The 288,358-nt window shown below is 42.3% G+C and overlaps 2 protein-coding genes across 2 annotated transcripts; both read right to left on the minus strand.

The window, feature by feature from the left end:
• Positions 1-24,451: 24,451 nt before the first annotated feature.
• LOC126263708 (facilitated trehalose transporter Tret1-like) lies at positions 24,452-201,553 on the minus strand. Its single transcript, XM_049960894.1, has 4 exons — positions 201,395-201,553; positions 87,513-87,657; positions 27,648-28,678; positions 24,452-24,793 (listed from the first exon to the last, which is right to left on the minus strand). The coding sequence occupies exons 1-4, from the start codon at positions 201,551-201,553 to the stop codon at positions 24,452-24,454; spliced, it is 1,677 nt and encodes a 558-aa protein (XP_049816851.1).
• Positions 201,554-251,766: 50,213 nt separating this feature from the next.
• Positions 251,767-267,128, minus strand: LOC126263803 (facilitated trehalose transporter Tret1-like). Its single transcript, XM_049960948.1, has 2 exons — positions 266,112-267,128; positions 251,767-252,108 (listed from the first exon to the last, which is right to left on the minus strand). Exons 1-2 carry the CDS (start codon positions 267,126-267,128, stop codon positions 251,767-251,769), a joined length of 1,359 nt encoding a protein of 452 aa, XP_049816905.1.
• Positions 267,129-288,358: the final 21,230 nt, after the last annotated feature.

Genomic DNA, 288,358 nt, shown 5'->3' on the forward strand with positions numbered 1-288,358 from the left:
ACGAATGTAAATCGTCGATGACGTCTAGTACAAAGGTATATAATCATGAATAGTATTCAACCTCCAAGTCGAACACGCTAACATTTCAGACCTCTACCCTCTATCAATGCTAACCTCTCACATCTAACATCCATCACTGCTGGGTGTTCACCTCCAACGTCCAACCAGCCACAGAGTCTCTTACAAAGAAGCGCAGTCAGAGATCCAATACAAAGCGTTACACAGCGCTGCCAACACAGAAGCAGCCCACTTACGTAGCCCCCCTGCTCCCCACAAAAAAATTTTACTAATTATTTTGGGCAGTGGCCAGGATCAATATGTTAAATTTTTTATATTAACAATATCAAATAGATCAAATTCACACAATTATTAATGCACTGTTGGTCAAAAGCAAATATTGTTCTCGCAGTCCCTAAAGTTCAGTCCTAATCATACACTCCTGGAAATTGAAATAAGAACACCGTGAATTCATTGTCCCAGGAAGGGGAAACTTTATTGACACATTCCTGGGGTCAGATACATCACATGATCACACTGACAGAACCACAGGCACATAGACACAGGCAACAGAGCATGCACAATGTCGGCACTAGTACAGTGTATATCCACCTTTCGCAGCAATGCAGGCTGCTATTCTCCCATGGAGACGATCGTAGAGATGCTGGATGTAGTCCTGTGGAACGGCTTGCCATGCCATTTCCACCTGGCGCCTCAGTTGGACCAGCGTTCGTGCTGGACGTGCAGACCGCGTGAGACGACGCTTCATCCAATCCCAAACATACTCAATGGGGGACAGATCCGGAGATCTTGCTGGCCAGGGTAGTTGACTTACACCTTATAGAGCACGTTGGGTGGCACGGGATACATGCGGACGTGCATTGTCCTGTTGGAACAGCAAGTTCCCTTGCCGGTCTAGGAATGGTAGAACGATGGGTTCGATGACGGTTTGGATGTACCGTGCACTATTCAGTGTCCCCTCGACGATCACCAGTGGTGTACGGCCAGTGTAGGAGATCGCTCCCCACACCATGATGCCGGGTGTTGGCCCTGTGTGCCTCGGTCGTATGCAGTCCTGATTGTGGCGCTCACCTGCACGGCGCCAAACACGCATACGACCATCATTGGCACCAAGGCAGAAGCGACTCTCATCGCTGAAGACGACACGTCTCCATTCGTCCCTCCATTCACGCCTGTCGCGACACCACTGGAGGCGGGCTGCACGATGTTGGGGCGTGAGCGGAAGACGGCCTAACGGTGTGCGGGACCGTAGCCCAGCTTCATGGAGACGGTTGCGAATGGTCCTCGCCGATACCCCAGGAGCAACAGTGTCCCTAATTTGCTGGGAAGTGGCGGTGCGGTCCCCTACGGCACTGCGTAGGATCCTACGGTCTTGGCGTGCATCCGTGCGTCGCTGCGGTCCGGTCCCAGGGCGACGGGCACGTGCACCTTCCGCCGACCACTGGCGACAACATCGATGTACTGTGGAGACCTCACGCCCCACGTGTTGAGCAATTCGGCGGTACGTCCACCCAGCCTCCCGCATGCCCACTATACTCCCTCGCTCAAAGTCCGTCAACTGCACATACAGTTCACGTCCACGCTGTCGCGGCATGCTACCAGTGTTAAAGACTGCGATGGAGCTCCGTATGCCACGGCAAACTGGCTGACACTGACGGCGGCGGTGCACAAATGCTGCGCAGCTAGCGCCATTCGACGGCCAACACCGCGGTTCCTGGTGTGTCCGCTGTGCCGTGCGTGTGATCATTGCTTGTACAGCCCTCTCGCAGTGTCCGGAGCAAGTATGGTGGGTCTGACACACCGGTGTCAATGTGTTCTTTTTTCCATTTCCAGGAGTGTATTTTTCGAAGTTGGACCTAGCAGATGCGTACTTGCAAATACCGTTAATTAGTTAAAAAAATTTGTTGCTCATGGCAAGTCCAAATGACTCACCATCGCTGCCAATTTTTTGCCGCCACAGTGGAGGGTTATGATACGCGTACGTTTCATATGTATTCATTACCAGCGATGGCGAGGCATGACAGAATCTCTGACCAGAGAGTTATTTATCGTGGCTAGTCTGCGCTTGACCGCGCGAGAGTTTAGTTGTGTGTGGCGAGTCGGCAGAGGGAGTAGACAGTTGGATAGTGGTACTCAGTCAGTGCTTGTGTGTGGCGAGTCGGCAGAGGGAGTAGACAGTTGGATAGTGGTACTCAGTCAGTGCTAGTGTGTAGCGAGTCGGCATGCGTCCGCGGTGTGCTCTGCCCACGAGTCTGGTCAGGAATGTGGTGGACGATATGTATATTAATGTAGAAGGTAATGAAGCAGCATTGCGCTCAGCTAATAACGTATGTTAATTGTAATTAATTTCTTCAAAATGATGCCCCAATAATAACTTTTTATAAAGTAATTCATTTAAAGAAAAAGATTCATTTCAAGCTAAATAATATTGCCTATGCATTCCCTCCAAGAATCAAAATTAAATATAAGCCAGCATTGCACGAAGCTATGCCGAAAAATAAGAGCAGATATAGATGCAGTTTTACTGAGGTAAGAATTTTGGTTTAATTATTTCACAGGGCCCTAGGTCAGCGCTGCTGTCCTTATAAAATTTGTCAGGTTTAATTATTGCTGTTGAGTTGTTACATTCAGTTCATGGTTCATTATTTAATTAATGTTTTTGTGGGTTTGTGATCAATCTTCATCCCTTAACGATATTTTGTGGGGAGTTTACATTTGCGCAAGTTTTATTCTTTAATTTTGCAAGGGGGTTACGCTTGGCACATTTTCATTATCATTGACTTTTATTTCTGATTTCTTGCGGGGAGGTTACACTTGGCGACATCCGGACCAGGATCGTATTTCTTTGAGAATCTTCTGAGAAGTAGTAATATATCTGCTCTTATCCACTTAAAAATAATTAGCATTTGGCGCAATGCTTTTTCTAATTTGTCAATCTTTTTTCCACTGATCATCGGCAATTTGTTGCTCTTTGTCGTAATAGTGTATGTTGGATTTTTGTATTGTCTTTTTTTCATTTGTGAATAATTGTGTTTTGTGTAAAAATGCGGCGAAAAACTGTTAATAGTACATCGCGAGGTATAATGAGTGAAATAACCAACTTAAACAACTTGACCGATAGTACTTGCGACACGCATTGTAATGATGACAATCCTTCAATTACGGACAATCAGTGTGTACCGACCACTAATGTTGATTTTGATCCTAGTGATGAACAGACGAACTCAGTTGTGTCCTCTGTTAATTTGACGACAATTGATGACGCGGGGGGTTCTGTTGCAATGAGCTCTGCCCAGCTTAACACAACCGGTTTGCAAAATTTACAGGCAAATTTTTCTATTGAAAATGAACAGAGTAGTCAGAGTACGACAGATTTATTTAATTCCGGTGTAGTGACTAACAGTGCTCATCCGATTGGCAAACATTTCCAAGAATCACAGAATAACCAAGTGGTTACAGAAAACGTGACAAATGCAAATACACCAACACACAGCACAGAGAAGAGAGTTGTTAATTTTGGCTCGGATCAAATTATGGCGTTGTTGCTACATATTAATGAACGTATTGAAAAACTAGATAACAATTCCAAACAACAGAGTGAAGATAACAAACAAGTTAGGGAAAGTTTGAAACAACTTAATGAAAAACAAGACGACCGTAAAGAAGATTTTAAACAACAACTTACTGAAAATTCCAAACAACAGAATGAAAGACAAGACAACAATCACAAACAACTTAGTGAACAGATCAAACAACTTAATGAAAATCAAGACAACCTTAATGAAAAATTAGACAACAATTCCAGACAGCTTAGTGAACAGATTACAGCCGTTGCCGCGCAATGTCATGATACTAAAGAACAGTTACGCGAGGAAATTGAGGCTTGTGCTAGGAAAAGTAGCGAAGAAATTAGATCTGTTGCTCAAGAATTAAGGGATAGGCAAACAGCTACAACAGAAACACTTAGAGACGAAATTAGTGGAGTCGCTAAACAATGCTCTGAAAAAGCAACACAGTTACGCGACGAGTTTAAACTGATGACAGCAGAACTTTCGCGCACACTGGATACAAAAATAGACGCGAAGTTCGAACAACAGAACAGCCAAATTAACGAACGCTTTAATCACCACGTACAAAACAGTGAAACGCGTTTCCGTAAATTCATACAGGAACAAAATAAAGTAAAACGACAAGTCATGGAAACAATTACCGCACAAAGACAGGAAGATAAACGTAAATTGTTTGCGAAAGCAAAAACATACGTAGACAACAATATTGCTACAGTATCAGACGAAATTAACACTATCAAACAGTTGAACACCGAATTGCGTGATGAAATTTCTGATCTTAAATCAAAAACCGATACACATACAGTAGATATTCAGACAGTGACAGACAGACTCGAACAAATTGTTCCCTTATTGACAACAGACGTTATTCTAGGTACGAATTTTCTGGTGCAACACGACGCCATTATTGACTTTCAAAATTCCTATTTAATGTTAAAGGATGAAAATGTACAACTGGCTTTAGAATTTCAGCACTCTTTATCTGCGGAAGAACAAACAATTAATTGTACTGAGGTCATTTCCGTATCACGTAGCATAGACTGTAATTCCACATTGTTCACGGATACGTACGTACATAACTATAATACTCCAGACGAAGCTGAATATGACATTATGCAGATGATTTCTGATAAAGTTAAACAGAGCAGTGCAAATACAGACGACGAACACAAGCAACTACACAAAATTCTTTTACAGCAAGCTCCAGTTTTCGACAACATTCCTGGTACTATGTCCGGTTTTATGTATGAATTTCAAGTTAAACAGCACGACACATTGAAAGCCAACATTATCCTATTCCGTATATTCATAGAGAGCAAGTTAAGAAAGAATTGCAAGATATGCTCGAGCAAGGAATTATTGAACCGGCATTTAGTCCGTACATAAACCCGCTCCATATTGTTAAGAAAAAAGATGGTTCACTTCGCCTCGTACTTGATTCGCGTCACATCAATGACATAATTATTAATGAAACAGATCGACCACAGACACTAGAAGAACTACTACAGAAATTTCACGGTACTGCTATTTATTCTACATTAGATCTGAAATCGGGATTTTGGCAAATTCAGCTCCATCCTAACTGCAGAAAGTACACAGCATTTCTCTGTTTTGGTGACTGTTATCAATTTTGTAAATTACCATTCGGTTTAACTATTTCTTCTGCAGCTTTTATTCGCGGTTTGAACACAATACTTCCGACAGAACTTAAAGACAGAATCACAACGTGTGTAGACATTCTTTTGCAGAAGCTAACTGGTCTGAACACAATCTGATTCTTGAACAACTGTTGCAAACTTTTCGTGCACAAGGACTCACAGTTAATCTCAGTAAATCGCACTTTGGTAAAACTTGTATAAAATTTCTTGGACACGTAATTTCAGCAGAAGGCATTGCGCCTGATCCGGAAAAACTTCAAGCTTTACGTGACATTACGGTTCCTACGACGAAGAAACAACTACGTAGCTTTTTGGGTTTAATTAACTTTTTTCGTAAATTTATTCATTACTCTGCTTTAGACACCCCTAGATTATGTCAGTTGACAGGTAAAAACACTATTTGGTCCTGGGATAAGCAAGCACATTCTGAATTTATGAACCTGAAACACGCTTTGTTGAATGCACCACTTTTATCGCACCCAGATCTTACTAGAAATTTTTCCATTGCCACCGACAGTTCTAACACCGCTTTAGGCGTACATATTTTCCAGGAAGTTGAAGAAGATGGTTGCACAGTAATTAAAAACATCGCTTTTGCAAGTCGCATTCTGTCACCTGCTGAACGAAATTATTCTGTTACAGAACTTGAAACATTATGTGTTGTATGGGCTTTTACCAGATTTCGGCATTTTCTGTATGGAAGACACACTTCAGTTTACACAGACCACAGAGCTATACAGTTTTTACTTTCCGCTAAATTTACACACGACAGGTTAAGCAGATGGAAACTTTATTTACAGGAATTTAATTTTTCAATTGTTCACATTCCCGGCACACAAAATGTTGTAGCAGACGCACTATCTCGTTCTCCTAGCAACAATCAGCAAGACATCGCAACCAACTTCTGCAAAGCAAATTTCAGCGTCATGTACATTCAACAAGTTGCATTTGAAAATTTCATTTCGTCATCATTACAGGACATAGCACAAGAGCAAAGTACAGACAACGTGTGGAAAGAGATTAAACACCTTTGGCAAGATAGGAATAATGTTACGATTAGAAACCATTACACTGCACGCAATAATATTCTGTTTCGCCGCTCTCATCCTGACAGCAACGATTGGTTATTATACATTCCTGACGAGCTTGTTAACAAATTGATCTGGTATACTCATTTAAATTACGCACATTACGGAGCTAGATGTTTTCTTATACTGAGACAGAGCTGTTATTTTGCCAACATGGAGAAACGTATACGACGAGTTTTAGCGTCATGTAAAATCTGCCAGAAAGCTAAATCAGATACGACTTCACATATTCCTCCATTACATCCCATTGTACCTGTTAAATTGAGACATATGGCCGCTGTAGACATTTTTGGTCCAATTCCCAGAACTAATAGAGGTTTTTGCTACTTCTTTGTCTCTGTTGAACTCACTTCAAAATTTGTTACCTTCACTCCGTTACGCAAAGCTACTGCTACAACTGTTTCGAAGGCATTTGTAAAACATTTTCTATTTCATGTAGGGCATGTGTTGAAAGTAATTTCCGACAATGGACCACAGTTTCGATCTGCTATATGGACACGTATGTTACGAGCTAGAAACATTTCTCCGATCTATATATCCAGGTACCATGCTTCTTCGAACCCTTGTGAACGATTAATGAAAGAAATTGGTAAACTGTGTAGAATTTACTGCCATAAAAAACATGTTGATTGGGACACACATCCTCTCATTCCAAGATGTAATTAATTCCATACCGAATGAATCTACTATGCTATCTCCGTCTGTTATACTGAAAAATGTTGAACCACTTAACAAAATTAAAGAATTAGTAACATTTCCTACATCTCGTCGACTACGACACCATGAAATAATTGACATTGCGCTGAACAACATCAAACGTGCCGCAGAGCGCCGGAGAAGACAACAAAAACAGGTTTGTATACGCCGTGACTTTCACGTTGGACAGAAGATATTAGTACGTACACACTATTTATCCAACAAAATAAAAGGTAGGTGCAGTAAATTTGAACTTCTATACGCAGGCCCATATCGGATTCGCAGCATTCCTCACCCCAATGTTATACACGTCGAAACTTTGAGAACCAGAAAATCGAAAGGAAACCACCACATATCGAATATTAAACCTTTTATTGAATGAAGATACTTTATGATTTAACATGCTGTAGTGCCATTTCCTAATTTTTATGACCACTTATACAATTATATTCATGTGAATACTTACTGATGACTGTCGTATTTTTCTTGGCAAGTGCCCTGCAAGGTTAGGTTAGCAGGTCGCTTTTCTTGTCGTTACACGTCAGACTGTTGCATATTTTCCAGATGAACTTACACATTTTTATGACCACTTATGTAATTATATTTATGTGACTACTTACTGACGAATGTCGTATTTTTTTTTTTTTTTTTTTTTTTTTTTTTTTTTTGGCAAGTGCCCGGCAAGGTAAGGTTAGCAGGTCGCTTTCCTCGTCGTTATATATCAGACCGTGCATATTTTCCATTTTTCATGTATGTATGATTGTTTTCCTGTTTTGTTTGTATGCACTATGAAATATTTAGGATATAACAAACACCAGTTGACTCTGACATTTTTGCCTTATGATATCTCAACATCGTGACTATTTTACACTTTTTTTTGCTGCTACATTGTGATACTCTGTGTACATTTTTTGCACCTGCACACTGTCTATGTTTTTGACATATTACGTTTTCTGTCATGCTATGCTGTATGCTTAATTATATCACTATAAACCAGTTTTTATCTAATGGGAATATGAATTAAATGCAAGACATTAATCTTTGTTCATCATTTTCAGAAAGAAATAACGTGCAAAGGAAATAAATTAAACAGAAATGGGAATTTCACCTACGGAATAAACGAAAGAAGATGCAAAAACCTTATGAGGAAGAGTAAATGGATCAGAATTAACAAGCATTAACAAGAATATACTATACACATTGTAGAATAGCAGTCTTAACTATTTTTTTTTTTCAGAATACGAAGCGATTGATGCAGGCTGTCAGACAGAACTTCACATCTTAGTTTTAGTGAGGAAATATGCTAGAAATAAGGAATAGTTGTGTAATGAATAATGAAGTGATTTTTTTTGCAGATGATAATGAATGGTGATGAATAATGATGAGGAGTATGCAGCTATGAATAATGAAGTTTTTCTTTACAGGTGATGATAATAATGGAGTTATGATAATGAAGTGATGGATAATGAAGTTTTTTCTTTACAGATGAGGATGATGTTGAAGTTTATGTATTTATGCTCTGTAGTTATTTAAGTATTTGTTGCAGTTCGTTTTGACAGTATGTGTTGTATTGCATAGTATGATGACTGAAGGTTTTGGAAAGGACAGCTAGGGAACACATTTTATACACATTTCACTACCTGTTAATTCGAAGTTCACTACTTTTCAGCAGAAAATGCGTTTCTTCTTTCAGTCAAATAATCCATTTTTGTATATTTTGCAGGAGAAATTATTCATGAAATTAATGTACTATAAGCAGTTGTTCATTAAACCCATGTCATTTATGAATGTGATTACATATACTCTACTTGTTTCATAATCTTGATACAGCTGACTCATGACGAATGACGTTACACATCTTCATTTGCAGCAATAACTCAAAAGCAAATATTGTTATTAATTATCGAACCCAACGCAATGCATTGCTTGCATAAAAAAATGCTTTGTAACTGGCAAATGAATGCCACTGATTAATGTAATAAGATGAACTATGAGGACAATGTTTACTATAATTAGATTAATTGTGCCATTTATTAACTCATTTTCAATGATGACTTCTGATGGTTTGTAATTAGGCAATGAATGCCAATGTTCTCTGTAAATGACTTCTGATGGTTTGTAATTAGGCAATGAGTGCCAATGTTCTCTGTAAATGACTTCTGATGGTTTGTAATTAGGCAATGAGTGCCAATGTTCTCTGTAAAGTTACTCATGAACATTATTCTGTAATACTACGTACATGGTACAGAAATGTTCAATGACTGGGCAATGAGTGCCACCCATTACTAGTGTAATTCTCAATGAAGGCTAGTATGTGACTTAATGTCCTTCACCTTCTAACCTAATTACCTGGAATTACTGCAATATCCGTTTGTCCTGTATATCCTCATGATCATGGAGCACTATATTTGGTTTTTGCACTAATTCTACGTTGCTGTAACAGACAAGAACGTGGTGTTGACACGACATGCTGTCCACCACAATGAGCGATGAGATGCTATTATGGTCCCACTGTTTGGTGTACCTAATGTACTACCAAAAGGATAACATGGAATATTACTACGGCATTTCAGTGTCTTGGCTACGCTGATTAATACTTCTGGGAAAAGAACTTTAGATTGCCTCACTTGGTGTTGTGCTTCTGTAGAAAGATATGGACTTTCAGTGCAGCTGCGTGCAACCTAAAGTGCTACAACCATGACGCAATCCTTCCCTTTCCTATCCTAATTCTTGTAACATATTAAAAATCATTTTTTATCATGATTTGTATTCATGGCCTATACATTTTGTGATTTGCTGATATGTTCTGAACTACAGCGCATGTGCACTTTTGTCATTTTGTTAACATGTTTTCTACTCATTGCATATACATTTTTTGTGATTTGCTGATATGTTCTGTACTACTGTGCGTGTGCACTTTTGCCATTTGTGAATATGTTTTGTACTCATTGTATATATTTTGTCTTTGCCTGATATGTTCTGTACTCAGTGCATGTGCACTATATTTACTTCATGTTCTACACATATATACACTCCTGGAAATTGAAATAAGAACACCGTGAATTCATTGTCCCAGGAAGGGGAAACTTTATTGACACATTCCTGGGGTCAGACACATCACGTGATCACACTGACAGAACCACAGGCACATAGACACAGGCAACAGAGCATGCACAATGTCGGCACTAGTACAGTGTATATCCACCTTTCGCAGCAATGCAGGCTGCTATTCTCCCATGGAGACGATCGTAGAGATGCTGGATGTAGTCCTGTGGAACGGCTTGCCATGCCATTTCCACCTGGCGCCTCAGTTGGACCAGCGTTCGTGCTGGACGTGCAGACCGCGTGAGACGACGCTTCATCCAGTCCCAAACATGCTCAATGGGGGACAGATCCGGAGATCTTGCTGGCCAGGGTAGTTGACTTACACCTTATAGAGCACGTTGGGTGGCACGGGATACATGCGGACGTGCATTGTCCTGTTGGAACAGCAAGTTCCCTTGCCGGTCTAGGAATGGTAGAACGATGGGTTCGATGACGGTTTGGATGTACCGTGCACTATTCAGTGTCCCCTCGACGATCACCAGTGGTGTACGGCCAGTGTAGGAGATCGCTCCCCACACCATGATGCCGGGTGTTGGCCCTGTGTGCCTCGGTCGTATGCAGTCCTGATTGTGGCGCTCACCTGCACAGCGCCAAACACGCATACGACCATCATTGGCACCAAGGCAGAAGCGACTCTCATCGCTGAAGACGACACGTCTCCATTCGTCCCTCCATTCACGCCTGTCGCGACACCACTGGAGGCGGGCTGCACGATGTTGGGGCGTGAGCGGAAGACGGCCTAACGGTGTGCGGGACCGTAGCCCAGCTTCATGGAGACGGTTGCGAATGGTCCTCGCCGATACCCCAGGAGCAACAGTGTCCCTAATTTGCTGGGAAGTGGCGGTGCGGTCCCCTACGGCACTGCGTAGGATCCTACGGTCTTGGCGTGCATCCGTGCGTCGCTGCGGTCCGGTCCCAGGTCGACGGGCATGTGCACCTTCCGCCGACCACTGGCGACAACATCGATGTACTGTGGAGACCTCACGCCCCACGTGTTGAGCAATTCGGCGGTACGTCCACCCGGCCTCCCGCATGCCCACTATACGCCCTCGCTCAAAGTCCGTCAACTGCACATACGGTTCACGTCCACGCTGTCGCGGCATGCTACCAGTGTTAAAGACTGCGATGGAGCTCCGTATGCCACGGCAAACTGGCTGACACTGACGGCGGCGGTGCACAAATGCTGCGCAGCTAGCGCCATTCGACGGCCAACACCGCGGTTCCTGGTGTGTCCGCTGTGCCGTGCGTGTGATCATTGCTTGTACAGCCCTCTCGCAGTGTCCGGAGCAAGTATGGTGGGTCTGACACACCGGTGTCCATGTGTTCTTTTTTCCATTTCCTGGAGTGTAGATGCAGTTTTACTGAGGTAAGAATTTTGGTTTAATTATTTCACAGGGCCCTAGATCAGCGCTGCTGTCCTTATAAAATTTGTCAGGTTTAATTATTGCTGTTGAGTTGTTACATTCAGTTCATGGTTCATTATTTAATTAATGTTATTGTGGGTTTGTGATCAATCTTCATCCCTTAACGATATTTTGTAGTGAGTTTACATTTGCGCAATTCTTATTCTTTAATTTTGCAAGGATGTTACGCTTGGCACATTTTCATTATCATTGACTTTTATTTCTAATTTCTTTCGGGGAGGTTACATGCTCACGACTGGTTTGAAGAACGTCCTGGACATTCGAACAAATGGTGTGAACAACCAGATCAAATGACATTAAACTTTTATGAGGCATAATTGTGCACAAAATCCTGCACCGGCAACACTTTCGTAGTTATGGATGGCTACAGAGGTAGCGCGGCTAAATTTTCTGGAGGGGACTACAATGACTTGTTGAGTCCATGAAATGTGAGATTTGGGCAGCAGGAGGTCCGACGCTATATTAGGAGGTATCCCATGACTTCTGTGGCTTCAGTGTATATCTCAAGGAAATAAACAACGCTGCTGCTGGGAAAAGAATTTGTGTCATCCAATTTCTCGTTGCCACCCCCCCTTCCCCCGCCATCAAATTTACCAAAAACTCGTGGTGCACAGCATATTTGCACTACTTGCCTGAACCCATTTCATATGAGTAAGCGATTAACATAGCTTGCGCTGCATTGCTCTACACAGGACTAGGTATTGGTAGAGATACCTACTGACGCAAATAAATTCTTAAAATTTAAGAAATTTCACTACCAATACACAGTACGTTTTATCGTATATGCTCACTTCAAGTGTCTTCTCGCTCCTGTGGTGTGCTGTGATAGCGACTACATGGCCTTACATACTACCCTCAAAGACCAGTATGTACTATATGTGAAGTTGATGTGGTTTATCACACCAAAATTACAATGACCAACTCGAAGGAAGGTAAAACATTATTTGATGATACAGTTGACTGCCATGTTTTTGGACTGCCATTTGATAAGGAAATGGATGCTCTGCATAGTAATCATTGTCATCTGGCGGCAAGCTCTGATTGCAACCTGAACTACAAACTACAATGACACTTATCCATTTCTTTCCAGAATCAGTAGGTGTGTTGCTCATTTCCTTTTTGAGCAATTTGCTGATTTTGTCTTGTGCAATGATATCGTTAGGATCCTGCCTGAGAGCAATGAAAACCTATTTCATTTTCCAAGTGAATCATGCCAATGATTATTCTGCACTTCCTGGACTCACTACAGTGTATGCATGTACCACATCAGTAACTTGCTGAAACTACACATCAGGTGGATATGCTACTCTCTTGCTGCCCATTCCGATGATGGTAAGTTTCAACTTGTGACAAAGGAAGTGGTCTTCCCATATTACTATCAATTTCGATGGAGAAACTCCATAAAGCCGTGTTGGCCAGCACAACCACATTTTCTAGTAATCTTACAGGCTTGCCATAACGGCTGCAAAAATGGCCATTTCGAGAAAATTCTGGAGTGTATGCATGGAAACATATATGCTGGACTCTGCATCCTACTACTCTGCACCAGGTCTTTTGTGGGACACTACGCTCAAAAGCGCAGGAATCAATACGAAACTCTTAACCAATCTCCACACGATGTAGTTATTTGTGATCGAAATTTGTGGGGGAATTTGCCAGTGGTTACATATGAAGGCAAAAGCAACTAACTTGTGAATAGGTGAAAAGTTAAATACAACATCTGCTAATTCAAATTACATCCTGTATCAGGATGTAAACGTTTTATATGGACATGCATGCAACAATCTTTGCCCATTGCGGGAGGCTTGACGCCTGTCTCATGTAGAAATCGTTGCGCTGGGTGATTTCTCATCTGTGCCAGCAGAGTCTGACATACGATATTTCGTGGCGGGGGCATGCTATATCCTAACAGATTTGCATGAAGCACACAGCGATTTTCCGCTATGTTCTGATTATCGACATCAGTGAAACCGTTCCCTCCTGAAACTGATGATGCCAGGGATAAAAAAAAGGGGGAATGCAACTGATTAGAATTAAAGTCTACCAGTCATGCTCATTATGTGATACATTGGTATCATTACCAGTAAGAGAAATTATGCAACATATGATTTTGAGACTGACTCTTAGAAGCCTGTAAATAATGCAATCAGGAAAACCACACAGAATTTTAGAAACCATTGTGTTATTTATTCAGTTCCTATTATGGAAGTAACTGATTGCCAAGCTAAATTTTAAATGGGTTACAAACTTCAACAAAAAATTTGTACCTCTGGAAATGGCTTAGGTTTTCATAGGGTTCATCAAACCTTTTTTTGGCGGTATGTGTATTTTCGGCCTATCGAAACTCCACATGTTCCAGTTTCATTATGAGTTTGCAAAAACTCATTTTACTGACCCAGAGCTAATTTACTGGGTAAAGGCTTGTGACCTTTATAAAGTATTAAGATGCCATTGCAATGTATTCGACATATCAGGGTATACGATCGATAACTCTCTCGGCATAAAGCCTGCTAGCGATAAGGTTATCGTTGTGATGAAAGACGTGGCGAATGGGTTGCAGACAGAGGAATTTATAGGTCTTACATCGAAATGAATGCATACTGCACCGTGACAGGTACCACCCAAAGGCAAGTGAATGGTGCGCTTTCTGTGGCCTCAATGATCCTCATGGCAGATGGTTTCTTGGAACTCCTATGATGTGGTGCAGATATGCTCCTTCGCATATGGTATGCCAAGTCAGTTTTCAATCACAAACCATAAGGTATATTCTGTATCACAATTAAAAATCAGGCTGCTACTTAAAGATGACAAACGCGTCATAAAGTCCTTCTAAAACTGCAAGCAGTTGTAATCTTTCAAGATTCTCATGGGAAAACATATTGCACAAAAATTTTATGTATACTATGAATAAACAAATTAATTTAGTGCGAAAATATTGTACAAAAAAATTTGTTACCATACATCGGTGTTCCTGTTGATATTCGGCACATTAAATTCCAAGCCTAGGCACATACAAACCATTCAGTATAAAAAAGGAGCCAATGCAGTTCCATAGATGTATGGTGAATGAGTTGAAACCATTCAGTATTAAACAAGGGCAACAGTAGACACAAAGTGAATAAGACACACGTGAAAACCACAGGAAGTGTTCGACGTCAGTACACATTTGGCAAAGAAAGTATAGTGTGCAGATGTAACCCAGTAGAGATAGCATTTTGGACTGCAAAAAGTGGAGTAATTTTTATTTTCAGGTATGTCGTATGTATCAGCCATCTCCAGAGAAATCCAAGTTTTGGACCTTCACCCTCTCGTATTTTATCCGCCGTCTTGAAAAGACCCCTAAGAAATGACACTTTTTTCAGTTTTTCTTCAGTAGCTCTCTTCCAGTGCCTTTTGGACAACAATATGCCATCATCAATTGTAAAGAGAGCTCAATTTCCTGCAAATTTCACACACTAAAACTACTGGAATACGATGCCGTGAAAATCGGCAAAAGCGTCAAGAAATCTTAAAAAGTTAGAGATGTTTGTGGTTTGGCCTTAGTGACTCCTGGTGCAGTTTTGTGCCCAATAACCAGTGATGTAGAGGATTTCATACAAAATATTTTTAACTGCCCCTTTTACGACGAGAATTGTTGCCGTAACAATTTTACTGAAAGCGGACACGAAATTGAAAATACCATCGTCAGTCAAAACTAATATTCCTGAATGTAATTTAATCTGCAAGCCACATGTATACAATATACACGTTTAGTTCATAATTTTCATGTCATTTCTACGGAGTAAGTATTTTTGAAAAAGAGAAACACATATTTTCAAAACTTTTGTATGTGCTTACGTTTCAGCAAAATACAATTTAAAAACAGACGATAAAGTTTTGTATGCGTGATTAAAATAAAATTTAAGTTAAACAATAATCAACTTCTCATGTTTTTATTCAGATGTGGGTGATGTGTACCGTTCGTGACTTCGACTAATAGGCTAGTGGACCATGTAACTCGTCTTCTTGCATTTTGAATTCAGCCTCTGGTGCATTACTACATGGTTCTAAACCACCATGAACCTATAATCGTACAATGGATCATGCAAGTCCTGTTTCTTTGCAGCCGCATTTGTTGCCACAAGTCTTCTGTATTGCAATGAAATCACGTTCAGCAGTGTCTGCGGTGTTGGTTCTTTACTCATTGACACTGGAGTTAGAGTTAGACCACAAATATTCTGCTTTCAGCCTCACCTGAGGGCGACTTTTTTATACCCCATCCTCCTTTAAACTAGCAGTTAAGTAATATATGAATGATTCTGAAATGCCGTCCCCGCTGGAGGTAGGCGTGCCAAATAAAATTTGGAGTTTGCAGCATCTTTACAAAAGCGAAGATATGACAACTCATCTATACAAGTGATCGAGACACCTCCATAAAGGGCCACAAGGAAATTTTCAGTTGCTTCTATGATCTTCTCTTTTTGTGCAGCTGGATCCTTGAAAATATACACAGTGTTTCTGTGAGAAACATCCCTCTCAAGTTTGGTGTGAAATTTAGTTTCCCCCTGTCCAGAGTGGTGGTGGTATCGCAACCACTTATCACATGGAGAAATATAATGTTTTCCACAATATCTTTGTACTTGAAGGACGTTTTGGAATACAGCGCATCTCCTATGTTACTCCATCCACATCTGCAAAAGAGCATACTGTCTGCCGCTAGAGCCATTACTAGAAAAAGTTATTGAGGCGAAACCGCTAACATATCTAACTTTTTTGCGATTTCGTGACATTTTTGCTGATTTTCACAGCATCGTATGTCAGTAGCTGTTCCGAATTTTTCAACATGTTGTAAATGAAAATTGCAGGAAATTTAATGCTCTTTAAAATGGCATATCGTTGTGTAAAATGCTCTAAAAGCGAGTTACTGAGGAAAACTGAAAAAAATGCCATTTCTTAGCGTTTTTTCAAGATGACAGATGACGCCCGAGACGCAGAAGATCTAAATCTTGAATTTTTCACGATATGGGAATACGTACAACCTGCCTGAAAATACAGATAGCTCCACCTTTGGCAACACAATGCCTTTTTCAGAGCTATCTGTTATTGGTTTATAAGAAATGTGACTCAGTTCACAAAACAACTGCAAGGGATTTAGCTATTGTGATCCACATATCGGTCCATAGGAGCAGACAGCACATGATCACAGTTACTTCCAAATATGTATGAATGTCATAGATGTCACATCTGGATGAAATTTCATTTAAAAAATTTAATGCACATAAAATTGTATACATGCAATGAACAAACAGAATAATTAGTTGCTACAGAAGGCTGAGTGGAGACACTTCTGCTTCAAGTGAGTGTGGCTGTTGGGAACCTGCGAAGCTTCAACGACGCCATTAAACTATTATTAGAGTTCAGTTATTTATTCCGCTTTTTCCTAATTTCCGCTCCTTACTGTTGTCTCACATTCATCTCCTGAATCAGCATCACAGTGCAGTTATTGTGTGATGTTCAGAAGATTAATCTAACTCCCCCTAAATATAGAACATATACCAATTAATATAGAACATACAGAGTTAGGATGGCACCTTTCGGTGGTTGGTCTTTAGCTATTAAGAAACGCACTGGCAAGTAAGTGAAACTAGATTCTTTTACACCGCCGATGAAGATGAAACCGTGTCTATCTATGGTGGTGGAGGGTTGAACTATTGGAATGAAACGCGCAAACCATGGGTTGAACATGCTGTGTGGTTTTCCAAGTGCTTGTTTGTTTCTCTTGTGAAGGCTGAGGACTTTGTGCATAATGTCTCTCAAAACATAGATGTAAAAATTACTGCAAAGAATGCGGCTAATATTGAATCTCCATGAAAAAAATAATGCAAAGGATGCGGCTAATATTAGATCTCCATTAATTTTCTGAAAGCAGCATCAGAACAGCATGTGACTGAGAGCTGCTGACAACTCACGAGTGTGTAAAATATGCTTCCTGGAAAAAATGGGAGTATTTTTCCTTTCGCGCAGAAATATTGATATTTTTGTTAAATATGAACCTTGCCTTTCGTAGTGTGCTATGTATTAGATAACTGTTTTAGCTACAGTTAAAGCATTTTTGGCGAAGGCAGCGATGTCGTAAGCTATATTATTATTATTTCGTTATATATTTTTTGTACATTGATAATACACGTTGTGAAAATTAAAACAATATCGTTAAAAATTATTATTTTCTTCAGAATGAGATTTTCACTCTGCAGCGGAGTGTGCGCTGATATGAAACTTCCTGGCAGATTAAAACTGTGTGCCCGACTAAGACTCGAACTCGGGACCTTTGCCTTTTGCGGGCAAGTGCTCTACCAACTGAGCTACCCAAGCACGACTCACGCCCGGTACTCACAGCTTTACTTCTGCCAGTACCTCGTCTCCTATCTTCCAAACCTTACAGAAGCTCTCCTGCGAACCATGCAGAACTAGCACTCCTGAAAGAAAGGATATTGCGGAGACATGGCTTAGCCACAGCCTGGGGGATGTTTCCAGAATGAGATTTTCACTCTGCAGCGGAGTGTGCGCTGATATGAAACTTCCTGGCAGATTAAAACTGTGTGCCCCACCAAGACTCGAACTCGGGACCTTTGCCTTTCGCGGGCAAGTGCTCTACCAACTGAGCTACCCAAGCACGACTCACGCCCGGTACTCACAGCTTTACTTCTGCCAGTACCTCGTCTCCTACCTTCCAAACTTTACAGAAGCTCTCCTGCGAACCATCCCTACTTTATCCCTACATCAGTCACAGTTAGGCCTGCTGTTAATGCTATAGCCATGACTATACTATGATCGTAACTCCTGACATGTGCTGAAGAATCGCAATTTCTTATGTCAAAACATAGAACCGATAGACAATAACACCCTTATGTCAACCCATGCACTCTTTCATGGGATTAAAAAAACATCATTCCGTCCTCCAACAGAGAACTACTGTTATGACCCGTGCTACATAGTTCCATATGATCCGGTACCAAGTGCTTTTCGACATGTATACCCCACTAAGGTAGCAGCGATTAAATTCTGTATTGGAGCGCATTGTACGAAGAAAACGAAAACCTGATTTTGCCACCGCACAAAAACCAATTGCCACATATCAATTACAGTGTGTTGGCTACAGCCATGTGTCATCTTGCTTTAGTATAAAGCATTATACAGCAGATGTAATCGGTATTGTCGGTAGAAAGTCGTTGGTTTCTTAATGTATGCTCTGTATGTAGGTCAGAGTGATATGTCTAGAGACATTGTACCATTTACGATAGTAAGGAGCAGGAGACATATTACGACAAATTTGTATAGAGACAGTGGGAATACCATAAAACCAACCAAAACAGAACTGGTTGGTTTTGAAATGGATCAGCAACCTGGACTAATGCAATGACCTACAGATGACTCTTACCTTATGGATTCGGATAAAATGCGAGATTTTTTTTTAACAAAATGGACATGTGCGACTACTAACGTCGTTGGTTTCTTAATGTATGCTCCGTATGTAGGTCAGAGTGATATGTCTAGAGACATTGTACCATTTACGATAGTAAGGAGCAGGAGACATATTACGACAAATTTGTATAGAGACAGTGAGAATACCATAAAACCAACCAAAACAGAACTGGTTGGTTTTGAAATGGATCAGCAACCTGGACTAATGCAATGACCTACAGATGACTCTTACCTTATGGATTCGGATAAAATGCGAGATTTTTTTTTTAACAAAATGGACATGTGCGACTACTAACGTCTGTCAAAAACGTTTACATTCTCCTCCGCTAAAGCGAACTTTGTTTTTAAATTCTGATTTATAGCTACGCAACGGACTGTTGAGCTTGATCCTGTGTAAATATTGTGCTAAATACAATACGGATACGGATGTATATGCATCTACTCGTGTATGGTGCAGAAGACTGTAGTTTTAATGGAACATTTGTTGATTGTAGTATGGACTACCCTACAGAGCATCACTGTACTTAAGTAGCCCTGACAGACGTTTGGAAACTGTGTTACATACCTCTAGTTCGATTCTATCGGATGACTGGGTATTTTCACCGTAAGAAAATGACATTTCAAAATCAAGAAGGAGTCTGTATGCTATAGAAGACTTTGGGAGTGAGTGGACAACTGACTGTTGGTCATAAACAAATTAAATTACAAATATCACTGTGGTATTTATACACATGCACATGGTGTGGAAGACTAGTTTTAGTGGGACAGACATTTGGAAATTGCGACAGCATTTCGCGTGTAATTGGTTTTTGCATGCTTTGAATAACCCATTTATTGCATACAAAGCCTGTTACAGTGTGTATACCATCTTGAATTTGAAAGTTAAATTTGAAATTTGTGGTAAGGTCTTATGGGACCAAACTGCTGAGGATATCGGTCCCTAAGCCTACACACTACTTAATATAACTTACGCTATGGACAACACACACACCCATGCCCGAGGGAAGACTCGAACCTCCGACGGGGGGAGCCGCACAGACCGTGTCAAGGCTCCTGAGACCGCGCGGCCTATATCAGCTTGCATTGTGCTTTTGCTGATCTTAGAATGATTGAGTGGCCAAAATCACAAACAGCACATCTCCATTTCAGCGCTTCCACTATCTTAGGCAACACAATACAACTGATATACTATCGCTCCATTGTAGCACATACCGGGTTCTATAAACCAGCTATGTTCAAGACACTTTGATGCTTTAGAAAAAACGCTCGGTGACGACTTTTGAACTGTTAATTTTAACACAAGGAGTGTTGATGTACTGACACTGCTGCTGTCGAATACAGAAATGCTGAGGCAGAATGTGCTGTACTTAGCTGTCGAACTGTCGCTTAATATGTGTCAATTTGCCGCACAGCTTCTACCACTATTTGAACGAGCCCCAACTTCGTACCTCAGTATACATTCTCAATTCCCATTATCACTTTGAGGTCACTGTCAGCTTCTATACTGACTTTAACTCGTATAGACCAGTTGGTGGTTAAATGGTATGTACTGGTGAATGGTAACATCGATTAGATAGCTCAGTACTACCTAGTCGCTGTCTAGCAGTCATGTGACTCCACAACTGTTCATGTTATGTGCCTGATCTGTGAGGGAAATGCATCAACATCGTATCGGCTAGTATACTCCATTTGACTATTTAACCGAAAAAGAAAGCTCTTGGAAAGATAACACATTGCTCCCAAAAACATAAGGGTAGATTTAGGTATGTATGGAGGTACAGAGACAACCATGATGTACTCGACCAGCAACTGAGAGTTGGATGGCTTGCGGCGTCTTTGTTTTAGGTGTAGGATGCTCGTAGGTCATTGAGTTGTCAACAAGTAGGCAAGAAGACCTGTGGTGCAGGTGGTAGATGACCTGAACGTAAATAAATCTATTGAACATTAGTAGGACTGGAAATCCCCTACATTGTCACCATAAATATAGTAGAAATCCCCTACACTGTCACCGTAATCATTAACTGCAGGAAAATGTCTAGCTGTAAGCATCTAGGTCGAGCTGGAATAGAGTCTGGCTCAGACAATTTGCAGGAATCTTAAGGAAAGTGACCCAAACACTAGGAATTGACAGGTCAACATATGTGGGGCAGGGGAGCAGCCATAAATCCTATCGGCATGTTACATAAGTAACGTTATAACTTGGACCAAAGTTTAAGTACTGGTGGGTCTGTTCCTAAAAAAATAAAATATGTACAACTACATCTGTGCCCACTGCCCCCTGCTCTAGCTGGATACGACATCATGGTCAATCCACTCTCGAATATAATATTGGGGGGGGAGGGGGGGGGGTATGTGAAAACGTTGTGGTTAAGCTCTAAATCTTTCCCTAGTCTTACAGTAGCCCTGAATTGAGCAGGTTGTGCGATGCAGTTGCACTAATGTAAATAATTCAATGGATAGTGTGAATTTTAAGCACTGTGACACTGTTAGTATAGTATTAGCAGCTACAGGTATCTGCGGAGGACTGACAGTTGGTGAGAGTTGGAGCTGAATGCAAATGAAAGTAACTACCGGGGGGTTATAATTAAGACTTCCCTATTTCACACGTTAGAACACGGAAACTAATAAACAAGCGAGTACCAAACTTGGTAGCATTAATGTCAGATATATGTGGAAGAGGAATAATTCAGCATCAGTTCAATTGACACACTTTTAATGTGCTGCTACGGTACATCATACCATTACATACCGGTACCATTACTGATACGAAATGGTTCAATATGGCACCCAATCAGTGTCCAGAAAAGACTGGAAGCACAGGATTGCATTCTGCACAGCAGAACGAAGCGTTTCCGTGTGTATACTCCCTACTTCTCTTGATATGCTGCGCTTCAGATCAGCACATGTGTGAATGTTGCCCCGGTAAACCCTGTCCTTCAGGAGCCCCAAACATGAAATCACAGGGAGTGGGATCTGGTGATCGTGCCGGCCAAGCATTTGGAAACGGTCGGCTGATAATTCGATCGTTTTCTAATGTATTTCCGAGAAGCAGGTGGACTTCATGAGCGATGTCCGATGCGGCTCCATCTTGCAGGAAAACTGTTGAGATCAATGCGTCTCTCTCCTATAGGGCGGGTATGAAAGGCTAGCGAAGCATATCGTTGTAATGCTGGCCAGTCACAATGTACGTCTTTGGTCCTTGAGCCCCAACGTGTTCAAAAAAGAATGGGCCAATGATGAACGTAGCCATGAAGTCACACCATACGGTGACACGTTCACGTACGGAGGAACTTCATGCACAGTGACTGGAGGTGAAGATCCCCCCACTCGGCAATTCAGTATGTTCACCTCACCTGTCAGATAAAAATGAGCTACGTCTGTCCTTACCATAGTCTAGGGACAGCCCTCGTCAAGTTCAATCCTTGCGAAACATGGAGAGCGAAGTCAACGAGTCGTTGTACGTCCTGTGGTGCAAGCTGCTGTATGATATGGATATTGTACGGATACCACATGAGACTGGTTCGAAGAACCTTCCATACAGTGGACCACGGGATTTTCAGCTGTGACACAGCACGCGCACTGCCTGGCGATTGAGAATTGCGCACAGTGTTGTCTTCCATAGCAGCAGCGATTTCAACCATCTGTGGTGCAAACAGTCGTCGACGTTTACCCTGAGCGACGCCCAGTTCTTCAGTTGATTCGAACTTCCTCATCATGCTCCGCACAACAGGTGGGGGAAGAGGACCCTTCCATAATTCTTTCAGCCGGCGATGTTCTCGAAGTGCAGCTGCAGCAGTACTGTTGTTTTGATTACAGAGCTTCACCAATAATGCCCTGCTCCTTTTGTGCAAGATCATTTGACATGTCAGCAAGTGGACTGCGACTGGTCAGGTGTGTGAGACACGATGACTGATCACAGCACTTGGTGGCCATAGTTGGAACTGGACGGTGGCACTGTGACGCATGGAAATCATGCACTCCCACTCTGGACATTAATGCTACCAAGTTTGGCACTCGTTCGGTAATTAGTTTCTGTGTTATAACTTGTTAAAAGGGAAAATTAAATTATAACCACCCGTACTTAATCCCCATAAAATCTTAATAAATTGTCTGAAAACTGTAAATAGCGCCATATGCTGAAAATTGTTATTTACTTAAAACCACCTATATTATGCGGTTTCCTAAAAATCGATAAAGCGCATCTTATATTTACATGCATTGTTTTAAAAAAAGTGGGGGAAATCGGTAAAATAGTAATGAAATATGCATCTTCTTAAAAAGTCGGTAAAAATTAGCCATGAAGACATAAATAGCGTCGTACAGTGCAGGAAATAGCACTGGCTGCCTAACTTCAGTGATAACTATGTTACTACCGCTGGACGCTACACAATGCTGGGAATTTGCAGTATCACATGAATTTACTCGTGCTGCTACTGCTGCTGCTGCTGCTTGAACAATGTCCAAATTAAAAGCGCCAGTGTAAGGATGCTGAAGACGCTGAAGGGTGGTGAAGCTGATGTCTGGGAAATGATGAATGGCTGCGCAGTAGGGGTGCCGGTGGGGTGGAAGGGCCAGTAGCACCATAGTGGGGGGATGCCATTTTTTGGGTCATAAATTACCATCATTAAACGGACAGTTATAACTTTACACTAAAAGCACTTGGTCAGTAACTAATACCTGGGTATACATGAACCCAAATCCCAGACTAGGCCGTCATCTTGCCTGTAAATTATGTTAATTATCATTGCAGTTGTTGCCCACTAATTACATCCTAAATAAAGAAAATATTCACCCAAGTGAGCAGTTTGTTTGCATAAGAGAATAAAGCCCCCTTTGTTCTGAAACCAGCTGACGCGCTCTATTACCAAAAACGTTTTTATAGCTACAATTATATCACTAAATGTTACATGACGATGTTACATTGTATCCTAACCGACGTCTGACGTCGTTTGCTAAGATTTGCAGCCATTCACTTCATACGCCACTACAATAAAATATCTTACTAAATCTTAATGCTGCAGTTTAAAGACTAACTAAAATACATAAATTTAAACAATTTCTTTATTTCACCTTACTAACACTAGATTTACTGTATTTCTATTCTTCACAGACGAAACTTACTCATATGTATGTTCGGCATTGAACAGTCTGGATGCCTTATGCGTTCCTTACCCAAAGAATTTGTGCATTTGTGTGCCAAACGTTTGACCATCACATTTTCCTCATGAGCTCTACTTTACCAACTTTGATTTGATAACATTTAAATGTCTTGACGCAGTGATAGCTTTGAGCGATTTCTGGTCCCTAACGTTCCTTACACTACGTTCTCACCATCATTACACATATCAGTCTATTAACAGATAGAATAAATTATACTCAGTCTTGCTTTACAGTTGCAGCCAAGTGACTCAAGAGTCACTACTGATTTGTTTTCAGCTCGGACATTGTTTCATGGATTCGTCCATATTACTGCTGACTGCTCCACCTACACGACTGTCCATTTCCTCGTTGATCTGCGCGAAACTCTTGTTCCTGGTCTCGGGCATGAGCGCGTAGACATAAATAACGGCAGCCACACACATCACGGTGAAGCCCCAGAAGGAGTAGTAGGCGCCCAGGCCGTCAGAGACCACTTGGAACATCTTCTTGAGGAAGAAGCCATACAGTGCTATAACGACCGTGCCAATAGCCACGCCGATGCCCTTCACAGAGACGTGGAACAGTTCACCCATAAACAAGGACAGCACTGGTGCCAGGCCGATAGAGAACGAAATCTGTAACAAGTTTAACACATGTTACAATCTCAATTATTCCAGTCTTCTTAGAGAAGTAAAGGTAATCAAAGCCAAAAATACTAAAATATGCAATGTTTTTATGCATTTGGGAAAACTGTAGAAATCCAATAAATCATTAAGCTCACTAAAAAATTAAGTGTATTGTTACTATAGCAGGGCTGCATGAAACTGTCAGTTATGCAGTAGTGACATTTCAGTCTGCTTTCATCACGTGTACTTATGAGTCATTGACACGTAGAAAACCATTTGCTTCTCTGAGGGTGAGATAAGACAGCTGCTAGAGGCAGCTCTGGGGATTAGCGACATTAGTTGTACAAACAGGGATGGTGCGCCAGTAACATACTGAGATATCTCAGGCACACCTGGCCAAAATTTGTGAATGAAAACTCAAATTGTGCAGTAGAACTTTGCTATTGTGTTTTGAAAAGTATGAAAATGTTCCTATGAAACAGCAGTGGAAGAATCCGTTGACATGAACTAAATTTCTTCAGTCTGTTGTTCATAGAGTCCGGGTGTTTAGTCTATCCACATATTCAGCATTGAATATGGTCAGCCAAGAACGGCCAATGGCTATGAGATACGTCCATGACCGAAAAGTTTTGTACTCTTAATGTTAAGGTCTGTTCGCCCATACTAAATGTGGTCTTCCCTTGATGGAGGCAGTGGGAGGGGGGGGGGGGGGGCTAGAATGCTTCTTGAGGATAACATGTGAGGCCACCAGTAACACGTGCACAAGTTATTATTTGTCGAAGGAGAAAGTTTCAATATCTGGCACGTCAACACTTGCATTGAAGTGATAAACGTTCTCTTTAAGAATGAACTCGTAGTTAGTCTGTAAAAGTAAAGCCGATGTGTTTCAGTATCACTAAGAAATGGGACACATTGCAATCCATCATACAAGATTAGACGTGGATCCTATGGAGCAGATACAGACTGGGTACGAGGTGCGGCAGAAAAATAATGATATTCATGGACAAAACTTTAGTTCTGTTGTGACTTGGCAAGACAGCCAAGCCACTAGGAGGTGAAGCCGAAAGGCACGCGTTTAAGCTCACGCAGGCTGGCGTGAGGTCTGGAACAGTTAAAGGATTTGAGTCTAGCAAATAAAGTACGTAGCTGTTGGAATACTTAACTTTAATCCATAATTGGTGAACATCGGTCTGACGGTACATGCATCACAAGATAAATAGCAATTGATAATGGCGCCTTGCTAGGTCGTAGCAAATGACGTAGCTGCAGGCAATGCTTACTATCGTCTCGGCAATTGAGAGCGTAAGTTGTCAGTGAACCATCGCTAGCAAAGTCGGCTGTACAACTGGGGAGAGTGCTAGGACGTCTCTCTAGATCTGCCGTGTGGCGGCGCTCGGTCTGCAATCACTGACAGTGGCGACACGCGGGTCCGACGTATACTAACGGACCGCGGCCGATTTAAAGGCTACCACCGAGCAAGTGTGGTGTCTGGCGGTGACACCACAAGTTCCCAGCTGTATGTGCGGTTATTCCAACACAGCCACCCGGTTTGAAACTCGAGAACATTTCGTCAGCAGCATTCTTTCATGCTGGGAAGCGTTCGTTCACACACAAGTAATGACACTAACATTCTGGCAACAATCTGGCGGTACCGCTTACTCACATTTCCCAACACTTCTAGGCAGGTCTCTCAGTGACAGCCGGAGCATAAGTTTTTACATGGTATCAGACGTTTCCGGAGGTCTGAGAGATAGTAAAATACTTGCGATAGTAACGGAGGCTTACGACGTCAAAAACTGAAGCAAATGTGAACTCTTGTCAATTCAGACCACAAAATAATATGAGGTTAATGACTAGGAAGTGAGACGCAGTATTTGGACATGAAAAAGATACATGCTGAGATAGTTTCAATATATAATTTACAAGTGAACAGAATGTTTTGACTTTCTGGACATATCTTTAAATAGACCCGATTTCTTCCGTCATATTTTCAGTGATTACGAATTACAGATTTTCAGTTATGGTTACAAACCAAAATTTCTAAGTGAATAATGACACATGATGAATGGCCTCTATAGAAGAAAGCTAGAATGACCAAGTCGAAAATCATTTGTATGCTTTCTATTTACTTTTCAGCAAGAGAGCTGACAGCACAAGCTGTTACCTCCGTTTCTGGTCCAAAGAGTAGCAGACTGATACGACTCATTTTGCGAAATTTCCCAGTTGACTCCGCAGCTCTGTAATCCAGAGAATCTCTCAAAGAGGTTTAACTTTCTTGAGTAAACCCACGCTTTAGCTACAGGTCGACTGGTTCTGTTTACTCTGTCAATAATTGCGCTTTTCTGGGAGGATGCAGCCTACAACCGCACTGTTAATATTTTAGTGTTGGAAAACTATTCACTGGCACTTATACGAGGCCAGAGAAGTTTTAAATAGTGTTCTGGAAGTACTAGGATCTTTTCTGAAAACTGTTATTCATAGGGACACATAACCATCTGCAAATGGTACACCGCCAACGCAGATGATTATCCCTGAACCAGCTCAAAGATACTGGCCAGGAGCATTCAAAACGACCAGACAGTCGATCACACCACAGATCGTGTTCGTGAAATTACTCCTGCAATTAGAAGACTGGTTAGATAATTAATAACTGCTGAATATCATTGGCTCAGATGCTACAGAATTATATTACAAGTCTACCGAACCTTCTGCATCTGTACAGGAGTTTGTCTCGTCCGTCCACAAGTAAATAAGAATAATATAATGAAATAATAATGTAGTAACTACGTCCACATCGGCAGAACAAAGATATTATTCCACATAAAACCAATAGCAGCTTTCCATTAAGAAACTGTAGCATTACATTGAATCCAATCATTCCGGCGAGTGGCACCCAGTCGAAGGCAGTAGGCACGTCTCCGTAGATGTCGTCGACGTAGAAGTAAGCTCCCTCTGCAGCCAGACAGATGGCGCACGCCGAGAAAGTGGCCATGCAGAGGGGCCTCCGATCGAACCTCTCGACGACCAGCGACGACGCGACGTTTGCACCAAGCGTGACGACAGTCAGGATAATGGAAGAGATGTTCGAGTCGAGCTCGCTTCCACTCTTCTCAAATATGTACGTCGTGTACGTGGTGAGTGCGGTCGACCCTGCCGACATCTGAAATAGAATAAATCCTATCGCTAAGAGCAACGTCCGGCGGTGCACTGGCACCAAGATAACGTCCGTGAACTTTCCTTTGTTTTGCTGTTTCTCACGTATATCTTTATACAACATCTCCAGCTCAAACTTGAGCTCCTCTGGTGTTAGCTGGCCTTTGAGTCTTTCGAGACACTTCACAGCTTCCGCTTCTCTGTGATGCGTGAGAAAGAAGTATGGTGACTCCGGCATCCAGATGAATGTCAAGACGAAGATTATCGGAATTGAGGTGCAGATGAGAGCAACGGTGGTGATTGATAGGTAAGGCCCAATGCAATACACAAGCAGGGTGCCACACTGCATCAGGATGTAATGGATCACAATTAGCGTCCCCCTTAGGTCGGTGTCGGCTATCTCACACAGAAAAACAGGTAAGGCAGTAATAATGGCGCCCCCGCCCAAACTTCCAATCGCTCGAGCTGCGAGCAGCATTCCGTAGGAATCGGCGAACGCCACCATCAACCACCAGATGACAAAAGGTCCAGCTCCAAAAAGGGCCACTTTTTTACGCCCCACGACGTCCACTGCATAGCCGGCGGCAAATATAGTAACCAGCATGGTGAGTGAGTTGATGGAGGCGAGCCAAGACCCCTCGTCAGCGGTGAGTGGAACTGGTGAATCTTCTGCCTCCAGGATTGGTATAGTCGTTCCAGGCCAACCCATGAAGGTACCGTAGCACGTGTAGATCAGCGACGCTGTAAAAAAACAAAAAGAAGCCCATATGAATCTATTAGCTGGGAGATCCCTGCCACGTAGTGTGAAAACTTGATGAGGGGTGACATGGTCAGCTTGAAAGTAACAATGGTCGAATATTTGGGAATGCGTGGAAACGAAAACAGTCTTTGAGCGTAAGCATCTGCTTACAGCTGCAGTACTGCATAGTGTGCTAAGATGGCTGCACGTCACAGGCCATGAGTGTCTTCCACTGGTTCAAATGGCTCTGAGCACTATGGGACTTAACATCCGCGGTCATCAGTCCCCTAGAACTTAGAACTACTTAAACCTAACTAACCTAAGGACATCACACACATCCATGCCCGAGGCAGGATTCGAACCTGCGACCGTAGCAGTCCCGTGGTTCCGGACTGAGCGCCTAGAACCGCTAGACCACCGCGGCCGGCCTGTCTTCCACTGCTTTATCTTGTTTTTATATTGTGTGACGAGGGAAATTGCAGCTATTAATTTTATTTGCTTCTTTTACTAAGTTTAAAGATGATGATCAAACGATCGAAACCGGTTATGACTCTGAATACAACAAATTGTCAACCAAAGACTGTTTTCGTTTCCTTGTCTTCTCTAGTGGGCAAAAGTTGATCTGGGAAGCTAAACAGTTAATTCAGTGGTTCTCACTGCAAGAATACCACTATCGAAGAACAAATCGAATGACCAATTCCTGAAAAAATAATATGGCTCACGAACGCACAGAAAGTACAAAATTGTTCACGGTTTCTCAGGGACTGTGGTTGTTACAATGAAATCTAAGGAGGAAGAAATGACCAAACATGAGAATAGCATTCGTGTTTCTTATCTCGCTAAGCAACACAGAGCGTTAAATCTACTGCCTGTGCTATCTTAAAGAAGAAAGACGAGCGAAAGTCAGGTGATGAGGCGAAACTAGTGATTATGCTACGAATCGAATACTAGAAGTAGAAAATGTATTTACTCTTGGCTTAAGGAAAAGATATTTGAATGAATTTTCATTATGCAGCGGAGTGTGCGCTGATATCAAACTTCCTGGCAGACCAAATTTATGTGGCGGACCGAACTCTAGATCTTTGCCTCTCGTGGGCAAGTACTTCATTAGCTGAGCTACCTAAACACGACTCAAAAACCATCCTCACATATTCACTAGAGCTAGTACCTCGTCTCCTACCTTCCAAACTTCACAGAACTTCTCCTGCGAAACTTGCAAGACTAGCACATCGGCTCACTGCTCACTGCTGCTAAGTCATAGTCTCCGTAATATCCTTTCTTCCAGGGGTGCTAGTCTTGTGAGTTTTGCAGGAGAACTGTGAAGTTCAGAAAGCAGGAAATGAGGTACTGCCAGAAGTGAAGCTCAGTTAGACAGTCAGGATTTCGCAGCCATGCAGTGTAGACGTCTTGTGTGTTTCTGCCTGTGGAGTGCATGCACTCGCTATCGTTTACTTTCAGCAGCTTTTGCTTATGTGTCGCTTACATGTACTAGAGCTATGGCCAACCGTTTTCTAAAATCCACACTACGATTCACCTTTTTAATGATTACTCCAGACCAAAGGCTTTGGAAGGGGACGATTTCTATGCGACGAAGCTAAGATCCCAACTTCTGACATTTGGGGCATCCATTTGTACATCGTAAACAGTGTGATGTACGTCAAAGTCGTCAGTAATGCGGTGTGTGAACAAATACTTCGTGACGCGAAACATGGACCAAGCTTTCGCCACGCCGACTGCAATGTCCGTGTGGTCACTGTCGACCATGTAGGCTTGGGCATGCTCACCGTGCGAGTCTGAACTAGCATTCAAGACCGAGCGAGGTGGCGCAGTGGCAAGCACACTGGACTCCCATTCGAGAGGACGACGGTTCAACCCGCGTCTAGCCATTCTGATTTAGGTTATCTGTGATTTCCCTAAATGATGAATGGTTGCACAGTAGGGGTGCCTGTGGGGTGGAAGGGCCAGTAGCACCATAGTAGGCGAGATGCCATTTTTTGGGTCATAAATTACCATCATTAAACGGACAGTTATAACTTTACACTAAAAGCACTTGGTCAATAACTAACACCGGGGTATACATGAACCCAAATCCCAGACTAGGCCGTCATCTTGCCTGTAAATTATGTTCTTTATCATGACAGTTATTGCCCACTAATTACGTCCTAAATAAACAAAATATGCACTCAAGTGAGCAGTTTGTTTGCATAAGAGAATAAAGCCCCCTTTGTTCTGAAACCAGCTGACGTGCTCTATTATCAAAAACGTTTTCATGGCTACAATTGTATCACCAACTGTTACATGACGATGTTACATTGTATCCTAACCGACGTCTGACGTCGTTTGCTAAGATTTGCAGCCATTCACTTCACACGCCACTACAATAAAATAACAAATAACTTTCTAAATATTAATGCAGCATTTTTAAGATTAACTAAAATACATAAATTTAAACAATTTCTTTATTTCACCTTACTTACACTCGATTTACTGTATTTATGTTCTTCACAGACGAAACTTACTCATATGTATTTTCGTCATTGAACAGTCTGGATGCCTTATACGTTCCTTACCCAAAGAATCCGTGCATTTGTGTGCGAAACGGGGGTGCTTCGATCTGCAGACGCAGTTTTCAGGGACGAGGGACTGGCTTGGAAAGCCCATGATAAAAATCGTTTAACAGAAGTGTAAATAACTTTATTCAGTAATACACTGAGCTAAAATAACCCAGAAGATGAGGGTAATGTACAATTAATCGTCAGATGTGCTGTCGACGTTACAAGCTGCAAGATGATATTTTTCATACTTACATGGGAAAGATAAATTAAAACGACACCTGCTACATCGAATGAACGAAATTTTATCGCATGCACAAGGAATCCTCAGAGTTTCTAAAGAGAAACGAAGCTCGTTGACATTTGAAAAATTTCTTTCTTCCGACAATTTGGATGCAAAACACGCGTAAAGCAACGTTTTCGTTAATATCGGTGCAAACAAATTGGCAATGTACGATTAAATGTATTTCAATAACATTTTCACGAAAAGAAATTTGTTGTCAATTAAGTATGAATAACGTGAAAAAATATAAGTTAAAAATGACCGCTACCAACTAATCCCCAGGGTCGCATCGAAGCTTTACATCACTGACTCGTGAAACTTCTCTTCCCATTTTCTCGAAACTGCGTAAGTAGTACGCCTTAATACTTGCACATTTCGTTGTCCTAATGGAGGTTATTAAAAGTGCACACAGTTTGAAGTACATCCTTGGTCCGCACGTTGTGACCTCCTCTTTTCAATTGGGCTGAACTCTATGTCTCAGGTGTTTTCCCCTAATGCAAATATGTTGGACGGGATCCTAATCGTTGCATGAGCTGCCAAACTTGAAATCCGAAAAATTAGGGGGTATGTTCACTTCCAGCAACCACACTAAGCCGCCATCAATCAATGTGAACATGTTCCCAGAAATTTCGATGTCATGAACCACGGCGAAAACGCAGAGGATTGGTTTCCCACGTAGGCCTGGCAAACCCAGACCGTTCCTTATGTTTTCATGTCAATAGTCCGCAAGTAGGTTATGACGCCATTCCATTGTTTTCGTTCCGCCCATACCAGACTGTGACTGTTGTATGACACGAGTGTAGGCGCAATACCGAAATGGCGATTGTTCCTCTGTGGCAAGCGATAGAACGCCGTTTGGAGCTTAGAAAAGCAAGTTTATGTATAGTGTCGTGCTGTACTACAGTTATTACCACTGGATATATGACGAAATCATACGAGGAATATGATGTCTGTCTGCGCTTGCGTCATTTTGCTTGCTTCGATCGTGACCCCGTCTAAGATGTGTCTCATGTTATTAGTCGCAAAACAAGTGTTCCTGCCTATTGAAATCTACTCCTACATCTATTTGGAAGCGAGACAATGCATGTGTGTATTTGTATGTTGTGAGATATATGTATGATGTATGCAACTGAGAAACGAGGCCCACATCTGTAGCTGTTGCTCTGGCTGCTTTGACCATAGTACATTACACTGAAGAGCCAAAGAAACTGGTACACCTGCCTAATATCGTGTAGGGAACACGCGAGCACACAGAAATGCCGCATCACGACGCGGCATGGACTCAACTGATGTCTGAAGTAGTGCTGGAGGCAACTAACGCCATGCATCCTGCAGGGCTGTCCATAAATCTGTAAGAGTACGAGGGGGTGGGGATCTCTTCTGAACAGCACGTTGCAAGGCATCCAAAATATGCTTAATAATGTTCATGTCTGGGAAGTTTGGTGGCCAGCGGAAGAGTTTAAACCCAGAAGTGAGTTCCTGGAGCCACTCTGTAGCAATTCTGGTATTGCCCAAGTCCGTCGGAATGCACAGCGCTCATGAATAGGAAGCAGGTGATCGGACAGGATGCTTACGTGTCACCTGTCAAAGTAGTATCTAGACGATCAGTGGGCCCGTATAATCCCAACTGCACACGCCTCGCAGAATTACAGAGCTTCCACAGCTTGACAGTCCCCTACTCACAGGCAGAGTTCATGGATTCATGAGGTTGTCTCTATACCCGTACACGTCCGTCCGCTCAGTATAATTTGAAATGAGACTCGTCCGCTCAGGCAACATGTTTCTAGTCATTAACAATCCAATGTCAGTGTTGACGGGTCTAGGCTAGGTGTAAAGCTTTCTGTCGTACAGTCATCAATGGTACAAGAGTGGGCTTCGGCTCCGAATGCCCATATCGATGATGATTCGTTGAATGGTTCGCACACGGACAGGCCCAGCGTTGAAATCTGCATAAATTTGCGGAAGAGATGCACTTCTGTCACGTTGACAGATTCTCTTCAGTCGTCGTTGGTCCCGTTCTTGCAGGATATTTCTCCGGCCGCAGCGATGTCGGAGATATGATATCTTACCGGATTACTGATATTCACGATACACTCGTGCAATTGTCATACGGGAAAAGCCCCATTTCATCGCTACCTCGGAGATGCTGTGTCCTATCGCTCCAGCGCTGACTATAACACCACGTTCAAACTCACTTAAATCCTGATAACCTGCTATTGTAGCAGCAGAAACCGATCTACCAATTGCGCTGGACATTTGTAATCTTACATAGGCGTTGCGACCGCAGCGCCATAATCTGCGTGTTTACATATCTCTGTATTTAAATACGGATGCCTGTACTAGTTTCTTTGGCGCTTCAGTGTATAACCCACGATTATTTGCCGATAGTAAACGAAATATCCTGCCATACACGAATAATGAAATTTCTTTATGCTATATAAGATCGTCAGGTCTTTCGTTTCAAATTGTGAATATTTTCTTTTTGTGCTGCTAAGTTTTTGACCGACCTATTTGTTGCCCTGTTCCGTCAAGAATTTTTTGAAGCAATCATGCTGATGACGTACTGCCTCGCATCAACCGAAAAGCTTAGTTACGACGTCAACATGCAAATCTGTGGGCTTAAGACGATTTTTAGACTGAATGGTGCCTTAATTTTCTTGGCTGGAAAATACTATGTTTGTTATGCCTACATGAGAGTCGATTCACTTCGAATATTTTAACAATGAATGCAATTTTTTCATACGTTACACCCTTCTAACTCCTGCAATGTTTATGTCGTTCATATAATACATACCGTGTGGAACAGTTTAGATGAGTTGTTATGCGTTAGGCTAAAATTTTCCACGCGCACTCGAAACGGAATGTAAATCTATTGTAGCTGTTCAGACTGAAAGCCGCGTTAATTACCAAAATGCGTTGTGTGTCTGCGTCGACTAGTAATTTCAGATATGTGTTCGTTACGTCAATCTTTGAGGAGAGTTAGTCAAATGGAAATTGCGCCAATAATTCATCATATTGTGAGACGGGGAGTTAACAGTGGTAAAATCACCACATACTCATGTAGCTCCTCTCACTTCGTTTACTACCATGACGCAATGATGCTAGAGTAATTACCCCAAACTCCTTACACCGGTTAAGTCTTCTTTCGGTGCTTGTTTTTACTGTAAAGGGCACCGATCGGACCCTATGAAGACAGCAGTTCTGTAGACGCCTGAAGCGACATGTGTGCTTTACTTACTATGTCTTCGAACGGCCGGATAACGGTGCACATGTCAGCGAACAGGCGAGAAACGATGACACGATGCAACCCGGGTAGATCGCTTGAGGTCGGGACTCAAATTCACGCCGGAGTTGAGCATCAGGACAAACGAATGGCGGACCCGACGAAATAAGATATGGTTAAAATGGCTCTAAGTACCATGGGACTGCGTCTGGCCCAAAAAAGCCCAGAGACCGAGTTGAAGGACAAGAATAGTGCAGGCGTCTCAATCTTCAGTCATTTCCTAGGGTTGACCTCAGGCGTCACCGTCGACGACAAGGGAGTTCAGTACTTAGGACTTACAGTCAGACAGACCGAGTTATGTGCCATCGATTTCAGGGCAAACAGCGATATCCAGTCCCGCCAGTTACTATAGTTCATGCACCTTTCGGACTTCCTCCTTACCTGCACTGTAGCTGCAGTCACAACTAGCACTTTCTAGCGTTTTGGATGGTGGACAAGAGTGTGGGGCCTCATGCAAAGAACTATACACATTGCGTAATTGAAGAAGCAAGCTGCGGTTACTCACCATACTATCAAGGGACGTCAAGGCCATACTCTTAACTAACGGCAATTTGAAGTAGTTTTATCTTGACGTTTCTGAAGAATACTGCCTTCAAGATATCAATTAATAACGCACAAACTTCGATTGACAGGGTTTTCAGTCCATATCACCTTCTTCATCTAGTGTACCACCAGTCCATAACGTGTGACTTGATGACACTATATGTGGTCGATGGACCTGCCGCAGGGGATTACCATTACTTTCCAATCTAAATTCTCCTCTGTATCTGTAGTATGAGGGGTAGTGAAATGAGAACAAGGCAGATGGAATAAAAGTAAATAAACTGTTTATTACTTCAAAAGTAATAGTCATAACTGTTAAGACATTTATCCACTGTGAGACAAGATGGTCAGTGCCATCATGGAAAAATGTTTGCGGTTGCGGAACCATGATTGTATGAATGCGTGCACGTCTTCATCCGAAACAAATCGACGGCCACGAATGTCCTTCTTCAGATGCCCAGAAATATGGAAATCTCATAACGAAAAATCGGGAATGTATGAAGGACGTGTATGGCGTTCCCAGCAAACTTTCGGCGGGGTGGACCAGGCCACATATTGCCAAGGTGGTTTCGACTACGCTGCAAATGCTCCGCTGGGGAACACTCCTTACACATCCCCCATGCAGTCTCTGTCTCTCCCGTTGCGATTACCATATTTTTGGAGCCCTGAAGAAAGACATATAGATGTATTAACAGTCACGGCGATTATTTTTCGGATAAAAACAGTTTATTAACTTTTTGCCATATGTCTCGTTTCCATTTGACTGCCCAATATACATGTCGATTTAGATTAGCTATTTGCACCTGCAAGTAATATCCTGCGGTATGCGTGTAAAACTTGTATCCACGCATGATTAAAAGTTCAGTGGCAACACTATTCTTTCTGGAAAAGACGGTCGAACTGATCGAAATCTCAGAATGGTCATACGAAACCCAGATTAGCTTTTCAGATATAAAATCGTCGTCTGTGAATTCTTTACGATGTCAGTAGATGAGTAAGTAGTCCATCCATAATTCACCTCTAGCTGTCCACCATTCCAATGAACAGTTCAACCAAATTTCTACGAGTATACGTCGACAGCAGTACGATGTACACTCGAATTGGTAAGCAATGAACACGATGCGTGTTCAGTATTACAGGGAGCTATCGCAACGCTGTCGCTCTTGCTGTACAGAGGCATCATCCGTTCGGAACGACATTTATTTGCTTGTCCTGGTTCATATGGCTCTGAGCACTATGGGACTCAACTGCTGTGGTCATAAGTCCCCTAGAACTTAGAACTACTTAAACCTAACTAACCTAAGGACATCACACACATCCATGCCCGAGGCAGGATTCGAACCTGCGACCGTAGTGGTCGTGCGGTTCCAGACTGTAGCGCCTTTAACCGCTCGGCCACTCCGGCCGGCTTGCTTGTCCTGGTAAGGTTAGAAACATCCGACATTTTGTTACATCTCACGAGATATCTCACATATTTTTCATTGCATTTAGTATTACAAACTTATTATTAGAGGTCTCTCACCTAATACACACAAAGTCAAATAGAGATATGCAACAGGAGCTCTAACAATGTATAACAAAATTGAACTGCAGGTAAGCTACTATACACAACATAGTGAACGCATTATAGTAACCTATGTAAACAAAAACTTTCTTTCCCCCCCCCCCCTACCCCCCCTACCCCATACCGCCCACAGTTGTTCAAATTTATATGCCTACTATTTCCGCAAATGGTGAAGAGATCGTAATGATGTAAGACGAAAATATGTATTCAGATAGTTAAGGGAGTCGAAAATTTGTGGCAGGAGGCTGAATTTCAATAGAAGGAACAGGACGAGAAGGAAAAATAGCAGAAGAATATGGGCTGGGTGGCAGTAATGAAAACGAAAGCGATCTACTAGAATTTTTTTGCGAGCACAATTTAATTATTATTAACAATTACTAACACTTGATTTAAAAATCGTGAACAAAGGTTGTATACGTAGAAGAATCTTGGAGACACTGAAAGATTTCAAATCGATTGTGTAAGGACAAGACAAATACTTCGAAAACAGATTTTAACCTGAAAAACATTTCCAGGATTAGAGTCGTTAGGTAGACTCATTATGACCTGCGGAATAAAACTGAAGAAGTTACAAAAAAGTAGGACTTTAAGAAGCTTGGACTTGGATGAGTTGAAAAAACCAAAGATTGTTGAGAATTTCGGTTGTTGGATAAGGTAAGAGTTGACTGAAACAAAGAAAAGGAACATAATAGAAGAGCATGTGTAGCCTTGTGAGAAGGAATAGTGAAGGTAGCAGAGGAATAAATAGGGAAAAAGACAACTCCCAGTAGAAATCCTTGGATAACGCTTGATACATTGAAAATAACTGACGCAAGGAGAAAACATAAAAATGCGGCAAATGATGCAGATAATAGGGAATACAGAGCCTAAATAATGGAAACAAACTCGAAGACAATATTACAGAAAGAGAAGAAGAAGTAAATGAGGAAGAAATTGGATGTATAATAGTGCGAGAAGAATTTGTCGGAACTCTGAAAGAGCTAAGTAGAAACAAGTTTCCTGGTGTAGATTACATTCTCTCAGAATTATTGGAGTCGTTAGGAGAGCTAGACATATAAAACTATTTCACCTTGCATGCATTATATAGAGGACAGGTAAAATACCCTCAGACTATAAGAAGTACAATTTCTATTATAAGGAAGGCAGGTTCTGATAAGTATGAATATAACTGAACCATTACTTTAATAAGTCATGCTTGCAAAATACTGACACGAATTATTTGCAGAAAGATGGAAAAACTAGAAGGAGCAGATGTCGGGGACGATCAGTTTTAATTCTAGATAATGCAGGATCACATGAGGCCGTACCGACCCTACGAGTTCCCTTAGACTGAAAAAAGCAGACCTACCTTTATGGAATTTCTAGACTTAGAGAATGCTTCTAACAATGTTGACTGGAAATCACTCTTTGAAATTCTGAAGGTAGCAGAGATAAAACAAAGGGATCGAAGAATTATCAACAACTTGCAGAGAAGCCAGACTGTTGCAATGAGAGTCGGAGGCTATGAACCGGAAGCAGTGGTTGAGAAGGGAATGAGACAGGCTTCTGGCCTATCCCCGTTGTTATTCAATCTGTACATTGAGCAAACAATAAAGGAACGTTTGTAGTAATATGGAAACGGAATTCACGTTCAGGGAAAAGAAATAAAAATTTGGTCTGTTGATGCCACCGTAAATATTTAGGGCCAGAAGAGCAGTTAAACGGAATAGCTTGTGTTTTGAAAAGAAGTTATAAGATAATTATCAACAAAAGTAAAGCAAGGGTAAGAGAATGTACTCGAATTAAATCAGGCGATTCTGAGGAAACTGGATTAGGTAATTACACACGAAAAGTAGTCTTGCAATTTCGGTGGGAAAATAACCCTCGATGAACGAAGTAGTGAGGATATAAAATACTGATTAGCTACAGGAATAAAACTGTGATTATTGCAATTTTCCTGCTGTAAAGAGTATCCCATTAAGTATCGCTATTGCAGTCGGATAACGTCGACTTCTTGCCACGATATTTTGGCTGACACCCATTCAGCCATCTCCAAATGGTCAGACGGGAAATGGACGTATCAAATGGTACAAATGGCTCTGAGCACTATGCGACTTAACTTCTGAGGTCATCAGTCGCCTAGAACTTAGAACTAATTAAGCCTAACTAAGCTAAGGACATCACACACATCCATGCCCGAGGCAGGATTCGAACCTGCGACCGTAGCGGTCGCTCGGCTCCAGATTGTAGCGCCTAGAACCGCACGGCCACTCCGGCCGGCAATGGACGTATCATTGGGGCATTCCGTTTACCGTAAGCCCACACATACAGACCTGTCTTTGCAGGCGTCTAGCTGCCACCAGCCATCACAAACTATGGGCGACCTTCAACGTTGTTTCACGGTGTACATATTGTGTATGATGGGGACAGCCTTGCAAAAGAACTGGTACTCCTACAGTCAGTGTTCAAAGATAATGGATTTCAACATCAGAACAGCACAGCATTAAGGGACAAGAAAGGTGACTATCCAAGCAATCAAGAGGGGAAAGAGCGGCTCAAGTCTAGGGCGCTCCTGCCGCACGCCCACAATATTTCGTCGAAATTAAGCAGAAGAAAACATCAAGTCAAAGTAATCTTCAGCCCACCTACAAAGATGTGCTCTCTTCTCGGTTAGGCAAAGAACGACCTGGGATTGTGGAAGGCTGGAATTTATAGAATACCTTGCCTGTATGGCAAAGGCTACATTGGACAGACAATGCACACAGTTCGTGAAAGATGCGTTGTACATGATCGCCACACTCGCCTTTCGTAGCCCCGCAAGTCAGCCATAGCCGAGCATTGTACCCCGCTGGACAGTACATGCCACGGGAATCTTGGCTTCGAGGAGATCCTTCCATATTGAGGAATCGTTGGAAGTACGTTTAGCGCAAGACCTTATTAATCGTGATGGCGGCCTTCGATCGGACAAGGCGTGGGACCCGCTGATATTTCATTTCTTCAGAAAGAAAACATTTTATGACCAATGGCACGTCTAGCGACATTTAATCTTATTCTTTTACACGTATGATTTTCAACACCGCGAGTCCACATTCTGAGAGAGAGCGCGCATTTGGTATCTCATTACGCATGCACCTGCGCGCCATAAATGGACCATTATTCGGAGAGGGTAAGTAACTCTACAGGTGTTGCTCATGAAGCGACTGCCTTTGTGCATGCGTATTCGCTCCAATTTCTTGTATAAAGGTAGCGATGTGAAGTAGCAATAAAAAATACTATTCAGCCAGCCTTATTACACTAGTATTTCACAATCCACACACTTCACTATTATTTTAAAAGAGTGTGTAGTCCCGTGGTTGAAGAACGGGTTGAATATACCGCTGCCAGCTCCGCCCCCCCTAACCCCATACCCCCCCCCCTCACCGGGTCATATGTGGCGAGGAGGGATGCAATCACAATAACGAAAAAAAAAAACACAAGCAATCTCCAGTGCGAAATGAACACACATGGTTGATTGGTTATCAGTCGAAATATCGTGGCAAGAAAACAACATGAGACGGTTGCATTCCCGAAACTTCATGGAATAGGAAGAAAACAGTTCTGAAAAAAAAGAAACAATTTTGTTAACATCGAATGTAAACTTAAGTGCTAGGGAGTGTGTTACGGCGTATTTTCTGAATGTCTTTTGTGTCGAGAGCAGCCTTTTACGATACTGTAACGTGGGCCATAATCAGTTCAAACAAGAAGCAAATACAAGCTCTTCAAATTTGCTGTTACATAAGGATGTGGAAAATTAGATTGGAAGATTGTTTAAGTAATGAAGAAATGCTGAAGCTAACTGGGAAGGAAAGGAATTTGTAGCACAGCGTGATTAAAATAGGGGATCGGTTGACAGAACACGTCGTGAGGCATCAAGGAATCGTCAGTTGATAGTGGAAGAAAGTGTGAATGTAAAGACCGTAGAAAAAGACCATGGCTTGAATACAGTATGCGGGTTCAAATAGATTTAGATTGCGGTAGTTATGCAGAATGAAGAGATTGGTAAAAAACAGAGAACTGCATCAAACCAGTCTTCACACTGAAACCGAAACACCAACATCTAACATCGATTCCAACACTCAGAAATACTCGCAACTATGACATAAATACTGGAAACAGTAGCAGTTATATAGATAGTCTTCTTGGGTATGCAGCCGGATAACGTAGTCATCTTCACACAGAATTTCAACTGACCTATTGGCCACCATCTTCGCTGGGTATGCTGATGTACAATCTCACCACAACAGTGTTTCCAGTAGGATCGGCGGCTCCTTCATACTCTGCGACTGGGCCTCCCCGTGAGCATGAGCAGCTCAGGTCGACTAGTAGCGCACCAGTGGCAGAAATAGACAAAACAATATGTCTCTAACAGCACATTAATTTAAAGAAGCTGCTGGTCGAAATCCAAGCCATTGTTGTTTAAGATCAGGTAGAATGTGAATACGGTGTGCAGTCCTAAAGCATCGACTGCACACCGACCAGCGCAGCGTCGCGAAACGGCATCAAGAAGGCGCTGAAAGAGCAGGCAGGGCCTACGTCCAGAAAGATAGACTTCAAAGCCTCCCGTCAATGCTGAAATTACCAGCCGCTCATCGCTGGTCGAGACCAGTTCGGTCGCAGAGTTCGAGAACACCGGTACTGAGTAATAGATAGGCGATATTTAGCCTACGTTCTGGGAGTAGTAATAGAGAGTAAAGTAATTGTATTTAGGAAGCACAGGAAGCCGCTTCATAACGAGAAGTTAAGTTACGTTTCTTTCCATTTTAGAAATAAAGTATTCTATTAATCTGAAAGTGTTGGGTACATATCATTTTGGATTCCTGCCCTCCTCCTTTGTCTCGGTGCTGACTCCCACAGTAGCCGACACAACACCATATCTTACTTAAACGGAAATTCTTATCCCTGTTAAAAATGTTAAGAGAAAACCGAATTTCAGGAGATTCCCTTACAAAATATCCCCATTAGCGAGAAGCAGGAGCAATCATTCGTGTCCCGTTATATATCTTATGGCCCTCATTAAGACAGTGTTCCACCACTGCAGATTTCTCTGGCTGGACCAAACGAGTGTGACGATCGTCTTCCACTCATCGGTCCTAAATACTACTTGTAGTTTGGCCCATATAAGCTATTCCACAATAACAAAGAATTTTTTATACTCTGGATTTTCTCAGTCCCAATGACTCTAATCATAATTGGTTGTAAAAATACACGTTCGATACCACATTTCTTAAAATTCTAGAAAGTTTCGAGCGTATACACCCAGCGAAAGGTAAAAAAGTAACGGATTTGCAAGAATCATGTGATGGTTTCACCGGCGTTGCGAATTGAAGAGCACGACGTATTTGTTGGTAAGTACAATCATCCTCCTTCAAATCAACTTTTAGGTATTTCAGTTCCTGTATCGAATTTCTTAATCGGAAATGCCATACGCTCTCTTCACCATAGTCTGCGAGGACTCTGTGTGCTGATGTGGTGGATAACAGGTGATCGCGTGAAAATAACATCAGTATGCGTGCGTTTACTGTACACAATATGGCCCAAAGCGCCATCGTCATTTCTGTAGGACAAAATGTCAAGGAAAGGGATTTTTCCACTCTTTTCAATGGTGGAAAATTTTACACTAGGATGCAGACAGTTAAAATGATCCAACAAATGATTCAAAGCATTATTCCCATGAATGCGAACCATAGTAGTATCATCAACGTATCTCCAACAGCATATGGGTTTGAGAAACGGTATCCTGAGCGCCATGTCTTCAAAGTCTTCCATGAAAAGATTGGCGACTGTGGGAGAAAGCGGGCTCTCCATACCCACTCCGTTAATTTTCTGAAACTATTTGTCATAAAATAAACCGGCGCAGAAAGTTTGATATAGGTACTGAAACATGTTACATTTGTTTTTAAACATAATGTCTATACTGACTGACAAATACGCCTTGGTCTTCAGTTCGGACCTGCAGTCAAACCATCAGAAGATACTTGTAAATTTGTTGCTTTTTTCACCTGATTCTGGCAGTACACGCTACAAAATTTAAGAACTTTAAGAAGATCATCAAAATAGTATTTATACAACCGGCCAAGATCACAGCGCTTCTTGGATCAGTAAATGGCGGCTTGGGGCCGAGGAAATCTGGAGTATACCAAGTTCCTTGTCATTGTGGGACGGTTTATATTGGCCAAACTATCCGCACTATTCAGGACGAATGTGAAGAACACTACCGTGACACTCGTTTGGTCCAGCCTTAGAAATCTGCAGTGGCAGAAAACTGTCTTAATGAGCGACATAAGATGTGTAACGAGACGTGAATGATCGATTCTGCTTCCTATTGCTCGGAATGTGTTGTAAAGAAATCTGTTGAAATTCGATTATCTGATGATATTATTGATAGGGATACGGGTTTTCCTTTAATTAAGACGTGGTATCTGTTTTATGTGCTCTTAAACATGAACAGACGGCCGGTGTGGCCGAGCGGTTCTAGGCGCTTCAGTCTGGAACCGCGCGACCGCTACGGTCGCAGGTTAGAATCCTGCCTCGGGCATGGATGTGTGTCATGTCCTTAGGTTAGTTAGGTTTAAGTAGTTCTAAGTTCTGGGGGACTGATGACCTCAGATGTTAAGTCCCATAGTGCTCAGAGCCATTTAAACATGAACAGCCATTTCGACGTGTGGCTTCTTTTAATTAACGTCTGGCTAGTGATATATCGTTTTGCCTGTTTCTTCGACCGGTGCGCTGCTAGGTGACTCGCACTTGGGGGCAGCAACCGGCCGATCACGGTGTATAAATGAGCCGCCAATTTTGTCGGAAAACTAGTTCTAACAAAGTGGTGCACCAGCATACTCATTTGAAGATGGCGGCCACTTGGTCCGTTGAAATACTGTGTCAGGATGATTTTCTGGCCTTGTACCTGATAAGGGTATCATCAGTCATTACACAGGAAACGCCTAGGTAAACACATCGAGAACGTTTACTGGGAGGAGATGGTGGAGAGGGGCGCCATGCTCAGTTCACCATTTCTGATGACATTACCCGTCGACGAATTGTGGTTAATCTAACTAAAAACAGCTGGATGACAATTTGTTATCAGTCACAAGAAAGGTTTAAATTTTGCTCCCACACTGATGAGTGTTCTCATTAGTAATTTCATTTGTGCTGTTGCGCAAGACGTGTCCAGCTTTCCGAGACCCGGCGGAGAAAATAAGGTAGAAGATAAATTAGGCGAAATGTCTCCCTCAAGCTTCATCGAGCACCACCCCCAAGGAGCTACATTTCATCGCGTAAAAAGGTGGGCATTGGCCCATGACATAAGATCAGGATTTACTTATTGTTCCAGCTGCGAAAAGCAATGCTACGATTCTTCTCTCACTTGGAGATATTTGGATAAAATGGAGGACTCGGTATACCGAACACTATGCAATGCTTCTTCGGAACAAATGAAAAGGGAGACTCTTTCCCTTCTTAAGAAGAGCTCCTTTCCTGATGAGGTGTTTACAGAACTTCACCCTGGACCTGCTGTTCCCCTAAGATTATATGGTTTATATAAGGTTCAAAGCATGGGATTCTTCTTCGTCCAGTTATGAGCAGTCTGGGTGTTCCTACCTACAATTTGGCCAAATATTTACCTCCAGTTTCGGATCCAATGTTGGAAAATGTGCACATCACATTTCTAATGCAGTGGAATTTATCCGATAGTTGAGGTCTTTGTGCCTTGGTCCTTCACGATTACTTGTTAGTTTTGATGTTGTACAACTTTTTACTTCCTAGCGAAGAGTCCCTGTGGTTAATTTGGTGAGAAACTCGACGATGAAACAACTAAGTTACGTCGTCATGTGCTGACATCGAAATATTTCTTATTTAATGATATATATTTTGAGCACACTGACGGAATGGCTATGGACAGCCCCCTTTCCTCCACAGTCACCAAACTTTTTATGGAAGGCTTTGTAGACATGACGCTCAGGACCTTGTTTCTTAAACCTACCTGTTTCTGGAAATACGCTGATGATCACAGGATTAATGCTTCGAACCGTTTTTAGATCCATTTTAATTATCTCCATCCTAGTAAAAAATTTACGAAGGAAGTTGAAAAGAATAGAGAGCTCCTTTCCTTGATGTTTTGGGTCACAGAAATGACGATGGACCTTTGGGGCACAGTGTACACTGAAGTAACAAAAATCATGCGATTGCGATCTTCACCTATACGGATGGGTAGTATCGCGTACACAAGGTATAAAAGGCCAGTGCATTGTCATCTGTACTCGGGCGATTCATTTGAAAAGGTTTGCGACGTGATTATGACTCGCGGCTGAATTAACAGGCCTTCAAAGCGAACTGGTAGTTGGATCTAAACGTATGGACATTCAGTTTCGGAAATCGCTAGGGAATTCAATATTCCGCGCTCTACAGTGTCAAGAGTGTGCCGAAAATTCCAAATACCTCTCACCACTGTAAACGCAGTGGCCTACAGCCTTCACTTAATGACCGAGAGCAGCGGCATGTGCGTGAAGTTGTTAATGCTAACAGACAAACAACACTGCATGAAATAACCGCAGAAATCAACATGGGACGTACGACGAACGTGTGGCGAAATTCGGCGTTAATGAACTATGGCGGCAGACACCGATACGAGTGCTTTTGCTAACATAACGACACTACCTGCAGCACCTCTCCTGGGCTCGTGACCATATCGTTTGGACATTTGACGACAGAAAACCTTGGCCTGGTCAAATGAGTCCCGATTTCAGTTGGTAAGAACTGATGGTAGGGTTCGAGTGTTGCCCAGCCCCACAAAGCCATGGGCCAAAGTGATCCCGGCGAACATTTATGCGACAGGTCAGTTCGTGTACAATATCCTATCCTGGAAACACTCTCGCAATTATAGATGGCTATAGAGGCAGCATTGGTGGCCGAAATCTTCCGGGATAAGAAGTCATCCTCATTCTGCCAAAGGACTCGTCAAAGAGGGGAGGAGAGGACAGAGGTTCAGGGCACTCTCTTGCCTCTGTGATGACAAACTGCGCTTGAAAGGCGAAAGAATCAGCGACGGTCAACGGCATGTGGAAGCAGAAGACAATTGAAACCACTGCATTAAAGACACATAATCTGTATCTACAAAACATGTGGCCTGGAAGTGAAAAAGTTTCATGATGATCTTTCCGTTGGAAAAATATTCCGTAATAGTGTCCTATTCGGATCTGCGGGAGGGGACTGCCAAATGGGAGATGGCCGTGAGAAAAAGATCAAATAACTAACGAAAGGGCAACGTTCTACGAGTCGGGGCGTGGATTGTCATAAGTTTGAACGTGGTAGGGAAGCTAGAAAATCTGAAAAGAAAAATGCAGAGTCTCAATCTAGATATAGTGGACTCACTGAAGTAAAGTGGAAAGAAGACAGGGATTTCTGGTCAGAAGACTGTAGGGTATTATCAATTACATTACTTCACTGTCAGGCAAAGATTCCAAAGTCAGATATGTACTGTAGAACGGATAGTTGGAAAGATTACACTGAAAGCCGGTATGAGGGGCAGACTTTTATGATGACAGAATACGAAACAGGAGTCAATATGGAAGAGATACGGCATCCAGCATTAGAAATAGAATTTAAAAGTACGTTGGAAGACTTAAAACCCAATAAGACGAAAGCGATGGATAAATTCCATCACAATTTCTATAAACATTGGGGAAGTGGCAACAAAACGACTATTCACGGCGGTGTGTAGAGTATATGAGTCTAGTGCTGTACCATCTGACTTCCGGAAAAATATCACCCACACAATTCCTAAGGCTGAGTGTGCTGACAAGAGCGAGAATTACAGCACAATCAGCTTAACAGCTCATACATCTAAGTTGCTGCCAAGAATAATATAATCAGGAATGGAAAAGAAAATTCGGTTTGTGTTAGCTGACGATCAGTATGGCTTTAGGAAAGGTAAAGCCCTCAGAGAGGCAGTTCTGACGTTGCGTTTTATAGTGGAAGTAAGACTAAAGAAAATTCACGTCACACTAATAGGATTTGCTGACCCGGAAAAAGCGTTCTAAAATGTCAAAAGGTGCAATGTGTTCGAAATTCTGAGGAAAATAGGTGTACACTATAGGGAGGGACGGGTGTTATATACATATATAAGAGCCAGGAGAGAACAGTAAGATTGGAAGAGTAACAACAAAGTGCTCGGATTCAAAAGTCTGTGAGATAGGAATGTACTCTTCCACCTCTATTGTTTAATCTATACATCTAAGAAGCAATGATGGAAACAAAAGAAATGTTCAAGAATGGATTTAAAATTCAAGGTGAAAGGTGGTATCAGTGATAAGATTCGCTGATGACATTGTTGTCTTCAGTGAAAGTGAAGAAGAATTCTGGGATGTGTTGAATAGAATGAACAATTTAACGAGGACAGAATATGGATTGAGCGTAAATCGAAGAAAGACGACAGTAATGAGAAGAAGCAGAAATGAGAACACCGGGAAAACTTAACATCAATGTTGATGATTACAAAGTAGATGAAGTTAAGAAATTATGCTACCTAAGCTGCAAAATACCCTTGTCGGTCGGTGCCAGGAGGACATAAAAAGCAGACTAACACCGGCAAAAAATGCATTCCTGGCTAAGAGAAGTCTACTAGTACCAAAGATACGCTTTAATTTGAGGAAGAAATTTCTGAAAATGTATGTTTGGAGTACAGCATTTTAAGGTACTGAAACATGGACTGTAGGAAAACTAGAAAAGAAGAGAATCGATGCATTTGAGATGTCGTGCTACAGAATAATTACGAAAATTAGTTGTACTGATAAGGTGACGAATGAGGAGCGGCTCCACAGAATCGGCGAGGAAAGGAATATATGTATGTTAAGACATCAGGGAATAACTTCCATGGTAATAGAGGAACCTCTAGATGGTAAAACGTGTATAGGAGGACAGAGATTGGAATACATCCAGCAAAAAAGTTGAGTTCATGCTAAGTCGAGTTTCTGCGCCAGGCCAGGCAGAAGCACAGGTCCGACACGATGTTTTTAGGTGTCCTATAAATTGGGTCACCTCCGTTTACATCGCAAACTTACGCACAGTCATTATTATTTTCATGCGATCAAATGTTACCCTTCACACCAACTCACGACGGTCTTGCAGATTTTAACGAAGAGAGCCTATGCCATTTCCGACGAAAAAAATTTGATACGGGAATTGAAGCATCTTACGGTTGTCTTTAAGCAGAGTGGTTATACTGACCAACAAATATGTCGTGCTCTTCAGGTCGTACATCCAGTGAAACCATCAGAGGATCCGTTGAGTATATCCTCGAAAATTTCAAATAAATGGTTCAAATGGCTCTGAGCACTATGGGACTTAACTTTTGAGGTCATCAGTCCCCTAGAACTTAGAACTACTTAAACCTAACTAACCTAAGGACATCAAGCCCGAGGCAGGATTCGAACCTGCGACCGTAGCGGTCGCGCGGTTCCAGACTGCAGCGCCTAGAGCCGCTCGTCCACTCTGGCCGGCCCGAAAATTTCAGAAATTTTAATATAATATGACATCTGAAGTGTATTTATGCTCCACCTAAGGTTAGAGCAACTCTTGGGTTAGTAAACGATGACTTGGCACTGAGGAAACTCACAGTAGACAAAGCTCCTTGTCAATGTGAGTTGTATTACATTGTCCAACCTCTCCGTACTATTCAGGACCAATCTGTAGAGCACAATCGTCACGCTAGTTTTTTCCAACCGTAGAAATCCGTAATGGCAGAACACTGTCTTAATGAGGTACATAACGTGTTGTATGATGAGAGACAAACTATCGCCCCTGCATCCTGCTGTTGGGAATGTTTTCCAAAGTACTCGTTTGAAATTCCACTATCCGATAATATTATTAATAGGGTAAGTGTTTCCTCTTAAGTAAGACGTGGCGCCCGATTTTATCTGATTTCAAAGAACAAGGATCTTCATTTAGACCAGTGGATTCTTTCATCTAGTGCCCTGCTAGCGATACAACGTTTTTCGTGTTTCTTCTACCAGTGTTCCACTAGAGCGACCGCCACAAAATTAGACACTTCAAGATCACATCCACTCCGCGCAGTCCATCGATTCGCCCACCTCATAATTTCGTTGCCACATGTACACCGTTAACAGCGCAGCAAGTCAACGCCACCTGAATGTTCTGTATTTCCATGCGATATCAAGTGTTCACGTGCGGCTTCAGTCTTTGAGGGAATGGTGCACTGATGTGTGTCTGGTAGTGAGCGAATTTAGGAGCAAGAGCCCTCATTTAGTGATACTCAGGTCAGTGCACGTAAAGGGCGAAGAATAACAAAACGCCTTGTGGTATTTGGTATTTACAGTGCTATAAGGGATATAAATAGAAAGAGAAATTATGGAATATTACGATTTTGACAAAAATTTTGTGTTGTTACATCCCGCGATACTATCCCTGGCCGACGCTTAAACTTTGTCCAATTCTATCTTGGCAACTCCCGGAAGACGAACAGGCTGTGTCAATGCCCAGCAGACTGTCAGCTCTGGGGGAATGCTGAGCGAATTGCGGCATACAAGGAAGCTATCGCAATACGGGGGAATGACCAGGCGCGCAGGTCTGCAAGGGAAACATAATTACATTATGAAAGCCGACAGATACTGTTATACCAGTGACAAAACAAAGTTTCATAAGAAACGCTATGCAAAACGCAGCATCAAGTATTCAGGTGCCAAGCCAGTATAAAAGTGCATCTTAGAGACGAAGTTGCGAAAATTTGAAGGTACTAGGAGAGCTGACAGCGAGGTACAACCAGGACAGCTGATGGAGTAGCCATCTCCACCGCCGCACGGAAAGTGGCAACGTGAATACCCCGCCTTCCTTAACAAATGTCATATTACTGATTGATTATTGCTGACTGCCTACTACCTAGTGCGTAATGTCAGCCCTTGTGTCAGTTGCAGCTATCCTGTGAGACGGGAGACTACAGAGGTCGAACCTCAGCACGCCTAGCTGTCTCCAGTTTATGGAATCACGAGTCTGGCTGGAAGGACGCTGCTGCTTCCAGCTGCAATGCCCAGCTTCCAAGATCACACTCATGGGGGGCGTTGATGGCCATCACCCTACAGGCTTGCTGGAGCCTTCACCTTCGCTACCTGGACGCTTTCCGTCAAGCACCTTCGAGTGGATGAGCGCTGCTGCTGCTCATCCCATTCCTATGGCAGGCACCAATGCTTCTGGCCCCTGTCTCCTAAAAGGGGGCTGAGAGCTGTCCCGTCCGAGCCAGTGAACACTTCTAGCCGACCTAGGACGAGATTCTTGAGTGGAAATCTTCGACAGCCAGGAGAGTAATTTGGAGAACGATAAGCAGAGCTGGAGGCCGCCAGAATCCGCAGGTCTACAGCCACCCATGACGTAGTAGCCACCACCGACATTTCGCTGTGCTGGCGATACTGCAATACAAGCGCAAACCAGCCTTCCGCTGCTAACGAGGCGCTATTCCCTCGGCCCGGTTATGGCACGGCGCTTTGGAAGACAATCCTGCATTACTGCTTAATGAATGTATTGCTGCTAATTATGTTTTCTTGGTCACTCGAATGTAGTGAGGACCTCACTACCGTATCGCACCCACACATCTAGGTCAAAAGCAGCCGACCATCTATGCGGCTCTAATGTCAGGTCAACAGCTTTGAGTCGAAGTTCATAACAATGCGTTGTGGTGTGTGACTGATCTTTGTTTACTTTCTTGTTCTATATTCTGTATGACCATGATGAGTAATTTTTTTTGTGTTATCAGTCTTCTGACTGGTTTGATGAGGCCCGCCACGAATTCCTCTCTTGTGCCAACCTCTTCATCTCAGAGTAGCACTTGCAACCTACGTCCTCAGTTATTTGCTGTATGTGCTCCAATCTCTTTCTTTCTCTACAGTTTTTGCCCTCTACAGCTCCCTCTAGTAGCACGGAATCATTCCCTGACGTCTTAACGAAGTCCTATTCATCCTGTCCCTTCTCCTTGTCAGGGTTTTCCACCTATTCCTTTCCTCTGCGATTATGTGTATAACCTCCTCATTGCTTACCTTATCAGTCTATCTAATTTACAACGATGTTGAGCCATAGGGACTTTAAAAGTACTTTAAAAGTCTCATTCGTTAGACCACAGGTACCTGCAGAGTTGTCTCAGTTCCACAGGAACACTACAGAAGTTTACTTGCAGCCAGTGAGGCTTCCGTGTTGTAATTTATCGCAGGACGACTTGCATGTGTTCATATTGTGCCAGCTACCTGTACCACATATAAAAGTATTAATCACAGGGCACACCAAAGCACAGAATCTCATTGGGCTATGATGCGGTGTAAATATTACGTGTAGTCTAGTTCTTTTTTGCCTACTGTGTGTGCAGTTTCCTTCTCTTCTTGTAAAATGGCAAATAGAGTTCACAAAAATTCCAGACACACGAGCAGTGAGTGTGAATGAAATGGTGAAAGCTCTAAAGGGACAGATAACCGCGTTGTAGAAACTACTGCGCAGCAGCGGCAAGATACTGAAGCCTTGTGTTGGACAATAAAACAAGGGGAAGCCATTGTGAGACAAGGACTCCTTGATTCAGGTACAATAAATCCTGTTGAATGTACCTGCCCATGCCATCGATCCCATAACAGCTAACATCATAGTCCCATTTTAGGGGAAATAACCGAGGAAGTATCAATTTTTAGTAGTGACTAAAGGCTGACGCCAAATTGGGAAAATGGTCGGAAGAAAAATCTTTGAATATAGATAAAGGTTAGTGGGGGACGCGGAACGTTTGTTGTGTACCATGAGACCTTCAATAAGGTCCAAACACTCGATGAACTGGCTAACAGTCTAGCACAGTGCTATCGGGAGCAGAACAGAGTGAAGTTCTTCAGGGAGATACTAAATGGGTTATTACAGAAGCATGACGAATAAGTGGAATCCTTCCCTGACAGCATAGGAAACTGAACTTGCAAATGTATGAACTAACGCAGAATGTGGAAGCTGATGGAGTGATTCAGCTTGAGACAGACAACAAGGCTCTGGATGTGTTTATAAGAGGTATTTCTGCGGATATACTGAGTAGGGTTGGAATGGATGCCTCAAGTGACTTACCTGTTGCTGTTAGGATTGCTATGCGATTGGAGGAGATCGACATTGCTACACGGAGGCAGGGTGATCATAGTGTTTGTTCTCCTGAAGTGAAGTGTTTTAGATGAGGGCTCACGGGTCACGTCAGCCTGAATGCTATAAAGAAGGATAGGAGGACCATAAAGCACGTGATTGTTGGAAGAAAGCACGGGACAAGCAATGTCCTAACAATCGGGCATTAAACGGTACGGGCGTGCCCCATCTGTTGAACGGCGTTCCTAGTTGAACACGAGACTGCAGAAACGTATGCAGAGATGAACTGTTGTTTGCTAGGCAAAGTAAATGGTACGGAACATAAATTTCTGGTGGGCACAAGTGCTCAGGTATCAGTAGTAACTCTGGATCTCCCTGGCGGAAAGAGACAGCAGACGCCACGGAGTTGACGATAATGATGTGAATTCACAGCGGACCACGCAGTTCAGTTTTAACGTGGGAAATAAGTGTTTTCGATAACATGTAGATGTATTGTCGGGTGTGGCGAAGGGTATTGTGCGATTCTGGGATTCGAATTCAGTGCTAAACATCACGGAAAAATTGACCTTTCACAGTGTACAATTCAACTTGGTGGAACATTGTTTCCGGCAACAGCTACAATTGTTACACTGTCGCAAGGTTCCCCTACCATGAAGGTGCTACCAGATAAACTGCATACACAGGCACTAAAGATTAGTTGGCATGATACGATACCACAAGGCATGTGGAAGTTGATTTGGGTAAAAAAAGGTAGTATAGACGTAGCTAAGGATTTATCATATGTTGTAAATCCACTGAGAACTAATGAAGAATTTAATAAGTCGCACTGTTTTGTATGCTGAAGTATGGTATGCGTCAGTGACGTGGATGGAGATTTCATGGTTCCAGTCAGTCTTGATATTTTTGGCAAGGATGAAGTTTGTCTGCCGAAGGGTTTACTAATCGCTAATTGGGATATTTTGGAGGAAGATGACCTGGGTAGCTCACTTGAGGACCTCTGCCGCAAGCAAACCATCAATGCATCTGCATTATGTGAGAAAGTGAACCATTTATGGGGAAATGAGAGAGGACCATTGGAAGATTTGTTACTACAGTCCACGGATTTGTTTAATCCGAGTGGTCCGTTACCAGCGACGCCACTCACGCAACACAAAATACAAACACGGAATAATGCTCCAATGTACAAGAACCAGTATTGAGTTCTGAAGTGTATGCAACCAATAACGGAAGAATTTATTGACCAGCAGCTAGCTGACGTTATTATTCAGTATAGTGGTAGTCTCCGGATGCCACCGGTAATTTTGGTTCCGAAAATGTCACCAGATTGCACAAAAAAATACAGATATTGATGTGACTGCCGATACGTCAATCCACCAACAATCACCGATGCATATCTGATACCAAAACTAACAGAGACTCTCGACAACATGGGTCAGTGTAACTATTTCTCCACAATGGATTTAGACAGTGGGAATCATCTGATAGAAGTAGCGCCAAAGGAGCGACCAAACACAACACATAAGTGATTATATAAACCATTGTACAAGGGTCCTCGGCCTCATTTGTCTGCTTGTTTTGCTCGCTCACTTTGTTAGCGTGCTCGATTCTGAATTGCACTAGCTTTGATCTGGTATTTATTTAGGTTGATGTTCAGCTTTAACTCCTATCATAAGAATAAAAGTTTAATCAGATTCTGAGAATAATTAAACGTACAGGGATCATATAAAAGTATTGTGTTCACGGACTACAATTTTGGTTTTTCCGTCATAGCTATCGATTAGTCTCTGCGATGACCAACGTAATTCCTCATGACCTTGTAATGATACCTGTGTTTAGACGAGCTGTTCCCTCGTCTAGGTTTGGTACTGAGGAGCGGTGAATTTCCTTGCTTGGCTGGGTGCGAATCGTCGTGGCGAGGCTGTCGCACAGTCCTCCATGTAAGCTGAGATACAAAGGCGGTCAGTGCCTGATCAGATATGGGTAATCCCAGAGCAGGGGGACTAGGATGGTGGATGCTCATATGGCTTGACGGTAGAAGATACACTAGTAATGGCGGCTTTTAAGACAGTCTAAAATGTGGCTACATACAACACGTAGAAATTCAGTAACAAATCAGAATACCATAGCAGAGCAAATCAGAATACATCTGCCATCTCCAAAAACGAGACGCATGCGATGAAACAAAAACATTTTCACTATCTTAAAAACTGCAGAAGTTATTAATGAATCTTAAAATTGATAACTCTTAAATACACTCATCAAAAAAGTTTTGCATCGCCTCGGTTCCGAGGGTTCGGGAACCTGTACAGAAAATTGGAATAAAGATCAACATAAACATCATTTCCACCCTTTTTATTGCTCATGAAATCCACACATTGAATGTTGTAACACCATACACCGAGACCTTCACAGGTGGTGGTCCAGATTTCTGTACACACCGGTACCTCTAATACACAGTAGCACGTCCTCTTGCATTGATCCATGCCTGTATTCGTCGTGGCATACCATCCACAAGTTCATTAAGGCACTGTTGGTTCAGATTGTCCCATCCCTCTACGGCAATTTGGCGTAGATCCCTCAGAGTGGTTGGTGGGTCACGTCGTCCATAAACAGCTCTTTTCAATATATCCAAGGTATGTTCGATAGGGTTTATATCCCGAGAACATGCTGGCCACTCTAGTTGAGGATGTCGTTATCCTGAAGGAAGTCATTCACAAGATGTACACGCTGGGGGCGAGAATTGTCGTCCATGAAGACGAATGCATCGCCAATATGCTGCCGATATGGTTGCACTATTGGTCGGAGGATGGCATTTACATATCGTACAGCCGTTACGACGCCTTCCACGACCACCAGCGGCGTACGTCGGCCCCGCATAATACCACCCCAAAACAGCAGGGAACCTCCACCTTGCCGCACTCAAAAAAATGGTTCAAATGGCTCTGAGCACTATGGGACTTAACATCTTAGGTCATCAGTCCCCTAGAACTTAGAACTAGTTAAACCTAACTAACCTAAGGACATCACACACATCCATGCCCGAGGCAGGATTCGAACCTGCGACCGTAGCAGTCGCGCGGTTCCGGACTGCGTGCCTAGAACCGCGAGACCACCGCGGCCGGCTTGCCGCACTCGTTGGACAGTGTGTCTAAGGCGATCAGCCTGACCGAGTTGCCTCCAAACACGTCTCCAACGATTGTCTCGTGGAAGGCATATGCGACACTCATCAGTGAAGAAAACATGATGCCAATCCTAGCGGTCCATTCGGCATGTTGTTGGGCCCATTTGTACCGCTCTGCACAGTGTCCCAGTTGCAAAGATGGTCCTCGCCATGGACGTCGGGAGTGAAGTTGCGCATCATGCAGCCTACTGCGCACAGTTTGAGTCGTAACACGACTTCCTGGGGCTGCACGAAAAGCATTATACAACATGGTGGCGTTGCTGTCAGAGATCCTGCGAGCCATAATCCGTAGGTAGTGGTCATCCACTGCAGTAGTAACCCTTGGGCGGCCTGTGCGAGGCATGTCATCGACAGTTCCTCTCTCTCTGTATCTCCTCTATGTCCGAATAACATCGCTTAGGTTCACTGCGAGACGCCTGGTCACTTCGCTTGTTGAGAGCCCTTCTTGGCACAAAGTAACAATGAGGACGCGATCAAACTGCGGGATTGAGCGTCTAGGCATGGTTGAACTACAGACAACACTAGCCGTGTACCTCCTTCCTAGTGGAATGACTGGAACTGACCGGCTGTCGGATCCCTCCGTCTAATTGGCGCTGCTCATGCATGTTTGTTCATCTTTGGGCGGGTTTAGTCACATCTCTGAATTGTCAGAGGATACAATATCCACAGTCAACATCTATCTTCAGGAGTTCTAGGAACTGGGGTGATTCAAAACTTTTTATGCGTGTACTTCATGCGATTTCAACAAAGAATGTCTCAAATGATAGCACTGCGCTATACGAGGTGCATTCAAGTTCTAAGGTCTCCGATTTTTTGTCTCCGGACTGGAAAGAGAGAGAAACATGCGCATTGTTTTAAAATGAGGCCGCGTTCATTGTCAATACGTCCCAGAAATGGCAGCACTGTACGGCAGATGGAATTTTACCGCCAGCGGCGAGAATGAGAACTGTTTTAAATACTTAAAATGGCGACGTTTTCCTTACTTGAACAGTGTGCAATCATTCGTTTTCTGAATTTGCGTGGTGTGAAACCAATTGAAATTCATCGACAGTTGAAGGAGACATGTGGTGATGGAGTTATGGATGTGTCGAAAGTGCGTTCGTGGGTGCGACAGTTTAATGAAGGCAGAACATCGTGTGACAACAAACCGAAACAACCTCGGGCTCGCACAAGCCGGTCTGACGACATGATCGAGAAAGTGGAGAGAATTGTTTTGGGGGATCGCGGAATGACTGTTGAACAGATCGCCTCCAGAGTTGGCATTTCTGTGGGTTCTGTGCACAAAATCCTGCATGATGACCTGAAAATGCGAAAAGTGTCATCCAGGTGGGTGCCACGAATGCTGACGGACGACCACATGGCTACCCGTGTGGCATGTTGCCAAGCAATGTTGACGTGCAACGACAGCATGAATGGGACTTTCTTTTCATCAGTTGTGACAATGGATGAGACGTGGATGCCATTTTTCAATCCAGAAACAAAGCGCCAGTCAGCTCAATGGAAGCACACAGATTCACCGCGACCAAAAAAATTTCGGGTAACCGCCAGTGCTGAAAAAATGATGGTGTCCATGTTCTGGGACAGCGAGGGCGTAATCCTTACCCATTGCATTCCAAAGGGCACTACGGTAACAGGTACATCCTACGAAAATGTTTTGAAGAACAAATTCCTTCCTGCACTGCAACAGAAACGTCCGGGAAGGGCTGCGCGTGTGCTGTTTCACCAAGACAACGCACCTGCACATCGAGCTAATGTTACGCAACAGTTTCTTCGTGATAACAACTTTGAAGTGATTCCTCATGCTCTCTACTCACCTGACCTGGCTCCTAGTGACGTTTGGCTTTTTCCAACAATGAAAGACACTCTCCGTGGCCGCACATTTACCAGCCATGCTGCTATTGCCTCAGCGATTTTCCAGTGGTCAAAACAGACTCCTAAAGAAGCCTTCGCCGCTGCCATGGAATCATAGCGTCAGCGTTGTGAAAAATGTGTACGTCTGCAGGGCGATTACGTTGAGAAGTAACGCCAGTTTCATCGATTTCGGGTGAGTAGTTAATTAGAAAAAAAATCGGAGGCCTTAGAACTTGAATGCACCTCGTAGTTATCATCCCTGGCAGCTACACATCTGTGGGTATTTTATTTATTATTAGGTTTTATATCTTTTTCACTACGGAAATGTCGTAGTCTACACAACAACACAGCAGCTGTATGCATCACGGCATGCCTCAGATCTTGTCTCACTTGTGTAGTTATCTAATGATAATTTTTGTCATTTTTAATGTAAGCACACTTGCACGAGAATTCTGTGTTATTTATTTTTGTTCAGACTATTATTTTTACTTATTGTAAATGGTTTGAGCATACCTAAATGTTAATAGGATTCCTTATACTAAGTATTGTAATAATACATCGGTTATTCACATAGTGAAGGGAGACGAAAATTTAATAGTCATCGATGACAGGAACTCGACAGTAGGAAAAGGAAGAGAAGGAAATGTAGTAGGTGAATATGGAATGGGAGTAAGGAATGAAAGGTAGCCCGCCCGTTTGGTCGTGCGGTCTAACGCACGACTTTCCGGGCGAGAAGGAGCGCCTGGACCCGCCACGAGTCCGCCCGGCGGGTTTGTGTCGAGGTCCGGTGAACCGGCCGGTCTGTGGATGGTTTTTAGGCCGTATTCCATCTGCCTCGGCGAATGCGGGCTGGTTCCCCTTATTCCGCCTCAGTTACACTACGTCGGCGATTTGCTGTGCAAACAAGTTCTCCACGTACGCGTACACCACCATTACTCTACCACACGAACATAGGAGCTACACTCGTCTGATGTGAGACGTTCCCCGGGGGTTCCACCGGGGGCCGAACCACACAATAACCCTAGGTTCGTTGTGGGGTGGCGGAGGGGTGAAGTGGACTGCGGTAGTCGTCGTTGGGTTGTGGACCACTGCGACTGCGGCGGGGACAGAGCCTCTCCGTCGTTTCTAGGTCCCCGGTCAACATACAATACAATACAATACAATACATACAAGGAATGAAAGAGGGAGCCGCCTGGTAGAATTTTGCACAGAGCATAACTTAATCATAGCTAACACTTGGTTCAAGAATCATGAAAGAAGGTTGTATACATGGAAGAAGCCTGGAGATACTGGAAGGTATCAGATAGACTTTATAATGGTAAGACAGAGATTCAGGAACCAGGTTTTAATTTATAAGACATTTCCAGGGGCAGATGTGGACTCTGACCACAATCTATTGGTTATGAACTGTAGATTAAAACTGAAGAAACTGCAAAAAGGTGGGAAATTGAGGAGATGGGACTTGGATAAACTGAAAGAAACAGAAGTTGTAGAGAGCTTCAGGGAGCGCATTAGGGAACGATTGACAAGAATGGGGGAAAGAAATACAGTAGAAGAAGAATAGGTAGCTTTGAGAGACGAAATAGTGAAGGTAGCAGAGGATCAAGTAGGTAAAAAGACGAGGGCTAGTAGAAATCCTTGGGTAACATAAGAGATATTTAATTTAATTGATGAAAGGATAAAATACAAAAATGCAGTAAATGAAGCAGGCAAAAAAGAATACAAACGTCTCAAAAATAAGATCGACAGGAAGTGCAAAATGGCTAAGCAGGGATGGCTAGAGGACAAATGTAAGGATGTATAGGCGCATATCACTAGGGGTAAGATAGATACTGCCTACAGGAAAATTAAAGAGATCTTTGGGGAAAAGAGAACGACTTGTATGAATGTCAAGAGCTCAGATGGAAATCCAGTAATAAGCAAAGAAGGGAAAGCAGAAAGGTGGAAGGAGTATATAGAGGGTCTATACAAGGGCGATGTTCTTGAGGACAATATTATAGAAATGGAAGAGAATGTAGATGAAGATGAAATAGGAGATATGATACTGCGTGAAGAGTTTGACAGAGAACTGAAAGACCTATGTCGAAACAAAGCCCCGGGAGTATACAACATCCCATTAGCACTAATGACAGCCTTGGGAGAGCCAGCCCTGGCAAATCTCTACCATCTGGTGAGCAAGATGTATGAGACAGGCGAAATACCCTCAGACGTCAAGAAGAATATTATAATTCCAATCCCAAAGAAAGCAGGTGTTGACAGATGTCAAAATTTCCGAACTGTCAGTTTAACAAGCCACGGCTGCAAAAACTAACACGAATTCTTTACAGACGAATGGAAAAACTGGTAGAAGCCGACCTCGGGGAAGATCAGTTTGGATTCCGTAGAAATGTTGGAACACGTGAGGCAATACTGACCCTACGAGTGATCTTAGAAAATAGATCAAGGAAAGGCACACCTACGTTTCTAGCATTTGTAGACTTAAAGAAAGCTTTTGACAATGTTGACTTGAATACTCTCTTTCAAATTCTGAAGGTGGCAGGGGAGCGAAAGGCTACTTACAATATGTACAGAAACCAGATGGCAGTTATAAGAGTCGAGGGGCATGAAAGGGAAGCAGTGGTTGGGAAGGGAGTGAGACATGGTTGTAGCCCATCCCCGATGTTATTCACTCTGTATATTGAGCAAGCAGTAAAGGAAACAAAAGAAAAATTCAGAGTAGGTATTAAAATCCATGGAGAAGAAATATAAATTTTGAGGTTCGCCGATGATATTGTAGTTTTGTCAGTGACAGCAAAGGACCTGGAAGAGCAGCTGAACTGAATGGACAGTGTCTTGAAAGAAGGATATAAGATGAACATCAACAGAAGCAAAACGAGGGTAATGGAATGTAGTCGAATTAAATCGGGTGATGCTGAGGGAATCAGATTAGGAAATGAGAGGTTTAGAGTAGTAAATGAGTTTTGCTATTTGGGGAGCAAAATAACTGATGATGGTCGAAGTAGAGAGGATATAAAATGTAGACTGGCAATGGCAAGGAAATCGTTTCTGAAGAAGAGAAAATTGTTAATATCGAGTATAGATTTAAGTGTCAGGAAGTCGTTTCTGAATGTATTTGTGTGGGGTGTAGCCATGTATGGAAGTGAAACATGGACGATAAATAGTTTGGACAAGAAGAGAATAGAAGCTTTCGAAATGTGGTGCTACAGAAGAATGCTGAAGATTAGATGGGTAGATCACATAACTAATGAGGAGGTACTGAATAGAATTGGGGAGAAGAGGAGTTTGTGGCACAACTTGATTAGAAGAAGGGATCGGTTGGTAGGGCATATTCTGAGGCATCCAGGGATCACCAGTTTAGTACTGGAGGGCTGCGTGGAGGGTATAAATCGTAGAGGGAGATCAAGAGATGAATACACTAAACAGATTCAGAAGGATGTAGGTTGCAGTAGGTACTGGGAGATGAAGAAGCTTGCACAGGGTTGAGTAGCATGGAGAGCTGCATCAAAGCAGTCTCTGGACTGAAGACCACAACAACAACAAGAACAACTTCGGTTTAACTCAAAGGTAGTCACGTTAAGTCAACCCAGTCTTTAGAACCTAAGAATACTGTATATATTGGTGGAGATAGCGTTTAGCCAATGAGAATGAGGAAGTGGTGAAACGCTACTGGAGCACAGAGCTGAGACAGGTGCATCACATGGACACTTAGTTCCATAAGTCAGAAGAAGACAGACCAGCCTGATGTAATGATCAGTCTTCGGATGTGAAGCTGATAGGTTTTGGATGCAAGTGTTCATCGCTAAAAGAATGTGTTATTCTGAATTCATACATCTAAATCACCTACAGCTGGGCTGTTCCCGTTACTCTACTACGAAGATCTAACTCAACAATCCGCAAACTGGGAATTTCTTTTGCGTGGTCTGTCTGTGAGTCAATAGAGCATCAAAAACTGATAACTTGGGGAGAATGTCGTGGAGAAGTGTCACACAACAGAAGACTCATGGCGTTTTTCATTATACTTTTTTCTAACCAAAATAGACAGTGATAGAATCCTGTGATTTTTTCCCATCATGACGTCAACTGAGCAGACTCATTTCGAAAACAGAGATAATTATATAGTTTTACTACATTTAGCGTTTTTGCTTGGTAATCACTCATAACAATCCGTTTCTTCGCTAACGGTACAGCAAGATTTTATCCAAGTGCGGCTTTCCCATTCTTTTAAGATCCAAGCCGTTCTACACCGAGACAATTTGCCTCATAAGCCGTTCATAATTGTCGTTCCGACTGCAGTGTTCCCTCAATAGAGCATTATATTTTGAATCGATCCTGTGCCAGCAGTGTCACCTACCAATTAGTACCCAGTGAGTTTAGGACTATCCGGTACTGATTAATTCCCAAAACCCTCACACTGTCTTCTGTAGAATATTCCTAAAAGTTCTCACTCTTATTCAATTGCTTATAGTTCTCTATATCTGATAAATTCTACCTCCTCGGAAATCGAAGTAATATTAACTTCATTTCCTTGCCCTTAAAAGATGAAACTATCTACTGAAATCGACTGTTCCAGTCCCAGTCGCTGTAGCACCTACAGTTCTATTCAATGCATTTTTGAGAGATTTTTATGTGTCTCAAAGTAACCAACGAAATCTGCTTTCGGGTATTTTTTCGCAGTTGCATTTCTCTTTGTCATATTCTTGGCCCATTAGCGCTGAAGCCTACTAGTGGCCATCTCCTTGTTTATTTTCACAAGATATATTTTTTCCTCCGGTGTCTGGCAACTGAACTTTATGCACATTTTCTCAATCAAGCTGAGTTGCCTTAACTAGTGCACCCCTTATTTCTGGACTCCGCAAGCTGTCACACTGTTTCTGCCTAAACGACACCAATCTCTTGGACCGTTCTTATCTCTTTCCTCGACTTCACATTCCTTCTCAGACTCATTAGTGATATAGGTTTTGCTTCCTTCTTCGACACTAGCGTGACTGCGAGTATCAGACACTAATCTCTTTAGCTCACCTGTAATATCACCCACTGTTGAAAGATATCACAGTACAACCATGAAAGGCATATTAGATGCTACTCCACATCGGAGTTTTGGGGATTGTTTTTTTCTTTATTTGAGAGGAAATGTTATCCAAGGCAAAATGATAGCGTGATATATGGATCAGTACTGTATCTGTGATCGTAAAATTTGGAAAAACCGATGTTTTCTTTGACAAATACTACAGGCATACTAAGCTTCGGAACTGTGTAAAGGGCGGTATTTGATCACTGGCGAAATTTTACATCGTTTTACGGATCGAGATGGTATGATGATCGGACACTAGACCCTCATTCGGGAGGACAGCAGTTCGAATCTTCCTCCGACCGTCCAAATTTACTGGGGTTGGACAAAACTATGGAATTACCGGACACACAAATTACTGCCATGCCTAATACAGTGTAGGAAACCCGTTGGCATTCAAAATAGTTTCGAGTCGTCTCGGAATTGAAGTAGAGGTCGTGTACGGTTTTCCAAAGGAACCTTATACAAGTCTTCCTGCAAAATAACTGCGAATTCAGCTAACAATAATGTAGGAGCATCACGCTTACGGACTGTTCTCTCCAAAGTAGGCTAAAAAGGCACAGTAATACTGAGATCTCATGGCCATGTTGGCCAGGGGATGTTTTAATTAATCGTTGTGCTCACAAAACCAGTTCCTGAAGGTGCGAGCTATCTGAACAGGGATCCTGGTGTCTTGGAACTCAGTATTACCGCTGGCGAACACACCTAATGAGCCAAATGGTCACATAAACTTTGGAAGTAACATGACCTTGCAGAGTAACCACGGGCCCCATGGAGTACCATGATATGGCTGCTAAAATCATCACAGGACTCCTGCAATGTTTCACTCTTCGGACGTAAACTTTGTCAGATGTCAGAAACAGTGTGCAACAAGATTCATCTGACCAAATTACTTTCTTCCAAGGCTCCATCGTTCATGTTTTTTTGGCTTAAGCAATACGTTTTCCTGGTAAGGGCATTTGCATCACTAATGAGTGGTTGTGGAGTTCCAGCTCGCCCTACAATTTCCTGCTTATGGAGCCCCCTTCGTGTTGTTTTGGTGCTGACAGGGTTCACGACAGCGACATTCTACACTGCAGTGACTCTTGCAACTGTTGTCGTCTTAGTTTCCACCTCAATGACTGCCTGTCACGATCACTCAACACACAGTTTCATCCACCTTATAACTTAGCGGATGATGTTTTCCGCTTTCCTTAATACTGTATAAATCATCGATACCGTGCCTCTTGAAAAACCAAACACTTCTGCTCTCTTGGTTACAGAAGCATCCAACACACGAGCATTAATAATTTACCTAAGTTCGAATTCACTTAGCCCCGACATAACGCACTCACATTTGTACCGAACACTGTTCTGACCTCGACTGACACTTGTAACATATTGAAGACGTTGCACAGATGGCGTTCGTGCATAATTACAGTAGCACAACCTGCAGGCTTGGATAGCATGTGCGTTTATGTTCAAGCACGCATTTCTCTCGGTGTTTCCATATCTATGCCCAACATCCTTATGTTTTCTGTGGTTTCCTTACATCCCTTCGGGCTTCCTCTCAGACACCACGACCAATTTCCTCCTCCACAATTACTAATACGAGGTTGCGTTCCGTCTCTGTACACGGGATGTTCAACCCTAGTATTCTTTCCTTTGCCTGTTTGGCCAAGAAAATAAATAATCGTATTGAGTCATTTCAGTAATATTACTTGGTTACCCTATGAAATAACTTGATCCATTACAACTGAAAAGTCCCACAGGATTCAGAATACCTACTATTTGCTCTTTCTTTTAAATATTAGAATACTGCTAGGCTTTACCTTCTAGTATTCTAGAAAAATAACTTGATTAATTACAACTGAAAAGTCCCAGTCGTCTCAAAATATCTACTATTCACTCGTTCTTTTAAATGTTAGAGTACCACTACGCTTCTAGGGACGTTTTCGTAGCATTTCTGTCTTAAGCTAACGGAGTGGTAAGTAAATGTGTAAGATTTTATTTGAATTGATATTTTTAGTCATATTTATTTCTTGTTTTGTATTCAGTGATATTAATTTCTTGTATTATAATTAATTTCTTGCATTTCAATTGGAAATTAACGAAAACGATTAATCTTAATTATTGTGTGCTAAGCGCATACTAGTCCCAACTACCTAGATTATCTGACTCAGAGATAATACTGAGAGTTACAGAGCGGATAATTTCTGTGAGAAAATATTCGATGTATTTTGTACAACTTGTCTCTTGAACAACTGGAGCTGCTAAGTAACGACTCGTAGCCTTCTCCCTTAAAACTTCCAGCACGTATGATGTGAACTAGAGCTGCCACGGAAAATACAAATGAAGTCAAGAGGACAGTAATATTAACCTAGCCACCTCGCAGGATGGAGTCACTTTCTTAACCTGTGTGACACGCCTTTCTAACGCGCAGTTGTGTGATGATGCTGCACTACGATGTAACTGGTCCGTAAATTTGTGATGTTAAAAAAACTTTCCCTTGTATTTGGATGGGGCCCTTCATATTTTTTCTCATCGTTAACAGCTACACTGCTCTACTCCACAACTGCCTAAGCGAGTCGTGCAAGCAGCGCCAACTAGAATGACTCCCCTCAGCCAGAGAGTCACAGGAGTCTAAAACTCATTTTCCAATACAGAAGCACTTCCATTCGCTATTGTATCCTTGACAGGAAGTTCTCAAAACAGCGACAACAGTTTCCGGAACTACATTACTCTTCTGCTTTCAGTCACCCTTCTGGTCGGCATGAGTCTGTCCTCATAGACAGTACTTGCATTCGCTAACATTCAGATGCCGTTGTCGTGGAAAGCCACAAAAGCGAGTGGGTGGAAAGCTAGGAGGCAGCGAGTATTTACCTGTCACCGCAGTCAGGTACTGCATCGTGCGACGGCTGCGTCCTACCGCCATGCTTCAGGTAATTGGTTGCACCTGGTACTCAAATACAGGTAAAAAGCCCAGGCATGCTTTATACGTTTCGGCCGCTCGTCAAATTTTAATTGAGCGATATCAAATGGCAGATAAGACTGAGAGCGTCGTCGAATATTATGAACTACTCAGTTTCAGTAGTATTGTTATCTCATACGGGATAACGGCTATGTAAATTATCTAACTCTGCTAGCTTAATTTTTCATGTCAACAGCGTACAGGCAGCAAGCTCTGGATAATTAGTTCTTCATTAGCGATGGTATGCAACACGCGTTACTGATATCCAGTGGGACTCACGAGTTCGAGATTACCCGCCAGGCTGCTGCAGATATGATTTCTCAACAACCAGTAGCATTTCCTGCATGGAAAACTTCAGTCAACTAAAGCTGTTACCATACATTGCTGAAGTACTTCTCCCGATGTGCTTCTAGTGCTTTAATGTTACAGTCTTAGACGTTGGATGTGCAGCACTGAAGACATCAGGTAAAAACCATTTTTCTACGTTCTTGATAAATGTATATTTACATGTTTAAACAGGGCATGTGGCTTGGTATGCTCAGGACGACAAACCAAGTGGATTGTCGTACAGAAATATATGTACACCGTCCGTCCAAAAAGATCCGTGACTGATTATATTTCTGGGGACAAGGGATTTCAAATTGACAAGGGGTTTGAAACTGATTCCGTGTTTCTACATCTACATAGATGCTCAGCGAGCCACCGTACAGTGCATGGCGGAGGGTACCCTATACCACTACTACTCATTTCACTCCCTGTTCCACTCGCAAATAGAGCGAGGGAAAAACGATTGTCTGTATGGCTCCGTATGAGCCCTAATTTCTCGTATCTTATGTTCGTGGTCCTTACGAGCAATATATGTTGGCGACAGTAGAATCGTTTGACAGTCAGCTTTAGATGCGGATTCTCTGAATTTTCTCAACAGTGTTTCTCGAAAAGAACATCATGTTCTTTCCAGTAATTCTCGTTCTAGTTCCCGTAGCGTCTGCGTAACACTTACGTGTTATTCGAACTTACCAGTAGCAAATCTAGCAACCCGCCTCTGAACTGCTTCGATGTCTTCCTTCAATCCGACCGGGTACGGATCCCAAACACTCGAGCAGTACTCAAGAACAGGTCGCACCAGCTTCCTATGTGCCATTTTCTTTACACGTGAACCACTCTTTCCTGAAATTCTCCCAATAACCCGAAGTCGACCATTCACCTTCCTTATCACAGTTCTCACATGCTCGTTCCATTTCACATCGCTTTACAACGTTACGCCCAGATATTTAAACAAATTGACTGTGTCTAGCAGGACACTAGTAATACCGTATCCGAACGTTACAGGTTTTTTCTACCTACTCATCCACATTAACTTACATTTTTCCACATTTAGAGCTAGCTGCCATTCATCACACCAACTAGAAATTTTGTCCAAGTCGTGTTGTATCGTCATACAGTCACTCAACTTCGACATCTTACCGTACACCACAGCATCATCAGCAACTAACCATAGATTGCAGCCCAAGCCGTCCGCCAAATCATTTATGTATATAGAGAACAACAGCAGTAACTCCGCCATTGCCGGTCCCAAGCCCGGGGCCCCATCTCGCAAGTCATGGGGAAGGAGGAAGGGGAGCAGTAACAACCTCGTAAAAAAACCTGGGTCCATCTGGCTCCGGATGGTAGCACCCAGTTAGGGCCCCTACCTAGGGTTACAGGCGAAGGCCGGCCAACGATCTCGAAGGCGGAAGAGTAACGTCGCTTCCCAACGGCAAAGAGAGCGGAAGAGCCACTGAAACATATCAGGTAGTGGCGGTACTCCATGTTAGGGGCGGCTACCGAAGGCGTCTGTGTCCCCATGTCAGGGGCGGCCTGAACACATCTTCTGCGGCTAACAACTTCAGTCGTATAACTGGACGGACATGAGCCGTCCCATCAAAAAATTTTTTAGCTCATGGAATGGATTGCACTATGGAATCGAGATTACCCCAGGAGGACAATCCCCCGTTGACCAAGGTCGACGCAAGCAGGCATTCGGATTCTGGGGGACCTGCCAAAAAGTGCATAAGGGAAGAGTCGGAGCTCCCAAGAACCTCAAAGAAGATTAAAACTAAAAAGACTTCCAGAATTGGAACCATAAATGTACAGACAATGATTAAAACTGGTAAACTTAAACAGGTAATAGATAAGATGAAAGAGAGAAGCATTGGAATATTAGCGATGCAGGAAACAAGATACACTGACGAAGACACAGTGGAGTCAGAGGGCTTCATAATACTGAAGGGGAAACCAGGAGTTAAAGTGGGGAAAAGAAAGACATGCACCTAGATGCTTTGGTACAAGGTTCATAGTAGACAAGAGATACGAGGATGGCATAACTGAAATGAAGAGCAGGTCAGTAAGGATATCAACACTGACTTTTCAAGCATGGAACAAAAAGTATACAATAATAAATGGACATGCACCTACAAATGGCAAGAACAGTAAAGACAAGAAAGTTGCTGAAAGTTTCTGGGAAGATCTAGATGATACACTGAAAAACATACCATATAGACATGTAAAGGTACTAGAAGGAGATTATAATGCACAGCTTGAAAGAGAGAAGCAACATAAAGGAATAGTGGGCGAGTACCCTGCACAGCAGCGGACAAACAAAAATGGAGAAAGGCTAATTGAACTGTGTCGAGAACACAAAATGAGATTGATGACCTCACACTTCAGGGCCAAACCGTGTAAGAAAAAGACATGGGCAAACCCATGCACCCGCCTTGGGGGATTCCAAATTGACCACATAGCAATCGGCTGGACAAATGCTAAAGAGATCATGAACACAAAGGTCAGGAAGAACACAAGAATAGAATCGGATCACTATCTTACAGAAGTTAAGTGCCTTTGGATTCCAAACAGGGACAAACTGCCACAGACGAATAGAAGAACAGAAAACATAAAGGTAGACAGAGACATATTAAGACACAATCGATCCACATATGAGGAAGGAATTAAATTATTCAGTGAATGGGACCACATGAAGCGAAATATGGCGAAACAGGATAAACTATGGGGAAAGGAAGAAAAGAAACGGAAGCACTGGTGGTGGAACAAGGAATGTAAGGAAGCGGTAGAGACTCGCAGGAAAGCCTGGAGAGACTGGAGCAGCAAGAAGGACCTAGAAAAATGGGAAGTTTTCTTAGGAGCAAGAAGGGAAGCAGCCCGAACAATAAGATGGACCAGAAGACAAAAGATGAAGTAGGAACTGGACGGGATTGAGACCAACTTCAGGAAAAACAACAGCAGACACTTTTTCGGGAAATTCAAAAAGAGTCTGATTGGATACAAGGGTAGAGAACTGTATATAAGAGATAAGAAAGGGGAGCTGGCTGTCAGTGCGAAGGAGAACTGTCGGATTTTTGCAGAGCACTTTCACGACCTGCTGAACTGTGAACCACCTGAAGAATAGCTGGAACTGGGGACTGACACAGAAGAGAGAGAGCCACGCCCTCCAACCAGGGATGAAGTCGCACATGCCATAAGCGATCTGAAGAATAGTAAGGCAACTGGAGAAGATGGTATAGCAGCCGAGATGATAAAGTGAGGAGGCAACAAAGCAATAGACAACATGACCAACATAATTCACCAGATCTGGAGATCAAAGAAGTTGCCAGAAGGATGGAAGAATGCAATTGTAGTACCAATAGAAAAGAAGGGGGACAAGAGAGATGCAAATAACTACAGAGGAATATCGCTACTAGAGGTCGGATACAAGGTGCTGTCAAAACTATTGTTCAAGAGAGTAGAAGAACAGGTAGAAAGTACAGTTTGCGACTACCAAGCGGGATTCAGGAAGGGAAGAGGGTGTGTAGAACAGATATTTATCCTGAAGCAACTGATAGAACATAGGGCCTTACAAAACAAAATGACGGTAATAACCTTTGTGGACTTCACAAAGGCATATGACTCCATCGACAGACAGACTCTTGTTAGGATCCTGAAGAACAGAGGACTTGATGGAACTACACAAGAACTCATAAAAGAAATTCTGACAGACACAAAAGCCAATGTGAGATTCAAAGGAGCACTGTCAGAAGAATTTGAGATCAAGACTGGTGTTAAACAGGGAGATGGATTGTCACCATTGTTGTTCAATATAGCACTGGACGAAGTGATCAGGCAGTGGAGAGAAATAAACGAGGAAATGGGAATACCAAAGACCCATGTGGGGGACAAAAAGGACAACAGGGCTCAAGTGGACTGCCTAGCCTTTGCAGATGACATAGCAATAGTAAGTGAGACGGAATATGACGCAAAGGCACAACTCGACAACTTAAGTAAGGTAGCCAGAAAGGTGGGACTGAGGATCGCCTATAACAAGACAAAGACATTAAACACCACTGCAGACTGGGAAACACACGAAGGCACTGTGCAAATGGTGGACAAATTTAAATAACTGGGAGAATTTATAACAGGAAGGAACAGGAGCAAGGAGGGAATAACACAGAGGATAAAGAAGATGTCAGCCGTCTGCATGACGAGAGAGGTATACAATAAAAAGAATATATCCACAGAGGCAAAGATAAGCCACTACAAGGCTACAGTGAGGAATGCAGTATTATATGCTGCTGAGACGATAACACTAGGAAGAAATGGGGCAGAGCAACTAGAGAAAGAAGAGAGGAAAATACTGAGAAAAATACTAGGTCCCAATAGAGGTGGAGAGAGGTGGATGCGAAGACCTAGGGAAGAATTGTACCGGAACATGAGAACAATATCCGGGGAAATCAGACTCAAAAGGGCAAGGTTTGCTGGGCGTGTAGTTAGGATGAGTATGGACAGAATGACGAAGAGAGTGTGGGAAACAACAGGGAGGACAAGGGGAAAGACAGGAACCAAGTGGATTGTTGAACTTCGGAAGGACTGCTTGAAATTGGGGATCAAGGTCGAAGGAAAGAAAAATTGGAGGAACAAATATACACCGACAAATATGCCGGAGGTCAATGACAGAGAAGAATACAGGAAAAGATTAGAATGTCACCAGTGGAACCGCCAGGAGAAACGGAAACTGAAGATCTCGGAAGAAGAGCGGGAGAGGAGAAGAGAAAGAATGAAGAGGTTCTGGGAGAAGAAGAGGAAAATACAGTCCACGAAGGGGCTACCCGTGGTCCTACAGAGGCCGTAACGCAAGAAGAAGAAGAACGACAGCAGTCTTATCACGCTTCCCTGGGATTTTCCTGATGATACTTTGTCTCTGATGAACACTCGCCGTCGAGGACAGCATACTAGGTTCCATGACTTCAAGCCGGTCACGTATCTGTGAACTTATTCCATATTCTCGTGCCTTCATTAACAGCCTGCAGTGGGTCATCTTGTCAAATGTTTTCCGGAAATCTAGGAATATGGAATCTGTGTGTTGCCCATCAACCGTTTGCAGAATATCATGTGAGAAAAGGGCAAGCTGAGTTTCGTAAGTGCGATACTTTCTAAAATCATGCTGATTCGTGGACATAAGCTTCTTAGTCTCAAGAAAGTTTATTATATTCGAACTGAGAACATGGTAAAAGATTCTGCAGCAAACCGAAGTTAGGGATATTAGTCTATAATTTTTCGGGTAATTTCTTTTGCCCTTCTTGTATAGTGAAGTCACCTTGTAACGCCGGAAATGCATATCCTCCTATTTCCATCTGTTGTACTGTAAGTTTTTTCCTTATTTTGTTACCTGAATATATGACATTTCTGTGCCTTTAGATACTGTAATTGTTTTACTATTTGTATATACACTCCTGGAAATGGAAAAAAGAACACATTGACACTGGTGTGTCAGACCCACCATACTTGCTCCGGACACTGCGAGAGGGCTGTACAAGCAATGATCACACGCACGGCACAGCGGACACAACAGGAACCGCGGTGTTGGCCGTCGAATGGCGCTAGCTGCGCAGCATTTGTGCACCGCCGCCGTCAGTGTCAGCCAGTTTGCCGTGGCATACGGAGCTCCATCGCAGTCTTTAACACTGGTAGCATGCCGCGACAGCGTGGACGTGAACCGTATGCGCAGTTGACGGACTTTGAGCGAGGGCGTATAGTGGGCATGCGGGAGGCCGGGTGGACGTACCGCCGAATTGCTCAACACGTGGGGCGTGAGGTCTCCACAGTACATCGATGTTGTCGCCAGTGGTCGGCGGAAGGTGCACGTGCCCGTCGACCTGGGACCGGACCGCAGCGACGCACGGATGCACGCCAAGACCGTAGGATCCTACGCAGTGCCGTAGGGGACCGCACCGCCACTTCCCAGCAAATTAGGGACACTGTTGCTCCTGGGGTATCGGCGAGGACCATTCGCAACCGTCTCCATGAAGCTGGGCTACGGTCCCGCACACCGTTAGGCCGTCTTCCGCTCACGCCCCAACATCGTGCAGCCCGCCTCCAGTGGTGTCGCGACAGGCGTGAATGGAGGGACGAATGGAGACGTGTCGTCTTCAGCGATGAGATTCAATTCTGCCTTGGTGCCAATGATGGTCGTATGCGTGTTTGGCGCCGTGCAGGTGAGCGCCACAATCAGGACTGCATACGACCGAGGCACACAGGGCCAACACCCGGCATCATGGTGTGGGGAGCGATCTCCTACACTGGCCGTACACCACTGGTGATCGTCGAGGGGACACTGAATAGTGCACGGTACATCCAAACCGTCATCGAACCCATCGTTCTACCATTCCTAGACCGGCAAGGGAACTTGCTGTTCCAACAGGACAATGCACGTCCGCATGTATCCCGTGCCACCCAACGTGCTCTAGAAGGTGTAAGTCAACTACCCTGGCCAGCAAGATCTCCGGATCTGTCCCCCATTGAGCATGTTTGGGACTGGATGAAGCGTCGTCTCACGCGGTCTGCACGTCCAGCACGAACGCTGGTCCAACTGAGGCGCCAGGTGGAAATGGCATGGCAAGCCGTTCCACAGGACTACATCCAGCATCTCTACGATCGTCTCCATGGGAGAATAGGAGCCTGCATTGCTGCGAAAGGTGGATATACACTGTACTAGTGCCGACATTGTGCATGCTCTGTTGCCTGTGTCTATGTGCCTGTGGTTCTGTCAGTGTGATCATGTGATGTATCTGACCCCAGGAATGTGTCAATAAAGTTTCCCCTTCCTGGGACAATGAATTCACGGTGTTCTTATTTCAATTTCCAGGAGTATATATATATATATATATATATATATATATATATATATATATATATATATATATATGCATTTATTTCGATGTATAATTGGTTTGTTTCGTAAATATTATTTGTATTTTTACGCTGGGTCTTGCCTAGGGAAAACTGCTATCGAACGATTACATCGATAGGTCGTGTGAAGAATCAAAGTGTGTAGGATCTTTGGTAGTGTTAACTCTGCCGCGTGGAGCGCGGGCAGGGCAGTTGGAGTCTGGCTGGGGTAGCGAGTGGAGCAGGTGTGTGGTGTGACGCTCCCGCGAGTTGCCGCGCTTTCGGGGTTTAGCAGCATGTAATTGCGCTCGACTTGCTATGTTAGTTTCTGGCACGGTGTCGCGGACGGGAAGCATTAGCCGGCGCACATCAAGAGCCCGTTTCGTTTGGTGACCGTGTCGAGAAGAAGGCGCGCCAACATCCAGCTTCTGCAACAGCGACGGCCGACAATGAGTGACCGTCGCCACCTCCTCGATCGACGGCTTCAAACCTTCAATCAACTAACAAGGAAGACTAAAAGCACGTAAAGTTTCAGAACTGTATGGCAGACCTCAGCTTTTCACATTGTTCCATTTGCCTCGCAAAATTACAGCAACTTAGCATGAACCTTTGTTGCTCATTGTCCCAATTGCATTACCAAGCAGGGTCCCTTCCTTTTCCGAAATGAAACCGAGTGTCGTTGAAATTCAGACGCCAGCATTAAAGTACTATCATTGCATTTCATTACTTTAGTTTCCAAGTGCAGTTAAAGCATAGCTGGCTACAATAGTTAGATTACACAAGCACAAATTAAGAGTGCGAGTTTTGTTAGCATATTTTAGCTTACCTGTGACTGCAGCTCAGCTTGGTACGTACTAAATTTTACTATTGTTAATTATTCAGAATCATTTAATTCAAGTTCAAAGTTAAATCTCTTGTTTCTAAATTGCGTAGAGTCAAGTTGCTTTTGAAATGATTGTTGAGGTAGTCCAAGGCTAACCGTATTCTGCTGGATTTCGATGTGCTTCAGAAAGAAAGCTCACTATTAACTTCAGTCACTAAATTAACTTTCGATTTTCCGGATTTATTAATTCTTTTGCTAAATTAAGTCAGAGTGTAGCGAAATTTATTACTTCTGACAAACTTTCAGTTTTCACACTACACGTGTCAACCTTCAGTTGCCACGCTTCTAGTGCTAATTATATGTGTAATAACCTTTCTTTTTCAGTTACTATAGTAATTGTCCTTAGGACAGGCGACCGTGATTCCCCCAAATCTCAAATATCTAATTACCGCTAGTTAATTGTTGACGTAACGGCCGCACATTTACTTTCTTTATTAACTTTACCCCTTTTCAAAATTAATTTCCACCAGTTTCATTTGCATTTTTCCTTTCATTTAGATGTAACCCTTTCCTCCCTCTTTACCGACAGATTAACTTCGGTGACGATTGCTTTTCCAAAATTCCCATTAGGTACACGCGGTTTAATTTTTCACTGTCATTAAGGTCGATAAGTGAGGGGGAGGTTACACGTGGCGACCTGGTGACAGGACAATCTTCAAATTTGAGGTTGTTCTGGACACGAATTTTGCATTGTGCAAATCTCGTAACAAAGTAGTGGTTACGAAATGGTCGATACGTCAGCGAGAATATTAGTCTGAGGAATCCTAATTAGATTTGAGATTTGTTATTTATATTGAAAATTATTAAAATGAGTGAAGGCAACAATTACCAAAATTTGGTAGACTTGGGTACGGAACAATCGGTCGAACAGTGGGAAACACGCACCGCGGTACCCATTGTTCAGGGGCAGGCGGCTAGCATGAAAGACGCGACCGCCGAGACGCAACAAAGAGCAGAAATGGAATTCCAAACATTAGAAAATGTTTCGGAATCGGAAGTGAAAATCAAATCGGAATCCCTTGATGACGAATACGGGGGGACAATTAAAGAGGAAGCCGCTACGGAAGTAAAACCGGTAGTTTCCGGGAATTTAACTGATTTATTGAATGTTTTGATTAACGAAATCAAGGCTCAGTCTAGCAAGATAGAAACTCAATCGGCAGAAATTAAAGCTCAGTCTGAAAAAATTGACAGGAAGCTAGACAATCAGAACAAAGCTATTAATGTTGTTAACAACAATGTTGGAATTGTTAACACAAAAGTTGATAAAATCAAAGAAGATATTGTTGTGATTAATACCGAAATCGGTAATCTTAAACAGGAAATGATAGGCGTTCAGGCGGAAATTGCGAGCATAAATACGCGTTTTAATTCCGAAATTAGCAGAATCGAGAAAAGTGTAGGAGACGCAGTTGCTCCGATCATCGAGAATAAGGTGACGGAACAAATTCAATTAGTGAGAAAAGACGATCAACAGAAGGTGGAAACTTTAAAGGTTTTAGTATCCGAAGTAGATACCAAAGTGAGGAAGCAGGCTAATACCTGCGAAGAGAAAAAGAGGGAAGTGGAAACGCTTGCGACAACCACTTGCTAAGTGATTACGAGAGTGTCGGAATTAGAAAAGAAACTTGAAGAAAAACAGAGCTATGTGCCAATCTGTGCACATAGTTCGGAATTGTTGACGAAAGAGGAGCGGTTCGACCCCTTGAAAAAAGGCGGTATACACGCGACGGATTTCATTAAAAACTGTGAAAGAGTTTTACCCAGATCATGGACTAATGAGAGAAAAATTAATGCGGTTATTGATGTGTTGGCTGGTGATGCCAAGCGTTGGGGCTTAAACCTCAACATTACGAACCTGACCTTTGACGAGTTTAAAAATTTGTTTCTGGCTGAATACTGGTCAGAGCAAAAACAGCAAAGTGTCTGGCGCGAATTTGTCGTATCGAGGCCTTTCGATGCGAATTCGCGCGGCTCGATGAAGGAGTTTTGTGAGGGCTGGATCCGCAAGTTGGAATATTTGCGTGATCGCCGCACGGAATCCGAAATAGTCTGGGAACTCTACAAGAAGCTTCCAGATGATACAAAACGCTACGTAGGAAGCAATTACAGGACAATCAATCATTTCCTGGAAAGAGTTGAGGACGAGGACAATTGGCGCAATAATCGCGATACTGGTAGAGGCCGTGGTAACAACAACGGGTACCACAGCAACCACAACAATCATAACTATGGGAATAATGCATACCGCAATCTTGGCAGCAATAACAATAGTGGTTCGGGCCGTAATGACAATCGATACACTGCAAATAATAACAGGAATGACGGAAACCAGTATCATACTAGCGTGATACGGGCTTCGCAGAATAGTAATAACGCCAGAGTGTGTGATCAGCCGCCTCAGCAGCATCCGGGGAGCGTATCTGCTGGGACGAGACAGGGAAACCATTAGCCGCGCCGGTGAGGGGCCGACCGGGCGTGGAGAAATTTTGGCGGCCCAATAACAGTAGAAAACCCAGGTGTCGTCGTTATGAAAATTCCGTGTGGAATAATCAACGGCGGGAGAGTGTGCCAGTGTTAGGAGAAAGGAGTGCGCCCACAGGTAGTAAATCAGCTGTATACACGGCAGTAGGAAGTACATTCACTGTCAGTGAGAACAATTTAAGTAGTGTTCCGGAAATCGATTATAAAGTGGTAGCTGTAATACCCACAGCGGAACTGGAGATTGAGTTTAAGAATGATTCGCAAGTGTTGAGAGAAGATCAGATGTCGGATAAAACGTCCGTCATCGAGCGAGGGGATGCAGAGAGGGATGAGGTCTGGTTAAGGCAGTTCGGTCGCTTATACGACGAACTAAGAGATTATAGGGGTCTGTATGGGAGAAGCGTTTATGGGGAGCGCGGGCAGGATTTGCCGCGTTTCGTCCCACAGGAAGATAGTATTTGTGAAGTGATAGGAAGTTCTGGCCCTAACCGGCAGACTTTACTAGAAATAGTTGATGTTAATGGGGAGCACGAGCAAGATTCGTCGTGTTTCGTCCCGCAGGAGTTGGCTGTTGAAGTAGTAACGGAAAGTTCTGGCCCTAACCGGCAGACTTTACCGAAAGTTACAGTGGTAGAAGTAGCCGACCCATCCGACGCAAAACTCCAGTTTAAACATTGCGAAAGTATTGAGGAGAAAGATTACGAAAATTTTAGTGATAGCCGGACACGATTGGTAGAAAAGCATGTGGATTACAGCGTGTATGAGGTTAGAGCTGACATTATACGGTCAGACGATAGCAGTGTGGGTTGCGCAGATCTAGCGGAAGTAATTGCAGAGACTACTGGGCACATTCCTCCAGGTAGATTGCCGGATGATATCAATCTGGCCAAAGTGGAATCAACGAAGGTGACAATTAGTGAAATGATAGCAGGGCAACACTCACTAGTTGACGAGTTAGAGGAAAAGGTTTCGGTATTGGAGGCGAAGCTACAGACTAAGCCTCAGGACAAACGTGTTGAAATTAAGACTGTATGTGAACAGAGGCTGAAAAGGCCGCCAGATAAACCGGATTTAGGATCAAAGCCGGATGGTTTTTTCTGGAATGACCTGGATATAGACGAGGATTTATGGTGGGAAAATAAAGAAACAGTCGAGGACAAGTGTAGACAGATAGTAGTGTCTGTTAATATGCACGACCTACAACTAAACGTGTTAATTGACACCGGTGCAGAATTGAGTGCTGTATCTGGGAAAATATTTGAGTTACTGAAAGACAGACCTGGTATCGTAGTTATGCCAGTAACAGGAGTGAAAATTATCGGTGCTACTGGGAAGGCCAGTAAACCGGTCACAGAGCAGATAATTGTCAAGTTCGAGATATGTGGGGCACGATTTGAAGAAGAGTTTGTCGTCGTGCCAGACTTAACTACGGAAGTAATTATCGGGTTAGATTGGCTATTAAGGTACCGTGCAGTGATTAATTGCGAAAGCAAAACTTTGAGATGTACGTCACAAGATAAAACAATAGTAGTTAGTTTTGACGAGGCAGGGGACGGTGTGCATAGGCAATACCAGCCTATACACATTGTTAACTGGCCGGATGACATTGACGCAGGAATGAATTTGAACTGCAGTAACGTGAGGAATTTCGGCATTGGCAAAAGTGTAGAAAGTGAATTGGAAGAGGTAATCAAATTCCCTCCACGGATTGACAGTATTGGTGTGAAAAAAGATCGTTAGCGAGAAGTAATGAAGCTAAATGCCGATGCTCGCATACGTCGTCATGACGCTAAAGCGCGTTTTGCTAAGTTTGCAATCGGAGACTTAGTTCTTGTAAAAGCTCATGAGAAATCGAGCGAGATAGACAATGAAATCTCTAAATTTAAGTTTGTTTATAATGGACCATATAAAGTCATTGGTATACCTCACACAAATGCTTATTGCTTAGAGTATCCAAGCTCTGGAAAACGATTAGGTATACGGAATATTGTAGACTTGAAATTGTACCAACCTAGAATTGATTAATACCACAGAATGGGTAATTTGTACAGTATGTAATATAGAGTGTAAGATTTAAGGATGTGCCATGTTGCGATGCTTTTGCCTGACCTAGAGGTCATTAAAGAACTTGTAATTAACAAGTAATTAATTTTTGATTAGACGTTTTAACCAATTGAAAAATCCAAGCTGCTAGTTTAAGTTTTCAGCTAAGTCACAGTAGATTAAGGAATGTAAATATGCTTTTGTAACTAGCTGTCAGATTTCATGAATGTGTGTTTTACTAGTCATTGCCGATGTACTTAGACGCTGTTTTAAGTTTCAGGCTAGTACATGCGTGTGATGATGGACAGTGTTGGGTTATCCACTGTGATAGTATTAAGGGACTCCTTGAGATTACTCGGGAGTGAGTTTTCCTAAAGAATTCAGTGAAACGGACGTTCTGGAAATGCCGCTACACAGGCGAGTGAGATCAAGCGTGCCGCACAGGCGGGCGCAACAATACTGGCAAGGTTACGAATTTTAATGGTTTTGGAATAGCTAAACCGTTTTCTATGCTTTCTATGAATTTTAATATGTCGTCAACCTGTTTTATTTTGTGCAAGATTACAGAGTGGAATAAGATTATGACTGTCTCCACTCAATTTTTATGGTCTAAAAAAATGATTTATGCTTAATTAGACGAATGCTAAATTTTGATGATGTTTTGAGCATATGCATTTCCGCTGTTTATTTTTTGGGACATTTTCTGAGTCTGTTTAGGTCACACGAACATCCTCAGACAATGTGGGGCACGTGTAACGCCGGAAATGCATATCCTCCTATTTCCATCTGTTGTACTGTAAGTTTTTTCCTTATTTTGTTACCTGAATATATGACATTTCTGTGCCTTTAGATATTGTAATTGTTTTACTATTTGTATATATATATATATATATATATATATATATATATATATATATATATATATATATATGCATTTATGTCGATGTATAATTGGTTTGTTTCGTAAATATTATTTGTATTTTTACGCTGGGTCTTGCCTAGGGAAAACTGCTATCGAACGATTACATCGATAGGTCGTGTGAAGAATCAAAGTGTGTAGGATCTTTGGTAGTGTTAACTCTGCCGCGTGGAGCGCGGGCAGGGCAGTTGGAGTCTGGCTGGGGTAGCGAGTGGAGCAGGTGTGTGGTGTGACGCTCCCGCGAGTTGCCGCGCTTTCGGGGTTTAGCAGCATGTAATTGCGCTCGACTTGCTATGTTAGTTTCTGGCACGGTGTCGCGGACGGGAAGCATTAGCCGGCGCACATCAAGAGCCCGTTTCGTTTGGTGACCGTGTCGAGAAGAAGGCGCGCCAACATCCAGCTTCTGCAACAGCGACGGCCGACAATGAGTGACCGTCGCCACCTCCTCGATCGACGGCTTCAAACCTTCAATCAACTAACAAGGAAGACTAAAAGCACGTAAAGTTTCAGAACTGTATGGCAGACCTCAGCTTTTCACATTGTTCCATTTGCCTCGCAAAATTACAGCAACTTAGCATGAACCTTTGTTGCTCATTGTCCCAATTGCATTACCAAGCAGGGTCCCTTCCTTTTCCGAAATGAAACCGAGTGTCGTTGAAATTCAGACGCCAGCATTAAAGTACTATCATTGCATTTCATTACTTTAGTTTCAAAGTGCAGTTAAAGCATAGCTGGCTACAATAGTTAGATTACACAAGCACAAATTAAGAGTGCGAGTTTTGTTAGCATATTTTAGCTTACCTGTGACTGCAGCTCAGCTTGGTACGTACTAAATTTTACTATTGTTAATTATTCAGAATCATTTAATTCAAGTTCAAAGTTAAATCTCTTGTTTCTAAATTGCGTAGAGTCAAGTTGCTTTTGAAATGATTGTTGAGGTAGTCCAAGGCTAACCGTATTCTGCTGGATTTCGATGTGCTTCAGAAAGAAAGCTCACTATTAACTTCAGTCACTAAATTAACTTTCGATTTTCCGGATTTATTAATTCTTTTGCTAAATTAAGTCAGAGTGTAGCGAAATTTATTACTTCTGACAAACTTTCAGTTTTCACACTACACGTGTCAACCTTCAGTTGCCACGCTTCTAGTGCTAATTATATGTGTAATAACCTTTCTTTTTCAGTTACTATAGTAATTGTCCTTAGGACAGGCGACCGTGATTTCCCCCAAATCTCAAATATCTAATTACCGCTAGTTAATTGTTGACGTAACGGCCGCACATTTACTTTCTTTATTAACTTTACCCCTTTTCAAAATTAATTTCCACCAGTTTCATTTGCATTTTTCCTTTCATTTAGATGTAACCCTTTCCTCCCTCTTTACCGACAGATTAACTTCGGTGACGATTGCTTTTCCAAAATTCCCATTAGGTACACGCGGTTTAATTTTTCACTGTCATTAAGGTCGATAAGTGAGGGGGAGGTTACAACCTGCGCCTTTTTCCAGTCACCTGGGTCTTTGTATTGGGTGAGAGATCCACAATAAATGCACTTTCAAATCTTTCAATTGTTTCTCTACGCTAGGGATGCTTATTGCTGTATCGTCCATACGGGAGTCTGCCCGATGGTCAAATGACGGTATGTTTGTACGAGTCTACTGTGTAAACGATTTCTTGAACGTAAAATTTAAAACTTCGGCTTTCGTTTTGCCATCTTCAACTGCCTCACCAGACTGGCCAACAAGGGAATGAATGGAAGCCTTAGACCTGTAGATCCGCTTAGCGATTTTACATAAGACCAGAAATTTTAACAAATTTTTTATTAACAAAAATATTGGCTCCCCACGAAGTGCCTGATGTAAAATCTCCATCTTGCAAAAATATCAGCAAATAATAGTGGGAGTGATCATATTTACTAAATATGACGTACTTCCACTATTATTTACTGATCTTTTTGCAAGACAGAGGTTCTACATCTGGCACTTCGTGGGGAGCCAATATTTTTGTTAATTTATGGCCAATTTTGAGCTTAATGTCCTGCAATATATGTTATCGACGTAAACTCAATCACTTGAAAATGACATAAAAAGCCGAAACCTGGGTCGTAATTAAATAAACAACAATTTAGTCAAATGGCTGTGTGTTCATTTAAAAAAGGATATGTTTCACTCTGTCCGATGAAGGACTGCTTGGATAAATAATCTTTATCCTCACGACACTTTGATAAAGGAAAAGAAATGGAACACAAAGCGTATACATCCTTAACATTATCGTATTACTGATGTAAAGAAATAAAGATAGGAAGATTTGAGACTCTTTAATCATCAAATCTTATCACGGCACGCAGGAAAACAGCTACTCACTCGACCAACAAGACTAGTCAGATGCATTCGCAAGTCAGTGAAAATATAATGTTGGATTAGTGCAAGTCGCTCCTGTAAATGATGCAATTTGTTTTTCCCTTCTTTTCTCATATATGACCCAGAATTTTGGTTCACAGTGACACTACTTGCCTAGTGGCTTTGCAACTATTGGCACCAGTTTTTTTTATAATTTATCCTAAGTTTATCTACGCTTTTTCTTGCACAGATTCAGACAAAAATTACGTTAAATTTTATGGAAGAAATTTTTACTTGAGCAAAGTCACTTCATATGCTGGGAGGTTATAATTAAACTTTCCCTATCTAACACGTTATAACACGAAAACTAATCACCTATTAGTACCAAACTTGGTAACATTAATGTCCAGAGTATGGGATGCATGACTTCCATGCGTCCCAGCTCCACTGTCCAGTTCCAACTTTGGCCAATATGTGCCGTGATCAGTGATCATGAATGATAGTCTAAGAAACCTGATCAGTCGCAGTGCACTTGATGACGTGTCAATACGAGCTTGGACAAAAGGAGCAGAGCATTGTTGGTGAAGCTCTATTATCAAAACAACAGTAATGAGGCAGCTGCACTTCGAGAATATCGCCGGCTTAGAGAATTATGGAAGGGTCCTGTCGCCCCACCTGCTGTGCGGAGCACGATGTGGAAGTTCGAATCAACTGGAGAACTGGGCGTCGCTCCGGGAAGAGGCCGACAACCGGTTGTAGCACAGATGGTACATGAAATCGCTGTTGCAATTCCCCGTCGTCAGGCAGTGCTCGTGCTATGTCACGACAGTTGAAAATTCCTTGATCGACTCTACGGAAGGTGGTTGGAACCATTGTCAAATTGTATCCGTACAAGATCCACATCGTACTGCAGATTGCACCACAGGACACACAACGACGTGTTGACTTCGCTCTTCGCTTTCTCGCAAGGATTGGACAGACGAAGCCCAATTTTTTCTAATGAGTGAGGTGAACACACAGAAATGCCGAGTGTGGGGATCTTCATCTCCAGTCACTGTGCATGAAATACCTCTGTATGGTGAACGTGTCACCGAGTGGTGTGGTTTCACGGCTACGGTCATCATTGACCCATTCTTATTTGAACAGGCCGGCACCCAGGGACCAAAGACGCACAGTGCGACTGGCCAGCGTTACTGCGGTATGCCTCGCCAGCATGCTACACCCGCCCTACATGAGAGAGACGCATTGAACTGAACAGTTTTAATACAAGATTGGGCCTCAATGCACATCGCTCATGAAGTTCACCTGCTTCTCCGAAACACATTTGGAAACGATCGGCAGCATAACAAGAGAGATAGCCAGCATACCTAAGGACATGCTTCGTTCTGCTGTACAGAATGCAATCATGCACTTTCAGATTCTTCTGGACGCTGACGGGCGCCACGCTGAGCATCTTTTGTAGCAGTACTAGTATCGCTATGTAATGGTATGATGTACCGTAGCAGCACGTAAAAGCTATGTCATTTGAACTGATTTTGCATTATTTATCTTCCCCATGTCCTTGGCATGACCAAGTTTGGTCCTCGTACGCTAATTAGTTTCCGTGTTATAACGTGTTAAATATGGAAAGTTTTATTGTAACCACCCGATGTAGGTCGTAGTTGTAGTAAGTGATCCAAAGATACACGACATTTCACTGGAAAAGCTCTGTTTGACATCAGGCTCTGCATTCGAAGGAATAAAAGACAAGGCGTCGAAATAAGACACGAGGTCGCAGTAACTATGTCGTTCAGATATAAGATCCATAATGCATGTCCGAAGGATCAGGCACTGCGGTGACTGCAGCCTTTATGAAATACATGAGATGCATTCGCAGTTGCCAATATGGACAACCATCAACCGCATAATGGAGAGTGAAAATTGTGCAGGACCGGGACTCGAAATTGGCTTTCCCGCTTTTCCCGAATGGGGATCCAAGCACGACTCAGGGACAGACCCAAACTTCCATATGTTACTAGCTATTTATCTACAAGAGGCTCTCGTCCATTGGTTATGTATATTCCCGTACAGGGGAGACATTTCAGTTGAAGGTGGATTGCGCGATTTCGGCGGATAAACACTATACTGCAGTGCCTCTGTTGTTCAGAAGTAAGAAGAAATAAGACACTTGTGTTCTCTCAGGATAAGGCAATGGAGACAAAGGAGTGGTTCAAACGAGCATAGCACAGGGAACCACAATTTTGGGAATTCCGGCAGATTTCGCAGGCATCACACGTGTTCAAATTGACAAATAGGTAACGCCCAACTCTAAAACGTTCCATGCGAAACAATCGTCGATCTTTGGCAGACAGCTATTGTTCGACTCTGTGAGTGCTACCAGGCGTCACCAGAAAAAGTGTTAGCAGGACTGCTTCATGGATGTGGGTCCTTGCGGGTACCGCAGCAGTGGGTCAACCGAGAAGCAAGAGTCTCCAGCAATCAGTTGCGCGCTAAAGCAGCTGCAGTACTTAGGCTGTGCAAAGTGCTTCGCTCATTTATTTTATTACGTGCATATTATTAGATGTCGTTGTTTTATCTGGAGACTTTGGTCAATGTGGGATCTAGGTGAAATAGTTGACTGTTGTTCACGAACAGCTGGAAGCTGTAGCGGTTGCTGGAGACTGGTTACATGTGGCCGATGCGAATCTCGCCTGTGGAGGATTATCCGGTTGGCCTCTCGCCGTGGTAAGTGCGTCGCGGAGATTGTTGGTGTCTCGCACTGGCAACGTAGCCACAGAGAGCCTCCGTCTGAAATGCAGCCCATGTTCGAAACTCCCCGTAAATCTAACGAACAAGTCTGAAACATTGCTTCCCGCTGGTGGCAAGACAGTCAGATATTTCTTCAAAACTAGAATGGATTTATGCACCTCATGTAACATTACTTTTGGAATAATATTTTCGTTATTAACTATCTAGATTTCTGTTTTACCTCTTAAAATGCGTATAAACAACCTAATTCAAATTAAATACTAAAAGATGATATAAAAGTAGTAGTGATTAAAATCTGCTTATGCGCTAAGAATGAGTCTTTTTTTAAGTATCAATATATGCATTTATCCTAGCGAGTTAGGTCTCCGTTCTCTGGTTTGAGAGGAATATCTAAATTATCATTAACGTTTGTTTCAATATGCAATGTTTTCAGGTGTAAATCAAGGGTGCATTTAGCAGCCTTCGCCTCTTCTCGTGCTCTTTACACATGAAGGTAATACTAATTCTAGTTTTCCCGATAAATCGTTTTTTTGTAACTTTATTTTGCAAAAATCTGATTTTTAAGTATTTCATCAAATGTATATGATTTGTAGATGGTTAGGTATTACCAAGTGGAACTGAAAAAGGAGTTAACAATGTATTAAATGAACTGAAAGACAGCTCTGAGGAATGTGGAAGATAAATGTGAAAAAGACTAAGGCAATGCGTTTATAAGGCTCCGAAGGAAGATACATATGAAAATTTGTGATGAGTTAGTGCAACAGTTCATAACTTCAGATATCTAACAAGGAAACATCACCAAGTTGACCTCACATTTTAAGAAGAAAAAAAGCAGACTTGCAGGATATCAGCCCCAGAAATCGATTCTGTGCGAAAACTTGTACCGTCCTTCTAGTAGTATGCAGTTACGAACTTCTGAAAGTATAGATTTTAAACTTTCGTGCGCACCGTGGCCACCCGCTCCGCCCCACTGCAGCCACGTAATGTTCGAGCTCGAAGCACTGTACGGTGGAATGAGTAGGAGGTTTGCGAAATACTCTTGTGACATTGGTAACATTGTTTATTCGTCGTGTCAAAGTGCACTGTTTTCAATCTGCAGCTGGTGCCAGATATATCTTTGTTTTGAACATATTTACTTCACGATTCACAAATGTGATGTAGATGAGTGAAACGAATTAGTATGTCATTAAAGAATTATGTTGTGCGTTATTTTTTTTTATTTTAAAGCTGGTAATGTTAAAGAAAAGGACATTTGCAGGAAAAGCGCTATTCTTCAACGTTATTGATGCCATTGAATTCTAAATCGAAAATTATTAGCTTCGTTTTACAATAATTCGTGAGCTACTTAGGTTCATTCGTTTTAAGATATATATGTAGCTTCAGAATATCAATACGAGAAATCAGTTATGACAGTATTGAACCCATAAGTGCATGAGGTTGACATGTTATGTACTGATATTACATGCTGTTTTTCGCGTAGAACAACGTAGGTTCTCTAAAAAGGTTTCAAAACACGTAGGGAAGATCTGCCCACCTCTCCTCTCCTCTTCCCTCATCTACAACCTAACGCGAATACGATGGCTCTAGGTCACCATTGTGCTCGCGCAATCGGCGGCTGCAGCGGGACGGAGCGAGTAACGAACAACCGATGTGCTGCACTTTCACGTCATAGCAGCGTACTGCCAGAATTGTCTCACAAATTTTCGCGAGGGATCGATTGCTGGGCTGATATCTTGCAAGAGTGCTTTTTCCTCCTTAAAATATGTCAAGTTGGTTCTCTGTAAGATGCAAACAATAATTAACACTGTACGCAACCAAGAAATAAAATCTAGAATACCTACTGCAAGAACAGATCGAGGAGTAACTTTTAATGGCCCTTTAAATAATCAGTTAAATAAAGATTAGCTAAGTATTTAGTAGGGAACGCTGCCCTGAATGGTGCCGAAACACCGACACCGCAAGGGCAGAAAGGGACAATGCTTGGAGGCTTTTGAGACGTGGGTTTGGAGAAAAATCGAAGATATAATTGAACATATAAACTAAGGAATTAGGATGAGTTACATAGGGTGAATGAGAAAACACTAACACTGGAAACAAGTTAGAGACACAGAATAAACTGCCTATGTACCGGATGGGAAAAGACTGTAACATAAGGAAGCATGATGAATAAGACTGCTTCATCTGTATGATAAATCCTTATTTGTGATCCAAATAGTTTCGCAGCGTTAGAGCCACATCCTCAGGGATACGTATTTATTTCATAATTTATTCCAGACGATAGCCAGTAGGTGACCCAACATTCTTGGTCCGATTGTGATAAAAATGTTTAACCGTCATGAGGTTGGTAGTCCAATTTAAAATAGAGCAGAATGGAGGGTACATCATCCCAATTCTGGCAATCTATGGCTTAACACCTTCGTGACAACATGAGGCCCGCAGCGAATAGATATGTGTATCTGAAATGTGTCTCTAACGACCCGAAAGTAGTTGGATCATAAACAAAGACTTATTATACAGCTGAAACATTCTTATTCATAATGGTACAATTCTATAGTTGTGGATGGCACAGTCCAAATTTTCTCTATAGTAAGGGCTACACTAGCGGGAATGATAACTGGGAAGAGGACCAGAGGAAGCGTAAAATCCCGCTTAGTTCACTACATCAAGATAAACGCATTGTACGCGGCTAGTTAATTGATGGTTGGGATATGGGTAGACTGGAGAATGCTCAACATACAGTGATGAACTTTCCTTATGAGGAGAACACTTCAGCATTTCACTTTATGTAGTGTCTTAGCCTTTTAATTTCCTATCTGTGCGAAATGCTACTTCTATTCTCATCTTTGAAACAAAGCATTTCGCAACTTTAACCGGGCGAGATTGCGCGGTGGTTAACAAGCTGGACTCGCATTCTCGAGGACGACAGTTCAAACCCACGTCTGGCCATTCAGATGTAGATGTTCCGTGATTTCCTTAAGTCGCTAAAGGCAAATGCCACGATGGTTCCTTTCAAAGGGCATGACCGATTTCCTTCTCCGTTCTTACATAAGCCGTCTCTAATGACCTCATTGTTGACAGGGCATTAAGCACTAATCTCCTCTTCCTCGCAACTTTAGCTGAAGAAACGCCCTTTTGAACCATGTGTGGTAGATCTCCACTCTGTGTCCAGGGAGATGCACTAATAACTTGGTCGACACGGTTAGGGGTTAACAAAACTTTATTATGAGAGAGAAACATACAGCATGTCTACTAAACACAAAGCTCTGAACTCTCTGTACCACAGATATCACACACCAGTGCCGCAGCTCTCTGTTCTGCAATATCGATACCTCTGTCCTCCTCACGAATCACCTGCTCCCCCCCCCCCCCCCACCACACAGCAGTGCGGAGCACTAAAGGACGAGGCACTGCCCTCGAGAATTCAAGGCCATAGTACTGTTGATGATGTCACGCTTTCAGTCGACAGTGAGGCAACAGATTCGTACGCAGACATAAACCAAATTCAACTCGTGTGATTGTATTTTCTGATATAAAATTAACCATGGCTTATATGGTTTTCATTCTCTGTATTTTAAAATACTTTTCATGATTTTCAGTATCAGTATATTCGAAATTAATTACATAGACGTATAATGACAGACATTATACTGCACACTATTTACCATACATAATAAACATTTATAATACATTACAGCACTTCATAATTACTTTTTGGGTTGGTATACGATTTAGTATCACATACATGCGTACATACATAGAGAAGATTTTTACATTTCACACATGTTAATCTGTTACATATCTTAAAGCGAAAATACCGAGCAATAAATACAATCGCTTCTAAATTACAGGCGTCCACATCTATTTCTACAGCTTTTTCTATTATTCCATCAGTTTCCATAGCAAGAGATGGATCAATATTTACACCATGTACAGAGGATGCATTGACATCTTTAATACTGCCAGAGACATTCAGAGAGTTGACTTTCTTTGACTGCAATTGTAACAAACTTGTAAGTTTTAATTTTCTTTCAGGTTTTATAGTCTACTGAATTGGCACATCGTAATAACAACCACTCATTATTTATATTTATTGTATTGGTTAAAAACAGTCTTGGTTGCTAGTTCAATTTTTTATTTTTCAACGACGCGTTTCGCCTTATTTAGGCATCTTCAGGTTATCTACATAGAAAACAGAGAAAAAATACATCTATTTAAGACTCGCGATCGCGTTTTGCAGACTTGGATAACCTATAAGCATGTATAAACAGATCAACTATTGAAAGATCGTCGTGTTATATTTCTAGTTTTTACTGAGTTTAACGAAGGCGATGTTGGCCTGATAAATTCGACGATGCCCTTTGGCTACACTGACTGAAGGATTCTTCTAAGAAATACCAAATTAAGGTATTTGCTCTTTCAATAGTTGATCTATTTATACATCCTTATAGGTTATATTTCTAGTTTTTACTGAGTTTAACGAAGGCGATATTGGCCTCATATATTCGACGATGCCCTTTGGCTACACTGACTAAAGGTTTCTTCTAAGAAATACCAAATTAAGGTATTTGCTCTTTCAATAGTTGATCTGTTTATACATGTTTATAGGTTATCCAAGTCTGCACAACGCGATCGTGATTCTTAAATAGATGTATTTGTTCTCTGTTTTCTATGAAGATAACCTGAAGATGCCTAAATAAGGCGAAACACGTCGTTGAAAAATAAAAAACTAAAAAATTGCAACCAAGACTGTTTTTAACCAATACTGTTAAGCACTGGTTTGCTGTATGCCACATATGGGTTGGAAGAATTTATATTTTCCAAATCTCTGCTCTAAATCATCTCTCTGGAATATTCCTAACATCACATAACGCAGACCTACTGTAAATCACTGCACAGGTATTCACACAACTTAACTAATGTGTAAGTAATGTATAATAAAGCTGTGAAGGTTTCTCTGCTGAGTTTCCCACAGTTCTTGGGAACATCGATTACATGCATATCATACAAACTTCGCGACCAAGTACAGAATGACTGCAAGTGCTTGATATTTTCTTGATCCATGGAACTGATGAGATCAGCATTCTCATCTCTTAAACAAACCCTCTTTTTAGGATGCTTAGCATTAACTGCATCCACCAATTTCTTATCATTTATAACCACTCTTTAGTGCCATCACTATCAGTCCCTACTAATGTTGATACAGCAAATATGTTTTTTTTCATCAAACAGAGGCACAAGACTAACATTTTGCCTTTTTATACTATTTGGGTAATAAACCCTGAAGGAAAGGCCATGAGCATCTTTTACAAAGTCCAGTTTTTGTTTCTTATATACTTGTCAGATGTGGGTGAAGTTACATTGTTTTATGTTAGGTACATTAGACAGAGATGGAAAAAGACATGTGTTATTCTTTTCATTCAACCAGTTATTTCTAAGATTTTTGAGTGAGTGAACTGTATCAAAAATAAGAAAAAAATTTTACAGCTATCACATGGATGTTTTATGCGAGCCTTAACTGGTGTGCCACTGCATAATGTTTTATACAGCTTGACAATAATTTTATTATTATCAGTAATGATACATACAACATTATAACCAATTTCATGAAGTATTCTTAGGACATTCACTGTTGTCATATGTAAAATTTCAGCTTCTAATTTTTTTTTCAAGACCTAGTGCCGCTACACCTTTGTTCTCAGATAATATTCATGTAATTACGAGTGTCTGGAGACTAGAGGCTGCTTTTATATCTGTTGAATTACAGGCAATTCCGTCCAATCTATTACCCCTGTACGTAATTTTTGGCTTAGCAAGAATTTAGACATGTAGAAGGCATGCTAACTTTTCATGAGGTTCTAGGGCATCATGCTTAGTTTGCGAATATATTTATTCCACTGTAGATTCCTCATACATTTAACTTCTCAAATGATGTGAACGTGGCAAAACAATAATTTTCAACTTTGGCAAAAATGTATAAGCTGGTGGAAATGAAAAGTAAAACTGCAAGCAGTGAGAAGCGTTTTTATGAAATACCTCAACTGTTTGGATGTGAAGAGTTACAGTTGTCACTTATGCACTCAAGACTTAACGTTATATCATCAGCTTCTTCACTTTTTTTCGATGCATTCACTTAGGAGTGTCCGAATTCTACACACATTTTCCTTGACGGTAATTTCTCTGCCCTCAATATTTTTAATTGCATATAACAAATTGTCCAATTTAGTCTATGTATTAGAAAGAAGTTGTAATCCTAAAATCCTGTCAAACCTACTAGCTTCTATGTTTACGTTATCACACACTGTATGAGGTTAAAATTTACAATTCAAGGTCAACACTTTTCTCGCTGAAGGGCATTCGTTAAATTCTAAATACATGAAGTATAAACGATCACTGTTCTTTTTAAGAGGCCAGTCGTTATGGTTAAATCTGTCTTGATTAATTGTAATGTGATCTAAACTGCATATGTTGTCTTCTCAGAGCCAATCCGTGTATTTGTTCATTTCACGTTTCTCGTTAACTTTTTGTCACACTTCCATGTCAGTGCGCTGAGCACATCGGGAGAGGACAAATTCGTCGGTAGGTTTGGAAATAAACATAGAACGGCATCACTTTCGAAGTTCAAATTTCTATAATAATTAGATTTGCAGCTAGGGACACGACAGTTTCTAGGCTTTGTACAAATAGAAAATAACACTAAACTTCATATGAACACACGCTCGCGTGCACAATGCACCGACTCAATGAAACAGCTGATTATCCTCCCGCCAGTTCCGCATTAAGGCCTGTATCTATTATGAAGGCAGCGTCGGCTGTGGTGTGGCGAGGACAGAGATGTGCGTGACCACCAGTGCCCAGGCTGGCTGCTGGGAGGGACACGGCTGGACCGTTTGTTGCTGTCTGTGATGTGGTAGAGACGGAGTATACTCGGTATGGAGTCAGGTGTGCCGGTAGTTGCAGTGGCCGGTCGAACCACGACTGAGGTGGAGCATGTGGTGTCGTCGGGCGTTGATGTGGTGTTGATGCCGCTGCAGGTGAAGGAAGCGGAATCGGTGGCGTCGAGTGGGTTGACAGTTGGCAGCGCCTCTGCGTCTTTACGGTGGTGGTGAGGATGCCGTCCAAAGACAGTTGCTTATAGGGCAGTGCAACTGATGTGGGAGAGTAGCCGATAGGCGTGTGTGATTAGATGGGTGGACTGAGCGGAGGGCGTGCCGGGTAGATCACACCGTGCGTCGATAATGAGGTCATCGTCGATAATTTTAACTCTGAGGTCCTACGCCTGGAAGTCGCAAATGTTAATAGTGATGACTGCTTGTGCCTGAAGTGTCTCGAGGTTGTGCGTTCCCAGTTCCTGTCGTACAAATGAAATGGAAGATTGGCACAAGAAAGGCATGTCCTGTTACCAATTATTTATAGATTCATAATATGTCATGTTGGTATATGATACGGATGCAAAGTTGATTTAGTATTAGTTGAGAGGTGGCATGAGCCCCCTCTCATATTTCTATCTTACGATTCTCCTCTCTAGTTGCATGCGGTGGAGGGTTGCTTTTCCTTAACACGCGTACTTCCCACGCAGCGTCTCTCGTCACCCGGGTGGGCCGGTGACAGGCGGGCTCTGTGGAACGGGAGAGAGTTAAGCCGACGTGTGTGAGGCAGTCGAGTGAATGCTTTTCAGACGCCGACATTGTCAAGAGACACGCCCGCTGGGGTGTGAAGTAGCGGCTGGGCTAGAGGTTCCGTTACTTCAGAGAAACTTTGCGAAAACACTTTCTGGCGGGCTACCAGCGAGGCGTGGGAATGACTTGTGTACCCACGCAGTTGTGGCGGGAAAATTCCCGCACTTTCTGCAAAATCAGCACGGAAATTGGCGCCAAGAATCTCCATTGGTGGAATGGTAGTGCTCCGGCAATGGAGTGGAATTTCCGCCGGTTTTCGAGTTGCTGATTGGAACGTAACCACGGCCACTGTCGTGGGGGCGGGAATGTTCGGTGTTCGGCCTGTACGGGTGCTCTGGGTAGTCGGCAGTCGCCTTTCGGTCGAGGACGTCGAAGCAGCCAGCCCTCGCCTGCGGTACGCCAGATCGTGTTCTGGGAGATAAGAAGACTGTTGGTAATGTACGTCCGCAGCACCGGCAGATAGGGATTTTTCCTAGGTGATAATCAGAGCTCAGCAGAGCGCGCCTGTTCATCCTTTTCTAACTTTGTTCAGTTTCGAGTAGCAGCAATTACTATTGGGTTAGCTGTGTGTCTCTCTTGAGATTTGAGTGGAAAGGAATTGGCTCCACATACCACTTCGTCTTAAACCTCACGATCTAAGTTAGGGACAACTTCACCTTTACTGTGTTTGTATGAATCTCCAATTTTAGCCAATTTGATGTTTTATACTTCCTGTGTCTCTTTTACTATTCTGCGTTTAATCTTAATAAACCATATTGTTATTTTGGACAGAACTTTCTTTCTGTTAATCAATAGAGCAACCCTATCATTCCTCACTATGCTAATGAAACCTTTGTTTATTTAACTTATTTATCAAATTAAATTATTGCAGGTGCCAAACTCTCTTCTACTCCACTAGCAGGGTTGATTAGAGTCAGTTCGCGTATTTGTTTTATCCTTGTGCAACAGCAAAAGTCGGAGTTAGAATAGGGGGGGCTTAGAGCATGATTTACACATGTGGATTCTAGTAGAATTTAGTGATAAATACACTACTAGCCCCGGCACCTCGCATAATATGGCGACCCTTGGCCTCGGATCTTTCCTGTGAATCTCTGATAAACAAACAGGATTCTTAGTAGGAACATTCAATTTTTTTTCTCTCTATTTTTTTTAATGATTAATACCCAAGTTTTTTTTGGTAGTTCCGCGTTTAGTTTTAAGTAGCGGCGCATGACTACAGTTTTTGTTTTCAGTGTATATATTTTTTGTTCATTGTTTTTTTTGTGTTTCGCTGATGTGGTGTCTGTACCGCATCGCACTTTGTCGGATTTGTGTGCGGTTTCTGTACCACACCTAATTGTGTTTGTGATTACAGCGTTGGAACAGCGTTGTTGAAATTTTATGTTTATGTGAAAAAATATATGGAGTAGATTAATTTTATTGTGCATTTTAGATGAATTTGTTTTTATGAATGATAACGAGAAGTAAGGCACGACTATTATCGGGCGAAGCTAAAACAAAAGAGGATAGCATAATGGATAAGGGGCAGTTTACTGACGGGAATAGGTTCGGAGATGAGATGGGCACATTTTTAGCAGGACAGGACGCCAGGGTCATTGATGAGGAAGGTGATTTGGACGCGATCTTAGAGCAACGTCGCCGCCGTGATTATGAGAGTGAGGTAGAGGATGAAACAGAGACGGGCACACAGGTCGAGACGGTAGTAGAGGTTTATAATCAAACGAACGAGAGCAGACAGGGGCCAGCTCGGCCACGTCAGAGCTCTAGTGCACAGGTGTCCAGAGTTACATCACCCAGGTGTGACGAGGATCAAAATGATGACATTAACCCAATACTGAGCTTCCTACGATCAATGAAAGAAGAAGCTGAAGAACAGCGTAAGAAGGAGAAAGAAGAAGCTGACGAACAGCGTAAGAAGGAGAAAGAAGAAGCTGAAGAACAGCGTAAGAAGGAGAAAGAAGAAGCTGACGAACAGCGTAAGAAGGAGAAAGAAGAAGCTGACGAACAGCGTAAGAAGGACACGGAGGCAATAATTTCGCATATAGGGGAAATTCGTGGGGAATTATTAACAATAAAGAAAGAATGTGGAGAAGCAAAACAAATGTCAATGGTAGCACAAAAAGTAGCAGGCCTAGCCAAAACGGCAGCAATAGGGGCAATGAAAGTCGCGGAATCAACTTCTAAACTCGCAGGGCGCTTGCGACGTACAACACAATCCCACTCAAAATCCCTAGCATTCTTAAAAACTCAAGGTAATATCGCGGTTGCGAACACCACGAAACGAATGGAAGAAGTAGAGAGTCGGATAGCAAAACTAGAGCAAAACGGGCACACGAGCACTGCGCGTTCGGGTACCAATGATGGAGTACAAAGAATTGTGTCTCCGAGGAAAAGCCCGCCGTGCTCTAGCCCATTGACCGAGTGCGGAACTAACACTGCACACGCAGAAACAGCGAGTAATAGCTCCAATAATTATAGCCCACTTAGGAGAGTGAATTCTGAGTGCCACTTCCACTGTGATACAGAGGTAGCACATCACAGTTATCAGCAAGATAGAGCAGGACACTCAGCAGACGTGCAAGTATCGGAATCGTCTGACAACACTAGTGCGAGGATCGGACAGAATTTTGATCACAATCACTTCCTGTCGATACTCAAATTCCAGAAGTTCAAAGATAATGGAGGGTCGATGCATCCGAAGAGCTGGGTGATGCAATTTACTAATTCATTACCGGCATCATGGCCAACCCAGGCAAAATTAGAATTCATGTGTGGACACATCGAAGGCCAAGCCGCGGAAAAGATGCGGGGTGTGGCAGCGACGTGTCGGACCTATCAGGAATTTGTTGGTGCATTCCTGCGTACCTACTGGTCAAAGGAAACGCAAGACAGGATTAAAGAGGAAATAATATTTTGTCCTGAACTGGAAGTGTCCGGGCATAGGAGCGCAACCAAATTTCTTGAGGATTTACTCAAGAAGAATCAATTTTTAGATAGTCCATATAGTAACGGAGAAATCATTAAATTTTGCTTTTCCAAATTGCCAGTTAGGTACCAACAGACACTTGTCGGCAAGTGTGGATCTGACATAGAAGCATTCAAGATTCTATTGCGCGAACTCGAAGTAGTCTTTGATAAACAAGACGCAAAGGACAGGAAGAAGGGGCAAAGTAACAAATACCACCGGCCAGGAACAGAAGACGACAGCAGATTGCATAATCGCACTGGTCAGTTAGGAAACCAGGGTTACGGAAGTCAAGGTTACGCTATTCAAGGTTATGGAAACCAAAGACACGGAAACCAGAACGTCAGGGAGCAGGGTCAATCTAGACAAGGAATCTGGGATAGAAGGAATAACGAAAGGCAAAGCGACCGTAATTGGAGAGAGCGAAACCAAGGACAACGGTGGAACCAGGAGATTGAAACCAGACCCGCAAATCCTAATGCACGTCAGAGGAGGGGGAGCCTAACTAGGGATTGACGCCAGACTAGTGCGAACACAGGCCGCCGGAATTTCGCACGTAATCTCGGACCTGGCCAACTACGGATGATACATTACGAAGATTTATCAGAAATCCTGCTCGAGGAACATAAAGCAACTCCTCGACATGATCGGCAGCCTCTTATCACAGTAGCAATAGCTGAAAAGAGTCTGAATGCGATAATAGATAGTGGAAGCTACATAACAGCAATATCTGAGGCAGCATACAAGAGGTGCTCTCAGGAGATGGACTGGCCTGTCCTATCGGTTAAGAAAACCAAAATAAAAGGGGCATTAGCGGGTAAATGTACGGAGGTCACCCAACAAACAAGACTGGAATTCTCCTGCCAAGGACACAAAATAGAGTCTAACTTCTGGATCGTGCCAAATCTGGCGATCGACATGATAATAGGAACGGACTTCCTAAATGAACATGAAGCGATAGTTGATCTAGGACGAGGTGAAGTGGTTTTGAGGAAAGGGAATCCCGTCCACATTAAGTTCGACGATCAGCTGATCCCAGCTCAACTACCGTCTAACTGTGTTCGGATAAACTATGCGTGTCTGAAAGACAGAAAGGAAGAACAGGTCGACGTTGCGGGTAAGGGAGAGGACACGGATGAGAATGAAGTCGGAATAATGGGAGAAATAAAGGAGAAAATAGGAGAAAAAGTGGAAGCAATAAAGAATATAAGGAGTGACCACCGCAAAGAACTTCATAAATTACTAGTAGAACATGCGGAGGTCTTTCTTCCCAAGACAGGATCAATAAAGAACTTCCAATATGAATTTCGTGTTCGTCCGCACAACCAGTTTCGTGTGCCACCCTATCCAATCCCCTTGGCATATCGACAGAAAGTAGCAGCTGAAATTACGCGAATGCTGAGTGAAGGAATAATTGAACCTACGGCTTCAGCCTATAATAACCCGTTAAGAGTAGTCGAGAAGGCAGATGGTAGTATTCGTTTAGTCTTGGACTCGCGACAAATTAATACCATAATTGAACCCGAAACAGACAGACCGGAACGATTAGAGGAACTATTACAAAACTTCCATGGAATATCAATCTTCTCATCAGTTGATCTAAAATCGAGTTTCTGGCAGATCGAGCTCCATCCAAATTGCAGACAGTACACAGCCTTTTTAGCATTTGGAAGATGTTACCGGTTTCGTCGACTACCATTTGGTTTGAACGTTTCATCTGCCGCATTCATTCGGGGGCTGGACGGCATACTAAGCGATAATTTGAAACGTCATGTCACCAGCTATGTGGACGATTTGCTGATCGCGGAGAAATCTTGGGGAGAGCACAATGCGGTCCTCGGTGAACTCCTTGCGACATTCAAGGATTACGGAGTGACTATCAATATTGAAAAATCGAATTTTGGGACGTCCTCTGTCAAATTTCTGGGACATATCATCACGGGTGAGGGCATTGCGCCAAATCCCGAAAAGATCGAAGCGATTGAAAAGTTTCCCATTCCTACGACAAAGAAGCAGTTAAGGGGGTTCTTGGGGATCATAAATTTTTACAACCGCTTTATACATGTCAAAACTCAGAGCAGTCCTAGGTTGCATCAACTTACAGGAAAGAAGATTCCTTGGGAATGGGATGAGGCAGCCGAATCCGAATGGAAAGCATTAAAATTCGCATTATTACAAGCACCCATCCTATCACACCCTAATTTAGCAGAAGAGCTTTGCATAGTAACGGACAGTTCATACTCCGGTCTGGGTGTCATGGTGTTCCAAGACTATGTACATGACGGAAACAGGGTGTGGAAGACAATTGCGTTTGCTAGCAGAGTACTAGCCAAGAGTGAGAGGAATTACTCAGTAACCGAGTTAGAGGCGCTGGCTATTGTATGGGCGTTTGAAAAATTCAGATACCTTCTGTTTGGTCGCAAGACGAGGGTCTACACAGACCACAAGGCACTCGAGTTCTTGATGACTGCAAAGCTTAATCACAGGCGGCTCATTAGGTGGGCATCATATCTGCAGCAGTACAACTTTTCGATAGAATATATCCCCGGCAGTCAGAACATTATTGCAGACGCCTTATCACGGTCACCGATCGGATTTGAGCACAACATGGAAGAAGATCTGGAGGAAAATCACTACTGCCTTTTCTATATGCAGAAAGTAGCCTTTGAAAATTTTATTACCTGTAGTATGCAGGACATCAAGAAGGAGCAAGACAAGGACCCTGCCCTAGTGTTATTGAAACAGAAATGGATAGACAGAAGACACGCCAACATCAGGCAGTTCTATCTCTTGCGGAAAGGCATAATTTTCCACCGAAATTATGCCAATGACACTGAATGGGGGGTATGCATCCCTGAACACCTAATAAACAAGGTTATATGGCATACTCACCTCAGCTATGGACACTTCGGACCACGCAAGTGCAATCTCAAGCTAAGGACCATGTGTTACTTTCGAAACATGGAGCGTCGAATTCGGAGGGTACTGTCGGTGTGTAAAGACTGCCAAAAGGCTAAGCACACCACTGTGAGCATGCAGGCACCATTATACCCAATCGTACCGACCAAATTAAGACAATTAGCAGCAACAGATTTGATGGGACCTTTGCCAAGAACAAGAAGAGGATATACTTACGTATTAGTGTTTGTTGAGCTAACGTCCAAATACGTTACCTTTACGCCACTGAAGAGGGCAACAGGACGAACTGTATCACGAGCCCTAATCCGGGATTTCCTACCACAGGTTGGTCATGTGAGTAGAATCATTTCTGATAACGGGCCACAGTTTAAGTCAAAAACATGGAAGGAGATGTTGCGTCGATGTAAAATTGATCCCATTTTTATATCTTCACACCATCCGAGCTCGAATGCTGCAGAACGGGTTATCAAAGAACTCGGAAACTTGTGCCGGTTGTACTGTAACAAACAGCACACGACATGGGACGTTTTCCTTAAAGACTTCCAGGAGGTGATCAATGAGGCACCCCATGGGATAACAAAATTGGCACCCATTACAGTACTGAAAAACCGGATTCCTAAGGACTTGATAACCAAGGTCGTAAACTTCCCACCAAGGGCGCGAACGCAGCACCAAGCCATAGTGGATTTGGCTCTCAAGAGGATACGGGCTGCAGCAGAGGTCAGGAAGAGACGTGCCGACAGGGGAGCTCGTCTACGACACTTCCAAATTGGACAAAAGGTGCTCGTTAAGTCTTTCCGACTTTCGAACAAACAAAAAATGAAATGCCAAAAATTCTATTCTGTTTACAACGGCCCGTACCATATAAGGAGAGCAGCTCACCACAATGCTTATGAATTGGAGACGCTGAAAGGAAAGAAGTCCATAGGACTCCACCACATATCTCACATAAAGGAGTTCGTAGAATAGTAGTAGTGTAAGAAATGTACATAGTAGAATAGGCAAATATATGAACCTTTGTTCGGGGAACAATAATCGTTACATTAATAGATTAAGATTGCTAAAGTATTAACACGCTGCGTTGTCTTGCATAAGAATTTACTGCTGCTATCCTCTTTTTGTTTATGTTTGCGATCTCCAATGTCGATGGAGTAGGAGACACTACCTTTTCATGAGCAATGTTTTTGTCCTTTCCTATCTGGTGTCCATGTTAAGGGATAAGGATGAGTGACGAGACGTCGCACAAACGGGCGCATACAAGAACGTGCTCTTAGAAGCGTTCTGAGAGGTCGTGATACGCTCCATAGCGGCCACAACCAGTTCGTGAGACGTTCATACCAATGCTTGCAGGCACGCGTCAGTGCACTGCACGATTGTGGTATATTGCGCGATTTCGAGGGTGAATATGGGCAGTATAGTTTTTGCAGAGCTGCGCCGGTATCGTTGTCTTGCAAGTCGGGGTGAACCTGTGAGCATTTGACTCTAATGGTGCCCTAGACGAGAGAAATGAGGGCATAAAAGCCTACCATGCTAATGTGCTGGTTGGGGATTTAGCGTGCTGCTCGTTTTTGTCACAGATGAATCACCAAGGAATGGTACTTGGATATTCGTGACATACTGTGTAGCTGGCGTGTGTTGGGTGTCTGAATCCTCAACAGGAACCAGTCCTGGCTTGGTCATATTACATTGCTTCTGGAAAGGTGTACTTCGATCGCGAAAACCGCTTCACATAGAGAAGGAAGTTGCAACTATAAATTTATTGTCGTGTATAGCCATGGCTAACCCAGTCTCTGGAGTTTCAGTGAGGCGTAATGAAAACTCGGAGGTCATGTCGTACGGCGCGCACATCACTGTCGTCAATAGCGGCGAGCAGCAAGACATCTCAGCGTAACAGGAACTATGTAAGGGTATTGTATAAGGTAAATAAAAAATAAATAAATAAATAAATAAATAAATAAATAAATAAAATAAAATAAATAAATAAATAAATAAAAGGGAAAGTACGATACTAGGATAAGTTAAACTGTAGGATTTAACAATAACTAGATTAATATTGTGGGGGTTTTCTACCACAAGTGTGGCGCGCGCCTGTTGAGTTGCTATTTTTCAGGTCACCAAACCACAGACCCGAGATGGAGGGACGACGGGCGAGCGAAAGTAGCGTAGTTGCATGTTCTTTATAGCACAGTAAAACTTAGACCTGCATAACAACATAATTTAATTAAAAGACGTAGAATGTAGATCGTTGGGATATGGTAGTTAATTCTTGAAGCATGTCTACTGTCGATCTATATAATTAATAGTAATATTAGTGCGGGCCCGCACATTTAGTTGTTCATCCATTACAAAGCATCAGTTATCACACACCATGTACATACTGAGATCGGTCTCTACACATATATCAAAATAAATTATTTCCATGTCTAGATTAGATGTTATAATGATTGCCATAGATTAATAACTATAAAAGTAAAATAAGAGTGTCTGAAATGACAGACCATCAATGTTTCATTATGTAAATTTATTATAACATAGAAGGTCATGGGAAAAAGTTAGGCATAAGACTTTTGTAAGAATTGTACAGATGACGAGGAACGTGGCAATGCAGAGGCCAGCCAGCGCAAAAACAAGAGGTCTTCGGCTACCTGCTAGAGGGCGAGCGTCCCGTCCTACACGCTGACAGTCACCCGGCTGCCTACCTGAGGGATTACACGGGACCCTCGCCCCGCCACAAGCGAAAGTGGGGCTGGCCGTTGACCCTGACACGCGACAGCCTGCTAGCTCTCCGGACGCGGCAGCCGCTTGGAGGGATTCCCTGCGGCAGACCACGTTGTCGTGAGTACACGAAGAACATCACATATCGTGTCAGAACCTGCGCCTCATGTGCCTCAGGACAGAAAGGGACGCTCTATACTCACCTGTTTGGGTTTTTACAACTCACTAGCATTGGCCGATCTGCATACACAAAGCAGTATCGTGCCACACTAACAAATGTATGGTCTCATGTCTTACTTCTCCTCTCTATTAGAGAGCAGTTTTTAACAATAGTCGCTCCTAGTTCGATCCTGTATGGATGACCTCACACACTTGTGGAGTCACTCCACGTGCCATCATCCCTCGTCGAACTGCAATATTGGGAAACGTAAAGTTCTGTCCAGCGAGAGAAGAGACCTAGACTAGTGATGTATCCCAACAAGGAGATCTCAGAAACAATTAATCGACGTGAGGAGAACCTATCACTGTGTCTTCCTACCGTACTGCCGTGATCATATGCGTGGGTCTGACTACAATCTCAACAGCGTACTGCAGACACTCCAGAACTCCCTATTGCTGTTGCCACAACGTAGCTACTACAACCGACGTTTAGCCTTATGTGATGTCAGTACAGTGGAATCAGTGAAGTGCCACGGATATTTCTAACAATGTGATTTAGTGCCTCATTCTCAGCACAGTCGTGAACTTTGTGCAATGTGCACGCACAATTTGATGCCCCATGAACCTTGTTTTTTTTTGTTTTTCTTAAATTTCTTTCTCTTATGTTGTTTCTGTAATGTATGTTATACCTTGTATGCGTTTGTGTTTTACACTGTAATTCTTATTACAGATTACTGTATTGTTCTCCACATCATGTTTTTTTTGTATTTTGTGTTTATTGTTGTGTGTATGCTAACAGTGTGCCTGAAGTCCCCATAAACTGAAGCAGATACCACCACTGTCATTGTGAATGGACCATCAGTTCAGGGAACATTTTGTAAAGGTTATTCTTGCTGCAGGGAGACAGAATGAATCGGAGGTTGTAACTAGATTCTGAAAACTCACAAAGAGATTGTTAACTTAAATATTATCATGTGTGAGTGAGGTCAGGTTAGTTTAATGATTAAAATTGTTGTAACATCTTGGGCATTTAATTGCGGAGCACTCCAACTCTGATTGTAAAGAATAAACTGCTCCATATTTGGCTCAGATGCCCGGGCCATGTTTAGAGCGTGAATGTCTGCGTGAATCGGTGTTTGGAAGGGGCTCCCTGGGTATGGATGTGTGATGTGAGTGTTAGTGTTCCATATTAAGAAGGTGAAGTTGGCTACATCATAAATAATCCTCCCTCTATGAGTTGCATTTTTCAGTTGCAATGATCTTTTTTTTATAGAGTGCGGTATGTGGAGTCACTTTGTAAGATTGTTCTTGGGCGATTGACTCACTACCTTGCTCCTAAGTGAGCCAACCGCTCACCAATTACAATCTAAAATGGCGTAGGGGCAATGAGAGGTGGCATGAGCCCCCTCTCATATTTCTATCTTACGATTCTCCTCTCTAGTTGCATGCGGTGGAGGGTTGCTTTTCCTTAACACGCGTACTTCCCACGCAGCGTCTCTCGTCACCCGGGTGGGCCGGTGACAGGCGGGCTCTGTGGAACTGGAGAGAGTTAAGCCGACGTGTGTGAGGCAGTCGAGTGAATGCTTTTCAGACGCCGACATTGTCAAGAGACACGCCCGCTGGGGTGTGAAGTAGCGGCTGGGCTAGAGGTTCCGTTACTTCAGAGAAACTTTGCGAAAACACTTTCTGGCGGGCTACCAGCGAGGCGTGGGAATGACTTGTGTACCCACGCAGTTGTGGCGGGAAAATTCCCGCACTTTCTGCAAAATCAGCACGGAAATTGGCGCCAAGAATCTCCATTGGTGGAATGGTAGTGCTCCGGCAATGGAGTGGAATTTCCGCCGGTTTTCGAGTTGCTGATTGGAACGTAACCACGGCCACTGTCGTGGGGGCGGGAATGTTCGGTGTTCGGCCTGTACGGGTGCTCTGGGTAGTCGGCAGTCGCCTTTCGGTCGAGGACGTCGAAGCAGCCAGCCCTCGCCTGCGGTACGCCAGATCGTGTTCTGGGAGATAAGAAGACTGTTGGTAATGTACGTCCGCAGCACCGGCAGATAGGGATTTTTCCTAGGTGATAATCAGAGCTCAGCAGAGCGCGCCTGTTCATCCTTTTCTAACTTTGTTCAGTTTCGAGTAGCAGCAATTACTATTGGGTTAGCTGTGTGTCTCTCTTGAGATTTGAGTGGAAAGGAATTGGCTCCACATACCACTTCGTCTTAAACCTCACGATCTAAGTTAGGGACAACTTCACCTTTACTGTGTTTGTATGAATCTCCAATTTTAGCCAATTTGATGTTTTATACTTCCTGTGTCTCTTTTACTATTCTGCGTTTAATCTTAATAAACCATATTGTTATTTTGGACAGAACTTTCTTTCTGTTAATCAATAGAGCAACCCTATCATTCCTCACTATGCTAATGAAACCTTTGTTTATTTAACTTATTTATCAAATTAAATTATTGCAGGTGCCAAACTCTCTTCTACTCCACTAGCAGGGTTGATTAGAGTCAGTTCGCGTATTTGTTTTATCCTTGTGCAACAGCAAAAGTCGGAGTTAGAATAGGGGGGGCTTAGAGCATGATTTACACATGTGGATTCTAGTAGAATTTAGTGATAAATACACTACTAGCCCCGGCACCTCGCATAGTGATGTTCAGAAACATGTACTGACATCAGCCCTGTAAGCGGGTTCTGAAGTATTACATTTGTCCTGGTAGCTCGTGGGTCTAAATAAGTGCTTTGCTCAGATCTGAGGCGTTTTCTGTTCTTTCTCTATGTTCTGCCGATTTTCACATGTGCTTTTGTCTTGATTGACATATGCAAAGGTCCTAAGAATAGTTGATGTTGTCCTAACCTACATAAATGTTCGGTCCTTGGGAACACTACCGTTATACGAAATCAGATCAGAGTCGTGAAAAAAACTTTTTTATTGACTGCAAACTTATTTATGTCATGGTGCATGGATATGCTACTGAACGATGTACACACTTAATTCTGTAAACATTTTTAACTGTGTTTTGCTTTACTAAAAGCAACTGAGATCCGTTGGGGTGACAAGAAAGCACTGTAAATAACATACACTTATAAACTGTGATATAGTGGATTTGCTAACTGAAATGTTATAGTGTTTTGAGTACGCGACAAAGATATGGGACAGTGATGAACACACACGGTGAGAAGCTAAGGCCCATTCAAACTAGCACTGTGTTAGAACGTGTTGAAATCGGCAACAAAAAGAAACACCAGTGAAAGCTGTATGAAGTAGAGATGAACTCAGCAATCTGATATCTACTTTTGGTGTAGTGTAAGCTGATGCTTTCTTCGTCTGATGTGAGACGATTCTACGCACACTTTCACATATGCTAAGGAACTGAAATTTCGGAGCACAACTGGCGTAACGACGCCGTGGCGTGACTAACCGTTCTGCATGCCACAAGCCTAACCTCACTGTTGTGAAATAAGGGTATACCTGGCGGGACATAGAGAGACTCACACAGTGCGTGATTTGGACATCAATTACAGACTGGTTTGGGATCTACGAACTTATTTATCACAAACTTTGGCGCGTTTAAATCACCGTGTATTAGACACTGAGTGATGCTTCGTAAATGATATATAAGAAGATCCCCTAAGATAAAATAGATCCATTTAAGGTATTTCATGCATCCCTAATCTTTGCTATTTATGTGAATATTTTGCTTGTATGTTAACAAGGAAGTTTCTTACAGTACCACCTACGCAAATGCAAACTGTAAATTAATTCACTGCACTTATCCTAAGTATTGTATGTTGGATGTACGATATTATTTATGAGAAACAATGGAAAAGAAAAAGTAATGAGGACATTATTTAAAATTATATATATATATATATATATATATATATATATATATATATATATATGTGTGTGTGTGTGTGTGTGTGTGTGTGTGTGTGTGTGTGTGTGTGTGTGTGTGTTAATTACATCAAATGAAAATTTTTATGGCGAATTTAAGAGGCGGAAACCGAAAATGCAAATCAGGTACTGAATAATAATTTTACTGAGCAGTAAATTATGAGAAACTGTTTTGTCAAAAACCATGCTCAACACAGTTAGCATCTCTAATGTAATCTGTATCATTGTCACTGTTAATTGCTGCATTATTTCTCTGTGTAATGTATTAACGTCTGAAGGTCCTGTCATAATTTTCTCACGTTTTCTGTTGACTACGTGCAAATAGTCACGAGCACATCAACAATCCAGATATTAACACTACGTCATGACATCTACAGTAATATATTGTTCGGAAAACTTTAAGCAATCTGTTGTGTTTGAACGGCTTGTCTAAATGTCATGGCAAACAAATAAATTCCTCATTTTAATCTGCTGTAACTGTTTACCATAATAATTTCTTGTCTAAAAGGAACCAATTATCTAGCAAAACTACTTCATGTTCAATTAACTGAAAGTATGTAATTGCTAATATTGATACACTATGTCCAATATTGAGCTCCTAAATTCTGTACCACTGAATGGGGCTTCCAACATCTGTAACAGACACCGTCTTTGCCATTCAAGGGGACTGTGCAGAGAATCATATTTCGCTGTGTCAGAGATAAAACAATTATGCTTGAAACATAATTTACCTCTGTGTAATTAATTAGCCGAATACTTTTTTCTGAATTTCGATTTTATCCTTTTTTAGGATGAAGCTCTCTTCTTGTTTCGATCGCCATGTTGTCAGGTCATACATCTTTTTATTCTGGAATGTTACCTGAATGCTATGAGAGTTGAGCTTAACTATGTTTTTATTTCTAGTAATGTGATTGATATTTTTTACTAATGGTGTATGAAGCTTGTATTAAAGTTGAAGAGCGTTAAATCCATTGCAAGTGGCTTGTCTGGTGATACAACGAACGCACTTCATCGGCGTGCTACACTTTATGCCTTTTCATCTCTACAAGTGGCTTATGTAATCTAACGTTCTTTACTAATTCCGATTACCACTGTTGCTATCGTGCAAATCATTTCGTTGCGTGGAAACGAAACGTCAACACGGTCTTCTGTCACCAAACTTTTCCGCTCTCCAACAACGACTTCTGTGTCTGATGAGTCATTTACATGAAGATAACAGGAATTTAATGAGTTGAAGAGATTGGAGGAAGCAGAATAACTTGATTTAGTTAATTAATTCTAAAACTTAGGTTTTAATGACTTCATTGTTCTCTCGCCTTTGTCAACATGATGCGGCCTTGTTTTACTTTTAATTAACAAAACTTTGAAACATTCCACAGTGGTGGAAACGAAGCCAGCATTACAGTATGGCAATCCCGAAATCGATTATTCAATTTAAAAAATTAAAAATTACCCTTGCAGCTAAAGGGAGATTTTATTTGAAATTGCGGATCATCACACGGCTGTATTCCCACTGTCCATTATGATGGAAAGTTGATGTAAATGGACCTGTTTATAAATTCATGGGGTAAACGACGGTATCAACGAAAAATTCTGTAATACCGACAAAATATCCATCATGCGTGTTAGCATCAACTGGCCCGATGACATTACAGTGTAAATGATGAAGCTCATTATTAAGCCATTAACGCTCACTGTAACAGATATCTTCAACAACTCCTTAATAAGCAATGTTTTCCTTGAGGTCTGGAAACGGACTTGTTAAGCCACTAACTAAACAGGAAGTTGCCACAGCACCGTTTGATTACCGACCAATTCGTATTGTTTCAGCACTGTGCGAGGCCTTAGAAGACATGGTCCACTACCAGCTAGCAAACTACCCCCAGTGTAACCACAAACAACATAACAGACGAATGCCAATCTGATTTCTGTAAACATTGCAGCCCAACTTCTGCCTTAATAAAAGTAACAGGCGACCTGACACTTGATGTGGATACACAAGAAGCAGCTGTCCTGTACGAGGGCTGTTCAATAAAGGATTTTCATAATTTTTTTTTTGACAGCAGACCTTTACCGTCACTCATTCTTACAATTTTGATGGTCCTTCTCAAAGTAGTTTCCCACGACTGCGATGCACTTGTCCTAGCGTTTCTGCCAGTCTTCAAATACATGCTGGAAACCATTTTTTGGGTTTTCCTCCAAAATCGCCTCCGCAGCTTTCACCAATGCTTCTGATGATCGATAATGCCTCCCACGAAGGCGTTTCTTCATGTTAGGGAATAGAGAAAAGGTACATGGGGATAAATCCGGTCTGTAGGGAGGGTGAGGGATGCACTTCACGTTGGTTTTGGAAGATATTCAGTAACAAGATTGGCAATATGCGGCCGCGCATTATCGTGGTACAAGATCCAGAATTGCTTCACGGAAATGTGGTCTTTTGCGCCTGATATGGACTTGGAATGTTTTCAGGGTATCCCTGTAGTATTGCCCAGTTACTGATGTGTGTGCAGGTACAAAATGCTGATAAACCATTCCATGGATGTCAAAGAAGGAGATGACCATAACTTTCCCAGCAGAAGCAAGCACTTTAGCTCTTTTGGGGGTTGGTGATGAAGGAGATTTCCACACTGCGCCTTGCTGTTTGCTCTCAGGATCAAAATGATATAGCCAAGTTTCATCAGCAGTGATTACATTTGAAAGAAACTCCGGATCTTCCTCTAACGTCCACTTTAACTGCATGCGGACTTGCACGCGAATCTCCTTTTGTTTGGGAGTCTTAGAACACATCGAGCATAACCACGTGTCATGTGTAATTTTTCTGTCACCAACCTGTAGGTGGCACCCAATGACATGTTCAATATTTCAGAAAGAGATCTTAACGTAATTCGTCGATCCTCTCTCACAAATATAGCAGCAGTGTTGATGCTTTCTTCTGTAAGAGCAGTAACTGGAGCACCGGGTCCACCTTCCTCTGAAATTGATTGTCTTCCTCTTTAAACATTTTAGAATTTTAGACCACCTTCGAGCTGTGCTTTAGGGAAGAACAGACGCCGGCCGCAGTGGCCGAGTGGTTCTAGGCGCTTCAGTCCGAAACCGCGCGACTGCTACGGTCGCAGGTTCGAATCCTGCCTCGGGCACGGATGTGTGATAGGTTAGTTAGGTTTAAGTAGTTCTAAGTTCTAGGGGCTAATGACCCCAGATGTTAAGTCCCATAGCGCTCAGAGCCATTTGAACCATTTTTGATTTGAAGAACAGACTCTTCATAGGCCTCCTGTAACACTTTATAGACCTCAGCTGAAGATTTGTTGAGACGAAAGCAGAATTCAGAGCCGCGTATTGTTCCTCGCGTGTTACCTCCATTGCAGCGGTAAGCAATACTGAACATGTCTGACCTTGCCTGCCTCCCACAGGCAGGAACCAGGAGTCCCAACAATGAAAGTACTACGACATGTTTATTGGACATTAAGCAAACAGAATAGAACATCATAAGATTGAATTTTAGCATGAGAAATTATGACCATAAAACAATTATGATCATTCTTTATTGAACAGGCCTCGTACTTCTTATACTTAAGGAAAGCCTTTGACACTGTCGACTTCGGCATTTTCGTTGCCAAGTTTAGGAGCCTAAATTTCTCGCCAAGTGCAGTGCAATGGTTGTAATCCTACCTGTCGTCTCGCGAGTAATGTGTTTCGACCTGCACCATGAAGTCACAAAGGAGGCAAGTAGCATCAGGCAACCCCAGGGCTCAATATTAAGTCCTGTACTATTTTCATTGTATGTCAGTGGTATGTCATCAGTTTTGTCGTACTGCAAATATCACATGCACACTGACGACCTCCAGTTGTATCTACGTGCAAAACCAATAAATATGAAGACAACTACGGAGAATATTAATTTCGATCTTTGTGCACTATCGAAACGGGTGCCGGATATAGGAGTAAAGCTCTACCCAACCATAAACTAAGCTGTCCTGATTGGTCATACTGGGCTCATAAGCTCGAAATATCGGGAATCACTGTCATCGTTAATCCTAGATGGGATAAATATTAATTTATCCCCCGGAGTAATGAAGTATATGAGTAACAATAAGCGACTAGTTAAATCTGTGTGTGAACATAGCGGCAATATGCAAGAAGGCATTAGCAACAAATATACTAAAGCTTTTCTGTTTTGACCTGAAAAACAAACTTGTGCAAACGTTAATATTTCCAATAATTGTTGAGTACAGCGATTTTTCCTGCAAATCCTTTCCAGGAAAGCTAACAGCACCTGGAACCGGTGATGAACGCCTGCATGCGATACTTTTGTGCCGTTCCACTCTTCGACCATATTTTACCATATTATACACAACTATCCTAGCTACATTGCACAAGAGCAGAAATTTCCGTACACTCTGTCTTCATTACGGTCTCTCATATCTCACCTCGATCTTAACGCTCTTGTCTGAACAACACCGCAGAAACTCTCGTTATCAGCAGAGCAAAATCCACATGAGATTTTCACTCTGCAGCGGAGTGTGCGCTGGTATGGAAATTCCTGGCGGATTAAAACTGTGCCGGAACTAGACTCGAAGTCGGGACCTTTGCCTTTCGCGGGCAAGTGCTCCCGAGTTCGAGTCTCGGTCCGGCACACAGTTTTAATCTTCCAGGAAGTTTCAAAATTCACATGCCCAACTCCATCACTCAACTGATTTCTCGAAGTCATTTTCAGTAGCAGCAGTCCGACTCTGGTTTGACGTCCTTCGTCATACCAGAGAACTGAATAACAACTGCAACTTCAAAAGACAGTTAATGATTTGTGTATTGAAGTAACAGTAATGTTTACCTTTACCCCTGAACGCAGTTTTTACCCCTTACATCTTTCTTTGCAAGCAGATTTTCCTCATTTCACAAGTCTCTTGGCTGGTGTAATCTACCTAAATGTCTTTCCCTCAGAACTTTCGCTATCTGAAAATATCACTTTTGTACAGCTATAAATACACACTGCTGGAAAAAAGATTAGTACATCCTTTTAGAAGTTTCCTATCCACTCAGGATTTATTGATGCAACAGAGCATATGAAGTACATGAAAATTACGTTTACAAATCAGTAGTACAAGCTGTTCTGCAGTGCCAGGTGTCGACCCATGCTGAAACACCCATGTTAGTACGTGGTGTAGCCTCCACGGGCAGCAATACTGGCGCTGTCTTTGGCATCCAGTTGATCGTACAGATGGCGAATACTGTCCTGTCCTGGGATACACTAGCTCGACCTGTTCACGTAATTCTGTAAGAGTTGTTGGTTGACGAGTCGCCTGAATCACTTTTGGTCTTATCATGTCCTACACATACTCAGTCGGAGACAGGTCTGGAGATAGTGCTGGCCAGGAAAGTTGCTGCGCATCTTGCAGAGCACGTTGTGTTTCACAGGCAATATGTGGACGAGCATTATCCTCTTGGAATAACACATCACATTCCTGTTGCAAGAAGGGCAAAAGAATGTGTCTAACAACTTTCTGCACTTGCCGAGCACTGTTTAGCGCCACCTTCAAAATGCCAAAGATGAACGAGAGTTGCGGCTTATTGCACCTCAGACCATAAAGCCTCGGGTGGGGTCCGTGTGTGTTGGACGAATGTAGTCCACGAGACAGTGCTCACCAGTTCTACGCCGTACACGCAAAAAACCATCACTTGCGTGCAGGCAGAATCTGCTATCGGTGAAGACCTCGGAGCGCCATTCCATCTTCCACGTGACCCTGTGACGGCACCAGTTTAGTCACGCACGTCGATGCTGTGGCGTGAGTGGAAGATAGGCTAAAGGTGTGCGTGCCCATAGTCCTATTGTTAATAACCGGTTTGCAAAAGTTCGTGTTGCACGTCTGGGCACACAAGCCTTTATACATGTGCTGCGGTAGCTGTACGATTTGCCTCTGATGCCCTTAGAATACGACAATCCTGGTAGCCGCCTGCACTGCGTGGACGTCCACAACCTCGTCTACGGATGTGAGAAGATTCACATGACCAACACGAACTTGTGTGGCAATCCTCCGAAAGGATCATCCCGCACTCGGAAGGCCACAATTTGACCCCTTTCAAACATGCCCACTTGGCTGTAGGAAGCACAATTATGTCTCCGTGGCATGGTTACCTGCTTGCTGTAGAAGTTTAAACCACGCTGAGCCATCTGGGTGTAAGCATTCCGTATTAAACGGTAGACATAGATGGCGCGCTGGTAGCTATGCCACTATGCTATCTGTTGGCGGACGAAGTTGAAACCAGTATCATTGTATTGTAACCTCCACGCTATATTTCTTTCTGAATGAAATTTAGCCCAACTTTACCTCGCACTCTATAAAGGTCTATGTATTACCAAAACTATGTCCCCATAAACTGTTTTCCAACTTAAACTCGAGTGGTAGCCTTACACCAAACAGGACCTAATTTGAAGTGAACTGTAACTGATCAGAATGCAGTTTGTCTTTATATTAAATGCGCAAACAAAATTTCCACTTACCTCGCGTCTTGACAACATTGTTTGCAGATTTCTCGAAAGCAAGCAGCGAGCAGGCAACAGCTAAGCTAGATTTATATTTATAAATAAAATTTCCAAACTATATTCAAACTGTGAGATATGATAATGCGTAATGATAAGCAACAGGATGGGGATAGTAACTATTCCTATGTGGTACGTGGTTCCCTTTTCGTACCACACTCACCCACCACATCTTAGATATCATAAAAGAGGAAGCGGGATGGAATCATGGTAGGTAGTCACAATTTATAATTAAGACAGTTTATTGACATTACTCCTTTTAAGCAATTTGACGATTACAAATTGTGGACGAGCCACTAGATAAAGCTTTGCAAATACAGTTACAAACCCAAAGTACTCAGTACTGAAATAAACAGTCCCTTAAGAGAAAGTTGTAAAAAACTTAATGTGCCAGGCATTTATAGAAACCTTAAGCATAGCAATTGTCAATTACTTCACATAGCCACTTCATCAAACTCCTTTAAACCAGTTACTACATTCAAATGGCCACGCTTAACATTTTTCACTAAAATACCCTTATAAACTTACTATTTCAACCGGTTAAAGAAGCACTTGTTAGAAGGTAAATTACAAACTTAACGATGGCGGGCATTAACACCCCTCGCTTTATTTTCCCTTGTTAAGAAAACAGAATTACTGACGAACTTTACCGGCCGGAGTGGCCGAGCGGTTCTGGGCGCTACAGTCTGGAATCGTGAGATCGCTACGGTCGCAGGTTCGAATCCTGTCTCGGGCATGGATGTGTGTGATGTCCTTAGGTTAGTTAGGTTTAAGTAGCTCTAAGTTCTAGGGGACTGATGACCTCAGAAGTTAAGTCCCATAGTGCTCAGAGCCATTTGAACCATTTGAACTGACGAACTTCAGAAATTCAAACTCCCATATAGGATTTCTCTCAAAATACACATAATGAAAACAGTTACCAATAAAGGCTGTCTTAATGACACTTCAACACTAGTGCCAAGCTAAGATCCAATTACACAACTTGGTAGAACCACTTACATAAAAAACTACAACAGAAACACTAATCTTTAAAAATGAACGTTCACGTGGTCAGACGTGTTAATAAAACACTACTAGAAAGAGCTGCGCAAGGAACTCAGCAGATGCTAAGAAATTTAAAATTTAGCCAGTTGCCAGTCGCTAATATTTAAGGAAACAGGTTCGTATAAGAACAGATTACAGACAATATACACTCCTGGAAATGGAAAAAAGAACACATTGACACCGGTGTGTCAGACCCACCATACTTGCTCCGGACACTGCGAGAGGGCTGTACAAGCAATGATCACACGCACGGCACAGCGGACACACCAGGAACCGCGGTGTTGGCCGTCGAATGGCGCTAGCTGCGCAGCATTTGTGCACCGCCGCCGTCAGTGTCAGCCAGTTTGCCGTGGCATACGGAGCTCCATCGCAGTCTTTAACACTGGTAGCATGCCGCGACAGCGTGGACGTGAACCGTATGTGCAGTTGACGGACTTTGAGCGAGGGCGTATAGTGGGCATGCGGGAGGCCGGGTGGACGTACCGCCGAATTGCTCAACACGTGGGGCGTGAGGTCTCCACAGTACATCGATGTTGTCGCCAGTGGTCGGCGGAAGGTGCACGTGCCCGTCGACCTGGGACCGGACAGCAGCGACTCACGGATGCACGCCAAGACCGTAGGATCCTACGCAGTGCCGCAGGGGACCGCACCGCCACTTCCCAGCAAATTAGGGACACTGTTTCTCCTGGGGTATCGGCGAGGACCATTCGCAACCGTCTCCATGAAGCTGGGCTACGGTCCCGCACACCGTTAGGCCGTCTTCCGCTCACGCCCCAACATCGTGCAGCCCACCTCCAGTGGTGTCGCGACAGGCGTGAATGGAGGGACGAATGGAGACGTGTCGTCTTCAGCGATGAGAGTCGCTTCTGCCTTGGTGCCAATGATGGTCGTATGCGTGTTTGGCGCCGTGCAGGTGAGCGCCACAATCAGGACTGCATACGACCGAGGCACACAGGGCCAACACCTGGCATCATGGTGTGGGGAGCGATCTCCTACACTGGCCGTACACCACTGGTGATCGTCGAGGGGACACTGAATAGTGCACGGTACATCCAAACCGTCATCGAACCCATCGTTCTACCATTCCTAGACCGGCAAGGGAACTTGCTGTTCCAACAGGACAATGCACGTCCGCATGTATCCCGTGCCACCCAACGTGCTCTAGAAGGTGTAAGTCAACTACCCTGGCCAGCAAGATCTCCGGATCTGTCCCCCATTGAGCATGTTTGGGACTGGATGAAGCGTCGTCTCACGCCGTCTGCACGTCCAGCACGAACGCTGGTCCAACTGAGGCGCCAGGTGGAAATGGCATGGCAAGCCGTTCCACAGGACTACATCCAGCATCTCTACGATCGTCTCCATGGGAGAATAGCAGTCTGCATTGCTGCGAAAGGTGGATATACACTGTACTAGTGCCGACATTGTGCATGCTCTGTTGCCTGTGTCTATGTGCCTGTGGTTCTGTCAGTGTGATCATGTGATGTATCTGACCCCAGGAATGTGTCAATAAAGTTTCCCCTTCCTGGGACAATGAATTCACGGTGTTCTTATTTCAGTTTCCAGGAGTGTATATTTATATATCTACCAGCTTAACCCGCATTGGTGGAAGGAAGATAAATACTTAATTTTGGAAGGCGGTTTGTGAACAACTCCCGGTTGTGGCCAGGTTCTTAAACACTGCCAGGGCTAGACCTCGGAAGACATTTCACTCCCCGCCAAGGCGCTGTCACAATCAAAGGTTTTTGCGCGAATCACGAAGACATTCCAATAACTCTGAAACATAGAAACACTCGGCAGAACCTTTGACTCGATATATGGGTAAGCGTGCAAAGGAACACATTACACTACTGACAAATTCGCAACTTCGACCTTAAGCATTTTACACACGGACAACTGTATTAATAGAGTGCAGGCTTTGAAAACGGCAATATGAAATCATTTGATTACAAGAAACACAGAGAGCACTGGTAAAACTTCTGAGAAAACTTTCAAATACCGGCCACCATTTAGCTAGGCCATCTTAAAGTTCTACTATGAAAGTCTCACCATAGTTACACAATTTAAATGCCTCTGAGTGCGTCGGTCAACAAAACACAATTACGACCACTTGCTTCATATCACGTACATAATACGAAGGAGCAGGTTCCACAACTTCGCCGATTCCCTTCAAATTTTGTTCCCAGCGAAGTCACAGAACTTGTATCTCCAAGCTGCCCATGTCACCAAAACCCCCGTCCAATTTCACACCACAACATATAACGGTCATCACGCTCGTTCGGCCGCCGTTGACACTCGTCTCCCAGCGAATGTCACGAGATCTCGAGGGTTATCCGTCGAAGGCTAACAAACCAATCCCTTCGCCCGCCAACCCGAACATAAGATGCGCGAAAGGCAAAGATAGCTTACCTCAACCACAATCTATCTCAACGATACATGAAGAAAATAACACTGGCGCCAGTTCGCCACGGCTCACTATGAATTATATTCCAAGACAACGATTTTACAAAGTATATGTATTCAAAAAGACAGAGTAAATCTTCGTGATATTCACACATAACATAGGTCTGAACAATACTATGCTTAACAAAGTGAACAATGACTTAAAGAGGATACAATGGTAACACAGAATTTCTATAACAATGATACAGCTATTCAATTAGTATGTTAATGCATGACTCAGTGAAATGGTGTCGTCTTTCTTTTAGCTGTGAGAAAGTTAACTAGCTGACAATCATTATTCTACAAGTTAGCTGCGCAGTGCTGCAGTCTTTCCTCAAACTTCATCTCTTTAAAAAAAGTTAATATTGATCAAAATTTATATGCATTTCGCTTTCGAATATATACATCATATTCATCCTTGCTGTACTTTACAGTAAATGTTTGTTTATCTAACAGATACAATCACAAGTCAACATAGCACTACTAAATATGTCTGTCACCTACCACACTTCAACTAAGAGTGTATCAGACTAAGCAGAAACAAGACCGTGCCACAAGACCAAAGATTGTTTAACAGTGGCGTAACTTGCTCTCTCTCTCTCTCTCTCTTTGATGTGCGCATCGATAACATAGAAAAATCAAAATGACACGACCACCTTATAACTTCTACTAGCCCTCAGGTGGCATTTGCCATCTTCGGATCAAAATCGATATCTTCTTTCCAAGTGTACTACTTGTTTTCCGGCAGTGTATTCTGTGTGTGTCACTATCACCAACATTATTGTTATTATTATAGCGGTAGCAATTAGTCAATACTATTTATTAACATTCTCTCTACATACATTGTTGTTGTTGTGGTCTTCAGTCCTGAGACTGGTTTGATGCAGCTCTCCATGCTACTCTATCCTGTGCAAGCTTCTTCATCTCCCAGTACCTACTGCAACCTACATCCTTCTGAATCTGCTTAGTGTATTGATCTCTTGGTCTCCCTCTACGATTTTTACCCTCCACGCTGCCCTCCAATGCTAAAGTTGTGATCCCTTGATGCCTCAAAACATGTCCTACCAACCGATCCCTTCTTTTAGTCAAGTTGTGCCACAAACTTCTCTTCTCCCCAATCCTATTCAATACCTCCTCATTAGTTACGTGATCTACCCACCTTATCTTCAGCATTCTTCTGTAGCACCACATTTCGAAAGCTTCTATTCTCTTCTTGTCCAAACTAGTTATCGTCCATGTTTCACTTCCATACATGGCTACACTCCATACAAATACTTTCAGAAACGACTTCCTGACACCTAAATCTATACTCGATGTTAACAAATTTCTCTTCTTGAGAAACGCTTTCCTTGCCATTGCCAGTCTACATTTTATATCCTCTCTACTTCGACCATCATCGGTTATTTTACTCCCTAAATAGCAAAACTCCTTTACTACTTTAAGTGTCTCATTTCCTAATCTAATTCCCTCAGCATCACCCGACTTAATTTGACTACATTCCATTATCCTCGTTTTGCTTTTGTTGATGTTCATCTTATATCCTCCTTTCAAGACATTGTCCATTCCGTTCAACTGCTCTTCCAAGTCCTTTGCTGTCTCTGACAGAATTACAATGTCATCGGCGAACCTCAAAGTTTTTACTTCTTCTCCATGGATTTTAATACCTACTCCGAACTTTTCTTTTGTTTCCTTTACTGCTTGCTCAATATACAGATTGAATAACATCGGGGAGAGGCTACAACCCTGTCTCACTCCTTTCCCAACCACTGCTTCCCTTTCATGCCCCTCGACTCTTATAACTGCCATCTGGTTTCTGTACAAATTGTAAATAGCCTTTCGCTCCCTGTATTTTACCCCTGCCACCTTCAGAATTTGAAAGAGAGTATTCCAGTCAACATTGTCAAAAGCTTTCTCTAAGTCTACAAATGCTAGAAACGTAGGTTTGCCTTTTCTTAATCTTTCTTCCAAGATAAGTCGTAAGGTCAGTATTGCCTCACGTGTTCCAACATTTCTACGGAATCCAAACTGATCTTCCCCGAGGTCGGCTTCTACCAGTTTTTCCATTCGTCTGTAAAGAATTCGCGTTAGTATTTTGCAGCTGTGACTTATTAAACTGATAGTTCGGTAATTTTCACATCTGTCAACACCTGCTTTCTTTGGGATTGGAATTATTATATTCTTCTTGAAGTCTGAGGGTATTTCACCTGTCTCATACATCGTGCTCATTAGATGGTAGAGTTTTGTCATGATTGGCTCTCCCGAGGCCATCAGTAGTTCTAGTGGAATGTTGTCTACTCCCGGGGCCTTGTTTCGACTCAGGTCTTTCAGTGCTCTGTCAAACTCTTCACGCAGTATCTTATCTCCCATTTCGTCTTCATCTACATCCTCTTCCATTTCCATAATATTGTCCTACATACATTATCTTTTTCGATTCTATTGATATTAGTTTATCACTGCGTGTAGTATTAAAATTATTGATGGGTAACTATCATGCAAAAATGTGTACTACGCTTTCGTAACCGTGGTCCAATTTCAGAGATGGCCTGAAGACCCAAATCTCATCACGTTAAATAAAGAAATAAATGAATAATAGTGATTCTTCCACACTGCTCCCTTCCGTAACTTTGTTCATGACTTTCAGATAGCCACATATAGTTATATCTTGTGGGTAACCGCAGATGAAGTAATCCATATTTGACAAATAAACCGTTTTCAGATGTAAGTAAACATTTATTTACAGGAACACGGCCGGTTTTGTGATACCAAATCTCATTCGCTGGTGCACATCCGAACAAGATACAAAACATACAGTCGACATTAAGTTCCAAAAACGGACACTGATCCTAAGCAATATAAGCAATATGACAACCAGTAAGAAATACTCCAACGTCAGTAAAACATTAAGCCACGATATGGGAAGAAGGCAGACTCAACATTCTCTAAAGAAAATACTGTTACCCGCAACAAGCATGGCGTCACGAATCGACTTCACCAGTTGAAAAAACTGACATGTTAAAACCACGTTCATCTACAATGGAAACAATAAAATAAGAAAAAGTCTAAGCTATAAACGTTGGAAGCCCAACTGTTTAAGCACATTATATCAGGAAGCGGCGGACAGCATCCCTCCCATCACCTCGCTGAACAGGGCCAATGACAGTACCCGTGTTATGTCGCGGCGGAGTGCACAAGCGCCACCACACACATAAGCGTGAAAGTAACAAACATATATGCGCATATCCAAACGCCGCAGGAATGACTGAGCACCCACCGTTGCACAGCACTACCGTACAAACTATAAAATATTTCACCACAAAATATAGATGAATCGATACAGGGAAGATGCAAAGTCATATAAAAACAAGCATGGGATAAATAACCAAGCACTCAAGCACTGTGACATTAAATTTCATGGCACGCAGAATCACTGCTGAATTGCCTTCCACAAGTGGCTCAACAAGCTCTCACTGGCTCATCGTGTATAGTAACAGTAGCGTCGTACTTTTCACAGGGGATCTTCTCTCTTGCCCCAAGATTCCGAGGAGTAAAGAAAGCCGGCTTTATCTTTTTTGTCGTAAACTTTAGACTACTCTTTGTGAAATCGTACCAAAGTATAGTCTTTTATGGTAACCAATGAACTCGTCTTCTCCTCTTCCAAACTCTCGTGTGTGATTCCATCATTATTTGATCTCTGTCTAGCCCTATCGAGTTCTTTTTTGCGCAGTATACCCTTATACTCCGGGCGGGGACTACTCAGGAGGACGTCGTTATCAGGAAAAAGAAAACTAGCGTTCTACGGATCGGAGCGTGGATTGTCAGATCCCTTAATCGGGTAGGTAGGTTAGAAAATTTAAAAAGGGAAATGGGTAGGTTAAAGTTATATATAGTGGGAATTAGTGAAGTTTGGTGGCAGGAGGAACAAGACATTTTGTCAGGTAAATACAGGGCTATAAATACAAAATCAAATAGGGGTAATGCAGGAGTAGGTTTAATAATGAATAAAAAAAAATAGGAGTGCGGGTAAGCTACTACAAACAGCATAGTGAACGCATTATTGTGGCCAAGATAGACACGAAGCCCACGCCTACTACAGTAGTACAAGTTTATATGCCAACTAGCTCTGCAGATGATGAAGAAATTGAAGAAATGTATGATGAGATAAAAGAAATTATTCAGGTACTGAAGGGAGACGAAAATTTAATAATCATGGGTGACTGGAATTCGGTAGTAGGAAAAGGGAGAAAAGGAAACGTAGTAGGTGACTATGGATTGGGGGACAGAAATGAAAGAGGAAGCCGTCTGGTAGAATTTTGCACAGAGCATAACTTAATCATAGCTAACACTTGGTTCAAGAATCATAAAAGAAGGTTGTAAACATGGAAGAATCCTGGAGATACTAGAAGGTATCAGATAGATTATATAATGGTAAGACAGAGATTTAGGAACCAGGTTTTAAATTGTAAGACATTTCCAGGGGCAGATGTGGACTCTGACCACAATCTATTGGTTATGAACTGTAGATTAAAACTGAGGACACTGCAAAAAGGTGGGAATTTAAGGTGATGGGACCTGGATAAACTGACTAAACCACAGGTTGTAAAGAGTTTCAGGGAGAGCATAAGGGAACAATTGACAGGAATGGGGGAAAGAGATGCAGTAGAAGAAGAATGGGTAGCTCTGAGGGATGAAGTAGTGAAGGCAGCAGAAGATCAAGTAGGTAAAAAGACTAGGGCTAGTAGAAATCCTTGGGTAACAGAAGAAATATTGAATTTAATTGATGAAAGCAGAAAATATAAAAACGCAGTAAATGAAACAGGCAAAAAGTAATACAAACGTCTCAAAAATGAGATTGACAGGAAGTGCAAAATGGCTAAACAGGGATGGCTAGAGGGCAAATGTAAGGATGTAATGGCTTATCTCACTAGGGGTAAGATAGATACTGCCTACAGGAAAGTTAAAGAGACCTTTGGAGAAAAGAGAGCCACTTGTATGAATATCAAGAACTCAGATGGAAACCCAGTTCTAAGCAAAGAAGGGAAAGCAGAAAGGTGGAAGGAGTATATAGAGGGTCTATACAAGGACGATGTACGTGAGGACAATATTATGGAAATTGAAGAGGATGTAGATGAAGATGAAATGGGAGACACCATACTGCGTGAAGAGTTTGACAGAGCACTGAAAGACCTGAGTCGAAACAAGGCTCCAGGAGTAGACAACATTCCATTGGAACTACTGACGGCCTTGGGAGAGCCAGTCCTGACAAAACTCTACCATCTGGTGAGCAAGATGTATGAGACAGTTGAAATACCATCAGACTTCAAGAAGAATATAATAATTCCAATCCCAAAGAAAGCAGGTGTTGACAGATGCGAAAATTACCGAACTATCAGTTTAATAAGTCACTGCTGCAAAATACTAACGCGAATTCTTTACAGACGAATGGATAAACTGATAGAAGCCGACCTCGGGGAAGATCAGTTGGGATTCCGCAGAAATGTTGGAACACATGAGACAATACTGGCTCTACGACTTATCTTACTTATCTTAGAAAATAGATTAAGGAAAGGCAAACCTATGTTTCTAGCATTTGTAGACTTAGAGAAAGCTTTTGACAATGTTGACTGGAATACTCTCTTTCAAATTCTAAAGATGGCAGTGGTAAAATACAGGGAGCGAAAGGCTATTTACAATTTTTACAGAAACCAGATGCCAGTATAAGAGTCGAGGGGCATGAAAGGGAAGCAGCGGTTGGGAAGGGAGTGAGACAGGGTTGTAGCCTGTCCCCGATGTTATTCAATCTGTATATTGAGCAAGCAGGAAAGGAAACAAAAGAAAAATTCGGAGTAGGTATTAAAATCCATGGAGAAGAAATGAAAATGTTAAGGTTCGCCGATGAAATTGTAATTCTGTCAGAGACAGCAAAGGACTTGGAATAGCATTTGAACGGAATGGACAGTGTCTTGAAAGGAGGATATAAGATGAACATCAACAAAAGCAAAACGAGGATAGTGGAATGTAGTCGAGTTAACTCGGGTGATGCTGAGGGAATTAGATTAGGAAATGAGACACTTAAAGTAGTAAAGGAGTTTTGCTATTTGGGGAGCAAAATAACTGATGATGGTCGAAGTAGAGAGGATATAAAATGTAGACTGGAAATGGGAAGGAAAGCGTTTCTGAAGAAGAGTATAGATTTAAGTGTAAGGAAGTCTTTTCTGAAGGTATTTGTATGGACTGTAGCCATGTATGGAAGTGAAACATGGACGATAAATAGTTTGGACAAGAAGAGAATAGAAGCTTTCGAAATGTGGTGCTACAGAAGAATGCTGAAGATTAGATGGGTAGATCACATAACTAATGAGGAGGTATTGAATAGAATTGGGGAGAAGAGGAGTTTGTGGCACTACTTAACAAGAAGAAGGGACCGGTTGGTAGGACATGTTCTGAGGCATGAGGGGATCACCAATTTAGCATTGGAGGGCAGCGTGGAGGGTAAAAATCGTAGAGGGAGACCAAGAGATGAATACACTAAGCAGATTCAGAAGGATGTAGGTTGCAGTAAGTACTGGGAGATGAAGAAGCTTGCACTGGATAGAGTAGCATGGAGAGCTGCATCAAACCAGTCTCAGGACTGAAGACAACGACAACAATATACTTATTAGTATTTATTACATTACTGAAGTCGTATCGACGGAACATACAATGTGCAGAAGACTTTGAAATTTTCGATCGAGCACCTACTTAAACAATGGTACACTGTGATGGCGATATAACATGGACCTGAAGCTGACATCTCGTACGTAATGGAGTGATTAGACCTGTATCTTCTTCATCTTATATCTGAGGATGTGATTTCATATCACGAGATGGGTTAAAGTCAAAGTGTTCATGGTCTGATTAAAATTTAGTTTTTTCCTATGCTTTTGCTGTACCTTGTTAATTAACGAAAGGGCGCTGATTGTAGTTTTTATGTATTTTCTACTATCTTTCTTGCGAAGTAGAGTAAGTACAACACTGTTTCAGTTTTACAAGGGGATTCCATGGCCTCGGAAATTCAGTTCGTGATGAGACCTCGCAGATTGGTTGTATACTTCAAGTGTGTCCACCCCTAAAAGTCACAAGCGCATTAGGCAGAAGATTCCGAGAGAGAGAGTTGTATACAGGTTTACCCGCAGCTAACAGATTGGCCGGTTCGGACGCACTTGTAGCACGCCAAAAAGGCTGCGCCTGTAGCGTATCCGCTTTCCACGCGTGTGATCAAGGCTCGGTCTTGCTTTCGGGTAACTTTTTATTTTGCATTTTTATTATTTTAACAATTATAAAATTTTTAATCACGTTAATCACCTAAATTATTATCAATTAAATCGTAAGGAATTTTATGTATGTAGACCGAAGGGGCGAGTGAAAATTTGTACCAAGGCCAGGAATCATTTCCGTAAGTACCTGCACCTGTGTTTTTGGCTGGGTCCCCCATTTACGTTCGATGGTGATGTGCTGTTCCAGAACATGGAGAGCATCAAGCAATTCTGTTCGTGTGTAAAGTAGACTGGAGCGGCAGTGAGAATTCGTATCGAGGACCCAGGGGCCAGAGTAATCTGTGCAGTGATGTTAACTGCCTAGTAAGCGGGCGACCCGGGTTCGATTCCCGGCCTTGGTACAAATATTCATTCACCGCTTCTGTCCGTGTGCATAAAATCATATCTTTAAGAGACCAGTTAAGTCTCTGAAATTGTGTCACTTCTTTTGTATAAGTCCCTGCACCTAATCCTCAATGCGACAGAGTGACGTGGTTTATCGAACGGTAAATGATTTTTAATTTTTATCTACATTTGTAACCTTCAATTATCTTGTTTTTTGTCTTCGTACTTGGGCTTTAATCGTTGAAACTTATTTTAACTGATCTCTTTCATTTCTGTCGATCCTAATAATTCGTTACCTTTAGTTTTCACCTGATTTTCCAATAGATTTTTTAGTTTTCCCTCGACATTCCCATTCATCTCGTCATTACTAAAGTATTCCACTCCTCTGTCAGCTTTTATCTTCGAATTACTCATATATCCGGTAGGCTCTCCTTTTATTTACCTCTTTATTAACTAGACCCACGTATGTCTACCTTCGATATTTGTTCACATCATTTCCCTAGGTAAATCCACCAGCATCCCATGGCTCAACATCCAGTCCATAACTAATAACACTGGTAATTGGATATGAAATAGTACTAACATGGATTGCTGTATTGTTATTCCTGGTATTTGAAATGTTGTCAACACCTCTTCCTCTACCTTCCTGCCTTTCGATCCAGTCAAACAGAGAACTTGTACATTAGTAACAGTGAAAGATGGACATCTGCAATTATCTTTATTTTTTTCCCATAAATAGACAAATGGCTAACTTGAATTCCTGTGTCAGTCAAAAATTCCACTAACTTTTCTTCGATACGGCTTGTACCTTCCTTTCAACCACCTGTCTTTCCATAAGCAATTCTTCTCCTAAGCCCTGCTATTCCTGACATCTTAAAAATGCACTCTTTTTACTCACTACGCCATTCTGTCATACGTCACAGATACGAGCGGCCAGCGATAGTGATTTCGTGTGCAGACAAGCTGCTGTGCTCAGTCAAAACAAATCATCTGGTGTCTCTTTTCTGTCTGTCATTTGTGTATTGCATGTTGGTATTCCGGTTGCTACGGGTATGTTCATGCACTGTCATTTCTTATTTGTAATTCTGCTGCCTCAGTTTACGTATTGTCATTTTGTCATTTTCAGGTAGTGAGTGAAGCTGTGGACGTTAGAAAATGGAGTGCCAAGTGCAGAAAACGGAACATATCCGACATATTCTTCTGCTTGAGTTCAATAGTGGGGTGACAGCAGCGGAGGCAGCCACAAAGATTTGCGCAGTGTGTGGGGATTATGCTGTTGAGCAGAGCACGGTAATAAAATCGTTACCTCGTTTTAAGGAGGATTGTTCTTACGTCAGGGACTCTACAATCTCAGGAAGGCTGTCGGGGTTCGGTTAAGATCGTTTAAACGCATTAATCGACAATTATCCACGTCAGTGTACTCGAGAACTCACAAATGTGATGAACTGTGATCATTCTACCATCGTACGAAATTTTCATACAACGGGGAAGGTTCGAAACTCGGGTGTGTGGATAACGCATGCTCTAAGCCAAAATCAGCGGGTAGTCATATGTGCATCTCTACTTGCTCCTCGTCAACTGGCTCGCCAACAACACCGACAATTCCTATCCTGCATGATTACTTTTGACGAGAAAAGGTGTCTTTATGCTCGAATATGGGAAAAAAGGAATGGTTAAGCCCAAACAAAGCAGAAATCCCCGTACAAAGACCTGCGTGCACAAAAGATAATGTTAGGCATTTGGTGAAAAAGCAAATGTGTGGTGTTCTACGAATTGCTTCCCCGAGGTGTAACCATCCTGCTGACAGCTATTGTCAACAAATGAGACGTCTTGAAGACGCAGTCGAAGAACAACGACCAGGAATTCTGCGTGAAGTGATGCTATTCCACGATAACGAAATCCTTAATCAGCTAGACTGACAAAAAGAACTACACAGGAGTTGGGTTGGGAAATCATTATCGCACCCACCTTTTTCACCTGATCTTGTGCCGTCATATTTTCACCTTTTTCGCTCTCTGTCGAATAACCTTCAAGGAACGTCCTGCCAGATTATAACTGTGTGCCGGACCGAGACTCGAACTCGGGACCTTTGCCTTTCACGGTCAAGTGGTAGACCTGCCAGAAAGTTTCATATGAGCGCACACTCCGCTGCAGAGTGAAAACTTCATTCTGGAACCTTCAAGAAACTTAATTTTCAGATGAAAATGCGCTCGGACCATGGCTCGACGAGTTCTTTGCCTCAAAACCAAGCGATTTCTACAGTCGCGGAATCGAAAAGTTACCCCAGCGTTGGCAGACTGTTGTAAGTGGTGAAGGAGAATATAATACTGACGACTAAACTCTCTGTTAAGTGTATCTGTCATGCTTTAAACTTATGGAAAATGCTACCGAACTTATGCACCAACCCAAAGCAATACCCCTACTTTCTACAGCTTTCGAGCAGTTATTGAGTTAAGGAAAGTAGAACAGAAACTTATTATCCCACCAGAAGAGGGCCGTCGCGTCGTCAACATAAAACTGTAAATAATAGGGTAAAATTTTGCCTAACTGTGAGTGTGACACTCTTAAATCAACTCAGAACAATATTTTCCCACACAAAAGGTATACAAATAAGCAATTAATCCCACGTGTAGCTTTGTGTCAGTGCAGGATTTTATATACAAAAGAAAAGTCTGATTACAGAGATAATTCGTTGAAGTACAAACTTTCTAACTCTCTCCAATCAAAAATTCTGCAAACTGAGTTGTTCAACAAATTAAACAGAAACATTTCCAAACAATAATAAAGTATTTCTCCGCGGTAAGTGCCTCCTTTCCGTCTGATGTGTGTATCAGTTAGCGACTGTAAACATGTTGCTATCATGCATCTTTGTATTTTACACAAATTACGTTGCACTGAACTGACATTTCACTCGCACTGTACTTAAGCACATGATTCACTTTTAATTCCTTGCACCCTATCTGATTCTCGTGCGCGTCTCCCTCAAATGGCGGCAGCTTCAGTGCTGTCAGCACTGCTGCATCACCACTCCGTTATAGCGGCCAGACCATCAGCTTGCATAGGAAGAAAAACGACCCGTAAGACATCAACTGAAATTATTTAAAAGTAGCCTTGATCGCAGCTGGTTTAAACTTCTGACCGGTTTCGGCCTATTAATTACGGGCTATCATCAGTCGCTGTTCTCCGAAAATATTACATAAAAACACTCGACTGAAAACTCAATCGTATCTCCCGTCCTTGACAGACCATGCCCATACGATACAGAAAATACCAGGAGAGCAAAAAAAATGCATTCGGAACCGCTATGAAAGTAACAACACACACAGTTATAGTTTTTTGCCTCTGCTGCTGCAAACTGTATGAAGTTCTGAACGGATGAGACTGTTGTAATTTATTAATAAATATTTTATAAGCAATGTAAATTTTTTCAGTTAGTTTAAATAGCTATAAAGGTGAAGCCATTCAGCCGAGAGAAGATAATAATGAATTTTTGGCTAAAATTGAAGAATAAAAACAGTAATACACCGAGGCTGCACTCAGACTCAGGTAGGTCTGCTATCTGGACTCTCTTGAATTATTTATCAAACATTTCACCATAGTAGAGAGACAGAGATCAATGAACTATCGTCAAACAAAAACAAATAGTGGTTGCCATAAAAGTGGCCGAAAAACAGAGAACAAAAAAACATCTAAGTTGTGTCTACGATACGTCTGTCCATGGAGTTCCGCTGTCATGCCGTCACCAAGTTCGGTCGGTATTATTGTGGAACGTAATAGCCACCATTTATCAGAACAATAAAGGGGAAATCTGACGGTCAAGGAATGCACCTATGACTTCTCGCTTTATCTCACTCTTGAAGTGGAACAATCAGGTGCTCCATCTTCGATGTCTTTCTCTGATGGTTCGGTAGCTGAATTCTTCAAAGACCACTTGAGATAAGACACTTGGCTACCACAAACACGCAGAATTCCAGTTAATTTATTGTCAAGCTATACTGCTGCACGTGACAGTGCAGCCTCTGTAAGAGTCCAGTCCGTACTATGCATTTAATATAATTCCAGACGAATTACATAATCAATACGTTTACATTTTTGCCTGATTTTGGAGCAATATTTTGCGATAAACCTCCATGTCACATCGTTGCAGGTGTCAATGGAAGTGCATTCGTAACAGAAAGGATCTTCATTTTTATATCTGCAGGAAAAAGAAATCTGAAATGCCATTTCAACCTTTACAAAACTAAATTTCTGTTAGATCTGCATTTCAGGAATATTATTTTTTTATTCTTTTGGTTATTGTGCTCAACATCAAACTGCTAAATGTCCATGCAAAAAAAGAAGACACCCTAAAAGGATATTAGAAATATAATAGTAGTAAAAAACGAACAATAATATCAATAAACATATTTAATTTATAATATGATAAATATGAAATTGTACAAAACAACCCAACATCACTATCGAACGATTCTTAGTACTCATTGTCGTTACCGTAAAGCGACTTTAAAACAGTCGGTGATGTAACTGAAACAAATTATTAATCACCGGGTGGCAATAACATCGAACGGAAGCACGCACTGAAATAAATTTTTGAAAAGATAATTGTCTGTGCATGTACAGCTTAAGTACTGCCTGAGTTTTTTGCACGTAATGTAATAACCAGAGAACTTTTTGCACACATTCAGCTTTCTTTCTTTCCAAAGGATCGAGATTATAAAACAACTTTTTACAATATCTGTGATAAAAATTAATTTTGAATATAGAGAGTACAACTCCAACTGCAACTAACATACTTGGCGTTACTGCCGGATTATAAATAAGTTACAACAATTAAAATCTTTCAAACTATTATTAGAATGTTTATCTAACTAGACTTGTAACTGAAAGTTGCAAGTTTACTGTTATACATGCGAGTCGGTAACCGTTATGTTCAGAGGAGCCATGTGTTACGTCCTCGCTGCTAATGATAAATGGGTGGAAGGTGGCCAAAGATCTGTCGCCATAGGAATCTGGACAGGTAAGCAAAAGATTAGTTGACACAAGTGCGCTTTAAATAAATATGTTGTACTTAACTTCTGGGTGAAGAAATGCTACACTGCCAATAACTTGTTGCTACTGGCTACACGCAGAGGTCTGACGCGGGCGTGCGTACACGTGTAAGTACACTGAATGTTTCCCAGTAGAGCGAACTAGCAATAACACGGTGTAACGCTCGGCACCAAATGGCAACACGGAACTAATCTCCAACTAGAACAAAATCCACAGGTGGCCGCCGCTTGTAACACCGCTCTGGCGGTCTTCATTGGTCGGCGACCTGGTGGTTCTTCGTTGGCGGCGGGATATCGGCTCCGGAAGATACAAAAAGTGTAGGTACACAGTTAAATTTTAGGAAATATAGTAACATGTTTGACACAAACAGAATTTATAGGTAAGTAGCTGCTAATAATGTCCTCGAAGGTGTGATTTTTTTTTCTCTCAGATTATGAAAGTGTTGGTTCTTAGGGTAGTTTTCGTGCTGATCTTGATGTGCTTCGTTATTTTGTGTTTCTGGGTATACGTATCTCGCATATTTGGCTTCGCTGGTGTTCTTTAGAATTCCTAATTTTAATAGTTATGCTGCCCTTAATATAATCACTTTATTGTGGGCTGGTAAGAAAGTTTAGGATGCTGTACCATTTATTACATACCATCATACATAGATTACTTTTAGCATAGGTATTACTCCAAGAACCAGAAGCCAACATGCAAATTACAGCTTGAATGACAGAGATGAGGTATGATTTTGTCTCCTTTAAGGCCACGGTATTCGAGTTACCTTTAGTTTCCATTAGATAACAAAGGAATTTTGGTATTTACTACTGTTGCTTCCTCATTCTGAGATAATTACTAAAATTCTGTTGTTTAGATTTGTCTCCTCATTACCACATGAACCTAAGGACAGAAATTTCTTCTCTTATGACATACCTCTGTTAAGCCATGGTCTTTTTACTTTTCAGGCATTAATTTAGTTACATGAGTACGTAAATTTAACAGTTCTGAAGAAGGCAATTATTTTTTAACATTAAAATAAAACTCCTTTTACATCACACAACCTTGAATAGTCTTCTTTAGTGCAATGTAGATGCTAAAACAGCCCTTTTTTAAGCAAGGTGTTTCAGTGGCTATGATACTTCAGCTTTATGAGAGACTAGCTTGACTGGAACTTCCTCCCACCATTGAAAGTTACGAAAGTACAAGTTTCATTATTCTCATAATAATTTCTTTAGCAACTGCGAACTGCAGAACACAAAAGTTTAGATATGCATTACCACAAGCTATTGTGCGGTTAATGACAGATATGTGTCGAGTGAAAATGTTCACTTATGAATATGAACAAGAAGAACAACAGCTTAAATCCAGTGCTTCCCTACATTTGGGAAACTAGACCCTATGTGATGTGTATACTACATTCTCTGAATATTTTCCAAACAGAAGTCCCAACAATTTTCAGTGGGAGAATAAATTTATGAACACCATGATGTGTTCTAAATACACCAAATATGTAGTGTCGCACGTAAAATCCTTTTGCATTTGTGACAAGTTATTTAAAATTCTTCTTACCAATTCGCGCAGCAACTTCTACCACCGGTACGTTAGTGACAGATAATTCAATTAAAAGATTTTTCTATCTTCGTTTAGTTCAGTGTCAGAATGTGAACTTCTTAACAATTATAAACTATTTATTAACGTAAAGAACCATTTGCAAATACTGGCAGCTCAGTACAGTCAACTAAAAGTGATATGTGAGAAAGAAAGCTCTTTGGTGACGTAATTCCAGCTAAAATGCTGTAACCATCATGTACACAAGCATGAAATGAGAAGATAACTTTAGCATTATGATGTGACTAATGACATACTTGGTCTCACAGCAAATAAGTCAGACTGGCACCTGTATTTCTCCCTGGTGAGACTGGAAATTTCAAAAGTATGTCTGAATGTCATATTCAATAAGCCTTACTAATAAACTACAAGGACAACAACACATTGATGCAGTTCTTGTGCAATGCGTATAACCTGGAGAATATCTGTCAAATTATGCTTTGGTGTTAGTTTTAACAACTGAATCATGTCTGAATGTAATTCACTAATCTCATAGAGTTTAGTGTGGACTCCGTGCCACGTTGCTATTCGGAGGGAATTAACGAAATGGAGGTGAAATATTTTCGTTAGTTTCGAAAATTGGAGCTCTTTCCTGCATAACATCTTTTAACTGAGTCACGGTAACATTGTTTCTGAAGCTACCAATTTCACTATTTACACATCGTAGTGTAAAGTCGTTTTTTCCAAAAGTTGGCAGGTTCACACTTCCAAAGAAAATAAAGACATCAATAGCTTCCAAAACTGCAGTGAATATACCAATTGAAGATATATTGAGCTGTTCCTTTAATTTGTCTGCATAAATGGCTACAGCAGTTGAGCGTCTTGAACAATCACTAAAGTTGGTACACCGTCTCGGTTGTCTTTGATACAGCTTGTACAGTGTGAAGTGAACTTAATACCCTCAGTTCGCTTTGACATTTAATAAGTTTTCCCTTTCAAATGGAGGAGACAAAGATGATATCTACGCTAATAAAGACGGTAGTGGTGAATAATTGCCTACATTAGGAAGACGTTTGACCTCAGAAAAAGAAACTAGTAATACAGATTCCAAGATACGCATAATTATCTCCTTAGTCTTGATGAATGTTTGCTTTTTAGTCTTCTCTGAAGATCCAACGACGGTGTAATCCTCCCCAGACAACCCGCACCAGCACAGCTAACATGTCTCTTAATGAAGGGGAGACGACAGGCAGCGAGTCTAGATCTACGTTTACATCCATACTCTGAGCGCTAACGTAAAGTTCATGACAGAGGGTACTTTGCATTGTACCGGTTACGATGTCATCTTCCCGTTTCACTCACGCGTGGAGAGCGGGAAGACATTCTGTTTAAATGCCTCTACAGGCGCTGTAATTAACCTAATATTGGCCTCAGAATCGTTATGGGAGCGATATACATGGTGTAAATTTTAAGATGACAAACCAGAATAACTCGAAAAATAAGCTTCACACGAAAAAATGTGTAGAATTCAAAGTTGATTATTTTCGATGGGGACATCTGATGGTGCTAAAATTAGCCCGACACCCCAGCCTACTGGGGATGGGGCGGGAGGCAACTTTAAAATTTCAAATGTTTACCCCCATTTTTGATTGCAGAATCAGATTCTACATAAAAAACTACGTACATTCTGTCTTAAACATTTGTTTTGGTTCTTGGTAGTTGGCGCTGTAATTCAAGAAAGTCCATGTTCTCATTTTTGCGTGGAAAATGGTTACGGATAAATAAAAAATACTTATTTACTTCGTAAATTTTGATTTGATAAAACTAAAACACTCCCTCTCTCACCACATGGTGGGGACTGAGAGAGAGGAAAATGTTGACCCAAGTACTGTATTAATTTTTTTCCACGGATGCAGATAAAGTGGGTCAATGACTCGTCGATATTATAGTCAAAGAATACTATGTTTCTTCATTATGTGAGGTGCACAGTTTAACACTTCTGAACATTTAAAGCAAGTTGCCAATCTTTGCAACACTTTGAAATCTTATCAAGATCAGACTGAATATTAGTGCAGTTCTTTTCAAACAGCAGATTACTTCATTATAGATAACTATATCATCTGCGAAGAATTTGAGGTTACTGTTAATGTTTTCTTCAAGGTCATTAATATACAAAATGAACAGCAAGGGCCCCAATACACTTCTCTTGGGCACATCCGACGTTACTTCTGTATCCGTTGATGACCCTCCATCCAAGATAACGTGCTGGGTCGTCCGTCCCAGGAATTCTCAATTCAGTCACAAATTTTGATTGATTTTGCGTACCATTGTACTTTTGGTAACAAGAATAAATGTGATTCTTTTCAGAAATCGAAAAATGCTGCCTCTATCTCACTGCTTTGATCCATGGCTTTCAGGATCTCATGTGAGAAAAGTGCTGTTTGCCATGGAGAAGGTAATTCTCTTCGAGGTACCACATTAAATTTGAGCTTGTGAGCTCAAATATGTTCTAAGATTCTACAACAATTATTATTATACGGTAGTTTTGTGGAGTACGTCTCCTATCCTCCTTGTAGTTGGGTGTGGCTAACTCAGCCGCTAAGTCGGTGCAGAATCTGATACGTGTTCCAATTGGTGCAGGAGCTTTGCTCAGGTTTACCAATTACTGCTGTTTCTCAACACCACTGAAGCTACTATCTATGTTATTCGCCATTCCACTGGTGCAAGAATTAAATATGGGCAACACCACTTGTTCTTCGTTTGTAAAGAAATATTCGATAATGGGATCTGGAGTTTCTGCTTTCGCTTTACTACCCTCAATTTCAGTCCCTGTCTTGTCCATGTGTGTCTAGTTCTACCTTAGGTACAAATAACAGCCTTTGCATATGACCAGAATTTCTTTGTGATTCCTGAGACATTTTTGGATCATATTCTCTGCTGAAGGATTCACGCATTGTCCTCTTGATACCGAAACGTGTTTTACTGAGCATCTTTTACTACCTGTGCTCTAGGAGTAGTGTCTTTGTTTCATAATCAAAACCTCTTCAGTCCACGGTTCGAATGTCGGCGCTGCTTAAATTTTGATTAATAGTCAGCATTGGTGGCCAATGACTTCCAGCATAAGAAGTCACTCCATTCTGCCAACGGCCTTGTCAGAGAGGGCAGAGGAGTGGACAGGCACCCTCTTGTCCAAGGGGTGGGAAACTGCCCCTAAAGGCGGAAGAATCAGCAATGATCAATGGAATGAGGATGCAGAAGGCAATGGAAACCACTGCATTAAAGACAAGTGAAGTGTATTCACAGGACATGTGGCCTGTAATTGAAACAGTGTCATGATGGTCTCTCCATTGGCAAAAGATTCCGGAATAGTTCCGAACTCGGATCTCCGGGAGGGGACTGCCAAGGAGGAGGTTGCCATGAGAAAAAGATTATATAAACAACGGAAGGTTAACGTTCTACGAGTAGGGGCATGGAATGTCAGAAGCTTGAAAGTGGTAGGGAAACTAGAAAATGTGAAAAGGGAAATGCAAAGGCTCAGTCTAGATATAGTAGGGGTCAGTAAAATGAAATGGAAAGAAGACAAGAATTTCTGGTTAGATGAGTAGATGAGCAGCAGAATATGGTATAACAGGAGTAGGATTCATTATGGTTCAAATGGCGCTGAGCACTATGGGACTTAACATCTGTGGTCAGCAGTCCCCTAGAACTTAGAACTACTTAAACCTAACTAACCTAAGGACATCACACACATCCATACCCGAGGCAGGATTCGAACCTGCGACCGTAGCAGTCGCGCGGAGATTCATTATGAATAGAAAGGTAGGGCAGAGAGTGTGTTACTGTGAACATTTCAGTGATAGGGTTGTTCTTATCAGAATCGACAGCAAACCAACACCGACAACGATAGTTTAGGTATAGATGCCGACGTCGCAAGCGGAAGTTGAGGACATAGAGAAAGCGTATGAGAATATTGAAAGTGTAATACAGAATGTAAAGGGATATGAAAATCTAATAGTCATGGAAGAGTTGAACGCAGTTGTAGGGGAAGGAGTAGAAGAAAAGACTGCAGGATAATATGAGGTTGGGACAAGGAATGAGAGAGGAGAAAGACTAATTGAGTTCTGTAACAAGTTTCAGCTAGTAATAGCGAATATTCTGTTCACGAATCAGAAGAGGAGGAGATATACTTGGAAAACGCCGGGTGATAGGGGAACATTTCAGTTAGATTACATCATGGTCAGACAGATATTCCGAAATCAGATACTGGATTGTAAGATATACCCAGGAGCAGACAGACTCAGATCACGATACAGTTGTGACGAAGAGAGCCGGCCGGAGTGCCCGAGCGGTTCTAGGCGCTACAGTCTGGAACCACGCGACCGCTACGGTCGCAGGTTCGAATCCTGCCTCGGGCATGGATGTGTGTGATGTCCGTAGGTTAGTTAGGTTTAAGTAGTTCTAAGTTCTAGGGGACTTATGACCTCAGAAGTTAAGTCCCAAAGTGCTCAGAGCCATTTGAACCATTGCTGAAGTGTAGGCTGTGGTTTAAGACATTAGTCAGGAAGAATAAATATGCAAAGAAGTGGGATACGTAAGTACTAAGGAATGACGAGATACGGTTGAAGTTCTCTAAGGCTATAGATACAGAAATAAGGAATGGCTCAGTATGCAGTACAGCTGAAGAGGAATGGACATCTCCAAAAAGGGCCATCACTGATGTTGGGAAGAAAACATAGGTACAAAGATTTCTTCATTTGATCGATGAAAGGAGGAAGTACAAAAATGTTCCGGTAAACTCAGGAATACAAGTCGCTGATGAATGAAATAAATATCAAGTGCAGCGAAGCTAAGTCGAAATGGCACCAAGTAAAATGTGAAGAAATCGAAAAAGAAATGACTGTCGGAAGGACAGAATCAGCCTACAGGAAAGTGAAAACAACTGACGGTGACATTAAAAGCAAAGATGATAACATTAGGAGTGCAACAGGAATTTCACTGTTAAATCCAGAGGAGAGAGCGGATAAGTGAAGAGAATACAGTGAAAGCCTCTATGAGGGGGAAGATTTGTCTGGTGTGATAGAAGAAGAATCAGGAATCGATTTAGAAGAGATAGGGGATGCAGTACTAGAATTAGAATTTAAAAGACCCTTGGAGGACTTAAGATCAAACAAGGCTGAAGGGATAGATAACATTTCATAAGAATTTCTAAAATCATTGGGAGAAGTGGCAACAAAATAACTATTCACTATGTTGTGTAGAATGTAGGAATATGGCGACATACCATCTGACTTTCGGAAAAGCATCATCCACACGATTCTGAAGACAGAAAGAGCTGAGAAGTGCGAAGTTACCGTACAATCATCTTAACAGCTCATGCTACCAAGTTGCTCACAAGAATAATATACAGAAGAATGGAAAAGAAAATTGTGGATGCGCTTGATGATGATCAGTTTGGCTTTAGGAAAGGTAAAGTAACGAGAGAGGCAATTCTGACTTTGCGGTAAATAATGGAAGCAAGGTTCAAAAAATGGCTCTGAGCACTATGGGACTTAACTGCTGAGGTCATCAGTCCCCTAGAACTTAGAACTACTTAAATCTAACTAACCTAAGGACGTCACACACATCCATGCCCGAGGCAGGATTCGAACCTGCGACCGTAGCGGTCGCGCGGTTCCAGACTGAAGCGCCTACAACAGCTCGGCCACTTCGGCCGGCAATGGAAGCAAGGCTAAAGAAAAATCAAGACACTTTCATAGGATTTGTCGACCTGGAGAAAAACGTTCGACAATGTAAAATTGTGCAAGGTGTTCAAATTTCTGAGAAAAGTAGGGGTAAACTATAGGAAGAGACGGGTCATATACAATATGTACAGAGGGAATAACAAGAATGGAAGACCAAGAACGTAGTGCTCGTATTAAAATGGCTGTAAGACAAGGATGTAGCATTTCGCCCCTATTGTTCAATCTATACATCGAGGAAGCAATGATGGTAATAGAAGAAAGGTTCAAGAGTGGAATTAAAGTTAAAAAAAATGGCTCTGAGCACTATGGGACTCAACTGCTGAGGTCATTAGTCCCCTAGAACTTAGAACTAGTTAAACCTAACTAACCTAAGGACATCACAAACATCCATGCCCGAGGCAGGATTCGAACCTGCGGCCGTAGCGGTCTCGCGGTTCCAGACTGCAGCGCCTTTAACCGCACGGCCACTTCGGCCGGCTTAAAGTTCAAGGTGAAAGGATATCAGTGATACGATTCGCTGATGACATTGCTATCCTGAGTGAAAGTGAAGAAGAATTACATGATCTGCTGAACGGAATGAACAGTCTAATGCGTACAGAGATTGGATTGAGAGTAAATCGAAGAAAGACGAAGGTAATGAAAAGTAGTAGAAATGAAAACAGGGTGAAACTTAACATCAGGAATGAAGGTCACGAGGTAGATGAAGATAAGGAATTCTGCTACCTAGGATGTAAAATAACCAATGACGGACGGAGCAAAAGGACATCAAAAGCAAAAAGTGAACTCCCGGCCAAGAAAGTCTACTAATATCAAATACCGGCCTTAATTTGAGAAAGAAATTTTTGAGAATGTACGTCTGGAGTACAGCAGTGTATAGTAGTGAAAAATGGACTGTGGGAAAACCGAAACAGAAGAGAACCGAAGCATTTGAGATGTAGTCCTACAAACGAATGTTGAAAATTAGTGGCACTGATGAGGTAAGGAATGAGGAGGTTCTGCGCAGAATCGGAGAGGAAAGGAATATGTGGAAAACACTGATAACAAGGAGGGAAAGGATGATAGGGCATTTGATAAGACATGAGGGAATGACTTCCATGGTACTAGAGGGAGCTGTAGAAGGCAACAACTGTAGAGGAAGACAGAGATCCGTGGCGGGCCGCATCAAACCAGTCAGAAGACTGATTACAAAAAAAAAAAAAATAAATAAATAAATAAATAAATAAATAAATAAAAATACTCTGTACTCTTAGAAGTTTCTTTACAATGACTGAATACCATGTAGCGACCCATCATGAACTGTGCATATCTACTGTGTGCATATCTTTCAAGTGCATGGTCAACAATTCTTCCAAACCTGATCCATAGTTCTTTCACATGCTACTATCGAGAGCTAAATATTTCGAATTCCTCTTTGTAATTTGTAGAACATAGGCCTATAATCCTTCTACTTGTATTAGTTGCACTCTGACATTAGTAACCATTACTGTTACAACTGCCTCATGGTGAGCTTCCGAACAACCCGTAGTTCTCAAAAAGCGTAGGATGTCTATCACTCCCACCACTTACAGAAGGTTTCGGAGTTGATTATTGGATGATTAAAGTTCTCTCCAATTATAAGAGTGTGATGAGGAATTTATGTGGTTCTCTCCTCCGCCTGCTTGGCGGAGTGAGAATGGGCTTGCCTCCCATACAAGTGGGCCCTGGTTCGATTCCCGGCCGGGTTGGAGATTTTCTCCACTCGTGGACTGGATGTTGTCCTCATCATCATTTCATACTCATCACAGGCACGCAAGTGGCCCAATGTGGCGTCGGCTGTCTTGGCGGCCGAACTTCCCCAGACGGGCTTCCCGGCCAGGAATGACATACGCTCATTTCATTTTATGTGGTCTCTTAACTTTTCGATTACATCTGGAGCCTTGACACTGAGTCATGTCTAAAACTCCCGCGTGCCGTCTCAATTTCTATCTCAAATGATTTAAGTTTCTTATCTACTGCGACAACTCCACCACCTCCATTTACCATGAACCTATCGTTTCATATCATGCTTTAATTTCCCCTAAAATCTCACTGGCGTCACTTTCGGAATTTAACCTTCTTTCTGTGCTTAGTATCATGTGAGCTCACACTTTGTAGCGAATACTTCGACAGGCAATGTCTGGGATTTTAATACTAAATGGTTCAAATGGCTCTGAGCACTATGGGACTTAACATCTTAGGTCATCAGTCCCCTAGAACTTAGAACTACTTAAACCTAGCTAACCTAAGGACATCACACACATCCATGCCCGAGGCAGGATTCGAACCTGTGACCGGAGCGGTCGCGCGGTTCCAGACTGAAGCCCCTAGAACCGCTTTTAATACTCTCGTCTGTAGTAATTATTTATTTGGATTTAATACTGATACTTCCGATTTCCTTCAGCTACCGTTATCCGGACTCGATGGAGAGTCGCCGAATCTAAAAATAACTTGCTTTACACCATGAAACGAAGCAAGTTGCGAATCCAATCTCATTTGCGTATTTTTCGGCCTCCCAAGATTTTCTAAATTTTTTGCTAAACTATGATAATTACCAGAGAGTGCATAATGTTTTCAGATACATAAATATGCTTAGTCTCATTCAATTTCGTTGCTGATTACATGCCACTTTCTAATATAGTTGTAGTGATTTAATTAGGTGACTCAGAAACTTAATTATGAAGTATCGTTAATTGAAAAGTTTCATACAGTACGATCTTACATATTTAGTGAGAGGTTGGAGACATATTTCGGCATATTAACGCCTATATTTTGAGAGTACATATCTTCAACTTGTCCGTAAGGCACTTAAAATTGTCTGAAACTAATTATCTTCTGAATTAATTAACATTAAAGCTTTAGATCATTGCTATCTTCAGCTAAAAATTACGTCAAATTTGCTGTTCGATCCTGAACTTTGGCATTATAATTTTGTTGATGCTAAAAATTACGTCAAATTTGCTGTTCGATCCTGAACTTTGGCATTATAATTTTGTTGATATATTTTTTGTGTTTCATTTGACGTGCAGCATTTATTAGTTAACTCACTAATTAGAAAGTTCAGTATTTTTAGGGTCATAGAATGCTTTATTTAAGAAGGCTGCCATCGATAATGAGCAGTATAAAACATATTGTTTGTAGGTGAAACTAAATGTAGATCTAGCACATTTGAGGCCAGGCGGTCTGCGGCTGAGAGTCGAGGGAGTGACACCTGTGTCCCTTGTCGCGAGCAATGTGTCTTAGTCCAACTAACATTCTGAAATATTCGCATACATTGCGTACAGTTCGTTTCTTCACCCGTGGGTTTAATTGATGGCTTCTGTGACAGTATTTGCTAATTAATCTCGAGTGAGAACTTATTAGACTCTATGAACAATGACCGGTTAGCAGGGCAGTGTTGACGGATTTACTGATTATTTTTGTGCATTATCTTAATTATTTCGAGTTGCTTAAATGTTATGAGGACAGTGATACGGTGAACTGATACGTAAAATTTCTCTTTATTATATGCCTCTTTATTACATATATCTCTTTGAATTTCTGGATCTACTAAGCTAAATGTGTTACCAATTCCCTTTACGGACTGAAGTAATTAATATGCAAAAACCTTGGATAAGAGTTACTAAATTCCTGAAACTTTCTGAGGTTGTAAGTGGTGACAAGTTCGGGAATGCGTTATGTTACGGTAAATGAGATCAATATACAATTTAACTCCTGTTAAATAGGAAACCTAATGTAATACCATATAATAATTATAATATGTGCTATGCACAACAGTCGTTAACTTCCATCATCTTTCTGATGATAACTATTAAGTGTGTTTAGCGCAGGTACAGTGCACTAGATACCTCCATTCGTTTTGACATTGTGGGATGCAAAGTACTCTTACAGGTAGTGAGACAAACCACAATGACATGTGATAGCTCACAGCAAGATGCTACGTAAATCCTGTGAAATGTTATTGTCATAGCCTATTTTCCTTGAATTTCAGTCCGTGTTACAGCGGTAGAAACTTCATCTGTCGCACTGATGAACCAAAAGATCATCACCGCTGTCCACGGCGAGACGGAATTCTGCTTTGTGGCGTTGCGGGCACGCGGCTAGGAAAATAAATAAGCGGAGCCAAATGAGGAATCATTCCAGCGGCGATAAGGACTGCAAATGGGAAAATATACTGACATAAGGAACTTTGACAAAGTGTAGATTTTTATGGCTCAGCACCTTGGAACGAACATCCCATAAATGGCGAACCTTGTCCACTGTTAAGAGTGCTACTCTCGTAAGCGTCTACGAAAATTGGTTGGTGAAACCAGGTGCAGGCAGTAGGGTTCTGATTGTCAATGTGTCAACAGACAACGTGGAGGTCGAAAGGCTTGTCTGCTCTATAAAGCAGGATAAAAGGCGGTCTGTAGCAGATATGACGGAAGACTGCAGTACTGGTGGAGGCACAAGTCTTTCTGAGCACACCATTGTGTTGCAACAAGCGCTGTAAGCATTGTGAGAGATACAGAGGTGAGCGAGTGTGCCGCCACTTACCCCAGTTCTCTGCTACTAGCGCCACGTCATCATAACGGTCCTGTGCTTATCATACGAAGTATGGCACTATAATCTAGGAGTGAAATTAAAAATTGAAATAGCTTTTCCATACTTTGTCAGTAAATGTTTTAGTATATTAACCTTAAAATTATAAAATCTCATGAATAAGTTTTGTTAAATATGTTATGTGAAGAAAATAATAAATGGCTCTAAATAAAGAAGCTAGAAACACAAAAATTGTTCATAATGTGTAAATGTCTGTCACAATCAAAAGTAAAAAGTCTCAACTTGATTGGTACAATATCTTAGACAAAATCTGCGGTTTCGCGAAAAATTGAAGGCGATGAAAATGAAAAATGAAAATTCGTATGTATCCTCAGTTTGATATAAAGACATTAATTATGTGACTGTATTAAGCTACCTCTAATAGTTTTCAAAAAATTTACTAAAAAACAAGTTTGCAACGAAATCGTCTCTATTCATAATAGATTAGGTATGATCTGTATTCATGACAGAAAGTTATAAGTACAGCATTTAATTACATTAATTAAATAATACAACTGTACCAAGCGTCAACACTTTAGTGCAAATAACAATTAACAAAAGGAATCTTAACTAGGTACTTCAGAGGTCATGTTCTACTGTCGCTTCCATTCTAAAAATTATAGCTGGCAAAGTGTAAATGCAGTCGAGCTGAAACTATTTCAGTAACTTACTGAAGTCTATTTACATAAAAATTATGAAGTTGGTAAAATGTTACACAACAGAGTTATTAAATAATATGTGTCCGAGAAAGCGGCCATTGAGATGCTGGTGACTGTGCTTAGAGTGGTTGACAACAGTTGTTCCGATCGGCCGCCGGCTGCGCCCATATATAAATGCAGCCAGAGGGGCACTAAATTTGTCCGCGTCATTCAAACGTCGGCATACGCTCTGCCTCAGATGACGTCAGAGAAAGGCACCTACCAAATGCATGTAAATAGATAATAGTAAAAAGTGAACTCGCGAGGACTCTACACCATCCTGGATCACTTACATTCACGGATGTAACACTTCGTGTGCCACCCGTAATGTTGACAAAACCGCGTGGCAAGTGGTGAGATTATTTTCCACTTTTATGGTGAGCCATTATTTTTGACGATCAGATATCATGGCGACAGACCATTTTACTCGGAACCTACAGTAGAGGTCGCCTCCGAACAGCTACTAGTGCTTTTTCTGATAGGAACATTATTATTATCAGAAATATTATTACCTTCGTGCAAGTGAACTTTTACTGAATATACAGTCACGATTATTGAATATATGAAAAAACGTAAATTAGTTACGATCTACGGTGTGTACACGCTTTATTCAACATGAAAACTTCACTACAGATATTCGGATTTAGGTTTTGACGTATTTGACATTCCTGTTATTATTGGCGATGATGTGGCGCGGACGAATAGCGAAATTCTGCATGACCCGCTCAAGTGCCGAACATCGATGCTGTCAATGACCTCCTGAATGGCTATTTTCAGCTCAGCAATGGTTTTGGGGCTATTTATGTACAGCTTGTCTTTAATACAGCCCCGCAAAAAGGAGTCCAAGGTTCAAATCCGGAAAATAGGACAGCCAATCGAGGCCCATGCCAGTGACCTTTGGCTAGGCCTACCCCATAGCCAGAATGCAATCCCGAAAGTGCTCTTTCGGAACATCAAACACTCTCCTGCTTCGATGGAGTCGATCTCCATCTTGCGTGAGCCACATCTTGTCGAAATCAGAGTCACTTTGGATAATGGGGATGAAATCATCTTATAAAACCTTCACATACCGATTGGTAATCACCGTGTCATCAAGGAATATAGGACCGATTATTCCGTGACTGGATATTGCACACCACACAGTCACCCATTGAGGGCGAAGTCTCTTCTCAGTCACGAAATGCGGATTCTCAGTCCCCCAAATGCGCCAATTTTGCTTATTGATGAACCCATTAAAATGAAAGTGGGCTTCGTCGCTAAAACAAACCATACATGCACATACTAAATCCCATCATGCCCCGCGGCCGACAGTGCAGTTTGCATGTCTCAACGCAAACTGTTCAGAAGTTATTTCATATAGTTCAATAATTTCCGCCCTGTATCAATCAGTTAGAACTCAAAACTTTTATTTATAGTCATAGTTCCTGATCCCGCTGAGTAAACATCGAGTAGGAACATTTTCTTTCACTGAGCACAATAAGAATGTGGACTTTCAGACTGAAAATTATGGCACATATGTTCTTAATCACGATCTGGCTGACCGCAAAAATAGTTTTCAGGCTCTTATAAATGGCGAAGAAGACAAAATCCACCCGCTGCCCCAAATGTGGTGCATGGCCCGGGAAAATGAGTAGTGAACGTGATCAGTACAAAACAGGGAACTTGGTATATACTAACAAGAAACCGAAGTGAAATACGCCGAAACCAGTGCAAGAACAGTGTTAAGATTCACTGGGAAGTGTGGAGACTAAATTCAGAATATTAGCCACAGTAACCATGACTGAGGCGGAGGGACCGAAGAAGACGACACTGGATCCCGGCTAGCATTGGAAATGAAATGAGCGTTTGGCGTCATTGGCCAGGAGGTCACTTGCGGGACAGGTCCGGCCGCCTTCCTGCGCGCCGGATGGGGATGAAATGATGATGAAGACAACACAACACCCAGTCCCTGAGCGGAGAAAATCTCCGACCCAGCCGGGAATCGAACCCTGGCCCGTAGGACGGCGATTCGTCACACTCAGCTATCGGGGTGGACACAGCTACCATTGACGCTGAGGTTAGAAGAAGACAGTGCATCATCACGGAGCTGCGTGGACCTTCAAGCATTGCCCGCGCTCACCAGTTCTCATGTGTGCAGTAATTGTATTTATGACTCTTGCATCCAACACCAATATTACTTTTCCCCATGATTTAGGTACAACTAACAGCAGACTGCAATATGGACTGACCAATGGTTCTATCAGGTCCCAGTTTATCATCCTGTTTATTTCTCCACGTACTGATTTCTTCAATCTCCACGGAATTGGATATGATTTGTTACACTATGTCTTTTGAGGAAACAGCTCCAAATGGCACGTAAATCCCTTAATAATTCTTGGCCTTTCTTCAAAAAAGCAGTTGTTTTCTGTTCCCGGAGCAATGCATAAACAATACGGTGATACAGTCATGCATTTTTAACCAATCGCACATTGCAGCTTGGATAGAGTGTGACAACTACTAGTGATGGCTAAGGAAAAATCATCTTGTATATGACGGGAGAACCTCACGTAAACACGGTGAAGTTGCTTCGTCGTCCATCCGCGTGCAGTTTGTCCTGATCCTTTGCCTTTATTCTGTGTGTTCAAATTGTTATTGACTTGAAACACACAAGTGTATTCGGCTTCACATTCGTTATATAACCTTCAACCTCCATAGTCACGTTAGTGTGACGTTCGTAAAATATACGTTGCTTAATGATCAACTTGAAGTGAGATACTGTAAACACTTCATAAACATAAGAAGCTTGTTCTAAACAAACGTTGTTTACAAACTGCTTCTTCCTTTTCACATATATCTTATGCTTTGTCTGTGATAAAAAGGACTCACTCTTTCTTTCGAAGAAATTTCAACCATAAGGTGATATAAATATCATAATAATAAATAAAGCACTAATATAAACATAGTATAATGGCAAGGAAAGCGTTTCTGAAAAAAAAATTTGTTAACATCGAGTGTAGATTTAAGGGTCAGGAAGACGTTTCTGAAAGTATTTGTGTGGAAAATAGCTCTGAGCACTATGGGACTTAACTTCTGAGGTCATCAGTCCCCTAGAACTTAGAACTACTTAAACATAACTAACCCAAGGACATCACACACAGCCATGCCCGAGGCAGGATTCGAACCTTCGACCCTAGCGGTCGCGCGGTTCCAGACTGTAGCGCCTAGAACCGCTCGCCCACCCCGGCCGGCCTATTTGTGTGGAGTGTAGCCATGTATGGAAGTGAAACATGGACGATAAATAGTTTAGACAAGAAGAGAACAGAATCTTTTGAAATCTGATGTTACAGAAGAATGCTGAAGATTAGATGGGTCGATCATATAACTAATGAGGAGGTATTGAATAGAATTGGGGAGAAGAGGAGTTTATGGCACAACTTGACTAGAAGAAGGGATCTGTTGGTAGGACATGCTCTGAGGCATCAAGGGATGACCAATTTAGTATTGGAGGGCAGCGCAGAAGGATGTAGGTTTGCAGTAGGTACTGAGAGATGAAGAAGCTTGCACAGGATAGAGTAGCATGGAGAGCTACATCAAACCAGTCTCAGGACTGAAGACCGCAACAACAACAACGTGTAGTAAATAAACATATTTTGGTTCTTCCTTCTCATAAAAGTCTCATGCTTTGACTGCAATAACCAGGACTCATTTTCTGAAGCAATTTCAACCAGGTTGTTTTAAAACACTCTCATTAAGAACATCTATGAAACAAAGAGAGGCGGAACAGGTCACCACGAACAGACTTTATAAGTGATAGAGGCGGTTGTCGGGAGGGCGGAAGTACAAACGTTTGTGTGTCAGGAGACACTCTCCCAGTTCGCTCCTTGAAGAATGGTGGTGACTTATTGCCGCCGGTAGGCGCATTGAAAGGAAGTTCAGAATTAGTTATTTATTTCTATAAGCTACAAGCGGTGTCTTGACTGGCTATAGCCATCGGCTGTCGAGGCCCATTGAGGAATCGCGTCGTAAGCGGCCTTCAGTCCGCTCACAGTAGCTGACGCCGCACGCCCGTACCTCGCTGGCTGCTGTCATGGCGGTTGCCGTCCGCCGTGGCTCAAATGGTTCAAATGGCTCTGAGCACTATGGGACATAACTGCTGAGCTCATCAGTCTCCTAGAACTTAGAACTACTGAAACCTAACTAACCTAAGGACATCACATACATCCACGCCCGTGGCAGGATTCGAACCTGCGACCGTAGCGGTCTCGCGGTTCCAGACTGTAGCGCCTAGAACCGCTCGGCCACTCCGGCCGGAGCGGTGGGTCAGCCGCTGGCCGTACCGCGATGACTGTTGTCGTATAGCCGTGTAGTACTATTCTGGCCTGCCGTTCAGATAGATGCTGGCCTGACCGCTAAAGTGTCAGGAACGCTGGTGTCCTAAACCGGAATGATACGAAAGACCTCCGGATCCTCCCAACTGCGACAGCGGTAGTCTGTGATACTGAACTCCGCGACTGCTGATTATGGTTAGGTATCCATCTCTCCCGGTAGCGGTTGCCGCTGCTCAGTAGCGTGCAGGAAATCTACAACGAGCTTATACCCCATGTCACTTTACTGTAATCAGCGAATTGAGTGCGAATGTTAAGCACACCATCGATCCGTCTGATAGAATGCCTTACGACCTAAAATGCTGGGGTATTTTTGGAACAGGCATAAATGGCAGGATGGAGGGGCCAGCTTAGTGCTGGTGGCCGGAGGTGCAGCCGTCTCGAACCCATGACTGCTGCTGGAGGTGCGAAGTCGTCTCCCTGCTCGCCATGGTCTTTGGCGTCGTTGTGGTGCTGCTGGACTCCTGCGATGAGTGAATGCTTCTGCCTCAAAATAAGCCCCATTTATTTCGCTCCAACGTGCGTTTGCTTCACTAAAACCTAACCCCTACTCGCGTCAAAAATGGTTCAAATGGCTCTGAGGTCATCAGTCCCCTAGAACTTAGAACTACTGAAACATAACTAACCTAAGGACATCACACACATCCATGCCCCAGGCAGGACTCGAACGTTCGACCGTAGCGGTCACGCGATTCCAGACTGAAGCGCCTAGAACTGCACGGCCACACCGGTCGGCTACTCGCGTCACCTGCGACTCCTAATGCAATAGTTCATGGAGGCTTTGTTGCCACTTCTTTTTATTTTCTCTAATACAGTTATTACTTTTGCTAAATGACTGGGTAAGGACACTACCTACCCCACCCCACGGAGAAGACCTGGTCCCTCGGGTATTAGTTCGATCAACTTTCCTGCTAAGATTAATTCCCCCTTAATTCATAAACAAATACAATTACCTCTAGAACGTTTATTCCTATTTCCTACACAGCTACCACTGTAATTGTGGACCTAACAATCTATTCTCCATCCCTTGCTCGGAGAATGCAGTATGTGGGAACTTGAATTGTCCCCGATCAGGTCTCTGAAAGGCTCAACGTCTCAGATGTGTAAAGGCTAAGCCAAGTAAAATCAGAGTCACCATGGCACTAGGAATTGCGACACTCAAGGTCACAGTTCCTTGACGTCTGCCATCTTGATATTATGTTACATGCACCAACAATTATTCTGCTGTGATTCACCCCTCCTGCTTTGGTATGGTCCGACTCAGTGAATAGTCCAGGCTGCGATCTCAGGTGTTGATATGGGAGGTAAGGTTCTGATTTGACAACATCTCTAGAGGTTCGTCTGGCCATTACAGCTCTGGCTGTGTTGTGTTCACCAGAGTAACTACAATCATAGTGGCTGGTAAATGAAACTTGTGTCGCATAACATCACATTTAGTCCCATCGCTTAAGAACCCACTACATTACAACTCTAAACGCCTTGCTCCCAAGGCGTTTTCCTTGCTCATAGCAACTAGCTACCCCTACTGCACTGTCTTATTCTGAGTATAGCCACCGTAAATCTGCTGTCCCAAAATACGATTTTGGTTCCATCACCTGTTTTTGACATGGGCATATGGACGTCTCCCTGCTCTGCCTCTGAACAATTGCATGATGCATGTACTTCAACCTATCGCAAACCTCGCGTATCGGGCATATGATGACCAACCCTCCCCTTACTACTGAAGGTCACACTCGGTCACTACCTCATGTCGAACCCTGTCTTCCGCCCCTAGCAGCACCCACTTTTCTCTCATCTGCTCAAATTTTCCATCTGCCGCTACATTTACATGACACAAGTGCACCGTGTAACTTCTGAATAAAGCATCACATATGCGCATAACCGTGCATTATCTGTCGTCACATCCACTGTTGCACTGTGGTAGTAGAACGGCAAGTTTTGGCTGCAGGGCTCTGCTACTAACAGTGATTCTGGCGGTGACTCCCCCTACGCCTTCCTCAATTCCCTTAAATACTGTAGGTGACAGCAAGACTGGATTTAAGTGCCCATGAAGTGTCTGATAAATGGTTTACTGCAGGTTCGCCAGTTCCATCCTTGCATTCCAAATGCTATCCCTCAGAGGCTAAAATAGTCTCTACAGCATTGTCATTGCATCCAGTACAAGCATCCATGCATGAACGGCTTTCAAATCTCGGATCAGAGTACTAACGGATGCCCTGGCATAATCCGTGACTTCCTTGGTAAGCTGCTGAAGCGTGTGTGTAATGTTTAACACACCACTCTGCAGATTCACGATCTCTGTGGAATGGCAATCCATTGTTGATCTGTTTGCTTCCGCTAACCCCTTCGCAGCTTCCGATATTTCAACAATCTGTTCAGATCGCTTGTGTCTGCTGTCCCGAATATGGGCTTCAGAATTCTAACTCCTGCATTTATCCATTCCCTTTTTACCCTCCTGGATTTGTGCGGCGCACTGACTTTCGGTACTATTCTGATTACCTTCCTCATCTGCTTTTTAAATGTGCGTATGTTCCGACTAGCATTCTGTGTTACTTGGCGACAACTGTAAGCACCCCACAACTACCCAGTAACTTTTGTATCCTTAAAAACACCTCTTCAAGCATCTTTAACTCGTTCCATAATTCCCAGACGTTAAACACTAAACTCAAAGAAAATTTTTAAATGAATAACTCTACGTGTTGTTGCCTGGAAATACAAATGCTCTCTCCAGGTGATGATATTACAGAGGCCCCAATCCAGCTCTGGCGAAGAGGTACAGCACAGCGAAAATTATAAGTCTTCCCCTGTGGCCCTTTCTCCACACGACAACCTCAAAAGCCTACTCTTTCTGACAGTAAGTTCTTTTACGTCACAGATACATCCTGCACTAACTAAACAAAGAATCTTCTCTTAAACAAAGCTAACAATCTGTGCTAAACACGAGAGAAAAAATAACTAAAATCACTACTTTGAGTGACCTCAAAGTATTTACATCCTGAAGTTACAGTTTTGGATCAAATGTCTGGATTAGTGACAGAACACTGATAGTTCATCACAACAACAACGGCAAACAAAATTAAAAGTGGGAAGAAAAATGTTCGGAACATAAAAGCATGTTTATGTCCAGCAACTGATCACATGATAGTAAACGCAGATGCCAACTAAAAACTGGAAGAACTATCCCAATGATGAAACCTTGAAGTGAAAAAAGGCGAAACGAGTCTGGGAGAGAAAAATACACGCAGTAAGAGAAGGCACTTTTTATTTACAAAACAAGTATTTCTGTGTTTGCTGAGGAGGAAGGCCACGCAAACAAACTCATAATTTACAAGCAATCCAAATATTAAGAATAGACAGTAGCTCTTTTCAAAGAAACAGGTTTTCCCTGCACAGTTGCAAACTACTTGTACATTTACAGAGTACTGTATGTTGCAATGGTTGCAACCAACATATCATGGAACAAGCTTGAAGTACCTGAATTTAAACATCTCTTACATAAATACTGCAGCCGCAACATTCCCGACATGACCACTCTCAGGAAGAATTACCTGGATTCTTACTATGCTGATATATTATAAAAGAATCAGGGCTGACATTGGCAAATCACTTATAGGGATTTCTGCTTATAAGACGACAGATGCTGTAGGCCGTTTCCTTTTGCGTCATCACTGCCATTTTCAACAAGTCCAACAGCCTAACGAGTTAGAGCATCTGCAGTTAAGTTGCTTTTGCCCAGTTCATGTGACTGTAAAATAGAATTACTGGCCAACCATCCTTGGGCTGATTTCGCAAGGAGAAGAAATTCCAAAGCCTTTTGATTGGTACATACTTACGTTTTTCACCTGAATAAAAATATCAAAACTGCCAGCACCTCCAATTTCTGCTTTTGCCAAAACTTTGCTAACGAACTCAGTCGTTTTCGTTACGATGGTCCATTCTTCTTCGAATTCTTGGAATAACATAATTCCAAGTCTCAAATAGGCGCTATCTGAAGCCATACGAAACTCTCAGGAAAGATTGGGGTGGGCAAGAATCGGTGCATTAGCTATCGCAGTTTTGAGGGACTGAAACTCTCGTTCTGGGTCGTTATCCCAGATCCAAGATGCTTTCTTCCTCGTGCGCTGACATAGGTGGGGAGCTGCTAAAGTGTCAATAGTGATGAATTTTTATAGAAGTTTGTGATTTCAATAAATTCTCTTAGCTGCTTCTTGGTAGAGGGTTATGCAAATTGTGTAATCCCCTCAATTTTTTCCAGGTTTGGTGCTACACCTTCAGTGGAAATGATGTGCCCAAGGAATTGTTGAAACGTCCGCTTAGAAAAATTTATGAATGACTGTGCTGATAAACCTCTTACATTATTTGATTTTCAAACAGCTGAGCAGAACTGAACGTACTCAGACATTTCGCTCTTTACCTATTCTGATCAACACTAAACTGACACACAATATTTTTAGCGCAACGCAATCTGACTTTAAAAAATCCCTACAAAAGAATGGCCCTGACTAACAATAACCTATACCTTTCGTAAATCACTTACCTCACAAAAATCTTCTTTACTCAAACTACAGCGAAACAGCGTGCGCCAATACTGGCAGCTGAATAAAAGATTCTAACTACTGAAGGCACTAACTACTGATAGGCATAGTTAGCAAATGAAAGATTTTGATAGAGAACAAACAATGTATTTACTTTAATAGTGTTCAAAACTCACTATATATATATATATATATATATATATATATATATATATATATATATATATATCAGTTCATGATATCCAGTCTTACAAATTTACTGTCTCTGATGGACTCACGTGCAGATCATCCGCTGTCAAAACTCCGCAATCTCTCTCCCCACATCCACCACTGCTGGCAGCTCACCTCCAACTGCGCAACGCTACGCGCTGTTAACAGCCAACTGCCCAACACTACAATAGCAAATTCCAACAATGCAAACCAGCCACAGACTGCACACAGCACAGTCAGTGATTTTCATACAGAGCGCTACATGCCGTTACCAACATAAAAACCTAAACAGCCTACTCACATTGTGCCTTGCCTTCGTGGACCTAGAACTTGATTTCTCTATATTAGCCATCACACCATGTTATTGGAATGTCTGCAAAACATTCCACAAGACTCTGTGGGGTCCCTCCCAACTCCTTTCGACTACTAACAGATCGTCAACATCAAAGGTGTCTCTTTTTTTCAGTGCTTTACTTAGAATACTATCTAACCCACGAAAGAATGCTGATGAAGACACAATTAACCCAAACAAAAAATGTTGAAACTGGCAACAACGTCCGAATGCGAGAAAGGCGGTGTACTGTCTCCACTCAGGGTGAAGTTCTATCTACCAAAAACTGATACATAAGTCTGTCGATGAGAAAACAGATACCCCACGGAAATTCTTAGTAACTCTTTAATTTCACAGGCTGCTGGGTCAATTATTGCATTTATTTGATGTGAGTCCAACACCAGTTGAATGGAACCATCCCTCTTTTGTGCTACACATAGTGGGCTGTTGTATGTCAATCTTGTAGACTCTATAACCCCATCTTCCAACATTCTCCGTATTTCTAACAGTACCCAATGTCGGTATGCAAGTGGAACATTTTACAGAGGCACGAAAAATAGATGGTGTTCCCTCACTCGAAATCGTTCTTTATAGTGCCAGATTTTGGAAAGAATACTTGCGTTCTCAAGTAAAATATTAGACAATGTGTACCTCTCATTCTCTCCTAAGTTTTGCATAGATTGAATTTTCTGCTGTACAGCAATATTGACTTCTAGCCTCAAAAATTCTGTGCCTGCTATTTGGATGTTCCAATCATGTTACACCTGTCTTGCTTCCCCTTCGTCTTTTCTGTAAGAAAATCTAAGTTTCAAACAATTCTCTGGAATCTGTGCTCGATTCCTTGCTCCTCAATCTGAATTCGAATTAAGGGCCCCTCCTGTAGGATAACCTCACCTTTACCAATGTCTGGTATGGACTTCTGTTAATTAAGGAAATCCATTCCGATTATTAGATCGATCGCCAAATGTGGGCACTCTAAGAAATTGACTTCTAGTGTGTGTCGTTAATATATATAAATTCGAATTACGATTGCCGGGTGACTTCTGTGTGTTTATCAGCTAAAGCTCCCTTAATCGTCGTTTTCTTGTGAGATAAAGCCGGCTCTGATCGATTACGAGAGCATCTATCAAATTCCGATTCTGGTAATGGCGGTAACTTGGCTCTGCTGTCCACAATGTCTTTTAGCAATAAGCCTCCAACTGTAACTTCGATTAGGGGATGTACATCATTCGGCACGATCTCCTCTTTTTCTTCTAACTACAATCTTCCCATATCTTCATACTATAACAAGTTAACCTGTCTCACTCCGATGTTTCGTGTAGGTAAATTTCGAGCCGAACCCATTCCATTATCAAGCCAGCTGCGGTGTGGCTGGTCATTTCGATTCTCGTTCCTTGGACTGGAGAGCCTAATCTCAATCATCACTGCTGGTGAGGGGAAGTACATCATTCGGTACGATCTCCTCTTTTTCTTCTAACTACAATCTTCCCATATCTTCATACTATAACAAGTTAACCTGTCTCACTCCGATGTTTCGTGTAGGTAAATTTCGAGCCGAACCCATTCCATTATCAAGCCAGCTGCGGTGTGGCTGGTCATTTCGATTCTCGTTCCTTGGACTGGAGAGCCTAATCTCAATCATCAGTGCTGGTGAGGGGAAGTACATCATTCGGTACGATCTCCTCTTTTTCTTCTAACTACAATCTTCCCATATCTTCATACTATAACAAGTTAATCTGGCTCACTCCGATGTTTCGTGTAGGTAAATTTCGAGCCGAACCCGTTCCATTATCAAGCCAATGTCCAACATTAAATTCTTTCCAGTTTCCTCATCTCTTGGGTGATGGTCCAATGTGACATTGATGACCTGATGGCCCATTTCAACTGTCTCTTCGGTCATTGTTTCTGCTAGACAGCCAACCATTATTAGATTCCATGGTTGTGCCTTTTCTCGTTTGCGTTTTGGGATTCGTGGGCCTACTCCAGCTCTCTCAGAATACTTTTAAGGGCCTCTGCGTCGTCTCCGCTTCTGACTGCTAGAATTTTCTGATACCGGATGGAATACTTTATGTAACAGAATTATGTGATGTCACTTGAGCTCCATGGGGAATATAGAGACTGATTATTCTTTACCATTGACTCAAAAAGTTTCATTGGGCTTCAGAATCCTGCATCTGTATCGACCAGTATATTCTGCGGAATACCTCTCTGAATTCCTCATACGATCGACAGGTGACTGCAGTATCTCTCATAGAACCACCACCAAACCCTCCAAGTGCCGGCAAATAAATTCAGGCTTGTAGCGTAATGGCCAAGCAGGTGGTAAGGATTTCTCATATTGAATTATCCAGGCCTTGGGATGTAGTGTGTTTCAACTGCCCCATAAGATTTAAAAGTTTTGCACACATATAAAATGTTTGTGGTCGAAACCCGAGTATTTATCTGTGTGTGCGCTCATTCCTGACTCAGTGACTCTCTTGCATTCGATATTCTGTAAGACATTGTCCCATCAAATATTATGGCTGTGGATGTCACTGCTCCCATCATAGATTTGTCCATTGAAACTTCTAATCAGCACATAATTATACGACTGCTCCACTACTATGGCGAGGTCCGCCGGTTTCGTTGCACACGCTCATAGTGTGCAAACATAAGTAGTTCTCTGCAGTGGGGATTCAACGATATTTACAGGTTCAGTAATAATGGAGTGAGTGCCAGTCCTACTCGTATTCAGTTCGCTTTGTCCTTGATGCTCCTCTTCCACCGTCTGTCTATTAGCGTCAAATGGTTCAAATGGCTCTGAGCACTATGGGACTTGACTTCTGAGATCATCAGTCCCCTAGAACTTAAAACTACTTAAACCTAACTAACATAAGGACATCACACACATCCACGCCCGAGGCAGGACTCTAACCTGCGACCGTAGCGGTCGCGCGGTCCCAGACTGTAGCGCCTAGAACCGCTCGGCCACTCCGGGCGGCTATTAGCGTCCTGTATTTCCAACTGTTTTATACGGCTGCGAGTGTTGCTTGGCGACACTCTCATGGTCTTGCTCCAGCTGTGACAATTCTGTAAGCAGGTCTTCCAGTGACTTAATTTTCTTAGAGTGCTGTGGAATCTGTTCCTGAGTTTCCCTAATTATCTCGCGTCCCTGTTCGTGGATAGTGGTAGAAACTCACCGAGTTTGATGGGCGTAACTTTTGGCTGTCCTAGCATACTTCTCGACCAACAGAGCGTCTTTTTGTGCACCAATCGTCTCCGTTCTAGCAACAGAAGCATGTTTTCTTGCTTCCGTTATGAATTCTCTGCTTTGCCTGCTTGCCTCTCATCACACTTCCTTGATACTTTGTGTTAACCTACCTTCGAATTCTGCAACCACTCTTTTTGTCTTTTCAGATTCTTTGCGTATTTCCTCTGCTTCTCTGCGCCTCAAACAATTGAGGGTGCTGTCCGTAGCATTGCTGCTTTCGGTATTTGCTCTTAGAGGTGGGAGTGCTTCTCAATTGCCAGACAGTGATGGGTTTCTACTGTGAACTGCTACACTGACATGACGTGTCTTCCATATCTTCACCCTCGCTAACTTCATTGTCGGCTTCAGAGTCCTCCAAATGACATACTGAACCATGCCTACTATCTACCTCTGAATTTGATTCTTCATAGGAAAAATAACCATCTCGTCTCTTGATTCATCCCAATCTATACTCTGATTGCTCTCCATGTCAAGAGAGCCAGATACTTCGCGCTTCGCATTAACGTCTCTCGCCATGCTCCTTGTTATCATTTAGTCATCAAACATGCATCTCAAAAAAAGATCCTACAGTGAACACAATTCCTCTAAATACCTTCACTATTCAAACGTACAAACATATCAGATAAATAACCTTCCAAAAATTCATTACGCCTTTGTCAGATCCAATAATCAAAGAACACACATGGTGTAGAAACCACGAAACACAAAAATACAATACATACAATAGAATGCATACAATAAATTAAACACCTGGAAAGGTAGTACATATATTAGAAAATATCTCGCCAGCAACTTAAGATTATTGCTAGTCTGATATGTTCACAATCTCTTTCTGACATGAAATATTAAATAGCAATTGCTACCCATCTGACTGCATGCTATTAAATTCTATCAGTAAGACCTTGGCAGATATTGCAGATTTATAAGGTTTCCAACCTTCATTACGTACCCTCAGCTCAAAAAAAATTATTCTAACTCAAATGGTCAGGACGAATGGGGTGCTTTTCAGACTTACAAGGAGAGGATGCCTACTCGTCATCGCCGAATTTGTCCAAGTTTATGGTACATGACAAGAAAATGCCGAAGTGGGAACTCCAGATGGTCAAGCGTTTAGGAAATAAAAGGAATTTCGATGTGGATCTATCATCATGTGCACTTTATCAATTGGCGGTGTTTAGGAAGCGGTGATTGCTTAGAAATAAAGACGGGATTCGCATTCAAAGGGTCGCAGGTTCGACTCTGCCCAGTGGTAAATATTTTTGTGCTCCTTAGCTATGCGTACACTACTGACATCACAATTAACCGCAACATCATATAGATATTTTCTGGTGTATTTTATTTGCTATTTGAGTGTGTCCTGTTATTACATTCGAAATTTTTGATGTGATCAGATCCTCTTCGGTCAAATGCTCTAAGCATAAATCCAGCGCCATCTTCAATCGTCGCTTCGGCGCATCGCTGTGGAGGCTATTACCTTCTGGCTCCCGTTCTTTATCTACCGACGTTCCAGGCATGTTATGATTTTCACTTTTGTCCGAAATTTTCGATCTTTTCACAATATTTTCCTCCAGTGTTCTCATGGTGCTGTTGTTTTGTTTGCAATGACTGCGATATTTCCAGAATATTCACACACTAATCTCGCAATATTCACGTTACCCGGTCAAGAGCGAGCAGGTGAACGAGTTACCTGGCTAGCGTTGTTCCTTAACTATTGTAAATCAATACAACAAGACGTTGTCTCACGATTAAGGCACACGCCAACGGCAAAGTACACAACACGAACAGCGAAAGCACGGTCATAATAAACTTGAAAATAACCATGTCCAGAGCGAGTATCCACGAGAGAGAGTCCAGTGCTCGTAGCGCAGCATACAATCGGCAGCGCAGTACGTACACAGAACCTGAATGTATGGAGACGGATAATTTGTTGTCTGGTCGCGGCCTTTATACAGCCGCCCACATTCAGGCCGCCGTCGTTGGGGCTGGTGTTGTTTGTGCCGACAGCATCACCAAGGTCAAATTAAACTCACTGTGTACGGTTATTCGTGTTTGCACGTTATGGAACGTTCACAACCCCAAGTTTTCAAGATAATACGCTTGTTTTAACGACTGACATCCCATGCTGATGTTGTGCACATAGAAATACAAAGTACCCTGTATGATGTTGCGGTTAATTGTGGCATCAGTAGTGTACGCATTGCCAAGCAGCAGAAAAATATTTGGCGCTGGGCAGAGTAGAACTTGCGACCCTTTCAATGCGAATCCGATCTCTTACCGCTCTTTTTTCTTCTTTGTTTGTTCGTAGCATTCGCTCGGGGTGGACGTCGCAAGGCTCCCGTTAAATGTCGTCGTTGATCCTTTAACTCAATTTTTTTTCCTTACAGAGGGCAGATAACCCTCTGAACGAACAGCTACCGTGCCAGTACCGCTGAGACAAACGCCGCTTCCTAAACACATATCACAGGGATAGTTGACAAGATGCATATGATGATAGATCCATATCAAAATTTCTTTTATTTCCTAACGCGTGGCCATCTGAAGTTCCCACTTCTCAGTTTATTACAAAGCCAACTCGTGAATTTCCAGAATTAGCATACAGACCAAATTACAAAAAAAAAAAGGTAAAACAAAATACACAGGTACAAATGATGTTGATATTTGGCAAAGTTATTAAAGGGGAAGGAGGTCAATCTAAAACTATATCTCCCTCAAGGTAACAGAAACAACGATTTCTAACTATATGTGAGGTACTGACCGAGATTTGCGAACTACAAGCTGAACGTCAATACGACGTAGGTTGGCTGAAATGTGGGCTGCACGCCATATGGACTCGCTGCAGTGAGCAGTAACTCCTCAGACAAAGATTGCTAATAGGTCCAACCTGCTGATATGCTCACCACTGGACTGATCATGGGGTGGTGTGGAGACTGACTGTAGGTACATAACTGCCAAGGGCCATGGCCAGCGTACCCTCACGCCGAGATGTGTTGGGGATCATGGATTGCGCGCAGAAAAAAAAGAAACAATTTTATCCTCTGTGGCGGCTCTCCCCCAACTTGCTGAGCAAACAGCATACCACGGCCGAACTGGCCTGAAAAGTCTCTCCTGTCTTCCCTCATCGACACCAAATCTACGTGGAGTCGCCAAAAATCGTCCCCCTAATGGCCAACCTGCTCGCCTAGATTATGCCATTGGTGTACTTCTAACATCGCGCCAGAACTCCTGCCCGTACACAGCGTAGCGGTATTCTTCCAATGGAAAGTTTACTGCCAAAATCTATGCTCTCCCCTGCTAAGCTTGGCGCCAGATAAACTGGCGAGCATTCCATGCCTGCGGCGATAACTATCTCCTCCCCAGATCAATTATAAAACTCTGTGTCCAACTGTCGGTAGCACAACCGAAGTGGACATGTGCACTTTCGGAATACAGGCCGCCCTCGTGGGGCCGACTTTATGGCTAACGCCCACAGCCTGTGCTCACAAGCAAAGCAGTCACGCTTTTGTAGAGGTCTGGATGCTCTCCTGGAACGACCTTCGACTGTTTCTTTGACTTCTGCCGCTCTGGCCGCATCTCCCTGCTGTTCTCCACAAGTAGTATTGCTAGAAAAAAAAAAAAAACTGTCATTCCCTATCATACCTGCAATTACTCATCCTGAAGGCTCGCTACGTAGCTGAGATGTCTGCAATGTCTCTGCCAGGATTATGTAATTAACAAGGGGTGAAAGATGGCGTGCCCAAAGGGTCGCCACCTTTCAGCCATCAGTAGACTTCTTGGACATGATTACAACTGCGGTCACGTAAGGGTTACTACTTTTTGCTGTTATCCTGTTAGCCAATTGTTGATCTATAAATTCCGCCAAAACTGATTGCTGTGATCGTGGTATTTTCTACAGTCTCTGATACATCAATGCTTCGTTCCCTGTCAGAATCCTGTTCTGTGTTACTGGTGTAGCGGACAACAGCCCTCGCGAAAATAAACAGTGAAACTTCAGTAACAGGTCCTCATTCTTCATTCTTTATATTGCTTCAACGCTTCAGTTTTTGACGAAATGCAGTCCTAGTAACGTCTTCTGTCCTCCTACAGCCTGTACCTCCAATGTGGCAATCTTCCTGATGCGGAATCTCCAAATTGGCCAACAACGTTACTTTCAATTTCTTGCCGGCCGGTGTAGCCGAGCGGTTCTAGGCGCTTCAGTCTGGAACCGCGCAACCGCTACGGTCGCAGGTTCGCATCCTGCCTCGGGCATGGCTGTGTGTGATGTCCTTAGGTTAGTTAGGTTTAAGTAGTTCTAAGTTCTAGGGGACTGATGACCTCAGATGTTAAGTCCCATAGTGCTCAGAGCCATTTGAGCCATTTTCAATTTCTTAACCTCGGCACCACAATCATTTATGTTTATGGTTAGTACCTTGCCTCCGTCCCCCTGTTGTATGTTTCGTCAAACAAAACGCTGTATCCAACACGTCACCATCGTCCAGCTTTTCCACTATACATAACATATTAACTGGTAAGTCAGACACCACATTCACCCATAGCGACTTTCCAGTTCCACTCTACACACACGTGCATATCAAACTTTAATGTCATTGCACGCTGTTCAACTGGTTTGTGTCATGTACTAGGCGCCCCTCACAACGTATCAATATTAAGAACACTTCCCCAAGCCGAAATGTCTTCCCACTAAGCTCCACTATGCGTCGTCAGTTTAGTTAGAGCATGATGCTGATGCAGGAAGGTTAACTCTAGAATCAAGCTATAATCCTGGCTTAAATGAGACACCTTTCCACACACTGTCTAAATTTGATTGTCTCACAGGAAAAATGCATCATTTCTGAACGCTAATGTTCACACATTATTACTACCTACTTCACGCAGCTTGTGACTTGGTGTGTTCTAATATCACCCATTTAATAATTATCTTTAGACCACTGACAGATGCGCCTCTGTGGTCACCAAAAACCACTAATCACACCTATCATACCACATTCCGACTCTCCATTAGTTTTTGCTGAGTTTATGGCCACCAGGAACTCCATTTGGTGGCTCTGAGGTTACCTCTTAGGCTTTGACGGATATTTCCTACCCATTAGACCACCCATACCGCTACCTCTATATCCCTGTCAATGACTTCACTACCCCAACTATTATTTCCATTCAATCATTGGCAGCCTGTGCTATCTCTATCAGTCCTTCATGGCTGGTAACACTGCCTCTACATATGCCCAGTCTCCTCACAATTGAAATACTTAGATGCAAACACACATTTTCTTTTCCTTATCCCTAACAGTCCATCGATCTCCATTTACTCCAGTACTTATAAAACACCTGCATCAAGTTCTTAGGCGCCCGAATGCGTATCATCCTCGCATTTCTGCTGCTAAACCTCTCAGAAAAGCATCAAGGGCTCGTTGCTTAGCCTCCTGTAGTATCACATTTTTCACCTCCTCACTCTGTGACAATTCATAAGTGTGAACATTCAACTTCCCAGTTCTGTCCGCGAGACCCTCTGCTACATCATTATGTCTTCTAGTCACCATACCCAACTTCTCACGAAAAACGTGCACAATTTTGTTTCCTATATCTCTGCTCCAACCGCTGCCTCAGCTGATTAAAAGTTCCTGCATTCGGTAACGCTTCCGTGCACTGCACGAACAGCTTCGCCTCTCCTGTTAAACTAAACCTTGCAATCTGCAATAATTGTTTTTCTGTCCAAATCCATGTGTCAGGCACTGACTTCAGATGCTCTAAAACGCTAAAACGTCCTCAGACGACCAATCAGAAAGGAGAGAAAGTTAGCAACAGCTGGATACACTTCTAGAGTATGTATCAACAGTGCTATCTCCAGGTCTATCTCTGTCAGTTTTTTTAAATTGGTTTGGCCTACTAAGCACCACATGAAATAACTTATGCATTCTTTCTTTTCTCCTTTCTTTCTGTCTATTAATTTTTCATTCCTTCTCTGTGTTTTTCTCTTATTTCTTCTGTCCATATAGCACCTGTCTGCGGGCCGGTGTGGCCGAGCGGTTCTAGGCGCTTCAGTCTGGAACCGCGCGACCGCTACGTTCGCAGGTTCGAATCCTGCTTCGGGCATGGATGTGTGTGATGTCCTTAGGTTAGTTAGGTTTAAGTAGTTCTAAGTTCTAGGGGACTGATGACCTCAGATGTTAAGTCCCATACTGCTCAGAGCCATTTGAACCATTAGCACCTGTCTTTTTCTTTGTTTTCTCCTGGAAGCCCTGGAAAACTTTTACCTTTCCTCTGAACATTTCTCTCTCTTATTTTTTCCTCCGTTACTTCCATTTCCTTCACGTCTGCTTTAACCTCTTTTATCCACATCATTGATATTTTGGGGATTCTATCAAAGAGGTTAAAAATTCTTTCGGTTATCCTGTTTTCATCTAGCCTTTCTTGATGACCATGAAATGCAAATCTTCTCTCCACCATCGTTTCTGATATACGCTCTATTTTTTCTTAAACTTATTTATTACTTCCTTTTTCCATATTTCACATATTTTTGTCCCAAGATTTTCTTGATTATTTTCGTTTCTTTCATTTCAATCTCACCTGATTGTTTAGTTGTATTTAACGAAAGGCATTCTAATGCATAAATACATTCTGGTTTAATGACAGTATTAAAGTGCTGAAGTTTTGCATTTATGGTAATAGATTTCTTGTTATACAGGTTTTTTGTTAGTTGAAATGCAACCTCCATTTTCTTTGCCCATGCTAGGTTAGCTTCTTTGTCTAAAGCATTTGGTTGCATTATTTCACCCAGATTTGTAAAATTTTTTATTCTACCGAGTCAGTTTCCATATATTTTGGCGTCTCCTTCAGATCTGTCATGTACTCTGTTTTTTCAAATGATATATGTAGAACTGCGTTTGTAGCTGTATCTTGTAGGAGATTTATCTGCATTGTTGCATCTACTACAGATTCAGCAATGACGGCAACATCATCTGTAAAAGCCAGACAACCAAAACTCAGATTAACTCCTTTTCTCCTAATTGTGACTCTTCTAATTCCTTCCTCTTGTGCTCTTTTCCTCGATTCCCTAATTACTTTTCTAGCACACAACTGAACAGAAGTGGGAACAGTATACCTCTCTACCTTACGTCAGTTTTGATCTCAAAAACCTTGGAGGTTGCGTCCAAAAGTTTAATTTTGCATTTTGTACTTGTTGGTTTGTCTTTTGTAATTGCCACTGATTTGTTGTCAGCTCCAAACTTTTTTAAGTTGCTTAATAATATTTTCCTGTTAAGTGAATTATTAGCTTTTTTTTCAAGTCTACAACGTTATATAATTGCTTTTACATCTCATTCTTCTTTACCTGACTATGAATTTCAGATTTAAAATTTGTTCCACACTCGATCGTCCTTTTGTAAACCTTCCTCGGTACTCTCCTAATTGCTGACCCAGTTGGCTTTTCAGGCTGTTTTTGTACTGCTTTTGAAAGAAGTTTGTAAGTCACTGGAAGATGGGATATTCCTCTACAGTTGTTGGGGTCAGTTTTATCTCCTGTTCTTGTGGTTCGGGTGAATTAATGTTGTTTTGCAATCTTCAGGTATTGCTTCGGTTTCCCAATTTTTTTGAAAGACTCTGTGTAGCTTCTTGACTGTTCCTGAACCTGCAGTTTTCCACATATCAGTAGTTACTAAATCTCTGGCAGTTTATTGTCCATAACCACTCTGTCTGCCCCTAACTGAGCTACCTGATCCACTAATGACTCTGTAGCCTCGTCTCTGGCGGCACCCTGTCTCCGATTTTGAGAGATAGTAAATAAAAAATAACGCAAAACAATAATCCAATACTAACACAGGCAGAACACCCTGCAACTACTTGGATAACCAAGCTACTTCTTCCGCTTAATCAGACCCACCTGGATTCTGCACATTGTCTCGCGGTGTGCTCAAAACGATTATATGTAAAGCTACAGATTCAGCGCAAAGGGCATAACGATCAAGCAAATTACACTGAGTACAACGTAAGGCACCAACCATTCATTTCTAGCATTATCACTAAATTGCGACAAATCCACTTGTTCCTCGGGTTTTACAAAGCTGACTCCCTGTGTAATCACACTCCCTTAATTTCTACCCCATGAGTGTCATCACACAAGAACGAAAATGGTCTCACTCACCCTAAACGACGATACTGCAGTCTGTGGCTCGGACGTTGTGCTGCGGGCGGCGGCACACCCTCCGCTGCTGGCTGTGGCGACCCTGGGACCCCTGACACTGCTCTGAAGGGTGGCCGGTGGTGGCGACCACTTGGACACCCTCTGAAGGTGCAGCTGCGCTCAGGGGGGGTGAGTGGGTGTTGGCGACAGGACGGAAGGCCCAGTGGAAACGCTGTTGACAGCAAAGAAGCCTTCATTTAAATCCGCTAAAGAGTCATTTTCACATTGGGTCTTTTGGCCATCTATTCCTATATAAATAGTTCTGACGCTGGTGTGCGATGTTATGCATCTATTTGTGTCTTTAAGATGATATTTTCCTATTTCACTGTCTAAATTCTTTTACTGCGAATGGATGTGGCGTCGCATTCACGTGTTAGAGTCCCTCATGCAAGAAAAATAGTTTATTTTATATGCTTGAACATTAAAGGCACCTGTCGAAAACCGAATGCCAAATCAAGAGTACTTACATATTTGTCCTTATGTAATCTTACTGGCATTTTCTCCGTAGGTATATTTCTATTTCTCTTACTTTGTTTAGGGTTAGGTGGTTAGTGTGTAACGTCCCGTCGACAACGAGGTCATTAGAGACGGAGCGCAAGCTCGGGTTGGGGAAGGATTGGGAAGGAAATCGGCCGTGCCCTTTCAAAGGAACCATCTCGGCATTCGCCTGAAACGATTTAGGGAAATCACGGAAAACCTAAATCAGGATGGCCGGAGACGGGATTGAACCGTCGTCCTCCCGAATGCGAGTCCAGTGTGCTAACCACTGCGCCACCTCGCTCGGTTTTGTTTAGGGTTCTAGCCTCTTATACTCATGTAATATCTACGTTAGGCTTCTTTGTCTCCACTACTACTGTATGTTACAACAAGAACTATCTGACCTTCCATTAATATTCCAACCGAACATTCGATTCATTTCCTTATACACAGCGTTCCCAATCCTCAATGCGACAGAGTGACGTGGTTTAACGAATGGTAGATGATTTTTAATTTTTATCCACATTCGTAACCTTCAATTATCTTGTTTTTTCTCTACGTACTTGGGCTTTAATCGTTGAAACTTATTTTAACTGATATCTTTCATTCCTGTCGATCCTAATGATTCGTTATCTTTAGTATTCACCCGATTTTCCAGTCGATTTTCTAGTTTTCTCTAGACATTCCCATTCATCTCGTCATTACTAAAGTATTCTTCTCCTCTGTCACCTTTTATCTTCGAATTTCTCATACATGCGGTAGCCTCTCCTTGTACCTGCCTCTTTACTAACTTGATCCATGTCTGTCTAGCTATGATGTTAGTTCACATCATTTCCCTAGGTAAATCCACTAGCATCCCGTGACTCAATATACAGTCCATAACCAATAACACTGGTAACTGGATATGAACTAGTACTAACATGGATTGCGGTATTGTTATTCCTGTTATTTGAAATGTTGTCAACACCTCTTCCTCTACCTTCCTGCCTTTCGATCCCATCAAACCGAGAAATTGTACATTAGTAACAGTGAAAGATGGACATCTGCAATTATCTTCCCATAATTAGACAAATGGCTCACCTGACTTCCTGTGTCAATCAACCTTCCTTTCAACCACCTGTCTTTCCATAAGCAATTCTTCTCCTAAGCCCTGCTATCCCTGACACCTTAAAAATGCACTCTTTTTACTCACTTTGGCCCTGAGATGTGCTAGGCATGGAGTAGGATTGTTATTATTAGAAATTTCCTGTATATTTACTTGTCTGTTTCCTCGATTGATACTCTTATTATCATTTTCATGGTTAGTATTCAATCCCAAACTACCATCTCGTCGTCCATCTTGCCTCACTGGTAATTGTGATTACGATGTTTTATTTCTCTATTTGTTTAGGTAGCCCAACTAGTCTAATAACTCTGACAAAGGTTGGACTTGGGTCCACTTTTCTTCCGCTACACATTCTTTTGCTCTATCAGGTAACCTTTCATCTAAATTGAGGTAGTATTTCACAAAATGTCTTTAACCACCCTAGCTATCACTTATCTCTGAGGACCAAAGAATTCCAGTCTCAGTTTCCTCAGAGCATTTTCCGACCAATACTTTACTTTGTAGGCTCGGGTTCACTCTTATTTATTTTTTCAGATACATATACATCAATTAAGTTACCACCTGAGATTTGAAATTTATAGACCTCAATTGAATAAGAAACAGAACAGTCGCGATACATGCTTCCGTCCCCACTACAGGGAGTGGACGTCACCAATTCTTTTCCACTTAAGTTGGCCAGTAAGTCAAACTTTCCATATTTACCGTTTTTGCAGGAATGCTACCCTGCTTGATCTTCTCAAATACCCAGTCTTCTGTTTTCTCTGATCTAGTACTTATTCATGACCTTCATATATACGTGAGAAAAATTTTCTCTCGTTTCTATATACGTTAAAATCTTTATCTAATATATTACATTTTTCACCTGTCTCCTCGATAAACTTAAGGTCAGATCCTGGAATTCTTTTAGTAGAGCAACTTCTCCAGGAAACGAGCTTAATCCTTACACTTTCTATTCGAAAGGTGTTATCTTGTCATTAACCACCTCATGCCTTCTAATTAATTTAGCCTTAATCATTTTCTTTCCTCTTTTAGCCTTCTCCTTATCTTTCTTTAAATCTCGTTCCCCTGGGATAAGCTTTCCTGATGTAACTTCAGTTACTCCAGAGTGCGACAGAGCTTCAACTACATGCATGCGGACGCTAGTGGGTAGTCTTTGGCGTGTCTCTGCATCGCAGCTTTTGTGGTCACGCTGACTGATTTCTCAATAATATTTAGATTCGTTATTCCTCATACGCGTAATCAGAATACAATGTCTGTGAGGTTGACTAACAGGTGTAGCATGTAGATAATGGAATCCAACGATGAATTTAAATTTCAAAATGTTTATTTTTTGCTTAATACTTCCACAAATTAAATAGCAGAGAAGTGAAAACCTGACTGCTATATTTTAAATAAATCTGGTAAAACGAAAAAATAAATCAAGTTCGAGTGTTCAAAGTTCCATAATATTCTAAACCCAGAAAAACATTGCTCTGGAGAACACAAGTCCAACGGACAGTCGATCAAATCATTCTAAGTGCCGGCAAAAGCAAAAACCTCATAATCCACACTGAGCAGTCTAGAGTTAATTTCGCTGAGGAATTATTCTAAGGCCAGACCACCTGTAGCCTTGAGAACACAAGTTCAACTGATCCACAGTGAAATTATTCTAAGTTCGAGCGAATGCTGACGAATAATCTTCTGAATATGACAAAATTGTTTGGCTAAATCGTGGCACAAGGAGGCATAGCTCCTGCCTCGTGTAGAGGATCGATCCAACTGACCAAAAGCAAAGATGATGGCTGCCTTTTTCAAGTACAATCAACCAGTCTCCGGAATTTCCGCAGATTTACATCATTCACGTAGCAGGAGATTTCACCAGTCCGAACCACTTTTTTTGATTCATACATGGTATCTTAGAACCAGAGGTGCCAGAAAGAGCACGCTGAAACGTCCATAAAAACGATATCTTACAATAAATGTTTGGTTGGGTAGTTCTCCCAGAATCTAAATTAAAAGTGACTGCACAGTTCATACGATGAGAACAACATTTAATTTTTGTTTTTTAAATGCTGCGAATATTCTTGATATAAACATAGGTATTACATCCGGCTTGTAGGAAATAACCTCCCTTTCCACTTAACCAAACTTCTTTGCCTCTAATGGATTTTAAATCATGAGTATAACTATGGAAAGTTCTAATTAATTAATTAAAATCGGTAACTAACATAGAAAATGTGAAATCTAAATGTTGTTAATGATGTGTGCTTATGTTGCCTGCCATATACTGCAATACTATCTGTGTAGCTGTATTGTCTAGTAAATTATGCTGGCTTACGTTAAACATTTAATTCAAGCACCTCTCATTTGCTAATTAAGTACATAATGAAACATGTAAGTAACCACTAAATTCATGGCGATGAACACTTTCGTATGACAGGTCTGTTGCTAAATTACTAAAATTGTCATTCAAGATAACGTGAACATTGTTAAAAAATCCTTGTTGTATCAAAAGCTAATTAAATGCATCATTTGCGCAGTCAGTCTACATATCAGACGAATCGGTACCTCGCTGAGCTTGCGAAGTTAGTCCATCGCACTCTGCTGCAAGTCTTATGACTTACTCTCCACGTGCGCCAACGAGGACAATGCTAGTATTAACGGCAACGGCCTCCTGATATCACGTTTGGACACAAAGAACTTTGACGGTTCCACCTGGGCCGGCCACAGCCATCTTGCACAGACTCCACGCCTACTAAGCCATTCTGTAAAACGTCAGAGATACGAGCGGCCAACGATAGTGATTTGGTGTGCAGACAAGCTGCTGTGCTCAGTCAAAACAAATCATCTGGTGTCTCTTTTCTGTCTGTCGTTTTTGTATTGCATGTTGGTATTCCGATTCCTACGGGTATATTTATCCACTCTCATTTCTTATTTGTAATTCTGCTGCCTCAGTTTACGTATTGTCATTTTGTCATTTGCTGGTAATGAGCGAAGCTGTGGACGCTAGAAAATGGAGTGCCAAGTCGAGAAAACGGAACATATCAGACATACTCTTTTTGTTTGAGTTCAATAGTGGGGTGACAGCAGCGGAGGCATCCACAAAGATTCGCGCAGTGTGTGGGGTTAATGGTACTTAACAGAGCGCGGTAATAAAATTGTTATTTCGTTTTAAGGAGGATCGTTCTGACGTCAGGGACTCTCCACTCTCAGGAAGGCTTTCGGGGTTCGATTAAGATCGTTTAAACGCCTTAATCCACAATTATCCAGGTCAGTGTAGTCGAGAACTCACAAATGTGATGAACTGTGATCATTCTACCATCGCGCGAAATTTTCATGCAACCGGGAATGGTTCGAAACTCGGGTGTATGGATAACGCATGCTCTAAGCCAAAATCAGCGGGTAGTCATATGTGCATCTCTACTTGTTCGTAATCAACTGGCTCGCCAACAACACCGACAATTCCTATCCTGCATGATTACTGTTGACGAGAAAAGGTGTCTTTATACTCGAATAAGGAAAGAAAAGGAATGGTTGAGCCCAAACAAAGCACAAATCTCCATACAAAGACCTGCGGGCACGAAAGATAATGTTAGGCATTTGGTGAAAAAGCGAAGGTGTGGTGTTCCACGAATTGCTTCCCCTAGGTGTAACCATGCTGTTGGAATTACTGTCAACAGATGAGACATCTTGAAGACGCAGTCGAAGAACTACGACCAGGAATACTGCGTGAAGTGATGCTACTCCATGATAACGACTGTCCTTAATCAGTTAGGCTGACAAAAAGCACTACACAGGAGTTGGGTTGGGGAGTCATTTCGCACCCACCTTTTGCACCTGATCTTGTGCCCTCAGATTTTCAACTTTTCCGTTCTCTATCGAACAACCTTCAAGGAACTTCCTGGCAGATTATAACTGTGTGCCGGCCCGAGACTCGAACTCGGGAACTTTGCCTTTCACGGGCAAGTAGTAGAGCACTTTCCCGTGAAAGGCAAAGGTTCCGAGTTCGAATCTCGTCCAGCACACAGTTTTAATCACCAGGAAGTTTCATATCAGCGCGCACAACCCTGCAGAGTGAAAACTTCATTCTGGAACCTTCAAGGAACTTCATTTTCGGATGAAAATGCGCTCGGACCATAACTGGACGAGTTCTTTGCCTCAAAACCAAGTGATTTCTACAGTAGCGGAATCGAAAAGTTATCCCAGCGTTGGCAGACTGTTGTAAGCAGTGAAAGAGAATATATTACTGACGACTAAAGTCTCTGTTATGTGTGTCTGTCGTGCTTTAAACTTACGTAAAATGCTACCTCCACTTACTGTAGCTTTCGAGCAGTTATTAAGATAAGGAAAGTAAAACAGTAACTCCATATCCCACCAGAAGAGGAGCGTCGCGTCGTCAATAATCGTGTAAAAATTTACCCATTGGCATAGTCGGCGTGTGTTGAACATCATTAATACCTTATAATCTGAACATCTATTATATCTGTGAGTGTGACACTCTTAAATCAACTCAGAACAATATTTTCCCATATAAAAATTGTACAAATAAACAATTAAGCCCACGTGTAACTGTGTGCCAGTGCAGGAATTTGTATACAAACGAAATGTCTGACTACAGAGACAATACTTTGAAGTCCACACTTTCTGTCTTCAATCAAAAACTCTACAAACTGAGTTGTTAAAATGATTAAACAGAAACATTTGCAAACATAAATAAAGTATTTCTGCGTCGTTAAGTGCCTCGTTTACGTCTGATGTATGTATCAAACACTTACCAGGAGTGCAATCTTTGGATTTTACACAAATTACGTTGCACTGAATCGTCATTTCACTCACACCGTACTTACGCACATGATACACTTTTAATTCCTTGCACCCTATCTGATTCTCGTGCGTGTCTCCCTCAGATGGCGGCAGCCTCAGTGCTGTCAGCACTGCTGCATCAGCCCTCCGCTATACCAGCCCGACCATCCACTTGCATAGGAACAAAAACGACCCATAAGACATCGACTGAAATTATTTAAAAGCAGCCTTCATCGTAGCTGATGTTAACGTCTGACCTGTTTCGGCCTATTAATTGCGGGCTATCATCAGAATTTGCACCATCTGGATGATGGCACTGGCTCCACCACCGTTATCCAGATCGTGCAAAATCTAATGATGGCCCCTAATTAAAAGGCCGACACCGGTCAAAAGTTAATATCGTCTGCGATCAACACTGTTTTTAAATAATTTTATCGCAATAATATCGCTGTTCTCCGAAAATATTACATAAAAACACTCGACTGAAAACTCAATCTATCTCCCGTCCTTGACGGACCGTACCCATACAACAAAGAAAATACCAGGAGTGCAAAACAATTGCATTCTGAACAACTGTGCAAGTAACAAGACACACAGTTATAGTTTTTTTTTTTTACCTCTGCTGCTGCAACCATTATGAAGATCGTAACGGGTGAGACTATCGTAATTTCTTCTTCTTCTTCTTCGTTTGAGTCATCTAAGGACCACGCACCAATTTCAATGCTTCCTCTTTGTTGTTCTTTCTTTTTCCTCCAGTATTCTTTCATCTTTTCACTATGTATCCTTTTTCTCTTCTCGGACTATTTTGAACCTGTCTTCTTCTCCCTCCTGCCTTGAAATCCTTCCATTTTTAACACTTTCCTCTTGAAACTCTCTTTCTGTTGCATCTTTTTCACTTATGTTGTTTCTTTCCAAATCTTTCCTAATTTCTTGAGTCTAGGCTATTGTTGACTTCTTGTCCCAAAGATATTTAAAAATCTGTTTGGTTAACCTGTTTCTGTTGATTCTGTATAAGTGTCCAAAAAATAGTAGTCGCCTCTTTCATAGTGTTTCATTTATTTTTTCTATGTTGCGATTCACTTCTTCTTTGCTTCTTAATTTCGATACCTCTGTATTTTTTGGTGGTCCAAGTATTTTTCGAATGATTTTTCTTTCTAGGACTTCACGTTTGTGTAATTTGTAGTTCAGTACTAAACATTCACTTGCATAAAAACGTTCTGGTTTTACTACTGTGTTGTAGTACTGTATCTTCAAATTTTTAGACAGACACCTTTTGTTGTCCCCCCATGAACCATGGACCTTGCCGTTGGTGGGGAGGCTTGCGTGCCTCAACGATACAGATAGCAGTACCGTACGTGCTACCACAATGGAGGGGTATCTGTTGAGAGGCCAGACAAACATTTGCTTCCTGAAGAGGGGCAGCAGCCTTTTCAGTAGTTGTAGGGGCAACAGCCTGGATGATTGACTGATCTGGCCTTGTAACACTAACCAAAACGGCCTTGTTGTGTTGGTACTGCGAAGAGCTGAAAGCAAGGGGAAACTACAGCCGTAATTTTTCCTGAGGGCATGCAGCTTTACTGTATGGTTAAATGATGATGGCGTCCTCTTGGGTAAAATATTCCGGAGGTAAAATAGTCCCCCATTCGGATCTCCGGGCGGGGACTACTCAAGAGGACGTCGTTATCAGGAGGAAGAAGACTGGCGTTCTACGGATCGGAGTGTGGAACGTCAGATCACTTAATCGGGCAGGTAGGTTAGAAAATTTAAAGACGGAAATGGATAGGTTAAAGTTAGATATAGTGGGAATTAGTGAAGTTCGGTGGCAGGAGGAACAAGACTTTTGGTCAGGTGAATACAGGGTTATAAATACAAAATCAAATAGGGGTAATGCAGGAGTAGGTTTAATAATGAATAAAAAAATAGGAGTGCGAGTAAGCTGCTACAAACAGCACAGTAAAGGCATTATTGTGGCCAAGATAGACATGAAGCCCACGCCGACTACAGTAGTAAAAGTTTATAAGCCAACTAGCTCCGCACATGATGAAGAAATTGATGAAATGTATGATGAGATGAAAGAAATTATTCAGTTAGTGAAGGGAGACGAAAATTTAATAGTCATGGGTGATTAGAATTGGAGAGTAGGAAAAGGGAGAGAAAATGGTTGAAATGGCTCTGAGCACTATGGGACTCAACTGCTGAGGTCATAAGTCCCCTAGAACTTAGAACTACTTAAACCTAACCTAAGGACAACACACACATCCAAGCCCGAGGCAGGATTCGAACCTGCGACCGCAGCGGTCGTGCGGTTCCAGACTGTAGCGCCAGAACCGCTTGGCCACCAGCGGCCGGTAAAAAGGGAGAGAAGGAAACATAGTAGGTGAATATGGATTGGGGGTAAGAAATGAAAGAGGAAGCCGTCTGGTAGAATTTTGCACAGAGCATAACTTAATTATAGTTAACACTTGGTTCAAGAATCATAAAAGAAGGTTGTACACATGGAAGAATCCTGTAGATACTAGAAGGTATCAAATAGAATGCATCATGGTAAGACAGAGATTGAGGAACCAGGTTTTAAATTGTAAGACATTTCCAGGGGCAGATGTAGACTCTGACCACAATCTATTGGTTATGAACTGTAGATTAAAACTGAAGAAACTGCAAAAAGGTGGGAATTTAAGGAGATGGGACCTGGATAAACTGAAAGAACCAGAGGTTGTACAGAGTTTCAGGGAGAGCGGAAGGGAACAAATGGCAGGAATGGGGGAAAGAAATACAGTAGAAGAAGAATGGGTAGCTTTGAGGGATGAAGTAGTGACGGCAGCAGAGGATCAAGTAGGTAAAAAGACGAGGGCTGGTAGAAATGCTTGGGTAACAGAAGAAATATTGAATTTAATTGATGAAAGGAGAAAATATAAAAATGCATTAAATGAAGCAGGCAAAAAGGAATACAAACGTCTCAAAAATGAGATCGACAGGAAGTGCAAAATGGCTAAGCAGGGATGGCTAGAGGACAAAAGTAAGGCTCTAGAGGCTTATCTCACTAGGGGTAAGATAGATACTGGCTACAGGAAAATTAAAGAGACCTTTGGAGAAAAGAGAGCCACTTGTATGAATGTCAAGAGCTTTGATGGAAACCCAGTTCTAAGTAAAGAAGGGAAAGCAGAAAGATGGAAGGAGTAAATAGAGGGTCTATTCAAGGACGATGTACTTAAGGACAATATTATGGAAATGGAAGAGGATGTAGATAAAGATGAAATGGGAGACATATTACTGCGTGAAGAGTGTGACAGAGCACTGAAAGACCTGAGTCGAAACAAGGGCCCGGGAGTAGACAAAATTTCATTAGAGCCACTGACGATCTTGGGAGAGCCAGCCCTGACAAAACTCTAGCATCTGGTGAGCAAGATGTATGAGACAGGAGAAATAGCCTCATACTTCAAGAAGAATATAATAATTCCAATCCCAAGAAAAAAGGTGTTGACAGATGTGAAAACTACCGAACTATCAGTTTAATAAGTCGCAGCTGCTTAATACTAACGCGAATTCTTTACAGACGAATGGAAGAACTGGTAGAAGCCGACCTCGGGGTGGATCAGTTTTGATTCCGTAGAAATGTTGGAACACGTGAAGCAATACTGACTCTACGACTTATCTTAGAAGAAAGACTAAGGAAAGGCAAACCTACGTTTCTAGCATTTGTAGACTTAGAGAAAGCTTTTGACAATGTTGACTGCAATACTTTCTTTCAAGTTCTGAAGCAGGCAGGGGTAAAATACTGGGAACGAAAGGCTATTTACAATGTGTACAGAAAGCAGATGGCAGTTATAAGAGTCGAGGGACATGAAAGGGAAGCAGTGGTTGGGAAAGGAGTGAGACAGCGGTGTAGCCTCTCCCCAATGTTATTCAATCTGTATATTGAGCAAGCAGTAAAGGAAACAAAAGAAAAATTCGGAGTAGGTATTAAAATCCATGGAGAAGAAACAAAAACTTTGAGGTTCGCCGATGACATTATAATTCTGTCAGAGACAGCAAAGGACTTGGAAGAGCAGTTGAACGGAATGGACAGTGTCTTGAAAGGAGGATATAAGATGAACATCAACAAAAGTACAACGACGATAAAGGAATGTAGTCGAATGAAGTCGGCTGATGCTGAGCGAATTAGATTAGGAAATGAGACACTTAAAGTAGTAGATGAGTTTTGCTATTTGGGGAGCAAAATAACTGATGATGGTCGAAGCAGAGAGGATATAAAATGTAGACTGACAATGGCAAGGAAAGCGTTTCTGAAGAAGAGAAATTTGTTAACATTGAGTATAGATTTAAGTGTCAGGAAGTCGTTTCGTAAAGTATTTGTATGGAGTGTAGCCATGTATGGAAGTGAAACATGTACGATAAATAGCTTAGACAAGAAGAGAATAGAAGCTTTCGAAATGTGGTGCTACAGAAGAATGCTGAAGATTAGATGGGTAGATCACATAACTAATGAGGAGGTACTGAATAGAACTGAGGAGAAGAGGAGTTTGTGGCACAACTTGACAAGAAGAAGGGACCGGTTGGTAGGACATGTTCTGAGGCATCAAGGGATCACAAATTTAGCTTTGGAGGGCAGTGTGGAGAGTAAAAATCGTAGAGGGAGTCCAAGAATGAATACACTAAGGTGATTCAGAAGAATGTAGGTTGCAGTAAGTACTGGGAGATGAAGAAGCTTGCACAAGATAGAGTAGCATGGAGAGCTGCATTAAACCAGTCTCAGGATTGAAGACCACAACAACAACAACAACAACCTTTTGTTGTAGACTTTCCTAGGTATTCCATAAGCTCTCTCTATTTTATGTACTCTTTCATCTATGGCGAATTTTTCTACGCCATTTTCTTGGATAGTTTCTCCCAAATATACAAATTTACTTACCCTTTTATCTGGCCAATATCTGTTGCTAGGGATTCCGGACCATTTTTTATATTTGTCATTAATTTTGTTTTTTCTACAGATATTCTTAAACCTGCTCTGTTGGCTATTTCTTCTAAGAAATTGATTTATATTCCAGCACTTGGTAGGTTTTCAGAAAGAATGGCAAAATCATCCACAAATGCTAAACAGTGAATTTGAATACCTTTGTTTTAGTTCCCAGTCTGTTTGATGATAGCTTCTTTTGGTTTTTGTTTCCATTCTCTTACTATTTTCTCTAGTATGCAGTTAAAGAGGAGTGGATACAGGCCATCACCTTGCCTTACACCTGTTTTTATGTTGAGTGCCTTCGATATTTCACCCTGAAACTTTACTTTTGAGTTGGTGTCTGTGAGCGTTACACGAATAAGGTTTGCTAATTTAGATTTGATGGCAAATTCTCTGATCACTTTATCTAGTGTTTCACTATCAACTGAGTGAAATGCCTTTTTAAAATCTATAAATGTTACAACTATATCTTTTGAGTTTGTAAGTCTGTGACAAGTTACGGACTTTTGGTTGAAAATCTATTCTGAGCAAGATCTGTCTTTTCTAAATCCACTCTGATACTCTCCCAATTGGCTATCAAGTGTTGTTTCTACCTTGTTTAGTAGTAATGTTGAAAATATTTTATAACCCACAAGCAACAAAGATATACCTCTGTAGTTATTTACATTTTGCTTATCACCTTTCTTGTGTAAGGGATGGATGAGAGCCACTTTCCAGTCTTCTGGTATCTTTTCAGTTTCCCGTATTTCTTCAAACGTGAGTTGAAAGTTAGTTATAATTTTTGGTTGAGACCATTTAATAAGTTCAGCTGTAATTGAATCTTCTCCGCTGGCTTTGTTGTTTTTCATGGTACTTATTGCTTTTTTAATTTCTTCAGCTGCAGGTGGTGGATCTGATTCTGTATTTTCATGGAGATCTGGAAAAATGTAACTTACAGTCTGGTTCTTCACAGTTCAATAAATTTTCAAAGTAGTTTCTTAGTATTTCACAATTCTGGCTCTTGCTTAGGCCTACTTTACCATTGTCATCTGCGAAGCAATTACTTGGAGCTTGGTAGCCCTTTAGATGACTTTTAAACATCTGATATAAATTCCGGGAGTTAATTTTTTACGAAGTTGTTTTGTATGTCAAGAAGTTGTGATTTCTCAAAAGATCTTTTAGCACTCTTTATTGTTTTTGCTGCTTCTTTTGATTGCATTCTAAATGCATCAAGGTGTTCAGACTTCCCAGAACATTTCCTTTTCTTCCACTGCTTTGTTCTTTATGTAACTGCTTCTTCACAGATTTCATATCACCAGATTTTCTTCTTCATTTTTGTTGTTCCAAATACATTTTTCGGTGTCCTGTTGATTTCTTTCGATATTTCTTTCCATTTCCTTGATTTAGTTCCTTTAATTTCTTCCTGAAAAATTTGTGATACCTCTTTTGTGATGTTGAGCCTGTCTGTACAGTGTTTAATAAATTTTTGCTGTTTCCTTTGGTTTTTATTGGGGAGAAGTTGGAGTTTATTGTTAGTCAGGTAATGATCAGAATCAAATTCCCTGTTTCTTGCTACTTTTACATTCATGATTTCTTTAAAATTGCATTTAGAAATAGTCGCGTGATCTAACTGGGACTCCCCTAGCATTGAATTCGGAGAGATTCATGTTTTTGCCTTTTTTGGTAATTTTGTGAAGAAGGTTGACATTACCTTCAATTGAAATGTTGTATAAAGACTGATTAGTCTTGTATTCTTCTTCGTTCTTTTATTAATAAATATTTTGTAAATAATGAAAATTGTTTCAGTTATTTTAAGTAGCTGGAAAGGTGAAACCATTCAGCCCAGAGAAGATAATAATGCGTTTTTGGCTAAATTTGAAGAATGAAAGTAGTAATACGCCGAGGGTACATTGAGAGTGAAGTATGTCTCCTGTCTGGACTATCTGCAATTATTTATTACACATTTTGGCATGGTAGAGAGACGGAGATCAATGAACTATCGTCAGACAAAAACAAACAGTGCTTACCATAAAAGTGGCCGAAAAACAGAGCATCTCAGTTGTGTCTGTCCTTGGAGTTCCGTTGCCATGCCGTCACCAAGTTCAGTCGATGTTATCGTGGAACGTAATAGCTGCCATTTATCAGAACAATAAAGGGGAAATCTGACGGTCAAGGAATGCACCTATGTCTCCCCGCTTTATCTCACTCTTGAAGTGGAACAATCAGGTGCTCTGTCTTCGATGTCTTTCTCTGATGGTTCGGTAGCTGATTCTTCAAAGACCACTTGAGATAAGATACTTAACTACTACAAACACGCAGTATCCTAATTAATTTATTGTCTAGCTATACTGCAGCACGTGACAGTGCAGTCTCCGTAAGATTCCCGTCCCTACTGTGCATTTTATATAATTCCAGGTGAATTACATAACCAATCCGTTTAAATTTTTGCCTGATTTTGGAGCAACATTTTGCGATACACCTCCATTTCACATCGATGCACGTGTCAATGGAACTGTGTTCGTAACAAAGGATCTTCATTTTCATAACTGCAGGTAAGAGAAAACTGAAATGTCATTCACTTACAACCCTTACTCTACTTAAATTTCTTTTAGATCTGCATTTCAAGTATATTATTTTTGTTCTTTTGGTTATTATGCTGAACATCAAACTCATCAATGTGTATGCAAAAATTAGACACTCTAAAAGGAAATTAGAAATATAATATTAGTAAAAAACGAATAATAATATCAAGAAACATATTTAATTTATAATATGATAAATATGAAATTGTTACATAACAATGCAACATCATTATCCAACAATTCTTAGTAAACATATTATTAACGTAAACTTATTTAAAACAATAGGTGATGTAAATGGAACAAATTATTTGTCTACATCACCGAGAGGCAATAACGTCAAATGGAAACACAGTGAAATAAATTTTTGAAGAGATAATTACTTGTGGGAGTAGAGCTTAAGTATTTCCTGAGTTTTTTGCACGTAAGATAATAAGCAGAGAACTTTTTGCACACATTCTGTCTTCTTATTGCCAAAGGCTCGAGATTATAAAACCACTTTTTACCATTTCTGTGATAAAAATGAATTTTGAATATAGAGAGTACAACTCCAAGTGCGGCTAACTTAATGCGCGTTATTGCCGGATTATAAATAAGATACAACAATTAAAATCTTTCTAAGTATTCTTAGAATGTTTATCTAATTATACTTGTAACTGAAAGTTGCAAGTTTACTATTATATATGCGAGTAGGTAACCGGTATGTTCCGAGGAGCCATGTGTTACGACCTCGCTGCTAATGATAAATGGGTGGAAGGTGGCCAAAGATCTATCATCATAGGTATCTGGACAGGCAAGCAAAAGATTAGTTGACACAAGTGCGCTTTAAATAAATGTTTTGTACTTTACTTCTGGTTGAAGAAATGTTATATTGTCACTCACGTGTTGCTACTACCTACAGGCAGAGGTCCAAAACGGGCGTGCGTACACGTGTAAGTACACTAAATGTTTCCTGGTAGAGCAAACAAGCAAGAACACGGTATAACGCTCAGTACTAAATGGCAACATGGAGCTAATCTCCAACTAGAAGAAAATCCCCAGGAGGCCGCCGCTTATAACACCGCTCTGGCGGTCTTCACTGGTCGGCGGCCTGGTGATTCTTCCTAGGCGGCGAGGTATCGGCTCCGGCAGTAACAAAGAGCCTAAGTACACAGTCAAATTTTAGAAAACATAGTAACATGTTATACACAAACAGAATTTCGGTAGAAATGCATTCTCAATACGAAAATTAATGGAATTTGTTTCACAAACTGTCATATATGATGTATCATGCAGCGTAACTTGCTGTGACAGTGCGAGAGAGAGACAAAGATATTGTTTATTACTCTGTGGCGGTAAGCGCTCACATAATTATTCTCAGGATATAGAGTTTTTTTGTTCTTGTTAAGAGTAATTTTTAGGGGAGGAGAGCCATTCTTGTGATGTAAAAAATCGACGCCATTGCGAGTTTTTGATTCACATTGCAAAATATAAGTGCATATGGAAGGAAATCAGTTAATTTACATTGTAAAATATAAGTGCATATGGAAGGAAATCAATTAATAGAGCAATAAAAAATTGTTCATTTAAAAAAAAAAAAAACAACTCTATATCCTAAGAGTAATTATGTGAGCGCTGACCGCCACAGAGTAATAAAAAATATCTTTCTCTCTCTCGCACTGTCACAGCAAATTACGCTTCATGATACATCATACATACCATAATAAATCTATTTTACATTTTATTCCATAATTATTTTTTATGCTAACATTCTCACTGAATCTTGGACAAATATTAAAGAAGTTTTTACAGTTGCGTATTTTGTGGATAGATCATATGTAATTCTATGTTAATCTCAAATTATTCTATGACAGCTGCATTTATAGGCAAGTAGCTGCTAATACTGTCTCCGAAGATGTGATTTTTTTCTCAGATTATAAAACTGTTGGTTCTTTTCGTGCTAATCTTAATGTGCTTCATGATTTTGAGTTTCTGGGTATAATTATCTTCTATATTTCGCTACGCTGGTCATCTTTAGAATTCCTAATTGTAGTGGTTGTGCTGCCCTTATTACCATACTAAATTATTTTCTTGTGAACTACTAAGGAAGGTTTAGATTCCAGACAATGTATTACATATCGTCATAGATAGATTGCTTTCAACATAGCTATTACTCCAGGAACCAAATGCCGACATGCAAATTACAGCTTGGATGAGAGAGATGAGGTACGATTTTAGGTCTGCTATCGTTTTTTTCTTTAGGCTTACACACTACTTAATCTAGTTTAAACTAACTTACTCTAAGGAGGACAACACACACGTCCATCACCGAGAGATAATTCGAACTTCCGACGTGGGGAGGCGCGCGAATCGTGGCAAGGCGCCCAAGATAGCGCGGTTACCCCGCGTGGCCGTTTTTGTCGTGGTCTTCAGTCCAGAGACTGGTTTGATGCAGCTCTCCATGCTACTCTATCCCGTTCAAGCTCCTTCATCTCCAGGTACCTACTGCAACCTACATCGTACTGAATCTGTTTAGTGTATTCATCTCTTGGTCTGCCTCTACGATTTTTACCCTCCACGCTGCCCTCCAATACTAAATTGGTGATCCCTTGATCCCTCAGAACATGTCACATCAACCGATCCCTTCTTCTAGTCGAGTTGTGCCACAAATTTTAAATGGCTCTGAGCACTATGGGACTAACCTAAGGACATCACACACATCCATGCCCGAGGCAGGATTCGAACCTGCGACCATAGCAGTCCCGCGGTTCCGGACTGCAGCGCCTAGAACCGCACGGTCACCGCGGCCAGCCACAAATTTCTCTTCTCCCCAATTCTATTCAGTACCTCTTCATTAGATACGTTCTCTATCCATCTAATCTTCAGTATTCTTCTGTAGCACCACATTTCCAAAGCTTCTATTCTCTCCTTGTCTAAACTATTTATCGTCCATGTTTCTCTTCCATACATGTCTACACTCCAAACAAATACTTTCAGAAAAGACATCCTGACACTTAAATCTATACACGATGTTAACAAACTTCTCTACATCAGAAAGGCTTTCCTTGCCATTGCCAGTCTACATTTTATATCCTCTCTACTTCCACCATCATCAGTTATTTTGCTCCCTGAATAGCAAAACTCATCGACTACTTTAGGTGTCTCATTTCCTAACCTAATTCCCTCAGCATCACCTGATATAATATCCGCCTCGGTAGCTGAGTGGTGCCGGCACGGTGGCTCAGCATGTTCGGTCAGAGGGTTAGCCGCCCTCTGTAATAAAAAAACTGAGTTAATGGATCACCGACGAACTGAAACGGATGTCTTGCGACGTCCGCCCCTACGTAGATACAATGAACTAATACGAACTAAATGAGATTACATAAAAAAAGGTGGTAGAATGCTCGCCTGTCACGCGGGTGGCCCGGGTTCGATACCCGGCCGATGCATCATTTTCACCGGCACGGTAGCTCAGCGTGTTCGGTCAGAGGGCTGCGTCCTCTCTGTAATAAAAAAACTGAGTCAAGGAATCAACGATCAACTTGAACTGATGTCTTGTGACGTCCGCCCAGACCAAACGCAATGGTCTATACCGAAGATGCAAAAAAAAAAGAAAAAAAGTTGTCAGCGTGACAGATTGCCATCCTGCGGGCGCGTGTTCGATTCCCGGATGGGTCGGGGAATTTTCTCCGCTCAGGGACTGGGTGTTGTGTTGTCTTCATCATCATTTCATCCCCATCCCGCGCGCAGGTCGCCCAATGTGGCGGCGAATGTAATAAGACCTGCACCAAGGCGGCTGCACCTGCCCTGCATGTGGTCTCCTGGCTAATGACGCCAAACTCACATTTCCATCTTTTTCATGATTTAATTCGACTACATTCCATTATCCTCGTTTTGCTTTTGTTGATGGTCATCTTATGTTCTCCATTCAAGACACTGTCCATTCCGTTCAACTGCTCTTCCGGGTATTTTGCCATTTCTGACAGAATTACAGTGTCATCAGAAAACCCCAAAGTTTTCATTTCTCCATGGCGACGATATTCCAGTTACCTTTTTTAATTTCCACAATACGACAAAGGAATTTTGGTGTTTACAACTGTTGCTTCCTCATTCGGAGATAGTTACTAAAATTCTGTTGTTTAGAGTTGTCTCCTTATTACCACCCGAACCTAAGGACAGAAATTTCCGAAATTTCTTCTCTTACGACATACCTCTTTTGAGTTACTGGTCTTATTACTTTTCAGGCGTTAATTGAGTTATGTGAGTACGTAAAATTGACAGTTCTGAAGAAGGCAGTTATTTTCTAAACACTGAAATAAAAATCTCTTCACATCACACAGCCTGGAGGTAACTCCTCTTAGTGTAATGCAGATGCTCAAACCACCTTTCTTTAAGCAAGGTGTTGGAGTGGCTAATACACTTTCTTTGTACGAGGGACGAGCTTCACTGGAACTTCTTCCCACCATTGAAAGTTACGAAAGTACAAATTTTACGATCCTCATAATAATTTCTCTAGCAACTGCGAACTGCAGAACACTTCCACAAGCTACTGCGTAGTTAATGAAAGATATGAGTACACTGAAAATGTTCACTTTTGAATATGAGCAAGAAGAACAACAGCTTAAATCCACTGTTTCCCTACATTTAGAAAACTAGACCCTATGTGATGTATATACCACATTCTCTGAATATTTTCCAAATAGAAGTTCCAACAATTTTCAGTAGATGAATAAATTAATGAACACCATGATTTGTTTTAAATACACCTGCTATATAGTGTTGCACGTAAAATTCTATGCCATTTGTGATACATTATTTAAAATTCTTCTTACCACTTCGTACAGTAATTTCTTGCACGGCTAAGTTAGTGGAATGTAATGCAATTAAAAGATTTTTATATCTTCTTGTAGTTCAGTGTCAAAATCAGAACTTTTTCTAACAATTTTAAACCACTTTACTAATGTAAAGAACCATTTGCAAATACTGTCAGCTCAGTACAGTGAAAGATGAGAAAAAAGCACTTTGGTCATCTAATTTCAGCAAAAATGCTGTCACCATCATGTACACAAACATGAAATATGAATATAACTTTAGCATTATGATGTGACTAATGACATCCCTGGTCTCACAGCAAATAAGTCAGATTGGGATGCCATGTGGGTAGGGCCTGCTGTCGGGTAGACCAGTCACCTGGTGCAAGTCTTTCGATTTGACGCCACCCCGGCGACTTGCGTGTCGATGGGGATGAAATGATGATGATAAGGACAACACAACACCCGGTCTCTCAGCGGAGAAAATCTCCGGCCCAGTCGGGAATCGAACCTGGTCCGTTAGGTATGACATTCCTTCACGCTGACCACTGAGCTACCAGGGGCGGACAGCCTTTCTAATAAACTGCAAGGACAACAACACACTGATGCAGTTCTTGTATAATGTCTATAACTGAATGAAAATATGGATATCTGTCAAATTATGCTTTGGCATTAGATATTTCAGCCTTCAGTTTTAAGAACTGACGTATGTCTGAATGTTATTTCCTAATCTCATCGAGTTTAATGTGGACTCCGTACCACATTGCTACTTAGAGGGAATTTACGAAATATAAGTGAAAGATGTTCCTTAGTTTCTAACACAGGACCTCTGTCCTGTATAACATCATTTAAATGAGCCACAGTAACATTGCTTCTGAAGCTGCCTATAACACTATTTGCACATCATATTGTGAGGTCGTTTTTCCAAAAGTTGGTGGGTTTACACTTCCAAACAAAATTAAGATATCAATAGCTTCCAAAACTGCAGTGAATATAACAATTGAAGATATAATGAGCTGTTCCTTTAATTTGTCTGCAAAAACGGCTACAGCAGTTTAGCGTCTTGAACGATCACAAAAGTTGATACATTGTCTCTGTCGTCTATGGTACAGCATGTACACAGTGAAGTGAACTTAACGCCCTCAGTTCGCTTTCACTTTTAATAGGTTTTTCTTTTCAGATGGAGGAGATAAAGATGACATCGATGCTAGTAAAAATGGTTGTGGTGAAGAATTGTCTACGTTGGCAGGACGTTACCTCAGAAAAGAAACTAATAATACAGTTTCCAAGATAATAATATTATCTCCTTAGTCTTGATGAATGTTTGCTTTCTAGTCTTCTCTGCACATCTGACGACGGTGTAATCCTCTCCATACAACCCACACCAACAAAACTAACATACGACTAGATGTCCCTTAATGATGGGGAGACGACGGGTAGCGAGTCTACATGTATGTTTACATCTATAATCTGTGAACTAATGTAAAGTTCATGACAGAGGGTACCTAGCAATTTACTGGTTCATGTCATCTTCCTATTAGTAGTGGGACAAAGAGAGGACGGCCCGACGTTGCATTGTTGCCAAATTTATTCAAGATGGCGGATCCAACATGGCGGCGATTGATGTGGTAACGTCACAATGACATCATGCTGGGAAGTTCAAATTTTTGTGGGAAAATAGGTCAATTGGGCTACCTCCACTAACCTAAGTCCCCTCCCTCTACCCACCTCCACCCCTCCCATCCCCCAGAAAATGGTGGGAAGTTTCCAGCAGGACAATACAACACACCACGGCTACCTCCACTAACCTAAGAAAATTCCAGGAAAAAAGGTCACTTTTGCTACCTCCAATAACCTAAGTCATCTGATCGCCATCTCTTCCTGGGAATTTCTGGGGAAAGGACACAGTGTGTGTGAAGCTGCTGGATAGGACAGACGTAAGTCTTTATTTTGTACACAGTGTTTATTTAAACAATTTGAGGCAGTACCCCCATCCAGTGTGTCCACCATGATGTCCAGTATGCAACTGACCTAGCACATGGTACTGCCACCAGAGACCACTGTCGTCCCTTCAGTGATGTAATCCAAGATGGGGGGGAGGGGGGGGAAATGGTGGGAAAATGACTCAGCCTGTTCTGGACTGCTGGGGAGATGAAGGAATGTTATTTATTTTGGAACAGTTTACTTAGTGATGGATTTGACATAGTATATTTATTACACTGATACAAAACACTCGCCCGCATCTCGTGGTCGTGCGGTAGCGTTCTCGCTTCCCACGCCCGGGTTCCCGGGTTCGATTCCCGGCGGGGTCAGGGATTTTCTCTGCCTCGTGATGGCTGGGTGTTGTGTGCTGTCCTTAGGTTAGTTAGGTTTAAGTAGTTCTAAGTTCTAGGGGACTTATGACCACAGCAGTTGAGTCCCATAGTGCTCAGAGCCATTTGAACCATTTTTTTTTACAAAACACTCGCTCTGACGTCCTTGGGGTCACAATACACAGTCTATAGACCTGAAAACTACTCATAAATTATCTAAATAATGAAGTACATTGATATATAGACATGCAGAAAATCTGTAATTACCGAAATAATGCAGTACACTGATATACAGACACGGAAACAACTCGTAAATTACCTAAATAATACAGTACACAGCATACAGACCTGCAAACTACTCGTAAATCACCGATATAATGCAGTATACTGATGTACAGGCATGTAAAAACCCAAACTACCGAAATAATGCAGTACATAACATACAGGCTAGCAAACTACTCGTAAATCACCGAAATAATGTAGTAGACTGATGTGCAGACACGAAAACAATTCGTAAATCATCAAAGTATCTCATGTAAAATGGTCTGCAGACAAGCTCACTAATTCTAAACTGTCCAAATAATGCAGTACATAGCCTATAGACCTGCAAACTACTGGTAAATCACCGAAATAATGCATATGTAACGCTCTGTCAGCACACTCTCAACACTTAAACAGACGAAAATAGCGTAGTGCACAAACACTCAGTGCACATAAAAAACGCTTGCAAACTATTGTCAACTATAACATATCAGAGGCTCCAACATGCGCAAATTCCGACGCCACTGTAAGCCTCCGCTGGACAGACGAATGTAGGGGCGTGAGCCATCGCTCTCAGGCCGGTATCACCTACAGCCAGCAGCTGAAAGTCGCATCTGTTTTCGAGTATACAGCTAGTGTTCTTCAAGTGTTATACTGACGTCACATATCTGTGTAAATAAGAGCCAAGTCACCCTCTGTAATACACGTGTGTGTTTGCCATTGCTGGCACAATACCTCCTGTGGATATTGATGTCACAGGTTGCATTATAGAAATCTGTTTCAATGTTTTCCAGAAAAGCACTAGGTGCATTATTCCTAGCAATCCTGATGGGACATGTGAGATGCCTCCAGCCACACACGTGTTTCCTGTGACTGATGCCTACCTGTAAGTCCAGCATCAAGCAAGAGGTGTCTACATAGCAGCTCACCCACACAGGTGCATCTAAAAGGTCCTCAATGTTATGCTGACATCACCTGGCTATGTAAATAAGAGACAAGTCAATCTCTTTTAAACTGTAAAGTGTTGTAGAAATACATTCCTGGAAATTGAAATAAGAACACCGTGAATTCATTGTCCCGGGAAGGGGAAACTTTATTGACACATTCCTGGGGTCAGATACATCACATGATCACACTGACAGAACCACAGGCACATAGACACAGGCAACAGAGCATGCACAATGTCGGCACTAGCACAGTGTATATCCACCTTTCGCAGCAATGCAGGCTGCTATTCTCCCATGGAGACGATCGTAGAGATGCTGGATGTAGTCCTGTGGAACGGCTTGCCATGCCATTTCCACCTGGCGCCTCAGTTGGACCAGCGTTCGTGCTGGACGTGCAGACCGCGTGAGACGACGCTTCATCCAGTCCCAAACATGCTCAATGGGGGACAGATCCGGAGATCTTGCTGGCCAGGGTAGTTGACTTACACCTTCTAGAGCACGTTCGGTGGCACGGGGTACATGCGAACGTGCTTTGTCCTGTTGGAACAGCAAGTTCCCTTGCCGGTCTAGGAATGGTAGAACGATGGGTTCGATGACGGTTTGGATGTACCGTGCACTATTCAGTGTCCCCTCGACGATCACCAGTGGTGTACGGCCAGTGTAGGAGATCGCTCCCCACACCATGATGCCGGGTGTTGGCCCTGTGTGCCTCGGTCGTATGCAGTCCTGATTGTGGCGCTCACCTGCATGGCGCCAAACACGCATATGACCATCATTGGCACCAAGGCAGAAGCGACTCTCATCGCTGAAGACGACGCGTCTCCATTCATCTCTCCATTCACGCCTGTCGCGACACCACTGGAGGCGGGCTGCACGATGTTGGGGCGTGAGCGGAAGACGGCCTAACGGTGTGCGGGACCGTAGCCCAACTTCATGGAGACGGTTGCAAATGGTCCTCGCCGATACCCCAGGAGCAACAGTGTCCCTAATTTGCTGGGAAGTGGCGGTGCGGTCCCCTACGGCACTGCGTAGGATCCTACGGTCTTGGCGTGCATCCGTGCGTCGCTGCGGTCCGGTCCCAGGTCGACGGGCACGTGCACCTTCCGCCGACCACTGGCGACAACATCGATGTACTGTGGAGACCTCACGCCCCACGTGTTGAGCAATTCGGCGGTACGTCCACCCGGCCTCCCGCATGCCCACTATACGCCCCCGCTCAAAGTCCGTCAACTGCACATATGGTTCACGTCCACGCTGTCGCGGCATGCTACCAGTGTTAAAGACTGCGATGGAGCTCCGTATGCCACAGCAAACTGGCTGACACTGACGGCGGCGGTGCACAAATACTGCGCAGCTAGCGCCATTCGACGGCCAACACCGCGGTTCCTGGTGTGTCCGCTGTGCCGTGCGTGTGATCATTGCTTGTACAGCCCTCTCGCAGTGTCCAGAGCAAGTATGGTGGGTCTGACACACCGGTGTCAATGTGTTCTTTTTTCCATTTCCAGGAGTGTAGTTCATGGTCGCTTTTGTATCAGCTTTCATGATGGCTCAGCTTGTCTGCAGAATAATTCTTGTCCTAACAGAACCTGTCAGCGAAAATAGCCCAGAATAACGCTGAATGCATTCCTCCTGTTGGTCCTCGCGTAGCACCCCATCCATCCTGTGTTACCCCTCCTGGATATCAATAAGTCCTGCTTTCAACAAACATCTCTGAAAGACAAGCGTTTCACCGCTATATAGAGGCTCCTATGCCCTGGCATAAAGGATGTCTTGTGTATGAATGGAGCATTATGACTGGCTCTTACTGATTTTACCAGCCAAATTTCTGATGCTGCCAGTGTGGAAACACTATCGCCTTTTTCTTTCTGCAGATGAGACTTTCAGTGGCAAAACTATTTTGTACAGATCGCCATATTGCACTGACAATTAAACCATGCAAAAGTGGCCTAGAGATCGTGAAATACAGAGAGACCCTTACTCAGTTACACTGCTCTGACACTGAGGATGGAAGCTTGAATATTAGAGTGCGAAACCAATCTCCAACCTGACAGTATATCACCTTGTACCGTGTCGATGTAGTAAACATACAATTCGTATCCTGCACCATACAAAATCATCCCTTTTACATCATTAACATAGCTATCGACCACCAGACACTTGTACATATACCACGAAGACAGAAAGCACAACTACATACACTATAAGACTCAATTACACTGCTCTGCTACTGTGAACGGAAAATTGAGTATTAGAGCATGAAACTGATCTCCAGCCCAACAACATGTAAACATATATGGTGTCGATGTATTAAACATACAGTTCGTTCCTGCGCCATACAAAATCGTCCCTTTTGCATCATTCATATAGCTATCGACCACCAGACACTTGTACATATACCACGAAGACAGAAAGCACAACTACATACACTATAAGACTCAATTACACTGTTCTGCTACTGTGAATGGAAAATTGAGTATTAGAGCATGAAACTGATCTCCAGCCCAACAACATGTAAACATATATGGTGTCGATGTATTAAACATACAGTTCGTTCCTGCGCCATACAAAATCGTCCCTTTTGCATCATTCATATAGCTGTCGACCACCTGGCACTTGTACACATACCGCAAAGACAGACAGCACCATATATACTCCTCGCAACAATAGATATTTCCAGTGAGGCAGGGCGGTCGTAAGTCATCCACTCCCGACACGTGACCAGAGTGCCCTTTGTCGACCAAAGTCACTCTTGGAACTGTTGTACAAAGATGGGCTTGTTTCTCCTCAGTACAAAGGCGTTACTGTTTCTGGTCCTGTCCTGCATGCTTGCTTGCTTTCTACATCATCTCCAGACTCTGGCATTAGAAGAACATATATAATTTCACATGTTTTCCTGGACTATCATACCATTTACGCGATACTTCTCGATATCAAGCACACAGAAATCTCACTCGCTTTGCAGTAGTATCACTCGCACAATATAATTCCAGGGACATAGACTGGAAATTATTTCTCTAAAAACCTGAAGCCTTAGCAAGGCATAGCATGCTGTAAACCACTGAGTAACTAGAAAGTTATCCTGTCTGCGAAGACTTATACGTGAGAACTCGAAAAAAAAAAAAAAAAGAAAAAGATAGAGCAAACTGATATTTCCACTCGCGAATACCATTTTCGGTGATGTAACAGATTCCAAATCATTCTCATAATTTACAAAGTCAACAAATGTATTTCTCATGTCTACAGAACCATCAAATGTGTCTTCCACCTGTCTTTCACCTGCTAGATGCGCGCACCATAATCGATGTTCTCTCAGATAAAGACGTGTAATGTGCAGAAACAGTCAGTCGGACAATTTGCATGGGAGAGAATAATGGTCTAGCGTAAACACACATTCATATTGAATCTTCTCAAATTACCTCATGATAACTAAAGCTGTCCAACATGTATTAAGTATTAGTTCGCCATTCAGCCGTTTAGAGGACGACACTGTTAGGTCAGCTACATCCCTGCATCCCAACAGTCTTCTCCATTCGGACAGCTCCTGTCGTTAGCCAGAAACATGAATCATTGCTGCTACAGGTCACCGGCACTGCCCGCAAATCACATATAGACAGAATTATCCTAGGAAATCGGCCACAATATATATTATATCACTGTACTTACAAGTAAATACTGTATTATGATCACAGTCTCAATTGGACAACATTCGACAATGAGAAATCTATCATAAATACACCTGGCTGATGGCTGTGTCTCTGGAAATAGAAATATCTATATCATTCTTATGACATAACATACTCTTCGTGTTGCTATCATAGTATTGCACATCAAATCCAGACGCTCCTTACAACTGGACATAGTCATTTCCTTTGCACATGTCGGAATGTACACACACACACACACACACACACACACACAGATATACTTTATAAGCCTGATGCTCAGGTGAACCTATCATGCATCACCCACTACTAAGGCCAATACAAGAGTAATCCCAAAAGTAAGGTCTCGTATTTTTTTATAAGTACATAGACCTGTTTATTTCTACACTGGTTTACATCAGTTGACAGCTTGAACATTCAGCTACTCTTCGCCATACTCACCATTTTTTTTGATGCATTTTTATAGATGCTGTGGCAGTTTTTGTATGTCCATGTCATGCCAGCTCGCCGCCATGCTGTTCAGAAAGTTATGAACCTCTTCTTTCACCTCGTCGTCGGATCTGAATCGCTTTCTGGCCAAATGTTCTGTTAACCTAGGGAACAGGTGATAGTCACTGGGCGCCAAGTCAGGACTATAGGGTGGGTGGGTGCTTATGTTCCACTGAAACTGTTGCAGGAGAACAACGGTTTGCCGAGCAATGTGTGGGCTAGCGTTTTCATGTAGAATGTGTATGCCCTTGCTCAACATTCCTCTTCTCCGGTTCTGAATTACCCGTTTGAGTTTTTTCAGAGTCTCACAGTACCTGTCAGTATTAATTGTGGTCCCAGTGTGGCCTGGAAACTGAGTATTGAAAGTGATCAGTACAAAAAAGGGAACTTGGTATGTACTAACAGAATTCTGAAGTGAAATATGGCGAAACCAGTGCGAAAACAGTGTTTAGATTTGCTCGCGAGTGTGGAGACTAAATTCGGAATATTAGCCACAGCAACCTCGACTGAGACGGAAGGGCGGAAGAAGACAACACTGGATCAGGTCCACCATTGACGCTGAGATTTGAAGAAGACACGGAATCATCACGGAACTGCGTGGACCTTCAAGCTATTGAGCGCGCTCACCGGTGCGCAACCCCCCGGTAGTTACTGCAGTAGGCGACACACGCCACCATCCTCACCCCCACAGCTGTTGCTACTGCTGCCTGCATTACGTCACGACGCGTCGCATCACGTTTGCTGGTACACCGCACCAGCATCGCTCGTCGAGGTCAATCACTTAAGTTAAGTCAACAATATTTAAAGTGTTTGTTGATTGCTTCTAACAGGCTATTAAAAATGGAGTCTAATGATAAGGTTTATATGAAAGGGAAGATGGAACCAGTATCTGACAATGAACCCTCAGAATTAGAAACTGTAATTAATGAGGATGGTTGCATCAAAGTAACAAACCCAAAATCGGAATGTGATTTGCCAAAAATGGAATCGGAAGTAAATTTCAGTGTTACTGCGAAGTTAGAACTATTTTATGATGACAAGGCAATTGAAGGCGAGGTCAAAAAGAAAAAATTAAATTAATGAAGTTATCAGATAATGAAACTGACTTCAAAATTTCTGAAATTCGGCCAAGTCAGGGAATGCTAGAAACTTCTTCAAAAGCGGTTAAAATGTCCAGTGGCAATGTAGAGGCACCATATTGGTTGCAATTACTGATTACTAAACTTGAATCGCGTCATAAAGAAGTAAACAGTAAGACTGAATCTAGTAATAAGGAACTAAAAGATGCTAACAAAGAACCAAAGGATCAAATGACGTCTAAACTGAACAGCTTGAATTATAAAATTGATTCTAATCACCATGATCTGCAAGTCAAAGTAGGGAAACAGCTAACTAAAGTCCGTAGTATTTTCAAAACCGAAATTGGTTAAGTTCGTAGAGATTGCAAATATGTAGATGAACTTGTGGAAAGGAAGGTTGTCAAAGAGAACAGACAATGAATCCAAAGTTTGCTCTAACCGATCTGGAGAAGTAGCTACTAAAGTAAACGCTTGTCAAAAGGATATTAATAAAATAAATTCTGACTATGTTAAATTAGATGAGGATGGTCAAAAATTTTCTAACACAGTGGAAGCAGAAGAAGTTCAGGTAGAAGAACTAAATACTAGTATTACTAACAGAAAATAAAGTAACCTGTGGTAGCTCTTGTAATACTACTGTCAACATGTGCTTCAGCTGACGCCGCTTCCATCGTCAATTTTTTCATTTTGATCCAGACAAAAAAATTCACTTATTACAGTTCTGGAATAGTTTTGAGGATGGTCAAAACGGGAGAAAATTTCTGTCATGAGAAGTCATTTGTCAGGAGAATCTCTACTATGGCCAGCTGACGTAATGATCAAATGCAAAACTCTTACTCAGTTTAAAACTGCATTTCTTTATGAGTACTGGTCGCACGACAAACGTAACTATGCTTTGAGAGGGTTTCGGAGAGGTAAAATGTTTTCTCCAGGTTGTGGACCAGTAAAAGTTTTCTCTAGAAAGTCAGTTTCACAGCTGTCAGAGATGACAGAAAAGATGAAGCAGGAAATGATATTCATGGGTCTAGAAGGTAAACTGCCTTCGTATTGGCAGAAAATAACCATTTTCGCATCTAGAAATAACATGGATAATTTCACTGAGTATCTCCAACGAACAAGAAGAGTAGCTGCCGTTGAGGAACGGGTGCAAAGCAATAAAGGATCTTCTAGCAATCATGTAAACAACCGAATCAGTGACAATGGGTACGTGAATGTTAAAAATATGGAAGTCCAGAATACAAGATCTAATTATCGAGGTCCAGGCCGTGGTAGAGGAGGGGTAGACAGCCATCACTCTTACGGAATAATTATGACAGGTGTTTTCAGTTACGTATTCTGACTCATACAGCGCCATCTATTGATCAGTTTTCACAATACTTCTTCTGCGCTCTGTTTTCCCACTTCTCCGGTAATATTACGTTTTAATTTGACATCATTCTGACCAGCAGTGTTATTTCTACAGCGTTTAGAAATTTTAACTTAAGTTATAATCACCCTGTATTGCGACCTGTCAACACGGTATGGCTCAGATATAGTGTCATTTTAAGCTATGTCAAGGCCTTTTGGGAACAGCACAATACTGCAATACGTCTTCCTTGCCATTAATCATTCATATTCCACATTAATCACACAGATCCATAAATTACGTTCATGCGCCTTTGTATATAAACATTCAACGTGTCTCACAGAGGATCAGTGTTCGATCCACAGAGTTGCTAACGAATTTTCTCTAGCAGGGGGACGTTAATTTGTTGCATGCAGCGCGTGAGGACGGTTATCACAAAACTTCTACCTACTGCATTCCGTTTCACACAACGTTTAATAAAACTATCTGAAAGATCATCAATAGAAAAATTCAGATCTTTGCATAAGGAACTCGTATAGAAAACAGCAAAGTAAACATAGTCACATTGCATGTTCTAAGCTATATACGCAAATTAAAAGTATTCTATGTCATCAGAAATATACACTCCTGGAAATTGAAATAAGAACACCGTGAATTCATTGTCCCAGGAAGGGGAAACTTTATTGACACATTCCTGGGGTCAGATACATCACATGATCACACTGACAGAACCACAGGCACATAGACACAGGCAACAGAGCATGCACAATGTCGGCACTAGCACAGTGTATATCCACCTTTCGCAGCAATGCAGGCTGCTATTCTCCCATGGAGACGATCGTAGAGATGCTGGATGTAGTCCTGTGGAACGGCTTGCCATGCCATTTCCACCTGGCGCCTCAGTTGGACCAGCGTTCGTGCTGGACGTGCAGACCGCGTGAGACGACGCTTCATCCAGTCCCAAACATGCTCAATGGGGGACAGATCCGGAGATCTTGCTGGCCAGGGTAGTTGACTTACACCTTCTAGAGCACGTTCGGTGGCACGGGATACATGCGGACGTGCATTGTCCTGTTGGAACAGCAAGTTCCCTTGCCGGTCTAGGAATGGTAGAACGATGGGTTCGATGACGGTTTGGATGTACCGTGCACTATTCAGTGTCCCCTCGACGATCACCAGTGGTGTACGGCCAGTGTAGGAGATCGCTCCCCACACCATGATGCCGGGTGTTGGCCCTGTGTGCCTCGGTCGTATGCAGTCCTGATTGTGGCGCTCACCTGCACGGCGCCAAACACGCATACGACCATCATTGGCACCAAGGCAGAAGCGACTCTCATCGCTGAAGACGACACGTCTCCATTCGTCCCTCCATTCACGCCTGTCGCGACACCACTGGAGGCGGGCTGCACGATGTTGGGGCGTGAGCGGAAGACGGCCTAACGGTGTGCGGGACCGTAGCCCAGCTTCATGGAGACGGTTGCGAATGGTCCTCGCCGATACCCCAGGAGCAACAGTGTCCCTAATTTGCTGGGAAGTGGCGGTGCGGTCCCCTACGGCACTGCGTAGGATCCTACGGTCTTGGCGTGCATCCGTGCGTCGCTGCGGTCCGGTCCCAGGTCGACGGGCACGTGCACCTTCCGCCGACCACTGGCGACAACATCGATGTACTGTGGAGACCTCACGCCCCACGTGTTGAGCAATTCGGCGGTACGTCCACCCGGCCTCCCGCATGCCCACTATACGCCCTCGCTCAAAGTCCGTCAACTGCACATACGGTTCACGTCCACGCTGTCGCGTCATGCTACCAGTGTTAAAGACTGCGATGGAGCTCCGTATGCCACGGCAAACTGGCTGACACTGACGGCGGCGGTGCACAAATGCTGCGCAGCTAGCGCCATTCGACGGCCAACACCGCGGTTCCTGGTGTGTCCGCTGTGCCGTGCGTGTGATCATTGCTTGTACAGCCCTCTCGCAGTGTCCGGAGCAAGTATGGTGGGTCTGACACACCGGTGTCAATGTGTTCTTTTTTCCATTTCCAGGAGTGTATCTATGAAGTACAAGGTCGAAAAAGAAAGGAAAAAAATTGTACTCGTTATTAGTCATGGCATCACACCATCCACTGGAGATACTTGATGATGCAGCTTTCCGCCTTCACTGCTCTGTCTTCTACGACTTTCGTCTTGTTTCCGTTATAAATAACTTATGGCTGAGTCCTTCATCGTAAACAGTACACAGAACTATGGATTCTTCTCATTTATGTATAAGATGCCGTTGCTTTGTTTCCGAATCGATACATAAACGAGGAGGCGATACAGTTACGAATTTGTAACCAAACTCACTTTACAGCTTGGATGGTGATGTGACAGGTACTAATGATGGAAAGTTAAAATATCATTTTGTATAATTATGATGGGAGAGCCTAACGCAAACACGATGAAATTACTTCGTTGCCCATTCACTTATGGTTCGGCATGATGCTTTGTCTTTATTTTGTATGTTCAAACTGTTATCAGATTGAAACGGACAAGTGCACTCGGCTTCACACACGTTACATAACCTTTAATCTCAAAAGTGACATTGCTGTCACGTTGATAAAAACAAGTTAGTCAAAGGTCAGTTTGAAGTGAGATATTGTAAACACTTCATAAACGTAACATGCTTGCACTAAATAAACATTGTTTGGTGTAATAATATGTCTCACAAGAATAAATTAATGTTTTTAAGCTAGTACAATTAAAATCGTTGTTTTTGAACTAGTGTGTATAGTGTCTCTCTTTGTATGTCTGTCAAAGGCAATTCAATTTCCAGAGCGGCGTCGACTACTCCCAACGCGTACGTAATTTTGTACAGTAGACTAATTACTCTTGTGGTGAAGAAGCAGCTGCCGACTCCGGCGGTCGCCTGTAAAATCCTTGAAATGTAAGAGAAAGAAAACTTCTATAGCATCTTCTCGAATTTGGATACTGCCATTCGCATTTAGTCATTCGATGATTGTCTGCAAGTGAAATGAGTTCGTTTTAGCAGAGAAAACTTTCTCTATGCTTTTGACCGTGTTACTGAAGCAGGTTCTACAGCAAACATCGACCACTAAATGTTCGAAGTCCAATACAAGCTTGTCGTACATTACAGTTCATCACAGAAATCTTTCTGTAGTTACACTCCATTGTGGAACAATGCTAACATAAAAACATTTTCAGGGGAGGGCAATATACATCCGGTTGATTTCATGTACCAGATAAAAGACAATTTCAATGATAAAATGAGCGATAATCTGAAAATTATATTTTTTTAAAAGTATTTAGATGGGGAGGCTTTGTCAGGTCCTGGGTAGAGTGGTAGGGCGGTTTCCTGTCTTTGGGGTCTGTCACCTTTTCTTCTTCAACTCCAACACTCCGAACCTTCTATTTCATTTCTTACTTCTCATTAGAGTACCAAGCTACCCTTGCCTCTGTCCACATACATATGTCCTTATTGCTGAGACTCATCTCATTTACCATGTCAGCCTATTAAATGACTAAAGCCTATTTTATAGGAACCAGGAATCAAGCTAACATTTTTGCATTATTAGATGTAACTATGCTCTGTCATATTGTATTATTTATTTATGTCTAATTTTGTTGTGTGTTGTCACCCAAAAGGTAAACATTTACTTGTGTATTTACTTTGCTATGTACCAGCACACAAAGTTGTGAACACTTACTTATATACAAATATGCTCTGTTAATGTATATTCGTGAGGAATGACTCACCTACTACACTCTGTACTACCATGCACAATGTTTGTTAAATATCATGAGGAGTGGCTCACTTACTAATGTTTGTTAATTATCATGAGGAATTGCTCACTTACTATACTCAGTATTACCATACATAATGTTTTTTTTAATTATTGTGAGGAATGTCTCACTTACTATACTCGGTATTGCCATGCATTATGTTTTTTTTTTAATTATCATGAGAAACGGCTCACTTACACTGCTCTCTACATTTATCAATGTCTAAGTTTGTTGTATGTAATTTTTTTCCCTTTTGCTATATTCCAGCATTCAAAGTTGTGAACACTTACTTATAAGCAGATATGCTCTGTTAATATATTATCATGAGGAATGACTCATCTACTACACTCTGTACAACCATGCATAATATTTGTTAAATATCGTGAGGAATGGCTCAATTACTAATGTTTGTAATTATCGTGAGGAATGGCTCACTTACACTACTCTCTATCACATAACTATATTCTTTGACTTTTGTGGGGTATGACACCACTATATGTTAACACATACTGCAAAGGAAGAGGCAATGATTGTAACTGCATAAATATTCATAAAAAATAATCATTATATGTTTCATAAAGACAGAAATGAAGCATCAGAAGTTTCTTGACAAATGAAAAATGGGAAGATTGGACATTGGTCAGACATTGCATTCTATGCATGTAAGATGAATTATGCTAACTGTTGAGGAACTTTACTCCATGAATTTAATTGTACTATATGATAATAATATATTTAGTTATTCAATACTATATGTAAATTTCAATTTAAACTACAGAGAATAGTAGCATAGCGCATGGAAATTTTTTGTATTAGTATGATTTTAGTGATATGTTATCAAAGAACAAGTTAAAATTGCAATATGAGATTTAAGACATGAAATGTTTAACTTTGAACAGGTGGAATTTTGGTGAATTGAACTTTTCTGTTCAAAACAATCGATTACACAATATATGATGGTCATAAGGAGTGGAGTATGAGCCACATTACAGGTTTTTACAATGAAGAACTTCTGACAAGCAGAGATCTACAGTGCAGTTCAGTGCTCTTCATTGCACATAGACGAGACTGAACACTATGTTATATTATGGTCTAATACTAGGTGTACTTGCCAAAGACAGGAGGTGGCTAAATACAAACTAATATGGATTTTGAGTGTTGTAGCATCCGATACTAATGCTCATTCCACAATGCATCGCCAATATTGAGAAAGAGTTATACACACCAGTGTCTCCATTGCACTCAGGAGAACCTGGAGGTTCTAATGACAGACATAAATATACAGAACAAGGCCAATTCAGCTAACTTCCAGTAGATAATTTTCTGATTGAAATAGATTTACCTCATATTTATGTTGTAACACAAGCTGCAGACAAATTCTGCGAATTAACTTGTTCTTTCTTTGCGCTATTAATGAATATTTTGTTTAATTTAGTTAAATATGATACAAAATAATTTATGATAATTTTACATATTGGTTGCTCAAATCTTTCACAAATTGTTTGTTCATCCAATTGATTGTAAAATGAATACTCTTACATAGATCTGTCAGAAAAGGTTTTGTTCAACTTTCAGTTTCACAAATGCTTTTGGGGGTGATGAAATGTAACAACCCTTTAAGACCCACTTGAAACGAACTTTTTCCAGTCTAATTCAGGACCGCACATGCAAACAAAATATGTAACTCGTCTATAAAAAATTATATCTAAAAAATAACTGTTTAATCTCATTCACTTCGAGGTGTAGAAGCTTTGTAAATGAAGGGAACAATTCTCATGCAAGGAGCCTCTAGTAATTAATAAAAAAAATGTAAATAGATTATTGTAATTACATATTCGAGAAGCTATCCTCGAATAAAATAACAGACATGTACTAATATCGTAGTGTACTAGCTGTTGTGGAGTAGACATACATTTACATATGTATTTTCAGTTTTTCTATGTCAATTTTAATTATCAATTAATCAAAAAATGATTCTAAACAATGCTGAGGATTGTTTGGGATTGTTAAGAAAGTATAAATAGTTACAGCCATGTTGACAAAGTGGGTCAGAACTCTGAGTATATTTGGACAGAAAGCATGTAGCTTGTTGACCATGATTTATTTCATTATTGTAAGTATCTTACAACTTATTTCAGATTTTTTCAAGATGCTTTTGTTTACTTTGAGATTGTAATAAATATTCAACGGAAATATTGCACTGAATTAATTATTTAAATAACTTCATAGTTTTTACAGTCGCTGTATTCTAGGACTTTTGCTGCGACAGATTGCCAGTTACGATGAGTAAATTAATGCATAGTAACGTTTTAAACGCTAAGTCAAGGAATAAATATTTTGCTCTCGCAGGCGAAACGCGCTGCCTCGTGATTTGTATTAACTCTGAACCAACAACACTAGGAAGGTCGTTATACCATTCAGCTGATGTATTCACGACACCTCTCCTTTAGTATGGGCCAAGGGATGCTGTATGGTCCGCCGTGAGAGCGAAATCAACTGATCGACTTTCATCTCATAGCCGCTAGAACAGGCCAAGGGATGTTATATGGCCCACCATGGGAGTGAAATTCTGTTTATAACATTTCGCGAACCCACTCTGCACTGGCTGTATGGGTTACTTTCTCAACCGAATGGTGCTCATTTTAACGTTACGTAAAAATTTGCTTGATAGCCTAATTTCCCAAATGGCTGCTATCAAGCATCTTTCCCCGTCCTTACTCCAGGTTGGACTACACTTTCGAAACACCTTTGACAATAGGCGATTGGTAGGGACATGGTCTTTTTAGATTCCGAACCTCCCCATCTGGGTGAGGCCTCCACTGGAAACCATGGAAAACCGGGAGTGAGGTCAGCCAACCTGGTTTCCAAATCCCATTTCGCATTTTGGTACTTTAACGATTATACTTGACTGAAATTTCTGAATTTAATTTACAATCTTCTTGTTCAGTTTTTTCACAATTAGTTATTGTAGAGAAGCTGGGTGGCGTCGGTCGATCTCGCAGGGACGCTCAGCGCTGCAGGGCGGGCTGGTCTCGAATGATGACTCTCCCCCACAACTGCTATCGGGATGCGTAATTGATGGATCGCTATTGGATTGTCTGCCGTGGTGGACCAGGTGGTTATGGGCTCTCATTGGGATCAGGAATGGGATGTGGTGGACATGAAACATAATGACAAGTCTGAGCCTTCTGACCCCTTACTCTGAATTCCTTCTTGGCCCTGAAATTGTTAGTAGACTGGCATGCTAACATGTTTCTGCACTGGCATGATAGATTCGGACTGAGTTTTTCTTTGTTCACTTTTCACCATTCTTTCACATTTCCAACACTTCTGTTAAATGTCACTGTTTTTATATCCTATTTTCATCGAATTACACTCTGGATCAGTCTCAACATGACATAAATTCTCATACTGTTCCTAATTATGGTGCATTGGTTGTACCCTATCAACAGTCACAGGTTGTCAATGGGCACGCGTAATTACACTGCACTTATAATACGATAACTTGATCCATAAGTTAATCAGTCATATATTCTCTTATTTACAATATTATTTTACTTAGCTTGCTTCACTGGAAGTCCATTTTGCTCAAGTAATACAAACAGTTAACCACTAATACATGGTAATTTCTCGCTAGTATTCGAATTTAACATAATTCAGCTCAGCTACCGTTTGTTTACCTTTTACATGACACTGAAAATTTGGTTATATAGGAAAGGTCCACGTAATTGCAGTAAGGCCAACCACAAGATGACATACATAACCCTGCTCTTTGTTGTCTAGTATCCCCAGAAAAAATTCTGTCTTAGCATACTTCTCAGACAAGTGCATAAAGTTCAGTGTCCAAAGCTACTTGGACTCACTTCCCTTCAAAATATTTATATCCAGTGATTACTGACACATCGCTCATGAACTACATTACTCTTTATTCCTACTCTAGAACACATACAAAATTAAATTTCATTCTGGAATTAAACACAAAAGTTATTCAAAAAATGCATAAAAGTGTACATCATCGTCAGCTCTCCTTCTGTGGTTCTGTTGGAAACAAACATCAATACATTTACTACCTAGACCTAAAAACTCAATGAAGTAAAATCTCCTTAATGTATACAATCTTTACTAGAGACTGGACTAATTCTGATTTTCACTTTGCATAGTACTTTTTAACATCATGGTGAGGATAGAGTCCCTTTACCTTTCCTGTCACTGGGTAGGCCAGTAGATATACCCCAGGATATGTAATTATTATTTCAAACGGTCCAACAAATAACAATTGCCATTTCTTGTTCCTCTTCCCCCACAACAAAAGTTTCTACCTTCCTCAACTTGTTGTCATATTTTACCTTTCTCTTTCTGGTCTTTTCACCCATTTCTTCCCAAGTGGACTTATCATGTGGCACCTTTGGTAGACTGTTCACTCATTCATTCCTTTCTTCCTTTTGAAACATCAGTTCCTATGGTTTGAAACCCGTTGAGGTATGCAGTAAATTGTTGACAATGTCTTCGAACTCTTGCACATATTCTATCCATTGTTTTTGACTATTCGGACACTGTGTCCCTATAAATCAATTTATCTCGCGAAAAACCCTCTCAATTGGGCTCACGTGTGGATTATATCTTCATGTTAGTCTGTTTAATTCCCTTTTGCTCCAATGCATTCCTTCAGGTATATGAGGGAAAATTAGTGCCATTTTCTGATATAATAGCTTGTGGTTTCCCTACTTGTGACATATATTCCAGCAATAATTTTCTTAAGATGGTTTTACTCATTGCGGTTTTCATTTGATGTAACTTCACATGTTTAGTAAGTACACCCAAGAAGCCTACAATGTATCTGCAGCCTCCTCTCCCTCTGGGTAATGCCCCACAGACATCTGTGGATACCAAAACAAGTTGTTTCTCTGGTAATATAGAATGGCGGAAATTCCTGCTGCCTTTATTATTCGGTTTTGTTTTTGACATACTGCACACATTCTAGTGACCTTCTGTACTTTTCACCACAAATTAGGATAGTAGCAATATGTTTGTAGCTTAATGGCACACTTAATCACTCCAAAGTGGCCCCATGCCAGATGTGTATATTCTATCAACTTGACTTCATGGCTTTCAGGAATACATACACGCTAATTATCTCCCTTTGTACTCCTCCAATGGAATAAAACTCCATTTATCACTTTAAAATATTCTTTCAGGTTGGCATACTCAGGTTGTTCCAATTTATGTTGGACACTGCACCAGTGTATATCCTTTTTCTGTAACTTCTCCATCCCCTGGCATAATTCCAAACAATAACTTCTTGCTGTTCGTTCTTTCATTAACGGGATAGGAAATTCTTCTGTGCGCTCACCTAATTGTTCTTCCTGATCTAATCCTTCTGGCAGCCTAGATAGAGCATCTGCAATTTCATTATTCTTTCCTTTACTATATCATATGTGAAATCGATACTCCTGTAATGTCATTGTCCACTGTAATGTTCTCAGTGTGAGCAGCTTGCACAATTGCAAGAAGGTGGTGGCTTGGTGATCACAATAGACTATTGTTTGTGCCCCATATAAATAATAATGGAACTTCTTGAAAGCTCAAACTACAGCTAATGCTTCCAGCTCCATCGTGGTATATGTTCTTTCAGAACTCGACAGTATTCTACTTGCAAAAGCTGTTGGTCAGAATGTGGAATGCCCATTAATTGTCTTAATTTCGAAAAGACAAGACCCTAATCCAACATTTGAAGAATCTGTCATCCATATTTGAATGATGCAACAATTTCGAAATTACCAAAGCGTATTTGATTTTCTCAAATGCATACTGACAGTCATTTGTGCACTGCCAAGAAACGTTCTTCCATAACAAGTTTACAAATGGCTCTGCATTCATGACTTGGTCCTCTATGAACTGTAGAAAAAAATGAAGCTAAATCTGAAAATGCCTTAAGTTGTTTCTTATCCCTAGGTGTAGGACAATTCTTAATAGCACTTATTTTGGCACTGTCCAGCAAAATTCCTTTGTCATCAATTAAATGACCAAAAAATATTATCTTCTTTATCCCAAAGTAAGACTTTTGCAAGATCGCACTTATTCCAGATCTCCTAAAAGTTTCCAATAATCTCCCTATTAAGCAGATGTACTGTTCCCATGTTGCGGTAGAGATTAGGATGCCATCGACAAACAGGATGATCTGATTTCTTAGTTCTGGTCCTAGGTCAATACTGGTAAAGTACTTGGCTCCATGAAACTTCTGAATGAGTTCATCTACATTTTCTGCGTGAGATCGCATATTGACGATTCTTGCATCTAACGCCAATCTTACTTTTCCCCTGGTTTAGGTACAAATAACAGCAGACTGCAATATGAACTGACCAATAGTTCTATCACGTCCCAGTTTTTCATCCTGTTTATTTCTTCACTTACTTATTTCTTCAGTCTTCACGGAATTGGATATGATTTATTACAATACGTCTCATGAGGAAACACTTCCAAATGGCACATAAATCCCTTAATAATTCCTGGCCTTTGTTCGAAAACCTGGATATATTTCTCCAAAGTATCTACCAATTGATCATTTTGTTCGTTTTCCAATCCATCAGCTTCCTTTGCCTTTTCTTCCACTTGTTGTGCTATCTCGATTATCTTGCTTTCCTTTACCCCTCTGTAAGTTTTCGTCTCCTTTCTTTTCTAATGAGCTTAATACCATGCCCAGGACAGTAATTTCCAATGCTCCTTTCTTCCATGATCGTATCAACTTGTGCCATTTCCCCATTATCACAAGAACTGACTTTACTGGATGAGAAGCCTAATTTTAAGTCGTTCTCTCTCGTAGTCTCTAATCCGATGATACGATCTTCTATTAATTTTTGAATTACTAGGAACACTCAACTTATTGCTGTATTTCCTATTCTTACATCTATTCTTACATCCTATTCTTACATCTTACAAGTTTGTATCTGGACTGGTTGCGAGAGGGTACCTAAGGCTCCAATGATCTTACAGTTTCGTATCAGCAACATCGGTAACTCGGTCTTCTGGCATAGCCGTTTAAGTAAATTATTGGAGGTCGCATTTATCGAAGCTCCAGTATCCAAGTTTACTCTGATAGGTATGTCTAATATTTCGGCACAGATGGCTGATATTGGCACCTTACAATAAATTTGTTAATTCCTCAATGATCCTCATTCCATCATTGTCCATAAAACAGTTTACAGGTGCTTCCTTGCCCCCCCCCCCTATTACTCTTTTATCTATCAAACCTCTGGGGCGTAATCTGGTCGGATTCAGTTTGCATTGCACGGTCTAGCTGGTCCATTGTTGTCGCGGTTGTTTCGACTATGACTGGGAAGTGTTCTCACCAGGCTTGATTATTTGTTGGCCTTGGCCTCGCCTCATATATGGTTTGATTACTTTGTCCTTGATTTCTATGGTCATTATATACAGGATTGTACCTCCTTTCAAATCGCCTTTGTCTGTTTCTGCTTTGCTCATAATTTTTTCCGTTATTCTCCTGCTCCATACAGTTTGCTCTACTGTTGTAACCATCATTTGTATTGGTTCGATGAAAATTATCCATTTGTCTTCCATTCATTCTTCCGTTATTATTGTTATAACCTGTCTGCCTGTTTTCCATTTGATAGGATTTATTGTAATTATTTCTTCCTCTTTGTTCCTCCTGTAGCAAATCGATTGAATCTACTGCAGACATGAATTCTTCCAGATTATCGTCTGAAACATGCAGCAGTTTTCATCGGAAGCTGAGCTTTGATGGTCATTATCACACTTTTGCGATCTATTGGTTGATCCCAATATCTTGCTTTATTCAAATATTTTTCGAAGTATCTCCGTAAGTTCCCATTTCTGTAATGGACGGGTTCCAGGTCATGTACTTACTTCTTCTATCTCTCCTGAATGCCTATTGACCAATATCTATTGAGTAATGGCTTTTCAAATTCTTCGTAGGTATGACACTTGTATATTACGTCAGTCACCGACTACCACCGCCTTGGATATAACCTGACACATATTCGACTTTCTATCGATCAGACCAAGCTCCTCTGAAATGTCTGATAAATACGACAGTATTTAATGTCTTCATTTCCGGAAAAAATATTTGGAATTGCCTATGTTTTAACATTTTCTCTTCCATGATATATCTGGTGTAATCACTCATAGGTGACATACTTCCATACATCCGTGCGTTTGGATTTGTATCTGGGTACTGCTCATCGCCCCCATAATTATACATCGAACCCCTATTTCTACCTCTAGATCTCCACTCTGGGCTGGCTTCCTTTTCTTGTTCAGTAGCCACCCCCGCAGTTCTTCTATCCTTTGAGTGCATGTTTGCAAATTCTGTGTAACTTCTCCTTCTTCCTGCAACTGTTGATCTATTTGGCGAGGTAACAGTAGGCCTTCACTCAATATATTTTCTACCGCTTCCTTGATACCTTTATTAACAGACAATATCACTTGCTGTTCCTTATGCACTGGCCAGTCGCCTAATTGTTGCTTAAACTGCTGGGTTTTTCCTTGGAGCTTTTGTTCCATTCGCCCTCCACATCCGGACGCTATTTCTTTTACTGTTCAGGCCAGGGTTTGTACCTCTACTTCTACCATTTATTGTCTCTTCCGCACGTTTTCAATTTCACTGTCTCTGTTTATTTCGATCGAAAATTGTTCGTGGGTTTGATTCATACTATTTATTTCCTGCTTTCTATCTGTCCATTTGTCAAACTACTCACATCCGCTAATACTTTAACAAAATCTTCGTTTGTGGGCAGTTCGTTCACTTTGTTGGTTATACCCTTTACTTTCTCATCTAGATCTGCCTGTACTGTAACTAAATTGCTCACAGTGATGGTCAGATTTGTTACTTTAGCCACTATATTTGCCTGTTCCATAGCTATGGCTTCTACATTTTCAGAAACAGCCGCCTGTGCAGCTTACATTTTCGCTTGAGCAGGAGACATATTCGCTTGCTCAGCTAATAGTTTCGTCTGATTAGCAGACATGTTGGACTGTTCCGAAGGTAAATTCTCAACAGTTGTTCAAATATTCGCTTGCTTAGCAGACGTAGTCATTTGAATAGACGACACGTAAGACTCTTCTGAAGCTAAACTAGCTACGGTATTCATCAAAAGTTCATTTGATTTAAGAGGTCAGCCATAGGATCTTTGGATTCTCCTTGGCTAGCATCTACCGTTTGCCCTCGATTTTATTCATCACCACTGGGCTGCACAACCGCTTCCTGTGCCCTCTGCATTTTAAACTGTGATCTAGTTTTAACCATAAAAATTCAGTTGTTGACTATTCTCTTAATTACTTTGCTGTGGACACAGTTCAGTTTTACCCCACGAAAATACACATCAGATTCTATACCCCAGAATATCTCTCCACAATCGTGAACACATCAACAAAAAAACATAAATCAGGCTGCATATACTAAAACATAGAATAACTAAATCTACAAATATTCATAACCCAGTCGTTACCCACAGAGGCCAGAATAATGTGTGCAATGAGTTAGCATGTCATTCTTGTGCTTGCCTTTACTGCAGAGTAGAACCGCATGAAGTTCATATGTGTTGGACCCGCGTTGTCGTGGCTTTCTGGTGCCGGATGTAGCTCACATAGAACGATTCCAACAATCGTACTTGAAATTATACAAAACACAACATTAGTACATATACATAACATAAAATACACATTTATTACAACAACTCACAATATATACAAGTAACTGAATAATCGTGTGTTAATTTGTTTTTGGTCATGAAATAGTTGGCAGTGTCTGTGTTTCACTCCTTGTAGGTCTTCTCATGTTTTAGCCATTTTTATAATATTATGTCTCAAAAGAAGAAATTAATGTTTTTAAGCTGGTAATATTAAAATCGTTGCTCTTGAACTAGTGTGTGTAGTGGCTCTGTTTGTATGTTTGTGAACGTGAAGGTCAATATCAATTTCCAGAGCGGCGTCAATTATTTCCACAGCGTACGTTACGTAATTTCGTACACGTAGAAAAGTTACCCTCGTGGTGTAGAAGCAGCCGCCCACTCCGGCAGTCGCCTGTAAAATTCTTGATATGTAAGAGAAAGAAAACTTCTATAGCATCTTCTCGGATTGGGATACTGCCATTCACATTTGGTCATTCGATGATTGTCTGCGACTGAAATGAGTTCGTTTTAGCAGAGAAAACTTTCTCCATGGTTTTGACCGTGTTATTGAAACAGGTTCTACGGCAAACATCGACCACTAAATGTTCTAAGTCCTATACAAGCTTGTCGTATATTACAGTTCATCACAGAATAGTTGTTCAAAAATAAATGCGCGAAATTACACCTTTCAAATGCACCAAAATGTGTTATGGCTGTTACTAAACTCCACATTAACGTTACATATCGCTTGTGAATCTCAGAAAACACAAATTATACAATATGGCGGCTAACAATGTTTCATTGCACACACTTCATACACGTCCTCTCATTATACTGTCTCGCAACGAAGTCCGGTCACATGGAATAAATATTTCGCTCGTGCTGGCGAAACGGGCTGCCCATTGATATACACTCCTGGAAATGGAAAAAAGAACACATTGACACCGGTGTGTCAGACCCACCATACTTGCTCCGGACACTGAGAGAGGGCTGTACAAGCAATGATCACACGCACGGCACAGCGGACACACCAGGAACCGCGGTGTTGGCCGTCGAATGGCGCTAGCTGCGCAGTATTTGTGCACCGCCGCCGTCAGTGTCAGCCAGTTTGCCGTGGCATACGGAGCTCCATCGCAGTCTTTAACACTGGTAGCATGCCGCGACAGCGTGGACGTGAACCGTATGTGCAGTTGACGGACTTTGAGCGAGGGCGTATAGTGGGCATGCGGGAGGCCGGGTGGACGTACCGCCAAATTGCTCAACACGTGGGGCGTGAGGTCTCCACAGTACATCGATGTTGTCGCCAGTGGTCGGCGGAAGGTGCACGTGCCCGTCGACCTGGGACCGGACCGCAGCGACGCACGGATGCACGCCAAGACCGTAGGATCCTACGCAGTGCCGTAGGGGACCGCACCGCCACTTCCCAGCAAATTAGGGACACTGTTGCTCCTGGGGTATCGGCGAGGACCATTCGCAACCGTCTCCATGAAGCTGGGCTACGGTCCCGCACACCGTTAGGCCGTCTTCCGCTCACGCCCCAACATAGTGCAGCCCGCCTCCAGTGGTGTCGCGACAGGCGTGAACGGAGGGACGAATGGAGACGTGTCGTCTTCAGCGATGAGAGTCGCTTCTGCCTTGGTGCCAATGATGGTCGTATGCGTGTTTGGCGCCGTGCAGGTGAGCGCCACAATCAGGACTGCATACGACCGAGGCACACAGGGCCAACACCCGGCATCATGGTGTGGGGAGCGATCTCCTACACTGGCCGTACACCACTGGTGATCGTCGAGGGGACACTGAATAGTGCACGGTACATCCAAACCGTCATCGAACCCATCGTTCTACCATTCCTAGACCGGCAAGGGAACTTGCTGTTCCAACAGGACAATGCACGTCCGCATGTATCCCGTGCCACCGAACGTGCTCTAGAAGGTGTAAGTCAACTACCCTGGCCAGCAAGATCTCCGGATCTGTCCCCCATTGAGCATGTTTGGGACTGGATGAAGCGTCGTCTCACGCGGTCTGCACGTCCAGCACGAACGCTGGTCCAACTGAGGCGCCAGGTGGAAATGGCATGGCAAGCCGTTCCACAGGACTACATCCAGCATCTCTACGATCGTCTCCATGGGAGAATAGCAGCCTGCATTGCTGCGAAAGGCGGATATACACTGTACTAGTGCCGACATTGTGCATGCTCCGTTGCCTGTGTCTATGTGCCTGTGGTTCTGTCAGTGTGATCATGTGATGTATCTGACCCCAGGAATGTGTCAATAAAGTTTCCCCTTCCTGGGACAATGAATTCACGGTGTTCTTATTTCAATTTCCAGGAGTGTATATTAATTTTGAACCAATAGGTGATAAATTGTAGTATGATTCACGATCTCTAACCGATAATGCAGGTCAAGGGATATTGAATTGGCTCCTTCAACGCATGATATGCTGTCATTAAAATTGTCTGTAAGGCAATGAGAGGAAGAGCAGATTACCATGATAAAACCTTAGAAAAATGAGTCCCTCATTCCTAAAGGTTGTGTCGGTCGTACAGGATTCCACTATTTGTTAATCTGGGAAATTCATTTCTATTTTAACTTTGTTGGTGGACGCTCTTTCGGTTGCCACAGTCGCCAGATTTTATGACGGAGGGTAAATTTCCGCACAAGAAATGTATGGCCATCGTCGATCACTCTAAGTGCAGCCAACTGCGGTTCGTGATTGGCTGATGTGTCAGGTGGCTCTTCCGGCCATATCGGGCGTTCTTGTTACGCTTGTACTATAGGACTTACGTTTGGAAGTTTCCCTTGAAACGATTCCACAGTACTGTGTTCGTGGCCAGAAGAGAAAACTTTATAGGGTTCCTGGTGAAGGGAGAAATGCATTAAGAAGAAAATTTATTACTCGTAATTAACGTAAATCATCTTAAGATGTAATTTTCACAGATGAGTACGAGTATGTCACGTAATAAAGTTGTGCAGTAGAATAGTTTGAACAAATTTGTGGTTAAAGTTGCTCGGTAATGATGTGAGGTTAAATTCTTGATCTATGTGTTCCTTTTATTTGTCCGCATCCGCTTGAAACACTCAAGTAAATATGGCATATAAGTCAGCATATCTGACTATCATTTCACTTCTTTTCGTCGTTAATGTTAAATGTATTGAACTTCGCATGGTTCGCACAATGTATCTACGACCAGACTAGTTGTCTGGCGTGGCGGTAGTAAATTATATATACGAACCTACCTCGTGAATCAACCCATGTACTAGTAAAAACCGGAAGAAAATCCCTACAGTAATCCTTGAGATTAGCCTTCACATACCGACAGAAAAACGCCGGTCGGTGGTGGAGCTGGGAGGGGAGGATCTTCTACCAAAAGAATTATCGTTGGATGTATTAGCATCTCGTATTCTTACCATCCTGTTATTTCTTCTACTAACTGTTTTACATCGTCATTCTGTGCTGTTCACTTGATTTTTAACGTCCTTCTGCAGAGCTACATATCAAATCTTTCCAAATTTCGAACAGTCCACATTTCAGTTCCGTACAACATGGTGTTACAAAGGTACTAGTTCTAAAACGCTTTCCTCACTTCTGTTTGTCTGTTTCACCTCAGTAGCGACTCATGTAAATAAACTAGTTCTTCACCTAAGTCAGTCTACTTCTGATGTCTCCATATATTGTTTTCTCCTCTAATGTTATGTTTTCCAATTTCAAAGTTTCTACGTGGATACTCTGCCAATCACATTTAAGTGCCTGGCAGAGGGCTCATCGAACCACCTTCAGAGTTCTCTATTATTCCAATCTCGTATAGCGAGCGGAAAGAATGAACACCTATATCTTTCCGTTCTAGCTCTGATTTCCCTTATTTTATCGTAGTGATCGTTCCTCCCTATGTAGGTCGGTGTCAACAAAATATTTTCACATTCGGAGGAGAAAGTTGGTGATCGGAATTTCGTGAGAAGATTCCGTCGCAACGAAAAATGCCTTTCTTTTAATCATTTCCAGCCCAAATCCTGTATCATTTCAATGAAACTCTCTTCCATATTTCGCGATAATACAAAACATGCTACCTTTCTTTGAACTTTTTCGATGTACTCAGTCAGTCCTATCTGGTAAGGATCCCACACCGCGCAGCAGTATTCTAAAAGTTGACGGACAAGTGTAGTATAGGCAGTCTCCTTTGCAGGTCTGTTACATTTTCTAAGTGTCCTGCCAATAAAACTCAGCCTTTGGTTAGTCTTCCCCACAATATTTTCTATGTGTTCCTTCCAAATTAAGTTGTTCGTAATTGAAATACCTAGGTATTTAGTTGAATATACTGCTTTTAGATTAGACTAATTTTCGTGAAACCGAAGTTTAACGAGTTGCTTTTAGCACTCATGTGGATGACGTCGCTCTTTCCGTTATTTAGGGTCAACTGCCACTTTTCGCACCATTCCTATATTTCTTCTAAATCGTTTTGCAGTTTGTTTTGATCTTCTGATGACTTTATTAGTCGATAAACGACAACATCATCTGCGAACAACCGAAGACGGCTGCTCCGATTGTCTCCCAAATCCTTCATATAGATAAGGAACAGCAAATGTCCTATAAAACTACCTTGGGGAACGCCAGAAATCACTTCTGTTTTACTCGATGACTTTCTGTCAATTTCTACGAACAGTGACCTCTCTGACAGGAAATCACAAATCCAGTCACATAACTGAGACGATATTCCATAAACAAGCAATTTTACTACGAGCCGCTTGTGTGGTACAGTGTCAAAAGCCTTCCGGAAATCCAGAAATACGGAATCGATCTGAAAGCCCTTGTCAATGTGAATAAAAAGCTAGCTGTGTTTCACAGGAACGATGTTTTCTAAACCCATGTTGACTGTGTGTCAATAGACCGCTTTCTTCGAGGTAATTCATAATGTTCGAACACAATATATGTTCTAAAATCCTGCTGCATATCGACGTTAACGATACGGGCCTGTAATTTAGTGGATTACTCCTACTACCTTTCTTGAATATTGGTGTGACCTGTGCAACTTTCCAGTCTTTGGGTTCGGATCTTTCGCCGAGCGAACGGTTGAATATGATTGTTAAGTATGAAGCTAATGCATCAGCATACTCCGAAAGGAACCTAATTGGTATACAGTCTGTACCAGAAGACTTGCTTTTATTAAGTGATTTAAGTTGCTTCACTACTCCGAGGGTATTTACTTTTACGTTACTCATGTTGGCAGCTGTTGTCGATTCGAATTCTGGAATATTCTTTTGTGAAGGCATTTCGGAAGGCTGTGTTTAGTAGCTCTGCTTTGGCAGCACTGTCTTCGATAGTGTCTCCATTGCTATCGCGCAGAGAAGGCACTGATTGTTCTTGCCACTAACATACTTCACATACGACCAGAATCTCTTTGGATTTTCGGCCCGGTTTCGAGACAAAGTTTCGTTGTTGAAACTGTTATAGGCATCTCACATTGATGTCCGTGCTAAACTTCGAGCTTCTGTAAAAGATCGCCAATCTTGGGGATTTTGCGTCTGTTTAGATTTGGCATGTGTGTTTCGTTGTTTCTGCAACAGTGTTCTAACCCGTTTTGTGTACCAAGGAGGATCAGCTCGGTCGTTTGTTAATTTATTTGGTATAAATCTCTCAATTGCTGCCGATACTATTTCTTTGAATTTAAGGCATATCTGGTCTACATTTATGTTATTAATTTGGAATGAGTGGAGATTGTCTCTCAGGAAGGCGTCAAGTGAACTTTTATCTGCTTTTTTGAATAAGCGAAAAATATACCTATTCAAAAAAGCGGATAAAAATTCACTTGACGCCTTCGAGGATTACAATATACAATCTCGCTACGACAACCCTGTTTTCACTAATCCATGAATCGGTTTTGATGCTCGTTATTAACTCAGGGTATTTGTTGCTAAGAGGTCAAGTGTCTTTTCACAACCGTTTACTATTCGCGTGGGCTCATGAACTAACTGCTCGAAATAATTTTCAGAGAATGCGTTTAGCACAATTTCGGATGATATTTTATGCGTACCTCCGGAATTAAACATGTATTTTCGCCAACACATCGAGGGTAAATTGAAGTCACCACCAACTACAGTTTCCCAGAGTCGTTTAATGAACAAAGTAAGAGAATATGGAATATCAGACCAATTGTGTGATTGGATTGAAGAGTTCCTAGATAACAGAACGCAGCATGTCATTCTCAATGGAGAGAAGTCTTCCGACGTAAGAGTGATTTCAGGTGTGAGGCAGGGGAGTGCCATAGAACCGTTGCGATTCACAATATACATAAATGACCTTGTGGATGACATCGGAAGTTCACTGAGGCTTTTTGCAGATGATGCTGTGGTGTATCGAGAGGTTGTAACAATGGAAAATTGTACTGAAATGCAGGAGGATCTGCAGCGAATTGACGCATGGTGCAGGGAATGTCAATTGAATCTCAATGTAGATAAGTGTAATGTGCTGCGAATACATAGAAAGATAGATCCCTTCCTTATCATTTAGCTACAAAATAGCAGGTCAGCAACTGGAAGCAGTTAATTCCATAAATTATCTGGGAGTACGCATTAGGAGTGATTTAAAATGGAATGATCATATAAAGTTGATCGTTGGTAAAGCAGATGCCAGACTGAGATTCATTGGAAGAATCCCAAGGAAATGCAATCCGAAAACAAAGGAAGTAGGTTACAGTACACTTGTTCGCCCACTGCTTGAATACTGCTCAGCAGTGTGGGATCCGTGCCAGATAGGGTTGATAGAAGAGATAGAGAAGATCCAACGGAGAGCAGCGCGCTTCATTACAGGATCATTTAGTAATCGCGAAAGCGTTACGGAGATGATAGATAAACACCAGTGGAAGACTCTGCAGGAGAGACGCTCAGTAGCTCGGTACTGGCTTTTGTTAAAGTTTCGAGAAAATACCTTCACCGAAGAGTCAAGCAGTATATTGCTCCCTCTTACGTACATCGCGCGAAGAGACCATGAGGATAAAATCAGAGAGATTAGAGCCCACACAGAAGCATACCGACAATCCTTCTTTCCACGAACAATACGAGACTGGAATAGAAGGGAGAACCGATAGAGGCACTCAAGGTACCCTCCGCCATACACCGTCAGGTGGCTTGCGGAGTATGGATGTATATGTAGATGTAGAGAACCATAATCGTATGAGTCGCGTACATGTATGAAATCAAACTCAAGTTTTCTTTGAACCTTTCAGCAACTGTATCATCAATTCATGGGAGGTCAGTAAAAGGATCCAATTATTATTTTATTTATACTCCAGGAAGTATCTACATCAATTTCGCGACAAGTTAAACTACTTCTGACAGCAACAAACACGCCACCGCCAACCGTGTTTAACCTATCTTTTCGGAACGCCGTTAGGTTCTTCGCAAAAATTTCGGCTGAGCTTATATCCGGCTTTGGTCAGCTCTCAGTGCCTATAACGATTTGAGCATCAGTGCTTTCTATCAGCGCTTGGAGCTCTGGTACTTCCCCAACACAGCTACGACAATTTACAACTGTTATACCCATAGTCTTGTATCTACGTTCTTCGTGTGTTCAGCCTGCACCCTTTGTGACTGAAGCCCTTCTTGTGCAGCCTACACGGTCGCAGAACCGTCTGAGCCTCTGATTCAGACCCTCCACTCGCCTCTGTACCAGAGGTCCGCAATCGGTCCTGTCGACTATGCTGCAAATGGTCAGCTCTGCTTTCATCTTGCAAACAAGAGTTTACCACTTGTGTTAGCCGCACGAAACCTGAGAGAGTCTCTTCTGAGTTGCAGTTGGCTGCACCCTGTGCTCTTCATGGCATCCGGGAGAACCCTTTCCACATTTGGAATGACTCCACCCGGCATGAACACGGAGTGCACATTGGTTTTCTTACCCTTGTTGTCAGCCAAGTCCCTAAGGGGCCCCATAACGCGGCTAACGTTGGAGCTCCCAACTACCAATAAACCCACCCTCTGCGACTGCCCGAATCTAGCAGGCTGAGTGGTTTCCTCTGAAACAGGATAGGCGACAGCATCTGGCTCAGCGACAGCGTCAGCCACAGATAGCACCTGGAACCTGTTTGTCAGACAAACCGGGGAGGCCTTACGTGCGGCCGCCTGGGAAGTCTTTCGCCGCCTGCTTCACCCCGGGGCGACCTCCCACTCGACCACAGGTGAAGGGTCAGCCTCAGTGCAAGCAGCAACTGGATTGGCCACAGGTGAGGACCGATCGGAGGACTCGGACGTGCTGGACTTTCGTTGTATGCCCACGGCCGGCCCACAGCAGTGGTGCCCATCCACTGCAGCCTCAAGCTGTTTAACCGAAGCCATCACAGCCTGAAGCCGAGAGCGAAGTGTCACCAACTCGGCTCGCATCCGCACACAACAATCGCAGTCCCTGTCCGTACTAAAGGCCGTGGAAAACTAAACTATGCAGATAAACGGACTATCGGCACGTGCTGCGCTACTCTACTGTAGACCCTGACGGAAATGCACGAACTGCGTCTAGTAATACGCAAATATTCAAAAACCTAACTACCGAAGTACTCAGGTGAAACCATATAATTCGCCCCTGATTAGAAACTTGTAATATGTCACAAAACCGGTTTACTTTCCGACGCAAACGAAAACGCGACACCTGTGGCTATTAGGTTACACGCTGAAACTCAAGACTCTAAACCATTAAATCACACAGACGATACAATAAAATTCGCCCCTGGTTAGGAACCGGTAAATGTCAGAAAAGCGGTTACTTCCCTGTTGCTGCGTCTGTCTCGGTCGGCTACTGCTGCTCTACCATTCATTCCTACACATATTCACGCCTAACTAGGTCCTACACACATTCAGGCCTAAATAGGTAGTCCGTTCCATTCATCCACATCTGAAACCATACTCTGCAAACCAGTGTGAAGTGCAGGCCGGAGGACACTTCCCACTGTGGCTGGCTTTTTACTGTTCCACTAGCATATCGAGCACTGGAAAAATGTTTGAACGCCTCTGTGCATGCTATAGTTAATGTAACCTTGTCCTAGCAAAACCTATTGGAGTGATATGTAGGAAGTTAAGTATATTGCCAGATTGCTCTTTAAAAATAGGTTCTTCAAGCTTTGCAGGTCGGCTTTCTTAGGAAAGTCTATCTTCCACGCATCAGTTAGTTCAATTTCTTCAGCATCTCGTGACACTCTTCCACGAGTCAATCAAACCTGCAACCATTCGTGCTGCCCTTCTCTCTATACGTTCAGTATCCCCTGTTAGTCAGTTTGGTATGGCTCCTCCACACTTGAGCAATTTTCTAGGATGGTTTTCACGGGTTTTTTGTAGACAGTCTACATCGTAGACTGATAACGATTCTCTAGTACACTACCAACTTAGGAGTCTGCCACGTGCTTTATCTACGACCAAGCCTACATGATCTTTGCATTTCATATCTCCACAAGCTGTTGCACCCTGGAGTTTTTATGAGTTGACCAATTCCAGTTGTGACTCTTGATATTTTAGGCCTAGGATACTACGCTTACTCGTTTTGTGAAGGGCAGAATTTTTATATTTCTGAACATTTGAAGCAAGTTGCCAATCATTGCTCGAATCTGCTGTCTTATCAAGATCCGAGTGAATATTTATGCAGGTTTGTTCAGACAGCCCTTCCTTATGAGTCACTCCGTCACCTGCAAACCGTTTGAGTTTATTACTGATATTGACTGTAACTTCATTAATATACAACACGAAAGACATGGGTCCCAACATAACATACAATGCAAATGTCCTCTCCCGTCCAGACACAAATTTCGCTTGATGTCAAGAAGAGAAAACTGGGCATTCGATTACAGCCTGCATTGTTCCCAGTATGCTGTCCTCCCCCTCCTCCTTCCTCTTGCGTCCCCCACTCCCACCCCCCAACCCCTCTAGCTGACTGCCCTACAATGGACGCTGAAATATTCAATAGAAAGTGTCCTATTGGTTGGGCGTATGGAGACAGCCTGAATGGTTGCCAGATTTTTTCCAAAATGGCGAAACTAGCCCTTAAGGTTAAGGGGACAGGGAACCCGATGCAGGTTTGAGCACAGAATGTGTACCCTGCCCAAGGCTTCCAGACATTGGAGCAGTCACAGAAGGCACTTCATAGACTTTGATGACGCCCTCTATGATGTCACATTCTAGTACGGTCGGCCTGAAAATGCAAAAAGTGTCATACAGTTCCACCAAGCTAAGATAGCTGAACTAGCCCTCAGAGTCACCCTAGACGGCTTTTAAACGATTTCATCCATCCCAGTGACGTCGCTGTGGACACACTCAAATTGTGCTCAGTGTAAATTGGTAGAAAATCCAAGATACATGTGTATTGCTTAAATTTAAAAAAGTCGATGTTCCGTTGATCCTAAGCTTAAAACTATGAATTACATTTGTTAACGTATTTTAAACAATTCCATATTGCATGACCTATTTACTTAAAAATAAGAAACATTTTGCCTCAAGCATGGAATTAAAAAAAATAAAAAAAACACGCAGCATATGGCGCAAGACGCATCGCTCGCCACATGAAGGATACTGGGATTAATTTTGGAGTTCTTACAATTATGGCAGCAGTTTTGTGTGGTCGCACTGCACTGCTAGGAGTAGCAGGAAAGAATGGTGTTATTATGAAGACTTGCAGCCGCAGCTCACCGTCCTGTATAAACACTTATCGGCCTTGTACGCTTACATCATCTGTCTGCTGGAGCGAGCACTCCTGCTGCTAGAAATTGCCGCATGAGCCAGCCGGAGGCTACACGCATTTGTTGTGGCCCTAACCCGCAACCAAGCACCTGCCGAACTTCCACCCAGCCACCCAGCCACTTCCTCGTCAGCCGCCTGACCCACGACCGTGCAACTGCTGGACTTTCGCTCAGGTATGTGAGCACAGGATGTACACAATAAGAGAAACCTCTGCCTATACGTGAAGAGGATTGCGCGAGGCAACTGGATTCTGGTGCCAACAGGAACAGCTTGACAGATCTCAAGACGCAGCCGGCGGACTTCTGCCTTTCAGGCAGAGATGTAATGAGGGTTGCCGACGTGCCAGGAGCTATCCATGCAAGTGTGTATTAAGGGGCTCCGGAACGCCCTATACTTGCAATGTTAAAATAACGCTTATAAATTACATCTTTCCTCACAAAGTATTTGAGGTAGGAAGTTGAACGTTTTACAGATTATTTATTGGAATATGGGCTACAACTTAACACAGGGATTTTACAAAATTTTAGTTCAGTTATTAAAGATGATTTTTTTTCAATTGAAATGAAAATTCACAACATTTTTATGCAATTTTTTATTTATATATTCAAAAATATACAGTTTTTTGGAAAAAGGCTGTGTTAAATTATGCAGAAGGTACTGTGTAACATTTACTGAAGGTTTGAAACAAATATGTTTGGAAGATCCTTAGAAAACATGTAATTAGTATGAGAAAATAAAAGTTTTGGGAATCGAGCGACAAAGATTGGATTAACTTTTTAGTGCATTCCAGGTCCATAGGATGGATTATCTTCATCCTCTGCAAACTCCTCCTCCAGCTTCCTCTTGTTCCTCCTCCTGTTTACTCTTGCTTGTATTTCTAGACTCTTTACAGCCCTGTCTGCAGCCCGAAGGCGTTCCTTGTCTAAAGCAAGCATCGCTCGTACCATGTTAGAACCTATCTTCATTCCCATATTTCTAAATACCTTGCACCTTACAATGTTGCCATCATTGAAAGTCGCAACAGCATCATACACACCAAAGTGAAGTGTTTCTATTCCAACAAATACAGTCTTGGGGATTCTCGACCATATAACACTATTTACACTTTCATTGGGGTTTTGAGTTTTTCCGTGAATACACTTTTTCAACAGTTCAGGTGCTGCTAAGTCTCCGAAAATAGGTTTTATACTTTATCTCACATCACTAAAATGTACCTGATGAACACGGACGTTAATAATAACACCATTTGACAGCAGTTTAACAGCGCCACAGTGGGTCACGCCCATGTAGAACACATTTCAAAAAAAATTTAAAAATAGTTGTAGTCTTCGGAATTGAATAAATTATATATCTATTAAAAGGTAATAGTCTGCCGATTCAGAAAACGCAAAAAAGTAAAAATTGAACTTTTAATGATTTTGAGCCTTTCCGGAGCCCCTTAAGACAACATCCCATGTGTCGGATGCAGGTGGGGACGTGCCTTCTCTCGGCCCTTCAGTGACTTTATACAGGGTGTTACAAAAAGTTACGGCCAAACTTTCAGGAAACATTCCTCACACACAAAGAAAGATAATATGTTATGTGGACATGTGTCCGGAAACGCTTACTTTCCATGTTAGAGCTCATTTTATTACTTCTCTTCAAATCACATTAATCATGGAATGGAAACACACAGCAACAGTACGTACCAGCGTGACTTCAAACACTTTGTTACTGGAAATGTTCAAAATGTCCTCCGTTAGCGAGGATACATGCATCCAGCCTCCGTCGCATGGAATCCCTGATGCGCTGATGCAGTCCTGGAGAATGGCGTACTGTATCACAGCCGTCCACAATACGAGCACGAAGAGTCTCTACATTTGGTACCGGGGTTGCGTAGACAAGAGCTTTCAAACGCCCCCATAAATGAAAGTCAAGAGGGTTGAGGTCAGGAGAGCGTGGAGGCCATGGAATTGGTCCGCCTCTACCAGTCCATCGGTCACCGAAGAAGCGTACGAACACTTCGACTGAAATGTGCAGGAGCTCCATCGTGGATGAACCACATGTTGTGTCGTACTTGTAAAGGCACATGTTCTAGCAGCACAGGTAGAGTATCCCGTATGAAATCATGATAACGTGCTCCATTGAGCGTAGGTGGAAGAACATACTGACGAAACTAAAATGAGCTCTAACATGGAAATTAAGCGTTTCCGGACACATGTCTACATAACATAATTTCTTTATTTGTGTGTGAGGAATGTTTCCCGAAAGTTTGGCCGTACCTTTTTGTAACACCCTGTATAAGACATTACTTCTCATGTTGAATCCCCATCAGTGTTAACCTGTCTTCTGCGATGAAACATTCATGTCGTAGCTCTGGAGAGCGGGAGGAAGGCTGTTGGCGTCTTCGTCTCGATGCTGTTATTTTAAGTATGTAGAGAAACATCTGTGTGAGCGTATTTACGCTTCATACTTACACCTCATCGTCTGTTCTAGAAGTACCTCCAACATCAACCAGCACACACGGTCGGCAACACGTTGTGGGCATCGTTCAGTGATAGCCAGTTCTCCTATGATGACTGTGATGACGATGGTGATGAGAAGCCCCGTCCTCATTTAGATGAGAATTTGGCAGCTTCCGAATCGCTGTAGCCTTTTACGATGACGATGATGCTGTTCACATCCAAAAGCTCACAGAGCTACGGCCCGATTTTGAACTAACAAATACGCTGGCAATAATTCATGAAAGTCTTTCGACGAGAAATTTTCACTTCCATGTGACACTTATCAGCCAATACTTATAATTTTTTTCATAGGAATTTTAGAATCATCAGCACGGTGCTTTGGTTCAACCCTTGACTGTCATGACTGGGGACTATCTGATGGAACGGTACTGTATTACTCCATTCACAAGAAGGCAATACTACCTTGAGCAAGACAACAACAACTGACAAATGAGTAGCAATTTTACAAATGTTTTATATTTATGTCACTAAATAGTGTTGAACACTGTATATTTTTCTCAATTAGAGATGTAGCGGATTTCACGTGCATGTAGGAACAAGTAGTTGAATAGTACGTGTCTGCTGTGAATTAGACAAAGGGGACAGTGATATAATAATAAGGTCAAATGGCTATGAGTTGGTAATTAGGTCAAGCAGCCGCTGACGCAGTAGATGAGAGAACAAATGGAAACAACTGCCCTTGCCCCTGAGCTAGGTACCCCAGGTAGCGCATTTTGTGCTGATTAGACAGGTGGCACTTGTTTCTTGATAGCGGGTGCCCATGTGTAGTAGACCGAATCCTAGTAAATGGCAGTTGCCCTTGTCCCTGAACTAGGCACCCCAGGTAGTGTATTCGATTAGGCAGATGGCACTTCTTTCTTGATACTTGTTGAACATGTGTAGTAAGACAGAATCCCAGGAAAAGGAGTGTCGACAATAAAAAGCTGGAACCAGGTGTAACTCATGTTAATGATAAATGAAATTGCTTAACAAGTTCAAATCATCTTGCTACTTTGGCAGATCAGCATCCCTGCCATAGATCCTTCTCCCTTCCACAACACCGACCCTAAATCCGCTATAAACGTTAATTAGGGGAAAACGCTACGAACATCATTGCCGTCGAGTCCTGATTGTGCCACAGAGGCCACACCAACTCTGCGTAGGTATCTCAGACCCGTGCCGGGAAACGACGTGACGTCACCAACGGCCCCTGAGTTGACACCATCAACATCAAGGCAGTCAGCCTCACCCAGACTACCTCTAGCAGTTCTCATAATACAGTGAAACCTCTTTTACACATTTATCACCTCTATTTTTTCACACTTGTACGTTGTTTTGTGCACTTTTTCGATTTTGCATGCAAAGTCACCTCACTTTCACGTTTTCATTTATACGTTTTTGCAATTTTATGCCATTATTTTTAACCCCTCACTCTCATTTTTATCGAACTTATACGTTACGAAGACCAAAAAATGGTCATTAAACTTTCGTATGTGGTGTCCATGATTATTGGTTTTATGTCTTCATGCAGAAGTGCAGTCATTATTCTGGACCATAACTACAATACGCTCACGCGTGGCCACACTGTTGTTCATGAACTTGTGGCACTCTGTTTCAGAGATAAGGAGGGTGAGTGCTCCCCTGGTCCAACCATCACAATACGTAACATGTGTATGCAGTTACATCTGGAGGTATTCTGAGCAGGTGGCGAGTTGCTGTTGTTCTTGTGGTCCTCAGTCCAGCGACTGGTTTGACGCAACTTTCCATGCAACTCTATCCTGTGCAAGCTTCTTCATCTCCGAGTAACTACTGCAACCTCCATCCTTCTGAATCTTCTTTGTTATTCATCCCTTGGGCTCTCTCTGTGATTGTTACCCTCCACGCTTCCTTCCAATACTAAAATGGGGATCCCTTGATGGCTCAAAACGTGTCCTACCAACCGATCCCTTCTTCTAGTCAAGTTTTACCACAAATTCATCACCCCAATTCTATTCTGTACCTCCTCATTAATTAAGTGATCTACCCATCTAATCTTCAGCATTCTTTTGTAGCTCCATATTTCGAATGCTTCTAATCTCTTTTTGTCTAACTATTTATCATCCATGTTTCACATCCATACATGTCTACACGTCATACAAATACATTTACAAAAGACTTCCTGACACTTAAAACTATATTCGATGTTAATAAATTTGTATTCTTCAGAATCGATTTCCCTGCCATAGCGAATCTACATTTTATATCCTTTCTACTTCGACCATCATCAGTTACTTTGCTCCCCAAATAGGAAAATTCATTTACTACTTTAAGCGTCTCATTTCCTAATCTAATGCCCTCAGCATCACCTGATTCAATTCGACTGCATTCCATTATCCTCGGTTTGCTTTTGGTAATGTTCATTTTATAGCCTCCTTTCAAGACACTGTCCATTCCATTCAACTGCTCTTCCAGCTCCTTTGCTGTCACTGACAGATTTACAATGTCATCGGCAAACCTCAAAGTTTTTATTTCTGCTCCATGGATTTTAATTACTACTCAAATTTTTTCTTTTGTTTCCTTTACTGCTTGTTCACTATACAAATTGAATAACATCGGGGATAGGCTACAACCCTGTCTCATTCCCGTTCCCAGCCACTGCTTCCCTTCCATGCCCCTCGACTCTTATGATTGCCATGTGGTTTCTGTACAAGGTTTGAATAGTCTATGGTTCCCTTTATTTGACTCTCGTCATCTTCAGAATTTGAAAGTGTGTATTCCAGTCAACATTGTCAAAAGCTTTTCTAAGCCTAAAAATGCCATAAACGTAGGTTCCTTTTCCTCAATCTATTTTCTAAAATTAGTCGTAGGGTCAGTATAGACTCATCTTTTCGAACATTTCTGCGGAATTCAAACTGATCTTCCGCAAGGCCTGCTTCCACATGTTTTTCCATTCGTCTGTACATTTGTCCTCTAGCCATCCCTGCTTAGCTGTTTTGCCCTTCCTGTCGGGGTGAATTTAATTTCTTTAGTGTAGTTTCCAGTTTTTGAGCATACGAAAAATGATGAGTTCGTCACAAAACAAAAGATCTGGTATCTCCATTCATGAGAAAATAATTTTAAGTAAGAAATAGAAAGAAGTCCTCGTGAACCTAAAGGGAGCATTACAGAACATCTCAAAATCCCATGCTCTTTTTAAACTACCATACTGGCCAATGACATATAGATAAGACCTAGTGCTCCGAAAGCTGGTCAAGTAATGAGAAATGTACTCGTATTGGAGTGTAAAGTTTGCGGGCTTGGAAAATTGCCTACAAACTCTGTTTCAGCAGCAGAGATCAGCTAATGTTCCTATTTCAGGAAAAATACTCAAGGAAAAGGCTTTAGAACTCTGAAGAAAAAGTTAAATGTTGAAAACTTTCACGAATTTTATGGGTGGCTACACACCCTCAAAGTAAGATGTGGCATTACTGGCTGCACAGTTTGTGGGTGGACTAACAGCATGAAAAGCGTCACTGTAGCATGTTGGAACAACTGTGATCTTCCAAGTATAACTGCAAAATACTGCCTGAAAAATGTGTACAACGTATGGTAATCAGAACTTTTATTAACTTATTAATGGACAAAACACTGGAAGTTAACTGCGATCCCTGCTTTGGGTAAATAGAATCAAGCAAAGATTAACGGTCCTCCTCACCACAAACACTGGTAAATTCTGATCATTTGTGACTGGGAAGTCAGCAAAACCTCGCTGCTTCAAGGAAGTAAAATTGTATCTCACCGAGTATGAGTCAGACATGAATACATGGATGACTCCAAACATCTTCAAGAGTCACTCGAAAAGGTTAACGAGCACATTAATCGTTAGAAGACAACTGTCGGCTCACCCTCTGGCACTACTGCCACAAAAGCAAAGTACAAGAAGATACTGGGTCAAACTGTGATCGCACATTTCAAGAGTGGAAAGGTAGATCCTAAACTGGGTGTGTTGCGCGTGAGGCAAATAATCATACTCTTTTCACGTACAGTAATTACGTATAGCTATCCCTTTCATTTCCCTCTGAACGTTGCTAAAATTTTTAGACTAAATCTATAAATTAAATTAAATGGCAGTAGAGATACGTGTACATACATTTTTAATTTAGTTTTACATATTTATTAATGCAGTACATAAGGACAGCTTGATATCAATTGAAGCCAAACTCAGTACACAAATGTTTTAGAAAATATGGTATCACAAAACATGAAACCCAAGCTTAGCCCAAAAATGTTAAGAATTTGACGCAGCTTTCGATGTACCAGAAGATAATGACCTACTCCAAACTTTTCTTCTGTTTCCTTTACTGATTGCTCAATATACAGACTGAATGACATCGGGGATAGGCTACAATCCTGTCTAACTCCCTTCCCAACCACTGGTTCCCTTTCATACCCCCCAAACTCTTGTAACTGCCATTTGGTTTCTGTACAAATTGTAAATAGTCTTCCTCTCCCTGTATTTTACCCCTGCCACCTTCAGAATTTGAAAGAGAATAGTTCAGTTAACATTGCCAAAAACTTTCTTCGATTCTACAAATCCTATAAACGTAGGTTCCCTTTCCTTAATGTATCTTCTAAGATAATTCGTAGGGTCAGTATAGCCTCGCGTGTTCCACTATTTCCACGGAATCCAAACTGATCTTCCCCAAGATTTGCTTCCACCACTTTTTCCATTCGTTTGTAAAGAATTCGCGTTAGTATTTTGCAGCCGTGACTTGTTAAACTGATAGTTCGGTAATTTTCACACCGGTAAACACTTTCTTTCTTTGGGATTGGAATTATTATGTTCTTCTTGAAGTCTGTGGGTATTTCGCCTGTCTGATACAATTTGCTCACCAGATGGAAGAGTTTTGTCATGGCTGGCTCTCCCAAGGCTATCATTAGCTCTAAGGAAATACTGTCTTCTTCCAGGGCCTTGTTTCGTCGTAAGTCTTTCAGTGCTCTCTCGAATTCTTCAGGCAGTATCATATGTTCCTTCTCATCTTCCTCTACATGCTCTACCATTTCCATAATATTGTCCTCAAGTACATCGTCCGTCTATAGACCCTCTATATACTATTTCCACCTTTCTGCTTTTCCTTCTTTAGTCAGGACTAGTTTTCCATCTGAGCTCTTGGTATTCATACAGATGGTTCTCTTTTCTCCAAAGGTCTCTTTAATTGTCCTGTAGGCTGCATCTATCTTACCCCTAGTGCCATATGCCTCTAAATCCTTACATTTGTCCTCTAGCCATCCCTACTTAGCTATTTTGCACTTCTTGTCGATATCATTTTTGAGAAGTTAGTATTCCTTTTTGCCTGCTTCATTTACTGCATTTTTATATTTTCTCCTTTCATCAATTAAATTCAATATCTCTTCTGTTACCCAAGGATTTCTACTAGCCCTCGTCTTACCTGCTTGACCCTCGGCTGCCTTCACTATTTCATCACTCAAAGCTACCCATTGTTCTTCTACTGTATTTCTTTCCCCCATTCCTGTCAATCGTTCCCTAATGTTCTCCCTGAAACTCTCTACAATCTCTGGTTCTGTCAGTTTATCCAGATCCCATCTCCTTAAATTCCCACCTTTCTGCAGTTTCTACAGTTTTAATCTACAGTTCATAACCAATATATTGTGGTCAGAGTCCACACCTCCCCGTGAAATGTCTTACAGTTTAAAACCTGGTTCCTAAATCTCTGTCTTACCATTATATAATCTATCTGAAACCTGTCAGTATCTCCAGGCTTCTTCCATGTATACAACCTTCTTTTGTGATTCTTGAACCAAGTGTTAGCTATGATTAAGGTAAGCTCTGTGCAAAATTCTACCAGGCAACAATTTTAACAGAGAGCTAGGTTATACGCTTATGAGGTAGTGCTGGCGGAAATTGGTTTTGGAACCAAATAATGACGTATGCTTGACGCACGTAAGGAGGCGGGAGCGGCAGTTTAAAATGTGGCGGTAGCCCCTCGCACTAGCTGACTTCACGCAGTCCTATAGAGGGTGGAACTGCTATGAGCTGACCATCTCACCTTCCGCACATGCATCGTGCCAGAGGCCGCAATCGTGGCTACATAAGCGGAAAACTGCGCCAGCCCCAGCATCCTGTGGGTTTGAGTCTCACAGCTTCCAAACTAGAAGAAAATCGACGGTTTGGAAGCCCCCCTATCGCTGTCTGCTGCTGTCGTCTGCTGCCATCCGTCGCCGTCTGCTGCCATCCGTCCGTCCATCCGCCGCCTCTGCCCGGTGCTCGCCACCGCCCACTAGTACCCATCGCCACGCCCTGTCCCCATCTCCTCATTCCCCTGTCTTCGTTCCTTCTCCCTATCTCGCGACAAATGTCGCCAGTAGACTGCACAGTCCACCATGGACACCCTCACTACCAGAGTCATATACAACTCCTCCTACCCCCAACTTTACCTCCTGGAATGTCTCCTCTGGGGTTCCCCATCTGCTCCACCTCCCCGACTCAGAGTCTCCTCCCATTCCATCTCCTCCCCTCCCATGTATCACAACCTGCATACTGCCTCTGCTCTTGTTCCGCTCTTGAGCTGCTACTATGAATCAGGATGACTTAAACCTACTCCCCACTCTCCCTGCTACAACCGGCCCTGCTTTGCCCCATCCATGTCACCACACACTGCACCACAGCCGCCACCATTTAGCATCCACCCTCTCTTCAAAGTGCCTCTGCCTCATATGAGGGGCCTGCCTCCCACCACATCCCACTCCAACCAACCCCTTCTCCTGATCCACCCCATCAAAAAAAAAACCCAAATCTCTGAGGCTGACCTCACCTCCACCACGTCCTCCAAGAAACCACCACCCACCCCTCTTCCCCCTGATGTCCCCATGGACACCATACCTCTTCCTACATCCCCAGCCCCATATAAATTTGTCCTTTCCAACCCCTATCCTAAATTCCTAGATGCCCACACACTCACACTAGAAACCCACAAGTATATCCCCAGTGCCCCCATTTCCCAGCTTATCCGCCAGAGAATCTGAGCTTATCAAATCCCCCTCCCCCTCTTTCCACACTGCCCTCCTCTGGAAACTTACCCGCTTTACCTTTTGCTCATATGCATCTCTCTGTCAGCCCCAAGGCCCTCATAATCCACCAACCCTCACCTCCGTGATCACAAAGCTCAGCCCTGCAGTCATGGAGGTGGAGGTGTTGGCGGAACTGAATACCCACCCTGCCCTGGTAATCCATTCAACCTCAAACAGTGTCCTAACCTCGCCTCCCCTTCTTCCTCTAACACAAGCAACGAACCTCATCCCACCTACTTCTCCAAATGCAGGGACAAACCCCCTCCCACCTACCCAGAGCTAACCGTTCCCATTCGGCGCTTCGATCAGCCCATCCAAACCGTCAATTCTCTCTGCCCCCTCCCCCCATGACCAAAGACAATATCTGTTTCTTGACCAGCGTCCTCCAGACTATCCACCCCTTCCAATGCCCCCACACCCTCCAGCAGATCTCCCTTGCTGCCCAACCCATGCTCCATTTGAATACCTATGTGACATACTGCCAAAACCAGGCCCATTTCACCTGCCTAGTCACCCTCCTTTAAGCTTCTCTCCTCCTCCCTCCACTCACTTTGCCCCTCCCCCTCCCTGGTGGGCCAATAGTATTGTCTCCAACACCTAAACATTTGCACCCTCCCTGCCAACAAATACCTCTTCGTGCATACACTGTCTCAGTACCAGGACAACTCCTTCATCCTTAATGAAACCTTCCTCCAACCTCGCCATGTTGTCCATGCCTCTCCCTACCAACTTCACTGTACTGACAATCCCCTTCCCCTAGTGCAAGGTGGAGTCGCTATTGGCCACCTCAAGCATATCCCTGTCCAGCAACAACCCCACTGAATGACCCTACTGAACACCTTATCTTCAGTGTCCTTTTTCCCTCCCTCACTGTCTCCTGTGCCACTATATATGTCCAACCTGCAGATCCTCTCCCCTATGAATTCATCTCCCATGTTTACTGCACCTGCCCACATTCCTACCAAACTTATCCGCCCTCACCATTGTACTCTTCATCCACAGACCATCCTTCTTCTCCATGAATTCTGCGGGATACATCACTCCTTCCTCCACACCTGTGACCACAATACACTCCTCCACCACTGACAATTACTTCACATCTGCAACGTCTTAACAGCTAACAAAAACTGGGACTGCCACCAGACATGTATGTGGCTCAATTCCAACCTCCCTGACAACTCCTCCAAGTACTGGTCTGCCTTCGACTGCCTTACTGGTAGCCATCCTGCACCGCCTTACCCCCTTCTCCACAATGACCACCTCTTTCCTAACAAACTCAGTAAGGCTAACCATTTTGCTTCCCACCGCTCTGAGGTCTTCTTCATTCCTGATGATCCTCACTTTGATTACTCCCTCTTCCACACAGTGCTTGAAGGCTCTGATACCTCTGTCCTGGTATCCTCTCCCAGGTTCCAGTACTAGAATCAGTTACCCACCTCAGACATAAACATTCCCATTACAACACACAACATCAAACTCATATTCTGCTCCAAACGCAATGCCATCCCTGGTCAAAACAGTGTCACCTAATGCCACCTCAAGGACTCCCCCCTCCTTTCTAGCTGTCCTTGCTACCTTGTATAATGTGATCCTCTCCAATGGCTTTTACATCGATCTGTGGAAGACTACCTGCATCCGGCTATTCCCAAAAGAAAACAAACACCTCTCTGACACCTCTTCCTATCATCCCATCTGCCTCACCTCTGTGTTCAGTAAGGTCTTCGAATCCATCCTCTCCCAACATATTCATCACCACCTTAACCAGCACCACATTCTTTCTGTTATCCAGTGTAGCTACTGGCCCTCCTTCTCAGCCAACAACCAGCTCTTTAACCTTACCAATCTTCTTCCCCTCCAACTTAACTCCTGTAGTTCTGATATCTTTGTTTCCCTCGACCTCCAGAACGCCTATGACCATGTCTGGCATCCCTGGCTCCTCTTTAAACTCCAGACCTATTCCTTCCCATCAATTGCTTATATCTCATTGCTACCTTCCTCGTCCCTCCTATGTCACTATTCACAATACCAACTCCCAAACATTCTATCTGACTGTGGGTGTGCCCCAAGGCTCCATCCTTTCCCCTCTCATCTATTTCCTGTATATTGCAGATATGCCCAAACCTCCCTCACCTGTTCACCGGCCGGCCGGAGTGGCCGTGCGGTTCTAGGCACTACAGTCTGGAACCGAGCGACCACTACAGTCGCAGGTTCGAATCCTGCCTTGGGAACGGATGAGTGTGATGTCCTTAGGTTAGTTAGGTTTAATTAGTTCTAAGTTCTAGGCGACTGATGACCTCAGAAGTTAAGTTGCATAGTGCTCAGAGCCACTTGAACCATTTGAACCTGTTCACCTCAACCAATTTGCTGATGACACCGCCTTTCTGGCCCTCTGTACTACCTTTCAATGGTCCCAACGTAGCCTTCAAACCTACCTCGACCAGATCACAGCCAGGTGCAGCCAATGCCTCCTTCACATCAATCCTTCCAAGATCCAGGCAATCATCAAAGGTCATATCACCTCCTCCTTCCACCCCCACAATTTTTACCTTATCATTTACAGTTTCCTATCCATCTCACTCCTACCCTGAAATACCTTGGCCTGACACTCGACTGCCACCTCACTTGGACTCCCCATCTCCTTACAATCCAACACAAATCCCAGAATAGACCCTGCCTCCAGAAACTCCTGCCCAGCTGGACATGGTGATTTAAATTTTCCATCATCCTTCACACCTACAAATCCTTGATCCATCCCATTCTTTGTAGTGCCGGCATCACTTGGATTTCTGGCCAACCCAGATTCTATTAAGCCCTCCAAATCCTCAAACACTGTGCACTCTGCCTCGCTTTCTGTATCCACCTCCAGTCCTCCTCACAGATCCTCTATGATCTCTTCCCCTTCCCAAGTTTTCTCCTTTTCCTATAACGCATCCACATCCTATACACCATCCGCACTCAATCGCCTCCATCTGCTGGTGTTTCCTATCCTCTCTAGCCCCAGCCCATTGAGCATCTTTGTTGTTGTGCCCACTCTCTCTCCATCTTCATGATCTCCACCTCCTTTACCAATGAACCTTCTAGGGCCTATACCTCCTGGATGAGCAGCTTCGCCCTGATATCTACCCCTCCTACCAACTCTAACCCCAACGTTCACCCCCTCCTCAGGGCTCCCTCTCCACTCCTTTTTACTTCCTCTGAGAGGTTTTTCCTCCCTCCTGCAGCACCTCCTGACTTGCCTGCCCTCTCCCTCTCCCTCTCCCACTCTGCCTCTCTAATGCCCCTTGGTGCGCCCCTGACCCCTTTCTTTCCATCCCACCAACACCCTCTCCCCCGCTAACTCCTCTCCTCCCTTTTCCCTCCTCTCGCACCTCCTCTCCCTCAGCATGTTACTCCTGGCAGCTTATACTCTTCGTGTGTTCTCTGTCTTATGCAGTGGTTTTAAAGTGTCGTCGTTCTGGTGTGTTTTAATACTGTGGCCAACTTTTAACTTGTGTATGTGACTTCAGTGTATTTTACGTGTTAAGCACACCGCCAACTGTGTTTTTTATCTTTATGTGGACATTGTTTTTTAACTGTCTTTTAATGTATGTCTCTGAGTAAACCCCCATTGTCTCCCCTTATTATGTTCTAATGTTCCCCTTTTTATCACCTTTTATGTAATTTGTGGTAAGGTCTTATGGTACCAAACTGCTGAGGTCATCGGTCTCTAAGCCTACACACTACTTAATCTAATTTAACTAACTTACACTATGGACATCACACACACCCATGCCTGAGGGAGGACTGGAACCTCGGATAGGGGGAGCTGCAGGGACCATGACAAGGTGCCTGAGACTGTACGGCAACCGTGCACGGCACCTTTTATGTGTATCATTTCATCTTTTTATTTGTACTGTCACTCGGCTGAAGAGTGGCACATTGTGCTGCTGCCAGCATTCCCACACTCATATGGGGCAGGTGAATGTTGTTGTTGTTGTGGTCTTCAGTCCTGAGACTGGTTTGATGCAGCTCTCCATGCTACTCTATCCTGTGCAAGCTTCTTCATCTCCCAATACCTACTGCAGCCTACATCCTTCTGAATCTGCTTAGTGTATACATCTCTTGGTCTCCCTCTACGATTTTTACCCTCCACGCTGTCCTCCAGTACCAAATTGGTGATCCCTTGATGCCTCAGAACATGTCCTACCAATAAAGAATAAAGAGCAAAAAAGAAAACAGCCCGGTAGTCAGTGATTTTACTCCTGACTTGCTGAGATAGCCATCAAATCCCTTAGAGTTTTATTTAAATTGGCACAGCTCGAAAACCAAAAAGATTTTATTCAGACACGCCACTGACTGAGACTATGAGGATACATGGGATAAAATCTACGTCTACAACTACATCTACAGGATTACTCTGCTATTCACAATAAAGTGCCGGGCAGAGGGTTCAATGAACCACCTTCTAGCTGTCTCTCTACAATTCCACTCTCGAATGGCGTGCTGGAAAAACGAGCACTTACATTTTTCTGTGAGAGCCCTGATTTCCCTTATTTTATTGTGTTGATCATTTCTCCCTATGTAGGTGGGTGCCAACAGAATGTTTTTACAACTGGAAGAGAATACTGGTGATTTAAATTTCATGAGAAGATCCCGTCACAACGAAAAACACCTTTGTTTCAATGATTGCCACTCCAATTCACGTATCGTGTCGGTGGGTCTATTTCCCCTATTTCACGACAATGCCAAAACGAGCCGCCCTTATTTGAACTTGTGTCATCTGTCAGTCCCACCGGATGTGGATCCCACACTGCACAGCAATACACCAGAATATGGCAGACAAGTGTGGTACAAGCAGTCTTTTTAGTAGACCTTTAGCACCTTCTAAGTGTTTTGCCAATGAATCGCAGTTCTTATGGTGTAGTTTGTATACCAGTAATTTTAAAGAAATAACTAATCATACAGCATTAAAGTGGTTATTAATGTTGAGAAGATCCATCATCTAGGTTGAAACCTTGGAAACTGAAATTCACTGAGTTCAGTTTTGAGATAACCTATCGACTAAGCAAAACACAGGGGAATACAGATGGTCTCGGTTGAATGGTTTGTGTACTACAAAGAGTACGTCACACAGCTGTGGAGTGCCAGGAAGTGCAAGCAGCTGACGAAGACTGTAGTCTGTTTGCAATACAGCCACAGTTCGTTGTGCGTAGTGGAATGTTATGTAAGCAAACTAAACTCAGACCTCAAGTTGTGCTTCCAGCCGTGCTGCAGGAAGAAGAACTGAGACAGGCACACAGTCACGTGTTAGCACATCATGGCAGCCACAGAACCACGAAGAGATGTGTAGCTGAATGATAGTGATGGTGGAATGGATAAGCAGGATTTAGAACAGTATGTACCAATCACACAGCAGGCTGAATGGAGCTGTCAATGTACACCACTGTGAAGATTACCAGAGGGTAGTAAATCATTTGAAATGTTTGGTATGAACATCTTAGATCCTTTTGGACCTACGCTGGCGGAGAACAGATCACTTTTTGCATTATGCGAGTATTGCGTCCATCCCAAATCAACAACCTCAACAGTTCATCAGGGATTGGTGAATTGGTCGTTGACGTCTGTTCCAGGAAAACTGATTGCGGATCAGTGCACTAATTTCATATCAGAGCTAATAAAGCAACTTTATGATTTATTGTGTATTCGTAACGTAAGAACTAGTGCATTACATCCACAAGTGAACGGGAGAACAGAGTAATTTCATTGGACAATAGGGGAGATGTTAAGTCATTATGTAGATAGTCATTATAACGATTGGTATTCGCTGTTACCATACACTGTCAAAGCATATCATTCTAAGGTTCATGACAGTATGAGTTTGGTGCCTTATGGTATAATATGTGGGCAGAAAATACCATCAATATTCGAAGTACTGAAGACTGAAGCCGGCAGGAATGGTGAACTGATACGGAATTTCACGAAAACTTTATGGAAAGCATGTAATCGAGTACGACAAACAGGTGCAAAGGCCCTGAAACATCAGTAACAGATAGAGCCATAGAATGCTTAGTTACCCAAATACCGCGTAGGGCAGTGGATGTCGTTAATGAGCCCTTACAACCCAAAAAATGAAAACGAAAAATTACTTCTCTTGTTATCAAGGTCTGCACCAAGCAATCTTGTTGGTCTCACCAGTGAATGTGAAACTGCAACATCCTATTTGTACAACAGTCATTCATATTGGGTGTAGGCACTCTAGAATCTTTACCTTCGTTACCACTAAAGGTTCCAGAAAAGGAAAGAGGAGGTAAGAAGGGGAAGGAGGCAAAAAAAAATGGCTCTGAGCACTATGGGACTCAACATCTTAGGTCATAAGTCCCCTAGAATTTAGAACTACTTAAACCTAACTAACCTAAGGACATCACACACACCCATGCCCGAGGCAGGATTCGAACCTGCGACCGTAGCAGCCCCGCGGTTCCGGACTGCAGCGCCAGAACCGCACGGCTACCGCGGCCGGCGGGAAGGAGGCACAACAAGTGGACAAGAAAACCCCTGTACAATCTACATGCACATTGCCTTATGCATTAACACCTAAGCCGATGTAGAGGGGAAGGCAGAGTGATTTAGTCTTCCCTGGTAACACCTGAAAGAGATGGCCACGTTATTGCTACTGTTTCACTTCTATGGCTGCAGAGCGGTAAGTGCCCAGGAGGTATGATCACTAGAGGGTGGGGTGTTTCCATGCAGCTAGAATACATAGTCGTGACAGATCATCAGCTGACACTGAATCTGACATACAGCACCTGTGCGCTGGGGAATGAGATTCAGAGGCAGGATAAAGCCTTCATAGGGATTCACTAGGAAGCTAGAGAGTAGGGGTACTGAGTAAGGAATTGGTGGGATGGCATGTGCTGTGAGTCTCCTATGGTCCTCCTCAGGAGCAGTTACAGCAGGCCTTGGATTTGGTTCTCTTGCAATCTGAGCATAACCTGGAATGTATAGATGTGGGAGGAAAGTTTTTATAGACAACATTCAGAACAGCTGACACTGACAAAATAAGCCATGTTGAAATAGAAGCAAAAGGACACTGGTATAGTAGCAACTGATGAACCTGGAACAGGGCGTGTTAAATAAAGCTAGATTATTGTGTGAGTTAATGGCAGAACTGACTAGCTACGTAAAGATGGCGATCGAGATGATGAATGAAGATGGGAGCATATTGCAGGCCTGACTGGACCTGCTGAATAAACGGTTAGCCATAGTAAGCTATGGCAAGGCTTCTGAGGCCATGGCAAGGCTACTGTGCATTTTTACCAAACGTGTAGCGGATTTTCATGTAGATGCAGCTGAGTTGCAGGAAGCCATAAACGTTGCAGCAGATGGACAGCTGACTCTTATCCTACTACCACCAGATCAATTTCTGGCCAGGCTGGACAAGGACTGAGCTACGAGCTAAGCTGAAGTTTATTGTACCTCCAGGGGAAAAATACCTTGTAACCATAAAAATGTGGACAGACACTACAGTTAAAAACTCTTGAACATTAAACTTATGAAAAAGCACTGGGGAAACTGAACACAATGCAAGATACTCGTACACTGACAATTAAAAACGGAACACCATTAACTTCCACTATAACTGTAAGAGGACCTACCCTTGGACGGTGGATTGCAGATGAAAAGAAGGGTGGATATGGAGGGAGATAGGGGGGGTGATGGTGATGAGGACGGCGAACTGGGAAGAGGTGGGGGCAAGACAGGGTTGGCTGTGTGGGACAAGTAGGAAGGGCAACTGGTATTGTAAGCTATAGATTGGAAAGCAAAAGGGGGTGAATGGTAGCAGGGAAGCGGAAAAGAGTGAGGTACAGTAGGAGGAGAGCATGAGGAGCGAGGCCTGGTGGGTGTGGATAGGATAGGAAGTGTTAGTGTTGGTAGGACGTGAAGAAATGGAGAGAGAAATGATTATCAGAAGGACTGACTCAGCGCGTAGAAAAGTCAAAACAATCTTCGGTGAAATTAAAAACAAGGATGCTAACATTAGGGTGCAACGTGAATTCCACTGTTAAATGCAGAGGAGAGAGTGGATTGGTGGGAAGAGTACACTGAAGGCGTCTATGAGAAGAAGATCTATCTGATGTAACAGAAGAAGAAACAGGAGTCAATACAGAAGAGATAGGGGATCCATTAATAGAATCGAAGTTTTAAAGAGCTTTGGAAGGCTTAAAGCCGAGCAGTTCTAGGCGCTACAGTCTGGAACCGCGCGACCGCTACGGTCGCAGGTTCGAATCCTGCCTCGGGCATGGATGTGTGTGATGTCCTTAGGTTAATTAGGTTTAAGTAGCTCTCAGTTCTAGGGGACTGATGACCTCGGCAGTTAATTCCCATAGTGCTCAGAGCCATTTGAACCATTTGAAGGCTTAAGATCAAATAAGGCAGAAGGGATAGATAACATTCCATCAGTGTCTCTAAAATTATTGGGGGAGTGGCAATGAAATGGCTACTTGCGTTGGTGTGTAGAATGTATGAGACTGGCGATATACCCTGATTTTCCGAAAAATATCATTCACACAATTAAGAAGACTGCGAGAGCCGGCAAGTGCGAAAATTATCACACAGTCAGCTTAACATCTCATGCATCCAAGATGATGACACGTATGATATATAGAAGAATGGAAATGAAAATTGAAGGTCTGTTACATGACGATCAGTTTGGCTTTAGAAACGATATAGTCACTAGAGAGGCAGTTCAGGTGTTGCGGTTGATATTGAAAGTGAGACTATAGAAAAATCAAGACACGTTCATAACATTTGTTTACCTGGAAAAAGCCTTCGACAGCGTAAAATGGTGCAAGATGTTCGAAATTCTGAGGAAAGTAGGGGTAAGCTATAAGGAGAGATAGGTAATGTACAACATGTACAAGAGCCAAGAGGGAATAATAAGAGTGGAAAACAAGAACAAAGTGCTCAGATTAAAAAGTGTGTAAGACAGGGTTGTTGTCTTTTGCTCCTACTGTTCAGTCCATACATCAAAGAAGCAATGACGGAAATAAAAGATTCAAGAATGGAATTAAAATTCAAGGTGAAAGGATATTAATGATAAGATTCACTGATGGCATTGCTATCCTCAGTGAGGATCTGCTGAATGGAATCAACAGCATAATGAGTACAGAATATGGATTGAGAGTAGATTGAAGAAAGATGAAACCAATGAGAAGCAGTAAAAAAGAAAACAGCGAGAAACTTGACTTCAAGATTGATGGTCAGGAAGTAGATGGAGTTAAGGAATTTTGCTACCTAGGCAGCAAAATAATCAATGACAGACATCAAAAGCAGATTAGCACTGGCGAAAAGGGCATTCCTGGGTAAGAAAAGGCTACTAGTATCAAACATAGGTTTTAATTTGAGGAATAAATTCCTCAGAATGTACATTTGGAGCACAGTGTTGTTATGATAGCGAAACAGGGACTGTGGGAAAACCAAAAAAGAAGAGAATCGAAGCATTTGAGCTGTGGTACTACAGAGGGATGTTGAAAATTAGGTGGATTGATAAGGTAAGGAATGAGGAGGTACTGCACAGAAATGGAGAGAAAAAGAATATACGGAAAACACTGGCAAGAAGAAAGGACAGGATGATAGGACATCCATTAAGCCATCAGGGAATAACATTCATTGTACTAGAGAGAGCTGTAGAGGATAAAAACTGTAGAGGAAGACAGAGATTGGAATATATCCAATAAATAACTGAGGACCTAGGTAGAAAGTGCTACTGCGTAGGTAGAGGCGCTGCAGGAGAGGGGGGACAATAGAATTGTTGAAATCAAGTGTGAAGATGCTGTTCAGTGTAAGCAAGGAAAGGTGGGAATTTGATGAGGTGGTAAAGGATCCCTATGTGAGAAGGTAAGCATATGCGGAAAGCGAAGCGGAGAGCATGACGTTCGAGGATCTGGAGGATCTTATAGAACTTTGGAGAGACGGAGATCCATGCTACATTTACATAGCAAAGGATGTGCTGGATCAAAGATTTGCATGTGCGAAGTTTAATATATAGGCAAACAAAATAATATGTAACATTTCTGTTGCCATGTTCTGTGTGAGTACCTAAGTCGGTGTGAGACCTTTTGATCAAATAATGTATATATTCTCATGCTACTCTATTATTAATTTTCCTATCCTGACCCTTTGCACCTTATCACTAAAGCATCGCCTAGAAAGCTGTGTGTTATCAACCGATGTAAAAGTATATTACAATATGAAGCTTACAGTTGTTATCGCTCGAATGTACTATCTCTGATAAGTGAACATATTTTCGCGCCGTATAGAAACAGCATGTTAGAACGCTTATTTGTAGCCATTGGGCCATTTTGAAGTGGTATTGCAAAAGCTAAAAAGGTACAAAAATGAAGCAGTACATTACAAAAATGATGGAAATAAAACATCCCTTAAATTTTTCGTCAGTAGATGTCAGACTTTAAAATCCTGCGACATAAATACATTTCATCGTCGAAAATCGGTATTTTCACTAACATTAAACGTGTGCGAAGCACTGCACATCGTGAAATGATTTAAATTATGTGAACTGTTCCAAATGTTAACATCGGCACATAAATACGCTGCATATCAATGTTCAAACACACTGCTTATATCTGAACTAACGTCGTTGACCTTAGCTGCCCAGATAACTAACACATTAAATTATCTTGGTCTTACCCACGACTGGCAACTAAAGTTGAAAGCACACCTGATAATCCTCCAACAGAAAGCCCACAATAGACTAAAACTACTAACAGGCCGAACTTGGGGATTACACCCCTCCAGTATTCTCCACACCCATAGAATCTCATCCTCTGCTATGGAAATGTAGCGTGGATCTCCACCCCACCAAAGTTCTATAAGTCCCTCCAAAGCATCGTACGCCAAGCACTCAGTCTGGTTTCCCACGACTGTTTACCTTCCCCAACCAGGATCCTCTACCACCTCATCAAATTCTCACCCTCCTTCCATCCACATCGAACACTTGCACATCTTCTATACCGCCATTATCACCCCAATGGTACTCTCTGATTCCAATCCTGGTGTGCTGCCGTGCCTTCACACACTCCATATCCTATTCCAACGTGACTTCAACCAACTATCTCTCCCAAACAGTGAGATCTACCCCAATATTTATCCCTCCTATCAGCTTTAACTCTTCTCCACCTACCCCATTTCACATCAGGGCTCCTCTCACTTTTCCCTCTCCATCAAGTCCCATCCCTTTCTACTGCAACCACTGTTCTACACACACGACACACTACTCCTCACCCTCTGTCTTTTCGACCGGCTGTATTTCCCACAACTCAGATCCTATTTCTGATCTCCATAGTTTTCCTACTAACAGACCCCTACCTTTCTACCCACACTCCGTATGGAACTTACTCTCTCCTCTGGCAATACTACTAACCCTAATGCAACTCCTTCAGATGTGCAGAGCTTCAGTGTTTTTACCAAAAGAATTTTATCCTATTAAAATGTATTTTAAAATTGTATATTTTCGTTGTTTTCGTAACTCTCCATCTTTAATTTTTAGCTTAAAATAGAGAACAACCCCAAATTTTATTTCTACATTTGTCACTGTCTTTTTTTTATTTTCTTGGCTGAAGAGAGGAGGATTGTACCCCCGCCCGTAAGTATAAATAACAGCCGATGAAAAATCATAGAAGGCACAAAATGCTCGCCAACGATACAGCCAATAGCGCAGCATAATAAATTTGGACATTACATAAAAAGGCGTTACCTCGTAAATACAGGATACGTCCTTTTACCAACGGAATGTAGTGTTATAAGTACATAGGTTTTTGCATAACTACATTCTTGATAGTAGGGGTTGGTAAAAATAGATGTCCTGCATTTACAAGGTAGCGCTTTGTGATGTGATGTCGAAATTTATTGTGCTGCTCTGTTTGCTATATCTTTGGTGAGAATTTTGTGTCTTCTATGTTTTTTTCATCAGCTGAAATGTACACTTTTTTCTTTATTATTATTTCGTCCTTCAACGCCCCATATCGGTGGAGAGGGGGGAGGGTGGGTGTGGGATGTCAGTGATACAGTCAATCCGCACTTTAGCCAATTGACAATAAAAATCAAATGAAAGAATAAACAAGAAACTGGAAGGCAGGATAGGTACAATGAATATACACTCCTGGAAATGGAAAAAAGAACACATTGACACCGGTGTGTCAGACCCACCATACTTGCTCCGGACACTGCGAGAGGGCTGTACAAGCAATGATCACACGCACGGCACAGCGGACACACCAGGAACCGCGGTGTTGGCCGTCGAATGGCGCTAGCTGCGCAGCATTTGTGCACCGCCGCCGTCAGTGTCAGCCAGTTTGCCGTGGCATACGGAGCTCCATCGCAGTCTTTAACACTGGTAGCATGCCGCGACAGCGTGGACGTGAACCGTATGTGCAGTTGACGGACTTTGAGCGGGGGCGTATAGTGGGCATGCGGGAGGCCGGGTGGACGTACCGCCGAATTGCTCAACACGTGGGGCGTGAGGTCTCCACAGTACATCGATGTTGTCGCCAGTGGTCGGCGGCAGGTGCACGTGCCCGTCGACCTGGGACCGGACCGCAGCGACGCACGGATGCACGCCAAGACCGTAGGATCCTACGCAGTGCCGTAGGGGACCGCACCGCCACTTCCCAGCAAATTAGGGACACTGTTGCTCCTGGGGTATCGGCGAGGACCATTCGCAACCGTCTCCATGAAGCTGGGCTACGGTCCCGCACACCGTTAGGCCGTCTTCCGCTCACGCCCCAACATCGTGCAGCCCGCCTCCATAGGTGTCGCGACAGGCGTGAATGGAGGGACGAATGGAGACGTGTCGTCTTCAGCGATGAGAGTCGCTTCTGCCTTGGTGCGTATGCGTGTTTGGCGCCGTGCAGGTGAGCGCCACAATCAGGACTGCATACGACCGAGGCACACAGGGCCAACACCCGGCATCATGGTGTGGGGAGCGATCTCCTACACTGGCCGTACACCACTGGTGATCGTCGAGGGGACACTGAATAGTGCACGGTACATCCAAACCGTCATCGAACCCATCGTTCTACCATTCCTAGACCGGCAAGGGAACTTGCTGTTCCAACAGGACAATGCACGTCCGCATGTATCCCGTGCCACCCAACGTGCTCTAGAAGGTGTAAGTCAACTACCCTGGCCAGCAAGATCTCCGGATCTGTCCCCCATTGAGCATGTTTGGGACTGGATGAAGCGTCGTCTCACGCGGTCTGCACGTCCAGCACGAACGCTGGTCCAACTGAGGCGCCAGGTGGAAATGGCATGGCAAGCCGTTCCACAGGACTACATCCAGCATCTCTACGATCGTCTCCATGGGAGAATAGCAGCCTGCATTGCTACGAAAGGTGGATATACACTGTACTAGTGCCGACATTGTGCATGCTCTGTTGCCTGTGTCTATGTGCCTGTGGTTCTGTCAGTGTGATCATGTGATGTATCTGACCCCAGGAATGTGTCAATAAAGTTTCCCCTTCCTGGGACAATGAATTCACGGTGTTCTTATTTCAATTTCCAGGAGTATATATATATATATATATATATATATATATATATATATATATATATATATATATATATATATATATATGTGTGTGTGTGTGTGTGTGAAGGGCTATAGTGGTACAAGTCCATTACCTCCACTTTTCTGTCTATAATGCTTTGAAATTAATGAGCCAAACAGACAGTAAGAAAGGTTCATCTCTAGCAAGAAGCCATATTCTTGAATATTTCTGGTATCTCAACTGCAGATTTTTCAGCGCACATTTCACTTTAGGACTCTGTATCTTAATATGAACAAAAATGGACTTGTACCACTATTAAAATAAGCCCTGTTTCGTTGTATATTTTGTTCATACTGTTTTTAACAAAAATGCGGGAAGTCATATCTCTAATATACAGGGAGGCCCATTGATAGTGACCGGGCCAATATCTCACGAAAAAAGCATCAAACGAAAGATATTCGTGTAGTACGTAAAAAAATATGAATGTTTTAGTTGGACCACTTTCTTCACTTTGTGATAGATGGCGCTGTAATAGTCACAAACGTATAAGTATGTGGTATCACGTAACATTCCGCGAGTGTGGAAGGTATTTGCTTCGCGATACATTACCCGTGTTAAAATGGACCGTTTACCAACTGCGGAAAAGGTCGATATCGTGTTGATGTATGGCTATTGAGATCTAAATGCCCAACGGGCGTGTGCTACGTATGCTGCTCGGTATCCTGGACGACATCATCCAGGTGTCCGGACCGTTCGCCGGATTGTTACGTTATTTAAGGGAACAGGAAGTGTTTAGCCACAAGTGAAACGTCAACCACGACCTGCAACAAATGATGATGCCCAAGTAGGTGTTTTAGATGCTGTCGCAGCTAATCCGCACATCAGTAGCAGACAAACTGCGCGAGAATCGGGAATCTCATGAACGTCGGTGTTGAGAATGCTACATCAACATCGATTGCACCCGTACCATATTTCTATGCACCAGGAATTGCATGGCGACGACTATGAACGTCGTGTACAGTTTTGCTACTGGGCACAAGAGGAATTACGGGACGATGACAGATTTTTTGCACGCGTACTATTTAGCGACGAAGCGTCATTCACCAACAGTGGTAACGTAAACTGGCATAATATGCACTATTGAGCAACGGAAAATTCGCAATGTCTGCGACAAGTGGAACATCAGCGACCTTGGCGGGTTAATGTATGCTGCGGAATTATGGGTGGAAGGATAATTGGCCCCCATTTTATCGATGGCGATCTAAATTGTGCAATGTATGCTGATTTCCTACGTAATGCTCTACCAATGTTACTACAAGATGTTTCACTGCATGACAGAATGACGATGTACTTCCAACATGATGGATGTCTGGCACATAGGTCGCGTCCCTAGAGTTCCTTCTGTGGGGAAAGTTGAAGTTTATTTGCTATCGTGATCCACCGACAACGCCTGACAACATGCGTCAGCGGATTGTCAATGTATGTGCGAACATTACGGAGGGCAAACTACTCGCTGTTGAGAGGAATATCGTTACACATATTTCCAAATGCATTTACGTTGACGACATCATTTTGACCATTTATTACATTAATGTGGTATTTACAGGTAATCACGCTCTAACAGCACGCGTTCTCAGAAATCATAAGTTCACAAAAGTACATGTATCACATTGGAACAACCGAAATAAAATATTCAAACGTACCTACGTTCTGTATTTTAATTTAAAAAACCTACCTGTTACCAGCTGTTCATCTAAAATTGTGAGCCATATGTTTGTGACTATTACAGTGCCATCTATCAGAAAGCGAAAAATTTGGTCCAACTAAAACATTTATATTTCTTTACACACTACATGAATAGGTACTAAAAAATGGGGGTTCCAATTTAAAAAAACGCAGTTGATATCCGTTTGACCTATGGAAGCGCCATCTAGCGGGCCAACCATAGCACCATCTGGTTTCCGCCTTCAAGCTAGACAAGTTTCGTTCTTTGTAGTTTTTTCGTTTGATGCTTATTTCGTGAGATATTTGGCTCAGTCAGGATCAATGGACCACCCTGCATATAGAGATATGTCTAGTATATATGGATATATGTCTATATATGGATATGAATGGATATGGATGTGAATAAACATTGAGATATGACTTCCTGCGTTTTTAGTTAAAAACAGTAATAATAAAATATACATGAGGAAAGGAGGATTGATTTCTATGTGCACATACTCCAAATGAATCCCGACAGACTAACTAAACTAATGTAAGGGTCTATGGGTTGCATGCACCTGTGCGGTACGTCAACACGCGCTCGCCAGTCCACATGTCTGCAATGCTGACAATTTGCTTGGTCAGTAGAGGCGCATCCGGCCGCACTGTGACGGGGACTACGCCACTGGCCGCTGTCCGCAGCGGACACTATTAACTAGCGCGGCCTCGGGTGCGAATATGTCTCTTTCCTTAGCTCACCATGGAGCCTTTCGATACGACCGTAATTAGCCGTTGTTAGGATGTCAGACACAGTGATGATGGGTGCGCGTAGCGTGCGTGTTTTATAATCCGCCTTTGTTAATAAAACTGTTTAAACTTACTTCTCGTATTCGCGTATTGCCGTACCTCAAGGACCCAACGCTTACAAATCCTGACAAAATATTCGTGTAATCATCATCCGGGGCAACAACACAAACTACCCCCTTTTAGAAGTGGTGATAATTATGGGAAATGTACAGTTCTGAAGAGGCGCAGTACAATGTGATCTTCGAGCAGCAGAGAACTTCTTCAGACTGCAGGGACATCCAACACTGGAATTCAGGTTGGTCTACTCCAGTTTGGCTAGAACCATTGTGTTCGGCTATTGTAATTGTAAAGAAGAAATCAATTTCTGGAGAACCACAGTTCTGTTTTTGTGTTGATTACCGATCTTTGAATGCTGTGCCCACACCAGACATTTACCCCTTACCAAATTTAGTGGAAACCTTGGATTACTTGGGCAGATGTCGAATTTTTTAAGTATGTGATTTAACAAGTAGTTATCACCAGTTAACAGTGCATCCAGATGATCAAGCAAAAGCTTGATTTGTAACAGCAACAGGAGTATACAAGTATCTTCGTATGCCGTTTGGACTTCATAATACTCCAGCTTCATTTCAACGCCTGATGGATTCAGTTTTACAAGGGCTCACCTCAACTCAAGCACTTGTTTACCTTGATGATGTAATAATTTTTGGTGAAAACATGAAGCAGCCTACTGAGACACTACAAGCTGTTTTTGAGCGTATAAGAAGCGCAAACCTGTCTTTATCAATAGAGTAATGTCATTTTGCACAAATTAATTGAAGATGTAAAGAATTTTGCTGAACCACCGAATTTGAAAGAACTACAATCATTCTTGGGACAGTCAAATTTCTACAGACGATTTATAGCCGGTTATGCGAATATAGCTCGTCCAATGACACAGCTACTGAAGAAAGGAGCCACATTTAATTGGTCAACAGAATGCAAAAAAGCAGTGGAAGAACTTAAAACTGCTCTAACCACAGCCCCAGTGGCAGCCTATCCGGATTTCAGTAAACCTTTCATTCTTTCAACAGATGCATCCAGTTTTACCATAGGTGCAATCTTGTCTCAAGAAGTTGATGGCCATGAGCATCCAATCTCATTTCCTTCAACACAATTAAACTGAGAAGGAGCTTTGTGCTTCGGTTTTCGGTCTAACGCATAACAGATCTTTCTTAACAAGAAGAGAATTCATTATGACTGAGTGAGTATCAATTTAAGGTTATTCACCGACCTGCTAAACAACATGTGAATGGTGATGCAATGAGTCAAAAAGTCAATGTTTGTGTTACAATTAGTCGAGAAGAAGCGTTAAAGGCAGCTCAGGAAGAAGATCCACAACGCAAATTCTGGAAAAATGGTCAACGTTTTGTCGAAATAGATGGATTATTGTACAAACTCACTAGTAAAGGGAACCGCCTAGTTATTCCAGAAAGCAGGAAAGAGCAAATCATGAGAGAGCAACACGATTCTTTATTATCAGGACATTGCGGTAAAAAAGCAATAAACATTAAAATAGCTCAAATGTTTTGGTGGCCGAGCCGCAAGGCTGACGTCTTCGAGTTTGTTTCGGTATATGATTCCTGCAACAGACGGAATAATGTACGAAAAAGTAGAGCACCATTGCAAGAACTGCCAGAAACAAGTGAACCATTTGAACGAGTAGGACTAGATGTCGTAGGACCGTTGCCTAAGACTAAAGATGGAAACAAATACATATTGACAAAGTTAGATCATTTCTCTAGATACCTTCTCATGGTACCAATACCTGATCAGAGCACTGAGACTATAGCTAAAGTTTTTGTTAAAGAATGGATTCTTAAGTTTGGATCACCATTAAATATAATTAGTGATCAAGGAACGAATTTTATGAGTGAATTACTTAAACAGACTAGTAAGCTCATGCAGATAACTCAGTTAAGGACTATACCAGCACACCCTGAAGGAAATGAAAGAGTCGAGCGAGTCCACAGAACAATTATTAAAATGGTTAGCCATTATGTGAGCAGCAAACACGACAATTGGGATGTCTGTTTACTGTACTTGGTAAGTTGTTACAATACCAAAATGCACAGCTCAACTGGCTTAAGTCCATAGAGATCGTCTACGGAAGAAGAATGCATTCACCCTTGGACTTTGCACGATTGACTACCGGAATCAGCAATGAACATGTAAGGGATCTAGCACGCAAGCTAAACGAAGCATGTAGGGGAGTGAAACAGAGGAATTATCAATCCTTTCTTCAGCAAGCAAGACAACACAACCGCCAAGCAGCAGTGCCACAGTATCGAGTTGGAGATCTTGTGTATCTGAGCATCGTCGTGTTAAAGAAGAGTCAAGTCAAAATGTTTAAGAAGTTTTGGAAAGGACCATATCCAATCTGGAAGGTGTTGTCGCCAGTCACTCTTAAGCTCCAACTGCCCTTTCGCTCGATTGTCGTTCATGTCAATCGTGTAAGGCCATTTCTGAGTAGATTTCCTGTAGTGTCACAAGATGACGAGAACTGACCGAGAGGCAGACCGGCTGTTCTCAAACCCAGGAAGCGAGAATCGCGAGGTCGCAGTCCAGACTTCGAGGCCGAGGCATCGCCACGTTCCGAGCGATCCTGTTCTAGACACCCCTACAAGCTGTGAGAGTGCAATGCGTGTGTTTATTTCAGCCATGTGCTTATGTGAATGTGTTGTGAAAGTTTAGTATTGAAGCTATTGCACGAGTGCACAAGTGAAACTAAACTTTTTATTCCACAGGTTACCACAAGAAACTCATTTATTTTATGTTCATTGTTAACTCTAGTATTTAGAACTAATTAACCATGCTCATTTTTATTCTGATGTTTGCTATGATATCTTATTCTACTAATGTTGTAGTAATAGTACCACAGAGTACAGGTGTTTTGTATGAACCACGATCAGACATGGTAGTTTCAACAAGTAATACAAAACTTGTCCCTGAGTACAATCTGAGTGAAATCCAGCAACAGTTCAATTCTGTAAAGAAGCAAATTGACCTAATTCGTTCTGTTAAGGGCAATGATACAAGTTTGGAAATGGGTACATCATGGCATAATAATTGGATCACAGCCAAAATGCCGGTAGAGTCTACATTTGCTAATTATGAACAAGAGCTTTACTGTTTTTTAAAGCATTTCCCACACAAAACTTTAATTAGGCATAAACGTGCCTGGTCTGATTTTGGTTGGAGTATCCTTCGTACTGTATTTGGTACTTTAACTAGTCGATATCTACTGGAAGTTAAAGGCAAAATATTAGCCCTTGAACAACAGTCCAGTACAGATTCAACTAACCTCTCTAATTAAATTATCGTATTAAAGAATATGCAAAGAACAATTACTAATCAGACAGTTTTCATTGAACAGATTGTAAAGCAATTTAGCTGACATTTCCATATAATTCGTAATGAAACGAACGCAAATATCCAAGAATGATTCCAAGGATTAAATGCTGTGAGTGCACACTTAGATTTAAACACTATTTGTTAAAGATTACTGATAGTTTATCAAATGCTAGAATTGATGCTCTTAACTTAAGAACAGCCTTAGAAAGTAGTTCAAATGATTGTTTGAGCAGTGTATTACTACATCCAGAAAATTTTTTACAGATCCTACTATCAATTGAACGAAAGCTAGATGCCACACTTACTATGATTTACCCTGTTAACTCTTACAATTTATATCCTTATTAAAAGTTAACCACCACACACTCTTTAATGATTGAAGATGAATTAACTGTTATTGGTTCTATTCCCATTGCTAGATCAAAGCATAATTTTGAAATGTATAAGATTTAGACCTACCCTGTGGAATAGAGACTGGCAGGTATTCATGTAAAGTATGTTCTGAATGATTATCTACTGATCGGCAAGAATCAAAGATATTTTGTGTCCCTAAATGAAAATTATTTGCATCTGTGTAAACGTAGTCATAAGTTAATTTTCCCTGAATCGGTAGTATTCTTAGACAGTAAAGTGTACAGCTGTGAGAAAGAATTATTTATGAATCATACCCCAAGAGGTGATAGCCCTAGAATTTTAACACATCTTTATCATCCATTTCTTAAACGTTGTTCTGAAGGTATAATTTTCTCATGTAACTCCACTCTTGATGTCACATTTACATGCAAAAACTATGATACACCTGAGCTACCCTTTACACTAAAATTGAATAATAGTGGATTAATCTTGAATGCCACACATTGTGATTTATCATGTGAACTATTTCATATGCCTAGTATGTTGACAACTACATTTCATGCAACTGGACATTTGCCATTAACTAGAAGAATATTATCTGTTTATTACAATGATTCCTACACATTAACATATGGAAAGCGTTTCTTATCAAGTTTTTCTGAACCGAATAATTTAATTACAGACATCCATGAAAATGTAATCTCTTCCAATATTGAGATAAATTTCAATGAATCTGCAAATAGAATTAAGTCCTTCGATTCCTCTAGTAATGTTAATGCATACTTGATTGTCAGTATTGTGTTTTTATTGCTTTTATTAATTTGTCTTTTGTCAACAGCATTTGGCATGCATGAAATTGTCATTTTGAAGGCATGCTTCTCTGTACCGAACGTTAGTGTGTCGGCAAATACATGTTGCAATACCTTCTGATGCCACAAATGGGAAAATAGATTCACAACTCCCAGGAGGTGGTTTGAGCCAACTATGGTTGCTCTTTTTCTCTGGGGAGTGTGATGTAAGGGTCTACGGATTGCACGGAGCCGTGTGGTACGTTAACAAGCGCTCGCCAGTCGACATGTCTGGAATGCTGACAATTTGCTTGGTCAGTAGACGCGCGTCCGGTCGCACTGCGACGGGGAGTACGCCACTGGCCGCCGTTCGCAGCGGGCAGTATTAACTAGCGCGGCCTCGGGCGCGAGTATGTCTCTTTTCTTAGATCACCATGGAGCCTTTCGATACGACTGTAATTAGCCGGTGTTAAGATGTCAGACATAGTGATGATGGCTGCGTGTAGTGTGCGTGTTTTATAATCCGCCTTTGTTAATAAAACTGTTTAAACTTACTGCTCGTGCTCGCGTATTGCTTACCTCAAGGACCCAACGGTTACCAACGCTTACCAACAACACAAACTACTCCCTTATACAAATCTTTGACTTCTTTTACAAAAAAAAGACTAAACCCAATTCGTTAAAGGAAGTGGGAAAAGGATTTGAGAGAACTCCATATTACCAAAGTCATGTTAAAGAATGGTACAGCCAAGACCGTGACCAAAGACAAAACTAAGAGGTCCCAAGTTAAGATCAACACCAGGAAACCGATTCAGATATCAGAGAAGGAAAGAAAGAAGAGGTCAGATAGAATGAAGACCTATTGGGAGAAAAAGAGAACACAAGCATCTAAGAAGTGATTGATGTGACGTACCCCAAAGATTGGTGATTCGAATATATACAACGAAACATGTTAAGAGTACATTTGAAAAATGATGTGAAACACTCATAATTAAAAGAAGCACTTTCCTGGCACCATAAAACCATAAGGACACTGGGATAGGGAGTCTGTTACTGAATGAGAAAAGGTTGGTTGGTGAAGAGGGTAGGATTGTGATGGTATAAGGATGCACGATTGGTTCACAGTATCGGAGTACGAGTGGCTGTTAGGATAGAAGAGGGAATGGAGTAGCGTGTGGAGAGTATTGGTGGGGCTAACATTTGATGGTGAAACGAGGCATTGTATACTCAAAGAAAGGAATGTGTAAGATTTCTGTTGCCATGTTCTGTATGTGTACCCAAGCCAGTGTCAGACCTTTTGGTCAGATAACGTACATATTTTTACGCTATTCTGTTATAAATTTTCCTATCCTGTCCCTTCGCACCTTACCACTATAATTTCATATAGGAAAATTTTTCAACAGATGTAAAAACATATTATGATATAAGGCTTACAGTTGTCACAGCTGGAATGTACTGTCTCTGATATGTCAACAGACAGTCCGACTTGTGGACATATTTTCGTCCCACCGGTCTTAGTTTACGTATACACAGTGAGCTAGAAAAATGATTGCAGTGATTTATGTGCCGGATGTTAACACTGGTAATAGTTCACGTATTTTACATCATTTCATGATGTACAGAGCTTCACACTCGTTTGATTTTACTGTATTTCTACAGTGAAAAGTTTTACGTTTGACTCTGATATGTGTACATGTTAGAGGATTTTAAAGCCTGAAGTGTGCTGAAACAACCGTTTTTGAGATGTCTGTCGTTCATTTTTGTATTCTTTTATCTTTTGCAGTACCATCATAAACAGCAATTGTGAAATAAATAATTTGTACAGTCAACGGCGAATATGATGTCCTTCAAATAAGTTGTCCCTGTTCTCCTGATGTCAGCCGTGTGTGTTGCGTTACAGTGTAAACAGTGTGTATATGGTGTATTTAATGTGTGCAGTGAGTGGTAGTGAGAAATGAACGGACACTGTAGCGCTAGACTTTTACTTTACTTGTATTAATAAAGTGATGCACAGTAGAGATAAACTGAATGAGCCAGTGCAGCTTTAAACAGAAAGGTCTTGTACTTTGGAAGGATGGAGGCTCCAGTCTCCAACCAGTTATCCTGATTGAGGTTTCCCATGGTCTTCCTAAATTGCTTCACGCAAACTCCAGGATGGTTTGTGCTAAAAGATCACTTCTAGCTACCTGTCCCAACCTTGTCAAACTAAATTTGTATGTAACTGCTTGTATATACGAATTATATCAATCTGATGTTCTCGAATTGTAATTCTTTGACATGTCCAACATCCTTGTAAAAGTGATCCACGGTTGAAGGAATTGCTACTGCTACTGTATTACTACTACTATATTACATGAGGACACTCCCTCCATCGAGGGAAATGAAAGAAATCGGCTCACACTGATGGAATTTTACAAAAATTGTACTCTCTAGGAGTAAAATGACAGATGTGAGTGCTCTTGAGTTACAGGCTAGCTCTTGAATTTCTTCATAGGAAAGGGGTAGGGACGGGAGTGATTGAAACGAGGGCCCCAGTTCTTTCTGACGTGAACTTCTGTTGTCTTGAATTTCTTAAGAGGAATCAGGGACCACAGTTCTAGTATGCCCTTCCCCCTTAATAACGTCATAACAGTTTTAGAATGTCCGTTTCTTAAGTACTCATGCAGTGGGCATCGCTTGATGTTCCAAGCTGACTTCTAGTAAATGTGCTGCGTTACTAATATTGAAATATGTTTTCTGATGTAACTAAATTCTAGGTAGCATACGTCGGTGCCGCTGGAGATCCCCTCCACAAACTGATATCAGCTGCCGCTCTGTTATCTGGTTGTATGCAGGCTGTTTAGGTTTTTTTTATTGGTAACGCCACGTAGTGCTCTGTATGAAAATCACTGGCTGTGCTGTGTGCAGTCTGTGGCTGCTTTGCATTGTTGTAATACTCGCCATTGTAGCGTTGGGCAGCTGGATGTGAACAGCGCGTAGCGTTGCGCAGTTGGAGGTGAGCCGCCAGCAGTGGTGGATGTGGGGAGAGAAATTGCGGAGTTTTGAAATTTGTAAGACTGGATGTCATGAACTGCTATATATATTATGACTTTTGATGACTATTAAGGTAAATACATTGTTTGTTCTCTATTAAAATCTTTCATTTGCTAACTATGCCTATCAGTAGTTAGTGCCTTCCGTAGTTTGAATCTTTTATTTAGCTGGCTGTAGTGGCGCTCGCTGTATTGCAGTACTTCGAGTTACCAAGATTTTTGTGAGGTATGTGATCTGTGAAACGTATAGGTTAATGTTAGTCAGGGCCATTCTTTTGTAGGGATTTTTGAAAGTCAGATTGCGTTGCGCTAAAAAAATATTGTGTGTCAGGATAAGCACAGTCATGTATAATTGTTCAAAAGGGGACGTTTCATGGTGCTGGTGAAGATGGGAAAAATTCTTCGTGATGACGTCGAGGTCTATGTCGAGGGTCTTGGAAATCTGTTCAGATATACTGCGACACTGTATACGTAGGTGTTTTGAGGGTGTACAGCCCAGTTGGGCATGGTGTCGAACTGAGTATAGATGACGGATATCGGTACATCATTGCATGCTGCATCAACTTTGTGCCAGAATTCATTAATCATAGCAGCTGGCGAATGGTGGGGTAGCGGAAATTTTGAATGGATGAGAGCTCTGGAGAACTTGCTGTGTGTAGTAGATCAGGACAGCACAGACAACAAATTGTTGCATTATCATGTCGAAGATTAATGTCACAGCAACCACAAAGATCAGGCATAATGATTAGTATTTAGCACAACCACAAAAAGTAGGTGAGAGTAATGCTTTCTACATTGCCTGTATAAAGAAAATATTACCCAACGAGTTCGTTATCCATAAATCGCTTTTGAAAGTTGATTGTTTGTGAGAAGATAATGTTATGATTCGTTTAAGAAGGAGGAACGTCTGCTACTAGTGTCGAAATTTGACAGCAGCAGGATCGTGGCCTATAGAGACTGCAGTTTATCACCCTCGATACCGCTGCCCGCGTTGGTCGAGATAGGACGAGTGTCATCCGAATATGGAATCGATTGGTTCAGGGGACTCATGTTCAGCATCGTTCAGGTCCTCAACGGCCTCAAGCGACTAGTACCCAACAGGACAGACACTTCGTTCGTTCGTCATGTAGGATCGTAATGCCACGTCATGTACCTTGCGTCACGAAATGAGCTTATCTGGAGAACAGCCATACGCAGACAGTGCAACAACGTCTGAAACACTACGAGTAGTCATCACGGCAGCCACTGCTGGGACTCTCCGTGACAAGTGGTGATGGGTTGCCGAGAGACTGCCACGCCACCACTCGTCAGCCTGCAGTTGATGAACTCTGTGACTCAGTTGAAGCGTGATGGAATGACGTACCCACATTTGTCATGGAAGCTCAGTTCGACTGATCATTGGCCCAGCAGAGTTAGAGCCATTGTTGCTACTAAAGGTGGCAACTCTCCAGTGTACCAAATTTAGCATCCTTTTTACTCTGAGTCACCTGCAAATTTAATCACTTGTTCTTCCTACTCTGTATTTCATTTGCTGTCTTCCCGTTGTTGTAGTTTTGGTATCCAGCAGAGATCTTACCATCATCGCTCTCCGCCTGCCTATCTTCTTCCCGAACAGAAATTGAATTAGCTTGGCCCTGCTATTGTAAAGGTATGCGCACATCTGTTCTCTGCCGCAGCCAGAAGCGAACTGCGACAACTGGTAACGAAAATTTATCCCATCATCCACATTCGAACATGCTGTCTCTCAGTCATGCACCACCACACTACTTGAACAGGTGCCTGTCAGCGTTCTCACACCACAGCAGTAATCAAACCTCAGAAACCGTTAATATATGGTAGAGTGAAGTGAACCTTCTGCCATAATGTTCAGAATGACTTTCAGAGCTAAAATATAAAAATAAAATTTATGCCCCTTATGCTGTTAGAGACATTATTTTATGTTTTTGCATATGTGATATATCCTTATAAAACTATATGTTTGGGTTTATTTATAATTTTCTTACTGTAGAATATTATGATAACCAAGCAACATCAGCAATAACCCAATTTGGGAATTTAGTATTTCACCAGAGGATCTACAGACATCTAAATTTCTATATAAAAAAAGGTTACTGGTGGGTGGATGGATTGTTTACAATTATGAAACGCTCAGAGGAGTTTCATCCGAAATAGGTACATGATTTGTAGTGCAAGCAATAATACAGTAGTGAGACACTATTATGTGTGGGTGGTAAGGTAAGAGACAAGTAATAGTAAGCTCTGACTCTGGAAAGCCTGTGGAAATTTTAACCGAGTTTGGCGCACTAATTGGAAAAAAGTCGTGAAGATATCGCTGATTTTCCTAAGAGTAGATAGGACAAAAACGATATGTAAAAATAATCGAAAACGCGTAAATTAACGTTTAGTCTAATAGAACTCTGTGGAACCATGTACAATCTTCTAAAAAAAAAACTTCCAATATTTTTATGTACTAAGGAATCAATCATCCCATGCGTTTATATACAGGGTGTTACAAAAAGGTACGGCCAAACTTTCAGGAAACATTCCTCGCACACAAATAAAGAAAAGATGTTATGTGGACATGTGTCCGGAAACGCTTAATTTCCATATTAGAGCTCATTTTAGTTTCGTCAGTATGTACTGTACTTCCTCGATTCACCGCCAGTTGGCCCAATTGAAGGAAGGTAATGTTGACTTCGGTGCTTGTGTTGACATGCGACTCATTGCTCTACAGTACTAGCATCAAGCACATCAGTACGTAGCATCAACAGGTTAGTGTTCATCACGAACGTGGTTTTGCAGTCAGTGCAATGTTTACAAATGCGGAGTTGGCAAATGCCCATTTGATGTATGGATTAGCACGGGGCAATAGCCGTGGCGCGGTACGTTTGTATCGAGACAGATTTCCAGAACGAAGGTGTCCCGACAGGAAGACGTTCGAAGCAATTGATCGGCGTCTTAGGGAGCACGGAACATTCCAGCCTATGACTCGCGACTGGGGAAGACCTAGAACGACGAGGACACCTGCAATGGACGAGGCAATTCTTCGTACAGTTGACGATAACCCTAAGGTCAGCGTCAGAGAAGTTGCTGCTGTACAAGGTACGTTGACCATGTCACTATATGGAGAGTGCTACGGGAGAACCAGTTGTTTCCGTACCATGTACAGTGTGTGCAGGCACTATCAGCAGCTGATTGGCCTCCACGGGTACACTTCTGCGAATGGTTCATCCAACAATGTGTCAATCCTCATTTCAGTGCAAATGTTCTCTTTACGGATGAGGCTTCATTCCAACGTGATCAAATTGTAAATTATCACAATCAACATGTGTGGGCTGACGAGAATCCGCACGCAATTGTGCAATCACATCATCAACACAGATTTTCTTTGAACGTTTGGGCAGGCATTGTTGGTGATGTCTTGATTGGGCCCCATGTTCTTCCACCTACGCTCAATGGAGCACGTTATCATGATTTCATACGGGATACTCTACCTGTGCTGCTAGAACATGTGCCTTTACAAGTACGACACAACATGTGGTTCATGCACGATGGAGCTCCTGCACATTTCAGTCGAAGTGTTCGTACGCTTCTCAACAACAAATTCGGTGACCGATGGATTGGTAGTGGCGGACCAATTCCATGGCCTCCACGCTCTCCTGACCTCAACCCTCTTGACTTTCATTTATGGGGGCATTTGAAAGCTCTTGTCTACGCAACCCCGGTACCAAATGTAGAGACTCTTCGTGCTCGTATTGTGGACGGCTGTGATACAATACGCCATTCTCCATGGCTGCATCAGCGCATCAGGGATTCCATGCGACGGAGGGTGGATGCATGTATCCTCGCTAACGGAGGACATTTTGAACATGTCCTGTAACAAAGTGTTTGAAGTCACGCTGGTACGTTCTGTTGCTGTGTATTTCCATTCCACGATTAATGTGATTTGAAGAGAAGTAATAAAATGAGCTCTAACATGGAAAGTAAGCGTTTCCAGATGCATGTCCACATAACATATTTTCTTTCTTTGTGTGTGAGTAATGTTTCCTGATAGTTTGGCCATACCTTTTTGTAACAACCCTTTATAGGGTCGTGAGGGAGGGAAGGAAATGGGGGTAATAACCAAGCAGCGCAGTTAATTACTTCAGGGGTGCCAGAGCTATGCCGAAACACACAAATTTTTAGTTGCTCAAGACTTTATTTCGTCTTACTTCTGATGGGAAAACTAAAAACAATGTTTATAATCAGTACTTTGTTACATTACTATTACAGATCATTTGTTTCTTTATAAATTGTTCACTGAACAGTTTTGTGATAACTAGGCAACACCAGTAATAAACAGGTTTCGAAATATTTTTTTTTCTAATTCAGAACAGTTTCTACAGTGTATTGTATTGACTGTGGGGAAACGATATTCGAAAGACCTACAGTATTCCCTTTCTGTAGCCTTTTGAAATTGCTGCTGGCAACACCAAGGCAAACAAACTGAACAAAACGCTGCGTTACTCAGAATTTTATGGTGGGAATGTGTCAAAAAACTGTAAGCCTAATTTCCTAAAACGTTCTTTATATAATGCATCGGAGAAAATCGTCTTTTTTTTTCTCTGTGGTTACTTACGCTCTGGAATTTCTGGGACAACATTTATAATCTCATTCTCAAGATATATGGAACGAATATAGCTTCTTCACTCCAAAATTGCTGTCTTTTGTGTTTTGACCTGGTCGAAAGACGACAAGCCTATGGATCACTTTCTTTTTCATTTTTGGGGAAAGAGTACGCAAACCAAACTCACACGGCAACCACACGGAGCAACTATGCAAATGTGGAACCACAAGACTTATATGTTACGCTAGAATTCTGGCAAACAACTGCAGTTTGTCAGTTACTTGTACTTTAAAAGCAACAATATCGATGATTCAAAAATAGTTTATTATTAGTTACTGTCACAAGCCGATGTCCACCAGCTGTGATTACCTTTATCCATTCGTCACATTTCTGTCAGTTCGTGAAGTTTAAATTCTCCCTTCAAGAGATTCTTTACTTTCAGTGTGTAACACATATAGTCTGTGCTCTGTTCCAACAGAACGTTTTTGTATGTAGGATTCTAATTCATTGCATATATCTTTGTTCTAGCCTACGGTCTGTGAGACAAAAATTGCTTAATTTTTATTTCAGTTGTTTCTCTGATATGTTACTAAGATTCAAAAACACAAACTTTTCTGACACGTAATGCACCATTTTCTTAACTCTGTAGCATTCAGTGTAATACAGAGATAGCGACATTAGTTTTTCACCGGCCGTTGTCAAGGTGCTACAGTACTCCAGTTCTTCAGAAAATAAATTATTTCTAAGTCCGTACTTAGGGTCGACTTCTAAGATTGTTGTACCCAGAGATATTTCACATTTGTGTCAGATATTCCACCTTCGCCAGTTCCTCAAATGGCTCACCTTATCCACTTCAGTTTAGGATGATAATTTCTCCTAATAATGAATGTCACGATCAGATGCTTTCTTCTAACATTCGCTATATCTCAACGGTTATCTCACATATGAATCCACCAGTACAGATCTTAATACAAGAAATAAGCCAATACGTCTTTAATTTCAGATTGGACGTTCTTTCGAGAGTTCCTCGGGAGTACTGCTTGCTGCTCCGCCTACGTGACTGACCATTTCTTCGTTGATCTGCGCAAAAGTTTTGTTCCTTGTCTCGGGCATGAGCGCGTAGACATAAACGACGGCACCCACACACATCACGGTGAAGCCCCAGAAGGAGTAGTAGGCGCCCAGGCCGTCAGAGACCACTTGGAACATCTTCTTGAGGAAGAAGCCATACAGTGCTATCACGGTGGTGCCAACAGCTGAGGCGACCCCCTTCACCGACACGTGGAACAGCTCACCCATGACCAAGGACAGCACTGGTGCGAGACCAACAGAGGCCGAAATCTGCAACAAGTTTAACGCTTGTCACAACTCCCCATTGATTTATTCCATACCCCTAACAATAGCCAAAGCCACTCTATAATATCAAGGTTAATGCACGTTACTCACAAATGCAGTAAATGAAGCAGGCAAAAAGGAATACAAACGTCTCAAAAATGAGATCGACAGTAAGTGCAAAATGGCTAAGCAGGGATGGCTAGAGGACAAATGTGAGGATGTAGAGGCTTATCTCACTAGGGGTAAGATAGATACTGCCTACAGGAAAATTAAAGAGACCTTGGGGGAAAAGAGAACCACTTGTATGAATATCAAGAGCTCAGGTGGAAACTCAGTTCTAAGCAAAGAAGGGAAAGCAGAAAGGTGGAAGGAGTATATAGAGGGGCTATACAAGGGCGATGTACTTGAGGACAACATTATGGAAATGGAAGAGGATGTAGATGAAATGAGAGATATCGTACTGCGTGAATATTTTGACAGAGCTCTGAAAGACCTGAGTCGAAACAAGGCCCCGGGAGTAGACAACATTCCATTAGAACTACTGACCGCCCTGGGAGAGCCAGTCCTGACAAAACTCTACCATCTGGTGAGCAAGATGTATGAGACAGGCGAAATACCCTCAGACTTCAAGAAGAATATAATAATTCCAATCCCAAAGAAAGCAGTTGTTGACAGATGTGAAAATTACCGAACTATCAGTTTAATAAGTCACGGCTGCAAAATACTAACGCGAATTCTTTACAGACGAATGGAAAAACTGGTAGAAGCCGACCTCGGGAAAGATCAGTTTGGATTACGTAGAAATATTGGAACACGGGAGGCAATACTGACCCTACGACTTATCTTAGAAAATAGATTAAGAAAAGGCAAACCTACGTTTCTAGCATTTGTAGACTTAGAGAAAGCTTTTGACAAGGTTGACTGGAATACTCTCTTTCAAATTCTAAACGTGGCAGGGGTAAAATACAGGGAGCGAACAGTTATTTACAATTTGTACAGAAACCAGATGGCAATTATAAGAGTCGAGAGACATGAAAGGGAAGCAGTGGTTGGGAAGGGATTGAGACAGGGTTGTAGCCTCTCCCCGATGTTATTCAATCTGTATATTGAGCAAGCAGTAAAGGAAACAAAATAACAATTCGGAGTAGGTATTAAAATCCATGGAGAAGAAATAAAAACTTTGAGGTTCACCGATTACATTGAAATTCTGTCAGAGACAGCAAAGGACTTGGAAGAGCAGTTGAACGGAATGGACAGTGTATTGAAGGGATGATATAAGATGAACATCAACAAAGGCAAAACGAGGATAATGGAATATAGTCGAATTAAGTCAAGTGAAGCTGAGGGAATTAGATTAGGAAATGAGACAGTTAAAGTAGTAAAGGAGTTTTGCTATTTGGGGAGCAAAATAACTTATGATGGTCGAAGTAGAGAGGATATAAAATGTAGGCTGTCAGTGGTAGGGAAGCGTTTCTGAAGAAGAGAAATTTGTTAACATCGAATATAGATTTAAGTGTCAGGAAGCCGTTTCTGAAAGTATTTGTATGGAGTGTAGCCATGTATGGACGTGAAACACTGACGATAAATTGTTTGGGCAAGAAGAGAATAGAAGCTTTCGAAATGTGGTGCTACAGAAGAATGCTGAATATTAGATGGGTAGATCACATAACTAATGAGGAAGTATTGAATAGGATTGGGGAGAAGTTTGTGGCACAACTTGACCAGAAGACGGGATCGGTTGGTAGGACATGTTCTGAGGCATCAAGGGATCACCAATTTAGTATTGGAGGGCAGCGTGGTGGGTAAAAATCGTAGAGGGAGACCAGGAGATGAATACACTAAGCAGATTCAGAAGGATGTAGGTTGCAGTAGGTACTGGGAGATGAAGAAGCTTGCACAGGATAGAGTAGCATGGAGAGCTGCAGCAAACCAGTCTCAGGACTGAAGACCACAACAAGAACAACTCACAAAACAAAAACAATTTAGAAGTGGAGCAGTTCGAAATTACAGACCAAAAAACATTTCATCTCTAAGCTGAGTAAAGATAGTAATCAAACAGAATAATGTCAGGATGAGAATAAAAGCACAAGCACCGCCGTAGAGGCCACAGACGGACCAGATGGGACCCCCCGATTGCAGGATCATCTTCAGACAACGAAGTCATCGAGATGCGATATGAAGGGGCGTGGGGTCAGCACATCGCTATCCCGAGCATTGTCTGGTTAGCATACACGGTACCGCAAGTACTCGATCAAGTGCTTCTCAATTGGCGTCGCAAGGCTGTTTGCATCCTGATCCAGTCCTTCCACGAACGAAAAATTCCTCGCAGTATATCGAATCTAAACTGGGTCGTCAGCGTGACCGTCAGCTGCGCAGACCACTCAGCTACGGAGGTAGACACGATGAGAACAAGGAATAGATAAAAATGAAACAGGTGCTGCTAAAAGATATTGCAAGAATAGTAAGTAAAAATGCTATGAATGAATGGGACACGCGCAAAATGATTCGAGAAATGAGTGATAGGAAGGAACAGAAAAGTGACAAATGACAATATAGATATTGTAAGGAAACAGTCATAGCATGAGCACAACATAAGCCACAGAAAGTTAATAAAAAATTTAAAAACAATAGGAATATAAAAATTTAACACACACCAAGAGTTACAGTAGTGCATAAAATAAATACACCGACGGAAAATAAATCACGCCGTTGAGGAGTTGCGCGACGTAAACGATAGTTGGTAGGCGTATTTCAATATCTGAAAGATGATGTCTATTCAAATTTAGCGCCAGTCGCATAAGAATGGCGCTAGTAACGCCACTATGAGAATGCAAATGAGGTTTGCTTTAAATGCACGCTGTAACGATCGTGAGCGGTAGTTCCCTTTGAGATTGGAATTCGTATGTTGGTATTAGCTAGAAATGCTTTTAAGGCCAGAAAGGTGACATTATCAGCACCTCACTGAGATTGAATGGGGTCGTGTAATAGGACTACGAGGAGCTGGATGTTCCTTTTGCTACTTGGCAGGAATGTAACCACTGTACATGATCGCTGGCAGCGGTAGTCACGAGAATGTACGGTCGCAACAAGACCGGGCTCTGAACGGCCACGTGACGCTACCAAGGGGAAGACCATCGTTTTCGGCGCGTCGCTCTGCTGCATCGTAATGCGATACGCGAGAGCTGGTGTCAAGGAAGAGCTCAGTGGAGAGCGGGGTGGAGGTCTGTTGCATTTTCTGCTGAAAGCTGGCCGCTCCGGCCGCTGTGGCCGAGAGGTTCTAGGCACTTCAGTCTGCAACCGCGCGACAGCTACGATCACAGGTTCGAATCCTGCCTCGAGCATGGATGTGTGTGACGTCCTTAGGTTAGTAAGGTTTAAGTAGTTTTAAGTTCTAGAGGGCTGATGACCTCAGATGTTAAGTCCCATAGTGCTCAGAGCCATCTGAACCATTTTTTTCTGATGCAAACTGGTTTTGCCTCAGTTGCACTGATGGCTGTGTGTTGGTTAGAGGGAGGCCAGTTGAGGCCTGAAACGAATCTGTCGGCGTCCTAGACACACTCCACCTGTACCTCGAGTTACGATCTGGGCTACGATTTAGTATGATAGCAGGAGCACTCTCCTGACTGCAAATTTCAATGCCAATGTGATGATTCGACCTGTTTTGCTTTCATTCATGAAGAGCGTTCCAAGGGGTGTTTTCCAACGAGATAACACTCGCCGCATACCAGTATTGTAACATGTTGCCTTGGTCTGCTCGATCACCAGATCTGTCTCCAATCGAGCACATATGGGACATCATAGGACGACAACTCCAGCGTCATCGACAAACAGCATTAACCATACCTGTATTGACCGACCAAGTGCAACAGGCATGGAACTTCATCCCACAAACTGACATCCAGCAACTGTACAATAATTGCACGTTTGCAGTCTTGCGTTCAACATTCTTGTGATTACAACGGTTATTATTGTATACTAAGATGGTATCTGTTCTTTCAGACATGTCCGAAAGAACAGATACCATCGGTGACCATACAGCTCGTTAGAATGAAATTACAATGAAATGAACACCCTTAGCTGTTTACAGGCGTCAACATACGTCAACGGGGACAGATGAAAACGTGCGTCCCGACCGGGACCCGAACCCGGGATCTCCTGCTTACATGGCAGACGCTCTATCCATCTGAGCCACCGAGGACACAGAGGACACACACACACACACACACACACACACACACACACACACACACACACATATATATATATATATATATATATATATATATATATATATATATATATATATATATATATGCATCCTCATAGTGGCGTTACTAGCGCCATTCTTATGCGACTGGCGCTAAATTTGAATAGACATCATCTTTCAGATATTGAAATACGCCTACCAACTATCGTATATATATATATATATATATATATAACTACTTAAGGCCCACCGGCCACTTGACCATCTTCTTCTTCTGTGCGAATGCACAAACAGTGCACGAACTCTTGCGGGAATCGGCAACGCGCCGCGAGTAATGAGTATAATGGGCTGAAGCACTACGAATGTAGTGCGGGACGATACCTTGAGAATGTGGGTTTTGCGGGAGGCGTGCCAGAGATAAATCCCTACAGTCGCACTATCCTGTGTGTCCTCGGTGGCTCAGATGGATAGAGCATCTGCCATGTAAGCAGGAGATCCCGGGTTCGGGTCCCGGTCGGGGCGCACGTTTTCATCTGTCCCCGTTGACGTATGTCAACGCCTGTAAGCAGCTAAGGGTGTTCATTTCATTGTAATTTCATGGTTATTATTGTGCCAGCATTTCCTATTTGCAATGGCTTATCTGACGCTTATATTAACCTGTGATCCCGCAATGTTAATCACTTCTGTATGTTACCTAGATAAGTGTATCTCCGAAATTTCATTACCCTACATTAATTATTTTCCAATGTTCCAATTTTTCCGTCAATCTAGATGCTTGTCCACACGTCAGTGTAATATATTAATGTGTCAGGCTCCAGGCTACTATAAAGTATTCCTTTACAGTATATATGGAGTGAGCCACAAGGAGAACTTGTATTTCAAAATTTAGCAATTTATCCCTCAACCTTTTCAGTTCTGCAGAAAGCCTGTTAGAAATGAAACCTGCAGAAAGGGGCACACTTGTACGTGCCGTGCTTAAGAAAGTGCTATGCACGGGCAAATCGTTTGTCCATCTAGCGTTCATCGATTGAATGTAGCAGTCTCTCTTGAACAAGTCCATACCATTAACAACTCTTATGTGTGAGCATTTGCACAGGGATGGCAGACCTAGAATTCTGAGACGCTTGAACAACAACTTACGCGCACTAACAATGTACATCGTTCTGACCGCCCTTTTTTGTTAAAAATGTTAATTGCGAACGCGCAGAGTTACTCCAAAATATAGCACAGAATATAATAGAGTGAAAGTTTTCAAATTAAACACACATTCACGTTTCAATGGCGAAATTATTCTTATAATGAAGTTAACATTTAATTTCTGCTCAAGATCCTGAATATGATACTTCAAAAGAGCGTTACTTTAGTCTTCAGTGCTAAGATTTTAAAGTGTTTGACGTCACTGGTTGTTTGATCGTCTCGAGTCGATAATAGTCAATAGCTGTACATAAACATAAATCTGTTTTCTGTAAGCCACAAACTGATTTTCTCCCCTGTCGTATTTATTAAATCGTTTGCATAACAAGTCTTTCGCAAAAACATTTATGTCATTTGGGACTAGAAATGATAGACATTTTTTGTTGTGTTTATTGGCAGATCATTGATGTGTATTAATAAGAGCAATGGACTCAGAACAGAATCTGTCTCATCCAGTTCCCACCTCCCTCTCCCCCCAAGCACACTCGCCACGCTTTATGGCACCCAACTCAGATTCAAATCTGTTCCCTGTTTATTGACACTGAACGGAGGCAACCTCTGTTTACTATTTTCCAGATATGAAACTAACCATTACTGAGTTACTTCTGTAGTTCTGTAATGTTTCAGGTAAATGTAGAAGTATTTACGGTTCACACAATCGAATGTTTGTGTTAATACTACGAAGACAGCTATTGTCCATGTAGCCTTGAAAGTGCCTCATACACTACACAATGAGTTTGGACCTTCTGTCGGTGCTCCATTCAGTGAAACAAAATTGCAAGCCTGACAACAAAGAATGGGTTCTGCGATGTGTTACGACTCTCTTGAACACAGCCTTCTCAAAAATCTTCGAAAACACTGAGTGCAAGGATTCTGATCAAGAATTGTCTATACTGTCTTTCTCTTTCTCTCTTTTTACTAATGAGTATTTTAATCCACCCGAAAAATTATTGCACCTGAAAGACGCATTGTAAAAGAGAGTAAGTGCAGAATGGTAAACTGACATTCGTAAATTTGCTCAATATTTAATCATATCTACATGGGTCTTTATTTCTTACTGATTCAGTAAATGATTCAAGGAGTACAAAGACAGGATACAAACAAAGAGAAGAGTGACAGGGGAATAGAAAAGATGTGGTGAGAGGGAATAAGTCCCTAAAGAAGCTAGGAACTTGTTAAAGAGGAGACCTAACAAAGTCAGTAAGACAGTTAAACAAGACAGTCATGGTGCAAACCGATTCCCATAGTTGAGAAAATACTCAAGACGTGTTGCGTCTGTGTTAACAAATTGTTAGTGAGATTTATTCGAGTCTGGTCTACTGAACGACTCTTACTGCAAAGTGCGGTAATCCACCGCTCTACATCATTGTTGAATTGTGCTACGAAGTGCCGTAGTACTATTTTTGTTCTCTTACCAGTATACAATGTTAGGGTTCCCATAAGAGAGAAAGGCAGCTGAAATGATTTAAGCCTCAAGTAATTCCTCTTAAGATTTCATGTGAGCAGGGCAATAGTTCCTACAATCAGATCGCGATATATTCATACTCAGTTCTTGTACACGTAAACGTGAGGTGAAGGTCAAACCATAATTTCAACAAAACGTTCGTAACATAACAGAAGCCATCTGCAATGAATATTCAAAACTGCAATATAACAGTTATAAATTTACAATATACTTACTAACTTACTAACTAACCCAACAAACTACATAACAACAGATTAACACTAAAAATACGATGGGTAGTCATGAAGTTTTAATTATCAAGAAAAAATAAATTGACACCATAGTTTATGCTTGTTTGCAGGTATGTGTCTGCAGCCATTATCCACACTGAAATTCTCGCTCTACTGCAACGTTGTAATCTGCTAGAGAAGCCAAAACATATCTCACAAACATATGTTTTAGCACTGACGTGGAGCGAAAACAATCGACACAGCACGGTATCCAAACTGGCGTACCTCTACATCTACATCTACATCCATACTCCGCAAGCCACCTGACGGTATGTGGTGGAGGGTACCTTGAGTACCTCTATCGGTTCTCCCTTCTATTCCAGTCTCGTATTGTTCGTGGAAAGAAGGATTGTCGGTATGCCTCTGTGTGGGCTCTAATCTCTCTGATTTTATCCTCATGGTCTCTTCGCGAGATATACGTAGGAGGGAGCAATATTCTGCTTGACTCTTCGATGAAAGTATGTTCTCGAAACTTCAACAAAAACCCGTACCGAGCTGAGCGTCTCTCCTGCAGAGTCTTCCACTGGAGTTTATCTATCATCTCCGTAACGCTTTCGCGATTACTAAATGATCCTGTAACGAAGCGCGCTGCTCTCCGTTGGATCTTCTCTATCTCTTCTATCAACCTTATCTGGTACGGATCCCACACTGCTGAGCAGTATTCAAGCAGCGGGCGAACAAGCGTACTGTAACCTACTTCCTTTGTTTTCGGATTGCATTTCCTTAGGATTCTTCCAATGAATCTCAGTCTAGAATCTGCTTTACCGACGATCAACTTTATAAGATCATTCCATTTTAAATCACTCCTAATGCGTACTCCCAGATAATTTATGGCATTTACTTCTTCCAGTTGCTGACCTGCTATATTGTAGCTAAATAATAAGGGATCTTTCTTTCTATGTATTCGCAGCACATTACACTTGTCTACATTGAGATTCAATTTCCATTCCCTGCACCATGCTTCAATTCACTGCAGATCCTCCTGCATTTCAGTACAATTTTCCATTGTTACAACCTCTCGATATACCACAGCATCATCCGCAAAAAGCATCAGTGAACTTCCGATATCACCCACAAGGTCATTTATGTATATTGTGAATAGCAACGGTCCTACGACACTCCCCTGCGGCACACCTGAAATCACTCTTACTTCGGAAGACTTCTCTCCATTGAGAATGACATGCTGCGTTCTGTTATCTAGGAACTCTTCAATCCAATCACACAATTGGTCTGATAGTCCATATGCTCTTACTTTGTTCATTAAACGACTGTGGGGAACTGTATCGAACGCCTTGCGGAAGTCAAGAAACACGGCATCTACCTTGAACCCGTGTCTATGGCCCTCTGAGTCTCGTGGACGAATAGCGCGAGCTGGGTTTCACACGACCGTCTTTTTCGAAACCCATGCGGATTCCTACAGAGTAGATTTCTAGTCTCCAGAAAAGTCATTATACTCGAACATAATACGTGTTCCAAAATTCTACAACTGATCGACGTTAGAGATATAGGTCTATGGTTCTGCACATCTGTTCGACGTCCCTTCTTGAAAACGGGGATGACTTGTGCCCTTTTCCAATCCTTTGGATGCTACGCTCTTCTAGAGACCTACGGTACACCGCTGCAAGAAGGGGGGCAAGTTCCTTCGCGTACTCTGTGTAAAATCGAACTGGTATCCCATCAGGTCCAGCGGCCTTTCCTCTTTTGAGCGATTTTAATTGTTTCTCTATCCCTCTGTCGTCTATTTCGATATCTACCATTTTATCATATGTGCGACAATCTAGAGAAGGAACTACAGTGCAGTCTTCCTCTGTGAAACAGCTTTGGAAAAATACATTTAGTATTTCGGCCTTTAGTCTGTCATCCTCTGTTTCAGTACCATTTTGGTCACAGAGTGTCTGGACATTTTGCTTTGATCCATCTACCGCTTTGACATAAGACCAAAGTTTCTTAGGATTTTCTTCCAAGTCAGTACATAGAACTTTACTTTCGAATTCATTGAACGCCTCTCGCATAGCCCTCCTCACACTACATTTAGCTTCGCGTAATTTTTGTTTGTCTGCAAGGCTTTGGCTATGTTTATGTTTGCTGTGAAGTTCCCTTTGCTTCCGTAGCAGTTTTCTAACTCGATTGTTGTACCACGGTGGCTCTTTTCCATCTCTTACGATCTTGCTTGGCACATACTCATCTAACGCATATTTTACGATGGTTTTGAACTTTGTCCACTGATCCTCAACACTATCTGTACTTGAGGCAAAACTTTTGTGTTGAGCCGTCAGGTACTCTGAAATCTCCTTTTTGTCACTTTTGCTAAACAGAAAAATCTTCCTACCTTTTTTAATATTTCTATTTACGGTTGAAATCATCGATGCAGTAACCGCTTTATGATCGCTGATTCCCTGTTCTGCGTTAACTGTTTCAAATAGTTCGGGTCTGTTTGTCACCAGAAGGTCTGATTTGTTATCACCACGAGTCGGTTCTCTGTTCAACTGCTCAAGGTAGTTTTCAGATAAAGCACTTAAAAAAGTTTCACTGGATTCTTTGTCCCTGCCACCCGTTATGAACGTTTGAGTCTCCCAGTCTATATCCGGCAAATTAAAATCTCCACCCAGAACTATAACATGGTGGGGAAATCTACTCGAAATATTTTCCAAATTATCCTTCAGGTGCTCAGCCACAACAGGTGCTGAGCCAGTGGACCTATAGATACATCCAGTTACCACGTCTGAGGCTGCTTTAACCGTGACCTTCACCCAAATTATTTCACATTTCGGATCTCCGTCAATTTCCTTCGTTACTATTGCACTTCTTATCGCTATAACACCCCTCCCCCTTCACTGTCCAGCCTGTCTCTGCGGTATACATTCCAATCCGTGTTTAGGATTTCATTGCTGTTTACGTCCAGTTTCAGCCAACTTTCTGTCCCTAGTACTATGTGGGCATTGTGACCGTTCATTAATGAGAGCAGTTCTGGGACCTTTCTATAGACGCTCCTTCAGTTTACTATTAGCACATTAATATTGTTACTCCCTGTTGCATTTTGCCTACTCCTACCTTTCCGCGTCTCAGGAGCCGTCTTGTCGGGCCTAGGGAGGGAATTCTCTAACCTAAAAAACCAACATGTGCACTCCACACGTACTCCGCTACCCTTGTAGCTGCTTCCTGCAAGTAGTGCACGCCTGACCTATTCAGGGGGACCCTACATTTCTCCACCCGATAGCGGAGGTCGAGAAATTTGCATCCCAGATCTCCGCAGAATCGTCTGAGCCTCTGGTTTAAGCCTTCTACTCGGCTCCAAACCAGAGGACCGCGATCGGTTCTGGGAACGATACTACAAATAGTTAGCTCAGATTCCACCCCGCGAGCGAGGCTTTCCGACTTCACCAACTCCGCCAACCGCCTGTACGAACTGAGGATGACCTCAGAACCCAGACGGCAGGAGTAATTGTTGCCAACATGAGCAAAAATATGCAGTCGGGTGCACCCAGTGCTCTCTATCGCCGCCGGCAGGGCCTCCTCCACATCTCGGATGAGACCCCCCGGCAAGCAGACAGAATGAACACTGGCCTTCTTCCCCGACCTTTCCGCTATTTCCCTAAGGGGCTCCATCGCCTGCCTAACGTTGGAGCTCCCGATAACTAATAAACCCCTCCACCCGTGTGCCTGCTCGGACCTTTCTGAAGGAGCGGCCACATGTCCACTCACAGGCAGAGCGGGCGATGCCACATCTCCAGTTTCCACATTGGCCCTCCACCTCGTGCGCCGGGAACGCCGCTGAACCCACCACTCCCCTTGGGGAGAGGGTGGCCCAACCGCGCCCGGTACCCGTGAAGATGTCTCGACAGCAGGGACAGTGGGTGAAGCATGTAACACCTGGGGTGTACCATGCGACGCACCAGACTCCCCACTGCCGCTACACACCGAGGCAGCAGCCTGAAGACGGCTTACCGCGGCCATCAACACGTTCAGCTGTTCGCAAACAGTGGCCAGCTCCTCCTGCGTCCGTACACAGCAGTCACACATCCTATCCATCCTAAGAAATCAATTTACTGTAGAGAGTTAATCAACTTTTAACTAGACTGCTAATTCACTAAAGGCGGCTGATAGTTGACTAAACTGTGGTTGCTAGACACTTCTTGTATAAAACAATGAAAATAGCACTACCTGTCTCTGGACTGTAATGAAAACAAACACTAGCACTACTGGCACTATGGTTGACTAAAGGGACTCTCTCTGACTGTATTCAAAACAAACACAAAATCTATGGAACACTATTGCTAGGACTCGACAATTAAATCTTCCTAAAAGCAAAAACACACGGAAGAAGAAGTGACAAGTAAGAAAAATACAGTTAATGCTTAAATTAACGTAGCTCGCTGCACTGCAGAAGTGACGCCGGGGAAGCATCCTGGGGCCCATCTTGTTCAGCCTGCACATTGATGACTTTCCAGCAACACAAAACACGACTTTAGCCATCTACGCGGATGACACAGCCATCCTTGCGCAAGGTTCGAAACCGTCGAACATAAATTTACGAATACAGACGGCATTCAGAACTGCCGAGCGTTGGTTGGAACGACACGTGCGAAGCAGTTCTGTTCACTCGCAGGCCGAAGCTACTGCGCAAACATCAACACTGTTGACGGGTAACACTACATGCACGCCCGATACGTTTCTGAGCAAAGTCAGATACCTCGGTGTCTGGCTGGACGGGAAACTTACATGGGGTACCACATTAAATACGTTGCCAACAGAACGTGCGCGATTCTCGCTTCCCACGCCCGGGTTCCCGGGTTCGATTCCCGGCGGGGTCAGGGATTTTCTCTGCCTCGTGATGGCTGGGTGTTGTGTGCTGTCCTTAGGTTAGTTAGGTTTAAGTAGTTCTAAGTTCTAGGGGACTTATGACCACAGCAGTTGAGTCCCATAGTGCTCAGAGCAATTTTTTTTGAACGTGCGCGAGGGTCAAACAACTCTGCACAATGTTCAACAGGGAAAGCACACTGAACAGGAGGGTGTCGAAGTCTATATACATGACACTGATTATACCTCTGATAATGTACGCAGCTCCCGTCTGGGGATACGCAGCTCCGACAGGCCTGAGAGGTGTGTGTGAAATCTTATGGGACTTAACTGCTAAGGTCATCAGTCCGTAAGCTTACAAACTACTTAACCTAAATTATCCTAAGGACAAACACACACACCCATGCTCGAGGGAGGACACGAACGTCCGCTGGGACCAGCCACACAGTCCATGACTGCAGCGCCTTAGACCGCTCGGCTAATCCCGAGCCCGACAGGCCTGCGCCACCTGCAGATCATACAGAACAAAGTGCTACGTACCATTAGCAACGCTCATCGCTACACACACACTGTGGACCTTCGCAATGTGTACCGCCTAGAAAACCCTCGAGGAAGTATTAAAAAAACACGCCACACGACTACACAGGAACTCGAGACACTCGAACAATCCTTTCATCCTTACTCTGGGAAACCATGATCACAACCATAGGTGGAAGCATAAGCGGCCAAGACTACTAGCTAGGGCATAACCACCTATGGCAAGCTAACATACACCCACAACATCGGCAAGCCCCTGCATATGCCGCTACGGTCACAGGTTCGAATCCTGCCTCGGACATGGATGTGTGTGATGTCCTTAGGTTAATTAGGTTTAAGTAGTTCTACGTTCTAGGGGACTGATGACCTCAGATGTTAAATGCCATAGTTCTCAGATCCATTTGAACCAACCCCTGCATATGAGCAACTTTGACGGAACCAACAGGCTACACCAGGTAAACGACAATCTCGCACACTGACGCACAAACGAACCGTCAACATTACTCTACACTGTGAATCTGGTATATGACCTATCGGACACAAAACGATTAAGAATCTAACTGTTACAGATATGCTGACGCTGACCGAGAAGCGAACACTGGCACCCAGTGGCAGCCGCCGAGTAACACCACCGCACAACGACAAGGGTATCGACCTGCATGATACCCACTACTAACGAAGCCTGCCCTTGCACGACCTGTCGCAGGCAGCAAGAAAACCGCTGCTGCTCTTACAACCCGACCTAACTATCGCAGAGATTTTTTTCCCCTAGGCTCTTGCCTTGGCACTTTTTTCCCCTCTGCTCTTCTAACCGCTACCCTTCGTTCAACTTTCGACTCAATCTAACTCCAGATGAGCGCGTATTAATGGTTAACCTTAAGCAGACGTATGCAAACATCGCAGTACCCACATCCTGCGAGACCTCACTTTAGTGAAAACTAACCCTTATGCAGAGATGGCAGTAGACATTTTGTGTTGGCCATCATACTGGTGTGCGCGTGGGGATGCTCCACTTCTGTTTAAAAAAATGTCAGTGGAGGCTGCCGTTGGTTAAGAGTACCTAGTTCTCTACTAATTTAAGAATATATCTCTTTGTGTTACTTTATAAATCCTCTATTTAGGTTGCGATTACTACACATTTCCCCAGTGTCGACTCAAATCAGTGCAAGTAGGGTCGTAGTCCACGCCTTCTCAAGGTCTGCTACTGAATAGAATATTAATATGATATCCCGTTGGCCTGGCAGTATTTATCTCGCCCGCTGACTGGAGCAACCTTCTTTCATTCGCGCCGCCTGGGATACAAGGACTGTGGCAGTCAGTTTAGGTATAGTAGCAGAAAATAACTAGGGGATTTGCGAAGCGGAACGTTTCTGAATAGCCAAAATGCAGACTTCTACAATGTCTCCCTCTCTGGGCACTGAAGGGTGAACATGTTGAGAAGAACCAAGTTTTGTGAACGCAGCTTGGTTTTTCGAGACAGTAATTAAAAATTCCTGCCTACACCTTGAACGAAACGTTTCCCTTTTCATTATTTTCTTACACTGAATCCAATCATGCCGGCGAGCGGCACCCAGTCGAATGCAGTAGGCACGTCTCCGTAGATGTCGTCGACGTAGAAGTAAGCTCCCTCTGCAGCCAGACAGATGGCGCACACTGAGAAAGACGCCATGCAGAGGGGCCGCCGATCGAACCTCTCGACGACCAGCGACGACATGACGCTTGCCCCAAGCGTGACGGCCGTCAGGATAATGGAAGAGATGTTCGAGTCGAGTTCGCTTCCGCTCTTCTCAAATATGTACGTTGTGTACGTGGCGAGAGCTATCGATCCAGACGACATCTGGAACAGAATGAACCCTACCGCTAAGAGCAACGTCCTGCGGTGCACAGGCACCAAGATGACATCTTTCAACTTTCCTTTACTTTGTTGTTTCTCCCTTATAGCTTGATACATCGACTCCAGCTCAGACTTGAGTTCGTCCCTCGTCAGCTGACCTTTCAATCTTTCGAGACACTTCACAGCTTCCGCTTCTTTGTGTTGCTTGAGAAAGAAGTATGGTGACTCCGGCATCCAGATGAATGTCAAGACGAAAATGATCGGAATTGAGGCGCAGATGAGAGCAACAGTGGTGACGGACAGGTAAGGCCCAATGCTGTACACGAGCAGGTAGCCACACTGCATGAGGAAGTAGTGGATCACAATTAGCGTCCCCCTTACGTCGGTGTCAGCTATTTCACACAGAAACACTGGCAAGGCCATGATGATGGGGCCGCCACCAAAGCTACCAATCGCTCGAGCTGCGAGCAGCATTCCGTAAGAATTGGCGAACGCCACCATCACCCACCAGATGAACAGAGGTCCGGCTCCGAACAGCAACACTTTCTTACGTCCCACAACGTCAACGGCGTAGCCAGTGGCGAATATGGCCACCAGCATGGTGAGTGAGTTGATGGACGCTAGCCAAGAGCCCTCGTCGGCGGTAAGTGGAAGCGGCGAATCTTCTGCCTCAAGGATTGGCAGAGTCGTCCCAGGCCAACCCATGAAGGTACCGTAGCACATGTTGACCAGCGACGCTGTGAAAAAAAGAAGTCCAAAGCGTGTAGCTCTTAGGTTGACTAATTTTATATGGCATAATTCATTGATATGGATTACATGCCGTGTACTTCCTTGTATGTTTCCCCGAAGGCACACTTACTAAGGTCTAAAACTGTCATTCGAATATATTAGTAATATGAGAAAGAAAACCACACATTTGTTGAAGTATTTGGATTAATCGATTACAACATTACGGTGTCAGTACTTGTGCATATGCCATACTTTTATTTAAGTTAGATTTAAATTTTCTTACATGAAAATGCGAAAATGATGCAGGTACCCTGATCAAAAAAACTTCTTTCTGTTTTACAACAACACCGTGAACGCCGGCGTACTAATAAACGAAAACTAAAAATATTACCAATATTTCATTATGCATGCTCTGAGACAAAAAAAAGCAAAGCACCACGAAGGAATTATCCGAATGGATCGGAAATCGGTAGATGTGATGTACATGTACACGCAAACAGATGATTACAATTTCAGGAAGAATTTGATGATTTATTCAAGAGAAAAAGCTTCACAAACTGAGCAAGTCATTAACGCGTTGGTCCAACTCTGGCACTTATGCATGCAGTTATTCGGCTTGACATTGATTGATAGAGTTGTTGAATGTCCTCCTGAGGGATATCGTGCCATATTCTCTCCAATTGGCCAAAATCCTGAGCTGCTTGAAGGGCCCTGCCGATAATGCTCCAAACGTTCTCACTTTGGGAGAGATCCGATGACCTCGCTGGCCAAGGTAGTGTTTGGTAAGCACGAAGATAAACAGTAGAAACTGAAGCCATGCCCAGGTGAACGTCTTGCAGAAATGTAAGCCCTGGATGGCTGGTCACGAAAGGCTACAAAACAGGGTGTAGAATATCGTCGACATATCGCTGTGCTGTAAAGGCGCCATGGACCACAATAAAAAGGGGTCCCGCTATGAACCCCCGACCATGACGTCTGATTGTCCGGCTGTATGGCGGCCGACAGTCAGCTTGGTATCCCAACGCTGTCTGAGGAGTCTTCGCTGGTCAGCTGGGCTCAATTCGAAGCGGGACTCATCACTGAAGACAGTGCTACTACAGTCAATGAGATTCCAGGCTGAATGTGGCCAACGCCACTGCAGACTGGTTTGTTGGTGTACAGAGGTCAATGGCAGTCGGCGCAAGGGGCGCCGGGAGCTTTGGGTCGCCTATTAATGGTCCTTTTGGCCACTGAAGCACCAGTTGCAGGTCGGATCGATGATAATGATGACTCCTGGGCTCTGAGTGGCTCTCTGACGATTACTTGGTGCTCAAGACCTGTCGTCCCTCCAGGTCAACCGCTTCTCTCTCGAAGCTGTGTTCGGCCATGGTTCACCCATTCCAAGTTCTCTATTGTTAACTCTGGCACGTAACAAGTCTAAAAAAAAAAAAAAAAAAAGAATTTGAAACGTCTCAATGTGATGAAACACCCGACTTCTTTGCTCTACACTAGGCGACATAAACAAACATCTTCAATCACATAAATGTGAAAGTTATGTGCTAACGTCTGATCAGGGTAGATCCAGAAAATAAAGTCGGTAGTTGCCAACCGCAAGGTGGAAGGAGTGTAATATCTTTGAGTAGGAGGATCTTTGATGGTTAAGAGAGCCGGGCGCGCGCAGCAAAAAACTCGGGAGTCGCAGCTAGGTGCCCGCAGGAAGTAGATGTGTGCGGCCAGCTTTAAGGTGGGAGTCGCGCTCGCTGTGCAGTTGCCCTAAGATAACTTTAGCACATAAATGGGAGAAGATATATAATGATTTCAAAATGGTTTTTGTTAGATAATGTTCAGAGTTAGGATTTGTATGTCCAAAGTTTGACACAGTAAGCGTTTCGTAAAATTTGTTGTAAGAGTGATTCGTGCTACAAAAATGTTGGAAATGGTAGGTTTTGTGTATGATTCAAAATTTTAACAATATGTATATTGAGATCAACATTTTGTTTAAATCTAACAGCCTGAATCATAATCCACATCCTTTGCTTGTACTGAATATGAAAATGTGTAGTAAAGTAAAGTTACCCACCAATGAAAGAACGTAAAGAAAATGAGGCCTCTATACAATATATATGTGCAATTCATGGTTTGAAATCGATTTTCGTATGACGAACGTTATCAGAGCAAAGTTATTTCAAATAACTAATTTTATGCCATTGCACAACTGGCGTTATTCAAGTCAAGACATAATTTCATTAAGTAAACATCCGGGCCAAAAGTTAATTTTTCAGTACAATCTTAATGCCATTGCACAAACGGCACTATTCTCCTTGATTGATGAGTCAAATACATGTTGCACATCTGTCAAAATGGTGGAGTGTAAGGAACAAGTTCACAGACGCAGTCAGATGAAGGTTTGTTAAATAATTAATTTGGAACAATCTTACCATTGACACTTTCACAAAAAAAGGAAACAATTTTGGTTAGACACCTTCACTTTTACAGATAATTTTAACTAAGATACTTTCAAATGGTCCGCTGTATGAACCAAGTTAACACTAGTGTTAAGACACTTGGGCATTGTGTCGCAAACTGCCGATGTCATTCTGCAATAGTTTGAAGTAATTTCTGCTCATTATCTTCATGCGATGATGTGGGATGTCTTCCGTAGATCCCAGTAGCCCGTTATTTGATAGAAAAACGAGTACGCATCCTCATGTCCACCATAAGGATGCCGCAGGTAAGGTTCTTTGCTAGGTGCATCCATAACCGTGTTTCAGTGCAATTAATGCCCTGTAGGAGTCACGAAGATAACGAGCAGGAATTACATCGGGAACTACTGAAAAATGGTTCAAATGGCTCTGAGCACTATGGGACTTAACTTCTGAGGTCATCAGTCCCCTAGAACTTAGAACTACTTAAACCTAACTAACCTAAGGACATCACACACATCCAAGCCCGAGGTAGGATTCGAACCTGCGACCGTAGCGGTCGCGCGGTTCCTGACTGTAGCGCCTAGAACAGCTCGACCACCCCGGCCGGCGGGAACTACTGAACTACATGCATGTAAACTACGGAAATTGTTGCTATAATTACTTGTGCTATTGGACATGCTTCATACGATTTGGCTGGATAAGTCTGTAGGCGAACTGCAGTGATAGCTCCAAACCAACAGAGTCTGAAGACTTTATACACGCTAGTGAAAACTGGTTGAAATTAATTTGCAATTTGTTAAAAGTCGTTTGAGTGTTTCAAATATCTACACGAATCTACAGCCTTATGATCCCATATATGCTGCTGTAGACAATGTGAAAAGTAAGTAAATAACCATAATTTTTGCGTTATTCTTTTATACTCTTAACTTGACATCGTTACAGAGTTACAAATTCTCTAATGGGCAATGGGAACTGTTGAGGACTTGGTTTTCTGTGCACTGTGTCATATTACTTAAGTGCACAGAATTTCTTGTGTCCATTAAGCTAGAATTCAAATCACTGTTCATTAAAAATGAGGCGAAATGCTATTCCATACTTCCCACAATAACACTTGTTACAGTTTTTGCGTTTAGTTTAATACTTGTGTACTGAAGTGTGGATATTGGGGATCTGGACAAATACACAGAAGTAGTGATGCTGGCCCTGTCAACTGTTGATTAGCTTCTGACAGTTCTAGCTACTACATAGAAAGCTTTCCGATGTTATCGAGCGAGACGGCACAGCGGCTAGCACCTTGGACTCGTGTCCAGGAGGACGACGATTCAAATCTGTGTCCAGCCATCTAGATCTAAGTTTTGGCTCAAATGGTTCAAATGGCTCTGAGCACTATGGGACTTAACATCTTAGGTCATCAGTCCCCTAGAACTTAGAACTACTTAAACCTAACTAACCTAAGGGCATCACACACATCCATGCCTGAGGCAGGATTCGAACCTGCGACCGTAGCAGTCCCGCGGTTCCGGACTGCAGCGCCTAGAACCGCAAGACCACCGCGGCCGGTGATCTAAGTTTTACATGATTCTCTAAATCGCTCCAGGCAAATGCTGTGATGTTTCCTTTGAGAGGGGATAACTGATTTCCTTCGCCATCCTTCGAACAATTGGAGCTCTAATAACCTTGCTGTCGAAGGGACGTTAAAGCCTAAATTTCCTTCCTTCTTTCCTGTTAATGTTTGCCTTCACTTTACTTAGTTATGTTTTAAAGATCATAATCTGAAACTTTTATTTCAGTCACTGTATTCTTGCCAACGTTGTTCATGAAATTGCTTCTTCAGGCAGGGACGATTTTAGTCATCTAATGAGCAAGAACTGTATTGATACCATTTTTCAGGAAGACAACAAGTTGTGTTAAGTGTTTAAGTTGCATCGGCATTTAAGAAGGGGGATCCCTGCACTATATAATATACACAACTAAAGACACTGTAAGATTGGGTTGAATAATTAGTGAAAACGCTTCCCACTTGCCGTCGTCGAATTCACGAGTAGAAGGAATAACATATGCTAATGCTTTGTATGAAATAAGTGTTAACTGACAAGGGATTGGGGCACAGTGATTTCTTGAATACAGTCTCACAAAGAGTAGTATGCAGGTAATGAATGGCGGTTACAGTCCGAAGCGTGCACCTCGATCAGTGGAGGTAAAGGACTACAAACATTTACTCAGCTCTTTCAGACGTCTGGCTCACCTTCAAGTCTGATTCAGCAATAACAAATGTTTTGAAGTAGATTCAAGCGTAATTTCCAGGAACAATTCCAACAGGTATGCGTAACTCGCAGTATACTTGAAAGCATATACGTTGTTGGTATCTTTCATATTCTGCTAATTATAAATTTAAAAAAATATAAGGCTCTGTCAAGGGAATCCGCTTCTACAGAAAAGACTAAGTATAAGAAAAAAGCAACCTTCATATTCAGATTCGTAACCTAGTTAACTTCTTTAAAAAACGAAATTATGTAGTAAACTCTAGTATTCAGTAGTATTGATAGATTCGTCCGCGAACTAAGTAAAGTTTGGTGCTTCCGTCAAGGACAGGATCGTACGTAATGTGATTACTGAGGAGTTAGTAGAAGCGAGAGGAGAAATGTTTTATTGCTTGTCTTCCATTGGTAACAACTCATGAGTGGTAGCAACTAACACCGATCAGTTGTGATACGTCGCACGGAACCAACATGGATACGTGAATGTGCCTTATAGATACAGTTATTTCCAAATGTGGTACATGTTTGTAGCAAACAATATGAAATCAAATTAAGGTCGTTGTAACACAATGAAATGAGTGAAAGAAAAATGACATTCAAAATGTATAGTAACATTTGTGATCGTGTCTCATATTGCAGTTACTGTTGTTGGTTGATATAACACACTAATTTATGTAAGTTACCAAGTAACTGTCATATCCGCAGGGGAAGTTGTGCTAAAGTGGCCAGGACGGGACAAGTGGCCGTTGCGCATCTTTTGTCCTGAACAGCGCTGCTGCCTGCCGAGAAGTGGTCAGACTACTTCTAAGGCACATTGTCATTGTTAGCAGTGAGTTTGACAGAGCAACCTTGTTCCGTTCCCTTTTAGTAAAAACTATTTTGACCGTCTGATATAAGATAAGTCATTTACATTTTTCTTGTTGCCTCACTTGTATGGAGAGTAGCAAGTTTTTTACAACATCAAAGTTTAAACCACGTCTTTTGGCCTACCATGTAGTTACTTGTTATTTATTCCAGTCTGACAGTTTCTTCTATAGATTACTCGTGTCGACATGGCGCCCTATCGGGAGAAGTGACCAGTCTATTCGTCGGGAGAAGTGGCCAAGGTGTTCATCCCCCATACGGGGGTTGATTGGAAAGTAACGCCTCCACCTTCGTAACTTTTCAACAGTTGGCTGTATTGGTATGCGGCAGGTACTGGCTTGTTCCGTAGCCTCTTCTCTACACCTACAGTTGGCGGGAAGCCTTAGCATTGAACGGTTGTGTTGTTACAGTGTCAAGTATGGAACCCTGCGCAGACTGTCGGTCAGTGCTATTTAAGCAACGTCCAGTCACTGATTTCTTGACAGAAGAAGGTGTCACCCCAAAGAAGATTCATCACAGAATGAAAGCAGTTTATGGTGATTGTGTTGTTGTGAGTACTGTGCGTCGTTGGGCGAGTAAGTTTGAAGACGTTAAGGCGGGAACATCTGACCCGCGTGACAAACAAAGAGTTGGACGTCCTGTGACAGCAACCACCGAGTTACACAAGCAAAATGTTGATAGATTGATTCCGGACGATCGTCGTATCACTCAGAGAGAAAGTGCAAGCGAAATCGGCATTTCACAAGTACGTGTGGGTCACACTACTGCATGACAATGCCAAACCACACACTTAACGTGTCACCACAGCAGAACTTCGGAGACTGAATCTCACCACCGTACGGCATCCTCCATACAGTGCAGGTTTAGCACCGTCTGACTTCCATCTGTTCCCGATAACGAAAGACGATCTGTGGGGACATCATTATGCTTCTGATGAAGACATTGAGAGAATCTCGACTTCTTCCGTGACGGCTTCAGAAAACTTGTTCATCGTTGTCAGAAATGTATCCAATTGGCTGGTGATTATGTGGAAAAGTGAATATTGGTAATTAAACATCACACTCTACGGATTATTTCTACGTTTGATTTATTAAAATATTCCCATCCAAACCCAGTTAACGAATGTGGAGGCACTACTTTTCATTCAACCCTTGTAATTAATTTCAAAAAACACACGCGTAATACAATAAATAAAACTAACTTCTAAACCCTTAGTATACAATGCTATCATCGCCATTCCGTCCCTTTCTGGCAAATTTGAACTAGGGGTAATTAAGCTATATTATTTAAAACTGTCTCTGTTCTGTTGTATTTTCTCTAATACAAAAGTAGATTGAAAGCGGACTGCTGCAGCCGCTGGGTATTCCATCAGATAGTAGGGCATAAAGACGCCTACAAAATGTGCTCGTAAATCATAAAAACAGACTTGCGACCCTGTTGCGACGAGACTGGTCACAGTACCACTTTATGTACAGAAAATTGATCATTATGTAATCCTTCAGAAAGAAAACATGTAATTCCAGTCCATTTTTTTTCTTTCTCACTTAAAAATATTTTATGTGATGTTTTGGTATATTTACGTTCATAATAGGTAAGTGGCAAGCTTCTATCAATAATCAAGGTTTAATGAAAATCGAGTTTTTCTTTGAGTGGCCATTTTAACCATCCCCCACACCCTTGGTGCACGGCCCGATGTGTCGCCTGCAATGTCAGTATTCGCTCCTAAGCTAAAAAGTTTCACAAGCACTGTTCTAGACTTTCTCCATTGTCCTACTGTCAGAGGCAGAGAGAGAGAGTTGGTAGAAGTACATGTATGATGTTTGACACACTAAAGCTAATAAATCACAACGTGTTGGTGAGCTTAGTATTGTCGAATATCGTGTATTATTTAACATACCAGAAATCAATCAATAATTAATCATTTCCCGTCTTATGGTCAGTTAAAAATGTGTGTGAAATCCTATGGGACTTAGCTTGGTTCAAATGGCTCTGAGCACTATGGTACTTAACATCTGTGGTCATCAGTCCCCTAGAACTTAGAACTACTTAAACCTAACTAACCTAAGGACATCACACACATCCATTCCCGAGGCAGGATTCGAACCTGCGACCGTAGCGGTCACGCGGTTCCAGACTGAAGCGCCTAGAAGCGCACGGCCACACTGGCCGGCCGGACTTAACTGCTAAGGTTATCAGTCCCTAATATTACACACTACTTAACCTAAATTATCGTAAGGACAAACACACACCCATGTCCGAGGGAGGACTCGAACCTCCGCCGGGATCAGCCGCATAGTCCATGACTGCAGCGCCCCATACCGCTCGGCTAATCCCACGCGGTAGTCAGTTAAACAAAAGGAATTATGGTAGTATGTAACGGGATTTTTTGTGTCTATCTGACGTTGTAATAAAATGAGATGTTGATCGTTTATTCTTTTCTCGCAAAATTTAGAACCCACATTTTCGCGATTTATTACTAATAATGTCCAGCAACGGCTTTCTTGGGAGCTTTGCACCTAAATGTACCAAGCTCCACATTGCACACGCAATGTCCACTCCTTGCCAGCTCATCTCGACGAGCTCCATAATACTTATCAAGACAGAGACATCCAAGTAATACTCCTGTTGAAGACCTGCCTCAAACCAACTATTCTCACAAGTTCGGTAAATCTAGATGGTTACATCTTTCTGAGACAAGACATACGAACGTAGCTCTGATTTATCGTCATCTGTGCTACACACAACCAACAACAACCAAAATAAACAAGTGAATTATATATTCATGGAGATAAAATCATTTAACATAAGGTGTGTGATACGTGTCCGCTACAAAACCCCTAAAGCAGGTGGATTTTTCTGCTTCGAAATAGTTCTTTCAAGTCTCGAATCAAAATGCGAGCAAATAATTATAACTGGTGACATTAACATAAATTTTCTGTACGGTAGTCCTTACAGTGTGAAATTTAAGCGGACGCTTTCTTCTTCAAACGTGTTGCTACTTCATTTCGCTCCTACCCATCATACGAACACTAGTCACATTCTCATAGATATGTTTGCAAATAAATGCCCCAGAGTAATTCGTTCATCTAAGATATCTGTTCAAATGGTTCAAATGGCTCTAAGGACTATGGGACTTAACATCTGAGGTCATCAGTCCCCTAGACTTAGAACTACTTAAACCTAACTAACCTAAGGACATCACACACATCCATGCCCGAGGCAGGATTCGAACCTGCGACCGTAGCAGCAGTGCGGTTCCGGACTGAAGCGCCTAGAACCGCTCGGCCACAGAGGCCGGCCAGATATCTCTACTAGACATGTCTGCCACGACATAATTTTCATGACGTAGTTCCCAGAATGTCCCGGAAAGAAACCACAGCTGACTAAATAGCGAGACTTGAAGCGCATTAATTTATCTGAAGTTGCAACAGAGACGGAAGTTTAAGAGGTGTGTGATGATGGTGTTTAGTTTGAGGGCGCTCAACTGCGCAGTCACCAGTGCCCCTACAAAGTCCCAATTTTTACACAGTCCAATTTTTAATTCAGTCCAATCTAGCAACTGCCACGAATGATGATGCTGAAATGATGAGGACAACGCAAACAACCAATCCCCAGGCAAAGAAAATCCGCGAATCGAACCCAGGACGCCGTGACCTAGAGGCAGCAACGCTAACCACTAGACCGCGAGCTGCGGATGAAATTTAAGGGGTGTCTTCTATTCACTTCTCGAACATAAACGAAAAACTTCAGGGACTTACTAACAGACTTACACAACTGTTTGACAAATATTCTCCTTTAAAGACCGGAAAAGTAAGACGGGAACCTGTACCTTGACTAACTGAAGAACTAAAACAGCTTACGAATCTAAGAGTCGCTTCATATCGGGATACAAACTACGCTCTATGCCTGAAAATCGTATTGTTTACAAGCAGAAGCGGAACAGGATCTGTCAAGCTGTGAGAAATACAAAACTCAGGCATGCCTATATATCAACCCACAACAGAATCAGACCAGCTGTCTGTGGAGAAACCTGGGTGGTGTTGGTACAGGCCGAGTAAAGGTTGGAGCTAATCCAGTTCTTCCAGCCGATGAACCTAACAGTTACTTCACATTATCTACAACCACAGCCGAACCACAAACCAGAGACTCATCGATTACTCCATTGGGATAAACTACCGTAGCCACGAAAAATTCTGTCTAAAGCATGTTACTTGCAATACTGTCAAAGAAGCCATCATGCATATCAGACCACCATCTCCTGGACACGATGGCATCTCAGTCCAAATGGTGAGGTTTATTATTGACCCCATACTGCCCACTATAACAGATGTCTTCAACCACTCCTCAACCCCAAGTGCCCTAATTATCGGGAATCCCTACTGTCGTTAATGCTAAATGAGAGAAACATCAACTTCTCTCCTCCAACAAATAAAGAACCTAGGAGTAACAGATGAAAATCTAAATTGGACTGAGGACTTAACTACAATGTGCAAGAAGCATCAGCATAGAATTCTCCATTCCCTGCAAAAATATAAATATCTCTTCCTTCTTGACCTGAAAAAGAAACTTGTACAAATAGTTATAATTCCAATTATTGATTACAGCACTGTTATTCAAAAAAATGGCTCTGAGCACTATGGGACTTAACATCTGTGGTCATCAGTCCCCTAGAACTTAGAACTACTTAACCCTAACTAACCTAAGGACATCACACACATCCATGCCCCAGGCAGGATTCGAACCTGCGACCGTAGCGGTCACGCGGATCCAGACTGAAGCGCCTAGAACCGCACGGCCACAACGACCGGCCACTTGGAGGTTCGCCGATGACATTGTAATTCTGTCAGAGACAGCAAAGGACTTGGAAGAGCAGTTGAATGGAATGGACAGTGTCTTGAAAGGAGGATATAAGATGAACATCAACAAAAGCAAAACGAGGATTACGGAATGTATTCTAATTAAATCGGGTGATGCTGAGGGTATTAGATTAGGAAATGAGACACTTAAAGTAGTAAAGGAGTTTTGCTGTTTGGGGAGCAATATAACTGATGATGGTCGAAGTAGAGAGAATATAAAATGTAGACTGCCAATGGCAAGAAAAGCGTTTCGAAGAAGAGAAATTTGTTAACATCGAGTATAGATTTAAGTGTCAGGAAGTCGTTTCTGAAAGTATTTGTATGGAGTGTAGCCATGTATGGAAGTGAAACATGGACGGGAAATAGTTTGGACAAGAAGAGAATAGAAGCTTTCGAAATGTGGTGCTACAGAAGAATGCTGAAGATTAGATGGGTAGATCACATAACTAATGAGGAGGTATTGAATGGAATTGGGGAGAAGAGGAGTTTGTGGCACAACTTGACAAGAAGAAGGGACCGGTTGGTAGGACATGTTCTGAGGCATCAAGGAATCACAAATTTAGCATTGGAGGGCAGTGTGGGGGGTAAAAATCATAGAGGGAGACCTAGAGATGAATACACTAAGCAGATTCAGAAGGACGTAGGTTGCAGTAGGTACTGGGAGATGAAGAACCTTGCACAGGATAGTGTAGCATGGAGAGCTGCATCAAACCAGTCTCAGGACTGAAGACCACAACAACAACAACAAGGGACCAAACTGCTGAGATCATCGGTCCCTAGACTTACACCCTACTTAAACTAACTTATGCTAAGAACAACACACACAGCCATGCCCGAGGGAGGACTCGGACCTCCGGCGGGAGACGCCGCACTATCCGTGACATGGCGCCTCAAACCGCGCGGCCACAAGAGTAAAGAGGGCATTATTGTCAACTGCGACCTCCGTGAGTAAATTGAAGACGTTGCGTACTATTTTCAGTGCAATACAGACACACAGCTGATTGGAGCAAGAAACCAAAGGAAATGCAGTAATTATTAATATAGGAAATTAATTTCCAATATGAGTCCGCGATCACTGTGAAGAAAAGCATCTAGGTCGTTTATTAAAATTTCTTTATTTATTATGATGTTTCAGCTACTGTCATCATCTGATGTTAAAAAGATTAGACCTTATAAAAGAAGGTTCCGTATCAATATTAAAAACTATGCCTGATGTTTTTTATACCTGATGACCGTAGTAGCCGAAATATCATAATGCATAAAGAATATTTTAATGAGCTACCTAGACGGTTTTATTGGCGAAATTCAATAACTCTGTAACGAGCGGCAAAAGATCGTGTGTACCTTACATCAAAATGCTCATAAGGAATCCCTGAACAACCTTTGAAAGTTTGTCGGTGGAGTTCCGGTTCACCTTGCATATGTGGATGAAAATCTTACTTTGAAATTACAGAAACGGAATTATCCGGATTTTATTGTAGTGAGAGCATGCAGGTTAGAATTAATTTAATACTGCGAGTTATAAGGTGAGTAATTTCTGTGAGAACATTATCATTGGATTTTTGTGTAACTGGTCTCTCGTACGAGTAGGTAACCTAACAGCTTACGTGGGCGCCATAACCTCGTCCAGACTGTCTTCCCACACTGCCGTTCATCTGGTGTGGACTAGTGCAATCGACGGAATCAGGAATGAGTTTAGCCGGCAGGAGTTTGAAATAAGAGCCTACTTTCTTAATGAGAGTGTAATTTCGTTGCCTCTCACTTCTCCAATTCTGCAAGTGACCACCTCAGACTCAGGCGAATTTTCTCTTGGTGGTGTACTCCTGTTTTACTGTAATAGGTTTTGTCGCTTGTGCCATGTCCATCTGCAGCCACGCATCGAGGATTAAATGCCGTAAAGCCAGAAAATTTCGGGGATTTTGATTGTCAGTGTATCTAACTGCTTGCTTCGACTGAAATTCAGGAACTGTTGCAACGTATAGTCATAAAAAGCGACAGTGACGGAAAGCTATAAGGGAGTAGCTGTTTACCTGTGGCTGCAGTCAGGTACTGCAGTAGACGACTTCGTCCGTTCGCCATCCTTCAGGGTGTCGGAGGCAGTTGGAACTCATAGACTCGCTTTATACGTAACTGCTGGATATTCCATTCTAGTTACTTGATATCAGATGATAGGTATACTGAAGGATGTGCCAGACAATAGGGGATTTTACTTTACAGTAGATAAGACTGAGAGCATCACTGAATATTGCGAACTACTTACATTCAGTAATTTTGTTATCTTTTATTGAATGATGACAATCCAGAGCATCTCTTTGTGGTAGCTAAAGTGTTCGTGTGAACAGAGGTCGAGCAGTAATCTGAGGGAAATTTGTTTTCTTCGAGATAGCACTTATACAACACTTCTCTGAGGCCAATAATAGACGTTTGACGTTCGCAGTTGAGGCTACCTTGTCAACTGCTTCACTGTTGAATATATTCTTAGAGAATTATAATTAATTTGGTAAAAGAGAGGATGTGGCTTGGCAAGTAATGTGACTACTAAGATAGGTATATTGAACCATAGTTAACAAGACACGCAGTTACTGCATTGCTGTTGTTTTTACTTCGTTTTTCATGTTGTTGTAGAGACTTGTTTAATTCTGTTGACTGTGGTACTCCACTAAATTCACAACCTTTTACACTGTTAAGGTGATAGTGTTCAGTATTTTACAACGTGCGATGTTTCATATACTCTCCTACCCCTCTGAGCCACTTTTTGACAATGAATATTCTTCAAAGTCAGAGATTTATACCGCGAAACTGTGTGTCCTGAGCTATCGCCATTTGGCAGTCTCGACCACAAAGACTTTGTTTGACCCGATTTGTTTTTTTTTTTTTTTTTTTTTTCCGAGAAAACTAGAGGATGACGCAATACCGGGTTGTGGCCTCAGTGTTGAACAGCGTCACACAGAAACCAACTTGTGCGCCAATAATGGACATTCAAATCTAAACGAGACAGATGGAAAAAAGCAAACTGTCTATTATTTCAAAACTAATCAGCATAACTGTTAATACATCTGTCCCACTGTGGGACAAGACTGTCAGCGCCATCATGGAAAAACGTTTGCGGTTACCTACGGAACTATGATACAGGTAGTTCCCAGGTGTGCACATTTTCGTGGGAATCAAATCGACGACCACGAATGCCTTTCTTCAGGGCTCCAAAAACATGTAAATTGCGTGGGGAGAGACCGGGACTGTGTGGAGGACGCGTAACGGCTTCCCAGCGAATCTTCTGCAGCGTAGTCGAAACAACAGGCATGCCGTCTCCATGAAAGTCATGATGACCTTTTCCTTTGACTGCAAGGCCCACTACTCGTTGACATTGTGGAACACGGCGCCACAATTAGCGCACAGCGGTACTTGGACACTTTGCAAAAATTGAAGCATGCCATAAAGCCCAGACGCCTAGGAATGTTGACGGATGTCACAGGATAATGCCCGCCCACATGTTTGCAAAGGATGTTTCGACTACGGTACACCAGCTTCGCTGGGAAGGTCTTACACCTCCTCCATACAGTCCCGACCTCTCACCATATGATTTCCATATTTTAGGAGCCCTGAAGAGAGACATTCACGGGCGTCGATTTGCTTCTCACTGAAGTGTGTACGTAGGAACACTATCACATAACATCCGTTCAAGTTGATCGTTGATTCCTTTACCCAGTTTTTTTTTATTACAGAGGACAATCGGCCCTCTGGCCCAATACGCTGAGCTACCGGGCCGGCACCATCTGAGCTACAGAAGCACGATTCGCGAACCGTCTTCACAGCTTTAAATTCTGCCAGGCCCTCGTCTCCTACCTTCCAAACTTCACAGAAGCTTATCTCCCTCGCATAATATGGAAACAATGTCTTCACAATATTTTGTGACTTACTATAAGGTTTGCCCAACGGTGTACAAAATGATGCCAAAAGACAGAATACTGATGTATAGAAGTATCTGACACATAACATATCCCGGCCAAGTGTAATCTACCCCCTCCTTCCTTCTTGCAGCTATTGTCCACATTAGTCTTTTATGAAAATTTGAGAGGAGCGAAGATTACAATAAAATTTCTAGTTTACTTGTGCTTTCACTTAGAGTTGGCTCCAGTTCTAATTGTCTGGGGCGCGCGGGGTAGCCGAGCGGTCCGTGCGACTCCCCCCGTCCGGGGCTCGAGTCCTCCCTCGGACATAGGTCTGTGTGTTGTCTTTAGCATAAGTTATTTTAACTTAGATTAAGTAGTGTGTAAGCTTAGAGAGCGATTACCTCAGCAGTTTGGTCCCATAAGACCTTACCACAAATTTCCAATTCTTGTCTGGGGGTCTGATTCGTGAAACTGAAAATGTCACATATTAGGTCCTCGCGGCTGGATTGATCTAAATAAATTTGAAGATTGTTGTTGCAGGATTTTTTTTGTTACGTTAATATATTTTGTCACATTTTAGTATATCATACATTCTTTTGATTATTCACATTAACAAAGCCGAGTCCGCAGCTCGTGGTCGTGCGGTAGCGTTCTCGCTTCCCACGCCCGGATTCCCGGGTTCGATTCCCGGCGGGGTCAGGGATTTTCTCTGCCTCGTGATGACTGGGTGTTGTGTGATGTCCTTAGGTTAGTTAGGTTTAAGTAGTTCTAAGTTCTAGGGGACTGATGACCATAGATGTTAAGTCACATAGGGCTCAGAGCCATTTGAACCAAGACAGAAATTCCCTTGTTCGCTCAAAATACAAAAACACGTCCGATCACGTCAGAGGCATGCTTACTACTGTCTCACTCAGCGGAAATAACAATATTGCAAAGGGTTTACAGTTGTTATCGACAAATGAATTTCTATTAGTTTCTGTTACATTATTACTTTCGATTATTATTTCATAAATTAAAGCAGAAATAAACATAGTAACCAGTACATTATTGCGTAATTGATAGCATAAATTTTAAGTGTGCCAATAGTTCGTAATTTCAAATTTTTCTAAAAAAACTGTTCATTCAGCACTAGTACTTATCGATTATAATACCCAAAATAAAGTATTTCCTTTTCATAAATTTTAGCCTGAAATGTAACATACTGTGTACAAAATTATATGAAAGTTGTCAGAAAAGCAGCTGAGATAATACTGATCTGTCCAAAATTCGAAAAATAATACTTGTATCGACAACTGCTGTTGAGGAAAACTAATACTAGAGGAGGATGTCCCGTTACAAGTTCTCCTGCGATCCTTGCAGAAGGTTCGCAGGAGAGCTTCTGTAAAGTTCGGAAGGTAGAGGACGAGGTCCTGGCAGAATTTAAAACTATGAGGACGGGTCGCGAGTCGTGCTTGGGTAGCTCAGATGGTAGAGCACTTCCCCGCGAAAGGCAAAGGTCCCGAGGTCGAGTCTCGGTCCGACACACAGTTATAATCTGCCAAGACGTTTCATATCAGCGCACACTCCACTGCAGAGTGAAAATTTCATTCTGGAAATAGCAACGAACTTGGATGGTTGTACAGAGTATCTTGAGCAACAAACTGAGGGTAGGAACCCATTTCTGGAAACGTCGTCCAAAGGCGCTACAGAGCATCTAAGCTATAGGAATTAACACCTGCCGCTAGGCTACTTATTCGGCAGCAGACGTAAGTTGTAGCGCTGACGGGCAGCAAGCAGTGTTGTGACAGGCATGGACGCGTTCGACATCATCTGACATGCCGAGTGCTGTCAGCCTAACTGCTAGAAATTCCGTTTGCGGTCCGTCAGCATAAAAACTCACTTCTGTGCTGCCGAAGTGTTGGCCTAGCGGAGGACTTTAATCCCTGTAGCTCCGACGCTCTGTAGCGCCATTGGATGACGTCTTCAGACATGGGTTCTCATTCTCAGTCAGCTCCTGAAGACACCCTCCACAACCGTCAAACTCTAGCGGCATCGTTTTATTGCATCCTGAATATCTCGAAATACCACAACCCTCGTGATCCAGTAGAGTACAAGAAGAAAGATATATGTTGTTGTTGTGGTCTTCAGTCCTGAGACTGGTTTGATGCAGCTCTCCATGCTACTCTATCCTGTGCAAGCTTCTTCATCTCCCAGTACCTACTGCAACCTACATCCTTCTGAATCTGCTTAGTGTATTGATCTCTTGGTCTCCCTCTACGATTTTTACCCTCCACGCTGCCCTCCAATGCTAAATTTGTGATCCCTTGATGCCTCAAAACATGTCCTACCAACCGATCCCTTCTTCTAGTCAAGTTGTGCCACAAACTTCTCTTCTCTCCAATCCTATTCAATACCTCCTCATTAGTTACGTGATCTACCCACCTTATCTTCAGCATTCTTCTGTAGCACCACATTTCGAAAGCTTCTATTCTCTTCTTGTCCAAACTAGTTATCGTCCATGTCTCACTTCCATACATGGCTACACTCCATACAAATATTTTCAGAAACGACTTCCTGACACCTAAATCTATACTCGATGTTAACAAATTTCTCTTCTTGAGAAACGCTTTCCTTGCCATTGCCAGTCTACATTTTATATCCTCTCTACTTCGATCATCATCGGTTATTTTACTCCCTAAATAGCAAAACTCCTTTACTACTTTAAGTGTCTCATTTCCTAATCTAATTCCCTCAGCATCACCCGACTTAATTTGACTACATTCCATTATCCTCGTTTTGCTTTTGTTGATGTTCATCTTATATCCTCCTTTCAAGACACTGTCCATTCCGTTCAACTGCTCTTCCAAGTCCTTTGCTGTCTCTGACAGAATTACAATGTCATCGGCGAACCTCAAAGTTTTTACTACTTCTCCATGAATTTTAATACCTACTCCGAATTTTTCTTTTGTTTCCTTTACTGCTTGCTCAATATACAGATTGAATAACATCGGGGAGAGGCTACAACCCTGTCTCACTCCTTTCCCAACCACTGCTTCCCTTTCATGCCCCTCGACTCTTATAACTGCCATCTGGTTTCTGTACAAATTGTAAATAGCCTTTCGCTCCCTGTATTTTACCCCTGCCACCTTCAGAATTTGAAAGAGAGTATTCCAGTCAACATTGTCAAAAGCTTTCTCTAAGTCTACAAATGCTAGAAACGTAGGTTTGCCTTTTCTTAATCTTTCTTCTAAGATAAGTCGTAAGGTCAGTATTGCCTCACGTGTTCCAACATTCCTACGGAATCCAAACTGATCTTCCCCGAGGTCAGCTTCTACCAGTTTTTCCATTCGTCTGTAAAGAATTCGCGTTAGTATTTTGCAGCTGTGACTTATTAAACTGATAGTTCGGTAATTTTCACATCTGTCAACACCTGCTTTCTTTGGGATTGGAATTATTATATTCTTCTTGAAATCTGAGGGTATTTCGCCTGTCTCATACATCGTGCTCACCAGATGGTAGAGTTTTGTCATGACTGGCTCTCCCGAGGCCATCAGTAGTTCTAGTGGAATGTTGTCTACTCCCGGGGCCTTGTTTCGACTCAGGTCTTTCAATGCTCAGTAAACTAGGCAGAAAATCAGTAATGTCATACCTCAATAAGGACTTGAAACTTTCAGCTCAGGGCGGGAGCATGTAGAGGAATTCTAGCTCGAGTTTAAAAGAATACTTGATCATGCTCTGGGTAGACATGTACGCAGTAGAACAGATATTAATGGGAGGGAACCTCCATGTATACAGTCACTGTAAAGAAACTTCTAAAGAAACAGAGTTTACTGCATAATAGGTGTGAAACAAAGCGTAGGGCTACAGACAGAGAGATGCTGAATGAAATATGTTTGGCTGTCAAGAGTTCAATGTGTGATGCCTTCAATGACTACCGTACCAGAGTACTGTCAAGTGATCTTTCACAGAACCCAGTGTGCAGTCCCTAGTGAATAGGAACTGAAATTGAGGGTAGAAAAGTAAAAGCTGAAATGCTTAACTCCGTTTTGAAATGTCCCTTTGCAAAGGAAAATCCAGGGGACTTGTTCCAGTTTAATCCTCGTAGCACTGAAAAGATGAATGAACCAATTATTATTGTCAGTGGTGTTGAGAAACAGATGAAATCATTAAAGCTGAACAAAGCTCCAGGACCCATTGGAATCCCTGTCAGATTTTATACTGAATTTAGGGCTGAGTTAGCCTGTCTTCTAACTATATCATAGATTCCTTGATCAAACAACTGTTTCCAGTATAAGGACAAAAACCACAGGTCACACCCGTCTACAAGAAGGTTAGTAGAAATGAGCCTCAAAACTACCGTCCAATATCCTTGACATCGATTAGTTGTAGAATCTTAGAACATATTCTCAACTCAAACGTAATGAGGTATCTTGAACAGAATGACCTCCTGAATGCCAACCAGTATGGATTTCGAAAACGTCGACCATGTGAAACTCAACTCGCACTTGGTTCACATGACATACTGAAACCCTTTAGATCAAGGCAATCAGGTAGACGCTGTATTTCTATTTTCCGCAAAGCATTTGACTCAGTACCCACCTGCGCTTATTGACAAAAGTACGATCGTCGTAACTGCCGTCTGCTTCACGTCTGCTGTGCAGCGAGCTACGTTAATTTAAGTATTGACTGTATTTTTCTTACTTGTCACTTCTTCTTCCGAGTGTTTTTGCTTTTAGGAAGCTTTAATTGTCGAGTGCTAGTAACAGTATTCCATAGATTTCGTGTTTGTTTTGAATACAGTCAGAGAGAGTCCCTTTAGTCAACCATAGTGCCAGTAGTGCTAGTGTTTGTTTTCATTACAGTCCAGAGACAGGTAGTGCTATTTTCATTGTTTTATACAAGAAGTGTCTAGCAACCACAGTTTAGTCAACTATCAGCCGCCTTTAGTGAATTAGCAGTCTAGTTAAAAGTTGATTAACTCTCTACAGTAAATTGATTTCTTAGGATGGATAGGATGTGTGACTGCTGTGTACGGACGTAGGAGGAGCTGGCCACTGTTCGTGAACAGCTGAACGTGTTGATGGCCGCGGTCAGCCGTCTTCAGGCTGCTGCCTCGGAGTGTAGCGGCAGTGGGGAGTCTGGTGCGTCGCATGGTACACCCCAGGTGTTACATGCTTCACCCACTGTCCCTGCTTTCGAGACATCTTCACGGGTACCGGGCGCGGTTGGGCCACCCTCACCACAAGTGGAGTGGCGGTTTCAGCGGCGTTCGCGGCGCACGAGGCGGAGGGTCAATGTGGACGCTGGCCGCGTGGCATCGCCCGCTCTGCCTGTGAGTGGACATGTGGCTGCTCCTTCAGCAAGGTCCGAGCAGGCACACGGGGGGAGGGGTTTATTAGTTATCGGGAGCTCCAACGTTTGGCAGGTGATGGAGCCCCTTAGGGAAATAGCGGAAAGGTCGGGGAAGAAGGCCAGTGTTCACTCTGTTTGCTTGCCGGGGGGTCTCATCCGAGATATGGAGGAGGCCCTGCCGGCGGCGATAGAGAGCACTGGGTGCACCCGACTGCAAATTATTGCTCATGTTGGCACCAATGACTCCTGCCGTCTGGGTTCAGAGGTCATCCTCAGTTCGTACAGGCGGTTGGTGGAATTGGTGAAGGCGGAAAGCCTCGCTCGCGGGTTGGAATCTGAGCTAACTATTTGTATACTTGGAAGGAGAGACAGCATTGGTCGTATATTTTTGTTTATTATCGCAAAATCGATTTTCGGTCACTTAGTGACCATCTTCAGTGCTGTAATATATAACTTAAATTAGTAAGCACTGGTGTCAAAAAGCTCACCGTAACCTTATTGACACCAGTGCTTACTAATTTAAGTTATATATTACAGCACTGAAGATGGTCACTAAGTGACCGAAAATCGATTTTGCGATAATAAACAAAAATATACGACCAATGCTGTCTCTCCTTCCAAGTATACCCATTATCTGGTCGTAGTGCACAGGACACTATGGAGTCGCCAATCAACAACTAACTATTTGTAGTATCGTTCCCAGAACCGATCGCGGTCCTCTGGATTGGAGCCGAGTAGAAGGCTTAACCCAGAGGCTCAGACGATTCTGCGGAGATCTGGGGTGCAAATTTCTCGACCTCCGCTATCGGGTGGAGAAATGTAGGGTCCCCCTGAATAGGTCGGGCGTGCACTACACGCCGTAAGCGGCTACAAGGGTAGCGGAGTACGTGTGGAGTGCACATGCGGGTTTTTTAGGTTAGAGAATTCCCTCCCTAGGCTCGACAAGACGCCTCCTGAGACGCGGCAACGTAGGAGTAGCTAAAATGCAACATGGAATAACAATATTAATGTGCTAACAGTAAACTGCAGGAGCGTCTATAAAAAGGTCCCAGAACTGCTCTCATTAATAAACGGTCACAATGCCCATTTAGTACTAGGGACAGAAACTTGGCCGGCCGAGGTGGCCGAGCTGTTCTAGGCGCTAAAGTTGTAAGTAGTCTGTTTGTTTTTTTATTGGCAACGTTACGTAGCGCTCTGTATCAAAATCACTGGCTGTGCTGTGTGCAGTCTGTGGCTAGTTTGCATTGTTGTCTGCCATTGTAATGTTGGGCAGCGGCAGCTGGATGTGAACAGCGCGTAGCGTTGCGCAGTTGGAGGTGAGCCGCCAGCAGTGGTGAATGTGGGGAGAGAAATGGCGGAGGTTTGAAATTTGTAAGACTGGATGTCATGAACTGCTATGTATATTATGATTTTTCAACACTATTAAGGTAAATACATTGTTTGTTCTCTATCAAAATCTTTCATTTTATGCTTATCAGTAGTTAGTGCCTTCAGTAGTTTGAATCTTTTATTTAGCTGGCAGTAGTGGCGCTCGCTGTATTGCAGTAGTTCGAGTAACGAAGATTTTTGGTGAGATAAGTGATTTGTGAAACGTATAGGTTAATGTTAGTCACGGCCATT

The sequence above is a fragment of the Schistocerca nitens genome, chromosome 1 (assembly GCF_023898315.1).
Source record: "Schistocerca nitens isolate TAMUIC-IGC-003100 chromosome 1, iqSchNite1.1, whole genome shotgun sequence".
NCBI lineage: Eukaryota > Metazoa > Arthropoda > Insecta > Orthoptera > Acrididae > Schistocerca > Schistocerca nitens.

Coding starts and splice junctions, on each gene's coding strand:
- LOC126263708 (XM_049960894.1), bottom strand. CDS start 201,553: ATGGAACAGGCAAATATAGTGGCTAAAGTAACAAATCTGACCATCACT. Junction 87,658..201,394: donor TTGTTAAAGTATTAGCGGAT/GTGAGTAGTTTG, acceptor TTACAATTGCAG/TCAAAGAAAGTCAACTCTCT. Junction 24,794..27,647: donor CCGGAATGATTGGATTCAAT/GTAATGCTACAG, acceptor AACTTGTTACAG/ATTTCGTTCTCTATCGGCCT.
- LOC126263803 (XM_049960948.1), bottom strand. CDS start 267,128: ATGTGCTACGGTACCTTCATGGGTTGGCCTGGGACGACTCTGCCAATC. Junction 252,109..266,111: donor CCGGCATGATTGGATTCAGT/GTAAGAAAATAA, acceptor AACTTGTTGCAG/ATTTCGGCCTCTGTTGGTCT.